A 283,473-nucleotide genomic window follows, 5' to 3' on the forward strand; every position below is an offset into this window, starting at 1 on the left:
TTCCACTTTCTCCTGTGTATGGGAGGCACCAGGAGAGATTTTCCACTGCTGCCCTGGGCCAGTTAGCTGAAGAGACTCCTGCCAAGCCGTATCCTGCCATGTCTTTGCTTCCTACATTTCCATGTTTTGGAACAGCCTTTTTTGAGGTTTTACTTTCACACAGCGGAGAGTTGCCAAAGGACGTATCTGATTCTGCCATTTATCACCTCCTGTGGAAAAACAGTCTTGGATACACGTATTAGTCTCAGATATCACAACCGACAGTAAACACACTGCGTACAAGATGCACTGATTTATTAATAGAATAAAAATGAAATGTAGTGACATGTTTTTCCACTGTTAAAGCCATAGAGACAATCAGTGTCCCATTTATATACTCGGTGGCGTCATTCAGCAACTCATTCATAAACTCTGACCGACACGTTCAGGTCAGGTATTCCAGGAACCATTCCCACACTTCCATGTTACAAAGCGGATAACTGTGAGCTCAACTCCCCACGGTTTGCAGCTGCAATCAGTCTATGGGAGATTTTCCTACGTCCTCTTCTAATTCCTGAGGCTTTCTCCACCTGGAATAGCTCTTTAAAGCCTTTCAACAGAGTGAACCAGCTGAACTTCTTGTGGGGTACAAACCTGCTTTTCCGGCAAGAAAATGCATTGAATGTCATACAAAAATAGGTTCATTTCCAATATATAGTGGAGATTATTTACTGTAAGATCCCTGGCTAATTATTGGCACTCCAAGGCAACTACAACAGAGAAAATGTTTGCAATGGAAGCTTTAAATGTAACACACTCTCTTTTGTGTGTTTCTACTTCTACATTCTGTAGGGTCTTAAACTGTACCCATCATTTTTGTTAAAGCATAGCTGACAGATCTATCCATGTACAGCTTGGTAATGATTCAGCATTATCTGAAAGGAATAGGCAAAGTGATAAATATGAGGTATTACAACTGACTTTGCAATTTGCCTCAGTATGCAAATTTCCTTTCCATGAGGAAAGAGTATCATCTACAAAGGCAATTAAAGCAAGCACTTGGGTTTCACAGCAGTAGAAACCGTTGAAAACTAATCCCTTATGGATACAAAGGAAGAAAAACATTCTATTGCAGATGTTAGGGGACAGAATGCATTCTGAAGCAGATCAAGGGGCATTTTCTTCTGTAGATATCTATCCCTTGCACCCTGCTCAGAACAGGTATCTGTGACACCAACAGGCTGAAAATCTTTGGAAAAACCCTACCGTTCACATGCAAATGTCCTGTTTCAGGAAGGTATAAAAGCCCATGAAGAGCTGGGCATTAGAACATGAACACAAACCAGGAAAGACAATGACAGATGGCAACCCCAAATGAGAGTCTTGTGAAAAAAAAAGCACCTTTAAAATTTGAAAACAATATTAAAGGAAAAGGGAAATGAAGTGCATGTGACTGGTACTGCCCAAGCCCAGATATAACCTACAGGCCTGCAGAGAGTACATCATCCATAACCACTGGCTCATCTGCATCCAGCAGTCATGTAGCAGAACAAGCTGAGGAGCTTTCTGAAGTCACATCTGCTGCTTGAGTTTGTCTGTCCACACTGGAGAGGGATTTGGTCCCGGAGTTTTGAGACTGCTCAGAAACAGCAGGAGAAGCAGCAGTATGGTCAGTATGGTTGGCACGCTCGCCCTCCCGCCCTGTACCACCGGGAGTGGGGTTCTCCTTCGCCGTCCCAGCGTGACTGTGTGACTGGCTGCCTTGTCTCCCTGCTTCTGCCTCCTGCTGCTGCAGCATCCGCTCCACCTCGATCTCGAGTTCCAGATTTTCCTCATCTGCCTCCACATCCAGCTGCTGCATTAACTCCTCCAGCTTCCTGGCCTTGCGGAGCTCGTTCTGCTGGATGATGGTGCACAGGTGCTCCGTGAGGTGCTCCTTAAGCTCCGTCTTGTGCTGGAGGTCCAGCTTGGCTGCCACGTACTCCGACTCCGCCTTTTCATACCGCTTCCTGCAAAATCAGCACCATTTCTAGTGGGTTAATTCTCAAAGCACTCCACAGCCTGACACACAGACAGACACTTCAAGCATCCCTGAAATGCAACGTGCATTATGCCAGCTGTTCACGACGTGCCGCTACGTTAGCAAAGGGGAAGAAAATAAGTGTGAATTGATCAAAACTCCTCTGGACACTCCAGGCTCTGCTGCTGTGTACTCCAAGAGTTAACTTGCTCATCTGAAATCTATAGACTGAATCACAAACACACATTTTTGCTGCCTGTTTGAAGGGATGCATCACTAGCAGCAGAAAGAAACCATCAGAAATTGCAGTTTTCACACTTGTAATGAACACCCACCCAGTGAACCGAAACACTGCACAGCAGTTTGGGGTCTTCTAACCCAACCACGCCCCGACAGATACAGATGCTCAAAGGAGCACAGCATGGATACATATGGACATTTGGATAGTGTACTCTTCCGGTCACCCATAGAGATGTTCAGAAAATCAGGAGCAGCACAGACTGACACAGGATGTGACATCAAAAGTGATCACAATTTCTGCGTGGCGACAGATGTAGAATTTTATTGCAAGCATCCCCCTGACACTCACCTCCTGCCAATTTGCACTTCCTGTCACGACAAATAATAGCAAAAAGGAAATATTCTAAATATTTATCGAGGTTAACACACAGAGAATATCCAGCACTTTAATGGTTGGTGTCTGCATTAGTGATGCTTCTTCCACTGCATCAGTAAATCTGTGTATTCATTCTAATTAACAAATAGGTGCAATCTTGCTCATCAGGAAAAGGTTTTTGCAGCATGGCTACACGATGCACCTTACAGAGCACTTACAAAACTAATGTAAGTAAGGTGGTTGAATAAAGCACCCAGCTGTTTTATAAAGCAACAGAAAGACAGGATCCTTTGCTTAGTGAAACAGAAGGAAACAAGACATAGAAAAGCATTCCCAAATATGTTCTTTTATATAATCATCACAAAACTTTGACTCAGATGTAAAGGCTGTGTCTGCAGTGGGCAGAAGATGCCCATTTACATTTGCCTCTCAAGAAAGTCAAGATTTCTTTAGGTCAGACACCTGAAATGGAAAAACTAATAATACTATGCTGGGAACATCTGCACAGTTAAACCTTTGGGCTGAATTCACACATATTATTCACGTCGTATTTATGAAAATTCAATTCCACAGCGATTGGCCAATGTCCCTAACTATGTATGTGCTCAGGACTATTTAAAATTGCACTTTTTGACCCACTGAAGCGATTTTTGTTTTAGCCCTAAAACATAAGGCAAGAACTAAAAATTTGCTTTAAAAGACACCATTTAGAAGTAAATCGGCTTTGGCTCATAATACATGAAAACTACAGCACTGGAAGTATCTAACTTGCATTTCCAAGTCCCTCCCTCACAAAAAGACTGTGAAACAAAAAAAAACAAAAGTTCATGAAAGTCATTAAGAATTTGATAAATTTTATCCACTTGTCCTACCAGCATCTCCTTTTGTTCTTGTCATCAAAAACTGCTTTCCAAATGTCAGAGCCCTTCATGTTCTGTGCTCTTTTGCCAGTAAGCATTTCAAACAGACACATTATTACAAAACTTGGGTATGAGATTTGCAGGAGCATGTAATGGTTTTAGAAACACTGAAATGTTTTTCCACTTCAGGACATTAAATTCTGTATTCATATGCAATCAGCCACTCTGACTACAGTTAATCTTAGATATTTTAACTTATAATTACACTAAAGAAATTTTCATTTTTTTTAGCTACCACTGCTATTTTTTTAAAGACTAATTATCATGTTTATTGGCCTGTGGTCAATGTATAGCAAAAGTCAAAAGGAGAAATGCACATTTAACACATTGAATTGTGAACTCAAAACCGCAACCAAACATTTCTGTTTTATGAAACGGCTGCACAAACATCCTGATGTTTATCTACTGATGTTGTGGCTTACCCACAACTAATGGGGTGTTCCAATTAATTTCTTGCATTTAAGGAACTCATCAGAACCAGAGTGATTAAAGGCACGTTGTGAAGGGTGAAAGCTTGCTTTTTCCTTCAGTTTTTGGTCCTAGTTCCAAAAGCACTTCAGCAGTAGTATAATGTTTTAAGCTTAATTGGTCCCATTGATTCCAAAAGGACCAGAGCTGTCATCAACAAGCAAGTTTGCCTGGAAAGGACTTTCATTTTAGGACTTTTCAAGAAAAAACCTCTTTCCCCCTGAGAAGAAATAAACAACCTTGAAACAATAAAGCAGGGCTTATGGACAACTGCACAGTTAAGGCACTACTTATGTCTCGTGACAGCACACTGCAGTCAGAAAACCTGCTTCGGTTTCCAGACTCCAAGGGAAAAATTAGGAAATAAAAAGCATGCTTTTACCTCAAGATTTGAAAGCCCCCCAGACTGTGACTGCTTTAACTACACGTTATTACAATGACATAGCTTCATTACTGCTTTGGTGACAGGAAACAGCATTTTCTCCCTGCTCTCAGGCAGAGCTATTCCCTGTTCCCTGTTCCCTCCTCCCTGTCTGTCACTTACCGGGCATAGGAGTATTCCAGGCTGGCCTGATCAATGCGGTTCCTCAGGATGCCAATGTCAGCAGACACCAAGTCATCCAGAGCTTGCAGCTCCTTCTGAATCCTTTTTAGTTTCACTGCTTCAGCTTGAGTTCTTTTGGATCTGCAAAAGGAAGATGTGCTTTTTTTTCTCCCTCTTTTCAAGCCTCTCTTCTTGACATACCAGGCCCCATTTCATTTGCAGAGCAACCAACTTCTTTAGGATCTATTCAGAAGGTTTCCCCTTTATGGTTTAGGGTTTTTGATCTTTTTCAGTATCCACAGGGATCTAAAATGCCTGCTATTAAAGGACTACGGCAAAATTATGTAATGACTATAATCAAAGGGCCTAAAATGGATTGTGTTTCTTCACTGTGGAAACACACAAGAAGCTGCTGTATCTAAGTAGTTCCCAGTGTAAGGAAACAGGAAATGGCTTGGGGGGGAAGTGAGAGGGGGAAGGGCATTTAGCCCTGCAAATATCCCCTTTCAAAGAAGCCCAGTTAGTAGGGGCCAAAAAGTCACCTAACCTAAGCTTGATTTCCATTTTGCAAAATTATTCCCAAAAGGCCCAGCCAAATCCCAATGAAGTGAATGGAAAGTTTTACATCAGACACAAAGGATTTCAATCAAGCCTTATGTAACCTTTTTCAACTCAGCCTATTCATTCCCTCGTCCTGAAAACTATATGTTGCTAAGGGCAGCAAACTTTGATGGATTTCACTCCCAAGCAAGCTGAGGGACTCTCATCATCACCAGCAAATCCACACTTCCCAGCCACTGCTTTACACCCAAAGTAGGTATCTGAAACCAAGACTAGTTGTGCAGGCAGTGACAGCATCTCTCATTAGACCAGCTGATGCACATGGAGGGGAAAGACACCTGTGGTATTGCTGAAAGCCCGAGGAAGGACTTTGAATATCAGATGTAACTCCCTAGGTATCACTTTCCATGTCCTCCTCTCTCTCCTCAGGCTTTGTTTCCAGGAGGAAGAACCCAGCCTGGTGGTCACACCCATGTTTGCTGTCCTACAGTGACTCAGAACAAATGCACTCGTGTTTTCTCTCTGCCTGGCAAAGGAAAACACCATTTTCAGAACTTTAAAGAGAATCTTCTACACAGTATGGGCTGTGTTCACTTGTGCTACCCAAGGGCTCTGATGGGCAGAACACAACACGTCTGGGAGAGCACTGCAAGCCTGAAAGCTTCACATCACTTTCCTTGATCCAGTGCTATGAGCTGTTCCAACATCCTTCCCTACAAACCTTGTCTTCTGTGTAGTCTTAAACTATATCACTATACAATGCCTTAAAGTCTGGTCCCCTGAAGAGCAAGAGCCAACAAATGAGACCATGTGCTATAATTTCTAATCAGCCAGGGGTACAATGGTATCTTCTTCAAATTAAAGTTGATAATCTTCTCTTTTCAATACTCTTCACATACTCATAAGAGTCAAAAGCTCAAACAGTTTCTCATCATAATTTAGGAATCAAATGAACTTTCTTTAAATCCAGCAAAACCAATTCAGGAACAGAACAGGGATATGCATCTGAGCATCCCAACTTCCAAACATGATGTCACTAACAAATTCAAGGACTTCAGCTAATTCTTGAGTTGTGTAATAACTTTTCCATCTGCACACAGAGCTGCAGCTTTGGAAGTGTGAAAAGCTTAGTCACAACTTCTTAGCCAGCACTTGTCATCAAAGGGAGATGTCGCTCACAGCTGCTTACTTCTGGAGCAGCACACACTGAGCACAGAGAGGAGAAAAAAAGTGACATTTAAATCAAGATCTGCAGATGAAAAGTAACCCCTTGCCCGTGCTCAGCCCATGCAGCACAGCCCGTTACCTCTCAGCAATAGCTCTGGCCAGCAGAGCCTTCTTGCGCTTATTCTTCTCCTCTATCAGCCGCTGCTCTTGCTGGAGGATTTCCCATCGGGATTTCTCCTGCCTGCTCATGGAAAAGAAGATCAAAATTAACAGAAAGTTCATTTCTCTTCCTGTTCTCCAAATAACACAAATATTCATCATCATATTTCCTGGAGTAAACTCTAAAAATGTCAAAGGAACAATAAACAGGCTTCGGTTCTAAGGAAAGAAGCATCACCTGCAAGAAAGTCACTCAGAGCAATAAAAACATTTTCAGATGAAATCTGCTGATCATAACAAAAATCTGCACAACCAGATAAGCTGCTGGTTAATTCAGCTTTGCTGGAAGAAAGAGCATGGAGCACTTTTTCAGAAATGGATGGAATTTTTCATTTAAAGGATGTGCTTCCCCGCTAGGTAGAAGCAGTTTCAAGTTTCTTACTGACTGCTACAAGTTGGCATCTCTTCAGTCTGCCAACACAGCCTCTTTTTTGGAAATGTTTTTTTGCATAAAACAGATTCTTTCACAGGCCTGCTTTACAATACAGCCCCCAAATAATTAAACTGATAAAAATGAAAGGCTGATAAAAGTCATAATGAAAATCAGCAACAAGGAAGAACAAGAATTCACTTTTACCACCAGGGAAAGAATATTGATTCCCTTTCCTAGCTACATCTACTAAGAGATACAAGCAGCCCCAGAGGATGGGATCAGGTGAGGGGGGACAACACAGCTGGGCAGGATTCAGGAGAAACAAAAAACTGCTTTGCTGCTTTCCCACTCCATTGTGTTCTTCATGCCCTCTCTGAAGAACCCTCAGCTTAAAAATAGCCAAGTAACTCAGCTACTAACAATCACTTCTGCACAAGAACATCTCTTCAGATTTCTCATCACCCTATCCCTAAAAACTCATGTAGAGAAATATTTGCAGTAAGATGTAGATTCAAGTGCCCAGGCTGAGATGAATCCAGCAGATCCAGGAGGTGGCTGTTGCAGCAAAATGTCATTTGCTCCCACAGCGTGAAAAACGTCTCTGCAAAGCTCCAGGTGTTTTCCCCACCAAAAAGGAGCTGAACAGTGTCTGGCTCACCACACCCAGAAAGCTGCTGATCCCTGCTTGGGGAATACAAATGATGCATGGAAGTTTGGAGGCCAGCCTTCATAAACCATTAAGACATCTCAGGCACTTTATGATGAGCAGAGCCACTGCCACAAGAAATTATCTGAAAACAGCACAGTGCATCTCTGCATAGAGTACACTGCAGAATTTGGTCCTCAATCAGGTTTAACCCAACTAGAGATTAAAACCAAAGCTCCAATGCAGAGCAATCTAATATGGTCATAGAATCACAGAATGGTTTGGGTTGGAAGGGACCTTAAAGATCATCACATTCCACCACCTTCCACTAGACCAGGCTGCTCCAAGCCCTGACCAACCTGGCCTTGAACACTTCCAGGTATGGGGCATCCACAGCTTCTCTGGGCAACCTGTGCCAGTGCCTCGCTGTCCTCATAGGGAAGATTTTTTTCCTATTATCTAATCTACCCCTACTCTCTGTCAATGGGATGCCCTTCCCCCTTGTCCTGTCACTACATGCTCTTGTAAATAGCCTCTCTATCTTTCTTGTGGGCTCCCTTCAGGTCACAATTAGGTCACCCCAAAGCCTTCTCTTTTCCAGGCTGAACAATCCCAATTCTCTCAGTCCTTCCTCACAGGAGAGGGAATGATTTGATCTCTCAAACCTTCCAATTAGACACAGAAAAGTTCACGTTACTTCACAATGAAAGAATGAATCAACGCAGAGCAATATCCCCCACCCCAGGATTTTACTGACTTACTAACAATTCCACTTTCTTTCTCTCCACTTGGGTGCTGGGCTGTGCAGGGTGGGGCTGGGCACTGTCCCTGCCATTGCAAGGTGTCACCTCCTCCTGCTGATCCTGGCTGTCACTTTGCCTTTGATCTCCAGCAGGAGGAGGACGAGGTGTTGGCACCGTCTGCTGAGGGTGACAGGGCTTGTGCTTTGGTGCAGAGAGCAACTGCTCCGGAGTGACAGGGGCTGCCCCACCCTGCAGTCCCAGCCTCTGGCATTGCTGCTGGAGGGCTTTTTCCCGCTGCAATTGCTTCCGAGGCTTGTTCCCGGTGTGGGGGCGAGGCGGCTGCTGCTGCTGCTGTTGCTCCGAGGGCTCGAACAGCTCTATCAGAGGAGAGGGAGAAACGGGATTAAAAACACATCTCATTGTCAAAGAACCTGTGAATGAGTTTTTCTGGACAAGCAACTGCTGCACAACCAACACAAGGATGAGACAACTAGAGTGCCATGGAAAGCCTATGTGGGGGAAAACCCAGCAAGCTGGAAATGTTTTGCTAGCGTAAGGATCTGGAGTTTTAAAGGATATGAGCATTCCTAAATGAGGAGAGGGAGGAATAAGGGGCCTGGACTGCAGGACTAAAGGAGGAACGATAGGAGACAGGCAACTCTTGGGATAATCATGGAGAGGCAGATCTGGGGCTGAGGAAGGGTCCCATGCAGCCTGGTGGGCAAATCGAGGACATAAACCGGAGAACGGGGAAGAACGAGGTGACACGTAGGCAAAGAGGAGGCTGGGAACACGAATGGGGCAGTGGGCAGGGATGTGGAAGCAGGATGTGGAAGAGCCTGGAGAGTCTGGAAACGCGACCGAAGGGTTGTGGGGGGACAGAGAGAGGGGCAGGATGAGGGGAGGGGTGAGAGATGGGGCTGGACAGGAGGGGCCGAGGGGCTGCGCAGGCGTTTGATGGGGGGATAGACCAGCTGAACTGAGGGGTCGGAAGGAGGTGTAGATGGAGGGGCTGAGGAAACGAATAAGGTGCGGATGGAGGGGCCGAGGGCACGGGGCGCTGAGGGGCGAAGGGAGGCACGTACAGCTGCGGGGGTGCCGAGGCCCGGGGGGCTCCCCCGCGCCGCCGCCCCCCGGTGCCCGGTGCGTACCTGGGCGCTGCCCCCGCAGCCGCCGCAGCTCCTCCTGCGAGAAGCCGGCCCAGGCCTCGGCCATGGCGCTCCCTCCTCCCGCCGCGCAGGGCCGGGGCTGCCCCGCCGCCGCCGCCGGCGAACGCCGCGGACAGCCCGGCCGGGGGCCTCGCGCCGCCGCCGCGGGGGCGGGGCGGGCAAGATGGCGGCGTTAGTGGCGGGGGAGAGAGAAGGGGAGGGCCGCGAGGGGATGCGGGTCGTCCGTGCTCCGGGGAAAGCTGCCCTGGGCACAGCCCCGGTGCTCCTGAGAACACAGTGCCGTAAAGAAGCGCGGAATCAACTAGGTTGGAAAAGACCTCTGAGATGATCGAATCCGACCTGTTACCGAACAGGGCTAATGAGGTTTAAATGGACAGGGGAAGCCGCACCCGAATAAAGCAAACTTCAAGGAGCATTACACTCTCCAGACACACCGCCCCGGTCATTTATAATCTGTAATTAATGTAAATAAGAGCAGGAGAGATCCTGCTCCAGTGAGTGTAGTTAAAGTTCCAGTGACACCACTGTGAGGAAATCATGGAATCCCAGAGTGCTTTGGGGGCTGGAAGGGAAATCAAAGCTCATCTCATTCCACCCCCTGCCATGGGCAGGGACACCTTCCACTAGCCCAGGTTGCTCCAAGCCCTGTCCAACCTGGCCTTGGACACTTCCAGGGATGGGGCATCCACAGCTTCTCTGGGCAACCTGTGCCAGGACCTCACCACCCCCATAGGGAAGAATTTTTTCCTAATATCTAATCTAAATCTCTTTTCACTTAAAACCATTCCCCCTTGCCCTGTCACAATCTGCCCATGTAAAAAGTTGTTCTCTCTTTTCTCATAAGCTGCCTTTAAGTACTGGAAGGCCAGCAAGGAAAAGTATTATTTTGCCCACACTGATGTTTCTGAAAGTCTGCTCTGACCACTGTGCACAAGGTTGCACATACAGGCTCCCATCCTTAGGTATAAACTGAAAAGATCCCACAACGAACAGCAGTATCCCTCAGTATCCTCGAAAAGAAGCCTTTTCCCTTCCCTCCCAAACTCCTGTGGCTGCTTTAATCCTGTCAGAGGCCCTGTGGATGAGCTCCCCTCCCACTGCGAGCACAAAGGCACGAGCCCCCAGCTTAGCTGCAGCAGCCCAGGGGCCTGGGGGCTTCAATAATACATCAGCAGCAGTAAAACAGGGACATTTCCAGGGACCACATCCCTCCCTGACTCCAATCTGTAAGGGATTAGTCAAGCTCTGGAGCTCCCCAAGCAAGCCCATAACTTGATGGCCATGGATGACACTGCAATTTACCGCGGCAGCACTTCCAGCAGCTCCTGCATGACTAACACATCCCATAAATACCAGCCCCTGACAGGGGGGACGGTGCTGAACTGGCAGGCATTAAGTGTTTCTGATGGGATTTGGCCCAGTGAGAGTGCCTTTGGAGAACACAAGTGCCACCCTTGTTTACCTGCAGCTCAGCTGGAGGCCTTGATGCCATACAGAAGCGTTGCAGGCATCCAGCGGAGGAGGAGAGCATGGTGATCTCGTCCAGGAAGTCCTTCCTGGATGAGTCTGGGGCAGAGGGATGCTGAGTGGCCCTTCAGACAGGATTACAATTTCCTCTGGGAAACCTGACTGAGCACAGGAGAGATCTGAATGAGAGCCATGATCCAACTTTGACTCAAACACTCTCAGGCTCCAGGGAGTCCAGATGGCATAACCAGGTGTCAGCTTGAATTTTACAATGGAACAGTGTTGGCCAGCCCAGCAAGGGTTGGCTTACAACAAGGTGTGGGCACCTAATTCCCTTTTAGATGCCCATATAAGAGTCATGAATCTAAACCTGTTCTGATCTCTAAATCACAGTAAGGGGCTGCACCAAACCCACAGATATCAACTGAATGTGCTTCATGAAGTACAAACACATATTTCTTGAAACTTCGACTCTTTCTTCTCTTCCAAGTTTTAGTGCTATGAACAGAAGTGAAGCACCATGTTCACTTTACTGCCACAGATATTCCAGGCACAGAGCTCCCACGTGTTTTATAGAAAAAGTATAAAGAGTTTAGAGTTGTTAACTAGAATGCCATAGGCAAAGCAGCAATCCATGCTAACATCGGCCAAAGGTTTAATTGCTGGCCTTTGGGCCAGCTTGCTCCAGGAACAATTACAGCCCAGTGAAGTCATTTCATGGAGCATTTACCAACAGCAGGTTTAGAAAACGCAGGCTGACCGTGTTCTCTGACTGTTTAAAGTCCTGTGAGCAGAACATGGCACTGAACATTTGCCACCTAGGAATAAAGTGTTTTCCAAGCAAATTTTGCTAAAATGCAGGCTGAAAAGGCAAGAAGAGAAAACAGAAAACTTTCCCATCTCCTTGATCAATATCCCCAGGAACAACACAAACTTTCCTGTTACATCTGGGGCTGGATTTGAGTCCTGTATCTTTTTGTGCTTCAAGAGCTGCTCCCTCACTAACAGACCTGGAGACCTCCATGACTGCTACATCCGTTTTCTCATGGTCTAATTGGCCTGGAGTCTGCTGATTCCAGAAGCAGGGAGCACCAACAGATCACAGAAACATCTCTTCTCTTGCAGTTCCCAAATCAGCATGGAAATGTCATCACAGGCTGGCAAATTGGGCTCCCCAGGTCAGACCTCAGGGTCAGACCTCAGATGACATTTCAACCCGGGACAGATGCAATTTGTACCAGGACATAACTTCAATTTGCATCGGTTTCATACTGAAAATTTTGGGGAGTTTTAAGAGCCAAATAAGCTCTTCCATCAAGGGGCTCCCCAACTTAGATAATATATTTTTAACTCGATTCTTGCACTGCTCTGCGTGCTGTCACACTAACACACAAAGCAACATTTTCCCAGGAGAGGATTGAGCTGTAATGTGAGACTTGTATAGGGAAGTTTCCTTTCTGCTTGTGTTTCAGACCCTATCATGAGCTTCCAAGGACTCTGACATCTAATTAAAGAGACATGAGGATAAAACATTGTGAAAATAACACAGCCCAAAATTCCTAAATCAATTTAGTCCTCCTTTCTAACTTGTACTATTAAACTTGTATCTATTGTATCCATCCAAACTGTATCCATCCACTTGATCTTGTGCCAATGTTATACCATCTTTTACCAGATCATAACACAGGCTGGCTTGGGAAGAACCACCATGTCCAGATGAGCCATAGCACTGTGTGAGCACTGTACCAGTGATGCAAACCCCAGAAACACTTCAAGAATGTAACCCCAGTGTTATCCTGCAGTTACTGTCCCTCCTGCAATGGGCTGGTTTGAGGAGTCATGCAAAAATGCAGGTACATCTAATGGAAGCAGTGTTTCTGCTGTAAAATGAATTATTCTCATTCTGGAGTAAGGTGAAAAAACTGAATTAAAAAAAACCCCACACTATTCCTTCTCCTCAGTTTCTGTTCCCTTTAACTGCCTGGTAAGTGGGATTAAGTCAGCACTGTCATTTCTGGGACCAAGGCAGTCTTTTGGTTTGTAAGAATTTCATAGAAGGAAACAAAAATCCACTTACATAAAGAGGTATTGAGTGAAAAAACCTACATCAGAAACCTGCTTTTTAAACCATATAAACCAAAGGTTTTCAACATCTTTTGATTTGTGGCTCTGTACACATTTTCTAGTGAAGAGGCAGACTTACACAGCAAGTTTAAGTCTGTGGCTTTGCTTCCTCTGAGCTACCTTTCACAGAGACCTTAGGGGTAAAGCCCTGACCCCTGGTCTAAGGCTGTGGTTTGAACTCACAGCTGTTTTACTTTAAAATTTTGCTCCTCAGGTCCCAGGGAAAGTGGGGATACGTCCTAGCAGTGCTCCCAGCAGATCTCTCTCAGGGCTGTCCATGGCACCTGTGGGGCTGGACCGAAGTCCCACTGCAGCCAGGGGGATGGAACAGGAAGATAGAACAGGGCTGCAGAAATTGTCTGATTTTTGCCATGGACTCCAGCAGGCTGCAAATTCCCCATCCAGACCTGCAGATACTGCTTTTCCCTTCCCAAGGGTACCTGGGGCTGTCAGCGGCCAAACTGGGGTGAGGTGTTCCCACAGGGACCCCACACCACACAGGGCTGGTGACCAGCAGAGCTGGGTGGGGAGAGCAGCATGTTTGTCCAGGACATCTCCTTACAGTGATATGTTTGCTTTGAAACTGAGCCTACAAACATCTCGGCTTTTAAGGCTCCCACCTCATGTTTTCTTGTTTCAGCTTTTGAGCTTTTCCTTTAAGATGAGTTAGGCTTTCAGAAAATCACATCTGAACTGGCAGAAAGCTCAGCGTGCAATATAAATGTTTTCTTTAAAAAAAAAAACCCAAACAATTAACATTCCTACTGACATTTTTGGAGTCTTTCTCACCTCATTTTTCCACACAGACAAAAATATTCTGTAGTAACTCCTCATCCTAAATTATTTGCATGAAAAAAATCTTAAACAGGATTAAAAGCTCACTAATCAAAAGCACCTGAAAAAAAAAGCTGGTAAAATTAAAAAAACCCAGAACTTCATTACTACCAGAAATATCCTGAAGATTATAAATTTACCATTTTGGTTGGGAAAACCAGAGCTGAGCAGTGAAAGAAGTGGAAATGAGTAATTATTGATACATGTTTTCGTATAGCTAAAGAAATATTGTTGTAGCTAATTACTTTAAAAAGATACTTTCTAAATAGTTTTTAAACATAATTAAAATAATACTTTTTATAACCCCAAGTTAAATACTTCATGACAGTTCTATAATGCTTTTAATTGCATTGCCTAATGTGAAAGTCATAATTCAAATGTTTATACAGAAAAACTAGAAAGCAATTGCTTTCATTCTAACTCTTTGTGTAAAAATTGTAATCTAACTGTCAAAACAGTTGATAAAATTAAAGATTTGAAGAGAAATTTGCTAAATGTTTGTTATCTTTGGCATAACTTGGGTGATTAGAACCACTGCACTAAACAAATTGAGTTTTCATCAAACAAACTTATTGTTGTTACACGCTCAAGAGAATGAGCTGAGGTTGTTTAGTCTGGATGAGAGAGAAGTGTGGGGGAGAAGATATGATAATAGCCTTTAAATATATAAAACACAGCTGTAAAGAGACAGGGGAAATGTGTTTTCAGTGCCCGTGGTGGATAGGTGAAGAGGAAAGTGAGATTCAGGCTAGAGATGAGCCAGGGCAGCAAAAGGTGGAGAGAATTGATTCAAGACCACCACAGAGTCTCCATTCAGGTATTTTTAACAACAAACATCTGCTGGGCAAGGCAGAGGAAAGGTCAGTGCAGCCCCGGGACAGCAAGATGCATGTTTTGGAGATTCCGGGTGTGTGGATCCCCACACAGGCTCCAGAGGAGATGGGGAGGCTCCCAGACTCCTCATGGGTTCAGGCTGCTGAGCAACATTTTTGACCTTGCTCTGCTGCATCATTTATGTTGTCCCATTAGAGACAACCCACATCCCTCGGGGTGTGCTGCTGCCAGCTGAGAACTGGCCAGCTCCTGACACCTCTCCCAGCCTTGTTCCCACAACAGTGGTACTTCCCAAACCATTCCCACCTCTTCCTGCTGCTGTCACAGCCCCATCACCCTCCCCTTGGGCACACACATCTGCACCACCAGCTGCACCACTTTCAGTGCCATCAGCTGTGCAGCTCCTGCCACCCCTGCAAGAGTCTCTGTGGGAAATCTTTGTCTTTTCACAGCAAGACAGAGGGACAGATGGTTGCCAAACCCAAGAGCCAGCACTGCTTGTAATATGTATTTGCAGTAGAGCATTACATGATGTGAAAATCACTTTCCTACCATAAAGTGCCAGTCAGCACCAATGTGACAGCTGAGCCCAGCCAGTTCATGTCTCTCCTTCCAGCTACACAAGCCACGTGCTGGAGGATGTTGTCCTCTCCTCTTTCCCACCTCTGCACCACTGCAACACAGCACACTGGGCTGAGATAACTCCCTTCTGCAAGTGAAATGCAGGTGATCCTCAGGGAGTGGTGTGGGACACTTCTCCCATCCTGCTGCATCCCCACAGGGCACCCCAGAAATGCTGTTGTTTGTGTGAAGGCACAGCATGGAATCAGTGCACACTGGTTTGGCTCATTTTCAGCCCAGGTGGTTGAAGGGACAGCAGGTCAGGCCATGTGTTCAGTGCCAAAGAAGGATGTGTGACAACACCTACCTATTTGCAAACCAAGCCATCCTCTCACCTTTCCTGTATCCTTGCAGTAAGATACCAGATATTTCTCCACGGAGCCTTGTCCAGGGCACAGCCATGTCCTCCTCATTCAGGGTCTCTGGGGGTGTCTGTAACACAAATATAAAGAAGAAATATAAAAAAGAGCAACCAAGGAACCCATTTGGAGACCAGCAAGCTGTATGTAGGAAACAAATAATCTTAATTCCCCTCCCCATCCTGCAAACACTTAAGCTACAACAGACAGATGTGCAGGGTTAGGACCTCAGCATCCCCTCAGCTGCCTGAGAGGTGAAGGGAGCCCAAGTTCAGCCAGGTTATACTCAGCACTATAAACAGGAGCTCTGACACAGCACGGCCAATTTTGGGTGCAGCACTCCAGCATCACCCTGAAACAAGCATCACCTGTGGTGCCCCATGTCTGGAGGGCCTGTGCTTCAGAGAGCACCCAGAGAGCTCCAAGGGATGACCTGCTCCCACCTGCAGCCCTGGCCACTGGCCGCCCCACAGACAACGCCTGCTACAATTTGGAAGTCTTTAAGATGAAACGTTGTCTTTCACGCAATAAAGTTCATGAAATGTCGATGCTTTCTCCCTGTAACAAGCACACACAAAAGAGATATAAACCCCCACCTGTTTATGGATGATGTCAGTGAAGGGTTCCTCGCCGAGGCTGGATCTGGGAGGAGGCTTTCAAAGGATCGCTGAGTTAGAGTGCTTGGCTTTTACAGAGGCTTTAGTAGGTAACTTCCTTCCATGGCTTTGGAAGGTCCTCCCCACCAGTCAGTTGCTGCCTTTCACAATGTTTGTGTAGAATTTGTTTTTCAGTGGTTTCTGTGGGAGGAGAGTGTTTTCTTTAGTTTTTGAATACTGCCATGACTGCACACCCAGCTGACACCCACAGGCTTACTAGGGCCACACACTAATGATGATTTCCAAGTGTTGGTGTCACTGGCAGGGCTTGAACCATAGCTATAAAGCCTGTAAATAAGCAGGCTGATGGCCAGGGAGGCTTAGCAGCTCCTTAGTGAGGTATCTGAGATAGCTGGAGAGCAATCTGTACCACACCCTGGCTACAAACACCGATATCACAGACCTCAGCCTGGAGTAAATGGAGAGGTTAATAAAGCAAGCTCTGATTAAAAACAGGAGCAACCCAAACTAGACCTTTACTGCTGCAGCAGGAAGGTGAGAACAAGGATGACTGTTTTCTTCTGGTGGTGGAAAATTCTGGAGCTGAGCTGAATAGGAAAGACTTAATATAATGAGCACATCTCAATTCATTTTGGGTCAACCAAAAACATTTTGCTTGACCAGTAACAAAATGTTCTGGTTTGCTTGGAGACTATTTAATCTTTTTTAAAAGTCAAGCAAAAACACACAACTCACTTCCTTTTAAATTTAAATCCATTGAAAATGAAAACAAAAAAGAAAGCTTTAAACTAAATGATGTTCAATAAAGTAATCTGCTTCAGCCTGAAAATGCTGAAGGGAAACATTTCAATATTTAAGGAAGAAAAGAAGGACTTCTATTGTTTTGTCTTGTCGTTGACTGACTTCAGCCCGGATTTGTGAGTTATTTTGGTTGTCTTCATTTTCACAGGGCATTTCATTTTTTATTTTTATATTTTAAACTCTTTTAGTACTCTCTTCTTGTTCAGTTTGAGATACAAATGGTCAGGTTCAGCAAAGGTTCATAAGAACATGACTGAGCTGACAATTTGTACAAATATCAGGCAAATACTTTAGGGTCTTTTTTTCCCCCTTTGTATTTTAGTTTTCCTTTGAAATTGTACCTGAATTTCATAGAAGCTGTGGGGTCCTCAGGACCTCTGAAACATGCACAGAGCAAAACTGTCAAAGTCTGCGTGCTCTGCTGTGTAACCTGCACACCACAAAAATTCAGATGCCATCTTCAGTCCTGCAAAATATTAAGACAGGCATTTAAGATTTACCCGAGTGATTAAGCATGAGCAGCTTGTAATTGTTTCCAGATCCCTCTCCTAGCAGGAGAAAAGGCTCTGCAATCCGTGTCCACGTGCTCAGTGTAGCAATGCGCTCACAAACGGAGAAACTGAAGATGAACTGGGGAGGACAAACAGATATCCTGAGTTTTGAGACTAAGCCAGCATTGCCTTTGAATCCAATATGGACTGTCCAGCTCAGAAAAGCAGGATTATTGAGCCAGTGTCTGTCAGGGTACGTCTGCATCCTCCCTGGAGCAACACCTGTGCACCAGCAACTAGAAAACCCTCCGAAGTACACATGGTCAGATCCAGTCTGCAATTTTTCATCTGGCTTGGGAGTGTTAAATGAAGATCAACTGCTGAAATTGGCCTCATTTGGGGAATCTGACTCTGTCTGTGCTTACAGGAAAGACCTTTGTCCTCCAGGTTTTATGTGAAGCCCCAAAGATTGCAGACTTTCTGCGTAAGCCACAAAACAATCCAGAGAGCATCTGGAGAGAGACTTGCCTCATATCCCAAACTGTTCCCTCCATGCAAGCCTACCAATATATTTTTCCCACAGACTGCTTGATCATGAAAAGAGATCTTCCTCAACTTGCTCAGGGCTTCAAAAAAACCTTACCATCCCCAGCCCAAGTTTGAAAGCAAATTCAAGGGTTTGCCACTGCCTTTGAACACAGCAGGAATCTACTCCGACAGGTTAGATCTCAGGGGCCACGTTGCTCCCAGGATTTAAACCAGACCACATGTGAAATGGCAGCTACCTCTTGATTTTATATTTTATTTTATTTTAAAATAGGATAATCTAGGGGCTATGTTTTTTATTACAATTATTACTACTATTTTAATGGCAAATTCAGTGGTGCTGCCTTCCCTCCTTAATGAAAGGAACCAGAGACTGGAGCTCAATTTCTCCCACTTTCTAGAAATAGTCTCTGCAAATCCATTGTAAAAAAACTAACCAGTCTTTTTCCCCTTTCTCTCTCTCTCCCTCCAGAGAGGGGGTTTTCATCAGCTCAGACCATTTTTCTTCCACCACCTCTTTATCTTAACCTTTTCTCAAAGGTTGCATTTATTTTCCGAGGTCCACAGCCAGGACAAGGATACAGAGGGTGCAGCTGACACTGTCTTTTGAGGATCTTTGTCACCAGTGCAAGAGGCACAAGCCTGGGGATGGGGAGGATGTCTCTGGACATGGCTCCTGCCCTCATCCAGTCCAGTTCACCCAGTCAGGCCCCTCCACAGGAGCTCACTGCTGCCCATCAGAGCATGTCCTTGTAGCCAGAGCTGTCTCCTGTGCTTGGATTGTGCAAACCCCTTTCCTCTCCCTTCCGCACTCCTGGCTATTGAGTGTATATCTGATTGTTCCTCTGAACCTCTCAGAAATCATTGCTTCCTCTCCATTCAACTCCAGGCTGGAATCGAGCTGTTCTCCCTCCCCTGGGACCTTGTAGTGAATTTGGCTGAGAGGAGGAGGCAGACAGTGGCTCATGCCATCCCTTCTTGTGGAAATCTTGGCATACTCCTCAAGGAGATGATCTCAGATAAGCCCACTGCCAGGAAGAGAAGTTCACCACTCTCCCTGGAAACTTTGCAAGCCCTGGTCTTCATCCAGATAGGAATTTTTTTTTTTTTTTAAATTTGAGCAAAAATGCTTCAATCTTTTCAGTGTGAGAGAGGAGTGAAAAAATAAATCGCTGCCATTATAGTGGATAAAAAGGAGTTCAGGCAGTCTTTGAAGAGCCTTGGTGCTGAAACAAATGTTTAAATTAGATGAGAATGGATCTTCTGCCAGAAAGGGCCTTTGCTTTGTTCAGCTGTCTCCTCTCCAAGGCTGTCTCTCCACAGTTAGGGTGGTTGGCACCAAATCTGGCACTGACCCCTTGAGATTCAGTGGTGGAGATGGAGAGGTGGGATGTGGCTCTGCTGTTTGAGATGGGAGGAGAAACATTTGCAGCAAAGGGCAGAGCTGAGCCTGCACAGGAGCATAAAGGGGTTGCAGCTCCCACCTGCAGCAGCTTGTAACCACCTCTACACATCAGGGTGCAACATTAGGGTGCTTCCATTGAAACATATCCATGCACAGCCTCAGGATTGTGTTTTACTTAGTAGATTTTCTACTCATGTGGGCAGAGGAAGGTTTTCACTTGTGCACTCACCCATCTGCCCATGGCCAAAGCCAGCTTGATTCTGGTTTGTAGAGGTGAGTCCTGGCCAGACTGTTCTTCAGCTCCTGCTCCTCCTGGTCATCTCTGTCAGCTTGTGGTGCCCACAGTGCTCCTGGTCAGCACAGTGGCCCCATCTGTACCATGACTCAGGGCTCACAGCTGAATGACAGCGGCAGGAATTGCCTGCAGGGAAGATGCTGAGAAAGAGATGAGGAAAAACTACATCCCACACCAGCCAAAAACCCAACTCACTTCCGCACCCGCCAAGCACTGGGACTGCGGCAAAGCCAAGCCTAAAGGGGCCACTCAGCCCCCGCAGCATCTTGAACTGTGCTTTTCTAGGTCGTCACAAACCAGCCCTGACAGTGCGAGGAGAAAACAGACTCACAGCAAATCCCCCACAAGGCATTGCCTGCATTCCCCACCGCGGGCTGGGCTGCGGGTCACTGCCTCCAAACAGCATCGCCCACGGGAACGCAGCACCGGCTCAGCCCCGGCCTTGGAAAGCCACTGGGGAAAACAGAGCAGGGGCTCAAGGTCAGCACAGCCCCGCCGAGGCGCCGGGGATACCTGAACCACTAATTTGCCAGACGCCCCCGAGCCCGGCTTGGCAGCCCCCCGCCGGCTGTCCCGGCGTGGAAGCCATTAACATTTAAAAATACTTACAGGAATGGAGGGGTGGGGGGAAAAAAGAAATGGTATTTGCGGAGGCCCATTCCTCAGCGCACTTTCATGTGTGCCAAAGTTTGTTGGCATGGCTCGGAGTTTGATAGGGAACATCTGGGCTGCTGTTGCTGCCTGGATATTGGCTGAGGGCAGCGAACAAAAGGGGTTTGTGCAGGAATGCGCGGGGAGGGGCGCGGGGTGCGCGCGTCCAGGGACAGCTGCGAGAGGAGAAAGGCAGGAATACTCTCTGAAGAAGAAAGCCTAATGCACATCCCATGTTCCTGCTTTTAAAAAGGGGATAAAAGCCTCCCCCCACCACTTCTTCTCTTCCCTCTCGGGGTACTGAATGTGAGCAGGGCTCAGACATAGATCCGTGCCCTGCTGCCTCTGCACATTCGATTATTGATGCAGTCTGCAAAAACAATTGGGGTGGGATGGAGCAGGTTAGTGGAAGAGCAGGGAAGTCTGAGCCCAACCACGAGGTGCAGCACCAGCACATACTCAAGACACAACCAGAAAGTTCCTTGCAAGCAGCCTGACACCATGAGGGGAAACACCCAGTGACAAACCCCCCAGGAGTGCAGAGACTGCTGACATGGACCCACTGAGAACAGCACTGGTTGAAGTTTCTTCCACTCCTGCTGGAAATTTGGGGTAAGGAGCTGAAAATCAGCACCATGCCACTGCCAGTGACACAAATCCAGAGATTGCCTCCTACAGGGTCCTGCTGGATCTGATACCAGAGGATGGTATGGAGGGATGAAGGAGGAACGGATTCACACTTAAAAAAGGCTGGTCTGTTGGGAACTATCTGGAAACTACAGGCCAGGTGCAACCCTTGGCTCTAAAGATCACAGCACACACGCTCCATCCCACATGCTCCACCCCCAGGGAGTCACTGCTGCCTGTGGATGGACACCAGAGACTTTTGATTGAACCTCATGTAACCTCTCTGACATTCTTCCTTTTGCAGCTCCTTTCCATCACACCGCGACTGCAGTATTTTTTACCAAAGGTGTTCATAGTGTTCACAAACCTTTTGAACATCTCACTCTATGGATTAAAACCTGTTTCTCAACATGTGCAGTACTGGTATAATTTCCTACCTTCTGATCCCTCTTTGCTCATCCCATTTTTGTCCAACTCAGTATGAGCAAGTTTTGAGCATTTAAGTTTTTTTGTTTTGTTTTGTTTTTAAATCAATGGAGAATTTTTCTCTTTTGTTTCTGGTATGTACATTTGGCCTCAATCCTACTCGAAAGCCTACATTCCCCCTTGGCTCCAATTAAGGATACAAATTGAGTCTGCTTCCTAGAACAAGCTTTCCATTGCCTCTGTCTTTGGGGCTCCTTGGAATCACTGGAGCCAACCCAGAGAGGGTATTTGAGCAGGACTTGGGTCGCACATCCCTCTTGCTACCCCCACCTTGACAGGGAAGCCCTCTGGGAACGCTCCAGGGAACAAAATCTAAAGACAAATGCTCCAGGTCCGTAAAGACCCTTGGGTCTGACAGTCAAGGCAAATTTTTCCATCCCTAATCTCCTTTCCAAGTCTTGGCAGCATGCCTACACACCATCATTTTGAGCTGACTTACTCAACACCAGCCACACAACCCTCCTGGCGCTGCCTCGGGCAGTGGGCTCGTGCTGGGGCTGCTGGCTCCAGGGCTGGGCATGTTTGGAGATAAGCCTCCTCCAGTGATATCTGGATTTCGATTACATCAGTGTCAAGACAGCTTTTGCCAGAGCCAAGCAGAGCTCCTGCCACGCCAAAGAAAGCAGCCAGGCCAGCCAGGGGCTGTGCACAGCACTGTGGGGAGGACATTGGTCCCTCTCACGTGGGGCAGCACAGCCTGCAGACCCACCCCTGTGCCACGCAGACAGTCCTACCCGGTTGTCTCTTCTGCGGCGGGTTGGGAAAGGAGCTGCAGAAAACCCAGCCGGCCTTTGGGAACTCTGCAGCCCTGGGTGGGGAATGTGCAGCCACACATAAACACGTGACCAAGTTGAGCAGCCAGTGCCCTGCTTTGGAGAGGAGGAAAAAAGCATAACTACTGTGTTTAGTGTTAGACATCCCTTGATCCACTGCTGAAGACAAGGGGGTTGAGAGTAGCCAGTCTACTTCTGATTTATCAGTCATTCGTGTTGCCAAAGTGCATTTGCCACCTCTCAGGGGCAGGTCTGTGCCTCCATTCATCCTCTACATCCTTCTCCAGGACACTGTTTCTCTTAGCTCTGCCTGAAAACAGCCCAGTGTCACCAAGGGACATGATGCTGGAAAGGCATCGCTCTCCAGCCGTGCTCCTGCCTAACCTCACTCCCATGTCCTTCCCTGACCACTGCCAGCAACTAAGAAGAACCAGCCCCAACAAAGACAACAACCCTATTTCAAAAGCACAGAGACAATTTAAGAGCTGAAATCTCACCTTCCATGTGGTTAAAGGCCCCATCAGGAGGTAGACTCTTAATCATCCTAGATGCTTTTGAAGGCTGTAATAGAAGGTCAGCTGTATCTTCAATGTCCCGTGGGACCCACATGCCTTTGAAGTGCCTCCTGAGGGACCACGGTGGTGGTGGCTGAGAAGGAGGATGAAATCCTGGAGCCAAACAGGGCTTGTGCCCTGGGAGAATTAAAATCACGAGTCCAGTGAAGTCTCACAGTGGTTCAGGCTGCTCCTGCCAATGAGGCTCCACCTCATTTGCCCCATCTCTGCATCTATCCACTAACACAGGCCAGCTGGGAAACTCCCTGTGCAATGGGCTTGGGAAGGGGTGGTGGGAAAATGCCCATTTAACGTTTTGCAGGCAAGGGTAGTTCAGACAGTTATTTCAACTTGGAAAAAAACCTTCAAATCTGTTTCCAAATTGTCCAAATGTTTGGCTTTTACATTTCCTTCAGTGACATCCCAGGGTTTTAGTTGAAAAGGTCTTCTCTCTTCAGAATTAAGCTGCTTCTAGGGAAAAAAAAAAAAACCCTATCAAAACAGGAAGCTTGAAATTATCAAAGAAAAATATTTTCATTGACCTTAAAGATCTTACCCTTTGGTTTTCTAGTTCACAAAATTTTTCAGAACTGACTCCTCTTCCCCAGGAGAGATGAGAAATACTGTCAGTGCCTCAAAAATGCTGCCAGGAGGAAAGAGTTATTAATTATCAACCTCTATTTTTAACCTGCAACCAAGAGTCACTTCTAATGGGTGACAGCTGGATTCTCTTGAGGCTCTGTCATTGGCTTCATCAAGGCTTTTAAGTCAGAGATAGAATTTTTTTTTTTGGATAGGACATGCCCCAGGCACTCTGCAAAGCCTAGCCTATCCATTTCCAAAGCAAGCATCAGGTATCACATGCTTCTACTATCCATCTATTTAGAAAAAACATGTCATTACCTTTTTCCTCTTCACCTATATTCCAGCTGAAAAAAGCTCATATTTTCTCCCCCATAATTCAAAAAAGACTACATGGCTTTTTTTTTTTTTTTCAGAGTTTCCAAAAAAATTCCCCACTGGGTAATGGCCAGGCATGTAAAAATTTCAACGTGAAAAGTGAATGTTTTCAAAAGTTATGAGCTTATGAAAAGAAAGGCTATAATGGAAACTGTTTTACTGCCATAATTATAACACCACGAACAGAGCCTGCTGCAACATATTACATTATCAAGCTCCTGTCAGCATTTAATAGAAGTCTTAATTAACTGCTGGGGCAGAACATGGCAAAAATTTATTTTCAGGAAAGCTTTTGGGAGCTGTGTAATTCTGGGTTTTTTTGATTTTTCAAGTCAATTGGAGCCTTAGTAGAGTATGTAGGACAGACTAAATACAAGACACAAGTGTGTATCTTGTTGGTGTTACTTAATGATAGGACTTTCTTTTCTGTTAAACTACATAATCCAGAAACAACAATAATGTTTGTGTTGGGTTGGAGCCAGACACTTCAGAGGTGGATTTTAACCTTCCCCAAATTTGGGGTTATTCAAAGCCAGAGGCTTGATTCAGCTTTTTGGGGAGGGGGGGGTTTCATGTGTAACCTGTGGGGCTGATCTGCCTTTGCCATTTGCTTTTCTCCCTGTCTTCCACGACCCCAAAGATACTCACACTCCGGATTTAGGGGTGAGATTGTGTTTTCCTGCCTGAGCTCCTGGGCTGGAGATGCAGTCACAGAGGAGAGGTGTGGGGAGGTCCAAGCACAGCAGTTGTAGGATCATTGTAATTAATTTCTTGCCTATGGCTTTGCAGGAGATAACCAGCTCCAAAACAGACTGACCACTGCGTGTTTCCTCTCCCCTGCAAATGTGGGCAAAGGCTGCACAGGAGGGCTCCTCCTGCTGCAGCCCAATCTCCAGAGGCATCTCCAAGAGTTATTTCCATCTCTCCAGGTCCTCAAGCCTGCAGTGATGTCCTGCCAGCTAGACCTTGTGCACTCTCAGGTCAGACTGAAGAAGTGGGAGTGGGGTAGAGAGGGAAGACAAGCAGCTCAGCCACAGTCAGCAGCAGGGTTTGGGGTGCCTGGGGCACAGGGCAAGTCTTGTATGGAGAACACTAAGAGAAAGCTCTGCAAACCTGCTGCCCAACTAGACATGGAGTACAAAAGAGGCATCAGGCAGACAGTGATAAGGGATCTGCCGAGGTTAAACCTTGCTCTCTCTACTCCCATACCTGATCCACCAGAACATGCCTCTCAAACATTCTGGCAAGCAAAGGGCTTCTTGACAAAGCAGGGCAGGTAACACTGGGCAGCTTACGCCACAAGAAACACTCCTTCAGTCTCGCCTGGCAGCCCCAACTTCCTTCTAATCCCTTTTTTGCCCCCTCCATCCCCTGCCTGGCCCCTGCTCCAGCAGAACAGCGCTGCAAGCTGGCAGGCCACATCCATTTCCCTGATAGCACCAAGAGCCCAACAGCTGCTCTCTGTCCCTTTGGAGATTAGTTTGTTTTCCTAACACAATTACTGCCACGTGGCCCCGCTTTCTGCCGGGATCAAGGCTGGATAGAGATAAAGCAGCGATAAGATCACAGCCATTCCAGACCCCTTCGCAGCCCCGCTGGCCGCGGTTCGCTCTCATCGGCACGCGAACACCCTGGCTGCAAGTTATCTGCTCCCATCGGTGCCAGCCCAGGGAGCCTGGGGAACTTTCTGGCCCTAAACCCCAAGGATTTGGCTCCCAGCTTTCTGTGCAGCACCAAGGAGTTGGTTTATGATGTAACTACACAGCGCTGCATGGGTGCAGCCGCACCAGTGAGCTCACCCGAGGCGATACGAAGTCCCTTATCAGCTGCAGCACCCTGCTGGCTCAGTGCTTTGGGCCAGCACAGCTGGCCAGCAGCTGGCTCCAAGCTGACCCTGCCTGTGCCAGGTCAGCTGGCTCTGCCCAGTCTCTTCATCCCCTGCCTGGGATTAGCCCAGACTCGGCTCAGCCTGCACATCACCCTGGTGAATGAAGCAGCTTTACCCCGGTGCATCTGGAGCATCCCAGCAGGGCTCACACCGGTACCTGCAGCACCAGCAAGGGGCTGGTCGGCTCCAGAAACATCAGTGGAGCGATCACAGGGGCAGGTCTGGCCCAACCACTCTCCATCACATCCAGCAAAGGCCCTCTGTGTCTCCCAGAGCCTCCTGTGAGAATCCTTGGGTGGGGAACAGCTCCTGAAAGCCTCTGCAGGGACAAACGTGGTGCACGCTGGGAGAGGACACTCAGGGAGCCTTCAGAGAGACAAGCATCCTTGCCAGATGTCTCCCATAAAGCTGCAAGTACTTTATTTTAATAATAAGCCTTAATGTATTCATTAAAGGCTCCCAGTGACCTGGGATGAATTTCCCTGCTATTGTAAAGGGCTGTGGGAATCTGGAAACCGCTGCATTACAGTTAATAACTTTAATTTTACAAGGCCCAAAATAGACAACTGAAAAAATACACAGACTCACTGTTTCCAATTAAGAAGGGATTTCTTCTAATTCCTCTGCCACCGGCGCTCTTGTTTAGCAAACAACATCAACAGTTATTCAACCATAGACAAGGGGAAAAGCAAACCAAGGGAGTTGCCTTTTATATCTCCACTAGAAGAGCTGAGGAAGAAACCAGGACCCTTCCTCCTCACTTGGTTATCAGAGCATGAAAGAGCCACAGCCTGGTCAGCAACAAACCCACATCAGGACAGCCATGAGTAACACTTTAATCCCTGCTTCTTAAGCCTGAAGTGACTTTGATCCTGAGGAGATGACTTGCAATCCATCTTCTCCCTTTCCCCTCACAGCTAAGGTGGTTAAAGCACTTTGGTGGAGTCCTGGGGTGCTGCAAAACCACCCCAGTAGCTGGGTGAGCATCCTGTAAGTACTTGGGGCTACCAGATGTCTGATTTTAAGGTCAGGAAGGAATATCTCCCCAGATCAGCTTGGCTGAGATCGCCATGGATTTATTTTGCCTGTCTCTTTCTTCCTCTGTCAAATGAAGAGTAGATGGTTTCCCAGGGGGGAAAAAAAAAAAATCTGAGAAGCAAAACAATTCAGCCTGATTTTTTTTTTTCCTTCCTTTTTTTTTTTTTTTTAAATTTCTGGGAAACGAATGTTTTCCAGCCCAAATATTTTCATTTCCGTTTTGGTTCTTTTGGGTTTTTCAGTTAAAACTGGAGCTTTTTTTCAAAAAGAGGCCTGACATTTTATGTGGAAGCATTCATTTTGCCACAAGTCAAGCCTTCTGGGGTGGAAAAAGGAGTTTTGAAGGGTGAGGTTTGACCAGTGTACCAGTCTGGCTGTGTTGGCAACCAACATCTGCCCCCTCATGCATCTCCAGAGTCACCTCTGCCAGGCCCACACCAAGGTGCTGGCACCCTCCCTCCACATGGCAGGGACACGCATACCCTCCTTACAATCACCCTGGCATTAATCAACACTAGTTAAAGCAGATCTCCAAAACTTCCTCTGCAGACTTAGCCTGACACAGGGAAACACATTGCTTAAAAACCCATGGGTGATCTCAGCTCACGTAGATCCCAAAACACTCTCCAGACCACCTGAAAAACACAGCAGGTCCCATCCAGCAGGATGGAGCACACCAGTTTTAGCTAGTCCTGAGAGGAGCAGGGAGTGGGGCTCGTTGATCCTTGTGGGTCCCTTCCAACATGAGATATTCTAAGATTCTATGCAGTAATCCAGCCTCAAGCCCCTCATTTCACCTCTTGACCAAGAGCTGCCTACGAGCAGCACTGAATTTGCACCAGCCCTCGCATAGGAGCAGATTGAGTTTTCCAGCCAAACTGATAAAAATGAAAAATGATTTTCATATGCCTGGACTCAATTTCCCCATAAATAAGGCAGTGATGGAAATTGGGGGAAGGGGGTTGTCAGAGCTGTAGGTAATCCGTCAAAGCCACACCAAGAACACTGGTCTAGCCCTCGTCCAGGAAAGCATCTTTATTTAGGAAAGCCAGCAGGCACATCTCTACTCTCCTCTGAAGCCACTGGGAACTGAGAGCCAGGCAGCTTAAACATATCTAAATGCCCGAAGGAACAGATAAGACCTATATACCAGCTGGCAAAACCCAGACCCTCAGAAGGTATTTAGGCAAACATTTTTTAATGGAAATGAAGAGCTTATTTGCGGGCAGGGTCTCAAAGTACACGCGTGCCTTAAAAAAAAAAAACATTGCCAGTGGCTTTCCTGAAGAGATTCGGACACACACGTTGTGTATCAGGATTTGTAAACCTTCATGTTATCACAGAAAACCAACCTCTGTGATACAACAGGATGTCTCCACTCTAGACATCCCCAAAACCCCTAAAAACGTGGAGAAGCCAAACCGCTTCGCTTCACCTATAACACCAACAAAACCACAAGCAGAGCAGAACTTCCCCAGCTCTCCAAGCACACATTTCCTATTCCTGCCTGCAGCTCTACCACTGCCTTTCTCACATCAATACCCTGACTGTGGCTGCTTGAAAAATTTCCATCTAAACAGTTTGTAGCAGGTCATTTTTCAAAGGCAGCTTTTTTTAAAAAAAAAAACCAACAAAAACCCCTGAACATTTTTGTGGAAATTTGCCTGACTTGTCTGAAATATCAAAAAACTAGAAAATAACCATTGAATTTTGGTCTCAAGCTGCAAAAATCTTGGTTTTGAACAAAAATGCAATATAAGTTTCTTTTTAGTGAAAATTAAGCTTCCAGAGAGAGTAAATTTTTCTGCTTTCATTAAAAATGTTCATGGTGTCATGGGTACACTCAGATTTTCAGAAAACCCCACATCAAGAGATTATTAAGGAAATTAGTTGCTGTGCAAAAGGGAAGGAACTGATCTGGATTAGAGCCTGGCAGAGGAGTGGAGCAAGGATAAATGCTTCGTTCTCAGCCTGATGTTAGGTTAACAGCCAGGCATCCCACAGCTCTGCTCCAGGATTTAGTATATTTATCAGTGATCTGGGTGCAACACGAGGTGGGAATGCTTGCACAGGACAAGCCCACTGGGGCTCAGGGTCCCATCACCACAGCCATGGGCCATCAGGGGACACACAGCTCCTGCCTTGCCACTGGGTCCTGGGAGCAGTTTGTGCATCACCCACTGGAGATGCCCAGCCTGGTCTTTGCTTTGGTCCCATGGGAGCATCTGGCTGTGGCTCCATCACTCCATGGTGCTGAGAAGCCTCCAGCATCACAAGCTTTTGGGCCTTGGGGAGACCTCACCCCTCTCCAGATGGGCACCATGGGCACAAGAGCACCATGACACAACCCTGCTATGCCAGATGCAAACACCCAGCACTGAACACTGTCAGATCCCATTTGGGGGGCTCACCAACATCACCCAGCACAGGATCAGGAGATCCACACACCGTGGCAGCTCCAGTCAGAGCCACCAGCACCCATCTGCATTACAAGTGAACATGAACTCTCCCTCCCCATCTGGAGCCCATGTACGGCAAGTGGCAAGATTTATATTGTGCTGAAGCATTCCACAGTTTTGAGCACAGAAATGATTGAACTCCAGATGTTAACAAGATGCAGGACCCTTTTTTTATTATTAAAAACGTGATTTCTTGTTTTGCTCATGACAAAACCCATCAGATTAACTTATTAGGAGCGGAACTGCCATCAGGCCGGTAGAAGCAAAGATGGCTCTGGCTGCCCGAGAGCTCATGGAGCACATGGGAAGCTCATAGAGTTCATGGAGCTGTGTCCAGCCACTTCTTTGCACTAAACCAAGGGCAGGACACTGGTGACCTTGCTCCATGCCTACTGGCAATGCAGGGACACTGGTGAGTCTCTGTGCCTCAGTTTCCCCATCCCTTAGAGAGAATGCGAGTCAGAGGTGGAAGGGAAAGCCCTGAGTAAACACACACAGTGCAGCCTCATCCAAATCAATTTCCCTTGCTGAAGTAGCAGAGCCTTTGCTAACAAGCACCATAGCCCAGGCCAGGAATGGAAATCTGTACACACTGCTCAGTCTCCTCTGTCTACCCCCTGGCAGGACAAGGGGGACCCAGGATGTGTGGCTGCCATGCTGGGACAACTCAGCAAGCAGCTCTCACACCGTGATTCCCTTCAGTGAGAGCCCTACAGCACCCCGAACTTCACTTCCCAGCAGAATGGAAACAAGTTTCCAAATACCCCTGCAAGTCCTAAATGCTCTTCTTGGAGCAGCTCTGCCAAGAGCATCCACCAGCAGCATGTGGAGTGGCATGGCCAACATCTGTATCCCAGAGTGCGGATGGGGTGGGGCCCTGTCTGGAGCTGTCACATCTTCACTGCTTTATCACAGGAACTTTATCACAAGCTCATAACACACACATCTTTGCACCACGAGATCAAACAGGTATGGGCTGGCATTGCAGCCTGCTGTCACAGGACGGCCCCCAGCAGCTAGTGCTGCTCCGTGCTGTGAGGAGAAAACATGTTGAAGCTGCGTGACGGAGAGGACCCACATATGCTCATCCTGATGTTGTACAGCCAGGCCAACTCAGGAAATCCACCAGTGCAAAGCCAGCCTCTCCTGCTAATCCCTTGGAGGCACAGCATCCTTTGGGATCTACACATTTCCACTTACCCATAGCACACAACAGCTCTAAGAACAGTCACATCTGTCTGCTCAGAGGCAGAAAAACATTTCTGGGGAGTGCCAATGCCCTGCTTGGCCAGGCTGAGCTGGGGACAAGCCAGAGCAATGCAGCTTCTCCGCACCCAGCACAATCACCCTCCCTGCTCATGATGCCCAAGAAAAGGCACTGCCCTGTTCATCTCCCACCCAGGGACCTCATTTTCCTACTCACTTGGTGCAGGGGACACAGCCACTCTTCTGCCAGCCATGCCCAGGACAGCAGGCAGCAAGCACACAGCTGTGAGCAGGAGGATGTGTGTTCATAGCACAGTCCCCCCAGGACACCTGCTTCCAGGCCAGGGCCACCCAGGTGTGCTGCAGCCCCTCACCAGCATCTCAGGAGCAAACCCACCAGCCCAGCACCAAGAACCACCTTCTTCCACAGCCAGGGCTCAGAAAAAGCTTCTGCAGGTCACAATAGTACTTATTGACCCAAGGGCACCTCTTACACAGACCTGAGGACTTTGTCACACTGCTTAACCTTGTTTTATCCTTCTTGCATGTTTTGGGGGAAGATTCTTCCAACCCAAACCTCTCCCTGCTAACTGGGGAGACCGAGCTGCGCCCTCGGTGCCCAGTGAGATGGGGCTCCTGTGCTCTGAGCCTGGGTGCTTTGTGCTGGGTGACCCCAGCCCTGCAGAGCCACCCCAGTGGGAGCCAGGCAATGGGGCACTTTCCCAGCTGAAGAGCTCTCTGCCCACTCCCCTAGTGCTGCTGGATTCTTGCAACCTGCCTCCACCATCATTCTTTCACCTCTTCCTCACAGCCTCTGCCTTAATGCCACATCCTCAGGCAGAGCCCTGGGGGTGCCACACTCCCTCTTTAACTTCCCCTAAATTGAATGAATATGAAATTTTTCATTCCAAGAACAAGAGCATCAGGTGGAAGGGAAAACTGTGCTTGTATGTTTTTGGAGAAAGATTCCATAAACCTCTGATGCTCTTCCCTTCCCCAAAATCACTCATCATTCGTGAGAAAAAAGTGTAAGTGCAAATGTAGTTGGTCAGTGCTGCAAGTGAGCACAGGGCATTGGCACCACTCTTGGGGAATAACAGCTCTGGAAAACCCCATATTCACCATCTCACCTGGGCACAGCTGGCAGATTTGCCTGCAGTGGACAGGTCCTGCCAGACCCTCATCTCCTGCCTGGCATGGGTGAGTGGTCCAGAAAGCTGGGGCTCTGCAGCATCTGGGACACCTGAGCTCCCAGCTCTGCTGACACAAATAGTTTTCCCCCCTGTTCTTGGCACGGTGTGTTCTGCTCCAACACACTTCAAAGAGGAGGCTCTGCAGCAAGAATGTTTCAAAAAATATAATATTTCCATCTGTTATTCCAATAGGTTATGCTGTGGGACTCTCCTCATGGACTATTTGCCTTTCTTTGCTCCTGTTAAATGCAAGAAATATTAAATCAGCAAGCCCTCAGGGCTGGCAGGCAGTGCCTAACCCTGCAGCCCAGCCAGCAGGTCCTCTTCTCCTGCAGCTCTGCTCCCTACCCCTTAATGCTTTTCCAGAGGGGAAGGTGCAGGGAGGGAAGCAGCTTTACTTAAAAGCAGTAAAGTCCCCTTGATTTACTAACGTTATTTCCACCTTGAGAGCAAACAACACCTGCCTGTGCTTATGTGGATGCCCCAGGCTGTGTTTTGCAGAAGCAGAGCAGCCCAGCATCCCTTCCCAGCCCCAAGAACACCCAGGGATTGAAATCACAGGGCACAGGTTCCTGGACTTTGGTGTTTGATGGGCACCAAGCTCCCACACCAGCCTGTCCTTGGTGGGGACATCCCCAGCACCACCCTGCTCACTGCCTCCTGTTTCTCACAAATATGATTTTTTGTCACCTTTGTTGCCTTGTCAGCTGAGTCAAATCTGGAAACAAATTATGGGGTGGAAAAGGGAAGAACAGGCAGAGAGCTGTTGGCAGGACTCATTTTCCTGGGAAAGCAGACTAGAAGCACAATAAGCACAGTGAGTTCCGAGTTCACAGCACTGGCATGCACACAATGAGCTGTGGTTTAAATGCATCTTGGGGGTACCTTAGGGGTAGCAGGGACTGGATGCTCCTTCCCTGGGCTGGGATAAGGACACTGCTGTGCTGGACCTTTCCCCTTTGTGGTTCATTTGGTCTGAGAGCACTTCCCAAGCCAGTGAAGCAACAATGCCTTCCTGTGGTGGCAAGGGCTGCTCCATTACTCCCTCCCCACCCTGAGCTGCTGCTCCATGCAGCCCTTTTCTCTCTGGCTGGCCAGGGACACCCAACACCCACAGCCAGTTGTCATGGCCACCTGAAGAAGACATCCCCACAGGGAAGGTGTGTACACAAGACCAGCAAAGCCTTAACCTCCACATCACTTTTGGGCAAGGTGTCCTAATGGATGGTGGGCTGCTTGGGTGGATGGTGCTTGCCTCAGTCATCTGCTCTATCCCACAGCCAGAAAAACCAATGGGGAGAAGTAGCTTTCCCTGATCTCCCCAAGCAGAGCAGCCCCACACAGCTACTGCAGCTCTGACTGAGGGACCCACAATGGCTGTTCCACCACAGGTCCCTGAGGACTAACTTCAGCACAGAGTTCAGAATCTTCATCAAGATCCATCTTCCCCCAAGAGAGCCACAAAGGGAGAAAGTTTTTCAAAACAGAGATTCAAGGCTTTGAAGTCCCAGCACATAAGACCTGAGCCCCTTCCTCATTTCCCATCCTGCAACCCAAGGTTTCATACTGCTAAGACAGCAAAGGCTTCCCAGCCCCTCTGGAGAGCCGGAGAGATAACAACTTCCATTTGTGAGCCACAGCCAGAACAAAATGAGTCTTTATTTTTATCTGGCCCATTATAAGTTATTATTTAGTGCTCCCAGGTGCCCTATACCATCAAAGGCATATTCCTTAATAAGCAGCCATTGGAGGCTGCTCTGTGCCATCCTGGACACGGATGGAGCAGGATAGATCCCGAGACCAGCTCCAAACCCCAGATCTCATCTCCCCCTAAGCCCTTGTGAGCCCAGGAGAAGGTCATGCCCCACCTTTGCACAGACATCCCAGCACACACAGCCAAAGGAGAGGCACGGGATTATTTTTCCCCCCCAACTCCACAATCCAAAGTGTAACCCAATCTACTCAGCTGGAAATGGAGCTTTTATTGCATCCTGAGTCATTTAAAGTTCCTTTTTATAAAACCAATATTCTTCCCTCCTTCCCCAATTTAACAAGTTCCCAAATGTCTGCTCTCCTGACATACCAAACCTTTCCAGTTTTCCTCACCTCCCTCCCCATCAGACCCAATGGAAAGCAGCATCTCACCGGGGCTGCTCCAAGGGTACCATGACAGAGAAGTGCCACAGCAACCCCACTTTCACACATTTCACCTCAAGGATGATCCCAACCTTAAAACAGTCCCATAGTGACAGCAGAACGAGGCCATCCCACTCTGTGACAATATCCCCTGTCCATGGCACATGTCTCTGTGCCCTTGCACTGGAAAGCTGCCTTGAGAGCTGAAAGCCCTTGTGACAGTGCCTGCAGACTTGGGCAAAGCAAAACAAACAAAAAACCCCCAAATCACTCAATAAAAGTTGCGATCAGGTACTGAGAAAGGTGTGTTGGCTACTGGGGGTTTCCTGAGGATCAAGGTAAGGGGGAATGAGGGCACTGAGCAGAGCTGGCAACCTGGAGAGCCCAGTTATTATGTTTAAATGAAAGCCCAGATCCTGCAACATATGAAATCCATCATGCCTTTGGCCACATAAATACATCAAGGGGTCTGGATACTTGAAGTCCCTTTTCTCAGTTCAGTACTAGAGAGAAGTATTGCACAGTGGCATATATAGGGAGCCTGCAATTTAAAATGGCCCTTGTTCAATAATTATGTCAGCATTTGCTGTAATAGTCATCACTAACAGTTAATATAACCTTTAGTAAATACCAGATTTCCATTTAACAGTGTTAAGATGCAACCCATAAAACATATGTTTGTGTCATTATACTGATAAGTTTCCAATCAGCAACAAACAAAATATGTCCACAGATCCTTACACGAAACAGAAAAGACCCCAGCAGTCCAAAGGAATGTTTGCAGAGGGTCTTTGGGAGCAAAGCACAGTGTGACTCAGAAGAAAAGGTGGTCACTGGCTGCAGAACAGGAACAACGTCCATCCTGCTGGACCATCCTTTGCCAGCCCTTACCTCTGCTCCACAGGGCTTCTGCCAGCCTCTGGAATCCACTCACCTGCATGAGCAAAGGCAGGCGTGATGCTCAGATGGGAACATTCCAGCTACGCCCTTCATTCTGAAAGCTGACACATATGGGGATCCAGATGGATTTCCCATAGGGCTGGGAAATTTTTCAATAAAAGGATGGATAAGGCTGTCTTAGACTGAGACACATTTCTCCCAAAATAATATTTAAATAAAATCACTGAAGCACTGGAAAATCCCCCCCCCCCCCCCAGCACTATGTGCAAGTCTAAGGGGAGTTTGGGCCAATACTTGGGGTGCAAAAATGAATAAAACATTTTCCTCAAGGAATTTTTGATTGCTATATTTTAAAGGGTAAGTGTTCCTCAAAAGGGCCAGCCCTCTCCCTGGCAAGAGCTGGGGTTACCTCACGTCAGTCAGTGCAACTTCACTGACCTACAACAGCTGCACTCAGAGAGCAGCAGATCCTGGGCAGTCCCATCCTGGGACAAAGAGGGTGGCTGGAAAGGAGCAAACACCAAAAGCATCCTGCAGGATCACTTTGCAGGTAAGGCTGGAACCTCACAGCATCTTCCTCCCTTTACAAATAAAATCTTTGACTCTCTAACAATGGCAGACTTGCATGGAGTAGCCAGTAAACCAGTGGGGCAGAAATCAGCCAGCACTTACAGTCCAATACCCAGCTGCACACTGGCACAGTCAGAGTCATCTGTGAGTAATTAGAAAATATAAACACTCCCAACAAAACTTGGGTTTCTATACTCTGCAAGATCTTAATGGGCTTTTCTTCAGCCAGAAAATCCGTATTGCAGTGACAAATTATGAGCCTTTTTTCCTAACCCAGCAGGAAACCTTACAATGGAAAAATGACAAAAGGAGAAACATGCCCATTTTTGGCAGCACTGGCAAGGAAGAGGAGGGGATGAGGGAGCAAGAACCAGCCCAGCAGGCAGAGTGACTCTTCCCCAGTGTCCTCTCAGCCCTGGGTCCTCAGCCCCAGGCAGGCCATGTCACCCATGGCCACAGCAACCAGCATGTGCCAGTGCTCCCCCAAGCCTACTGCCAGCTCAAGCAGAGCCCAGCATAGTTGTGTGGCTTCTCTGCTGGCTGACAGACCTGAGTTGGGCTCAGGAGCCCCTTACCCTGCATGAAGGCAGTCTCCCATCACCCCAGAAGCTTGCTGTCTCCCCCATCTCTGCCAACTGCAGCCTCTGCCATGCTTATGTGAAATAAGCCTCAAAGAGCAACTGCCCACAGAGTCCTTGGGGAACCGGGTTAATGAACCCAAAGTCTGTTCTAGGATAAAATGCCTCACTTTATCGTGGAACAGAGGGGGAGAGCCAGCAGGTGGGTCTCTCCAAGCTGTCACAGCCTGGACAGATGGGACCAGGATGTGCTGGAAGCTGCTAACGCCTGCACACACATCCCTGCCTGGGCAAACCGGTGCCCCTGCCTGGCATTGCCCCATACATTTGTGTAAGACTGCACATGCATGAAATCGATGGAAACTAGGAAGGAGCTGCTGTGGTTTGGCTCCCAGAGGCATCCAACGAAGTGCGATCTTCCCTTGCCCCAAAACAAGTTAGGGAAATTCATGAGAACAGCCTTTCTTGTGGGCTATTCTGGCAGTGGTGGGGCTGGACAGGACCAGGAGTAAGATGACACAGGGCCATAAAACATGTCAGAGCAGCAGCCACACTATGCAAGTTCTCTGCGCTGGGTGCTCCAGCCCGACCACAGCCTGAGTCAGCCCATTGCCACCGACCTGCCTCAGGCACACTCCCAACTCTGGCTTGGGCAGCCCAGTGCCATTAACCAATTCCAGCCCAAAGGAGGGCTTACCATCTTTCAAAACTCTTACACTTGTGCTGGTTTGGGGTCCATCCTCTGCTTTCAGGTACAGACCCCCAACAAAGCCACCCCTAGGCCAGCAGCCAAAACAGCCAAGACACCAGAGGTCCCGTGCAGCCCAGCCAAACACCAGCCATTCCCAAAAAAGCCCTCAGCAAACCAAACCCACCCCCTGTCCCATTGCTTTCAGCCTGAGCCCATCCTGCAAACCGCTCTCCCGGAGCGGCGAGTCTGACCCGGGGTCCGCGGTTATCGCCGGTCCCCCCTGACAGAGCATTTAATGCCTCGTCTCCGGGGCTTCACGGAAACGAAGGGAACAAACGAGTGCCCGGGGAGATATGGTTTGCATCTCTTAATCCCCGTTCCCAATAAAACGGTGCAGCGGCTCTGCGGAGGGTAAGACAGCAGAGTTCAGCAGATTTTATCAATCACATCGCGGATCCCGACTGCGCGGCTGAGAGAGTTGCCATGGTTATTATGACAGATTTACTATCACTGTAACTTAATGCACCATAATAAGGATCTGCATAGTTATTATTGTTTTACAATGATAACTATAATTCAACCGCAGCTTTATGGCTAAATTTGTAACATTACTACGATGTTCTGGGAAGAATTGGAAGCAGGGTGATTCACATGCTTTCTCAGAATATAGAAAGAAAAAGAGGTCCCGGTCGGTGCCTTTTTTCTTTCCTTTTAATTGCTTCTTTGAGAACAATTTTTGTGGTCTGGTTACTGTTGGTTTGGGAGAGGGTGCTCTGTCAGAGTCAATGCACAGAGGTAGCTGAAAAATGGGATTTTTCCACTGCAAAATTGATCCTGGGGAAAAAAAAAAAATCCCCAAAGTCTTTCAACAGAAAGTTGCTAAAAAATTTCCAAGTGTTGCCAACTGGGAAACAGACACAAAGCACTGGCAAGATGAACAAAAATGGTCAGGTTTTGTTCAAAGAGAATGACCGGATCATCAAAAAATGTCACTGAAAGTGACCCTGGTAATCAGCGGAAACAAAGAACCACTGGAAAAAGTCTGACAGCCCCAGGACACAGCCAGACTCACTTCAGCTGCACACAGGGGCGTGCAGCTCCACACCACCTTGGAGATGGCTTGGGCAAAGACCATGGAGCAAAGCCCCATAAGATGCCCCACTGCCCAGCCCAGGCTCCTGGCAGCCCCAGGGTGTGACAGTCCCTTGGCCAGCACAAATTACTGCCCCAAAACTTTAAACTGCGTTCACTAATGGATTAACCTGCTCAGACATGGAGTGATTCAAGGAATCAAAGCTTCAGACAAGGGCTTTTTTTGGCAGTTCCCAGCGCATAGGACCCACATCAAGGTTCCCCACACCTGCATCCCCAGCTGCTCCTCCTCAGGACAGGAAACAAATCCCACCAGGGCTGGAGCCTCACAAGCAGCTGGTCCCCAGGGGAAAGCAAAAGAAAATTCAAGCTTGAAATACAACCAGGGTTTCCAACAGGCTCCCTTGCACCCTCCTCCCAAAGCTCTCCCCTGTTTGAGAGCTTAGCTCCTTCTTGGGTTTCATTGCAAGTGCAATGCTGCCAATTACCCCACAAATTTATAGGGAGCTCTTTGGTGTTTTCTCCCTCTTTCATTCTGCCCAGGCAGCCCATTGCCCCTGGGGGCTCTGGGCATGGTTAACACTCCCTGCATGCCAGGGGCACCTGGACTAGGCAAATTAAAGCAGAAAAGGGGCATTTTTCCAGTGCCTTCTCATTATCCTCTGGGGAAGGGTCTCAAGGTTTTCCAAGGAAGGTAAACCAGCCTCTGCCACCCATCTGGCTCCCATGGCAAGTCCTCAGCTTGAATCCTGCAGACACTCCAGACTCAACACAACATCCCAGCTTCCCACTATACCTCAATCTTTTTAAAGCCACATGGACACAGTGTGGACAAGTCACTCCTTTAGCTGAGCAAAATCTGGCCCTGCTCAGAGGGAGCTTAGTTCAGTGATCTGTGCTCTGGGACTTGGTGCCTTCTGGGTTCCCAATTCTATTGCTTTCCTGAGTGATTTATGGTCTCTTCCCATTTCTCATCCATATTTTAACAGGGACAGAGTTTTCCATAGTCCCTCCTTCTGCAGGATGGGGACACCAGAGAGGAGCACCCTCACCCCCATAGCATCAAGTGCCCCTTCCCAGTGCTCCTCAGGCAACAAGCTGCTTTTCCTCCACAGGGCCTTCAGAAGTGTCCCCTTCTGCATGGGGAGACCCAAAGCCTCCCTGCAGCCATGGGACAAGGGGGGAAGACTGACAGAGGCAGGACTGGTGCTCACACACCTCCCTCCCAGCAGTGTTGTGTGTCAGAGTGGGCTTACGTCACCTCCCCCGCCGCCACCACCTCCTGCCCCTGGGGCTGATATATGAGAGTAGATATAGGAAAATCTACTCATAAAATTAATGGAGGCTGCATGAACTCACAGATCATAAACTCAGAGGGGTTTGCAGCTTGCCTTTCGGGGAGGGGGTGGGCTCAGAGGCAATTTAGCAGAGGGGACTAATTGACAGCAGCTGTCCCATCACATCCCACACCCCCCTCCCCACTCTTGGGAGGATTTAGGAGAACATGGCCCTGAAGTCTCAAACACGGTGCTGGAGCTGGCAGCCATCAGCCTGAGGTCAGACTCGGCATGGCTGAGATGCTCTGTCTGCTCCCAGCCCGGGGATCGTGGCCAAGCTGTGCTCTCGGTGACAGACCTCCTGCCCGGCGCATAAATCACAGATGCTGAAGGCCAAAGAATGAGCAGATCCATCCTGTGCTCCAAGGGTTCCAGACAACACACTTCTCTTGGCTGGGGGGTTGCAGGACACCAGGAAGAGAGGGTCTCCTCACCGTGCCATGGTCTGGCAAGATGGGCCCAAGTTGTCCAACACACCAAGCAGTGGGTACCACACTGGGGACACAGCTGATGGTGCTCCTCTCCAGCCTAGCTTAGGAATCTCCCCCAGAACCCTTTTGATATAATCAGGAATATCCTGGGACCAGCCTCCACCACTGGCTTCCTAACACATCCTTAAAAGCCATCCAGGGACCCCAGTGTTGATGGCCACCAGTTCTCCCAGAGTCAACACCAATCCAAGGACCTGGTTTCCCCCTTCATCCTGTCCACAATCCAACCCCAGCATAGAAGACCTTTGTCCCTTGCTTGGCCCTGAACTGCCTCCCCATAGACCTTCATAGTCCCCCACAGCATCAGCACTGGCACCAGCAGGGCCAGTCCCAGCTTTCAGGCACCACTGCTCTGTGCTGGGTTATTCAGTGCATCTCATGTCTTGTGGAATTACCTGGGCTTTTCATGGCACAGCCAAGAGCCTCAGGCAAAGGGAGGAAAATAACCACTACTGGTGGAAAAGGCAAAGGGAGGAAAATAACCACTACTGCTGGAAAAATCTTCCCCCACATCCCATTTCTCTCCAAAACACTGGCTTACTCTGCCTGGGAAGGGCCAGGCCCATGGATGCAGCATCCACCTGCCCAAGGCAGTACCTCAGTGGGGAGGAAGAGGATGAGGAAGCCCTTCCCCACACCAACACTAAGGCAGCTCAGGACTGTCCAGGCACCAAGACCTCTCTTGGTCACCAGCCTTCAGGAAAGAACACAACTGTCCCATCTCCTAAGCAACCTCTTGGCCTGGCCCTGTTCAGATTTACTCTCAATGTCAAATGCAGCTTTTGCTCTTTTCTGTCAGAAGTCCTCTTGGCACGTGGTGCTTCCCCAGTGGCTCCAGCAGCTGTGACTCACAGGCTCTGCCCCAACCTCAAGGCTCCCGCTTGCCTGCTCCACTGACTCAGGCAGCAACGAGCACCAGCCCCGGTGCCTTTCAAGTGGTTTGGAGATCCAGCCAAGGCATCAAAGCAGAGGGAATTGGGCACCATGCTCACTGGAGTACCCAGCCTGGCTGCCAGCCTCAGGCTCATCCCAGGAGGCTCAGCAGGCTCAGCTCCTGGGCACTGCCCAGAGACCAGCTTGTGTCACCCCTGCTGGCATGAGGGACAGTCAACAAACTGTAATAGGGCCCAGGTATATCACCTCATTCACTTTCTGCCTCCAATGCAGCCAGCTTACCTTCTTAGTGCACCTTCACTTCACATATCTGCAGCCTCAAGGCAGTGCCCCTTCTGTGTCCTCTGTGGCTGGTGGAGGGAGCTTACAAACAAGGGCATCTCTAAACATGGTATCCTCTTCCAGAGGGGCAAAGCCCACAATATGACACGTTATGGAAATAAGCCATAAGCTCCCTAAACGTGATGCTCCCCTCCCTGGGAATGCTGGCTGTAGCCCTCCTCACCCCACCCTCTCCCAGCTCCCACTGCTGCTCCAGCTGAAGGAAAGCAGGTCCTCTTCCCTCCCCTTTTATAGCATCCCTCAGGTGGCTTCATCAGCCTCTCCCTGTTGTCTGGCTCAGGGACCATCCAGCTGCTGACCCCACCTGCTTCACAGGGAGTTGATTTACTTCCTAGGCAGACTTGATTCTCAGGTGAAGCCCCTGGGGAAAGGGGCTTGCCATGTTGCTGATAGGCTGCAGTGCCAAAAACCATAAGTGAAAAGGAGGAGGGCAGGGCTAGCACTGGACGGAAGCTGGAGTTTGAACAGAGAGAGACAGACTTACACCCCCACCCCCAGAGAGGAGTTTGGGCTTTGAGACACGTTCCCCAAACCCCCACCCTCTCTGCTCTCAGGCACCCATGGAAAGGGAGCTGTGCTCCCTCCCAGCTCTGGACAGCGGTGAAGTCGTCAGGGAGACATCTGTTCCCCATCCAGTAAGCAGTGTCTTCCTGATCTGCCTCTTAAAAATTACAAGGCAATTTGGAGTTTCTATTTTGTACTTTTGATTTGCCCAAACACCTGAAACATGAGCTCTCAATCCAGGATCAAAGGCTCTCTCTGGAGCAACACAGACGGCTATATCCACCGCTGTATTTATGCATGATTAGGAACGCCTGCATCGGAGAGGGGATTTGGCAAGAGTGGGTGTGCTGCAGAGCCTGGAACTCCATCTCCTCTGGAGAAGAAGGAGGGAAGGAGCTGGGGGGTGATGTCCTTGAAGGTCAGGTTTAGTGCCAACCCCTTGGGTGCAGGGCAGGGATGGGGTGATGCCTTGTAGAGGGGGTGGCTTGCCTGTGTCACTTGTCCCCTGTCACTCCTGCCCAGATCTCCTGCCTGTAGGACTGAGACTGCTTTGCCAGGTGGGAGCTCTCATCCTTGCTTTGCTTCGTCTCTGTGGGAGTGGCTGGATAGGTGGACGCAAAGGATGCAGTCCTGGATGCAGAGGGACGCTGCACTGTGGACACAGTCCCGGTGTTGTGGGATGAAAGGCACTGGGGATGATGCCAGGCCAAGCAAAGAGTTATTGGTAATCAACACAAGTCATTAATGAGCTGGAGGGGAGGGGTCTTCCCAAGCTCTTCTGGTCCAACCTGTCCTACTTGAAAAATCCCAGGCCCTGGACCCCTGCAGGCTGGCATTTTGCATCATCTAAATAAACTGGGAGAGGTTCAGGCCTGTGAACAGATGTGGCCAAGCCCCCTCTCCCACAAATGAGCGTGGCTGTGTTGCTCTCAATAATCAATTTTAGCAGCAGAGGATCTGCCCCCTTGTCTGATGCCACTGGTGGGAAAGCAAACCTGGTCCCTGGAGGGATCCTGGCTCTGGATCTGGGGCTCAGATGGGTTTCTGCTTCTTGACACTGTAAACTGCTTCAGAAGAGCAGGATAGGTTCCCAGGACAAGGGAATAGTAGCAGGGCCCATTGTGTATGGGAAAGCCAGCAGTAAAATCAGAAGGATGTAAAGAAACCAGGTAGAGGGCCAGAAGACATCCACACATGTCAGACAGAGGAGTGCCTTCCCCTTCTCATTTGAAATAAATTCAAAATGTAGGAAAATGCAATAAAAAGTCAGATGCCTCTGCATTATGGACATAATAATTTTTAGACAAGGTGTAATGAATCAGCTCAAGTCAAAGTTACCTTCACCTAATGCTATAAATACCCTTAACTCTGCCCTTTTAGGTTAAAGCCTCCCTCTGGGCTACTCACTGTTTGTCGTGAGAATAGGGTCAACATGCATTGTGCTGAAGTGTAAATCAGTGCTAATGACGGGGCATTGCATGTCAGGGTCATCACAGAGCCATCTCCCCAGATATCATCCAGGATCTGCTCCCTGCTGCCATGGGAGAGAGCAGCAAGTCACCCCAAATGGCTTAAATGTGACCACCAGGGTGGGCAGAAACACTTGAGACAGCAACATCTCCATGAAATCTGTAATGTTTAAGCAAGTCAAGCTGATAGAGACAAGTCCCACTTTCCCATCATATCACATATCTATTTATAATCAATAAATTTCCATTAGATCAGCCTGAAAGTACATGTGAGGCAACCCCAGCGCTCCTTTACTGGAAAATTTGTTGTTTGTTAGGTTTTGGGTTGTGTTGTTGTTTTTTGGTTTTTGGTTTTTTTTTGCCACAGTTTCTTCACACATTGAGGCACCTTCAGAGAAGTGCTGGGAAAAGCCGCCCAGGAGCTCTGCGAATCATGGTGTGCTCATGCCCTGCCAGTTCACAAGCATTTAGCACTGGGAACAAGCTGGGAAGAAAATTTGCCACAAATATTTTCAGCAAATTATGAAGTCTTGGAAAAAGCAGATTTCAGTTCTACTGAGAAGTTGGTGTTTTGACAGATGTTTTAAATATTTTTTTAAGAATTTTATTTTTTTACTGAAACTGAAGGAGGTCCTGGAATCAAGGACTGGGCCAAGACAAAAAAACCTCAGAAACATTCTGCTTTGAAAACGTCTCAGTAAAACATTTGCCTTTTCTCCTCTTCCCCAATTCAACAATTTGGGGAATGGAGATGAATTCACAGAATTTCACCTTCTCTGAATACAATCCCCTTTGTCTGGAAAATGTTTTGACCGAGAAATGCCTTTCGTGCCCCATTGAGTCTAAGTCCTCTGAATGCCTTAGAGCAAAGGGGTCTTCTACCTCCAGCATCCTGGTTTGGTTTCCATGTAAACTGCCTGAAACCAGAGATTCCCAGAAGATCACAGATTTTATAAAACCTGTGGAATATCCACTTATCACCTGCAGAGCTGCATCCAGGGCAATGGGAGCACCCATGCCCACCTTCCCTGGGACAAGGAACCAGTGCCACAATCCCCCCACCCCATCCCTTCCCGGGTTGTGACTGGGCAGCTCGCCAGCTGTATCCTGCACCCCCAGCTTGTCACACCAGTTTTGGGGGTTTGAGGACCCCAATAAAAATTCCGAGGTGTCCGGGCAAACCCTCCCATCTCCCGAGCATCCTGCGGTGCTGTGGCACCTCCTGCGCTCTCCGCCTGCTCTGCAGCGCGGCACACGTGCTCCCAAAAGGAAGCCTTTACAATCTGCCACTGGAAACGGCGCGGTGTTATCCCGTGGGTAGCTGCTTTCCTTCAACGGGCCATAAAAATCCCATTTGGAACTGCAGTTGCCTCGCTCCCCTCCTGCATCCCACTGCTACTTAAAGAGGGCGCGTCCGACACACTAAAGCACACACGCACACATGTAAAAAGGACCAGGATCTACTGAACCTTAAAACAACTATTATTCTTCAGGATAATATGCCCTCCAACACTAACATTATTCTAAGATGCAGGTAACATGTGACACATTTTCTTTTTCTCTCCAAAGTACAACACCCTTCCCTTCCTCTATCCTTCCTTCCCAAATATCAATCATCAGCAAAGACAAGGCAAATGAACTTTTAATCAATAACAGCTACTGTTTCTTGTACCAGGACTGTTTATGATTTAAAAGGGAAAAAAAAAATTAAATCAATCCTGATGTGAACATTTTCCCACTTGGAAAAACAGCCCAATCCTATATCAAAAGGTTGGGGGGTTTATATGTTTTTAAAAGGTTTAAAAGCTAAATTAATTTTAAATTGTTTTTACATATCTTGCCTATAGACAGAACCACATCATATGATGAGGAAGGGTGGTCCATGGTGTATTAATGTTCCTAGTAAGTACTTTAGCACCAGTCTGTCTGCTTTACACACATTTAATGCTGTTGCCATCTAAAAATCAAGACTACTCTAACCACAGTGTGTCTGTCCAGGCCCTGTAGCTGGCAGTCTGTCCCTTTCCATGCAGACCAGGTAGAACCAGACCACTTCTGGTATGTCTGCACTCAGACTCCACTGTCTTCATACCAGTGGTGTGAAGGTACCTGAGACTAAATGACAGTTTTGTCAAGAAAGTACCAAGAAATGGCCCAGTCCTCCTGGCTGGACGGGATAATGCTGAACAAATATCCTAAGCAAACAAAAAAAGAAGGAAGAGCTCATTCCAGAATCAAGGGAGTCCATAAAGTCTCTCCCAGGAGATGGACTTCTAACATGTGTTTGTGGAGCTGGACACTGGTACCTAAAAAAGGTGAGACTCCAAGTAAGGCTCCTACCTTTATTTTCCAAAACCTTGCTATTCCCAGGGCCTGAACAGCCAGGAGACTGATAACTCATTTTCATCTTCATATGCTGCAGCATTTGAAGTAGCTCAAATGGCAACATGCTGGCTCTAGTCCAGATTTATCCAAACACAAGACACAAACCCAAGCAGTGTATGAAATGGCCTCCACCAAGTTTTATATGAGCCCAGCTGGGTTCACTTTGGCCCCTTGCAGCAACAGACTTCCCTGTTGGCCAGCTTCTCTGACCTATTTGTGCATCCATGCACAGGAGCCATGCCTTCTCTGCTGCCTCACCTTCCCCAGTCCAGGCAGTTTTGGAGGTCCCCCTGCTCTGTACACAGCCATGGGGACATCAAGGATACCCTGTTTGGATGTGTCTGAAGCAGAGCTGCCAAGGTCCACTGATGGCAAAGGAAGCGGGATACTTTGGCCTCATGAGGATGACTTGTTGGGAGAGGATGCTCCCCAGATGGCCAAAGGGAAGTGGCTCAGACATGCATCCATGAGGGCCTGAGTCACTGGCTGGGGATGTCCCACATGGAGAAAGCAGGATGTGGCCAGCCTGGCCTGAGGCAAGTAGGTGATCCTGCCAGTGTCAGCACTGCACAACTCTCAGCCCTCCCCACTCACCGTGAGCACATGGCAATGCCCAGACAGAGATCCCAGAAGGGAAAATTACTGGTCCCTCAATCTCCCTATAGTTATAAATCATATTTCCTCCTGGCTTTACGAAGCAGATCCCCTCTGGCACCACCCTTACACAGTATTTTGCCCCCACTGTCCCTTCTTGATGTGCCGGGGGACAGAGTGCATATTTTGCATGGGGACACAGAGGCACACGGGGCTGCAGCCATGCTTGAAACTCCCTCTCACCCCACCTGCCCACTGGCTCTGCAAACCAGTCCAGGAAGGTAGGAAGGTCCTTTCCTTAGTTCATGCCCAAAGGTCAGTCAGGATGGAAGGCAGAAAGGGGAATTCTGATGTTTCCCTTGCTACCACGGGATCAGCGGCTGAACCAGAGCTGAGACTTCGTGTTTCTTCATTTCCCACTTCCTCCATGAGGCCTCTGACCCCTGCAGAACATCTCATGCTCTCCTGTTCTCCAGGGCTGTTGTATCCTCATTCCCATGATGAATGCAAACATCTTTCAGTTGTGCTCCGAGGTGAGTACCCATCACATACCTACTCTCTCCTCCCAGCTGAGAAGGGACATCAGGCAGGTTTTTAGGACTGGAATAGAATAGAAGAAAATAGAAGTTTCTCCACTTACAATTTTGCCAGACTATAACTGGGCTCCAATTTTCCATGCTGGGTTTCTGCCTCGGGCTGTGTTTTGTTTTGTATTTGTCAAAAAATTCCATGACTCCATTTCCACCAGCCCTTTGAACAAGGTTTAGGGAGGTCTTTTCTTTCTTTATTTTTTCTTTTGCCCATGCTAAAACATTATTACAACCATTTTACTGGGAAGCAGCACTGCCTCCAGGCTTGGCAAGAAGTGCCCCTTGAGTGAGAAGATGGGCCTTTCTCCATCCCCATGACAGCGCCCGGAGTCGGTCGGATCACGAGTCTCTGAAACAGCAGAGGCTGGTTGGTGTTTGGCAGATGGATGAAGCACAAAGTCCGTCTGTGCCGAGCGCTCCCCGTCTTCTAACAGGCCTCAATCAAGGGTTTCACAACAACACATCAGCCAACTGTGTAAACACAGGGCACGGCTTAAATATAGTCCTTGCCTTGACGAACAATCAGCGCTGAAAGAGAAGAGCATCTTGTGCAAATAAACAAAGGTCCTGCAGAGCTCAAGTATTTGGACCAAGGCCGAAGGAGGAAATTCATGATAGGGGAAGCAGTTGAACCTGAAAGCACACAAAAGTTTTCAGATAGGGATTTTTTTTCTGCTTGGAAGCACTGATTCAAGTGGACTGGACCCCTCTGTGGCTTTGGGTTGAATCCAGCAGATCCCAGCTCCAAACAGTTGCAGTAGGGGAACAGAGAAGGAGATGGGGAAGGCCAAACCAAAATGCTTTGTTTGGGGCAGATCGATTAATCTGAAACCCTTTTTTGTTCACTTCACCAGGAAGATGGATGTGTTCTGTTAGCTTGGCAGGGCCTTTTCTTCTTCAAGGCTTTGGCTCCACCGGTAAAACTAAAAAACCCCATCATTATTCCGGTGGCTGCAGTATGATCCAGGTACTCTTCGTGCCTGCAGTAACTGGGGGGCCCCATGGGACCATAAAATCCAGGTCTTTAACCCACAGGTCCCTAAGCATCATACAGACCTCCAGCAATATCCCTCCGGGACCACGGGGGTCGGAAACCCTGGGATGGCTCCTAGCAGGCTGAGAGTCCAGCTTTGGCTGCAGGAACCATGGTCTGAAATTAGAATTGCCTGATGATGTGTAACAAACAGGGAGAAAAAGGCAAATGCAGCAACAGCAGACAAACCAACCCATAAACCCCCCGCTTGGGGCTCTAGGAAAATGAAATGGGAAGAAATGTGCCTGCCTCAAGGAAGGGTGAGGGAGGGCTCTGAAAAAACCCAGCTCAATGAGACTTCCTCTTGGGGTCTCAGTAGTGAATGGAGGGGCCTTGTTGTACCTCCATGATGGCAGGAAAGTCCAGTGCTTGGAGGCAGGCTTCTGTGCAGCAGAGAGAAGCCAGGTCCTGGAAGGAACAGCATCCTCTGGCAACAGCCCCCTCCTGGGGCTGGGTTTCAGCCCAGAGGATCCCAGCTGAAGCCCACATTTGACTGTTGGTGCACAGACAGGAATACTTCTCTGCTCTGATGGAGAGGCTGTGAGGTGGCCAGAGAGTAGGAAAAACCAATGGGTAAAACAGCTGCAGCCTTGCAGCGCAAAAGAACAGGGTCATGTCTTGCCTTTAAAGCAGATTAAATTTAAGACCTGTCAACCTCAATGGTGTCTAGGTCAGTTTTCTTCCTCTGCATTGACAGGGAACAAATCTGAAGCCCTGAGGTGTCATTTCTGCACGTCATGCTTTGAGTTGTTCCCTTCCTTTACCATGATAGACCTGTTCCCTTCCTAAAGATGATCATTTTTCAGCCAAACATGTGGTGGTTCACATTCCTGAGTTATGGAGCAAACAGCTCGCCTAGGGAAATGGAATTTGTTTTCCTGTCCTGCTGACCCCACAAATGGGCCAGAGTCTTTGCCACCAAGCCCCAGAAATGACACTGCTCTGGGCCAGGCCCTTCCTTGGGGAAAGGAAGTCACCCCCAGGGAGATGCTGTGCTGGGTTAGTCGCCTTCTGATCCAGCTTTCCCCTTGCATTTGCTTCTCAGAGTGGGCATATGTGCCCCAGCCATGCATGGAGTGCTGTCTCTACATCAGACCTCTGAAAGCTCCCAGGCTCAAAGGCACTGGGTAAAACCCGAGCTGTTTCCCAGCCTGACCTTCTCCATGCCCTGCAGGGTCAGCAATTCCCTGTTTTAAACCAGGGGCTATGACCTGTGTCCCATCACTGAATCAAGACACTGCAAGCTACTCCTACAGTGAATAAGGAATGAGAGTTTATATATGCTCAGCAATCACATACAGATTAGAAATTTCTAAAGGGGGTCTTTAACCCTCAAGAAAAAGATTCAGGACTCCAAAAAACACAGTAGGTTGAAAACAACAGAGCTGGAATAACTGGGCTATCAGTATCCATGAGCGTTTGTCTCAGCCTTTTAGCCTGTTTCTGGGTGTGAGCACTTGATTGTAAACATCACTGTTGTGGAAACTTGGCTGAAGGGAATAGACAGACTGTCACAGGCACTGGAATGGAGACGATCGTTATCGCGACTTGAAAGGAACTGGGAACAGCTGCTTTGGAACTGCATGGGCAGCTCCAGGAAGGATGGACAGAGCTTGCTATCACACACACCTCTGCTCTGGATGACAGATCCTGTAGCTCACGAGCACAAGAGGTTGCAGGAGCTGCACTGCTCTGAGGATCTGAGTTGGTTCCAGCTGGTCACACCGTCCAGCTACGGAAGACCCCAAGTGCAGCTGGGTTAAGACACATACTGTTGAGGGGAGTCCTCCTGGCCAAGGGACCCAAGCTGTGCCTAGATGAGGTTATCCCAGAATGCTTCCCAAATTTCAGATCTACAGGCATGCTTTGGCTGTGTCCCAGCTCCAGATTGGGTATGTACCAGCAACCCCAGAGCCTCAGTCTGCAGACAGAGGAAACCCAGATGGGAATGCTGGCGCATTGCAACAGCTCCCTCCCCTGCGGGGGCTGGGGACCAGGACACAAGGAGTGGTTAGCACAGACAGAGCTCAGGGACCTGCCTGCCCATGCTGAGCTTCACTCCTCTCCTGACTGTCTGCCCGCTCCTCCAGCAATGAGCAACACTCTTATTAATCAGACCCCTGGCTGGTCCCATAAGGAACAACCCCACCAGACAGTTATCTCCAAATTTCCAGCTGACTCGGTTATAGAGCCATAAAACCAAATCTCAATGGCACTCGTTTTGTACAGGGATCATTTTTTTCCTTTTTTTTTCTTGAGACGCCATGCTGATGGAAGCCAAGCATCACAAAAAAACCTACATGGATGATGCCACCTTGTCAATTAAGGTTATTACCCCCTCACAAACAGTAAAAAGTCTTTATTTTCTGCAAACTGCAGCTGATTGACGTTAATTATGCAACATACTGTGAGTCCATATGGACTGTGCTCCATAAAGGTTTTTCTTATGATCAGTCTTTCTGGATCCATGTCCTGCCAAACACCACTTGTTTTCATGGCCCATCTTATTTACTGCCTTATTAGTCTGGTGTTAGATTTTTCCCCCAGTCCTCTGGAACTTCCCCAGAGTTCCCAGATTTGTTTAAAAATCGACACTAATGGTTCATAGAGCTCTCGGGCCAATTTGTTTATCCTTTGATGCAAGTTATCTGATCCTGCAGAATGTCCAGCTTTAATCACTGCTGTTCAACATTCGGCTTCATCACCGGTAGAATACAAAGTGTTTCATTATCTCTGTAAAGTATGGACGTGTCATCCTATTTCTTTCCAAAGAGAAAAATAAATGTTGAACAAATAACTTCATCTCTCCTACACACAGGATGAATATTTTCCCGTTATTGTCTGGGATGTCATTATAGGATTTGACTTTTCTTGATACATTTAAATAAGCATCATTAACCTTAGTGGCACGAGGATTTTCACTCCTACCTTTATTTTCTCTTCCCAGGTTATCACCACTACCAGATTCCTCCTTTTTTATTTACTATTAACATTAACATGCACATCAGTACCACATATTTATGCCCACAGTGCTATTTATCTATGTACATATTTCATGCTAAACCTACAACACCCTGTTTCCACCTTCCCTCTTAGCTGGGCTGGCTTCTGCAAAACAGCATTCAGGCTTCCAGAACAGCACTGATTTTACAGCATCTCACAAAACAGCCTCAAACACTCCCCGATTATCATCTGTTCAATTTTCTTTAAATAATTCCTTCCACCCCTTAATTGTAGTCCTAATTATTTTCAGCCCAGGGAAGCTGTTCTTTTTCCAGAACCGGGGGCTAGAGCTGGGCACCTCTGTGCTTTTAAAAAGCCAGTCCCTCATCACATATAAATAGCTCTGGTCAGAGCTTTTCTGTGTTTGCACATAGTGTCACGCTTGCTGGCAAGGGGACAACTTGGGAATAGGTTATGGAGTCCCTGCCCATCACAAGACCAGAGTGTTGCATACCTAAAAGGCAGAGGAAGCTGATTTGGGGTTATTTGGCAGGGGGATGAATCCCTCCTCTGCTCCCAGGCTCACAAGAGGGGAAAGAGCCACTGGGGACCAAAGACATCTTTCATCAATTGAGATGTTTTATTTTGTGTTGGCTTTTTTTTTTTCCTTAAACATCCTTTGTTTTCTAACAATAAATCATATCCTAAGGCAAAAAGCCTTTAAAGGGACTGGGCATGGAGTCTCCTTCCGTTCCCTGGCTGGCGAGGCAGGCCACCAGCTGACAGCAGCCATCAATCCGCAACTCAGCGATCAATCCGTCTTTATCTGTCAGCGGGGACCGGCGCGGGAGGACCCCGGCTGTGCCAGGCTGCCGTCCCCCGCTGGCTCTGGCGGCACCGGGAGGATCCCCAGTGCCGGACCCAATCCCCCTCGCTGCCTGCTCCCCTGGAGCAGGTTCCCACTGCTTCAGGCACCATCCCCTCACACTCCCCGGCATGTTCCGCAGTCAGCCGAGCCGAGCCACCCTCCAGGGGTCCTCCTGTGATCCATCAGAGAGCGAGCACTCCACCTCCCGCCCTTCCAAAAAGCCAACAACATGAAAGAAGGCAATAGCATCCTTACCAAATGGAGGGTACCCTAACAGCTTATTGATGGGTAAACCCACCCAGAAGGTTTCAGAAATCCCAAGCCATTCACTTCTTGTGCCATCGGTGGTGATTTCCACCTCCTGTTGTTTACTGCCCAGGCTTCTGGGTTTGCTTTTTAACATTTGTGCTGCCAGGACTCAGCAGTTTATGGTGGCGCCTAAGTCTTCTGTTTATCCTCTTAATATTGTTCCCCAAAGATTTTCCATTAAAACCCTCTTAACTGCTCTACCTTGTTTGTTATCCAGAAAATTGGTTGCTCTCCCAGAGAGATGGAGGTGGTCCAGCTCACATGGTCCCTCAGGAAGCAGACCTGATGCTCCATGACCTGAAACACCTCCATTTTACCTACATTTTACACCTTTTGCCCCTTGGTGGTCTCCTTCCTCTGTCTGCTTTTGCTTCCAAGATGCAAGGAGGGGTCTTGCCTCTGATCGTCTGAACTTTCCTCTCTTTCAACTCCCTCCTGAGATCCCTCAAGTTCTTGCTGATCTGAGAAGTATTTTATGAGGCAATTTCATTCATGCCAAATGTGTCATAACCAATGGATCCCTGCCTACAGTCATCAGAGCCCTGCTCTGCCTCTTGGTGATGTGTGTTGTGCTGGAGCCAAGGAGACCGCACACAGGCCCGTTGTCTTTCTGTCCCCTCTTCTGCATCTGGCTGGGCAGAAGTTTTCTGTCTGAGTACATTTGCTCCACTGCCATCACTTGTGCTCATGCTCCCCTTAAGTCTGCGGGAATCACAGTCAGAAGGGGCCATCAGAAGGGGCCTGTTTGTGTCTTTCTGCTGCTGGTTCAGGGTCAAGAGCTCTTGGTCATCTTGGCCATGCTTCAGTCCCTCATGTCATCTCTACCAGCACAGGCAGTGCCTTGCCTTCTGCCTGCAGGTTTCCATACAGCAAGGAGAACGTGGTGATTTCTCCCTGCATCAGGGTCCCTGCTTGGCCTCCATCCTGGAGAAAAGGCCTCAAAGCTGTGGGGCTTTGCTCCCTTGCACTGCTGGCTGATGTCATCTGCCCAGCCACAGTGGCCAGAGCCACCAGTTAGATCCCCAACTAGGACTGCAAGTCCTGGCCTGTCAAGGGTGACCGAGACGATGCCCCAGGCAGGGTTACAACAGACAGCCCCCAGTGACTCCATGATGCTACCAGGGATTGAGATCTGCCCTTGAAATCCTCAAGGTTTTTCCTCCCCATCAGGGCAGGACTGTGTCCCAGGAGAGGCCTGTCCTGCTCAGAGCAGCTGGAACAAAGAGGTCTGCTCCATCTCACAGCCCCAGGAGAGGAATGTGGCAGCAATGAGGTTTCCTCTGACGTTTGCTCTGTGCCAAGGTTGGGGAGGATTTCAGTGCTGCAAAAGCACTTGGTCAGGGTGGGCATTTCAGGACTGGGGGTGGTGGAGCAGAGGCATCACAGGGATGGGAGGAGATGGGGATTCCTTGAGGAAAGGGAGAAACTTCCAGCCTGGAAACCCTTTTGTTCCTCCTGGCACAGTTTGGGGCAGGCAGCAGGGTGGGGGGGAAGGTGTGGTGGGATCTTGACATAGAGCCGCCTCAAGCTGATGTCCCAGCCTCTTTTAAAATGTCCTTGAGCACTTGGATTTGCCTCAGATTAAGTCCAGTTGCCCGAGCTGGCGTGTACCCATACACAGATTAAATGAGAACCACCCGTAACACCTCCTGTCCTCCCTCCTCCTCTCCCGCGCAGGTTCATTAAGGCTTCCCCAGCGAAAACAGGCTGTATTTCGGGGGGAACGCCGGAGCGTTTGATATTTTCCACTCTGCGTGTCAAGGGCATTTACAGTCGGCGTCAGGCTGTTCCGTCAGTCTGAGGGAAGCACTTTGAAGTGTTTGTGGTAGAGGCCACATGTGCAGTCAAGATGTGCCGCTGCCTCTCTAGCTCCCTTTGCATTCCCAGCACCATGTGACAATCAACAACACGGCTTAACCCTTTCGCACCGCTGCCTTGTCCCACTTGGAGATGGGGAACGGGGTCCTCATCCCCTTGTATGTTCTAGTGGCTGTGCCCAGGAAGACTGCAATGATCCTGCTTCATTCTGGGGAAGCGCAGCACAGCTCAGGCAAACACGGCTGGTGAAGGCGATGGGATGGAGGTGGGAGGCCACGAAGCTGCTGGGCCAAGCAGAGGATCTGTTGCTAATCCCCACACACGCTGCCAGTGGTCCTGCTTTGATGATGAAAGTAGCATCATTTGCCACAAGCAGCTGTGGAGTCGGCTCCCACCCTTGCCCATCCTGCAGTGGGTCCCAAGAAACCGCATGGAAGGAGTCCCAGTGGCTGTGACACACCAGGGGTGTCCACAATGACATTACTGCCCATCCCTCCAGCATGATGGATGGCACATGACAAAATGGGCAGCACTTGGGCTGAGCAGCTGCTGCCCAGGGAGCTCTGGGCACAGAGTGAACAATTGTAGCTGCTTCCCCTCAGAGGCACTGGTGCAAGGCTGGCAGCGTTTCCAGGAGCTCTCCGCAGGGCCAGTGGTCAGGGGTGAATCTCATTTCTTTGTGGAGGGCTTGCACAGTAGCCATGTAGTGCTTTGCCATAGCCACAGGTTTTAGGGTATTTCCGTGTGCCCTAGAGAGGAGCTTGCCTTGAAATGAAACATGGGGATCAGCATGCACAGCTGCTCTTTTAGGGGACAGTAGTATCCACCCAGCCATACACCCCTTCTGGGCTCCACAAAAAGAGTGCTGGGATAGAGTGGAGAAATTCAAGACACATGGGGTCACCAAGTGATGCTTCAAGAGGTACCTTCTCCTCTGGCTCCCCTCAGGCAGGAGGAGAGTGGGCTTCTCCGAAGAGCCCCCTGCCAGCCTTCAGTCCTTGGGGGTGAATCTTCCATCTTTTGTCAGGAGCCCTCGGCTGGTTATTGGTATCTGGGCTTGGCTCACACCTTTGGAAGTCCCATAAGATAGAAACTCAAACCTCTCTGCTCTGCAAGCCTGACTCTGCCAGGGGTTGAGTGGCAGCCTCCATGGGGTGGTGTCAACTCTGAGCAGATTCCCAGTTTGATCCGTGCAGCCTGGACACACTGCAGTGATAAAAAGGACAGGGAAGGCTACAGGGGAGCAAAGAGTGGAAGAGAAAGAGCTCAAGAGCTATGAGCTAAGGGGACAGGGATGTGAGCTGTGCAGAGGCAGCTCCCACCCTTTGCTGCTGCCTCCAGAACAGCAGTTTTTGGGTCCAACACGGTGCTGCCCCATTCACTCAACCCTGCATTCCCATAGCTGGGAGCAGAGCCAACGCTGCAGGCACATTCCCCCATGGCACTGCTGATCTGCCATGGCAGCACGGATCCAGCATGGGAACACCACTCCGGCAGCTGCAGTGTTAATGTGTGGCATAGAAAAAATAATCTTCCTTTTTAATGATTGCATTACAGAGGGTGGAGGCCGGGGGGAAGGGTGTCATTGTACTGGCCCTCGCTTGGCAGGGAAAAGACATCTTCTGGGCTGCAGCTTCCTGGAGAAATTGAAGCCAAGGCATTATCCAGTGTAACTGACCTCTCCTTCTTCCATGAAAGCCCCCTCCCTGCAATTAATCTGAGTCCTGGAAACCCCTGCCTTCCACTCTGATTTCCCAGTCCCTGGCAAAGTGTCTGACTCATCTCCCATCTCTCTGGCCATGGCTCCTCCTTGCTGAGGTGATTGACTGTAACCCAGGGAGGGCTGTGCTTTGTTGTCTTCAAGAGGGTGGATCAGACAGCCCTGGCCTTACATCCCTGCCTTCGTGTGTGTGATTCCATGTGCTGAGCTGGCACTAGGAGGAGAAGTGGCAGGAAGTTACAGTCTGCTCTGATTCATCAGACCACTTTGAAATCCCAAATCCTCTAAATCTGAAAGGTCAGTTAGACAAGTGACTCCAGTGTTCCTGGAGCACCACCCCTACACCCTGATAAGAGCAGGACCTGTCCATAGAACTGCAGCCATCCAAACATCACCAGTTTGTCACCAGCCCAGCGGTGAGAAGGGGATGCAGGATGGCTACATCAGGTGGGAACAGCTGCCCTAAACAGCCTTGCAAACATTAGGCAGAGACACCGCGTGAGCAGGAGCTGGTCATGGCTTCATGTTTTTCGGTTTGAGGGATCTTTCCAATTAGACTTGTTTTCCATTTCTGCTGGAATTCCTACCTGGGGTAGAAATCATTTTCTTTAGAGTTTCTTTTTCTTCCCCATTGCCCAAAAGCCCCTCCACTCTGCCACTGAATTCACAGACCCAAGGGCAGGCGGATTTTCTTCCACCTGACAAACCCCAGTGAGGCTGATTTCATAAGTGCCATGGACTCCAGCTGTCTGTCACCCAGCCTGAGTGTTGAGGGATATTCATCCCTGTCAGCATGCCAAGCTAAGCTTTGATGCCAAGGATATGTGAGATATTCACGGGCCGTGGCTGGGGAATGAAGACAGCTTCCCCTCTCTGTGCCCGTGACACGCCGTGCTCGCTGACAGCCCAAAAGGCTCGTACAGCTGTGGGCTGACCTGGTCACACACCCCAGCTCTGTTAAGGACAGCTCCTCACCCTCGTATAAACCCTTCACTCAGAGGATCACAGAGCGCTTTGCAAATGCCTGCTTATTAATCCTCACCACGGTCCTGGGAAGAAATAAGAGACACAGGGGAATCACCTCATTTGCTATGGAGAGGGGGCGCTTTCTGGGGCGAAACTGAGGCATTTAACAGATGAGAACAGGGCTGTTCCAGCAACGCACCAGCCAGAAATGAAAGGAGTTAAAATCGTGGTGAATGAGGGGAACTTTAGGCAGGAATAGTGTGATTAATCACACTGAAACTTGGCTAAGACAACAGTGAAAGGCACCATGTGATTTTTATCAGGCTCTGTTAGTGCTCCACTCATACTCCAGTGTGACAGGTAATGCAGCATCCCAGGAGAATGGGCTGGGATGACAGGATCAGTACTCAGCTAGGGAGGGAAAGGGCTGGGCAAAACTTCCAAAAGCAACAGTGTGACTGAGATTGTTGGACACGACCCACTGCTGCCCATCAGGCCTCAGGCTGGTTCACTGGCTGAGAAGTTCTTGCTCCTTGTGACTGCAGAGACAAGTGGCTCTCAGCCCATAACCCAGGACACTGTTGTCACCTGCTGTTTGTGTCACACATACCCCCTGCCCCTTGACAGGAGGTGCTTTTTGCCGTTCCCACTGCTGAATTTGTGTTGCCTCAGGCAGACAAGACAAAGGCATGCCTAGTCTTTACCTGCAGCTTTATTCTCCCAGTTAAGTCTCTGCACTTTGGACTGCCTACCTCTCCTCAATCCTACCATTCCCTTGGAAAGCTCCTCAGCTCAGCCACACCCTCCTGCACATGCAGGATATGCACAAAATCAGAGGCAGGCACGGCTACATAACCCTCACAAGGTGGTTTACTAACAATCCAGAAACTATGCTTGCCAAAGTGGGATTATCTGAAAAGCAAACTCTACTCAGTTGCAAGACGAACACTGCCTAGTCCCCAAGCCCAAAAAAGCCCAGATGACAATACTGGCAAGGCAGAGAAGGTCACTTAGAGCTCCTTTCCACTCCAGGATTTCAGGAAACGTGAATTTGCCAATCCTTTAATTCTAACAGCTCATTTCAGAGCAGATTATACAAGACTGCAGGACACTGCAGGACACTGGGCACACTGTGTAAGTGCATCTCATTTTGCAAACGCTACTGAACCAGCTCTAGATGATGGCAGGAGGTGGAGGATGAGATTGTATAAGCTGAATGAAGCAAGTGCTCAGTCTTTTTTTCTGGGCACTGATAGCTCTAGTAATTATCAGTGCCAACCCTCTCAGCCCTGTGCCTCCGCCCAGGCCACGTATCACTCTGAGGTGGCTTTTGTATCCTCATTGCAATGAAGGATTTTATCCTGCTAGGGTTTATTATTCTTTTATAGACTGAAGGGCTTCAGCCTAATCTTTCAACAAACAAAAGGAATCTTTCAACATTTCAATGCTGTTGTAATTGGCTCCAAAAATAGCACCCTCAGAGCCACATTTCTTAAACTTCTCAAGTCCAAGGATTAACCTTTTTTTCAGATTAAAAAAAAATAATCCGAAGACCAACTTGTATATTTTTCATATATCAAATCAAATAAACAAAAGACTAATATTTGAAAGTTCACAGAATCAAAGTTAATCTATAGTAGCTCTTATTTCCTCCCATTTTGTTTGCGTCCTTGCTTCTGTGGCTGTCGGAGGGGAGGAGAGAGGGTTTGCTATTGTTTCATGAGCCACCGCTGGATGTTTTATTGACCACCAAAGGCCTGTGGATCAGAGTCTGAGAAAACACTTCTTTAGAGATAAACAGGCTCGTTACAGGCAGCCCTGACTCTGCTCTGCCTTCTGGCTCAAGCTGCAGCAGAAGTTCTGACTTTAACTCCTTTACCCACTGAAGTTGCCACCCCTGGGGACCAGGTGCTCTGCACAGCTCCGTTCATGCCACCCTGTCCTGGCAGTTCCTGTGCATTCAGTGTATACCCCTGGATCCAGGCCATGCTCTGTGTACTCCACCCAGGTCAGCTCCATGGCAAAGAACCATTGCCCCAGGGATGCAGAATAATGCCAGTTTGTCCTGTATCTTAAAAAAGACAGTATGTGTCCTCTCAGAGAGGATGAGTTGTCTCCACTGCTCCTCTGTTGTCGTAAACGGCTTTTCCTGCCAGGAAAACTGGCCTCAGTGCAGCCCTCTCTCCCAACTCCCCCAGCTGTCTCCAAATTTCGCAAGCAGACACCTTGGCACCTCCCATTGCCTTCGGACCGTGTTAGTGTTGGCCGCCTGGGACTGATGGCTTCCATCTTCTTTCTCCTTGTTTCATTAGCTGTCACACTGGGGGTTTTGATCTTCCCTGGAGCCAAGCCCTGCCAAAAGATTTACTCCGCTGCAGTGCTCCGTTTCACATAATTGCCAGGGAAAGCTGCGCAGTTGGTAACGACCAAGGGAAGGGAACAGGCTGGATGCACTCAGGATATGGCGTTCACATATTGTACTTTCATAAAGGTATAGCAATGGAAACATTCCCTATTTTGATTGTCCCAAAGCCACAGGAAAAAGGGAATTAAGGGAATTGATATGTCTGGGATAGATGCCAGCCCTGATTTACTCACATTTTTACCCTGATGTGAAATACCTTGGTCAGAGATGGAAAACTTTTATAGAAGACGTGAACCAAATCAGGCCCTGCAAGTGCTGGTCTCCAGCTAAGAGCTGTCTCAGCTGGCACAGCCCAAGAAACACTAAAACAAAGGAACTGGGAATCAAATGGGCAACAGCAGCTCTGTAAGAAATTTCTTCCCTTCCTCCAGAGGGTTTGGACATACCCACATTTGCAGTCTGCCTTCTAACCACAAAGTGCCTAAGGTACCAGAACACCAGTGAGTTAGGATGTAGGGCTTGGCTTGGCTCCTGGAAAGAGGATGTGCTTTATCATCAAATCCCAGCATGATTTGGTATGGAGAGGCACAGAGCGGTCAAGGCAGAGCGGTGAGCCCAAAACAGGGTTGCCTTTGGAAGCAGTATAAAAAGAAAATATCCTTGCTAACATAACCTCGCCTTCCAGTTTAACCTCCATGTTCCCTCAGAGAGCGCAAACATGCCTGCACGTATTTTAGGCATAGCAACCCACTTAGGAAGAGTCAGATGTAGTGTAAGTCCAATTAAAGCAAAATGGAATGAAAGTCCCAAATTATTTCAATGTGTCAGAGTGAGGAGTTTGCAAATCCACTGGTTATTGCAAAGTTGTTCTGGGAAAAATAATTTCTGTATAGATTCCATCTCACTTTGCTGAATTCCATGGGAGTTTTGCCATCAATGGGAGAAGGACCAACACATACAGGCAGACTTTAGCCACGCATTAATTGTGCTTCAAGCCAAATGCATTTGCTCTTACGCCCCAATCCTGCAATGGATTTTCTATAGATAGGTCTCTGTCCCTGCAGTGATGTCCAATGAACTCACACCAGTGAGATTTGACTGCAAGATCCCATCTGACTGTCCAGAAACCTCTAAGAACATATATCTGCATTAATTTTACTGAGATTAATATGAGTTCAATTGAGGGCAGAGTTTGATGAAAATATCTCATAACACATCAAGCTGGAGGGTAGATCAAAGCTGGTTTTTAGCTCACTAATAAACCAAAACAGAAATAGCACTGCAGAGGAAGCAGCTCATTTGTTTGTGATGGCTCCCTTCTTTGGGAAGGTGAGTACAGAAACCACAGAATTATTACTGCTAAAATAACTAAAACAAGACGCACAATTAGGCAAGCCTTTAATGTAGGATATCATCCATAATTATTTCTCTTGTTAAAATTCCCAAACACCAAACAGTGGGATGAAGTGTTCTGCCCACATCACTCACCTCCAACCTCTGTTCAGAACAGGGTCAATTAGTGAAGATCCTTTCTTGATTTATGAAGCACAGCAGGGTTTTTTTGCATGTATTTAAATATTTACAGAACCCCAGAATTCTGGTAGCATAAACTAGATTTACACCAACTCAGAGTGCCACCCAAAGATAGGGTTCCTCCAAGGGTGTGCTCTGCAGTTGAGCTCGTTGCTCTCCAAAGCTTTCTAACACACAGTTACCACAGGGTAGATACTGGCATGTTTTTTCAAAACTTGCTAGAAAGACATTTGGTCCCTTAAATGTAATTTATGTCATTCAGCTAGAAAGTTTGTTTTCAGTATAAAATACTTTTTAATCACCTCTGTTAAGTCTTTCTACTTCATCTCATCTGGTTCCTATGGAAATAGCAAGTCTTCCAGAACTGCAAATTTTGTTTCCTAGCCAATATTAGAAAAACTAGTTTTTCTCCACTACCTTCTGAGATAGTATTTGCATATAAATACTGTTCAAGTCTCAGAAAATATGTCTGAAATTATTCTTATTATTCATTACACTGAAGACCTCCCGTGTTTCTGTTTTATTTTTCTCCCTTTCCACATAAGCAAACAAAAAATCTTCCATTTGTTTCTCCACTAATCCTCACCTCCTTTTTACATGCAGTTCTTCTTTACCTGAATTCTTGTTATAAGAAAAAAAAGAAACCCAAAGAGAAAAAAATAAAACTTGATACCTTTTTGGTCAAAACAGCACTTCCCACCCTTGATCTATGGCTGGCTGGCAAGGTTATAAAAGTCTGTAGTTGGTCTGGTGAAGCAACTATTTTTAAAAACTTTCTATTCAAAGTTGAACAATACAAGTGTAAGTGCTCCAAAAGGCATAAAGAAGGTTGTCAGGTTCTTTGCCATGGTTTGGGAGCCTCAGAGCAGAAGAGTATGGATTGCATATCTTTTTCTGTATGACAAGCTACAGCGAGCTGAACAAAAAGTGGTGGACTTCCTGAGCAGGGTGAACACCTCACACATTAATGTCAAGTAGAAGAGACAGGTAGAAGAGACCTGAATGAGCCAGAACCACTGAGGCTCCTCTGCTATTGCACTGCCCTTTTCACAAGCACACGTTTAGGGTACCTGCTCATGGATTCACTGAACGTCCTGGGCTGGTTGCTGGTGCTTTTTTTCCACCTCTCTGCTGTCCCCCACTCTCATTTCAGGGCTCCACCTCACTGCTGTGCATGCACTTAGGATGGCACTTCCAGGTGTAAAATGAGCCTCAAACACAGGGAGAGACAACACTATCCATTAGGCAGTGAAACAGCAGGGCAGGGCTACAGAACTGTCAATGCAAGTGCTGTGCAAGCCTCTGCTTCCAAGTCTTGTGAAAAACCATCCTTCCCTTCTACTTGGAAGGAGGACGCAGAAGGGGAGATGCAGCTGGAGAAATCTGTTCAGTTTGGGCAGGAAGGAAAACAGGGATGTGTTCGCTCTCCCCTATACAGATCACTTTTGAAAACCCCACTTGCTCTGACATTGTCCCAGGCAAGAAGCAGACAGAGCACAGCACCAGATGAGAGCCACATGCTGAGATCAAGTGGTGAAAATCTTCCCTGTGTCTTTGCATTGCTCCCGCAGGGCACCTGAATACCAGAGACTTGTGAGCAAAGAATTTACCTTCTCAGTACGATCGCTCTTGAGATTAGCACAGAAATGGAACAATAATATACATTTTAGCTGTCCCCTTGTTACCTCCTCACATACCTTCGAGTTCTTCAGAATCTTCTCAGCTGTTGACAAGGAAGTTCTCCTTTAAAAGAACAGAAATATATGTTTTGTTACTGTCTTCACCAGGTTGTGAGATATACAGAATTCATAATAAGACCATCCCCTCTATCCCTATAAAGAAGCTATGAACAAGCCAAGAGCCTGTGTCTTTTCACCTGCTTCATGAGCTACATTTTGGAGATTTTCAGGACTTGTGCAGCTGGGAGATGGCTAAAACAGTGCTAAGGAGGGGCACAGATCTCTGGGTTTTGCAGCCGCAGCACCCATTGAAAGAAGCCCTGACATGGATGCTGGCAGTCGTGGGTGAACCTTCTTTCAGAGGAAATGGAGATGTGCTGGGAACCTCCCAAGAGAGCAAAAGAATGCTTCCAGACAGTCAGGTGGAGCAGCCTGCTGGCTCCATCAACCTGACGGACTTGGCAGCCTCTCCTGCTCCGGCTGGCCAGGATCCTGGAGTCTGCAAAGCTGCAGGCAGAGTTACTGAATTATTGGGAGAAAACAGATACCTGCATAAGCTTATACACAGTCACACAGTCACACACACACATATAACCACACACATACATTTATACATATCACGGAGTAAGCCTGCAGGATATATGAACTCCTGGCACGACTATGCCTTATCCTATAATGACTAAGCTGTCTCTGTTAGGCATATTAACTCTGCAGGAGAGCTCTGAGATCTTCCTGGACAAGATTTAAAGCTGCATTTTTATTAGCTTTTGTAGAAGAAGCACTAACTAAAAGCTCCTGAAGCTTGCCCAACAACCTCACATTCCCTGGGTTCCTCTAAGCCTGAGTCCTCGAAGTCTTTATGTAGCAGAGGCCAAATCCCATTTCCAGCTCCAGTCTCAGCATCAGGCTCTCTTCAAGGCTCTCCACTTCTTCAGCCCAGAGCTGCTTACGTCAGCAGTAGTTGGCCAAGAGAAAAACAGAACAATACAGCCTTTATAGATTAACAATATTTCAATTTACTGTAAATTATGCAGTATATAACACAGCTCAGAGGAGTAATTTGTCATTCTTTCGGATCCTTGCTCTCCTTTCTCTTCTTTCTTCACCTTTCCCTTTTCACTTCTCCTCTCTTCCACTTCTTTTTGCCTCCTTTTCTCTCTCCTTTCTGCATTTCCTCACTTCCAACAGATCCCACTATTGTTCTGTTCCAATCTCTACCTCTGTGTTATCTGCTAAAATCACTGATAACAGAACATCTAAGTGGAGATGCATTCCAGTGTCCTGGAAAGGGATGCATCAAACAAAGAGAGCAGGACTTGAGGGAATGGAGGACTGGGATATGCAAGAAGAGTTAGAGGCAGGAAAGACCTGGGATACATCCACTGGTATAGGCAAAGTAGAGAACTCACCCCCAGCAGTGGCTAATAGAATTGTCTACAGCACTTCTGCCTGGAGCTGTCAGTCCAAGAAAAATTATATATCACAGTCATAAGGAGAAAAGTAAATAGAAGTGTTTCAGCTTTGGAGTGTGGATCTTATCTGGAACGAGTGTGTGTGTCCATGTGTGCATAAATCACTGTTTTTATTTTATTACAGAGTGCTGTTATGAAACTTCCCTTCCCATTTTGCATAAATCTTCCTTTTCAGACATGTGGTCACTGGTTTAGGGAATATTTACTGTGAAATGCCTCTGTTTTTGCAGACCCAACTTTTCTTGGTTTCATTCTTGGGACTACACGGCACAACCAGAGCCTTTGCCACAGATGTTCCAAACATTGCTTTTAAAAAAATTATCCTGACCAAAATTGGTGCTTTGGCCCACGTGAACTGCTAAACATCATCACAAAGCAGCAATTAGTCCGTAAGTTACTTAGGATCTTTGTCTCCTCAAACCTTAATGTTTAGGTCACATGGAAAAGTGCACTTATGGACACAAAACCAGGTTGCTATATTTGTTCAAACTCATCTTTGGTCCTCTTCCAAAAGCCAACCTCCCAGCTGACATTTGAGGTGTTGCTCACCTTACTTGGATGCCTGCTCAACGAAGGAGAAATCCCTTCTCCATTGCAAGTACAGGCCTTCCTCAATTCCTTCTAGAATTTAGGCCTCCAAAACTCAGGAGTCAAACTCCTCCAGTGCTGCAAAAGCCCAGGTTCTCCATGGACAGTCCATCTGCAACACAAAGGAGCTGCTTCTCCCAAGCCAGGACTCAGAAGATGCTGTACAACCTAGCAAAACTCCACTGACCCAGCTAGTTCCTGTTCTAGCCACAAAGGAACTCTTTGCCTTACTAAATTCTTTTTCTCTCAAGGTCACCTGACAAACAAAAACACTTGCAGAGAAGAAAACTCCCTTGAGCTCATCCCTTCTGTTCTTGGGATGGATGCCAGCCCATGCTCCCCTCAGCTCCTCCCCAGCCACAGAGACAATAGTTCTTCACCCCTCATTATGCATAAAGACAAGCTGCCAGGTGCCAGATGAAAGCATGAACACACATGCACTTCCTAGTATTAAAGACATTCTGCAAAGCATGGAAAACCTTCAGGACAATCAGGAGAGAGAGCAACAGACAAGATGAAACACTCAGTCTGCATTCCCAAGGCCTTGAGTGCACCGAAAACTCTGCAGCCTCTCCCCTTTCCTTGGGATTTGGCTGCCTGTGCTACAGGCCAGCTCTGACACAGTGCTACTGGGATCACGCTGCTGTGAAAAACAATGGCAAATACTGATGAGCAGCCTTTACAGGGCCCTTCCCCACTTCCCATGGGAGCTGGCTTTGAGCTTGGGCTCTTGGTCCTCTATGACCTGTGCTCATCCACCTTGCTGATCCTCATCCTGGATGTGAGGGGAGAGGTATTCCCTATTGTCTGTGGAAGCAATCAGATCCAGGAGCTGGTGTCCACGCCCTTGCTGCAGCGCACTCCCCCTGCCTGCTCAACACCAGGACAAGCAGTTCAAGCAGACTGGTCCCTATCACAAATGAGTGATGATCTTGTTCTTCAGGCCACCTTCTCAGGTTGGAAGTGGCCTCAGGCACAACTGTTCATGACACATCTCCAGGACAGGAGAAAGCTGGAGATCATACTGCTGCCTTTTAAAAGGCACAAACAGGGAAACATGTCAAAGTAAAATCGCAGAGAACTTAATTTCACTGTCATTCTTCCTAAAATCACAGGGCTCTTTGTGCCAACACTGTATTTTGGCATCGTGTTTCCTTTCTTCACAGTTTTCTGTTCAGCATAAAGTGATATGAGAGCACAGAAACCCATCACTGGAGGCAGTGAAAGCCTTCCTGGATCATCGGTTTCAGAGCAGGTCTCTATCTATCCCCCAGTTTTCACTTGCTGTAAAGTTACCCAGCCATATGTTTGCAATTAAAGTCTCAGTTCCTCACAGGCTCATGGCAAATAGTCTGCTTCACCTGGGTCACATCTCTAAAGGGAATTCCCCCAGACTGGATTTGCAGGCCATATTCGGTGGCAGCTCTGACACAGGTATTAGCCATAATGGAATCCATGTCAATTATGAGTTCATCCATTCATTTTCCTATCCAGGCCTCCCACTCAAATTTCAGAGATCTCCTTCTAAAATGCAACTTGACCCATTTTGGAATGGATAGAGTTCCTTAGTCACTCCATTTGAGACCAATTAGGCTGTTTGATTTGGGATCCTTTATCCCTCAGTGCTCTTAGCCTGTCTGTTCCAATAAATGTTGCAAAAAATCCCAGTGTCTGAAATCCCCACATGCTTCATGGACCCTATTTCCTACCCACTGCACTCCTTTCACCAACCTGAGTCAATCACAGACTCTGGGGTTCCTTTGTCTGTACCAGCTCCATCTCCTTGAAATGCCCTTCAAATTTATGCCTGTGGAGGCCATGAGGATGAGGAGGCATGACTGACTTGTAATGCTTTCTCCTGGCTCAAGAGCTTGGAGCAATCTCTTTTGCAGAGAACCCACGATGTGAACACTCTCTAAGAGTTCACTTTTAATTGACCTCCCTGATTTGCTTGAAATATTGATCAAATCCTAACTGCTTCCTTTCCAACAACCTGATGGATGGTCCACTCAGCCCATGGGTTTGGGGAGAATTCCAGCTTTCAAAACAAGGAAATCACAGATTTGATGTGATTATTGGAGCTCAAAGCTTTTGTTTTATGTGTCCTTTCCAGATGTTTCCAGCCTCTCATGTCCCTGTAGACAAGTCAGTGGTGCAGATTCAAGGCTGAAAACGGAAACAAGGTTGCAGGTTGTGAGAAGACATCTACCTGCTTTAATTCAACAGTCTTTAGAAGTTCTCCCTGTGTTCCAATCCAGAATAGCCTGCAAGGTTTGTGAAATCAGGGTGCAACCACAGTACAAAAATAATTTAAATCCAATATAATGTAGACCTTTGACTGAGGAATGAGCCTGAGCACATATTTAACTGTCATCACAAAGAAGACGGCTTTCCTCATTAGGTGCTCAGATGAATTGTTAGAGGAGAAGGGCTGGAATTGGCTCTTCCCTCCTGAGCCTCTGGGAATGACCCTGAACTTTCTGTGAGGGAGGTGTGTTTCAGAACCCAAACTTGAACCTGACTCTGAAGTTGGCCACTCACCCCCTCTGCACACAGCAGACCCGTCCCAGGTGAAGGCCTCCACGGCCTTGTGCTACACTGGGAGTTCAAAACCCAGATCTGGATTTTGCAGCCAGGGATCATCTCCGACTTTCCCGGCTTCAGAAGCGCAATTCCACTTGCTTTATGTTACTTGCCTGTTGGCTTTGTGGGAAGAAAAAAGTATTATTATTAAAAAACCCAACCAGTAACAATCCAGAAGACAGCAATGCTGTCCCAACAACATTCCTCCTGGCGGGGCAAGGAAGAAGACAACTAAGCACAGCAGTACCCACATCCTTAGCCCTTTGGGCCTCCCGGCATTTTCCTCCTCTTTTCTCTGCCTTTGTTTTGGGAGTTTTATTTCAATTTTTATCACTTTGGCTCGTGCTGCCTGAGAGGCAGGGGACCTCCTCGGTGTTGTTGAAGTGTTTACTCAAGACTGGAGCACACCCAAGAGGTGGGTTTCAAGCGCCTGAAACCCCACACCGTGGATGTTTTGCAGAGGGGGTGGCTGCAGCTGGCTCTGCACAATTTGCCCTTGGGGACAGGTTTGCCTGCTGGGGCGGGAGGGGTGCTGGGAGTAAAGCAAGTCATCTTCATCCTCCTTCTCTGTCTGGTATTTGGCTGTGGAGAAGTCGTTGTGCTGCAAGATGGATTCTGCCCCTATTCTGGATGACCTCCAGGCTCCCAGCAGTGCACAGGAACAGTGATCCTTAGGTTTCCTGAGCCTACAGTGCTGCCTGCTCTGGGAGCCCTTCCTGCACATCCTGAACCCAGGAGCTCTGATACCACCCCATGGAAACCAGACTTCCAGGCCTCTGTGTCTTGCTCATGCTACTAATGAAGGCACACAAATCCCCCACTCCTGCAGCCCTGTAGGAGCAGTTAGGGATCAGCTCTTCAGTGGTACATGACAGTCTAAGCCCAGGACACATAGGCTTTGAAAAAATCTTTAGCACTGCTACTTTTTATGGTAGGTTGCATAAAACTTTTAGATCCAAAAAAAGCAACACAGTGTTCAGCTCATCCCTGTCCTCCTTGCCATCACTATCCTTGCACAGCCTTTTGAACTTGGATTAAAGCCTGTGAACTATCCAGAGCCTTCCTCCTAGACAGGACCTTTCCACACCAGGGAATCTATTCTGCAAGCGGCTTCATCCTGCTTTCCTCCATTTTTATCCTTGGTGGATTTTCACTGAATGACCTCTGTTTTCATCCTAAAGTCTTCTCTGTTTCTCTTCATTGCTACCTGCCTTCCTCTTCTTTCTGGTACTCCAGATCATGAGCTTTTTCTATGATTTTGAATTCCTTTGCTCTTAAAGAGTGGATAAAAACATTTTTCATATTGGTGATAAGGTAATATTTTAAAAACAAACTTCTCATAATCAAACCGTATTGACAGATATATGAGCACATGTTCCACTTTGAAACTGATTTTCTGGCACATTAAAAAATATAACCAAATACATTTCATATTGGAAAATACAAAATTTCAGAACACTTGAAAACTGTGGAAACAGGACTTTCTCATGTTATGAAAATGTTTCATTTTGGGGAAAGACTGGGTTTTCTTTGCTTTTCTTTTCTCCAGAAAAAATACTCAAAACAGGTACTTTTGAATGTTTGCACAAAAAAATAACATGTCTTGTTTAAAAATCTCCTAGTGAAAAATGCCCAGTTGGTCCCGGAGGTGGGTTCATTCCATGGTCACAATCCCTATTGATGGTGGTGAGGTTGGTTACGCTTGGTTAAGAGACACAATGAAGAACTAACAAACATCCTTTGCTGTTCTGTGCCTGTCCCAGCTCTCCTCCCCCCGAGCTCCGATCTCTTGCTAGGAGGGAACGTGGTTATTTGTTATTGGTTTTGCACCGACCATGGAGCCTCATTTCTTAGGCAGCCTCCCGGGACAACCCCAGGTTCTCCTGTAGAGATGAAATATGGCTCTGTTGGTGCATGCTGACGGGCCCTCTCCATGGGCAGCTTGCAAGGAAACTCACCCGTGGCATTCTGGCACCATTCGGAGCCCATTAGCTCTGCCCCCGCTGCTCCTGCTTCCTCTGGCATTTTCAATGTTACCGTGGAATGAGGAGTGAGCCCCAGAAGAGGCACACACCTAGAAATATGGCACTTGTCCTGCTGCTGCTAATAACTACTGACACTTGGTTTTCCACACCTCCAAAGAGGTGAATTGAGTTTTCTTTGTTGTGCAGAAGAGCTCAAGATCAACCATCAGAGTGAATGGAAAATGAATTCTGGTCATAAATGGTTCCAAGGCTGCACCTTTGATACCATAGCTTAAGTCCATCTGCCCAAACAATATTGGCTTTCTTCCCACTGCAGTTTTCTGTGCCTCCAAACCTCACTATTGAAATCAGGAGGCAGGCACAAAATGGAAGAAAAGAAAGGAAAAGAGAAAAAGGAACAAGAAACGTGACACAATTTTACTGTTTCTCTAGGTTTTGTTAAGCTTTCAGGTGCAGTTGACTCACTATGCTAGAAACTTTTCTGTAATCAGATGGGCAAGGAATATAACCTTGAAAAATAGAAAACCTGAGAGGTTTTGCATAATCACACACAACTTGTGCATCAGCCTAAACATCCCTTCTTCAGAAATGGCTTTGTTCTCCATTCAAACTTTGCCTCCTAGCCATTGCAGACATGGAAGCCAAGTGGTCTTTGGTCATGCCTGCCAAGAGTTTGGCTCAGAGCAGATCCCTTGCTGCACCATGAGGCCCCAGCAATGTCAGCTAACACAGCATGTCCGAATTCCTGATCTCACTTGTTGGTGCAAGTCATTGGGAGTCCACTGCTTTCTGTGGGGCCAGGATTTCACACACTGGATTTGAGTTGCCACTGAGTTCAAATGCCATTCCTCTCAGTGTCAGGACTAAAGCCCTCCCAAGGAAGCCACGAGCGGCACTAAGGAAACCCAGAAATCTCAGCCTTTCCAAAACCAGCAGAGGAATTTTCCCTTAGTAACAAACCCCTCAGCATCTTTTGTTTTGGAAAGTATGATAATGTTTCCATATATTTTTTCCAAAATGCAGCCCTCGGGATCCTCATGTTGCCCTGATGCTGAGAAATCCCCTTGCTTTCCACAGAAAAAGAAAACGGATGGCCCGCAGAGTGTTTGAAAGATGGCAGCATCCTCAAGCATCCCTAAGCCTTGTTATCCCTGTTTTGATCCCAGGTTCCCAGGGCTTCTTGCCAGGTTGTTGGGGTCTGGCATCTCCGGGGGGTTTGTCTGGATTCTGGGGCAACACTCAAGAGTGTCTGTGGGCTTCCTGTCCCACAGCAGGACTGAACACAGCACAGGGGCCCCAAGCCCTGGAAAACCAGGCAGCCGGCTGGCAGGAGCACAGGCTGGGCTCCCGCAGGCTCGTGGCTGGACTCACCAAAACAGAACCACTCCCGAGGACTTCAGCAGCGATGAAGGACTTCCTGACAACAAGGAAAGATTTCCATTAGCAATGCCCCAGACAGTCCCAACCTGGAGTTCCCATGGTGTTCTGGCAAGGTGGAAAAGTCCTCGGCGCAGCCCAGCAGCTACACCACTAGAGCTCAAGGCTCAGGAACCTCCCCCAGGGCTGTTGCTGGGTCGACTGGGACCCTTTCCAACCCTCTGCCTCCCCAAGGCCTGGGGTTAGCTATTGTTATTCTGGCTCCCTCCATACCTCTCTGCAGGAATGCTTCCTCCTAGGAAATGAGTCACACCTTACAGAGAGGCTGAGGAACCCTCCGGAGGTGCCTGTCTGCGGGTTCAGAAGGAAGGAGTCGCTTGTGTCTGCCAATGCTATGTCTTATCCAGGGGCCGTGCTGACCCCAGGTGATCAGAGGGTGCCTGGCCCCTCCAGCTCACGGCGTAACAGCCTTTTCCCTCTCCAGCTTTTCCCACCTCCCCGTGTGCTGGTGCCTCAGTGTGTGCTGGCACATGAACGGCACGGAGGGTGGGTGGGTCCCCACCAACAGGGCCAGACCCACAGTTTGAGCTCATCCCAGATGGTCCCCACGCTCCCCCAGCAGCAAGGAGAGCACGTGGGCGGCAGCCATGGCGTAGGCAAGGGAGTTTACTTCCCAAAACCCCACAGCTATCCAATAACAAAAAGTGACGGGGCAGGAACCCCTTCAGGCATCTCGGGTGGGTTTTTAATGCAGCATTCAGGCAAAATCTTTGTTCCAGGTTTTGCCTGGAGTTTATTTCTTAAGCACATAGACATCCAAGCCTGGGCCTCCAGCCCCCTGGCTTGTGCAAGAGCTCTTTTGCATGTAAAGTCCTCATGTCCACGTTCATTTCTGTAGCATATGGTGGGCTCTGCACAAGGCCTGGCAGAAAGAAATGGCACAAAATCTGTTGATAGATCATCTGTGGAAGGCCTGAACTCCAGCCAAGACAGATAAAAATAAAAGAAATTAAAATAGTTGTGTGTGTGTGTGTGTTTTATGAAGGGAACATTTATATTTTTAAACTAGGAGTAATTGTATTCTGTATCTGAAATGGCATCTGAAAGTGATTTAGTGGAACAATGTGGTTTCTGATTGGTGCTTGAACTAGTTCCAAAACATTTTTTATAATAAGCATCATAAAGATCCCAATTATCTGATCCTTTTTCCTAACATGGTCAGAGAGGATGTTTCCAAAGAAACGGCTTTTGGGTAGGTTTTTTTCCCCCTTTGTGACACTGATCCTGCAAACATTTACACACAAGGCTTAATCCTGTGAGTAGTCCCAGAGAAGTGAACCAAGGCAGCTCTCAGCAGCAAAGCTAATCACAAAGTAAACTACTAATGTTCAGATTTGCTAATCAGGGCAATCCATAGCCTTTCAGGGAAAGGTCTGCTTGTTATTCCGAGAGCCCTCAGGATGCATTTACGATTCAATAAAGGAGGCCCCAGCATTACCAAAATAATTACTTACTCAAACAAGCCTATAAAACTCGAGGACTGCCCCAAATAAAAGGAGGCTTCCCCCCCTCCAGTTTAATAACATAAATCTAGTGAAATGCATCTTGCTGCCATAAAATCAGTTCTACATGCCTTGGAAAACACTGATTTACTAAGTGGGCAGGGAGGTCAGATCCTGCTAGGGGCTTGGAGAGCTCAACATATGGAGAGAAGTTTTAAAACTGAAAGTTTTGTCAACCCACAGAAACGGAGAACAGTTCATATCTTAGCTTGTAACTTCACTCTCCAAAATAAGATGCATAAAATTCTGCAGAATAAATGGAGCCATTCTGATGACTAGTCAGTAAAGGGGATAAACAACGACCCAAAAACTCACTGTTTGTCCCGGAGTGAGCACTGTCCCTGCCTGCAAAACTGGCTTTACACTGGGAGCTCCCCCCTTGCTCTGGGACCCTGCAAGAGGGCTGGCTGTCACATCCTGGGCATTGCCTTTCCCAGGCAGCCCTCACGAGCCTGCAGGTACAACTCCAGCACCCTGCAGCACCCCAGACCTCCAGCCAGGAGCACTGCAGAGCAAGGCCAGCCGTGGATTAGGATGGCACAATTAGGAGCAGCAACAGGGACTGCTATAGGACAGATGATTTCTTCCTGACAGAGACAAGAGCCTCTGCCTTCTTAGAAACATCTTTTCCACTTTTCACCCTGCAAAAAAAGCCTTTCTTTCCTGAACTAACTGGCTTTGGCTACATCCTTCCTGCCACACACCACAACAGGGGAACCACAGGCCATCCTGGACATCAAGTTTCTGTTCTCCTTTCCAACACCACCTCGATTTTCCTGTTTTGAGCAACACGGGATTTAAGGTGCTGCAGAGGACAGTTGGGTGCCACCTCAATTCTGCAAGTGGTGACTAAAAATCTGCAGAGGTTCTTGTGTTGAAAAAGGCCATGTATGACATTGCCCCCAGAGTCCTCTTTCTCCACTGGAAGAAGGAAACTCTCTTCTGTGTAACAAAGAAGAAATATTCAAGCAGAGAGCAAAGAGAACTACTAGGCAGTTGTCCTCATTCAGACTAGCCATAGTTTGGGAAGGTGTGATGGATTAAGCAGCCTGTTTAGCCTCACACAGCAGGGCAGCCAGAGCTCCAGCAGTGGGTTTGCATTTGTAGTTAGGAGGAATAGGAAAACAGCTTTAAAAAATGCCAACTGACTGCTTGTGGGTATGAGCTGCTAGAGACCATAAACCACTCCTCACAACATGGTTCCACGCTCTGTGCCGCCTCATGCTGAAGCCGACTGTGGTTTTGCAGCACTTCAGCACTGTCCCGCACCCACCTCACCTATGAAGTGCTGTCAGACCAATCCTGGAAGGTGCTCAACCCATGCAGCCCCCAGCACTATGCACAGGTAGTTAGGCTGAGTGTTTGGGCGGACCTGGAAGTGTCACCTAAGTGCAGCAGCCACCTCACTATCAGGCTGCCCCTGGTCGCTTGGATCATGATCTGATGATGTGTGAACACAGAGGTGGCCAGAAATAAATAACAGAAGATGCCTTACTCCTCTGAGCACCGAGGGGACTGCCAAGAAATATTCTCACTTCTCGCTGCTTCTTTTTGTGGTGGTTTTCCTGAGACTGAAAATGCTCCTTCACTGCAGAAAGATGCAAAAAAAATTCCTGCTGACCTCAGCATTGAGTTTCATCTTTTTGAAGCTTTGTTGCGCCTCTAAGATAATTTATGAGGTGTCAGGATTTTCCGACCACAAATGTCTTGGACGAAAACCGTTTTTACGCTACAGATGCCATGAAAGAGAAGCAATTTCAGTCTGTTTTTTCTACAGCACTGTCTGTGTCCACAATGAAACACGGGTTCAGAGCTCCTGGAGATTATTTGTGTAAGAGTTGTCCAGGCCAGCGCTCCACTGAGACTCAGGCTGGGTCTGATTCCCCACCTTTGCCTCATTGCCCTGATCTTCTCTGTTGGGAGGGGAACTCCCATTTCCTGGTGCTGTGCCACGAAAACACGAGCTTGCCAAGTTATTCTCTGTATGTGTGTTTGTGTGTGTATGTGTTGAACAAGCCAGAAGTACCAGAAGTAAAAAGATCCATTAACAAACCACATTTTTCAACATCCACAAGGATCCCCAGATTTCTCGTCTGTGGATTTCTCTTCCCCGCGCTTTACATTTTCGAGGGGAAAAAAGGAAACCAACAGAAAAACACGAGAACCCAGCTTAGCTGCCTCTAATCCAGTATGCACCTCAGTCTCCATGAAAGTGTTCTTGGGACGACAGCAGTATTTCCCTTGGCTGGGATGCCCAGCCTCCTGGCTCCTCTTGAGCTGCAGAGCTGTAGACATTCCACTGAGTAGTTTGCAACCCTGCCTGCCAGGAAAACCCAATGTCTCCATGGAGAAATCTCAGCGGAGGAGTTTGATACTCAATCAGGGATGGAAAAGAAGGGAGTTTATGCCTCCCTGAGACCAATTCCTTCCCTAAAAAAAATGTTACAGCAAGAGGAAAAAAAGGGGAAAGGGATCATATTTATACAGACATGGGCCCAGACACGCCAGTAGTGTTGGTGTGTGGTGTATTCGTTTGTGTCAGGATGGACCCAAGTCGTGGAGACTGAAGCCAAATGTCTGTTTAGGTCAGTGGGAGTCTATCAACTTTGGATCAGGCCTACTTTTGGATCTGCAGCTGAACTTCCAAAAGTCTGGGCACGCTTGCATTTTCTGGTGACGGGGGGGGGGGGGGCTTGTTTTGGCCTGGTTTTGAGATAGGAACCAGCTGCAAATTTAGGCCTCCAAACATGTTCTAGGAAGGAGGTTATAAAAGAGCCCCTTCTTGCCCAACGCATTTATTCTCTGTGGGCCAGATTCTGACATCTTCATTAACACTGAGCAGAGCCTCACTCCAAGAGCAGTTACATTGATTTGAATGGGCCTATTCAAGGAGTCAGCAAGTACCTCATGTCAGCAAGGGTAGCACCATCTAAGGGTCACATCTGTTTGCTTCATTGGCATAAATGAGTTTTTTCCTCCTTCCTGCTATTAGCACACACTGCTACGGAAAAAGCACATTGGGTTCCTTTCTTCCTGGCACCTCTTCAGCACAAATGCTGGTTGCAGATTGCTCCTTACTGCAAATTACAGGAGCTCTCAGCTTGTAGGTCCGAGAGCTAGAGAAATCCTCCCATGATAAAAGGAAGCTGTGATGAGGTCAGTTCCTTCCTGAGCATTTCTCTTAACACCTTTTGCCTGCTTTCCCTCCCAGACTGCAAAATAGTGCCCATACGTGAAGGAAGAAGAAGGACTCCACTGCCTACCAACACCTCTTTGTGGCCACCCCTTCCTAGAGGTGATTCTCCCGTGAGCCACAGTCATACTCAGTCACTTTCAATACCAAAATCTGCTCTTTTGGATTACTTTGACAGAACCAGATAAGGGACAACTCCTGTGACTGGTGATAGAGGCAAATGACCTTCCAGAGCAGTGCCTGCAATGGACAGGATGTATCAGCCTCATGTCTCGCTACCCTGAGCTCTGAGACATCTCTGAAAACTAGCTTTGAACTGGACACTTAGGCTGCTGGAAAGCTGAATGAATCCCAGACTTAGACAATTGATTAGGTATACCTGATTCACACAACTTGGAAGTTGTGCTCCTCACTCACACTCACACTTTTGAAAACTTCACTGACAACACCCAACACCTGCACCTTCATTCTCTCCCTCCCAGGACAGTCACCAGCTCTTGGCCCTGCCTGTTTCAGAGATGACTAATTACAGGACAGCAAAGCAAAGTAAAATCCATCCCCTCTGGATTCTAACACCATAACCATAGCAGAACACCTCCCAGTCATGTGACTGAGGTTTGTCACAGGTAGATTTGCACTGTGATGTTAATATGGATCACCAGAACTATTTGCATTACACCTCCTGAGAAACAAGGCTGCTTAAACAGCGTGGCTGTGACTGTAAGGACAGGCCAGCCAGTGTCAGAGTCTCTTTCCAGTTGTGAAGAATACTAAACATGCAGCTCCCACAAGCCAGCATGTGCAGAATAAAGGCATGTGATGTTTTCTAGTGTCAACAATAGTCTGGTACCTGATGGTTGTGTGCAGTGCTGCTATGAACCCAAGCAATCTATATTTTCCTTACTGAAGAGGAGGGAAAAAATCCTCACCCTTGTAACAGTCAGCTTTCCTCACCATTACCATCAGTTAGCGTGATTTTTTAACTAATTCTGTATGAAACTCCTCCTTTCCTGCCATTTTTTCTTGGACTCATTCTACACAGTGTTCTCAGATATTACAAACAGGTATCCAAGAGTCTGCTGCTCTTCCAGCAGGCACTTCAGAATTTTATGTGAGCAGCAAATTCTCTGAATCCCTGGTCTCCCTCAGAAAACTGACTCAACCTTGTAATGAGTGATAGACTGTTGTTTGTCAAGAAAGACCTTCTGGGAGAGGTTAAGAAGATGATAACCTCTGCTCTTGTAGGTTCTACTCTGAATGGACTGATGAGCCAAAACCAGCTGCCAGTCCATGGAATTATAAGGTCTATATGGGAACAGCTGAGTTCTGGAAAACTGCTGGCAGCAAAACTGGGATTATTGGTCATTTATAGGCTGGGAAGGATCACAGTGGCAGGACAAGGAAGTTGGCAGAACAGCTTGTTTGCACACATTTCACATGCAGGAATGATTTTTATATGAGCAAGAGGTCTTCAGGGGATGGGTCCTACTTAAGACTTGAGATTTGTGCCCACTTTAGAGGATGTGGAGGGATGGGATTCTGGTGTTAGTCCTGGTCGGATGTTCCCAGAGTCCAAAGACTTTGCAATGAAAGTTCTGAGTGAGCTGGAGACTAATATATGTGAACACAGGGAGTACTGGGGCACTTTTTGGAGATGCAGAGCAGGTTAAGCTGTTTTGTAAGATACAGCTAATGAAACACCATTGGTGCCCTGAGGAGAAAGGAAGGGAATTGTATTATTATTATTACAAATGCAGCCACTAAGGCATAAACAAAACAACTTGAAGAAAACCAGACAAAGGAGGTTGCCGCAGAGTCAGCAGTTTCAACTCAGGTTTCCTGTGTCCCAAACTAGCACTTGAACCATCTTCCCTCTCTGTGAGAGAGAAACAAGTATCAGAGAGCGGAGTGAGTCTCTACATTTTTCTAGCCCAAGACAGAACTGTGTCCATTGTTGGGACTAGCCCCCTAGGAGGAATTATTTCTATTCAGTTTGTGTGTGTCACAGCCAGATAATGCACTGGGTGGTATTTCCCTCTCTTCCCCCAATCTTTCTCTTTTATGACCACATGACTTCACCCCCTGTGTGAGTGACAGTACCCATTAGACTAGACTCTGATGCAAACCAGCTGTGTGGAGAGAAGGGGAGGAAGGGAGTGGGGAACAGCAATTTAGAAAACAATTAAGAACATCAATTCCAATTCATTTGCTTGGCCAGGATAAGTAATTTCTAAGAGGTAACTTGATCTGCAGCGGACTGAGATTAAAGGCGAACTCCATTATCTCTAGTTTACAGTCTGGAGGAATTTGTTTTAACTGGTTACCAAGGAGGCTGCATGGAAAAAAAAAAAAAGGAAAAATAGAGAACTTTTGCCTAAAAATGTCTAAAAAATCCTCCCGATTTCTTCTTTTAAAGAGCACGCATGGATTTATGAACTCTCTGAGAGTATGGTTGATTTGCAAGGCAGGAGGAGCAGTTCAACTTTTGGAAATAGAATCCATGCCTGCAGGAGCTTGGAGGTGCATTTTATCAAACCCAGTTATGCCAGTTTACACTGCTGTTAAGATTTTGGTGTAAAGATAGACTAGAAACATGAGACAGAAGCAGATGCAGCATTCTGCAGAGGAAGCAGCAGGATCTGGAGGAGAACACAGTGAGATGAGCACCAGGCAGCCCCAAGTGTTCTCCTTTTACACTGCTGCACTCTCTGCTGTGAAAGGCAATTCCCTGCACTGCTTTTCCACTGCCCTGAGTGAAATAGTAGTGAAATAGTGGTGAAACACTTGGACACCTCTCAGAGGTGCTGTGAGACTCCAGGAGTAAATACACCAATATCCCTTTGCACACTGAGAGTCTGAACCCAGGCATGCCAGAGCAAGGGCTTGTGACCCAAGAACACCAAATGTTCTGTATTCACACTGGCATGTGAGATGATACCAAAAAGAGAGCATGTGAGTGGGAGAGCCACTGATTCTTTACCATGGAAATTCCCCCTCTAGGGCTCTCCCTTTCTACCCTACTTAGGCCTCAGCACTTTTCACAACCCTGTGTCTCAGTTTTTGCCCCAGCTCCTGCAGGCCTTGATCCCTCACTCTTGTTTTGTGAAATACAGTGCTGAAGTCAAGATTCCCTCTGACTCCAGACCATCAAAATGTTTCTTAGACCATTGGAATTATCATTGGAAAACCCTGGCACTGGTTCTGAGCACATCTCTCAAAAACTGCCACCATTGTGCTTGCAGGGACATAGAGGCCACAATGTGTCTCTGGATCTGTTGTGAGGAGTCCATGAGTGGGGTAAAAGCAGACATGGGAAAAAACAACTGTGAGCTGGCTCTAAGTTCAGAGTTGGCTTTGAATCTGCATTTCCCTGGCTGGACCCAAACTTTTACCTCTCCTGTGCAACTCTGTTTGTCTTAGGGACAAACCACATTTCTGCCATCATGAGACAGCCAGCCTGCACTTTATACAGCTGCATCCCTGTAAGTCAGCTAAGGCTCTGGGGTGATGTAACCACCTCAGTGGAAATAGGAGATGAAGAATGTGACGTGATGAATTTTCCTGGACCACCAAATAAATTAAAAAGTAGGCTCCCAGCCCAGAAAGGTTGCCCTCCCAAATAAACACAGCCCAGCCTCCCTTCCTCACACACACTTACCTTCTTCCATACCAGGAAGCTGAGCTCCTCACAGACTCCATTACAGACCCAGAATGAACAGGTTCTTCCAGCCAGTCAGCATCTCCCATATGGTAATTGCTTCGGTGTGGGCATCTGAGAACAAGACACAACTGTATATACCAGAAATATTCTCTCTGCATAAACTTCTCAGTAGACCTACTTTTGTCTTGTTGCCAGGAAATGTATTTGGGGCCTCTTGCTAACTTCACATTTCTTTGATGAGAGGGGCACGGGCAGTTTGTTCCAATAGTTACAGGGGAAAAAGCAATGAGAAGAACTGAGAAACTGGAAATCCCTCTCTAAGCACATCAGCTCTGTGACAGCACATGAGACCGCCCTACTCCACCATCCTTCTTGGGACAGCCACACTTCTAAGGGTTGGAAAAAAATGGGGGAAACCCATCTTGCAAATGTGCTTCTCCAGAGCAGGGAATGTCACAGTAGACAACCTTACAAGCGGAGACCATTTATGCAGCACAATGCAGTGAACTCCAGGGTGAAAGAGGGGCCATTCCACAACCAACAGGAATGAGCAATGTGGGGAATCAGGAAATCATCAAAACTGGTTGGTTGGGTGGGGCAGGAATTTAAGAAAGCAAAAATTGAAGTGTGGCCAGGAAATGTGAGTTAACACCTTCCCTCTGCCAAAGAACACCACTAGGTCTGTAGTGACAGTGAATGGCCAGGGCCAGGGCCTTGGCCTCACAATCGGCTCAAAAACCTGCAAAGTGGGACATGACCATTCTGTGCCCAGTTCAGGCCAGGATTGCTTTGCAGCATGAGACAGGGCATGTGGCTTCCCTCAGCCCCAACTCATGTGTGTACCCTGGGTGAGTATTCACCTCCCTCCTGAGGCTCAGTAACAGTTTTTTAATGCCTGGTTCTCTTAAGAGGCAACGTGACCAAGACAGTGCAAAGTACTTTATTTTTGTCCTGGAGAAACCATCCTCCTCAGTCTCTCACTCATTAGGACACCAGCCACTGTAATCCAAGCTCCTTTGATGGAAGGGGTAAGTGGGGAGATTGCCAAAGGGAGGATTAGCTGATGGATGTCTTGAGCTACAAGGGTGTCTCATATGGATTTGTGCAGGATTTTCACCTCAGCTGGCCTGGCTGGAACTCCTGTCCTGCCATACCAAGAGACTCTCCTTGCAAGCCCTGCTCTGCCTCCAGCAGCAGTGAGACCCTGCCCAAGGGCTGGTTGCATGCTGTCATTGTCAGCTTCCTTGTAAAGGAAAGGTGCACAGCATGCCAAAGAAAACATAGCTCTAGCCTATGAAAAACTTACCTGCTGAACACACAAGGAAGGAGCAGCTTTGTCCAGAGGCAGGATTGATTCAGGAGGGATTCCCAACTTGGCTACTCAGTGATAAGATGCTCAGGATCATTGTTTTCCCTTCCACAGGAGGGATTACTTTTGCTTCTCTCTGCACCTCACCCTTTGAGACCTATGAATGGAAGTGCTGTAAGCTACTTTGTGCTTTCAGGCCTAACTTTAAGTAAAGATATTTAGAAGGCACAGTTCCAAGACATATTCCTAGACCATGTGATAGGCAGCAGGCTTCTTGCTATTCTCCAGGCAAAAGGAATAGCACAATCCCTGGTTTTCTCTTATCTATGACTCTGCCTCCTCCTCACCTTTGTCTTGATCTTTGTTTTCTGCCACTGTGCTTCTATGGATACATCAGGCTATTTGTGTGCACTCACTGTTAGGGGGCAGAAAGGAAGGACAATCTGCAAAGGCCAGTTAGACCCACTTCTGCATTCTAGAGTTATGTGAGAATTTTCATTTTGAAAGAAAAGTTTTCTAAACCTCCACAGTGGAATTAAGCCTTAAAGAGTGTTAACTAAAAACACAAGATGATTATTTCCTGAAATGTCATTATTTGAAAACCATTATTACAATAGGGTGTGTGAGGATGAAAATAGTCCAGCCTGTCAACTCTCTTGCTTTCTACACCACCACATTTGCATTTCACACATGCCCAGCATGAGGCCACGTCTTCTTTCTGGCTCCTGATCCCAGGAGCCAGAGGCTGTTCTGTCCACTCTTGACAGCCAGGCAGGGTACAAAGCTGGATGGGAGTCAGGCACTCTGTGCTGCTGTGTGCTGCCAGCTGCCCCACAGGTTCTTTATCCCACAGGATTACAAACCCATTCACGGGGGGGTGTCCACTCTTTTGTCACAAGACCCAGTAGAGCAGGATATAAAACTGCTTGTAATGTTATTATTTAGATGTTCCCTTGGGTTGTTTTCAGCAGAAATGCGAGTTGCTTGTTTTCCAGCAGAGGATCAGTTACAAAACCAACACCCAGCAGAAAGGCTTTTTTGAGAGCAGGGGCTCTGTTTACCATGTTAATTTCAGGGAAAGTTATTTGGGAGGAGGGAGGAAGTAGTTAAATCCTTGTTTACCATGCTGGAAACCCAAATCCCCTTGGTTTACACAAATAAGAGAGAAAATGGCTCAGTGGCCTGAGTTCAGGAGAGCCGGGTTTGTTCCCTGCTCTAACACATACAACTCTCTAAGGCCCCTCTTCCTCAAGATGAGATCCAACTCATTTAACATTGGTCCCAGCTGAAGGCCAAATCACTCATCAGAAGTGGAAGACAGGATATTCCTAATGTCAGATTTGTCCAATAGCACCGGATGTACAGAAGTGTCTTGCAGAGGAACTGGCCTTCCTTCCCTGATTATTAGGCAGCTGTAACAACCCATTGGACTGAACAGCTGAAGTAAGACAAGATGAATGTACTCTGCTTTTTGGGGTTCCCATAGATGCAATGAAGCTACCTGCCAGTGGGGTGGAAAGGATCCATGTATACACTAATTATTACAGCCTGCTCTGATGCTGAAATGCTGGAGGACATAAAAGCCTGACTGTAAACAGATATATTTACCTGAGAAAGCAGTGATGGAAAGCAGTCCACTGGTTCCTAAATCCTTTCTGTTTGGTACACACACCTGTCCTGGCTGTTGTATGGCTGGTTTGGATCACCACGATGTGCTCAGCCATCTTTTGTCAGGTGGTATTTCTCTACTTGATGTAGAGACTGCAGTCTGTTGATGGAGACAGGATAAAGCTGCCTCTGCTGAAAGAGCCCAGAAAAAGAGATTATTAGTTCCTGGTCTCATCTACGTTAGGGCCAAGGCAGGGTTTGCTCTGCTTATGGAGATCAGAATTGCTGCATGCTGCAAACTGAAGGCACTACCAGACATCAACTGGGGATCTACAAGTCTGAGAACAGAGAATCCTACCCAAGCAGTGAAATTACTTGGGTTAGGGTGAGAAAATACTCTCTGCTGAGGGTCCTTCTGCCTTGGCATCCAGACAGTCAGGGATGAAACACAGCCTAATCACAGGCTGTGAGCACGTCAGATGGCACAGTGGCTCTACAGACACCATCCAACAGGAGCCTCCTCAATGGCCCTCATTTTGCCTTTGCTAAGTGGTCAGGGCTGCCTCTCTCACCAAATCAAGGCAGCCCAAATACGGTTCCTCTGGGAACTTTAATGTTTTACTGAATCACTTAGTTTCTCTTGATGACTGCTGCTTCAGAGTCTCAGTTGCCAGGATCCCAGTGGGGATTTTGTTGATGGGGGTTTATTGACTTCTTGTTACCTTGAAGTTACTGCAGTGCCAGGAGTAACAGGTAACTCCTGGAGTCTGTTTATTTTATGGGTTGGATTTTTAAGAGTTGGCCAATGGTACCCTCATTTTAGGAGAAGTCACTTGTTTATTTAGCAATGCACTCACATGCTGATCCATAAATAAAACCAGACTGTTATTTAATAAGACTCAACAGAAGGTCAGTCCTGGTTCATTGGTAAACTGATAAATCCAGAGTCCAAAAAGCACCCCTTGGGAAACTCATCATGTCTATCTGAGGGAGGTATCAGCCAAATATCAGTGTGATTTTGTACTCCACAGAATTCTCAGGAGTTTCTGTCCCCGTATCTTCTGAAAGGAAAATGCTAAAAGCTCCAAGATGGAGTCACTGCCAACAACCTTCACTTTGGACCTCTGAAGAGGCTTTCAGAGTTGTAAGATTTTTACAGCTGGGGCTGCAGTTTTGAGTTCTGCATCTGTGGGAGAAAGAACAGAATGCACTGAAGACTGGTCTCACAGCAGGGTCCAGGAATTCCCATACACTGGAGCTAAAATTCATCTCACCTCCTTTAAACACCTAAGTATTACTTGTCTGGACCTAAGACAGTCCTGTAGGCTTCTTCTACAGTTGAGTATATGGGATAACCATTGCAGGAGGGAAGAAGCCTTCTGGGAGGAGCTGATCTCTCCCCACTGACAATCATGGGAAGTCTTGACAATTACCTTAAGCTCATACAAGTATGTCTTAGATGTCCAAATTAGGCGAGAAGCATCTCACCCCTGGAGCGCCCTGTGATCATGTGCAGCCATAGAGAAGGGAACCACAAGGTCCTTAGGTCATTTTAGATGATCCTGTGTAGCACATTACAAAATCCTCACATGATTGAGAGGCTTAAGACACAAGCAGCATTAATTCAAAGAGGCTGGGACAGATCTGAGCGGGTTTTACAAGCGAGACATGGCAGGTGTCACCCAAGGGATTTGCCATGGAGTCCTGGGTTGGAGCCAGGCTGAGCAGATGACATCCAGTGCTGATCCAGCAACAGTTCCTTGGCAAACAGTTTCTTGGTGTGGCTGGGGATCTAGATTACACAGCTGTCCCTGTTCCACTGCGGCAGATGCCTTGTGAAAAGCTGGCAAGCCACACATATTCCATGGACCACAGGTCACCTTGGCCAACACAAACTGCATATATTCCACATATATGTGTATACATATGTAAAACGGCTAACCATGTACGTACACCCAGAGGGGAATCTTCCAAACTAAGATCTGTTATTTTTTACTTGATGATGCTGTTTGTTATTCTGTTATGGGAGGAGTGTGGGAGGACTTCCCCTCTGTAGTATTGCCCCAGCAGTCATGGCAGCAGGAACTGAAGCTGCTCCCAGCAGTGTCAGGCTGCATCTGCACACGGAAGGCTGCTCAGAAAGAGTTGGGTACCACTTGGCAGAGGCTTGGCAGCACCTGTGGCATGTGTGACACCGTGAATCTCTGCTACAGATCTGGAAATGACAGCCTCTGAATCAGGATTTTACAGTCACAGGGCATTGTCAGAGGTTAGGGAGGGGGCACAATCAGGCATAATGTACCCACAAATCAGTTCAAGTCCCTGTGAAGTGGCACAGTTGAATAGAGCTTTCAGAAGGATTTTTCTATTGCTTTGATCTTTAATACATCTGTTTAGAATGGGATGAATGAGTGGGCCTGCCATGTCTCCTGCATGGGCCAGTTCTTCTCCACTGACTGCAAAGAGAGCCTAGACAATTACCTTAGATGAGCCATCTATATTTAGGTGTCCTAAATCGAGTGAGATTATTTGTATCTAAGATGCCTACATTTCCCTGAAGGGTTTGCAAAGACATGCTAGTGCTGAACCTTGATTGAATTGGCCAAATGCTTCAGAAATACCTCTAGATGCCCACCTCCACTGGCAGGCACTTAGCTGCCTTCAAATCTGGTCTCCTGGAAAATTCTGAAAATGCAGTCTTGTGTGAAGCTGAGATTCCTGCACGTGAGATCTTCAGAGACTTACAGGCATCCAAAGACACCAACAGGTTTCTGCTAAGCCACAGTGAACTTACAGGACTTGTGCATCTTCAAATGCCTCTAAAAACCTTTGTTTCAGGAGTCTGAAAATACCACAACAGGCTGAAATGCCTGCAAATTCAACATTTCTTGGAAGAGAGATACAGGGAAGAGAGGCTTTTCACCAATTTTCTGGGTTTTGTTTTTTGTTGTTTGTTTGTTTGTTTGTTTTTCTGCAGGCATACACTGGGTTGTTCTTCCAATGCTTTGAAAGGACCAGAAGCTGTTTACGTTCATGAGCACAATGTTCAGCCTGAGCCTTCTCTGGACAACATTCCAGGTTGGCCTAGTAAGCAGGCTAACCATGAGTGTGCTGTTTTAATCTGCTCCAAGCACAACCAGAATCAGTTTATGTCTGCCTGAAAAACATTCTGTAGTTCCTTTAGTGGCCTGGTTTGTACAGGTATTAACCACTCACAGCCACCACTTGGATAAAGCTGTAATGCTGCCCAAATCACCCTTCTGTGCCTCAGTTTCCTTAGTCTGAACAAAATAAAAACCATGTTTCAAGGCCTAGGGATGCCATATAAATATTGTTATTTATGGTGATGATGAGAACGTGAGCTTTGTTTGGTACAATGGCCTGGGAGTGCCTACTTGACATCATTTGGAAAAGACAGGTATTAACCTCTATGTCTGAAATACAGCATGTTGTTACTGCTCTCAGATAAACAGAATTACCTCCTCTTAAAATCAAAGGTACTCTGTTTTACTTCAGTGAGATGTGGTGATGTCCACAGAGAACAAATCACTTTTGGCAAGTGGAGGCAGGATTTTCTTGGCTAGTAGGAAGAAGCATCAAAGGAAGAGAAGAAGGATCTGATGCAGCACAACTGGTTTTAATTACATGTAAGAGTCAAGTTCCTCTGGACAGCCCTACTGGCTGATATGCCATTGTAAACGCTCTGGGGAGTCTGGATTATGAGAATGGGAAAAACAAGTGGATAGCACAAAGGTACCCAGGCACTCAGTGGAATAACTGGTAAAGCCTTTGCCAGCTGGCATTAAGCAGGGATATATTGCTCCCATCAATGCAGTGTCCTGGTACTATGACTTTGGTTTTTAGTGGGTGTTTGGTTATCCAAGTCCATGTCTTCTTCCAGTTTTGATCTGCTCAGATCACACTGAATTCCTGTTTAACAGTGAAGATGCTGAATTGGTCGTAACAAGGATGGGCTGTCATTGCACAGCCACTGCAGAGAGAGGAGGCTCTTGTTTCAGTCCATTTGGAATGCCTGAGTTGCCTTAGGAACACAAACAGCTTGAGCTCTGGTGGTTGCTGGAGCTGCACAGCTGGGATGGCCCTTCAGAAAGCTGGACCAATTGCTTCCCTACATTTTGTTGGGTTGCAGTAGCATTTGGGAGCCACATCTCTTTTGCAAGAAGGCTCGTAGTCATTAACAAAGGTAAGCAGCAGCAATGGACCTGACCTGGGGACACCATAGTGGTGGTGACATGGCAGAATCAGGATTTACTGTGCTTTGGCCAAGCTTTTACTTGAGCAGTGGCTGCCTGGGAGAAATGTCTCATTGAAGGACAGATTGGGCATTTCCCTCATCACCTGTCAGTGGTGGATGAGCACTTGAGCTTGAAGGACCCTCAGTGTTCTGTGAACCTTGTCTCAGACAGGGGCTTGATCTTGGATTAAATTTCTGGTGACATCAAGATCGGGAACAAGTCTTAAACGAGCATCAAACAAATGGGATTGAAACTCCCTCTGCAATCAGATGATCATTCTTTAAATTAATGGTTTAAATAACCTGGAAGTTGAGGCAGAGCATCAAAGAGTAACTGATACATAGATGATTTCTAAGCAAGATCTCTTTGAAATTTGTGAATCATTTTTATATACTATGGTAAAGTGCAGAGAGCCTGAACTTTTAAGCCAACAATGGCCCTTCCCCAAATTAAGGAAAATTTAAGGATGGCCTGAACTAGTTGACTTGGAGTTCTTGAATTAAAATATACCTTGGAAAAGGAGGAAATCAAAATATTATTAAGTCTGCAGCAATCTCATGCATTTAAGCTCCTGAAGGGCTTGTGTTTCTGTACTCTTGAGGTTCATTATGTCACCAGAAAAGCTTTACTATTTTACTGTGGAAGTAACATAGCCATGAAACATTAATTTCCAGGAATGTGGAAACCATGAAATATGGGTTTTTCTACTAAATTAAGATTTTACTTTTCTCTCTTCACACATAGTTAAGGGAACCAATTTTCATTATATGTTTACGTATATGCATTCTGGAAATTCAAATAGGAAAGATACACAAAACATAGGAAGAACATTTTTACCCTGAAAAATGTATTTCACTGGTAACCATACCAGTCATTTATATTCTGCTTTTCATCCTAAACCACTTTGCATTCTATATCCATCTTGGAACCACGTCTCTCATTACTGAACTGCACCCACTCTGGTGTGTACACGACCAGCTGATTTATTCTGCCCTGTGAGATGTGGCAGCTGTTTAGATTTGTATAAAAATTCTTTACTTCCCTATTTCCACAGTGCTGTTCTCTCACCATTGCAGTGACCAGCACCATTAATTTATGCCTGGCACAGACACTGTACAAGGATCTCCCGCAGTCCAAGTATTCTGCACCATGGCAGATGTCTCTGGCTGGAAGAAAAAAGGGTGAAGGACAAATTAATTTGTAATCTATGTAAAGGCCTTTTAAATATTCTCCTCTTACTGCTAACCAGTGGTACTCATTTTAGGACTGATGCCTTTTCCTGAAAAAACAAATGATCAAGCCTGACAGAGCTCAAGCAGTGTTTGGACAATGTTCTCAGGTACATGGTGGGATTCTTGGGGTGTCCAGGAGTTGGACTTTGATGATCCTTGTGGGTCACTTACAACTCAAGATATTCTATGATTCTAAGATTCCTTCAACTATCTGCACGTACTCATATGCACACAAAGTCCACATCAGTTTTAGCAGCCTTGGCAGAATGAAAGCAATTTAAGTGGCTCAAAGGGAATGTGAAGCCCTTAGTTCTGGGGACAATTCCAGAATGCAAGTGTTCACCTAAGGTTTCTAACAGTGTTACATACTAAATTTGTGTCCATCACCAGTTAAACAGAATGGAAGAATTAGCCAAAACATCCCAGAAGCATCTGTGTTATGGGTTTCTAGGCTATAAGACACACCAGAATGTTCACCAAATCACAGGGCGGTTTTCCTTAATGCTGCAATTAGCAATGGAACATAAACAGCAGAGTTACAGGATAAGATTTGATGGCAGAAAGCCCTCTGCCATAAACTGGAAATTCTCAGCATGTGCAACCATATTGCTAGAGAAGATGAGTTATGCAATTAAAATCAAAACTGGGGATTTGTTATCAAAGGATGGCTATGTGTACTAAAATCCAGCTGAGAGGTTCCCTGATCTCAATATCTTCAGGCTTCTTTTTTAGTTAATCTAACACAGCTGACAGTATTTGACACAGCCAATTGTGCCTACAGTCATGTGAAGGATGTTTTATGGAACTCCTTTCCATCAGAACACGGAGGTTTGTCATTATGCAACTCTTTATAAAGTCTAAAAAGCTTTGCAAGAATTGCATTTTAGGGGAGTAAGACATGATAAAAATTCTGACAGAGTCAGAACAGTTCTTTCTAACATCACCATTAACCACTAAAATTTTGAACGAGCCTTAATAACATTTTAAGTGCAATTTATTTTAAATGTTCAATTCAAAAGAAATATTTTATTTTGCCTTAATAAAAAAAAAATTAATCAACTTGGAAAACTGTGGTTTTGTGGTTTTCCTTCATAAAGAATTTCAAAATTCTCCCTTCCTGCCTCCATTCAGAACGAAAACAGAATTTCAAATTCTGAATTTGTTTGCAAAATAAACCTCTGTCCTCCCACAGCATTTTCAGTGCCTGAGTGAAGAGGACAAAAGGTTTAATGTATAATTTCTGTGAGCCTTAAGAAGATGGGGTGTGTGTTAGTGTTTTCAAATCCAGGCTTATACAGCTGCTGTTTGAGTATAAATCATAGAAGCTTTTGGTTGCACTAACACCCTCTGCTGTTTAGCACAGCTGTTAATTAATACAATACTGTATTAGTTCTTCTTATAGTCTTACTATTAACGCCCCATGAAATCCCATTAGCTCTGCATATGGTGCCAGACTTGTTCCCAATGTGGGAAAGAAAGAAAGGCACAGTGGTATGAATACTAAAGAGAAGCTTTCAAGTGGTTTCCACTGTGAACATTTTGAAAAAAGTATTTTCCAGAATGTAATTTGTGGGACAAGCTTTTCACAAAATTTCAATGCAAACATGCATATATTTGTCAGCTAAATTCTCCCCCAGAGTGTGAAATCCCTTATGCACCACTATTGTTCTGTGGCAGAAACATCAGGAAGATGAAGCAGTTCCTGAAAATGGAAAATTAACCAGGTTGGTTTATTGTCCAAATTGACAGAAATGAAAAAAATAAATAAACTGCATAGCTGATGCCAACAAAAAGATAAAACTTCCCTTAGATTTTTGGTTTAAATATTTTAAAGTACAGATAGTGAGAACAGTCAAAATTCGGGTTCAGTTTTCCAAGAAGTTATTTGAATTTCCTGCTTCAGTGATCTGACACAACCCTCTTAAATTCCAAGAAGATTTAAGTGCTATAGTAAAAACCAGGCTTATTTAACACCTTGTACAGAACACTCCAAAATGTATTAGCAACTACAGAAAATTCAGACCTAATTATTTTCTACTAGTTAAGTTTTATCCAGTATTGACTCCTTAATGAAAGAGAGATCCAACAAGGAGCTGTTAGAAATGGAAAGAATGATGAAGCAGGCAGGATTCAGAAGCAGACAATTCCCTGGAGAAGCTGACTGCATTGTAATTCTCTCCTGACCCTTTAGGAGTTGCTGCCCTAGAGCTGCAGTAGCAGCAGGGCATGGTGAGGAGTATTCCAACAGATGCTTTTCCTCTTCCCAGTCCAGTGGTTCACCCACAGTCCAGTCTCTGCAGTTCCACTAGGCAATCAGGAATGGCCAGGGCCTTTCTGCATGGCCAACATCCAGACAGGGACACACTGCTCAGGGAATCCCTCCTGCCTCTCCTCCCGCAGGATGGTGAGTCCGCTCATTTCAATGAGGCTGTGGAGGATGTTCAGGTCTCGGATCACGCTGCTGTCCAGACAATCCAGGGTACAGCCCTCCCTGGCTACATTGTCCTTGAGAATGATAACACCATTATCCCTCAAGCCATTCTGGCACCGGATGAGAAACTCCAGGAGATCTTTATCTGTCAGATATCCTACAGATGAAAAGATGGAAAATAGATCACTGGTAACCACCCAGACCCCCCCTGTACACATGAGAATGGTGCCTTGACCTGAGTCTCCACACTCTGTTCATTGCAGAAGTTCTAGTCCCGACAGATTTAATTATGAAAAGCTGGGCAAATCAATGAGATCGACAGATATAAACTCAAATCAAGATTTAGGAACCACGTTAGCAGTAGCAACAGATGTGGACAGAAGCCAGTGAGGAGAGTGGAGAAAATACTGGGTGCTGAAGGGTTCTTTAATCTGGTGGTTAAAGTCGTAATAAGAATCAGCGGCAGGAAGCTGGAGCCAGACAAATTCATATTGGGAATAAGTGACAACTGCTTAACAGTGTAAGCAATTACCCATTGGAAACTACCAACAGAAGTGGTGTTTACCACCTCTTGAAGACCTCAAATCAAGCGGTTGAATTTCTCAAGATATATTTTAATTGAACACAAACTAGTGACTCAGTACAAGGGTAAAGGAACGAATATAATAGCTTGTGATATAGAGTAGGTCAAACTAGATAATCTAACAGGTAATCTAGATAATCCAAATAGGTAATAACTAATCAATTCTGTCTTTTAATGCTAAAAATCTCTATGACTTTGTGTAACATTATGTACCCTTCAAAGGAGTTCTGGATCAAAGATGCAACGAGGAATGCAAGACCTGCTAACTGAACTCTTTGTATTACTCCATACTTCTGGGATTTCTGCATAGAGGTATACATTTAAAAGTAGTACTTTTTTCAATATGTTATGGAGATTCTGGGTTTTATCCTTCCTTCTCAAAGATCAGGACTTCTGTTACGTTGAGGACAGTGGTGCAGGGCTCAGAGAAGATCAAAATGAGAACTCTTATGTGTGAAACATCTAACATGAATTAACAAGGACAGGTGATAAGAAACTGAGTGGAAAAACTTGAAAAAAGAGATAATTTGTATTTTCTTGTCACAGATGGAATATCTTCCATCTTCTTGACGGAAGATTTAAACTTTAATAACTGGAAGTTGTCATTTCAAAACAACATTTTGACAGAGCATGACAAGTTTCTTTAACCACCCCTCCCAAAAAAAGGAAAAAGAAAAAAGCCCCCAAGCCTAAAGCTGAATACTTTTCAAGTTGAAGGGAAATGGTAATTTCTATATGAAATGTAAACTTGCCTTTTTTTTTTTTAATTAAATAACTGCTTGGGCTCACATGCTTATGCATTCATAAGAAAAATCAAGATTGCAATGGCAAGATTCATTGAAGCTTTTGAGCACTGATTTGGAACTTATTGTTGTCTTAATGTGACTTTTAGTGTAGTTTCCCAAGAAAATGAGATCTTCAAGGTATGGCTCTCTAGCAGACAGTCCTGCTCACGCTCCACCAAATGAACTTGTTGGCATATTTCAGCCAAATTGGAGACGGGGTAGAAGTTTGATTAATGATTAAGATAATTAGTATTTCCTTGAATTTGATGGAGGAAGAAGATTCAGATAGGTGTCTATGCCAAACAAAAGGCACACACTGCCTTTGACAGCAGCCACAAAGCTGAGCAGCAGAGCATGGGACAGGTCTGAGCTCATTCATCCTCAGGTTGACTCAGATTTGCTCAAAAGATGAGGCAGGAGCTACATTTACTGCAATGACTCGTTATTCAAGAAAAGCAAAAACTCAAAGGAAAATGATACTGGTTTGCTTGTACAGCTGTAAAGACTTGTTCTAAGCAGTTCAGTTTCATTACACTTTAAAACTGTGTGTAAAGGACAAGTAAGTGTTCCTGAATAAAACCATCTCCTGTGCTAATCTCTCTACCTTTATCTTTCTTTTTGTCTAGCAAGAAACTGTCTCCAGTGTTTTGGATAAAAGGAGTTGTTCAGACCTCCTCTTGTGCTTTAAAATAATGCCTTCTGCCAGCTGCAAATGCATCATGGACACTTTGATTCACAGATAAGAAGTAAACCTTCTTTCTGCAGCAAGTTTGCTAGGAAAAATTATTTTGTTTCTTACACATGTAAGAAACATGGCCCACGTTATCTGATTGCCAGTCTGTTGCTCTAAATGCTGCAGGATATTCACTGCAGGAGAAACAGCAGATATTTCTTATAGGACAGTCTGCTGTGGGACATAGCTAAGCATATTATTAAACATAAGCTGTTTAATAAGTATCAGTGCATGTATAAGACATGATCTGATTTACAGGCATTGGTGTATCTGTCTGCAGCAAGGGCAAGTAAGAAGCAGGATTCCTGCTCGAGAAAACCCATATTTAAGGCCTCCTCCTCAGCTGCACCTCAGCATGCAGGCTGCTTTCCAGGAACCTTCCTCCAGTACATGACCTGAAAAAACCCACTTGATTTGTACCCACTGTGCACGTGGCTTGGGGGAACTCTCAGAAGCCTCTTGTGATAATTTAGGAAGCAGTCCCAAAAGTCTGAGAACCTCCCTTTACAGCTGCACCATTCTTGAGCATAAACTTGAGCACAGGCTGTATATTCTCTGAGATGTGGGGCTGGATGAATGATGCTGAACTAACCTGAAACCCACTGAATCCAGATGACGTCGTATCTCTGTGGGGCTGGAGTGAATTCCTGGAGGCTTTTGCAATAATACATCTCTACTCTGTCCTCCTTGCCCTGCAGGTAGTTCGGGACCTCGGCCAGGAAATTCTCCATCATATCCACCAGTTCCACGCTCTTGAAAACTGGCAGCAGGACGTGTTTGCTGATACGACCTATCCCAGAGCCGCAGTCCAGGGCGCGGTTGGTGCCGGCCTTCCCCACCCCCTGTGGGACACAAGAAAAGAATCTGAAATCTGAAAAACACCACGCCTGAAAGATCACAGCAACTGTGTTATCCACTATGGCCTTTAGCCCACCAAATCTTGCCTCCTTTTTTCTGCAGGCCTGTTGCAAGATTGGTAAGAATCAATCCAGCCCTGGGTACCGCTGTGTGAGCCGAGCCGGGCTGCCACATTCCCAGGCTGCTGCTGAGGGGACTTCCTTACTGGATTTACTGCTGTACAGTAAGTTATTGCTTGGTACAAGAAGAGAAAAAGTCTTTCAGAAGCTCCTAGCATTCTCAGAGGATCCACTGCTCCTTGTAAAGTCCTTGCAACTTCAAATATTCACACCTGACAGCCGACTACATGGCTAGATAAGCCTCATTCTGTGCCCTGTAAAGGCTTAACAGAAAAGGAAGCATATCCCAAATAGTGCATGCAAGCAGTAGCTTCTGCAGCACAGAACTCCCAAGGTTCCCACAGACATTTCTGCAGATACACAAAATCCCTGGGATCAGGGATGCAGTTCTTAAAACAAGCTGTGTTTGAACAAAGATCTTGGAGTGGTAGGTAATGTGTGACAGCTCACAAAGTTCTGGCTGGAGCATATACAGAATTTCTTTTAGGCATAGCAACAAGAAAGATGATTGAATAGATTTTGCTTAACTGTTCCTTTTTTCTTCATAAATGTCATCTTTGGACAGAGATCAGACATGAAAAAACATGGTACAAAGGCTAAGGCGATGAGAAAATAATAAGTGCTGTAAAAGGAGCTTTATAATGAAAGCTGTATTTCACCCCTAAAGCTTCCATTCTAGCTATAAAAAGGCTCTTAAGAGCCTGCTGTTGTCCTGTAAAACAGAAATTCTAAGTCTGCACAGGCACTGAGTGTGGGATTGGAGCTCCCCTGGCCAAAGTTATCTGTTGAACAAATACATTAAAAGCAAATGTAAACACCTTTTCCCTGTCCCCTGGAACCGAGCTGAAGTGAAAGCTATGGGCCAAAGTCCCTGCTGCAACTTCACTGCTCTGAAAGGAAATAAGCCCAGGAAAAGTCTTGCTCTTCCCACTTATTGGGAGACCCCCTCTGTAATGATCAAGCATAAATCATGTAACTCACACTTTTCTGGCCTTGCTTCAGTGGGTAATTCAGTAGATTATTAAGGTCAAAGGACAGCACTGTCAATGACATGACTATGAATAGCCCAGCTGAGCATCCGATTACATGGAGTAACTGTAGAAAGAGCACACGGATCTCAAGGGCTCTCACCAGTCCCCAGGGCTGCTGGTCCCAATTTGTATACCAGGAAGATTAATCTCCTGATGTGTGCAAGAGTCCACAAGCCTTCAACCCTACAGGACTCTGGAGACTACCTGTTTGTAGTTAGCCAGAAAATGGGAGCCATTGCTCATCCACAGGCTGCACTTAGGAGCATGGGGCTTTTCCTGAGGACCAGACTAAGCTGTAACAAGGAGCTCATGAAAGGAGAAGGAACTGTGTCTTGGATCTCTACAAGGTGGTTTTCCATACTGTTTGTCAGCAGGCACATGCTGGTCTAGTGATCTGATCACATAAAAGTCTCTGAGAAAGCTGGTGAGAAAACTGGGAGGATTTACCAAAATAACCACCAGAATTCGACAAAAAGCCACGTAACTCCTTCAACATTTGTGATTCAGAGAATCTACAGTCACAGTAGCTCGCTCAAAACAGGGAATTCACCTCCCATGATATGTCACGGCAAGGACCTCTGATGACACACCTCTGTTTGCCATCGAGAGGAAGGAAAGGGAACAATCGTGGGAGATGAAGTTCGATCCCTCACTTTGCTGAAAAGGAGCGAGAGCATCAGGCAGTCAGTTGAGAAGCCTTGTGAAAAACCACGGCTCCGTTTGTAATGAAAATGTTGACATAATTCCATGTTCAGCTAATATATTTTCAGTTTGGAAGTGCTCGGGACTTTGACAGAGTATTAACATTTTCTTTGGAAGCCAAACATTTTCCCAAAAGTCTAATTGAGTTGAAAATCAGACTCTTTATTTAAAAAAATAATATAAGTGAGAACTGTAAGCCAGAACAGGCTTCAAAATTTAAGACTCACTGCTTCTCTGACTACCTGCCTCCCCACAGAATCACCACCCTTTAGGACACATATTCACCCACAAATTCTTCTATAAAGCTAAATAGGACGGCCAAAAATTTCCTTAGGGATAAAAGAGCTGTGGAATATGTTCTTGATGCTACTTCAGGTCTTGGAAGGGCAGGAAGGAAATGTAGGTATGTAGGAGAAAAAGGAAATCAGAGTTCAAGAAATGGATAAAAATCATAGTAGTTTTCCTTCTAAATTAAAACAAAAAAAGCATGTTTTCAACAACATCTCTTCCATTATCCTGATCAAATAGGAGAAAAATCACTTTCAAGAAGCTTTTAATTCAGCAAGTAACCAATGAGGCAGATGAACTGGAGGCTAGAGAGGGAGAAAGGGTTTAGGGCAGAAAGGGAGCTATAAAGTTAATATAACCTCCTTCTGTATTATTTTACACACCTATAGCTCACAACTGTTCCTGAATTAATGGTTTCTTTGTTTTCTTTATTTTCTGTTTTACTCACTACCTCCGGATTAGGCACTTGAAAACACAGTGTCTGTGTGGACATCAAGGCTTTACCTGGCATTAACACACTGCCATAAATATCCAGGGCTGGAGCTCTGCTGATAACCCTTCATGTAGGGCTGTACCTGAGACAGCCTGGAGCTTGTCTGCACAGCACTCTTGGCTCCAGGCATGTTGCTCTTGGTTTGAGTTCTGCCCACACACACATAAAACCTCTTAACTTGAGCACAGTGGCACTTTCAACTCCGTTTGACTCGCCTGGGAGGGAGACAGGCTAAAATATAAGTGAAGTTCTCAGTCCTTTCTGTAATTCCTTCCATGTGCCCAGGCAAGATAAATTCTCCAATGGTACAGAACTCTGTAGCTCAGTTTACAGTGGTGCTAAGAATCATGCTAAGAAATGCCATACCTGAAGGTATGCAACATCAGTCATGGAAGGGAAATGTCACTGTGTGGCATTTCCACACCAGCCAAACTGACTCAAGAGGGGTAATTTGAGCGGAACCGGGCAACTGTTTTTCAAGGAGCACTAGTTTTGCCAGAATATAAAGTTTTTGAAGAATAAAACTCTCTGTGAAACTGGTATTTCCAATCTAGAGAATAGTTATAGCCAAAAGAACATGGGAAAGAATGTTGAAAATGTCAAAAGACTTCTTTTTCATGACTTTCAAGGAAAAAAGAAACCAAACTTGTCAACTTTTTGTTTCTAAAGAGCATTTTTTATTTTGGAACTGACTTGAACTCTTGAAAACAAAGGGAAAAGTTCTTCAGAGGGTAAAACAATACAAAATTGTTTAGCTGATCTGAAATTAATTTTCCTATTTTCCAATTTTGTTAAACTTCTCTTAAAAAGAAATTATAGTTTATATTAGGGTGAAGCAGAAGATTGGGCTTTTTCTATCTTGATCACCTTATTGGATAAAACACCTTTTCATAGAGCCATAAACTTGGTAAGACATAACTCAAATCAGATTTAGGATAAAGTCACTGCTACAGACAGCCAGTAAATATCTGTATCTGGTGGAGTAGGATTCAAATTTCAGCAGTGAGAAAGGAAAATAAACCATAAGTAACATAACCAATTGATTGCACCTCAACAGAGGACAAGCTTTAACAAATTAAATCAGCAAAATAAGCAAAATGAGCAGATTCCTTTCTGTTTCTTTTTTTTTTCCTTGTTTGATCTTGGCCATTCAGAGTATCCTTTCTATCCCTGGCTAATTATAGGAGTTCTGCTCTGGAATATTCTGTATCTGTCATCACACCTGATGCATTGGGTATGACTTCTCTTTGGCATGTGAAACTCTGCTACAGACTGTACTTCTTTCTTTTTTGGGTCTTGGAGATGGGAAAGTGTAAGAGTGTGATACAAACCTGCCGCTCAGGGATCCAACTCCATGTGATGTCTAGGAAGCGTGAAATCCTTCCCTGAGCACACAGTTATGCACCACTTGAATTCCACAAATGTCCTTAAAACAAGTCTTCTATAAAACTTAAAGAACGTGCCTCGACTGCATTTTGTTTTTTCTGCCAATGCCATTTTCAGAAATGTCATTCAGAAATGTCACCATCACGTTCAGCTCCTCACTGAACCCCCTTTCCATCTTATTCTGTGTGTGTAGAAAGCGTGATGATGCACTGAGGCTCTGAAAAGCCTTTTTTTGCACTGGCATTAACACAAATGACTGTTAACATAAAAAAAAGTAGCTGCTCACTTGTGCACTGCTGGCTCATGGCCCCAAAAGCCCCCCTCTACCAGGTACAGCAAACTTTGCCATCACTTGCCCTTCACTGCTATGCAGGATTTCTATCTCGTGTTAAGCCACACTCATTTTCCATCCCAATCCATTTCAACTGTATCCTTTTTTTTCCATATACAACATCCAATTAACCTACTGAATGTTTTTTCCCCCAGTGGATCATTAAGGCTAAAAAAAGGTCATCTGGCTATCCCAAATTTGTACAGTGGAGCAGAAAATTAAAGGTCTATGGTAGCATTATATAGAACTAGTTATTTGGTCGGCAGGAGAACTTAAGAAATTTGTTTTCCTGTAGTTTTGTGGATTTTATAGCATCTAATACAGTTGTTGAGCTAATTTAGTGGGCTCTTCCCCTGTGAAGAGGGAAGGGCAGTTAGGAAACCATCAGGCCACACTTCTAAAGAATTTCAGATTACCAAACACACGTTTAGGAACGAACAAGATTTTTAGAAACCTAAGGATCAAAGTGATACCAGTCTTAAAATCCCACTTGGCATCTCTCTGCAATTCAGGTCAAAGCAGACCTTTGAAGATGTTTACAGACCTTTAGTAATCTGCCTGAAATGGTCCTCAGTGACACTGGAATGTTCAAGAAAAAATATTTTGCTAATGTGTAGCCTATTCTATATATTTCAAATGGGGAGGGAAGGGCTGGGTTTTGCTGCAGCATTCTCAGAAATATCTACAAATAGTCGAACCAGAAACTTGGCATTTAGTCTCAGCTATTTTCCCAAATGGACTGCAGGAATTTGCACAGACAAATCTGCCACTGAAGCCAGCAAGGGTTTTACCATGAAAGGTCCCAGTCCTGCACTGAGAATTAATCCTCCATTCAAACACACCTCTAAGAACTCCTTGCACAATCCTCACTGCAGCTTTAGACAAAAGGATGTGAAACAGGTAAATAATGATGTAAGAACAGGCAAAATGCATATTTGGAGCCATTTAAAACAGATGTGACTGGGCACTGTGCATGTCATTTTGACACATCACCACTCCTTCTTGCAGAAGATGAGATTAGATGACTCACCCCAACAAACTTCCTGAGAAATTCCCTGGAGGATTCAACGTCTGTGTTGGAGAGCTCAATGTAGTCTCCCATCATTCCCTCTTCCGTGGCTGGCACATCCCGGTAGAAGTGCTTGGCCCTGGCGTAGAACTGCATCTCCCCATTGATGACTTGACTTGTCAAAGCATAAAGTTTCACTGCAAGCAGATAAATCACTATTTTATTGTTAATGACAGATATTTCTGGTTTAGTTAGTGGCACAATGACAAAGATGTATGAACTGAAGTTGAGCCTTCAAACCACCAGTCCTGTTTCTGAAGCAACGGTGGAAGAAAAGGTGTTGGATTTAACCCTATGAGACCTTGAAGGGACACAGTCTTTCTTGGGCAAATTCAGTGCCTCCCAGGCTCAGAGGGCACTTTTGTCATCCCAGTATGTTTTCATGTCAGTGCAAGATTATTTCAAGTTTGAAGTGAACACACACACCAAAGAGAGCAAGGAGTCTGAATTTTCCCAGAAAAGCTGTGGGTGGCATTTATTGCTATGCAGAGTCATCATTTCTGTAATCACAAACCTCACTGTTGTGCAGATTTCCAGATATGCTTTCCAGCCATTGACAGCTGCACAGAGAGTGCACCAAGAGGAGAGTGGATGAATGAGGCACTTGCTCTGGTTTATTTTTAGTGATACTGTACAGCCTGTGGCACTGCAAGTAAGCTGAACCAAGGCACAGATGACAGTCTCAGGCCTAGATGGGTATACAGAGGGACAGACAATTTAGGAGAGACAGTCCTAAATTTTCATCTGTCACAGATCAAGGAGCAAGGTAATGAGTGGGTGATATACTGGAAGGTTCCTGTGTGCCAGAGGCTTGAATGTTTCTTTTCATTGCTTGGCTACTTTGATGGTAATATACAGCAATCAGTAGTGTGAAGCTTGTTTTATTAAAAGCCATGAGCTTTGCTGGGTAAAGGGCTATTTCCCCCTATCTTTTAAAAAGCTGAGGTCCATCCTCTGCATCCTGGGTTCTCCTGTATTTGATGTGCATCAGCATATCCAAAGCAGTTGTGTTTTGCAGCTCAGAAGTTTGGATTAAGGCAGGCTATAAAATTTGCTCAGAAACCATCCCCTCTGACTATCCCACGTGCACATACAAGTGCCCAGGCATTTTCCTATGTGCATGACAGACCTTCCAACACAAACACAACTGCGAGCCTGACAGAGAATGCCAAGTAATAAGGAGGGATAGAGTCACACTGGGAACAATTCCTTGTGAGCACCACCTTGCAGTGTGAGAGCAGCTCTGCTGCAGGTTCCCTGTGTGCTCGAGGAACTGGAAATGATCCAGCAGCAAACACCTTTTGGGTTAATGACAACAGGAAGGGAGATCTCCCTGCACACACAGCAGGGCCAGGGAGCAGTGCTTGGTCATTGCATTTTTAAACTTCCCCAGGAGCATTGCCAGTCACTGCTGGAAAGGGTCTGAAGAGGCCATGCCTTGCTTATGCCAGCTGGGGAGCAGGCATTATGCCCTCCACACAGGGGATGAGAGTTAGGCCAGAGGCCCTGAATATAAGCCTGGAATGTATTTATTGAGGGCAAGCAAGCTCAGCAGGGAATGATAAGTGTGTGTCTGCCCATCCTCAGCAGGAGAATGACATTTTGGAGGCAAATAAGGGGGGTGACAAAGGAAGCAGGATGGGGAATAATTACCACCAAGGACCACTAAGAACAGAATAGTGCTATTGGGTTACACATAAGCAGCATGCCCGGCATATCCTTCATCCAACAAAAGCAGCATTACAGCCCCTCTTGTCATCACCTGCTTAAGTCAACTGCTGAACGGATACTATTAAAGCTTTAATCCATTACACATTTATGTTATGCCTGAGAAATTTATACCACAAGAAGCACTGAGCCCAGCAAGGGTCAAACCTGAGAGTTTTACACACTCTGATTATATTCACATACTCAGAAGAAACCATTTAGCTGAAGAAATTAATACAAAGGGGGCAGCAGCCAATCCCCAGCACAACTTGGCCAGGGTGGTTCCCAGAGCCTGGGAAAAGGACTCCATTGGTGGCTGTGATTCTTCCAGTAAGTGATCTCCATCCTTCCCCAGGAGTGGCAACATCTTGTCTTCTGTGTGTCTCCTTTTGCTCCATTTCAGAGGCCAGCCTGTCTGGTGAACAGAACTGAATCCCTGCATGGTGGCTTTGCAAGATCTTCCATATAAGAGTCCAGTGATGATTCCAGGGCTTGTTTAATGGACCTGTCAAGGGACAGTGATTTATCCCATTTTGTTAAACTGAAGGGAAAGGCTTTTACAGGCTGTCAGCACAACAGGACAGCATGAACAACAAATATTCAGAGTCCTTCTACTCAAAACATGAGCCTGACCCGAGGCAACACATGGGGACGATATGCTGTCCAGGATAGCAGATCTGTAGTGTGTGCTCTCAGATTTCTCACTCAGAACCAGTATCAGGCTTGCAGAATTCCTGCCGAGACTTGCATGCACACACCAGCTGACTGCAGCTCCTCCCGGGCCAGCTGGGGCCCCAGAGCCCTGCCTTACGTGCTGGCATCCAAAACCAGCTCTGGGTCAGCATCCACAGGGGCTTCTCCACGCATCAAACTGTGCAAAGATCTTTTTATGCACGTCTCCCACCCGAGGGCATGCAAGGACACAGGCTAACATAAAGACTGGCACTGTACTCAAAGTCTTCTCCTGTGGACCCACAGTCTCACTCACGCAGTGTGAGATTTCTAGAGGTGATTTTCACCTCTTGCTCCCTCGGTGTTATTCCTCCCTTTCAGGAATTTGCAGCACTGCCAAGTCTCCCAATGCACAACCCAATTTTCCAGACACAGCCAATCAGCCTCACCTCTGGTCTGCCTTGAAGCTGTGCCTGGCATGCAGCTCCAGCAGCAGATCCACAGGGAGAGGGAGCTTTGCAGTTTGCAGGAATCTACCCCAAAAGAGAAGTGCACGGAGGCACTCGAGTCCTTGGTGGCACTCAGTGCTGCAGCCCTGCTCCAGCATGTCTCCCCCTCATCACAGGGCCTATCTAGCCAGAGGCATCTCCCTTTCCATGACCCATGTGGGATTATCTTGTGCATCAGGAAATGAAATACTTGTGAGGCCTGTTACAGATACACAGCCCGAGTTCAGTGAACTCTGTAAAGTAGGGCAGGGCAAGATAGGACAATGGAGGCTCTCAGACATTATAGAGTGGGCAGCTGTCTAACATATGAGGTTTCCTGTGTTAAGGCAGGTAACTTGTAAGATTTAAGGTTAGAAATGTGTTTCCAGTAAAGTAAGAAGAAACCTTTTCCATGGCACAGTTGTCCCTTGGCTGAATCTGCTGGCAAGTCCCCCAAGTGGAGACGGTTAAAGCAAACCCACTGCAAAATCAGGTTGAGGGCAGGAACTGGCTCCCTAAAGGTCACTCCAGTCATGAGACATTAATAATTTTCAGTCACTGCAGACACAGTCTGGATGCAGGGTGGTGATCTACAGCTGAATGCCAACGCGTGAACTAGACAGACACAACCCACCTGAGCCTTCTGCCCTGCAAAGTCCAAAACATTATCTCTAATATTTCATTATGGATCAGTTAAAAATGTTGTATTCCAGTGCATCTGGTCCAAATCTCTAAAGAAACTGACCACCTAATAAACAATTTTGGGTGCAATCCCAACCTGCAGTACACTGTCCTACAGTTCTTGGTTGCAGGGTTTACTCAGCTAAATTTCCCTGGCAGAAGTAAATGCTGCAAGTAATTTTTTTGAAGTTTTTATTTCTGAACATTATTTAGTGGCTCCAACTGCTTTCTGCAAGATACTGAACTAATTCCAGTTTGGCTGAGTATTCCCTTCTAAATGCAACATCTGCTTTGTGCATCAGTTGAAAAATAGTTATCTGTGTGCAGTGTAGAATTTACCTCTCAGCTGTGGTCTAAGAACCATGTAAATTCTGTTTTATAGAGGATGAACATCATCCCGCCCCCAGAGCAGATTTTACTTACAGACGCGTGCCTCACACACAGGAATATTTGTCTCCAGGGATGGATCATCTAAGTTTTCCACTGCAGATCTCACCCCACTGGCACTGAGTCCCACAGCCCATGTAAACATGTGCATAATTTCCAGCATCTGAGTAGCTCCATTAAAGTCCACTGGGCTTAAGGGCACTCACACATATTTAAGTACATTGTTGGACCAGGGCCTAAAGTTACTCATGTCTTTTATTTATAAATGTTACCCTGGTCTGTAAAAGTGACATGTTTCTCTTAACAGGCTGTGATACCAGATATGCTCAGCTCCTAAGTAAACACGACTAAAAGTGCTCCACCACTGAACCTGGCAGTGGAGTGGGGGGAGCATGGAGTTAGCATAGCTTGAAGGAAGCTTTGTACCTTGCTGACCCTGGGCAGCACTGCAAGAGTCAATGTGAGGCTTGATTTCAGCATTATTATTCATGCTTAGGGTTAAGGACACGCTTAACTACCCTGCTAGGTCACAGTCTTCTCCTGCTAAATGACTGAAGTGCTGCTTTAGTCGTTTAATACTGTTTACACAGAGATATCTGGATTTAGTCTTGAAGCCTGAGAAGTTCAGTTCGATTCTGCTCAGCTCTACTCTGAACTGAACTGGAAAATGTCATTCTGCAGAGATGTTCAGACCTGCCACATTCTGTCCTTTCCATTGCAGCACTGCATCACAGGATAATCCAGGTTGGAAGGCACCTCAGGAGACTTAATCCAACTTATGCTCAAAGCAGGGACAGACATGACAGCAGATGAGGTTCCCCAGGACTTCATTCAGCTAGATTTAGAAAGCCTCCAGTGACAGACAATTGCATAACTTCACCAAGCAACCCGTTCCAATGCCTGACTGTCCTCTCAGAAAAAGAGTTTTTCCTTATACCCAGTCTGAACTACTTTTATTTTGATTTATAGCCACTGTCTCTTGTCCTCCTGCCTCTATGCAGAGCTCAGCTTCGTCTTCTTCATGATCTTCTTGTAGGTACTAGCAAGGTGATGTTTGGTCTCCCCTCTGGCTGAACATTCCCCATTCCCTTAGTCTGTCTTCACGGGGCATGAGCTCCAGTTCCCCCACCACCCTGGAGGTCCATCCAGCTCACTCCAGGTCATTTCCTGCATTGGGAGTTCAACACTCCACAAATGTGGTCCAATGACTGCTGCAGAAAAGGAGATAATCACTTCCCTTGATCTCCCAGCCATGCCTTTGTTATAACATCCCGGGATACTGTTGGCTGCCTCTGCTGCCAGGACACGCTGCTGCTTCACGTTCAGCTGCTGCCCAGCAAAACCCAACCAGCGGGGCTGCTCCCCAGCCAGGCCCTGCCCAGCCTGGGGTGTTGCTATTTTTCTTTCCAGGTACACGACCTGGCATTTGGCTCCAAATTTCAGTGAATTTGAATGGTACCAGTTTCCCACTGCCTCCTTCCTCCAGCCTATGTAGGTGCCTCTGCATGGCAGTCCTGACATGTTGTGAAGTTCCCTGGATGTGTATTCACAGTGCATGAGCTACCTGACAGTACCTGTCCTCATGCCCACTTTTCCCTGGTGACAATAACCATGGAGTGACACATGTGGCATGTTCACAGGAAGCCTGGGCTCACAGTCCATTTTCCATGGAGTCAAAGCAATTTGGATAAGCTGGCAACAGGCTTGTAAGCTCTTTAGTGAAGTTTCAATGAGTCAGGTCATGCAAAGCTGGGCAGAGGGGATCTCTAGTCTGATAGGAACATTTTACACAGCTTCTTGGCTGGGAATGGAAATTCAAATAAAATTCAGACAAGAAATAAAATATAGTTTTACAAGAGTGAAGCAATTAGGCCTGGAAACAGCTTAATGGTGACTGATGGATTCTCAGCTGTTTGAAGCCCTTAAACCAAGATATTTTTGTTTTCATAAATACATACTGTGACCCAGACATAAGTTACAAGCTGAATGCAGAACTTTTACATGAAATACTAAGCTAGATGGTCATAATGGTATTTTCTAACTTAAAATGATCTACTGGTACTTAGACTAACAGTTAACAATGTAGAAAATCCTGCTCAGTTTCTAATATGTTGTGTTTATTTTCAAAACAATGAAAGAATAACATTTTCATAGACTTCATGAGACTTCATGGACCTGTAATTGACTACCCTTCCTTTATATCTTTCCTTCCTGTCCCTCATTCACAGCTACCTACCACTAAGTATAGAACTAATTATCTTCCACACTTCATTTCAAATAGCTGCAGATATTGCTGCATTAAAAAAGCCCCATCAAAATACTAAGATAACAAACACAAATGCTTTTTCTCTTTACAGGACTCGTGAGTTCTACCCTCCTGAGCAGAGTTCTCACTGGGATCTGTATCATTCACACAACCAGGTAAGATAATCCTCTCACCTAAACGGATCAGCCAGTTAGGAAGGAGCTCTCAAGAGTTTACTGTGAAGAGCAGTTTAACAGATTGCAGAGACTCATCCTTTCCATCTTTAAATTCTCACAGTTCTGACACTGAGTGTAGGCTGAATAATTCTGCTTAAAACATGACCTGCTAATGTAATACAGACTCAAGTCAAATCTACTTTTTAGCTATATTATCCTATGGAAATTTTCTTTCTTGTTCAGGGTCAAATTTTCATAAAAAGTCAACATTCATTTTCTGCATCTAAAAAAAAAAAAAAAGAGATGCCTTGGTATTCTGTACCAGAGGCTGTTACTGGAATTTGTCTATGAACAAATGCTTTAGAAGCATTTTCCTCTCAGAGAACAAACTGTAGGCTAGACAGTCTGCTGCAGAGATCAGGGTAAAGAAGACTCTTGAAAAAAAATTTAAATCATTACCTTCCAAGCACTTGTCCAAAACAATACAAACAACAGGGCTAAGGACACCCAGAATGACAATAAAACATGTATCCAGCAAAAGAAAGTAAGGCCTGTCACCTCTGCTAGTTTTGCATTTGTCCTTCCAAGTTCCAAACAGGTCAAAGTGTGTTTTACTCAAACGGTGACAAAAAAAGGAACTGTCTGACAGAAACCAAACCTTTCTTTCACTCTGGTCTTTCCCTTGCCCTCTTCCAACAATTCCTGGAGTACTTAGGTAAAACAACAGGGTACTAAATCAGAGGGAGCTGAGAGAGAGAGAGAGTGACAAACGATTCTGGGCTTCTCTAAACTACTACACTTACTGCCATTAATGTGTCTGCCCTCTACCATAAAACATGATACACCTTCCCAGAGCATGGTCACACACACACAGACACTCCTGCCCACTGGCTACTCACCCAGGGGAAGCTTCTCCAGCAGATAAAGGTAACACTTAAAGAAGTCATTTTGGATTGCCTTATGCAAGACAAAGGACATACTGTGGCGACAGAGTTCTTCGTCAGTCTTGTGCCAGCGCGACTTGAAGGCCAAATGTGCTGCTTTATACGCCATGATAAAGATGTTTTGTGAGGGTGGACAGCTGCTGTGGCTGGTGCTCTCTGCAGGACCTGTCCTGCTGAAGAGGCAGAGGCAGTGTCATTTAAACTGTGGCAATGTGCTGTCATTCTATATCGGGGTGTGTGCCGAGAGCAGCGGCGCAGGGGGTGGAGGCGGGCGAGGGGAGTGAGAAATGCTGGCTCTTGGCACTGGCTCACAGCAAGCTCTGGAGCGTCGCCCTCTGAGACAAGCAGGTGCTGGAAAGTGGAAAAAAAAAATCACCCAGGAAATTGCTTAGCCAGGGTAAAAGTATATCTACTCCAAGAAAGAGCAGCTTTAATTCAATTACACTTCTCCTAATCTATTCATCCTTCACTTCAAAGGAACTCAGATATTATCCAGGATCTCCCTCTTTTATATCTCACAGGGTGGTTTTGTTTCTGTGTGTCTCCCTCACTATTAGTTCTTCAGTCAACAGGAAGGCCAGAAGACAGAACATGGACATGCCTCTACACAAACTGTGTCCTAATAAACTGTGATTATAGCAAGCAAAGAGAAAGCAACAGATTCAGCTTCAGGCTTTGTCACTCTGTGTGACAGGGCAAGCTACTTTCTACAATTTGCCTGGGCTCATTTAATCTGGTTAAATCATACAGACTACCTCATCAGCAGGGACTAGCTGGAAGGAATTGCTTTCTGGCAACACAGGAAGGGTAAAGTCAGGGAAGGATAAGAGTTTTTTGCTTTAGTTAACAAAATACACAGAAGAACAAAAGGAGATAAACTTCCTGTTAACAAACGTGGACAGATTTCTTGTCTGGGAAAGAGCAGGTTCAGGCCACTACATAAAGGGGGCTGTATACCACAAGTATGTCCCATCCCCGAGGAGGCTCAGGCCCTCAAGGGACAAGGACAGACAAGCACTGCTTCAAAACCTTGTTTGTCCCTTGGCAGTTCAGGCTCTTGGTGTGGTACAGCCTCAAGACTCTCGAGTTGCAAAGGTACCTGGCAAGGGGATAGGGACTTTGTACTGACTGCACTGACCTCCACACAGTGTGCCCAGGAGTGCTTCTTTTCTTCAGGCTGTTTATTCCAGCTGTCTGCAGTGTAAGCAAACTATGATGCAGCAACACAGAGTCAGGAAGTTGGATGTTTCCAACACAAAAGCCATATGTCCTGAGCAGTACTGCAACCTCCTGACAAATACCTGATCAAGCTTCTAAGAGCAGCACAAGGATGCCCCAGCCTTTACCAAGGAAAATCACCGTAATTTGGCTACAGGTGATGCTTTCTCAATGCATCAATTAAAGCCTATTTTTCAACATAATTTTCTTCTTGGAGCAATCAATCTCTGTTTCTCTGCTTTGATATTACTTATTCAAAGTATTTAGGGGCAAAACCATCCCTGGCCTTTTTTGTTTCCCTAAACTACCATCCTGTACTACTCATTCTCACCTAACTGCACTGGCACATGCTCCCCCAGCTGCTCCAGTCTACGTGATTGTGCAAACGTGTTGGTGAACAGACCAATGAATAAATCTGATTCAGAAAAATATACTTCTTTTTCTTTCAAGTGGGATCAGCTCCCCAATCCAGCCCACAGCTGACACAAGGGAATTTGTCATGTGCTGCACTATGGGGGCTGGAGCAGCCACCTGGGATGGCAATGTGGAGGAGGGAGCCATCCAACAATACACAGTGGCCTTATTAATAATGCAGCTCTCCCTGCTTCATCCTGTCAGAGAGGTGTGCCCAAGGGGGTTCCATAACAGCCAAAGGTGATTTAAGTAATGGACGATATGTTTCTACCTTTCCACTCCTTCCTGCTTGCATATTCCCTTGTCTGCTGAGACATTTCAGGCTTTTTTTGTCTGGTTAGCACTATGAACAAGCTCAGGGCAGAGCTTACAACTGCCAGGGAAATGTAAGAGAAAGGCAGAAATGTACAACTGAGGATGGGATGGAGAGAGTGGGATCATGGGGGTGGTTACATCAGCTCTAGTGCCACTGCACCAGAGTCTGAGCCCTTCCTTGAACAGAGGGAGATGTTCACGCAGCCTTAGAAATTCCCTTGAAATAACTCAGTCTCAAAATTCCTCCCAGTTATGTATCTAGCAGAGAAACCAGGCTCTCTCCAACTAATTCTGAAGTATCTGGGCCCAAACATAATCCTGGTGCATGTCTTAGTTTTCTCACAGATCTGACCCTTATCTATTTTCAGCCACTCGCCAGTCAGCGTGCCAGGAACGGATGTGTCAAGACAGCACGTTAATGCTTTGGAAAGCAAGCTTACAAAAGACACTCCTAGAAGCATCAGGACCCACCTGTTCAGCATTTGACACCGTGTTTCACATCTGTCATGGCTGCAGTTTTGGCAATGCCCATTGTGTAGCAAAGTGACCCCTCTACTTAGAGACAGCAGTGACTCCAAGCATGAAGCTTAAGCCCTGACGTGTCCTAGTGGAGTCAAACGGTGGGATAGGACTATGGAGGGTTCTGGGACCACAGCCCCAGGAATCCCCAGAGCTCTGACAGTCAGGAAGTCCACATGGGCCTCGGCTTTTAGGTGTGCCAGGAGGATGTGAAGCACGAAGGCAAAAAAGTGCATTCTCTATCATTTTAATGCCCTGTTAGTGATCTTCTCATAACATACTCTTCCTAGTCCACTTTCCTTAAGAAAACAGCATAACAATCATGTTATGTGTGTCTCTGTCGCTGACTTTTACCACCCCACCACCAATCAACATTTAAACCTCTCTATCTCAAACAGATCCCAGAACTATTTCAAAGATTACATCAAAACTGTAGATGAGGTAGAGAGACAGGTCTCATCCCGGTGTCACTCAGCAAGGTGAGCCTTGCTCTTATGAGACACCATAAAACCCATAAGGATGGTTGGGCACATCCACACTTGTCTTTCCATGGTACCATTCTCAACCACTCAACACAAATGTGTCAAAAAAAAACAGTTCTGAAAAAAATAGGATTAGTTCACAGAAACTGTGAACAATGCCAGCACTACAACATGCCCCACATTTACATTAACGAGAACTGTGGGGCTTGAGTATGGGCATGATGGCACCCATGCTACTTGTAGGATCACTACTGAAAAGTTTAGTTACCTTTCTAAAACAGCTATTTAGCTTTTCCTGAAGTTGAAGCCAGCTAGCCAGCCTTCCTCTTGGTAGGAGGGACAGTGGAGAATCTGGACCTCTGGACAAACTGAAGCCCTACACTAAAATAACAGTCTACACGTCCATAATGCATGACAGTCCTTGGCTTCAACAGCTTTTAGTCTAAAATAAGAACGTGCTTGTATTTAAGTGGGTAATAAAACAGTTCCTCTGTGTGTCTTCCTCCCCGTGAGATCAGGCAGTTCTAGGGAGGGTTTAGCATGGATTAAAATGAAGGATCAGCTAGAGCAGCTTCTTGTTAAAAGACCTTTAGCTGATCTCTGCCTGAGAGCAGCAGGTTTAAAATAAGGCATCAGATGGCTTATGATGAGTTGTGCAAGATCCAAGGTGGATCTGGTTGTTGGAGCATCGGGATATTTAAAGAGAAGTTGTACTGGCCTTTGCATTAGTAGGTAACCACCTGTCTGTGCAGATCTGAGCTGTACACACTACTTCTGAAACACATCAGCTGCACAGCAATGAAAAACAAAACCATGTGCACCGGCTCAACATATCACACAGATCACAAAGGGTCAATTTTGCCTTTAAATTACTGTGTTCTGCTTACAAAACACCTGGTATGCAATCCAATTTCCACATGGACAAACCATCAGAATTGCTGTAAGATGTCTCCTTACCTTAAAAAGGCCTCTATTAATTCTTCTCCCTCACACTCATGCCTGGCATATGCTGTCAGGAATAGATGTGGTTAAAGCAAGTAATTTTTGTTTTATCTTTGACAACAAGATTTTAAAAGTTCCTGAGAACCACAGGATGATGTTGACAGAAGAGGCACAGGCAGAGAGCACACGTGCAGTTGTGAGGGCAGAGAAGAACAGCTGCAGGTTGGGTGGCAGGTGGGAACCTTTACAACTGACTGCTGCTGCCTGGATTGTTCTGCTGCAGCTTCGGGGGCTTATTCAGAGCAACACTGAATGCCCATGTCTGGGTGTCAGGCTGGAAAATACTAATATGACAATGGATGCATTAATTATCTGACTTTCTTAGTCACAATCCTCACTCACCTAAACTCCGCTCATGGGTCCAATTAGACTTAGCAGTTTTCAAAAGTATTCCTGTGAAAGTAATTTGGTTTTGAGTTGACTGTAGAATTGAGAAAAAACAGTGGTTTGGGTTGATGAGAAACTGAAATATTTCCCTTTTCTCACCCGGAAAAAAAATTTCTCTTTCAGGCCAAACAAAATGTTTTGTTTGTTTGCAGGGCTATTTCCCCTCTTCAAATTTTTATTTGTTTGTTTGTAATCAAATTTAGGTAAATTTAGTTTCCGCCTTTCATTTACAAGGGCAAACAAGAACAATGTTGTTGTCACCAGCAGACTGATCAGTCTTGCAAAATCACTCTGTGAAAAATGACCCAAGGAAATGCAGAGCAAAACAGGTCCTTAGGCAAAGACCCAACCTTGGGATAGACTGCTGATGTTTCAGGAGAAACCCTGTCTTTGAACCGCATTTCCAAAGCAGAGTTCACTGCCTGTAGGTCAGGATGACTCACACCCTTCAGGGCATATCCTGCACAATTCCCAGGCGCTTTCATGGGTGCAGTCACAGCAGCAATCTGTTATCATTTACACAATTGGAATTTAGCAATCTGGAATTCCATCTAAAGCAACTAAAGACAGCATGTGAGCCCTATGGGTAAATACATTATAATTCATGTAAATGAAACTGGCCAGAGCTCTGTCCCTATGGAGGGAATACACACTTCTTTTCCTCCAATCCTTCCAGTTCTGGTGCCAACACTAAATTACTTTTTAAAGGGAGTGAGAGAAGCCCCTCTTAGGTAGGAGAGGGAGCCTGTCTCCTCATGTCCCAAGCACAGTGACAGTCACAGCAGGACGCTGATCTGGAGATCCACAAACAGTATGCCAAGGTAAATAGCAACATTTGGGGAGGGCTCCTGCACGCTCTGGCCATGAGCATTTTGTTTGGTTCTGGTTAGGGACTCTCAGTAGTGCTGGGGCTGAAGGGAAGGAAGGGCAGGGTTCCTGATGAAACTGCAGCGGGAGCTGCTCTCTTGTTCCTGATAAGAAGCATGACAGCTGTGCCCACAACATCTGGTTTTCATTGAACCCTAGTGAGAGTTCCTTGCTGAGTCTCTTCCACCCCATATGTGGTGGTTTAATTGATGGAGCCTGAGAAGGTTTTAGGTCCAGCGTGGAATGCCGCCTTTCGCTGTGATATGTGACTCCACATACAGTAAGGGCTGGGCTGCTCAGAGGCATCTTTTAAAAGCATTTCTTCTCAATATTGAATTTTGAGTCTATTGCCCTCTGTTGGCTCAAGCACAGGATAAAGCTCGCTTTCGAGGTGAAAGCTAACAAAAATCTCCTTCTGGCTGACTGGCAGGGCTTGTGGGTTTTGGGAAATGGAGGATCAAGTCAGCTGCAGCCTTGTGTGTGCATGTGTGCATAGTTCATATCCCTTCACAGCTCTGTTTCAAATGCAGGCACAGCCCTAACCAAGGAGGAAGGGGGACTGGAAACTGGCTGTCTCAGCCATTGTGGACTGCACATAAGATGAGAGTTTTAAGGAGTGACTGGAAGGGGTAGTGTTTTGGTGAGCTGGGATAAGGAAGATGTTGCACACTCAGGAAACAGCACAAAAAGCAATACAGTAAAGCCTGTGGGAGAACTGGGCCAGTGGGACATAAGTTACCATTAATGTCTTTCAGCTCTGGCATGCAAATGCCAGAAATGCTTTGGTGAAAGGTCTCTCAAGGCTTTATTTTCAATTCCAAAGCAAAAGAAAGATGGCAGCCCACACCATCAAAGCTCCTTCTGCACACAAAGCTGCCAGAAAAAACATGCCTTTCCACTTCCTCTCAGCTGGATCCTTCCTACCTAAGGCATATGACTGACCCATCTGCTCAGACCAAAGAGCTCCTGGCCAGTTATCCTGTGTCTGACAGCCACTGGCAGCAGTGCCTAGGGAACAGCCTAAATCCATTGCTAGGAAATGTACTTTTGCTGCTCCCGCACAGAGCCAGACCAGGTATTTTCCTGAGCTCTTAGAAGGCACAGGCATGAAGCCTCCCATCCTGGGAATACCAAGGCACACCCCAGTGATGTGACATGGCAGTGGTGATGCCAGGGGGGAACAGCCTTTCTGCAGAGTGTGAACATCATGACAAAAGAGAAACTCCAACCTGGGCAAGAAGAGAGTGAAAGGAGTAACAACAGACCTGTAGAAAGAAGGGCTGTGGGCACTAGAGAGATCATTTCACCTTCTGTTCTTTTAGAGAGGCTGAGATGTTAAAATCCAGACTTTCAGATCTGGAGCTCTGTGGATCCCTCCCTGCTATTGCCTCGGAGGGCAAACATCAGACTGGCATTTCCCTGATCTGGTACAGCAGCACATTTCACACACGGCACTGGTGGTGAACATTCTTTTTGTTAGTTCAAACTGAACTGGAAAATGTGCTGTTGTTCTTTGAGCCACACATGATTTTTCTTTTAGATTTGTGCCTTACTGCTTCTACCTAAAACAAGCCCCATGTCTCCTCTCACTTGCCATCTATCCTGGAAGATCCACACTGGACAAGAAACTGTCTGTGCTGCAGTCAGTCTAGAGCTGCTCTGGGCCAGCTTGGCCAGCCTGTTCATCTGTGCTGTCTGTCTGTCTGTCTGGTGAGTGTGCACAGAGGGACTGACCCCTCACTGCTGCCAAAGAGCTGAACTCTGCTTAACTCTCCCTCAGTGCAGTCCCTAACACAGGTCTCTCTCTCTCATCTACCTGGCAGCCAGAGCACACAAACCTCTAGAAACTTAATTAACTTTCAGACTCTGCACATCTTTCAGTGGTGGCTGCACTTGGCCAACATGTCATGAAGTTATAAGAGAGAGGGAGAAGAGACCTGATGAATGCATGGATAGGTAAGGCAAGATAAAACTAATTTCCTGAGGAAGCCAAAGCAAAATGAGCTGAAAGGAAAAAAGAAAAGTTGACTGTAAGGAACAAATGACAAGTGACCTTGAAAGACCTCTTGCACCTTTAGCTCCTGAGAAGGAAGGGTCTGGCAGAACCTGGGTGTGGTGTGTGCACACCAGGGAAATGAGAGAGGTTCAGGAGCTGTAAACAGCATTTTTGGTGGATCAGTAAAAGTATCAGTAGTATAATACCCCCTGCGTTCCAGATACAGTGTGACACTGCTGGCTTGGTCAGCCTCCATCCTTAACCTGTGTCTGAGCTGTGTGGAGTTTCACAGGATCAGGAGCTCAGCAGTTAAGTCCTGTGCACACCCTGGAACACTAAACTCAGTGTCTGAAAAAATAAGTAATAAGTATCAAGGGGTAAGGAAATTAGATTAAACCCAACTCCTGGACAGCATAAACACACAGGAACTTGGATTGCAGAGACTATAAACACGCCTCTTCTTGTGAAATACTGCTCTTACTGAGAGGAGTGGCTCCAAGTTTGCAAAACCCACCTTTGTTCAGAACCGAAGCAGAAAATGGAATGATCAAGACTGGAAACTATTTGCTTCTTTTTATTAACATTTTCTATCTGAGCTCTCAGACTAGAACCATTCAAAAGCCAAATGTACGTGCGTTGTCTTTTGGAACCAAAAAAATAATCAAGACACGAAAAGTTGGAGATGGTTAAGTGTTTTCTCCAGAGGCTGGGGATTAGCAGCCTGGGCAAGTAGCAGAGGAGGGAAATAAAAAAAAAAAAAGTAAAATAAAGGAAGAAACTCTTAAGTGACCTGACAAGGGAAACTTAAATCTTATTTTTAAGAGGTTAGGTTGTACTAAGGCTTGAAAAATTAAATCCACAGCTGTCTCTAGAGGACTATATCTCACTAAGAAAGCTTCAAGTAAGTTTATCATGTATCCAACACCTAGACATTGGACCTCAGGGACCACTAGGATAATATTTCCTCTGGATTAGCAAGAAAGCTAGCAAGTGACATTTGTATGAGACTAAGTTTAAGTTTAAGGGGTTTTCTTATTATGATAAATGAAGAATGAGCATACTGGGAAGGAAAGCTCTTACAGTTTGCAAATCTACTTCATCCCCACTATTTGTTTAAAAATGCACTGTTATCTCCTAAATTAGTTTTATTTGGTGACATCAGTAATTTGATGGTTTTATGTTTGTCATCCTCCCAGTGAGGATCAATGTGTTCTTTATGAGCAATATTTTTAATCTCATAATCCCCTTTATGAGAAATACTTTTAATTTCAGAGACCACGAGCACTGGCACTGAGACAATATATATGAAAAAAATTCAAGAATGAAACTATAGGAAACACAGGATGGATCTGGCACAATTATAGTGCTTTCCTTCTTCTGGGATTCTTCACTACTAGCCAATAAAGCCCAGGATATGTTGGAATGCTACTAATTAACTCACCTCTTGCCATGACAACTGATATGCCCCTGGGTTCCAGGGAAATCTTATGAACCATATGAGAAGCAGTACTTAGCCAGAGCTGGGTGAACTAAGGACAACTTTATTATGTTAACTTTGAAATCTGAAATCCAGTAGCAAATCGAGTTTTGTACAAAATAAAACTCAGACATCTACACAAACGCCAATGTCAGAGTTTCACAAAGTAAAGCACTTTTTATTTATATATTCCACTCTTTCTGGGTCTTTGTAAAATACACTGGTGTAGGAAGAGACCACAGGTCCCCCCAGTAAAATGCCTCCAGTCTGTGGATGGGCTATAGTAATGTAGCATTACCCTGTTCTGCCCACAAAGCACAACAGTGACTATGGGGTTTTCCAGTCCTATGGAAAATCCTGAATTCCATACCTATGTGTCTGTACAGATGCACATGCAGGAGGTGTAATGAAGAAAAAGCATACATAGAAAAATTAAATGGGGAAAGTGAAAAAAGGGGAATTGCTTAAACAGCTTACAGATGGTAACTAAATTAGTTGAAAGCTGAAGGATTGTTTTTGCAACACGCAGCTCAACAGCACTGTAAAACTTCCATTATTGTAACCCAGAAGCTCCTGAGAACTAGTAATTACCAGAGCTGAACTCCTGGGCCCTCATATTTTCCTATGGGCCAGCTAGATCAGCCTTCAAGTCTTCCTTCTGCCAGTGCCTTCCAGACTCCTGGAAAGTACAGCTGGGAGGGTGAAGAAAGGTCCCCTTCCACCTCTCAGGTCTCCTGCCCCATACACCTGATTTTGAACAACATCCCCATCCCCTTCAGACACAGTCTGCCCCATATGCTCTCCTGCCATTCCTTCACTGGGTTTCACAGCCAGCAATCCCTCTGCCTGTTCCTGTGCTGGGACACCAGAACAACACCTGGAACACACTGCTCCAGAGTCAGGCTGTCTGCAGGTCACATCCAGTCTTGTCAGGGATAACTTGGAAAGCTCCTCAGGAAAAGGTATCTTGCCTGATAATCCACCCAGAACTGATGGCCTAGGTGGAGTAGGAGGTGGGGTGCAGGCAGCAAGGAAGCACAGCCTTAAAGTTTTGCTTGCTGTGAGGGAAATCCACTGAACCCATGATGAACCCTCACTCCTTGCATCCATCTTGTCATCTGCTCCCAGCTGAGTGGCACATAAGTCACATTTTCTCTGTTATGCACATTTTTCCAGTTTCCACCCCAGACATGTTGCCTCAGATAGTTCTGGGAAGACCAAGCAGGGTGAAGGGGTAAGTGCACTAAATCAAACAGAAGCACAGCCTCTGCTTGGGGTCCCAATGAGTCTAAAACTGACTTATCATCCCCCCTTCCACAATGTAAATAAAGCAAATTAGCATTAGAACAGAACCTGTGAAAGAATTTACTGTACATTCATCCACATTCTCTTTCTTAAACTCCTGATGTAAAGACTGGTAATAATGGAGAAGCATCAACTCGTAAATCCTAAAGTTATTCCACGTGTTAAGTGCTATCCCACTAAAATTTTATGCTTGATTTCATCCAGCTTAAATGCCTCTCCTTGTTTTTCACTCTGCTACATTTCTTGTGTGCTTTGGTTAAAAGTAAGTGGAAACAAAGACACAAATGCTGCAGCCTGCAAGAGGAGCAGGATTTGCACTGATATGAAGAACAAGGCTAGCATTGTTCAGGATAGTTCAAAAATGTAATGAAAACTATTTTGGTCATAAAATGTTGTGCAAAATCTTCTTTTTTTTTTTAAAGGAAATAGCCACTGTCTGGGATACCTAGAATAAATTGTTGAGAAATGAAAATTTCCCTTTTTAATCTGTTTGAAATGACTAACTTGTTGTAAGTTAAATGTCACCTCAGTGATACTACTTCAGCTGAAGTACTCATTCCTAACTCTCCCTCGGTTTTTTTTGATGAAAACTGAAAAAAGGCAATTATTTTTGTGCAAAGCAGAAAGAATTTGATGATCACATGCAGAATCCTTTTCTTTTGAAGGGGAGAGATGAGGAAGGGGAGGAATTCCTGATTTATGATCAAATATAGACTTGTTCAAGTGTAAAGGAGACCCCTCCTTGAAAACACTTAAGCTGGTGCTTAACTTTATTACTGTGGCAAAATTAGGCATGTGCTTGAGTGGTTGCAGAGTCAGAACCATAAAATGTCATAGCCTTTATAGCTACAAGTCTGGTTTCTGCCTGCTGCATCTAATAAACATTAAGAGGTGAAATTCTGTCCCCACTGGGGTCAATGGTAAAACTCTGATTGCCTTCAGCAGAATCAGGATTTTGCACAAGAACTCTCCAGCATTGTCACTGGGGGTCACAAGATGGAATGAGCAGAGGGAGCCCATCTGCTCGCTCTTGTATGGACACTTTTATATTTAATCTTTTCAGGTTGTTTTTGCCTGAAAATGAGCAGAAATGAAATATGCAAATTCTGGTGTATCATACATACTGAACATACACATACAGAACACGCTGATGGCTGTATGTGGCACTTAAGTGGTGGACTTGGCAGTGTTAGGTTTACTGTTGGACTTGATGATCTTAAAGGTCTTTTCCAACCTAAATGATTCTGTGATTCTATGAAAATATACAATATGTTGTTCTGTGTTCCTGCCAGTAAAATTCTCTCTTATAGGTTTGATCCTTTAAGGGGAAAAACAGTAATTGTAGCACCATTAGGGTATATTTTATATTTTCCCATATTTCTTAGAGCAGCCTTGCTTAGGACACGAGTAAATTGGTATTTCTCCTCTAAGTTGCAACCCTCAAGCCTCAAGTCAGGCACTGAAAGTCTGTGCAGATGGTTTGTTTGCCACATCCCCAGCTGCAGCTGAGTTTGGGGACTGTATTCCTGCCGTGCTCTCCACAGAGATTCCCGTTTTAATTTTTGTGAAGTCTCGTGCCCGAGGATAAAAAACGCCCGCGGGATTTCCCAGCGCGATCACGCATCGGACTGAAAACGCTCTTCTCTTGGGCACATGTCCCTGTCACTGCTGATCCAAAAGGCATTCAAGAACCACCTTGGTCTGTGCTCCAAGATTAATCTCATCCAGAAGAGTTAAGTCAGGCTTTCCCTTTGCAAATCAGATTCTGCTCTGCCTTGTCTCAGCTCTTCCTTCCAACACAAACTTTTAAGCCCAGGGTTTATTACCTCCATCCCTCAGTCACTTACTGTGGGACAGCACATCAGAACAACATCATTTCCATCCCCCCCTGAGCAGCACAGTCTAATCAAGTAACATGTTTCCCTGAAAGTCATCCTCTCAGATTGCTGTACTTTATTTTAGCTAATAAAGGGCCTTAAGGAGTTTTATGCGGAGTTCATTTTACGAGGTTCAGAAAAGTATCCCACAATCACTGTTTTTCCCTTCAAAACCACCCAATTCTTTTTTTTCTGAGAGCCAGGATGGAGAGATTACAAATCTCAGGGTTGCTTTGATTTCTTAATTCCACAAGAGAGAGATTAGTCTATTACACTTTAACAATTCCATTTGCTACAGAAAACCAGTGTTGGCTATTTTGTTGGAATTTTGTTTTCACTGTGATCACAGTACAAGCAATCAGACCCAATGCATTTTCAACATGCAGTCTTGTTATACATCAAAGGCTCATTGAAGACAATGAAAACTTCAAAATCAGCATTAGCATCAGTACTTTTCAGTCATAAGAGAACAAATGGGAAGAAATGAAACCAAGTTACCATGAGACAGCAATGGTGGGTGTTGTTTCGGTGTCACAGTGTATTCTGTCCATCTGGTTAAGAACATCTGTCTGCACCTCAACCAAAAAAAAAAAAATCTCAATTTTTTGCATAAAAGGGTGCTTTATCATTGACATTAAAAAGGGTCTTCACCTTTTTAATGAAAACAAAGAATAGAAATGTTGTTAGTATTTTCATCTACACTTACTCTACTGTATATTTTAATTGAGAATACTCCACAGTTGTCTTTCCTCTTGCTTTCACTCACTTGCTTCACTCCTCTCACCCAACTTCCTCTACTGTTCTCTTCCTATTCTGCTCTTCTCTGCAACTCCCATTCTTTTCCACCTGTCTTTATATTCATTCACTAAAATAAAATATTTTCTTTTACCTGACTCCAGAACAGTATTTCTTACATCTGCTCTAAGAAAAAAAAAACCCCAAACAAAACTAAAAAGGAGAGGCACAGAAATCCTGCACATTCCATTTTCTCTTTGCAACTCAATCTCTTTCTGCCCCAAATACCACCCTCTCTTTTTTTCTCTCACATATACTTCTAACATGCAGGTGAGGGGATCTCCAGTGTCCCATCCCATAAACCTCATCACACTACAAGGAAAGGGATGTAAGAAATTGTGCAAAGCAGCATCAGCAGCTCAGGGCGAGGCTGCGGAACAAGACCTGAGGCAGCATTTGTCCTACAATTTAATTTTAAAAGAACCTACCATGCAATACATGGGTTTTGGTGTTTATGTCATGTGGTTTTCTAAACCCAGCATCAACGGGTTGTCACTGACCGACAGAATTAGCTGCTCTTGGCAGTGCTGGTGGCTCAGTCCCTGAAGTGTTTCACTTGGACTCTGTCAGGCTGAGACAGGCTCTGCCGTCCTTCCAGGCCCTGACAAACAGCCAATTTTAGCCCAAAACATCGTAGCACACATCACTGCCAGAAATGGTCGTTTTCTCATATTTTTCAGGTCTCACATTCTTTTGTATCCTTCTCATCTTGTCATTTTTGACCTGCCTTCCATAGGTGTCTAAGACTATTCTCCATTCACAGGCATATGTGAGCAGATAATTAAGATAAATTCTCAGTGAAATAAATGGAGATTGTCAGGTACCTAGTACTCAGGAAATATCAGACTATTTATAGAGCTTCAAAGTTTAATGTTTGGCTTATGCTTATCTGGAGAGCTGCTGAAACTACTGAAGAATTATCGCTCTGATCAGGTAGTTATATATATTTTCTTTTTTTCTTTATGACAATCATTAATAGAAAATATTCCTGTGATAAAACGTAGAATAAGGACAGTAACAGAGGTGTTACATTCCAGCAATGTTTTGTAAATGCACTGCTCTGAGGTAGCACTTTATATTTCACAGGGGACTATCTTTTCCATTTTCTGTTCAAACAAAGGCAGGGCATGCTCTGGATACCGCAAAATATTTTATTCTGCTTGGTTACAGATTATGAAATATAAAGTTTTTAGTCTTCCAGAGGATCAGTAGATATTAAGTATTGATTCTTAATACTTTGCCACAATTCTTGGTTTTCTATAGTTTTATAAATTTTAATATTTCTATACTATTAACTTAATATTAATTAATATAAATATGTATCACTGAAAGAAGACATACATGCCAAGAAAACAACACGGAGACAATCAGGAAGGATCCCTCACAACAAAACCAACACACTGATTCATTGAAAGCCCATTTCACAACTTGCGAGGAAATGCCAGTGATGCCTGTCAATTTCAAAACAATAAGCATTAAATAAACAAATAAATAAGAAAACCGAATGAAGGAGGGCTGTTACGAAAGCGCCATACAGGGCCAGGAGTTGGAGTGGATGATCCCTGTGGGGTCCCTTCCAGTTCAGCGTATTCTGTGATTCTGTGCAGCCTTTTACCAGCGGCAATAAACCCCGAATCCTGGAAAACCTAAAATGCTCCAAGACCATATGCCCTCAACCAGTACGAAAACGGGCTCATAAACTGCGTATAACTTAAGAACAAAACAATGGCAACAGCCTTGAGATCATATTTGTGAGGAGAAACGGCTCATCCGGGAGAAAGGTCACCGACCCACCTGCCTCCGTGTAACCTGAGCTGGGGTCAGTTCCTACTCTCGGCCAAGTCTCTACCGGCTTGAACGACAGCTGATCATACTGATGCTCAGCAATTTAACGTCTCGAGTTTAGAAACTTAACTCTTGTGCATATTGTGGGGGAAAACAGCCCCTTCGCTTCACCTCGCGTCGCCCGCAAAGGACAGACGGAGCCCGTGAGGGGGGGGCTGTGCCTCCCCCGCGCCTGCAGGGGGCGCTAACGTGGGAGGGAAGGAGGGGAGGGGGAGCGGCGCGCGTGCGCGCGGGGCCGATGGCGCGTGCTCAGAGCGCGCGTGCGCGCGGGGCCGGGGCGGGGCCGGGGCGGGGCTCGCGCTCTCCCTGGTAACGAGCACCGCGCGCGGGGCCGCGCCCTGCCCGGGCCGCCCCCCCCACGGCCCCCGCACCGCCGCCATGCAGGGCGAGGACGCCCGCTACCTCAAGAGGTAACCGCGGAGGGGGGCGCGGTGTGCGGCCGGGGCGCCGCAGGTCGTGCTGGGGGTGGGGTGGGAAGGGGGTCGTGGGGCTCAGGTTGTGCGGGGAGGGGACGGTGTACGGTGCGGGTACGGGGTGTGAGGTGGTGGGGTGGGAGACGCAGGTGCTGCAGGGTGTTGCGAGGGGGTGGATGGGAGGTTGTGGTTGGGAGAGTACAATGGAGGTGAGGGCGTGGGGCTGAAGGTGTTTTAGCCTGTGCTGGGGGTTGAGTGGGGCCTGGCGGGTTGGGAGGCGAGAAGAGGCTGATGGGGGGAGTGATGGCGTGTGGGGCTGAGGCTTTTTGGTGTTGGCTGAGTGAGGGGTTGGGCTGCGGGCAGGTGATGGGGTGTGTGGCAGAGGTGTTGCTGATGCTACTGGGGTCTGGCTTGGAGGATGGATGGGAGGTTATGGGTGAGGAGGTGAGTACGGAGCGTGTTTTGAGAGGGGAGGTCATGAGGTGGGTGGAGGGTACTGGGGGTGAAGAGTGGCTGGTTTGGAAACTGGCCGGAGGTTGTGGTGCGGGGGGTAAGGTGTTCGGTTTGGGAATGGGAGATAGATTTGTTTAGGCAGCCCCCCCTCAGCCTGCCCCAATGTGGTGGGCAGGAGACTTGGATGAGGACTGAGAGGTTGGGTTAGGGATGAGTGAAGTTCATGAAGTGAGCGTAGGAGGAATGGTGAGACGGGTCCTGGTTCGGGGAAGGTGGTAGTTTGAAGGGATGGATGCTCTGGTTTGAGGAAGGCTGTGGTGGCATTTTACGCTGTACATTTGGGATGTACTGAGGTGGCAGCAAGTCGGGAGGAGAACAGATGCTATTCGGAGATGAGTGGGGAGGGTTTGTGGGTATTAAGGGTTGGGATGGGGCAGGTGGCTGATTTGGGGGTCAGGGGTGGGATAACAGGCAGCAAGGCCACATTCAGGGAGCAGCTGGGAGAGATTAACTGATTTGGAGGAGATGTTGGAGCATGCCGTGGCAGACTGGGAGGGAGAGGTAATAGGATGGGATGAACAGAATAGTTTGGGAATTGGGATGGAACCGAGAGGTAGCTATGGCACATAAAGTGTATGATCTGGGTTTGATGCTAAAGATGTGATGAATGAATGGTGCCTTTATCTGTCTGTTTGGCAGTGAGGCCAGTCAGCCTAAATAACAGGGCCTGAGCTGGCAACTGTTAAATCTCTGTCAGTCATTTCAGAGCAAAAGTGAATGAATCCCAAAAGATGCCAGACCATGTAGGCCTCTGTTCAGACGTGATGTGTGAACAGTGTCACTTCCTGTGATCACGCAGGTGATTTTCATCACGTTTTGAATCCTGTGGAGTTCCTGGCCTTCTCTTTTTTTTTTTTACACTTCCTTTCCAGTTGTTAGTATTTGCAGAAGTTGCTGTTTAGACTGACTAGGTTTTGCTTTTTTTTCCCCTCATAAGGCACATATTAAGATACATAATTAGAAACAGTGGGGGGGAAAAAAACCTCTTGATAATCTTTGAACATTAGTTCTGTCATTTGTTTACCGTAATGAGGAAAAATCAAATGTCCACCTTTAATTAAGTAAATAGATGTAACTTTAGAGTAGTGCCTGTTTTTAGCCTTGCATGTTCAGTTTGTGCCATCTTTTGTGATTTTGGAGGAATCTTTGTTTTGTAGTCACCCCTGCAACAAGTGTAGTTTTCTCTCTTTTCTGGGAGCACAAACCAAAAAATATCTGCTGTGACTGGGCTGGTGTGCAAGGCTGCTACTCCTCTGATCCCTATTTCCCTTTGTCATCCTCCATGAGCACTCCCCCTCCCACCAAGTCTGACTTGCTGGGATTTGTTATTGGATTTTCAGCGTTACCCACGTGTGCAATTTGTCCCACTTTTAATTAGGATAGTTTGGGGTTGCTTTTTCCCTCTGAAGGAATTAGTTAATAAAGGATATTAATACTTGGTCTTTGGTTCTGTGAGCTCAGCTAACCCAGCTTTTGTCTGTAGAAAAGGCCTTTCTCTTTTAAACCTTGAACAGAACTGGGTTCTTGTTGACAAAGCAAGCAGTGAAGTGAAAGGATGGGCTGATATGCATGAGAGCTCCCTGGTGCAGTGCTGCTTCTACCAGTTATAGTAATGTCTGCATTTTTAAATGTTTTATGAAGTGACTTACAGACTGAGGATGTGCAAAAAATCAGCAAAGTAAATGTTTGTTGATTTGAGGGGGGAGGAAGGGTTGGTTCTATAAATAAAGATGTTCTTTGTGATGCTGACAATCTGAATGGGGTGTTTTCCAAATGAAAAACAACTTCAGTGGCTGGGTAGTATATTTTAGTGTAGGTCCTCAAGCATTTCACAAGGTAAGATTTTTTTGGAGAGGGAACTTGAGTGTGTATTGATTTGTGACTTCGTTAGCTCAGAAATAGCTCGAGCAGCGAGGGTGTTTGTCAGTGTGAGAGGGCAGAAAATCTCTGCAGCTGTAAGTTCTTCAGCTTATCCATCTGTCCCTCTTAAGGAAAAAATTAAATATGGGAAATGCTAAAACCATTTAAGCAGTCTTAGGCTAAGGCTCTGCTCCTTGCTAAGCTCATCAGTGGTTTACTGGTGCCAAAAAGAGAAGGTTTCACTCCTTCCTCTTTATCCCTTATCACAGATAAGAAATATTATTCCTTTTCTGTAAAGCTCTTTCACACATGGGAAAATTTCTGCCCAAAACATGAAGAGTTTCCTGTTGGATTGCTGGAATTGTCTGAAACAAGCCCTCATGCTGAACCCCAAGGTGACTCTCAGGAGCAGGGGAATCATGGGAAGATCTAATCCTTTTGGGAGTGATGAGCTGTTAGCTCAGCTTATTTCTTGTAAAACTCTACCAGGCTCCTTCAGGCCCACTTATTCTCTACCCATCCTTTCCTTTATATCTGTAAATATTGCTAAGCTGTCACTTACCAGAGGTTTGACTGTCAGGAGGAGTGGTTGCAGTTGTGATCTCCTGGTAGGTCTGAATATGTCAGAAATACATTTAGGAGTGTGGAGTGAGAGCTGGATTCTTTTGAAATGAATTTGCTGTAAGTTTTCTGCCATGCAAGTTTGGACCTCATGAAAACAGAGAACATGCTGTAATGAAGCATCTGCTTCAAGGTACTGTCAAAGGGAAAAAAAATCAGTTCTTCAAAATATCTCAGGTCATAATGGAGTTCTGCTGCAATCTCGTGGAAGATGTTGCTCTTTAGCAGTGAGATATATTTGTTTGCCCTGTAGCTTTATATCCTTGCAGTTGAACTGGACATTTCCCACAGCAGACCTCTCTGTGGTTTGTGAGGTTTTTGGGCAGCTGTATCTCAAAACAAAGGTATTTTTTGCAGTTGTCTTCTGCACAAAGGAAAGTGGCCTCCTTAGTAGCTGGGTAGATGGAGACACACATTTCAAACATTTTCTGATGAGAGTGATTACCCTGCAGGCTGCATCTGGATTTGCTAACATTTCCAGCTCTTTGAGGTTGAAGTAGTTTTCCCTGATCTAACTGACCCAATTCCATAGTTAGCTGCTGTCTCATTTGTGCCATAGCCCGCTGCTATCCCATGGATGCTGATAAAACTGCAGGTGAAGCCACCTGTAATTCTGTTTATCGACATGCTCTGTCTAAAAAACCCAAACCCCAACAAAACCCCAAAGCAAACAAACACCCCCTGCCCCCCCCCCCCTCCAAAAACCAAACCTGCATTTTAGAGGTGTTTTTAATCTGCAGCCTGTTTTAGCAGCCTGGTTTATGGCCTGACTGAACAGACTGGATTGGCAATACCAGGTGGAAAAGGGACGAGTATCAGTGTTACCACCAAAGAAGAGATTTGTAACTGTATTCTCTGGATGTGGTTCTGCCATTACTTGAATCCAGGAACCATGTGTATCTTTATGGCCTGTTGTCCGTGCCCTGTCCTCAGGGCTCTTGTATCTAAAGAGTTGCTGGCATAAAGGAGGAGAGAGCAGGACAGGCCCTTTTGGCATTGACATACCCATACACATCCTGGAGAATACTTTTTCAAGACGTCTGTAGCTATAGAAGGGCAGGTAGACGTGCTTGATTTATACTGGTTGATGGCAGCTGTTGATCTTGTATTCAAGCCTGGCAAAGACACAAGGAGGTGAAGAACAGGAGCAAAGAGGTTTGTGCTTCAGGAGAGAACAGTTAATTTGAAATTTGAATTGTTTGTAATTCAATCTTGGTAGATTTTAAACTGTTAAGAGTTAGCCAAGAGAGTGACAAAAAAATCCGTTTTTAAATGACTGCACTAAATCAATACCATTAGACAAAGATTTGTCAATACTGACAAGGTAATGGGGAATCCACTGGGAAATTCACCTCCTTGATGAAATGCATTTTTTTTCCTCACTGTAGTTCCTTAACAGAGCTGAGCAACGTGGAACAGGTTAAACCTTTGATTTCTTTAACTTGATTTCTGTGACTGAGGCTTGACCAGTGACTTGGATGTGTCTGTATGCACTAGAGGCAGGATGCCCCTGGCACTAGGCTTTGGTACTGTGGTGTGAAATGAAATACAGTGGAAGGAGAGCAGGGCTTGAGTTTAGTGTCTGAATAGAACAGGAGACAGGTCATTGTTACTGATTTCTGGTGTGTTTTCTGAGCTTTTCATTTAATCTAATCCTTTTTTCTTCTTTATGGCAGGAAGGTAAAAGGAGGCAACATAGATGTGCACCCATCTGAGAAAGCCCTCATTGTCCACTATGAAGTGGAAGCAACAATTCTGGGAGAGCTGGGAGACCCCATGCTGGGGGAACGCAAGGAATGCCAGAAAATGTAAGGTCACTGCAAGATCTGATAGTTTTTTCTGCCTTTCACAGTCATGGATTCAGTAACTCAAACTATCAACCCCCTCTAAGAAATAGTAGGTTTTAATCTTTATAAAACTTAGTGCTGGCTTTCAGAGCCAGGAAGTAACATGCCTGGGAAGGTTAACATCTGAAACACATGTTGTACACTAGTTTTCATCCCTGTACTTTAAGGTGTTTTGTAAAGAAAAGGGATTACTCCCATTTTACGTAATCGGCACTTGAGATAGAGAAAAGTGAAGTGATTGGTTCCTGCTCAAATGATAGTTCCTGTTGGAGCAAGTAATACTGTTGAACTTCCTGCCAGCCTTATGCTCCAGCTGTTTGCTCTCCTGTTGTTTTGATCTGCCTCCCCACTAATGAATTCACTACAGTAGCTGCATTTTATTTTTGCCTGGTGTTTTCTTTTAAGAGCAGTAAAACATTTACCGTGCAAAAAGCCCAGAGAATTATCATAACTTGTTTCCAAGCTGCAAGTTTGGACTTTTTCTAGAATCCTGGAATCATTAAGGTTGGACAAGACCTTATGTGAGTGCACAGAAGAAGAATGATTGAAGAAAAAAAGAGAATCCTTAAGTTGTCTCAAATTTTTAAAGATACTGGAAGTGTTGATCTGTTTTCAGAGGGATCAGCATAACTTGCATCTGTGATGTGGTGGAATTCCATTTTTGATCCATCCTATTGTTAGTACCCACAGAGATTTCTTACTGCTCATTGCTTGTGGACCTGGCTGCAGATCTGCCAGAGCTGTGGGAGGCTCCAGGCACTGCAAAAGAACCTTCTTGTGCAGTCAACACCCAGAACTGTTTCTCATTTTGGACTTGTTTTTGTGTGCAGTACTCCTTTGTGGTGCTTGCACTGTTTTTGGGTATATTGCAAATCAGTTCCTGTCTTTAGTGTCTGTTAGAGATGGTTGTAAGGGATCTGTTCAGACAGCTGCATTTAATGTTGCAGCTTGAAGGCTGATGGACAGTTATGCTCTGTCAGATCTGTTTGACAGTTAGTTGCCATTTGGAGTTCAGAGAGCCACCACTTTGACAGGCACAGGCATCGGGTGTATCAGGATCCTTTCTGCTTCAAGAAATTCATGACTGTGTAAACATAATCAAAGAACTGAAGATAAGTCTCTTTTCAGCTTTTAATATTTTTGTCTGTGTTGCAGCATTCGGCTGAAGAGTCTTAATGCAAATACAGACATTGGTTCCCTGGCTCGAAAGGTGGTTGAAGAGTGCAAGCTCATTCACCCCTCCAAACTTGGGGAAGTAGAACAGCTCCTGTACTACCTGCAGAACCGCAGAGATGCCTCAGCAGGAAAAGGTAAATAACACAGGCACAAAGTAGCTTGGGGCTGGGGTGCTTCAGCCTTGAACAACTACTGGGTGGGGTTTTTCTGGCTGAGATCCTGACTTGCTTGATGTGCGAGTTCTCTGGAGACAATGACAGCGAGGAAGACGTATAGTTTTATCACACTTGGAAAAATTACCATCTTGGAATGAGATTTGAGGAAATGATCTTTTTAACAATGAAAGTTTACTGTTTTGGTTAAACTTAGTGATGGTTCTTACAGGCTACCTTCAGCTTTAGCAGGACTTGAGAGATGCAGGTTCTGCTGTTTGGTGCAGCCTCTTTGTATTGAATCTGCACTCACAGTGACATCAAAAGACTGTTTGAGGATCTTCCTAGAAGAACTCTGTCAGCACCTCTTGCAAGGGTAGATAGGATTCCTGGGCTGAATTTGCAGTCTCTGTAAAGCTGGAGAGAAGAGTTTCAGAGCCTGAAAAGCTTTGGTACAGTGTAGCAGACAGCTTGGGATATTTCTCTCATCTTCTTATCTTAAGTTCCTGGCATCTTGGTGGTCCTATTTATACCTTAAACTGTCTGCTCAGGGGACAGTTTCATATTTAACATCAAATCCTGTGCAACCTTATGGTTATCTTGCAAGCTATGGTTTCTTGCAACCATGAAATGGTAAGCTTTGTTCTCAAGTTCTTATCTTTATGAGACAAGTTTAAAAGAGAAATTAATGTTATATGTATGCTTTGATTGTAACTCCTTTGGGTGGTTTACCCTCTTTTATTCTGTCTACATATCTTGGTGTATCACAGGGTACAGGCAGAATCAAAGCTGCCAAGGTATCTCAGTGTGGAAGGGAGTGTTGTCACTCTGGGCTTGCACTGAGGTTTGTTACCCTTGGTCCCCCCAGCTGAGGGGGCTGTAAGTGATCCTTTAGACTGAGTTGCCAAAAGTCATCTGAGGGTCTGCTTTGCTCCCTGTGGGCTGTTCAGCTTCAGAAACCTGACATACCTGTGTGAGTCTGACAGGTCAGCTGGACTCAGAAGGGCTTTGACCTTGATTTAACCAGGATGCTTAACCAGAACACTGGGTATGTTCTTCATCTGTGAATGTTGTAATGTAACTGCATCCATGTCTTTTTCTTTATAGAAAAGAAAGAGAAATCCAGTAAGCCAAAAGATCCACCCCCATTTGAAGGAACCGAGGTAAATATTGGTGTTAAAAGAGAAATGCAAACCCCATGTACTGCTTCAGTAAGCAGTTATAGAAGGGGAGAGGAAATGCTGAATTCTTGGGGTTTTTTGCTTCTTGTTTTTTAAACAAAGAGCTTGGTTTGGAAATAATGCACAATGGAAAAAATTATCTCCATAAAGGGTAAAATATTTGACTTGCACACTGGCCCCTCCAAGTATAGCGCTCAGTGGGACAGCGAGTGGGGTCTGGAACATCGGACAGGACTCAGGGAGTCGTGTCTGAGCATCCTTTGTTTTTAGTAATTAGATCTTCTCAGATTTCCTGGTGTTCATTGGCAGTGATTCTGGATGTGTTGAGTTTTTTTTAAACTTGTATTTTATTTTTTCCTAAGATCTTAACTCCAAGCTGTGTGCTCTTTTGTCTCGTGATTGAGTAACGCTGTGATTGATGGTGTTGAATTGCCATCTCTCTCTGTGAAAGCCTTGCTTGTGACTGCTTTCAGATTGATGAAGTTGCCAATATCAATGACATGGATGAGTACATTGAGCTACTGTATGAGGACATTCCTGACAAGGTGCGTGGCTCTGCCCTCATCCTGCAGCTGGCCAGGAATCCTGATAATTTGGAAGAGCTGCTTATAAATGGTAATTTTAAAACCCAGTGGTAACGTCTCTTAGTATTGTGCTGTTAATTTTGTGGTGCTTTCTTTTCAAGGGAAAAGTAGTTCACCTTTAGTTTGGGTTTTCTCTGGTTTGAAAAGCTCTGTTTCTCCATACATGTCAAAGCCCAGTTGGATCTCTACAAATGGGTGCTGCTCAGATTGTTCTTACATGGGCCTAACACTGAAGTCTTCCTGCCCTCAATAAACTTCAGCTGTTTTTTCTCATCTTAGTTATTTTGATGCTAAATTAACTTCAGCTGGCATTACTGCTGGAGATGAGGCTGTATTGTTGTATCCTGTAGATCAGAAAACTTGCTTTGAAAAGGGGATTTGCTTGCTGACATAAGTTAATTTTGCAATTTTTTTTCCTTGCCCCTTTTGTCTCTTTTGCTGAGCCCTTATACCCTCACATTCCTCAAGCAAATGATGACTTCAGTACATGCCCATCCTGCAATGTCAGCAAGCAAGATGGAATGGGAGGGGAATGGTGAGCCATCAAATAATGGCTTATCCCCATGAGTTGTTGCAATTATTTGTGCTTAACGTTCCCAGTTGCTGCTTTTCTCATTCTGATCATGTAACGTGGTGTGTGTGAAGAGGGACTAGATAGGAGAAGGTGAATGGAAAAGTGAGATGAAATAAGACAAGAAATATAAACTGAATTATTACAGTTGAATCAAGGGGAAAAATAAATGGAAAGGTGGATAAGAAATACTGTCTGTCAGGGTAGAATGTAAAGGGGATTTGAAAGTGAAAACTGTGTTTCAGACAGGGGATACAATGTAGTGTGGAACAGGCAGCTGGCAGAGGCCACAAGATCTGAAGGCTGGTGGTATCTCTCAGATGACTTCAGTGTTTGGTTGCAGTTTCCTTGCCTGTTGCCATCTCTCAGGGTTTGTGACAGGATGACCAGCCAGGGTACTCCCTATTTTTGTATTGTCTCCAAACAGAATTTGTGAGCAGTGGTACATGGTAAAGTGAGATACCTGTGAAAATCTTCCATTAGAAAATTGATAGGTGTAGAATAAGGTGTATTCAAATTCTGAGGCTCACAAGACAAAAGGAGGGAGGTGAAATACTGATGCTCATCTAAATCTTGTTTCACTTCAGAAACTGCCCTGGGTGCATTGGCCAGAGTGCTGAGAGAAGACTGGAAACAAAGCATCGAGCTGGCTACCAATATAATTTATATTTTCTTCTGCTTTTCAAGGTGAGTGCAGAGACCCTGTATAGAGGGACATAAGGAACTTAGCTCTGCTTAGTGGCTTTTCATTTGTTTTCTGTGCTGCAAAACTTCACTGAAACAGGGAAAAAATTTGCTGAGTCAAAAACACACTTGTGCCTCAATTTTATAACTTCCAACAAAAAGAACCCTCATGAACAGGCAGCATGTGAGGGAACTGGGAAGAAACTAGTAAGGATTCTGATCCATAGTTTTCTGTCAGAAATAAAAGGTGGCAGAGTTTCCACCTGTGATTTCCATCAGCATTCCTACAGGGCAGAAATGGTATTCAAAACCAAAGTGAGTGCTTGCTCCTAGTTAGCCATGCCAGTGTTTCAGCATACCCTGCCTAGAAATAATTCAAATGGAATTTTCGTTGCAACTTGATTTTAGATCTCTGCTGTGGATCTGGTGAGTAGAGGGTGCTCTGAAGCACTCACAGTGTGGAAAGCAGGGCTGATTGGAAAACATTTTCCTTTACGCATGAAAACTGGAATGTGTTTTTATTTTGACTTGGAACAACAAACTGTTCCTTGCCCTTCTACAAGTCTGAAAAAATATTGGTGTTTTCAGGAATTGTTCTTGTTTTAAAATAATTTTCCAGTAGAGAAGTGTTATAATGGGGCAAACAGTAAATGCCTTTTTTAATATTTCATGTGCTGCAGTGTTGGGTCATTGCTACCATAGCTGTCAAAACGGGAATGGGGTTGTTTGCATTTATTCCTCACAAGTATTATTTCTTCAATGTAGTTTTTCTCAATTTCATGGAATTATCACACACTACAAAATTGGAGCTCTGTGTATGAACATCATAGACCATGAACTGAAGAGACATGAACTTTGGCAGGAAGAACTTGCTAAAAAGAAGAAAGCTGATATCCTTTTGATGTTCTGGGGTAGCTTGATGGCTTCTAATTTGTCTCGATTACTGGTATTGGGTTATATGAGATGAGTATCCAGCAACTTCTGCAAAAGCAGTAGAATTTACTAGAAAGTGCAAAATATAAATGCAGATACAAAAAAGACCACAAGTGAGGAGTCTGGCATGCTGAAGAGGTTAAGCTGAAGTTACTAAAGCAACACAAGAAAAATAATGTTTTATTTTATCAACAGTATGTCTTAGGAACATTTGTGCTGCCTATTAGGATGTGATACATCCAGGGCTAGAAGGAAAGAAAAATCGTGCCCTGGATTACAGGTGTAGCAGGCTGTTGCTGAGGTAGTGGCTACTGCATAGATCTCTTGCTTTTTACTTGATTCAGTAACACTTCAGAGGACATTAATCATCTGGACTGTGTAACTTTGCTTTAAACTCCTTAACTTCTGCAATTCACTTGATGAAGATCCTGAAAATCAAACCCTGAAAAAGGACTATGAGAAAACTTATAAGAAATACAAAGGGCTGGTTGTCAAGCAGGAACAGCTCCTCAGAGGTACCAAATCCAAATACCAAATTATGTTTTTGTTGGTAAACATGGCTAAGGGATTCTATTGGATTCTTGTTTATAAACAGGATGCCTTAAACATACTGAACGTGGGGATGAATGTGAAAAGAGCATTGCCAAAGAACAGGGAGAAGATGAGTACTAAATCACATTGTTTGACACTATGCTAACAATTTTAAAAGTGGCTTATCAGTCTTAGAGGAAGAGTAGCAAAAGTGATCCACTCAGCTTTTCTTTGCTTGTGATGTTGGTTTGGCAGGAGTTCAGTATTTTGGTTTTGTACGTTTGATTTGGGGTTTTTTGACTTTGCTTAACTTAGCCTGTATCTGACTTAAGTTGAATAGATTTAATTTCTAGTTTTTGTACTAAAATACACTTAATGTTAGATTGAAATTATCTGAGTGGCAAACCTTTCCTGAGAAGGGCTTTTTAATGATTCCTGTCAGAATGGTAATAAGAAAAAAATATAGAAAGCTTCTAGTGATCTTAATTTTTATTTTTTTCAAAGCCACTATTAGAGCTAATGCTTTCTAAACAGGAATAAAAAGCATTCATGGTAGTTTCCTTCAAAATACACCGGGAAGGGAGCAGAATGCTGCTGAAGGTCTTGTTTTCAGCACTTACTGTGTATACAGACTGGTTTATTTCTGTCGTCTTTGATCTCTTGGTCTGATTTATATTGACCTTTGTTAGTTGCCATTTACCTGCTCCTAAACCTTGCTGAGGACACTCGCATTGAGCTGAAGATGAGAAACAAGAACATTGTCCATATGCTGGTGAAAGCACTGGATCGTGATAATTTTGAGCTGCTTATCCTCGTTGTAACTTTCCTGAAGAAACTCAGCATTTTTATGGAGAACAAAAATGATATGGTAAGGCTTGGGGCACTCTACTGCAGTGCTGGAAAGGTTGGGGTTCTGAAAGCTTTGTGTGGCTGGAGGGAAGAGGGAGACATCTCTGTCTTCACCCTAAATATCTCTAACACTGTTTATCCTATTTTGTAACAAGTACAATGAGTAAAAGAAAACCAGCACAACATCCAATCATGTCATACTGCAAACATTTTTGAAGAACTGTCATCCCAAGCACAGAACATGATACATGAAATTCAAAATTTTGAAGCCAACACCCCAGAGTCTTCTAATACCCCCACTTGTGGTGATGCCAATGATCTTGCCCCCAAATTATGCTCTTTTGACAATGTATTATTGTCTCTGCCATGTGTTGTCTTGGAAAGAGAGGTGGTTATCCTTACGGAGCTTGCTAGATGAGTTCACTTGTTTCCTAGGTCAGTTTGGTCTTCAAAGGCACCCTCACAACTGTTCCTTCATACTACCAGTAATTTCTGAGAACAGAGGCAGTGGTATTCCTCATAAGCCTTTTTTTAGAGAAGTCTTACACTTCTGAAACTGTAACATGATTTTTTTTTGTGACTTTAAGCTTTAGCCAAGTGTCTCCTTTACTGATCTTTTAATAGATACACGATTTCACTTCTGTGCCTTTATGCCAATGGCGTTACATGAAAATGATATATTTTCCTTATCCAAGAGGTAATAGGAGATTAATGGTACGTGTAGATTGTGAGATGAAAAGATCTGTTTAAAAGGAATAGTGAATTAATTGCATCTTTGTTACTGGAACTGTCCTTTGCATGCATGTGTGCTGAACGCTGCAGACAAGAGGTATCTCTCTTATTTATATATGGGACTGTATTAGGAAAATAAGAATTAGCTCTGCAGCCCTCTGATTTGCTGGCCCACTCTCTACATTCCATTGAATTTATTTTATTGCAGAGAGTTTTAATAGTTTTGGAAAGGTTTGTATGTTCTAGGTCAGGTGTGTGAGCATTCCTTACTGATAATAAAGATGATACATTTTTCTCCACAGTATTATTAAGGAAAGCTACCAGTGAAGGAGAAGGTGTTCTGATATTTATATTGGACAATAATACAAAGATGTCAAAGACCAAATGAACACAGATTAGTTGTGCAGCACCTGATTCTGAGTAAAACTGAGTAATCCATGTGTATTTATAGCACATTCTTTCCTGTGGTATTCAAGTGGCATATTAAAGTCAAAGCAGTGAGGTAGGAGTTGTTGCTATCTGATTGTCTTTGATCAAAGCCATCCAGTCAGTTGTTTGGTTATTACACTGTGCTGTGTGGGGAGAGCTGAGTTTCTTTTCTTAGTGTTGTTCTGTGTGTATTTATAACTGGAAGACCAGTTACATACGTGCAGAAGTCTGAAGAAAGCAAAGTAATTTTATGTGCTTCCTTCTGGCCAAAGAAGGATCTGGGAAACAAAAAATGAATGCATTAAAAGATTATGTCAAATAAAAGCAGAGAAATGTTGCTTAGAACACGATAAAAAACTTTCTGAAGTCTTGCCAGTCAATGCTCAGATGTCTTTTCTGGCTGGTAAAGTGAACATGATCTCAGGAACTGATACCACTTCTCAGTTCCTGGATTCCACTTTTTAATTTAAGAGTGATACATGTTTCAAGATGACTTTCATGCTTTTATTAAATTAACACACAGGGCAACATGCCTCTTCTGAGAGCACATGCAAACTTCTGTCTAGGAGTTCATTTGAAATTCATAATGAAAAGTCTCAAATTCTCTTTGGATGCCAATTTTCTGTCTTTCTTAGTTGGGTCTCTCTTTGACTCTAATGGCAGTTGCTCCAGGGTTGCTTGTGTTTAAATTGAAATGAGTTCTCCCACCCCAATCTAGTTTTGCAAGTGATGTCTTCACCACATTATTGCAGTATTCCAACTGTGAGGAATATTTCCAAGACATCTGAACTGCTTGGTTGAAAAAACGTTTTTAATCAACATTTCCCAGTAACCCAATCTAGAAGACTTCAACCACAAAGGCATAAGCAAAACTACTTCAGATGGAAATGCATTGACAGTCACTGTTATGGCTACAAATTGGATTTGTTTGTATACACATGCTTGTGAATATATAACATGCTGAGAGGGCTTTTATATTGAAGACAAAGTTTGGGTGGATTATGGATTTTTTTTTTCTTGATACACAGGTTGAAATGGATATTATTGAAAAACTTGTGAAAATGGTACCTTGTGAACATGAAGACCTGCTGAATATCACTCTTCGACTCTTATTAAACCTCTCCTTTGACACAGGCCTGAGAAGTAAAATGGTACATGTTGGTTTGCTTCCCAAACTCACTGCACTTCTAGGTATGTTTTCTTTTGATCTAACACAGACATTCCAGCAGGGGCAGTGAAGCTGTTTACATCATGATGTGCTGTGCCTAAAAGTTGCTACATCACATTTGTCTGCCAAGGCACTTCCTCACTAATCCCAACTTTTTAGCATTTTTATCATCTTGTCACATGCAGGATTAAAGGGAAGTTTAAAATAATGTGATTTCCAGTGGATTTATTCCTAGGTTCTCTTAAAATGTTGAATGAGTCTTCTCATGAAGAGCTCAATGAAGCTCTTAAAAAAAGCTTCAATAGCTCCCTGAGAACTGTGTGATGTTTGTAATTTTGGAGGAGCACCCAGGAAAAACAGGCAGCACCTACACAGAGCTTAGCTGATGGAGATACAAGCTATATATACATGTGTGTGTGTATATATATATATATATATATATATATATATATACATAATTTTTTAAATAAAGCTTGATACTTGTAACTTTAATTGTCTGAACAAATCAGAACTTTCCCAGCCTTATCAGCTCCAACTCTGAGCAGTCTGTAACTTGTGTTAAGATCACATGAGTACATTGGTTACAAGGGAAACTTTCTGTTGTCTGTAGGGGAAAGCCATGGAGACAATAAGGAGTTTGGAAGAAGCAGAGGATAGTCCAGTTTGATCACTGTTGTATGCTGGAGTTCTGAGGAGAGAGTTTTTATTGCTCCTTGTGTGTTCTTTGGCTGATACTACCTAGAGGCCACTTTGGTAGATATATTAAATTTTTAGCAGGATTTGGCTCTAAGGATTGCTGAGTGGGAATAGAGGATCTTGTTTTCTGGAGCCCTAAGTGTGTGAAACACTGTTGCAAGACATTGCTAAGACATTTTCTGAAATATGTTGGGCTTGGCATGTGCTAAACCCAGTGCAGATGGTGGATCCAGATATTGTTTGGAACAAGGGGAATGCGACAGTGAATCTATGATGATCTTTCTCCCCTAACTTTGTATAGTCTTTTAAAATGGTTTGCCTCCTCAATTCTACCTTCAACCTCAACATGGCCTTATTGCTGTTCAGTGAATACCATGAAAGCTTACAGTGCTTTGGAAACCTTACTTCTGTTGGTGATTAATACAACGCATACCTGATACATCCTGAAATGCCTCACATTTTTTTATTCTTTCTGCCCCACAACCATCTTTGCACTTGATATCCCCCTCTGGGCTGAGCTAGGAGGTTGAAAATTGACATTTGGAATCTCTCTTCTTAATGGTTTTTATCCTCAAGAAAATGTTATTTGGTAGTAAGTGAACTGAGAATTGGAAGTTGATGAGGAAATATATTTTCTCTGATTTAAGAGAGGATCTGACTGAGTGGTTTGATTCACCATGGGTTGTAAACTTCTTGGAGCAGGAATTTGTCCCTTTCTTTGTTCCCTATGGCAACTAGTGCTGTGGTCTAAGGCTGGGGCTTCTGGGTGCTTGTAACCCCAGGAATGACAGGACAAAAGTCACTGAAGTTCCTGCTTCCAACAAGCATTCCCCATTTAATATTAGAGTCAGTCTGAATTCATCAGTTAAATATCTGCTTCCTAGTATTTATTTCTAATGGGGAGAGGGGAATTGCTTTTCAAATGCCATTCCTCTGGAGCTGTAAGTAGGCCTTTGTGGAAGGCTGTTCAGCTCAGAAGAACCAGCTGCCAGAATTGCATCTGATCCTGAATTGGCTGTTGGGGCAATCTACAGCAAGTTCTACTGGTACTTCCACAAGGTATACTTCCTGGTTTTTTTTTTTTTCTTTCCTTGACTTGGAAGTCTTTCATCCTTTTTTTTTTTTTTTTCTTGCACAGAGACATGTGCTGTTTGCCCCAGCTTCTCCCTGTAGAATTGCTTGATACTTATTTTGTGGTGTGCTGAGAAAATGTAGGTAGAAATATTGTCTATTACTTGTTTCTTTAAACCATCTGTGTGATTTGTGAAACTTTTCTTGATACAGTGATTCAAGCAATTCTCAAATGCATCACTTTGATGTCCTGTCTGAGGGAGGTCTGCAACCTTAATACTAAGAAAATCGTGTGCCAGATGCCCCATTTATACAGGTTTCTTGGGTCTTAAACACCCATTATTCAAGTCAATACCTTCAGCTCACATTTGCAGGTCATCTCCAAGTGCTAACACAGCACAACAGCTGCTGACAAGTCACCAGTACAGCTCCTAATGCCAAGAGGTCAAGTTTGTTGACTCAGCCTACTGAAATTCAGCATTTGTGCAGGCTTTGCCTTTGGGTCTTTAGCACTGGGGTTTGAGATGAGTATAAATTAAGTGTAGTGGGTGTTTAAGGGGAGAATTGAGATCACAATGATTAAAGGTCAGGATTTGTCAGGCAATGGTTTAGGGCTCAGCGCTGGGGTGGCTGCAGTTCTGGAAGATGTGCTGCTTTCCCAAGGGACACTTAAATGCTCTTAAAAGAGCAGGAAGGCCCTAAATGTAGGTGGAGTCTGAGGCAGAGGGGGTGGACTGACTTCTGCTGAGCTATTAGCAATGGAGTAAGTATGCCATGGATAGAATGGAAAAGGACCATCTTCTTTCCATCACACTCCAAAGTGTTGAGGCTGCTGTTGAAAGGATGGACATGAGAAATTCTGCTTAGTCTTGGTTTCTGTTTTAATTAGCTTTTTCTTTTTAATAGTGCCAATGCCTGCTTCCCCATGTAGCTTTGCCAGTCAACACCACTCGCTGGTTTTCGTGGCTTCTCTTCACCAGTCTGAAGTATTGTATGTGACAAGACTCCTCTTGCGCTCTCCAGGCACCCAAATTAATCAACTACAGCTGATCTTTGTTATGCTCTAAATCTCAAAGAACTTTGTGCAGCTGAGGGAAATTTGGCTTCAGACTTAGGATCAGAAGCTGGAGCAGAGCTTTGGAGGCCTATGAGATACAATCTGCTGTATTCAGGTTCTACCATATGTAAGCTGCTTGAGGAGGTATGGAAAGAGATTTTGTTTGATTTGTGTGATTTCTGTTCTTTGAGAAAACCTTGTTAGTGTTGAATCACCACAGCCTTGCAGAGAATGGTTTTTGTACTGTGGCTTTAATACTTAGAAATTATGTTTACAGAATGATCTTTCCTTTTTATACATACTCCATGTGAGTGCTTTATGTGCCAGTATATGTGAAGCATGGCTTTAGTGGATTAAGGTGAGAATTCATGTGAATTCACCAAGTGGTTTAAACTAGACATCTGCCTGAAATGTGGAAAACACAGATTCAGTGCCCCCCAGTCGTCACCTGGGAAGGAGAGACCACAGCAGCACGTTATGGACTCTTCAGTGGAGGTTTGCTTCACTTTCATAGTACTCTCATTTTGCTTTGCATGGCCTAATTCAAGTGAGGTGGTGTAGAGGAGTGACTTGCTCCAAATATTGATAGAGTTTGGTGGTTAGTGTATCTGCTTGTTGAAAATATTCTCACTGAAAGGGGGAAACATAGAGCTGAACTTAAAAGAAAGATGTGAATCTGTTTTCTTAATGCCTGGAAATGTTCTTCCACTGTTGGACACAAGGGAAATGTTACCCTTTTTCATTATTCTTCCCCTGGATGTGTGATTGGTTTCTAAAGTAAATGCCCTGGCAGCAAACAGAAGAAAACATTGTCTGCAAGGAAGAATAAAAAGCCCTCACTTCTTGTTTGGACCAAATCCACTTAGTTTTTCAGTTAAATGCCAAACCAAATACAAATTTTTTTAGTACTGCTCTCTTAAATATATGCACAGCTTGTGATCCACATTCTTCTAATAAGGGTGCTATTTTGTGCTGTGTCTGAATGGTTTCTTAGCCTTTGTGAAGTGAGACAAATAGTTGCCCATTCTTCATGAGAACAGCAGGCAGTTTGTCCAGCAGAACCAGCTGAGTGCTGCTGTGTGTGTCATGGCAGGCTGCAAACTCTTCATGGTGGACCCCAGCTCAGAAGCAGCTCCTGGCAGCACATGTGTGGTGGGCAGTACCTGTGTTTGTGTCCACTCATCAGTCAGTTATCCCTCACAAACGGATGGAAGTGATAGGGAATGTTGCAAAAACTCTTACTGTGGTACTGTGCTGCTGCTCAAAGACTAAAAGGAGTAGGTTTGGTTCCATGCAGTGAACAATCATTTCTCTAACGTGTGTGTTCATCTCTCTGAGCTGCTGGACAGTTCTTAGGTGTACTGAATGCATATTGTCTTGGAATGCCATTTTCTTTTCATTCACTTCCAGTGCAAGGCCATGCTGAAAGATTGAAACCCCATTATGTTTGGAAGTTTGACTTGAGTGTCTCTTTTTGGTTGCTTGAAATTACCAGCTGCTTTTAAAAATGAAAGGCTGAGTGAACACAGATACTGGTGAGCTGAAAAGTGGGTGGGTCACGGAACAGTACCAGTTGTGAGTTGTGCCCAAGTGCAGAAGGGCTGTGCATTTGGCTGTGAAAGTGCCACACAGGGCCAAGGTGGTCAGTCTCAAAAAGATTTTAGGTGGTGAGGAACCCCTTGGGTTGTGTTTTCCAGTACAGAGTACAGTGGCTGAAAAAAAATTGGCTTTGTGGGTTTGTGTTTAGCCAAGTAGATGAGTGTTTGTTATACAACACTCTGAAATACAGAGTGGTCAGTCCCAGGTAGCAACAGCAGTTTTGCCAGTCTCAGCACATACCCAGCCTATGTGCTTTATTCATGAGAGCACCCTGGCCTGATGGTCTTAATTTCTTGGTGTTCCAAGACTTAATACCAGCACACTAAGAACCAGTAGCCTTCTGATCTTACACAGAAATCCAAGGGCTGTGCAATAGTTTGCAAACTCCAAAGTAGGTCAAACTTCTCTCAGTTCATTAATTAAGTTGGAGATGGCCAGAGCAGAGGGTAACTTTGACAGTCTGAGTTAGTCCTCACTGAGGAGTCTGTCTTTACTGGGTTCATTGATAGAATCTTTTCTGAGAACTGCTGAAATTCCTCTGATATTTTTCCATTCTTTACAAGTTGGGTTTAATGAGCAATCAAAGAATTACCAAACAGTTGTATGTTGGGCTTCTTAACAGCCACGTCTTGATATGGTGTGCAGCCAAGCTGGATTATATGTTGACTGCTGTTTAAAAAGCCAGGTAGTACTTTGCTCTCTAATTAACGGAGTGCTGTGTGTTTTTAATGTTCTATTCCTTTTATGAAAGTTTCTTTTAAGAAGGCTTAAAGTAGATGTGTTCTCTTTATGAGTTCACTTGGCCTTTTTGTAATGAACTTATTATGGAGCTTCACACATCTGTTGAAAAATGGAGCTTCTTATAGGCTACTGCAGTGTTTTTTCTGACTTTAATAGGCCTCGTTTATCCTATAAAGAAACATACATTTTCTTACCTGATCAAGTGAGCAAACAATAAGGGTCAGATGTGGCAAAGGCCCTAACAAAAAGCACATGTCCAGCCATCAGGGTGAGGTAAAGTCATATCGGGATTGCTTGAAGTTATTAATGGCAGTAAAATTTATGCTTCCTCCTGTTTTCCCAATTAAATTGAGAAACTTTTTTTTCCTAAGGTGGCTCTGCAGCAGCTGGTTCCAATACTACTTGTGTGAATATTGCCTGGGGTGTCTCCATTCCTTTATAGTAGAGGCTGGCTGAAGCACATTAAGTAACAGTTCAACTACAGGGACCAGTCTGTTGGAAAGCAGTAATTATTAAGGGATTTATTTTAATGGTAGTTTTTTTTATCATTTGTGGTGAGTATGGCCAAGGCTTAGAAAAGCCCTCAAAAACAAAGAAACAGAGAAACCCTGACACCAAAAGAAACACAAACCAAAAACATCTTTTAACGTTCAACTTCTAAATCCTTATTAGAAGTGCAGATGGACCTGGCATGTCTGAGTGACTTAAAGAGAGTGTTGGGTACACAATGTATCTTAAAACCCAGCACTTATGTACCTTCACTGTGGATTAGACAGCAAACTTTAAAGAAAAATTGATTTCTTATTTTGAGAACTATAGAACTCAAAGTAGAGACACATCAGTATTGCTAATACTGTGTTGGAAGCAGAAATAGAAGCCCAACTAACCTTCAGGTAAAATCCTTCACTATATGACTTTCTGCTCCTGGTAAGTTGTAGTGAATTATCCAGAAAGAAGAACTGAAATTTATGACATACTTTTGTATAAACTTACAAGTTTTTGAAATCTGTTATCTGAGGTTTTTCTGATTCCTTTAACACTGTCCAAAATTGGAAACAGTGTTTTTTCATTCTGTAGCTCTTTCAGGTGGAGCCTTGCTAATCTGAACACTCAGGCTCTGACTGTTCAGGTGAGTGAAAGCTCATTGCTGTGGTGTGCTGGTCACAAGTGCATGTGTGTGTTTAGCTGTGTTATTAGCTTTTTTAATGAAGAGGATAACTTTGGTGTAACAAAAGAAACTAACTTCATGTGTGTTGACTGAAAATCAAAATGCTTGTGGCAGCAGCAAGGACAGGAGTTGGAGGGATGGCAGCAATTTAAAGATGAGGGAACCAAGTTGTTGGAATTTACTGAACTGATGAATGGGAAGGATCCCCTGAGCCAGTATTTCGACTGTGGAGCTTACAATATGTGACTGATTAATTCAGTGCTTTTAATTGTTTCTTTGCATATTGCAAGGGCAAATTAATACTTAGCAGTAAAAAGTAAATCTAGGCTTGTACACGAACTGTTGACATCTGAAAGCTTTACAAAGCACAGCTTGGATGCCTAAAGCATGACAGAACAGAAACAACTAGTTCTAGTATCTTGGAAAATCTCCATAAAGAAGGAGTGAGCTCTTCTGCTAATCTTCCTGATCTGTGGTAACATCTTCATAAAGCCTCTGTGAGGGCCAAGGTCAAAGAGAGAGGAGCACCATTTCCAGAGCCCTTGTGAAGGCTGCAGGCAGAGGGATGACCTCAAAGGATCTCATGGAACAATTTGATAATATTGCCCTCAGACCCTTTGAGCTGGTGCACAGGAACAGCATCTCTCAAATAATATGGGACTTAATTCTTGTGATCTGGAAGACTCAAGAGCTCAGCTGATATTTAACTCCACTTTTTGGGCTTAGTAAATTTGAACCTCAGCTTTGTACTTCAGCATCTTCAAGATGTGGGTAAAACCAGTTTTTGTATTTCCATGTGGTGAATCATCCCTTTCTCAAGGCTGCATCCAGCACTGAGTTTGTTCTCCTTCAGGCAGGAGCGTGTTGGAATTCAGCTGCACCATCCACTCAGAACTGAGGTGCTCTGCTGTGGAGCTGGGTACCTGCACAGCCAGGAGCAGGAAAAAACCTCCACCTATTGACCTTCCCACTGAATTCCAAACAAGAAGATCAGAAGGGTGTGTCTTGATCAGAAAAGTCTGAATATTGTCTAGTAATTGTAATTGGAGCAATTGCTGTAGTTTAATGAGATATAGTGCAGATATGGCAAAAATTATGCGTGTCCTATAAATTTAATTTTAATTTATGTAGCTTGGTGGAGACTTATAGAGCAAGAGCTTTGCTTGGAATCTTTTCCACCTACTTTGGAAGCATGTGTTTTTGAAGTTAAACTAAGAGCCTCTTCTAATTTCTAGTTTCTTGTAGTTAATTCTTTTTTCTACTGCTTGCTTTCTTCCTTGGTCATAGCCTGACCCAAAACATAATTCTTTTGTGGAGAAAAGAGAAGTAGCTTCACTTTCTTCCTTCAGGGATAATCCTATTGCCTCCTGATTTCTTTCTAATCTTCTCATTGATTTATCTCTGCTTTGGGCAGTATATGGGATTTTGCAACTCATCAGCTTCCAGTTTCTGTGTGAAGTCACGTGAGTCCAAGTATGACTGGTTGTAGCACATCCTAAGGAACAAAAATGGGGTATATTTTGCTATGTAGCCTCAGGAAAGGACATGCCTAAATTTAGGAGTGTGTTGATTACTCAGTGGCCATGCTTTGCTGTCTTTTAGAGGCAGCCATACTACAGTCAGGTGTTTACTTTCTGTTTTTCAATCTGTCTTGCATGAAGTTCCAGGCAAAGAAATGGAGCCTGAGGCTCCAGATGTGCAGCTTCATTCTTGTCTTGTGCTGTAACATTAGATAACTCAACCTAAATTAGTCAGTTATTAGTCCTTTTACTTAAGATTCATCATTATAATTCTTTCGTTGTTTCCTCAAAAAAAAATTGTATCCATGCTTAGATGAAGCATATACTTAATTTTTTAAATGAAGGGGAAAAAACCCAAAAACCAGACTCCAAACGTGGCAATATCAAGGTTTAAAGTTAAGCTTATGGTATGAAGCCAGCTTCAAGTAACATAAAGGTGGCACAAGAGGGGTAATTAGTATGTAATTAATATCATAATGTTTTATTTACAATGTCTAGTCTCCTTGAGTATGAGCAGATTTGAAAACTCTTTCAGGTTCTCTTGATAAAATAAACTGATACATCCAATACAATTTATATTTACATATGTAAATCAAACCAATATGTGTCTAAAGCACACATGGACTAACTTAGTCCAACTGTTTCAGAGCTGCTTGTGAGGAATGATACAGACAGAGGTAAACAGAGATGCCTTTCTGTCCCTTTTTTCCGGAGATCACTGATACAAATTACGATACATGTGAATAAACTCTTGATTAAGCTGTTTTGGAGACCTGATACTCACTTTGTGACAGTCCTATCCATCTAGATTTCTTACTTGCCTAATTCTGCAGCAGATTTGACTTTAGAGTATCAGAGTTTGAAACTGAAGATTCACTTTGCCATTTGAATAGGTTATTTACCTTCGTTTGTGTTCTGGTTTTGATTTACTCTTTTTAATGTTTTGCACATGAGTGGGATAGGGCATATTTCATATCTAATATGGAGACACTGATGATTCCATTAGAAATGATGGCTACTTGATTAACTGATAGTGTTACATTTAAATAATTTAGTCCATGCTTTATATTCTCATTTTTACTTTAGCATTTGAAAGCTGAATGCTGCTGCTACAACTCAGACTGGTATTTTGTTTTTACAGCTTTAGGGTTTCATTTTTGTTGTCATGGAGCTAATGGAGGGTTTTTTATTTTAAGCTCACAGTCAACCAAAATATAGGACCCAATCTTGTGATCAAGAAATCATTTTTCTATAGCTTCTGCTTTTAATACCATTTAGATCTTTAGTAAGAACTAAACACGGGATTCAGGCGTGGGTCCCCAGAACTGGCACATGGCTTCTTATTAATGTTCAAAGGCTAAAAATCTGAAGCCATTTTGAACTCAGAACCCATCATGTATTATTTCCCTCTCTAATTTGCAGAAACTAGTTGTGAAAACAGCCCGAGGGGACCTGAATTTTTCCATCCCAGCTGCTCCAGCTGAACTACAGGCTGCAAAAAAAAAAATCTAAGTATTGTTTTCTATAAACTGTTGAGTGTATTTTATAACACAATAATTCCCACAAAATCAGTAACTGCAGTTAATGACTGGTTTGTTAAGGCATTAACTGCACTCAGCTGGGAATGACCAATTTCTCTGGAATGACTGTATAAGAACTAAGGCTAATTCAGTAACACTTTCAAATAATTATTTGGTTAATTAATGGTAAATTCTTGTGGAAATCCTATCAAAGTGCTCGTGACGCTCACATTTAATATCCAATGAGTTCATTATGATTCATGTTTTATTGCCTTAAATACCAGAAGAATCCATAATGACTAGGCCATTATTTTCCAGGGCTGCCCTTTCTGCTTTAGGCCATTTGGCTATTCCACCTTCAGTCATAAAAAGCTGGGATGCCTCAAAACTACCAGCATTTGTAGCCACAACTTTCTGGCACCCACACCAGATCTTTGGTGATTTTTATGAACACGTTTGGCAGAAATCTGGTTTTTCTTCCTCTTGCTTTTTCTGGTTTAGGGGAATAATTGATGCCTACTGTACCAAGTCATAAGGAAGTCTTCCCTGCAGTGTCTGCTTTTTCATGTGTGGCCTTAAGTAGTGGTCAAAAAATAGCAAAAAAGGTATCACTTCCACGCTTTGGAAAGCTGTTCTCCAGCCAGATACTGGGCAGGGTTTGAATTTTTACAGCCAAGTCTCTATGAAATGCTTGACTCAGGAGGTTATTCGTTAGCATTCAGATGAGTATAAAATAATTGGAAAAAGTAAGCTTGGGTACTGGCGTATTCACATAATAGTCAGTAGCTGCCAGTTTATATTTTGGGGAGTGAAGTACCTATGGAAGAGGATGTACAGTTGGCTTGGTAGATTTTTCAGAGTCTGTCACTTTTTACCCTTTTGTCTGTTCTTCAGCCTGCAGGGTGATGCTTAGTGTTTAAACTCTAGCTGTTGAATCTGTTCCCTTCCTGATCTTCAACAAACTCATTCTGCACGATTTCCAGTCAGCTTTCCACAGACTGTGTGCTTTCTGATGGAGCACAAGATCCACAATTGTGTTAAATCGTGCTGACTGTGCTTAGAAACAACCACCTCCTCTTGATTTTCCTGGAGTGTTTGATTCTTTGGATCATGAGTTGCTGCTGTTTTACATGAGAATTGGAAAAAGTCAGGAGGTTCTGCTTTCCTCCACCAAAGTGCTTCCATAGGAAAGTAGAACAGTGAAACTTCCAGACATTAGCCTGAGGTTCTTTCCTTTCTGGGAAATTGAAATGAAATTAAGATGCAAACATCATTAGTTTAGGTTAGTTTAATTGCACACTGTTGTCTTTTAGCTTTAGTTCTGTAGCTTTTTTTTCATCAAGTTAGTACGGATTCAGTTGTGTTTTTTCCTGTTTACTCACACTGAGAAATACTTCCTTGCTGAGTGTGTGTAAATAAGTGTCTGTGACTTAAAATGCTTTAACCCTTCTCTGTGTCCTATATTGACACTAGGACAGGGGAATTCAGGGAAAATGAGTCAGATGACTGCATAGCAAGAGGAATTTAAATTCAACTCTTCTCTTGGAAACTATAGCTGTCTTTGCCTTTTGTGTGTAATGAATTCTGCTTTATGGAACATACTTTGAGAGAATGATTTAAGTGCCAGTTATTAAAAATCAACTCTTTAAGTGTTCAGATAAAATAAATGTTGGAATTCTAGATATTCCTGAGGTTGATTATCTGGGTGGTTTTGGTTACTTTTGGTTGTTTAGAAACTGAAGCAGTGCTGTCATTCACTGATACTCAAGGTGTTGTCCAGGCATCAGAAAGATTATTGTGACAAGCTGAGCCTTTGGAAAAAGGGGAGAGAAAATTATGCAAAGAGGTTTTTTTATAAGAAACCGAAAGACCTTTACTGCTAGAGCAGGCTGTTATATTTGAAAGTAAACTACCAGTATTGCCAAATACCAGGAAGCTGCTATTGCTACCAGATTTGTGAGACTGTGTCTTAGCTGATGCTTGATCTTAGCACAAATGAAACTTGCAAAAATGAGGAGGGGGAAAAAACCCATGAAGGACAAAGTTAAACAGGTAAAATTTAGCATCATTCCTGCTGGTGGTCTGCCAGTTCATGTGTGCTGAGGGTCTGGTCCAGCTTCACTCCAGTTTGTTTTCCTTGTTGCCGTTCTAGGGAGCTTCTCTCTTTGTACTGGCTTACCTTTTACTTCACAAAGTGTTTCCTGCATTATCCAGCTAAGTGTATTTGTAATTTGAGTCTTGATGTTCAAGTCTTTAAAACAGAGGCGTGGAGTGAAGTGTTAAGAGCAGTGTAAACAGATATTTTTTATTTTTTTTTCCCTGGACCCAGAAGTTTTACTTTACTCTGTTGTATGGGAGAATCCTTTAACTGTATGTGTAGGAAGTTTTTTCATGTAATTATTGTTTTCACAATGTTAATAGAAGCAAATAGGTAGGTAAGATGACCAGGCACAAGAGAAGCACAAAAGATAACAAACACTTCAGTTTGTTTGCTTAAAACAGACTCTGTTTATACTTTAGCAACTACAGTACAGTCTGTGCTTTTAGTTTAATAATAGCCAGAGTAGCTTTCACATTTGGGCAATGTCATTTCTCCAGCTGTTAAATGTATGGAAGGTTGTGATACCAGTTATGTTTTTTTCAAGCAGGTAAGAATCCAGAAGGATCTGAAAGGTCAGCTATGATTTTAGGTTTGACATGGCTGAGAATACTTCAGTCTGCATGGCAGCTGCCAGAAGGGTTTTGTGGGTCTCCTTTGATAATTCAGTTTTGAAAAAAGGCACGAATGCTCATTGTCAGGAAAAAGGCATCATATTCTTGGCTGCTTAGAGGAAATTCCAGCTCCCAGTGATGTATGCAGAAGAAATATTTAACTGTGTTGGTTGCTGTTTGAGGTTTTGATGCTTTGCCAACGTGTTAAACGGATGTTGTTCTAACTTGGCTTGAATAGAGGTGGGAGGTAGGATATTGCTGATCAGTTGTGTAAGAACTGTGAATGAATTTGGAGTTGGTCTAACTAATGTAAACATTTAGATAAATGTTTTATCCCATATACAGCCAGGATCCTGCTAATGCAGGGCTAGAGGAGAACTCCAGAGCATGCTCAGTCTGGATTTCAGCAGTGAGTCACAGTCAAATTCACCTGTGTTGTTCTTAAGCATTTCTGTGTTTGTCCAAGATGATTTTATAGAACCTTTCAGTTAAATACTTCACGGCCTACTTACATTAACTGCTCCAATTTTTCTTGAGAGTGTTTTTCTCTTTGCTAAGTGTGAATGTGAAAATGTACTAGTGTCATTTTTTAAATGTATGAAACACAAAAGGCACCCACGGGATAATATCATTTAGAATAGTAAAACAGTCAGTATGTGACTTGCTTGAAAGGCAGTGAATTCCTTCTACAACACTTTTTAGTGGTAGTTCTTATTTTTCTCCCTGGCATTGGTACATTCTTTATAATTTCACTTTGAGACAAGCTTTTTATTTGCATAGGAATATCCGTAGCTAAATCTTAATTTTCTGCATGGAAACTGAGGCAGACTTTCTCTGCGTGGACTGTCATTATTAAACATTCCTTCACAAAATGTATTCCTTGCAAAGTGGGGATAAGGAAGTGTTTTGAGATGCTGGGAAGAGGACGGAATAGTTACCAATTGCCCTTGTTCCCTTTTTGCACAAATGTGTGATTCATTTGCTCAGGCCAGGCAAGGCCCTTTCATTAACGTGTCATTTCTGATTTAAATGTTCCCTCTATTAGCCAGCGTTTTTCTGCTTTTTGTTTTCTCTTTTTAAGTGTTTAACTAAAAATACTTCTATTAATATGTTTTTTTTCCTCTCCTTGTAGGAAATGAAAACAACAAAAAAGTAGCGATCTGTATTCTGTACCACATAAGCATGGACGACTGCTTCAAATCCATGTTTGCGTACACAGACTGTATCCCGCAGGTATGTGCTTTTGTACGTGATGAGGTGATAAAATCCCTCTTTCCCTGTGCTGTCCGTGCCTTGCTCATGGCAGAGCTCGCACTGACCCCCGCAGGTGACGGGGGGAACAGCCACAGCTCGCGGTGAACGACCTACTCATCAGGCAGGAACTGTTCCTCCTGGCTTTTCATGGTCCCGGAAAGAGGAGAGGTGACACATTCCCTGTCAGTGCTGCAAACACAGGTGACCTGATGGATTTCTACAGAAGATCGGGAGTGCTTGAAGCAGATTAAAGCTTGTGCAGCACAGCAGGTCCTTAGGGAACCTTGTGGAAAGTATTTCCTTTACAGTTTTAGAAGGCATTCTTTTCTGATCCCATTGGGTATCAAAATTTCAACGTCTCCAGTATTACAGGATATGAACTGGAAACCAGCCAAGCAAGGTTATGGTGCTACATGACAATTCCTGTTCCTACTGTAGACATGTAGGGAGGGAGACTTGGAAGACTGTGGAAGGCTCTTCACTGATCTTTCAGACTACAGTTTGTTACATAACTCGTTGATCCAAGCACAGACACAGTATCATGGGGTTTTGGTTTTTCTCTGTGTGTTTGTGTTTTGTTGTTTCCTGCTGGTTTTTGTTTTGTTTTGTTTTTTTCTTTCTAAAGTGTCAGATCCTGTTTTACTGATCTTTTTCACAGGCCTGATGAGGCTGGAGTTGAGAAAGCCTGTGTTGCATAGGTGTAAAAGCCCTCTGGTAGCTTTTTCAGAACTGCAGCACGGTATCTTCTTTCCTGCCAAGTGTGTTTTTAACATCAAATACATCCAGAATGGGAAGTTGTCATGGAAAGTTTCAGAATGTTTCTGGTCTTATCTCATGACAAAATTGGTAAAGCTTTTCCACATACAAGAGGATTTTGGATAATAGAGAGGGGAGACTGCTGGAATCACTAGTATATGTTACAAAGTGGTCTTGTAAACATCTTGCTTTCTTTTCTACTGCAAGAAGCAACTCTATATTAAGGCATTTGCGTGGTACAAGGGACCTGCTTTGTTCTGAGCAGTTATCAGCCAAGCTAGAATTCCTGCACTGTGTGTCATGGCTCGCTTGTGATGTGCCTTCAGGGAATCTTGGCATGACTCTTGGATACAGCTCTGTCAACACGGTATCTACAGACTCGTGGTGCAGGACACAAGTGTGCTGCCTTCACTGTACTTTGCCTAAACAAGAAGATGGAAGGGCACTATGGCTATTAATGCCTCATGAATCACTCCTGCCAACTGTTCAAAAAGAAGCTGGACAGCCAGAGCTTAAACTTCATTAATGAGTGTTCAAAATTAGGATGGTTATTAAGGAAGACAGAGGTAGCAGAAAGCATAGGGAAGTGGCTAAGGCGTCAGGAAAAGAAAATTACTGTTTTAAAGAGACTCTCTGATTCTACCCTGGAAAACCAAAACCTCTTTCAGTAGTATGCCCCTTCTTTGGGTTTGTTTCTTTTTGAGGCGTTCATCTAAGCTGGCAGATACTCAATAATGAATGTTTAGCTGCTGTAGAAAGTGCTTGGAAAGATCAGAGCCCCGTTGTAATTTGGAGGGCGTGAAGTGCTGGCCGAGGGCTCGCGCGTGCTGTCCCAGGTACACATCCTTGCGGATGGCAGGAGTTAGTGGGTGCTATTCTAGTAACAGTTAAAAGTGAGTATTAACAGTTCATTCTTGTTTAGACCTCAGCAATGCGTGTTTTGTTTAAATAGGTGCAAATGCCATCCAGATGCTTATAAAAGCCTTTATTGGTAATAACGTGGCCAATCAAAGGGCATGGTTGGGCAGTGATGTCATGGGGATATTTAATATTTCACCGCAGAGTGGTGTGCGAGGTTCTCCGCAGCTCCCCACATGTTTTCCACCACGGTTGTCCTGTTTGGCCCCTCTTTGATCTCTAAGCTTCTTTTCAGCTTAATGCTGGTAAACGTCCTCTCTTGACAGCACCCTTTGCTCCTGTCCGCCATTATCTGCTGAAGTTCAGAAACCAGAGCATCACTTCAAACGGCGGAGTTGGGGAGTAGCCGGTCAGGAGAGATTCCTGAGGCATGCAGTTCTGGCATAATCATTCAAAGATGTTGGAGCTGGGCTTGGGGAGGGGGTTGGACAGAGGTGTATGTGAACAGAGAGCTGTGGGGGTTGGCCTCTGGTCACTGGTAAATAAGTGAAGGCAGGTGCCAGAGAGTCTAGACACAGTGATTTCAGTCCTGGTCTGTGGTATCTGATACTCAATATGGGACTTGTCTGATTGAACACTACTGCCTCTTCATTGCACATGCTGCAGTCTTTTTACTGCCTTCCTGCTAAATCAGTAAAAGATGACAATGGACACAGTAAAAGCAGAACAAATTTAATTTTAATATTTCCTATTTGGCAGCAATTACTCTTCCTTTTGAAGTGGCACAAGAAGCAATCACATTAAATGAAGACATAATGGGAAACATGGAACTAGTATGAAACTATTATTTTAAAATTTGAACGGCTTTAATTGAAACTGGATATTTTTTCTTTTTATAGAGAAGTAGTTCAGTAATTAACAGTGTAATCCCATCTTGTTAAAATCTAATTTCCACAGATTTTGTATTGTGTAAGTAATGAGAATGTTTCCCTTCAATTATTTGAAGGGTTTTAAAAATCTGTTTTTAAAGGTTTTGTAACAGAAGAGTTGCAGGGGGTGATTTTTGAATGCTCATGTTCTACTTGTTAAGTGGCAACTTTCTTCTCTGTAATTCACTCTTCTGTGACTGTCAGGCTTATGGGTTTAATAACCTAGGGATTTTATAAGTTCTTAAAACAACTTAGAGAAATCTGATTCAACCTTTTTAAGAAAGGGAGGAAGAAATCAATGATATTTTTAAAATCAGTATGTGAAAGTCCCAGAAAAACAGTGAAATAGCTATGTTGTAACATAGTTTAGTTATTTTACTTGGGTTCATTTGGAATGACAGCCTTCTATCTGGCAATAGATTAACATACAGAATGGTCAGAGTAAAATGCTTTGGAGTGAAATCCTGCAATCCTATTGTTCTTGTTTTCCCTCTAAATGGATTACTCACCCACTCTCTCTAGTTTTGCATAACAAACTGTCTTTCCACCAGGGGCAAGCACAAAATATTAATGATATAATATACTATTAATGATAGTCATTGCTTTTTCTCTCCCACCCCTTTCTGACACAGCTGAGCTCCGTTTTTGTTCCTCGTGTCCCACTACCACTTGTTTGGTTTATTCTCACTTCAGACATCGCTTAATCTGGCTTGTCATCCCCTGAATCTTTAACATTAGAATTACCAATGTCTATGAACTGAGGGATTTGCGTGAGCAAACAGGTGATGTCCTGCAGCCTGAAGCTGTGCAACTTGTCTGCCAGGATTGGAAACAGAAAAAGAAATGGATGTCTTTGAGTCACGGTGATGTATTCAAATGCCATTTCAATAAAGGTTCATATTGAACCAAATGAGCCAGATAGCCAGCCCAGTGCAGGTGTATAAAGTGATGGCATTCCTTATTAACCTAAGCAATCACCTGGGAATTCACCCTGGAACTTGCTAAACAGTTGGAACAGGATTATAGGTGATTGTCTTATGTTAACATTACCAAAAAAGTAGGATTACTGCTGGGAAGTCTTTAGTATGTGGCAGTGATCAGCTCCAGGAATGGAAGCTGCAAAGATAAAGCACATTGCTGCAGATACAGCTAATTTACCTATCAATGTAGTAAAATAATAGTGGAATTATTCTGCAATTAAGTATCTGTTTAGTCAATTTTTATTAAACAACCTGGTTTTGTGGAACTACATTGTGGGTTTTTTCCCCTATATTAAGTCTACCTAAGCTTTCAAAACAAATACATCCGATTTATCACAACTATAAAAAACCAGTAAAAATAAAATTTCAGTGGTAGCAATAAAATGTAACTTAAGCCAACTTAATTTAAGGTGATGAGTGACTGCCATTTTGGCACTTTTCAAGCATTGTTATCCCTAAATAATGGAACTATACATCTTATGCCTTGGACCTTTGTAATTTTTACTGTTCCTGAAGAAATGCTGAGTATTAATTTTAAAAAAGGTACTGTAGTTGGTATCATAACATTGCTTTTCTAATGCTTTGGAAAAACTAATGACTTAAGTGTGCTTGTGTTTCTTGGCAGTTAATGAAGATGCTTTTTGAATGTCCAGATGAGCGAGTTGACCTGGAACTTATTTCTTTCTGTATTAACCTTGCTGCTAACAAAAGAAATGTGCAGCTTATCTGTGAGGGTAAGTGAACTGAGGTATGTTTGAGTGAGTTAGAAATGTGTATTTTTAAGAAGAAAATAAATCTGATTGGGTCATGATTGTAAGCAAATGGCCATCTGCTCCTCAGAGTTGGTCTTGGTGACAGGAATGACGCTGAGTAGCAACGCATGGCCAACACATCTCTTATATGTCCATGCAGATCTGAAAAACAGACTGATGACATCTCTGTGAAAAGCTGGGGCTGTATGGACAACAGGGTTTTATCCTCTCTAGATTTTTTCACTTTTTCCTTTTAAACTTCTAAAGTTTTTTTTTTTGTGTAGGTGTACGTGTTGATTTTTGACCAGCCAATACTTTCCTGATTTTTTTTTTTTTTTTTTTATTTGGAGGATTTCCTAAGTATTTGTTTCTTTTCAGGAAATGGTTTGAAAATGCTAATGAAGCGGGCTTTGAAATTTAAGGACCCATTGTTAATGAAGATGATCAGAAATATTTCACAACATGATGGGCCAACTAAAAGCCAGTTTATTGTAAGTACTATGTATTACCTAATGTGATCTCTGATTTTTTCCTACTGGAAAAGACTGGCTTTGGAGAGCTGCTGTGGTTTGTCTTTGCAGGGTGTCCAGTTTGTTTTCTTGTCTGTCATGTGTTGATTTATGTTTTGTTTTATAAGGCTTTCTCAGTTGGTAGATCAGGGTTTAGATGCCCCCATGGGGAAAACAGATCTTAAGTCCTATCCAGTAAGTTACAAAACAAACACAAGCAAACAAACAAAACAAAACCCCAGCTGCTGGGGTGAACATCATAGCAATTAAGTTCTCCTAAATTTCTGCTTTTAGGCCTAGAAAACAAAATAAGTGGGAGGTTTTTTCCACTGTGTTTTGTATATAGGTATTTTAAAATTTTATATACTCACTATTTAAATATTAAGCATGTAAAGCCACCCTTTCAAAAGAAAGAAGGAAAATCAACATTCTAATCATACTGGTAATGAGGATTGAAAATCACATTGTATGGAATTAGTAAGTAGAATCCATTATTCCCCTGTTCATGCCCTCTGAAAATCTTGTAGTTATTTATTAAAATCTTTAGGAAGAGGACTCCATTACTGCCACTAATGCAGTATGGTGTTCACTATCTTCTTTCCTTATTTTCTAACAATTCTTTAAACTGTGTGTGTAGTAACTACTTTTGGATCATTTGAACAAATGATCTTACATCTCTTGAAAGTGAAAGGATGGAGAGGAAGAAAGCTGAAATGTTTTCTTGGATTAGTCATCAGCTGAAATTGAAACTGCCTTATTAGTCCCCATTTCAGGAGCAAAATCTCCTTAATGTTCTTTTGAGAACTGTCTTTAGTTTGACTGAGGTGAGTTCTTCAGAACCGCAGATTATCCACCTGTAATGGTTGTTGCTGTATTTTCTTTAGGATTATGTTGGTGATTTGGCAGCTCAAGTATCAAATGATGAGGAAGAGGAATTTGTGATTGAATGCCTGGGAACACTTGCAAATTTGACCTTACCTGATCTGGACTGGGAACTTGTGCTGAAAGAGTACAAACTGGTCCCATACCTCAAGGATAAACTAAAACCAGGTCTGTACAAAGTCTGGTTTGTCTTTCAAAGCAGAGTCTCTTGAAGAATATTTAGAGTGCTCAGAGTCAAATCTGTTTACCTTTATAATTTGTGATTGATAAGGAAAACATAACACTGAAGAACAGAATCATGTCTACAGATAAATATACAACTGCCAGGAGATTAAGAATTCCTGAGAGGTAACACTTCCTGCCTTCTGACTTAGCAGGTTCTGCGGAAGATGACCTTGTTTTGGAAGTGGTGATAATGATCGGGACTGTTTCCATGGATGACTCCTGCGCTGCTCTTCTGGCTAAATCTGGAATCATCCCTGCACTCATTGAGCTTCTCAATGGTACACTGCTGTGTTTGACTTGACTCCTCTGAAAAGCAAGAGCTGTGGTTGGTGTAGCTGTGCTGTAACTGAGTGCACCATTCATGTGGTCTTGCAAGGCAGGGTTACGTGTTTGTATGTGGAAGGAGGAGCAATTACTCCATTACTGATAGGTACTGATTAGTGATCTAATAGATTTGGGGTTTCTCACACCTCCACGGCTCTCTAAGCATCAAGAGTTTCTATTTGTGAGATTTGAAATTGTGGTGGGTTTTTTTCTCCTTATAGCTCAGCAGGAAGATGATGAGTTTGTCTGCCAGATCATCTATGTGTTTTATCAGATGGTCTTCCACCAAGCCACCAGAGATGTCATTATCAAGGAAACCCGTATCTTTTTAATGGTTAAACATTTAGAATTGCAGCACTTAATTTGCCATCGCTGGTTGATTGCCTTATGTTTCTCTTGGAGTAAGCTCATGATCTCAGAGGTTTCTTTGTAAATGGTTTATTTCAGCTGAATGAAAAACCCAAGCAGCCTGGGCTTGTAGAGGGACCGCAAGATTAATAGTAAAGATTAAAAGTTAGTTTGCTTTGAAACAGGGAGGGGCGTAGGAGGGGATCACTGAACCAGATGACTTATTAGTTGCAATCCAGTCTGATTTACTGTATGAATTTGTTTTGCAAATTGTAGTGGAATTCACACTTCATAGAAAAACTTACATAGGGCGTAGGCAAACTTTTTGCATTGCACCATTTATACATATATGTGTACGGTCTGAAGTTTGTGGGCCTTAACTGGATGTTAAATTCAGTTGAAGAGAACATAGTGGGTTGAACAGAGCCCTGGTAGGGAGAGCAAGCTAGTGATTACTTTGCTAACAATACAGGGAATACTTCTTAATGTTCTTTTTCCTTTAAGCTCAGTGGAATATCTGAGAAGCCCTGTAGGATGTTGTTCTTTGTCTCCTGTTCGGGCCCCTAGGTTGCTGGCTTTAAGAAAATTAAAAATGAAAAGTTGCATCTCTTCCTATATCTGTAATGATAAAGCACCAGCATTTGGACAACGGTTTTATTGCTCAGATTGAGCAAGTATTAATGCAGAATAGATTATCTTCAGTATTTTTTAGACACATACATTGGAAACAAGAAGACTCCCTAAAAATTACAAAAATCTCAAAAGAGCAAACCATTACACAGAATCTCTGCCCTGTTGACTGACACCTTGGGTGCATGGATTTCCTATAACAGATCAGAATGTATTTTCTTTGTAAGGGACATGTAATTTGTCTTCAGCAGTTTTGAGGACTCTTTGGGTATCTTAGAATAGGACTTAAGAAAAAAAAAAAAAGTGGTTTGGGGAAGGCTGCTGAACTCTACATGTGATGAAAAATTCCTGACTCTGGTTCTTAATGAAACTTGCAGTTTGAAGAACCCAGAGTTGTGGGAGGAAAAAAAAAAAAAGTTGCTTTTATCCTTAACAGTTTCTTTCCAGAAGCCCCAGCATATCTTATAGACCTGATGCACGATAAAAACGCTGAGATCCGCAAGGTTTGTGACAACACTCTGGATATTATAGCGGTAGGTCTGACTTTTCTTATCCTCTGTCCTTCCAGAGCCTCTTTATGTGAGAATTCTAAAGTAACTAAGTAACAATAACTTGCAAACTGAAAATATGTGTCATGTGCAACTTTCTAATCATACAGGTAAAAGGTGAGTTTTTAGGGCACAATGACAGTCATTAGACTACGTATCAAACTTCCAAAAAGTGCATATGTACCTGAAAATTCATACCAGTTAGCTTTGCAGTACAGATGCTTCTAAAGAGTGCTTTTAGACTTAAATAAATTAATCACATTATGTAAGTATGTCAAGCCTTCATTATTTCTTAGTTCTCCAAACAAATGGCTCTTGTTCCCCAGCAGCTTCTATTCAGCTTCTCTGCATTGCCTGATGCCAGTATTCGTTTCAAAAGGAGAATATGGCTGTGATCCTGAAGCTGGCTGTTTCCTGCTGGGGGCACAGTCACTGTAATACTGTCTTCAGCTCTTGGATAGGTTTCTTTTAGTTACATAACTTAGTTTGTCCAACCATCCATGGATCACAATAAACTGGGACAGTTGTATTAAACTGCTAGCTTGAAATAAAGAATACTAAATTACGAAGTGCTGTTGCTTTATGAGCTCTTGCAGTGTGTGTACTCTGCTTCTGGGGGTCCTTGCCTGCAGAAGCATTAGTATTTTCTAGGGTGCTCTTCATCAAAGTAAATGCATGGTGAAACTGATGCTACTAAAAAGCTGCATTACATTGTTAAAATGCCTCCTGTCCTGTTTCATTGACTTGACTTCTATGGGCAAAAAGAATTTCAGCATCTCTGGTGTCTTAGATTGTACTGACTGTACATCCTTTTGGATGCAGAGTAACTGTCATGAAATGGAATCCTGTACCAAAAAGAACTTAACTGAGTCAAGAGCAGCAGTGTCTTTGACTTTAATGCTTTTCCAGTCATCTACATGGTTTCTTCTTCAGCTGAATTACACATATTACAGCTTGTTCTCGGAAAGGTTTAATATAGTGTGGGACTGAACTTACGTTGCACAGTGCTATAGTCTAGTTTGCCCTTTTCTGTTATACTCATTAGTAATGTCTTCTAATTTAATATTCCCCCTAAAAATAGTAAAATGACGTAACATTTGCTGTGCTGGAATTCTTTTTATCTGGCTCTGTCTTTGCTTCATGGAGGTATTGGAATAAAAATCGTGCTCCACTAGTTAACGGCAGAGTTACTGATGACATTCATTAAGGGCAAGATTTAAACTCAGATGAATTTGCACTTAGTACTTATTATGATGGGCATTATGTTCAGCTTACTAAGATGAGTTATTTTCAGGGACATCTCCAGCGGAAGCAGTAGAAGGACTTTTTTTGTCTTCTGGGTGAGGCTGGACAATCTGAGTGCATCCAGCACTTGCTTTGCCTTGGAGCCAGTGCAGCTTCCAAGTGACTCACATGTTGATTTGTTCACATGGGGAAGCTTTACAATGTGGTGCATAGTATATCTAGTTACTGAAAATTTGTTAGTAATATTATTAAGCAAAATGTATTTTATAGGATTGAGAAGATAAATATATAAAGACATAGTTTCATATCCAGTATTACCATCTGAGTAAAATGTACTTGGCTTTTTTCCTGTCCTAAGAAGAGATAATCTTTATGCTAATTCTGAGTCAATGAGCAGTGCTAGGAGACAGTAGGTTATCAGAACCTCAGATCTTGATAGGTGTTTTGCCATTCAGCTCTGTTTGGTTGTGTGTCAGTTTTACACAGCCAGTGCCTGCTGAGGTGCCTGAACAGAATAGTCTCAAGATGGTGGAACTTCTTACCTGTGCTAATCCCCACCAAGAAAACCTTCAGTTTTCAGTCATCTTGTTCCATACATGCTGACAGGATTAGGTCCTCTGATGGAAATCAAAAAAAATGTTGGAGAATAGATTTGAAAATAATTTCTTCTCAGGGAGACAAATGCTTCTTTCACTCATCAGTGAGCTCTATATAGTGTGATTGAAATAACACTGAAGAAAACGAGATGCCTTATAAGCCTTAGGGGAGAAATGTAGTAAAGTAATTGTCACAGAAATTATGGAAATGTTACACTAGTGATGATTTGTTTAATATAACTTGGCTGGACTCTGCCATTGATGAACTGAAACAGATGTGCTGCTCAGTAAGCACTGAGACTTGCACACAAGACTTTGCACTCAGACTGACTTCTTTTGTCAAAAAGTAGGTCTGTGTTGATGATTTAGGAATGCTTCAGTCCTGTGTCATGTGTCGAGTTTTGACACCAAGGAGGTAGGTTAGTGTACTTGTACCCCTAAGGTGGGACAGGTCTTACAGCTTAGCTGAAGCCTGGAATCAGCAGCTAGTATAGGAGTCTCAAGCAAATTAAGTTCCTTGTTCCTTTGCCTCAGAAGCCTGGACACCTGCAACTCCAAGCTTGTGGAAAAAGATGTCAACTTATTTGAGTGGTTTTACTCTGTTCACCTTGGGCAATGTTATCAAGAGCCAAGGGGGCTACTAATCTCTCAGGTTTCTTATTTTTTTCTGCTCCTACCTCACTTTTATTGCAGTCAAGTTATTTTCCTCGTTTATTCAAAGGGTATTTAGTTAACCATTACCAGATCCTTGGACTCTAGTCTGACCCTCCGTCATGTCCCCCCACCCTTTCAGTGTCTTTACAGCTCTGAATGCAGAGCTGCTGTACCATCTTGTTTCTCTTATGATCAGGAGTGGATCATTATGCTTCCTGCAGAAGTAAGATATCTTGTAGATAGCTACAGCATTGATTTAGGAAGGGCCTCATGCCTGAGTTGTTTTCCAGCTTTTGTTCTTTGACCACATATTTGTAATAAATGCCAAATAGTGTTTGCCCTGTATGGAAAGCATTGTTAATGAACAGCTTGCTTCTTTCCCTGTAAGCTAAGCTCCCTGGTACAAGTCCTCTATGTTGAGGATGCTGGAATTTCACATAAGAAGCAGGAATGTGCTGTGAACCCTCAGTGCTCTGGGATTTGGGGCCAGCTGTGCGAGATGTTGGCCAGCTCTCTTAGAATCAGAGAAGAGCAGACCACAGGGATTTGGTGTGGACTTCATTTGAATAGGCAGCATGCTCTGAAAATAGATAACCTTTGACTCCAGCTTGGTGTCCTCTCTCGTGAAGAGTGCTGTAGTCACTCCAGGAAAAAAGGTTCTCCCTTCACTTGTCAAGATGCTCTTTCTGTGCTGCCTCTTGTTCCCCATTATCCTGTAGCAAACCTGTGGAGAGAACAGTGAGAGTGGAGCTGCAGGCTGAGCTGCTGAAGTGTTTTTTCAGCTTCACTGGTAAATGTGCCATCATTCTGCTTTGGTGCTGGTAGCCTTTTGTGGCAAAGAACATTACCCAGCAGGAAAGGCTCTGCCTGTAGCAGAATAACCACACTGCAGCAGCATCAGATAGGGCAGGAGCGTCCTGCTTGTCTTTGTGTTCACATAAACCTGGGGACACATTCCCTTCCAGCATTGGTGCTTACAGCTCTTTGGAGCTGTAAATTAGGAAGGTGAGCTAAGCCACCCATCTGTTACTTAATTAACAGGTTGCCAGTGAGATTCCTTACATTCCTCCAAAGTAGAGGGGAAAAGAAGTTTCTCCCGTCTACTACTGCCAATATGGAAACTTTGTGGATGCTGTGCATTGTATGTAGGCACCTAAATTTCGAGGGCATTAATGGTTACTCTTTCCTTTGCCTTGCCATTAGCTTCATCTCACAGGTTTCTGTAGCTTCCTGTCAGAATATATTTAGCCATGAACCTGATTGCAGGCTGTGACCCTGGGTTGCACAGGTGTAAGTGGTAGAAGGATTTTTTATTTTTTTTTCCTGTGAAGGAATTGCCCACAGGTGGTACTTGCCCTAAGGTAGGTGTGGCAGACACCTGCAGAAGGTGATCCATAACATCTGTTTCTCTCCTTGGTTTGTAGAGGCACATAGTTGAAATCACATGCCTAACTTTTGGGTAGGTAGGCAAGATAAATCTTTTCTTTCTTAATAAATGGTCATTTAGCTTTCTCATAAAATGTGTGTTCTATGGATGGTTCAGTAACGAAGAATTTAACATATCAAGTAGAGCCTTGAACATAATGAGCATCTACTTACTGTATAGTGGTTTCAGTTCAGTATGAGAATCACATCAAATGAACCCTATTACAGACCCAATTAAAGGGCAACCACATTAAAGCGAAGAGGAAAATCTGTTTTTCATCAGCTGTGAGAGAACACAAAGCAGATCTGTGTAGCTCTGTGTTATCCTATAGTGTGTTAATCAGATACAAGGTGTGACGGAAGCCAGTGACAAAGGGGACCCTGATAGGGAACAGACACGCTCTGATAATGGGCCAGTTAACGCTTCATAATATTTCAATGGTTCAGTAGTAAACAAAGTTGGAAGTAGAACTTCAAAAAGGATGGCACATTCCTCACAGAGTCAAGCCATACATCTTCTATGACACTTTGGGATTTATGGAAACCGAATGTTAAAAACAGTGATGTCAGGGAGCTCCGAAGAGAATAAAATCAACCTTCAGAATTCCTCCTTTTATGTTTCTGAACTTGCAGTATTTGAGGGGGGGGTGTTGGAGAATAGGCACATTCTGTTCACTTTCTTCTTGTTCTCCCATCTGACACTTTCCCAGTAGCCTAACATTTAAAAGAGCTGGAGGACTCAAAGCTATGACTGTATCTCCATGATGTTTTCTGGCTTCATTTTTGCAGGAATTCCTTAGTAAAGAAGGGGTGCTTCATTGTTTAAAAACCAAAACCCAACCAAAACAAAAATACCCCACACAAGATTAAAAAAAAAAAAAAGAGGCTTTAATAGCTCAAAATATAATTACTGGAAGACTTGCAGTGTTTAAGGGAATTGTTTTGCTCTAAGTGTCTTTAATTTCGTTTCTTTGTGCCTTTTGGCTGTAGTCCTGCATTTACAGCTTTTCTTCCATTCTGATGTTATTCCATAATCATTTACCCAGTTGGTGGTTCTGCACATTTCTATGGAAAATCTACAGACATATTCTTGATCTAGCAGTACTTAAATGAACTTTTTTGTGCTGAGGTTATATAAATTGTTCTAGATTATTGCAAATCATCCTTTTCTGGGATGGCTGCCAGAGTGAAACTCTTGACAAACTGATCGTTGATCTAATTCTGGTGCGGTCACTTCTTTGTAACGTTTGTACCTTGTGTTTCACTGGGAAGGAGCAACCAGAACCAAGTTGCCAAATTACTTGAACAGATAAATTGTGGTTTTTTATGATGTGCACATATGGTCAATTTTACAACTGCTAATTTGCCATTCAATTGCTAATCCCATTTTCCAAAATTTAGATGAATAATTGAGGAAAAATACCTGGGAGTTTTAAGCCTCTTAATGTACAATAAATAGGAAATGTACAGTAGATAGGAATATTCTGCTCTGCTGTCTTCATCTAAAGGAAAAAATCTGTTAGGATCTGGGACATGTTAACTGATTTTTTTAAAAAGGATAGAAGAAGTTGATGTCTGTATCTGACAGACCTTCAGCATGTTCAGCCAGTGGTGTGGAATGGAGCAGTGATGCTGGGCAAGTGGGATTCATTTAGGGTTGGAACTTCGGGAATATTCAAGCATTTTCAATGTGCAGTTGTGGTAAATGTGAATTAGATGATTTAGCTGCTGGCCTTTTGAGAACTTTTAAAGGTAAGCAAGGTAATGTAAAAGGGATTCAGCTTTCCCACAAATTAGTCTAATTTGCTGTTTGTTAAATTTGTTTATTTTCCCCCGCTTCTTTGCAATCATGATTTCTGGGAATAGTTTTTTTTCAGCCTGCAGTATGATTTCTGGCAGTAATAAGAGTTCCTCTAAAGCTTGTAAGTAATTCCCAGCTGCTGGAGGCTGACATAATAGATAGTCCACGGTTTTACTCTGGCAGATGCAGCAAAGGAGATGTTTCCAAGATGCTGGTCAGATGTCATAATTGAAAGTCATGCCCTGTCTTTCTTTTTTTTTTTTTGGTGATTTTATAAATCTCAGTGATGAGTTTTCTTTTTTCCAGGGAAACTCTTGTTTTGCACTATTATATTTCTAAGAGTAGTAGTTTTCCACCAGTCAGAAGGCAGAAAAGGCACAGGGTAGGGAGTGTTACCTGTGTAACACATACGATAGCAGAGAAGAAAAGGTTGGTTGGGTTGAATACGAAATTAATTTAAAAGTTCAAGTTCAGACTACAGGGCTTTCAAAAGCTTAACCTGAGCTAACTAAGCCAGCTTGTTCTGCCTTCTTGGCTTGTTTCTGGCCTCTGGTTATGGACAGATCTCTTTTGGCATGTCTGGCAGGAACAGTTTAAGAAATTACCACTTCCACAACCAAGGCATTGTCACTAATTGTATGTCTTCTTCCTGTATGGGGCTAAAAACAGATTTTTAAAGCCTTGAACTACTCCAGCTAGTCTCCAGGGAAAGTCTGTCTGGATCACGTGTTAACCACCGTGAGAGTTAGGAGATTTCAATTTTTCTCTCCTTTGTAGTTAGGTTAGAAGACAATGGAGTGGGGCCTGTTTCCCGAGGATATTTCTTCCCACAAGCAGAAACGTTTTGGTTAGGAATGTTACTCTTGTTCACAGTATTTTGGTTTAAAGAAGTACTAATTATGGTGCATTATTTGTGAACATTCCCAAATTGATACCATCTGCAGATTTCGTATGTTGATGAGTTTCCTATCGTTAGATGTGCCCTCTCTTCCCAGTAGGATTGAGAAAGTGTCATCCACAGGTCGGTGTTCCCTTGGTTGTAATCACCAGCCCACAGAGTCTGGTCTGTTTAGAAGATCCTTCTCTGAACAGCTGATTGCAGTGACCAAAGGCTATGTCACTTCGTTCTGATGCTCCTTTATATCAAATATCACATCACTTGAGTACAATCAGGCTGTAATCCAGACTGAAATTCCATGCCTACATTTTTTTCCACAGTGACTGGAACCTGTATCCTGTTTTACTCAGCTTTCTGGAGAAGTTCCTCTCAGATTTTAGTTGTGTACCATTTTTGTGGGTGTTCAATATTAAACATAACATTTGACATGAAGTTGAAAATTAAATTTATACTGGAGCTCATAAAATAAAAATTTATTGGTTTTACCACAGGCTTTTTTGTTGTATTTTTTAGTAACTAGTTGTCCTAGTGAGAGCTCATCTAATGAAGATGTGCAGGGTATTTTGCCAGTGTAAGTAATTAATTGCTGAAAACCCCCTGAAGATTGGCAGTAATTGGCTCTTCTTAATTAAACCAAATGAGGAGACTGATGATGGAACTGCTCTGTTCAAAGCAGGAGTTTTTTCTGGATGGTGTAAAATTACAAACTATGGCAGGAAGATTGTTCTGCTGCGGGTACAAACCAGAATAATGCCCAGTGCTCGCAAAAATGCCTTCTTTGCTCAAAGGACACGGAACTGAAGAGAGGATTTAAGTCACCGGGCACTGAACCTACATCTTTTGCTGACATTGAATTCCTCTGCCATTTCCTGTTAAACCAAACAGCTTCATCTGTACCTCATCCTAAAATACCATGTGGTGATTTTTAACAGGAATATGATGAGGAATGGGCTAAAAAAATCCAGACTGAGAAATTCCGATGGCACAACTCTCAGTGGCTGGAGATGGTGGAGAGTCGGCAGATGGATGACAGTGAGCAGTATCTGTACGGTGACGATCCTATCGAGCCCTACATCCATGAAGGGGATATTCTGGAAAGACCTGACCTCTATTACAATGCAGGTAAGGCAGCAGCTATTAGCATTCAGCACTGGGATTGCCTCTTCTGTGTTTGGAGTGGGAGCTTGACCTGGGGCTGACTCAAACCAGGACAGTTCCTTCTGTGTCCCTGGGAGCAGCGCTGATGCCAGCCAGGGATGGGCTTGACCTTGTTAGGGTGTCAGTGATGGATTGAGGACTGTATATCCATGATGTTAAGAAATATGAGTAGACCTGTCTCAGGGAGCTCATGGACCATGATGACTGATTGAGTAAAGGTGGCCCAGCCCTGTTGTTCACACCTATTTCTTGTGGCTTGTTAGCTCTGCAAACACAAACCTTCTCTCATCCCTGTTAAATTCACAGCTGTGGGATTTATGCTGAATTTTGTTCTACCTAATGTTAGTTCTGTAATGGAATTTTATTTCAGGTATTGATGAAAGACTTCAGTTGAGCCACGTCAGACTTGTAGACTCCTTAGCAGATGTCATCATTCTGTGACTTTAATCTGTATGATTTTTGCTCTTGTATCTGTAGGACCTAGGGAAGGGTGTGAATCTCTTCTGTAACTACCTGTTGTTTTGGTATTTTTTTTAGTTCCTTGTATGAAAAACTTCTATTATTTGACAATTTAAAGAAGCTTTAAAAAATACCCAAATTATTGTTAGGAAGATCAGGTTTTTATTTGTGATGAACCCTAATAGTTTTCTAAAGAAAAGAAAAAGCAAAGACATTCTTATCATTTGGCTTAATCCTATTAGTGATGCTCAATGACACAGTTCTGGGCATCTCAAGTGGAATCTGCTCTGTCTCTCTCCTCCTGTGAAGATTTTGTAGTTACTAAGAAAATAGAAATTGCCCCACTGGATTAAGATACTGATTTATCTCGTCCAGTGTTGCCAGCTGTTTCAGAGAGAGGTTTGAAAAACTTTGCAGGGGACAACCATGAAATAATTTGCCCACTGGATAAATGTCTTCATAACTTTTCATAACTAGGAGTTGGCTTATCCTCTTGAACTTGTGGGTTTAGATCCTTTTCAAACTCCTGGATGACTGTGTGTGCATGGATTTTTATTTTTTATTTAATTGCTGGGTTTGAGACTGTGTTTTCCATTTTCCACAGAAGTGTCCAGTCCCTTGCCATGAAGCATGAGTCACAAAGCTCTATGACTGGGATGATTTTGCAGGAAGAGTAATTAGAAAAACAAAACCACTAAACCCGTAATCGTCACTTGTAGTTGCTGCAAGAAAATAATTGTGCAAGATTTCAGTAGCATTTCAAAAATTGTTTTCGAAGTATATCAGAACTTAAGGTTTCTCTTCTACTTTTGATGACATATGTCAGGCATAGCAACTTGCTCTTTAGTGTCTTTTTTTTTTGTACTTTGAATCCTGTAGCTTTATCTTGCTCTATTAGACCCAAGTTTAGCAGTGGGAGCCAGGTGTTGTACCCCCTAAGGGTCTTTTTACATTCAGTCTCCACTGGGCTTCCTAAAGTAAAGATGTGCCAACCTGCCTGTTGTAGTCTCCCCTTTACAAATCTTAATTGCTTATTTCATAGGGACTTTTCTTTTCCCAATAATGAGAGCTAGAAATGGAATGGCACCAGTAACACTGAATTTCCTGGATTTTAATCATTTGTTACAGGCTTAATGTTATTTTTTTTTGTGTTGGAATTGATATTTGACCAGGAAGGAGAGGCAGATTTCCAGTGATATGTTCTGCAGATGTTTGAAAAGTACCTTGTTTTTAAAGGTTGCCCTTTTTTAAAGAGTAGGTGATTATATTCAAAATACAGGTTCACTTCTCGAATTCCAGCAAGTGTCAGTAATGGTGTGCTTCTGAAATCTGCTGGACTTAGACTTTTGAGATGTGGCATCTTGAAAGGGACACTATTCCTGTGAAAAGGCTGCGGGTTATTCTACCAACTGGAGCAGGTATTTTGGTTTCCGAAGGACAGAGCCTTCCTTAGTTAAAAAAACCCAAAAAACTAAATCTTCATACAGTAAGAAATTCAGTACTTGTGTTTCAATTTGATAATTTTAGAAGTGACCTGCACTGATGGCTGACACTCAGTAACAGTCCCACTTCAGCCATAAGTAGTTCTCGAGTTCAGTCATGGTGAGATGAGTTCTGTTTGCAACGAGAGACCGATCGCTCTCCTGTGCAGTAATTTGAACCTACAGGGAAAACGTGGCAGAATCTCTGAAGTTGCCTTCTTGAGCTCAGTGTCTCTCTTGCTCTGAAAGTACATAACCTAATTTATGTTGAAATGTACATAACAACAGATGTCCTTTAACTGTGTAATCACATTATGTGCAGCTGATGCTCTCCATGTGCTTTCGTTTCCTATAAATTCATGTGAGCCATAACTCTGAGTGTTATGGTTTGACTGTTAACACTCTTGATTGAAGACACTTTAAGTAGTGGTAGCTCTAGCCTCAGAGTTAAAACGTAGTGCTTGCTTTATTAATAGAAAGACAGATGTTATTTTGAAGTCTCTCTGCTCTCAAATAAGTTTTAACTGAACCTGACTATTTAAAATGCATAGTCACTTGAATTGATTGGGTTTGATCTGAAGTGCTGCAGGTATAAAAGCCATAATGTTCCTCTCCATTTCTCAGTAAAAAATACAGAACAGGTGGTGAGATAGGCAAACTTGGTATGAGTGTAAATAAAAGCCATTTCAACTGTCCTTTCTCTCATTTGGACACGTTCTATTTGTATGATGCCACAGAGCACCACTGTCTCACTGACCATGCTGAGAGGCAGCAATATCAATCTGTGCCAGATCCCTGGCCTGTCAAGTAATACTCCTTCCCATACTGTATACACATGTATGCAATTAGAACATAGCCATGTACAGCAATCTTATGCTGCTCAAATGTGGTCTGATCATGGCTGGCAGTTTTCATTTGTGATCTGCTGTGTGGTATTCAGTCACTTTCCCATGAGGTATTATCTTCTAAATGAATCTCTGCAGCACCTCATCAAATGTCTGGTAGAAATCTAGATGTGTCAATTCTATTCCTTTTATCACTTGTCACTATATTATCTTCAAAAAAACATCAGGTGAATTCATAAAGCACAGGGAGATTTGTTTGATTGCCAGAGTCGTCATCTCTAAGCCCTTTTGTCTGTAAGTAACTTTCCACTGCTTCCTGCACAGGCAGTTTTAGTAGCTTTGAAACCACAGAGGTTAAGCTAAGTGGCCTGTGACTCCCTGGATCTTATCTCTGTTTCTTTAAAGTGGAATGGCATTTGTAACTTCCTAGTCGTTAGAAATCTCTCTCTTCCCTCTTCTTAAACTATTAGAATATCAGTCTGAATGTACCTGTTTCTGCCCTGTTTTTATGGGGGTGCTTTCTGCTCTCCAGGTCTGGAGTTTCATACAGTAATGGAGACAAACTGATGTAGGGTCTGTTTTAATCAAATAGTTTGGTTTTTATCTGATTAGAGCCTAATACTAATTACCAAGTAAGAACTGTGCCCTTAATATTAACAAGGAATGTGTTTTGTGAATGGGAACAGGAAAGAGTTAAGCTGGACTCTTATTCAGCTGGGGTCAGTTCACTGACTTTACTTCAAAGACACTCTGGATTTACACTGACGTAACAGAAGGAAAATGTTAGCTCCTGATTTTCTTCTTTTCCTCATAAAGCAAGGAGAGACTCAAGCCTTTAAGGAATACTGCTGGCTTTACAAGTGTCTGTGTCTTCATATGCCAGTGTTGTAAAAGAAGCACAAGAAAACTAACTTGTGTTTTGAGAGGATATATGAAAAGCCTGCCCTTTTAAGAAAGAGCTCTGAGACATTAAAAGATGGGCGAGATAAAAGAAATAGGGTGGAAGTTGCTTTCCTGTTTTTCTTAATGAGTTTGAAGGGATACAGTGGTGCAGGGTAGAGTCTGAACTGGTGCTGCTATTTTACTTTTATGCTGGTGGCCCAGATTAATGTTTGGCTCTTTTAATTACTTTTTCTCTGGGCTTACTTTGATGATGGGAAAGACAAGATCTGTCTTGAAATAACTTTTACAGGCTTAAGGAAGAAGGGCTAAGAGAATGTTTCTTTGGTACAGCATTTTTCAGGGCAGTAGGCTGAGCTCCTTGGAGTCCCACCAGGGATTTCTGGTGCTTGAAGCTGCTGGTTTTCTGTATTATTGTTGATTGATGGTCCTCACAGAAATATTGTAAGTTGCTAATGAATTCCTAAGACAAACCAGGACAGGTTGTGTTGCCCACTTGCCCTGAAGTCATGGTCCTTCCCACAGTCACTGTCTCTCCTCTTTTCACAGATGGCCTGATAGCCCCCGATGGCGCAGTGAGTCCGGATGTGTTTGGGGATTACCTCCAGAATGGAGACCTGGTTGGGCAGCACCCCTTCTCTGGCAAGTAAGTTGCTCTTTGTAAAGAATGTGTATCATCCAACAATCACTGTTCAAGTTCTTTATAGGGCTTCATTTGGGGTAGTCAATAATTTTTGCCCCCATAGCAGTAGGAACGGTTTACACTGAAAAAGCAGTTCTACTGTGTTGTCTGGATCACATGTTTATTTTAACATATTAACATTTGTGTTTTAATGCATCATAGCTTTCCAAAAGCTGTAAAATAGAGCAGTAACACTAGAACACACAACTAACTGCCATAACGACCCATTGTGACAATTAGTCAGATGTTCTTCAGATGTTGTTGTTGGGAAATGTCTAAAGAAAGACTTGAGATGCTGATTATCTAGAAGATAATCAGCTTGTGTCCAATATTCTTAAATTTAAAATAAGTTTCTCAGCTGCCAAAACTATTTCTGTAGGTTTAGTTTTTTTTGGTGTTTTTTCCTTAACCTAAGTCTCCTACTGAGGGCACTTGGAAAATTTGCTAGATGAGCAAAAGACATTGCCTTGACTTTTGGGAAATGTTTCTTTGAATTCTCCCCCTGGCCAATGACCTCTCCTTCTCTGAATGTAGGCAAGCTGTTCCAATTTGAATTTCTGAGTAGACTTCTCACACGAGTTCAAAATAGAAAAGACTCATTTCCAAAAATGAAATCTTCATGGATCCTGTAATGTTTAGGAAAAGCCTTTTATAGAGCATGAATTATGTGCATTCATTAGCAGCAAATATTTCAAACACTTGTTAGTCAAGGTACAGAATTCACTTTTAACAGGATGCTCTCTGGACACACCCAGCCCTGTGGCTGAAATTGTTCCTTTCCAAAGGAAGAATGTCATTTTCACCATTAACAATGTTAGTCACTCTTTGTAAAATGTAAGTAATTTACAGTATGTACAGCTGAAGCAAAAGAGATTTTTCTCCTTACTTTGGTTTCTTGTAATTGTTCAAGGGCAATGGACAGTTACTCTTGTTGGTTTATTCTACCTGTGATGTACCAGAAAGCTGAACATTGAGCAAGGGTGGAATGGTAACATTTTTAAGGACAAATTAAAATAAATAACATGCTCAGGAAAAAAAGCAGGACTTGAGATGAATCCTCTAGAAAAAAGTAAGTATTTCTATTCAGTAAGCATAAAGTTGAGACTAGTGTGCAACCCTTTGCTTGGAGCCTGTGTTTGGAAAGGGGATGCTGCTGGCACTCACTGATTCCAAATACACAACCCTTCATTTCAGAGCATGCAGGTGACAGAGGAACTGAGGGAAGTGTGAGCTCTTTCAGTTTCAGTATGTGACTTAACCATTTTCAACTTCAGAATAGATACATAAACCAGGAGGTGACAGATTCTTTATAACCAGAACACTGTAGGGTACATGCTCCCAGGAGTCTTCATGCCCCTCTGGAGGTGTGGAGCTTGCAGACTCCTTTGTTTCCAGCAAATAGATAAAACCCCAGTCAAGATACTCTTGTTTTGCCTGAAAGCTTTCAGCTGGGGCAAAAAAAAAATCTTGAGTGTCCTTTGTTAAAAGTTAAGGTACATCACAGCCTCAAATTCCAGTCCCTTATCAGGGAGCTACGTTAGCAAGCTGCTCTTTAATTGGATTGTGTTCCAACTAAAATAAGTAACAAAATGCATCTGGTGTGTATATCCAATTAAGTTGTTTGTAGAATTTTCTTGTGTGTTTTGAGGCATTTCAGAGGCTCACCTCCAGGAAACAGAAAGACTGCAGTTTGGCTCCCAGCAAACTTAGTAATTGCCCATTGATGGTTGCCTCTGGAAATACTCAGATTTCTCACTAGAATTCTGTTTTCTAGGAAGGCTTCTTTCAATGTGATTGCTCCGTGGATTTATCTGCAGTCCAGACACACAGTCTAATTGGAAACAGTGTGGACTGCTGCAAATGTTCTGTCCTATTTGTAGCGAAGCAGGAGTGAATTGTTTGATGGAATAGATACTGGCAGCTGAACGGCGAATCCTCGTTTTCAGATGTGTGTCATTATCTTTCTGAACTGCTTGGCGCCAGAAGCCAGGATTTCCTGATGCTTAGACCTAATGTAAAATGCATTAGTGCTCCAAGGCATGAGCCATGGAATTGCCAGTCCCATGAGTTTGGAGAGTAAGACCCTCCCTTTTCCCAAATTTGAACTGGTGTTGGAAGGTAAAACCATACGTGCTGGAGAGCCTAATTAAAAATAATAGCAGCAAGTCAAGGCGCTTTTTATGTGTTATATAGTGTACATTTCAGCCATACCAAAACATAATTCTAGGGTATTTTTATGCTTACAGTTTAAAGCTAACAAGAACCTTATGTCAGGGATTTATTTTAACCAGTTCCAGCTTTTAATAAATCAAGATTTTTGTTATAAAAATGGTTCATTTTTCTATTATTAATATTTGAATATATTTTCAAAACTTGTCAAGAAAACTGAGGTACAATTTTCATAGACAATTAGCAAGTCAGTTAACAGTTATGTGTTTGAGAGTTCAAAGAGAGATGGCCTAATAATGAGTAGATACAACTTTTCTTCTTTTCATTTGTTATAATTTTTTTATTTGTTATACATTTATTTGTTGTGCCTGTGTCTTCTGGTCTTTGCCTTTTATATTAGGCTTTTTAATTCTGTAACAGAAACAGTTGTTTGGTAAGTTCTGGAGTCTCTTTGTCATGTAAGACCATCCTGTGAATTTTGAGGTAGGTAACAACCATGAGCTGACTTCTTGCTACTCAGCCTTGAATAATCTTATCCTTTCTTCTCCTTTCTGCATTCCTATGAGGAAGAACGAGGATATGTTACCTCTTTAATTTCTCTGAGGCTATTTCCTGTCCTTGCAATGTGCTCAGACTGGATCAGGACTTCCCCTTGCCTCCAAAACTGCTGAACAAGTCAGCCAGAAAGTCCCACCTTTTTAATGCTGAGAAGCTGAGTTTAGTGTTGAGCTGGTGCCCCCAGTGCATTACCAGGGCTTAAGTGTGTGTGTTCTGATCGCTGACTCCACTTTTTGGAGCCAAAGAAATGGTTCTATGAGAAGAGGTTGTCAAGGACCACAACCAAACTCCAGTTGTCCTGAAGATTTTTCAGTGTAAGTGATAAGTTTGGTAACACTGTGCAAGGAGCTCAGCCCACCCCACCTGCCATCCATCATATTGTTATTGTGCACCAAGCAGCCAGTGACAACCACGGGCTTCCTTGGCTGGGGGTGCTGGTTCTGGCACAGGTCCAGGGCAGCCTCTGCCATTGCAATTCCACCAGGGTACATCTGGGAAAATTCGGGGGAATTGGAGCAGCGGTTCTATCCAAAGGTGCAATTGCTGAAGTGGTTGACTCTCCTGTAATCCAGTAGGGATATCACAACTATCCCCTGTGGAGTCCCTGTTCCAGGAGACACTGGACCTATATACCTAGACCTGCTGCACAGTCTTAGGCAGATAGGGAAGGGCTTTGTTAAAGCTGAGTAAAACAGGAATTTAAAAAAGTTAAACTGTGTATAGGCATCTGCACTCACTGGGTACCACACTGGGGCTGTTCTCCCTCCTAATTTCTAAAGAGGGAAACATGAAGTAACAGTAGAACATCTGTTGATCTGGGGAATTAGGTGGAGTACCTTAGAAGCTGTTTTTCAAAGACACTGCCTTCCCTTCACAGGATTTCTTGGACTTTCCTTTGAAACCTGGAGTAGTTACTCTCAGGAGTTGGGAATGCCACCTCGCAGGATCAATTCCTGCACTGTGAAGTACAGAACAACTTTGAAGGGAATTGTAAAAATATCTAGCCCTGAATTAATTTTGTAGATTTGCTTGCATGCTTGCTTCTCTGGATATGTCCACATCCTGATAACTGTTGTTTCTGTTACTTGTCATCATGAAAGAGAAGCAGCACATAAGTGAAGACCTGGAAAATTGCCATTTTTTTAATACTGCAGCCCTAATTTTAGCAACCCAAGGCACTGTCAGAAATAGAAATGCTTTGTTTCTGATAGTTTAGCTTGTGTGTTTTATGAAGAACTTTAGTTTACAGCTCTTATTTCTGAGCTATATTCTTACTGGAGTTGTGCTGTTATGTATGATGCCTATAAATAGAATTATTTCAGGATCTAACATACACAGAAGCGGTGATAAAATCCATAAACAGCGTCTCTTGTTTTCCTCAAAGGTTTGGAGCAGAATGCAAACAGATCGTAAGGTATGTTTTCCATTCAGCAGAAAATACGTGGCTGAGGAGGTTGTTTTGACAGCTTGTATCCAGGTTTTTTTCATTGGCTAGGAAAAGACTTTTGTGATTAGATTACCAGCTTTGAATCATCTTACTGTCTCTCAGAAGCAGATGGGCATTAGGCATATATTTGAAATTTTCATCTGTTATTAAAATCTGAATTCAAGGCTCCTGGTTCTGATAACTCTTAATACTGAGTGAAAGTTTTATGATTGTGGCAAACAAAAAATCCCTCACCTTTGGCTGATGTGATGACAGCTTAGTGTCTGAGCTGCAGGGGATAAAGACCAGCTGAAAGAAGTCTTCAAGAATCCACGGTCATTTATCAAATTTTAATCACCTTCTGGAGACTAATTACTCTCTTAAGACACAAACGTAATAGTGATGGCTAAATATCTTATAATAGAGATAGCCACAGTATTTTTCTTGCCCTTTGGGGAAGAGACCACTTTTTAACCTTTCCCAGCTATAACTGGTACAAACTTTGAGTGTAAAAATCAATTTTTGGTTAATATCTTCATCAGAGTTCTCAAATGTTCTCAGTCTATAGCTTTGAAAAGGTTAATAGTTAGGAATGCTACAGCCAGCCAGAACTTTTTTTTCTTCCCGAGGAAGTTTTCTCCAGTACAGGATCCTTTAACCTCGTTATAAAATGTAGCAGAGCTGCCATTGCACAATCCCCGTTTTCACTGAGACAAGGCATTTCTGTGTGTGCTCACATCTCTTCTCAACAGACATGTGACTGGAGCTTCTTCCCAGGAAGCAGTGAGGTTTGGCACGTCAAACACAACCAGTTTTATGGGGTGACTGTCTGTCTCTCTCCTTGGTGGAACATCTTTCCTTCTGCCTGGATTTACAGCCCAAAACTTTAACTGCATTTTTTCTTTTTGCCATGGCAGGTCATTGTGATACTTTGTGAGCTCAGTGTCTGGAGCCAGGCCCTTGCAGGCTGCTCTGCACTGGCTTCAGTGGAGCTGTGGCTGATGTTGCCAAGTGCCAACGTGCACAGCCAACGTGTGGTGTCTTAAGTTGATGGAAACCACAGTGTTGTGGGATGCAGTAACTTAATACCTGGCCTTAGATCCTGGTGGGAGCACAGGGAAGACTGTTACTGTGACTTAGCTTGTCTCTAGCTGAGCTGACCACATGTAATGTCTGCATGTGCTAAAAGTCCACACTGAATGGTGGGAATGGTCATATCCACAGGCTTTTTTTGTTTGGATACCCTGATGAAAATCAGATGGGAATTGTCATGGAGGAACAACTGAGGTGTGTAGCCTTCCATTCCTGTTGATTCCTGTGGTGTGATGATAACTCTTAGTCATGAGTCGGCTGAGCAGCTCAGGTCCAGGTCAGGTCCAGGAACTGCATCAGGTGCTGGCAAATGTGAACTTTGTGAATGATTAGCAGTGTTTTGAAGTGGTATGACATGTAAGTTACATCCTGCAATGACATTTATAGCTATATTCATCTTCAGTTACATTTGCTGAAGGACTGGAGGAGTTGGTGAGCCTGCTAGGGAGTGTCTCATCCATCTTGTATTTTCAGTAACATTCAGCACAGTTTATTTAGAAGCTGGAACATTCCCTTCTCAGCCTTTCAGGATGTAAGTGCCACCTTGCAGGCTGTCTCTGAAGGTGAAAACTAGTCCATTAGCAGAGAGTAGCAGTGAACTGCCTCAGGCCACCCTTCACAGCCATCAGTGGCAGAAGAAACTGTTTCACGGTCCTCAGAAAGATTAGTGTAGATGTTCTCATGTGGAGTCTATGCTGCAGTAGAATTGAGACTACCCACATGTCTCTGTCCTCCTCATTTGAACAGAGGCAGTAGTATTTTCCTGTCTTAGAGGTGACATGTAGTGAGTATAAAATCTTTTAATGGAAAGAAAAGTGAATAGAGTGTGAATTAATGTTACAATATGATTCTACTTTCAGCTATTTTACCACAGTGATGTTTCTACCAGCTCTGTGCATTGCTTTTTCTTTTCCATAATTAAACTTTATTTTAAAAACAATACCTGACTTGTTTGCCTTTGCAATATGTTCAGCAGAGTTGTACTCAGCTTCTGCCATTTGGACACTATTTAATTTGCATTTCCCACGAGAATCGAATTAGGTTTTATTAGTAAATTGGGCCTATAACTTTGTAGGCAGGTTTTATTAGTTTATCACACATCAGTATTAGCAAATTGTAAATCCCACTGAAACGAATTCAAAAAGGCCTTAAAGAAAAGCTCAGAACCAATGAAGTTCCTGGACACAAATAAGGGAGTTTATTTTGGTTGTTTTGTGTCTTTTTTTCTTTTTTTTTTTTTTTTTTTAATCCCACAAAGCACCTTTCTTATCCTACTCTGTTGTCCTAACTGCCTCCATGTTTAGTTTTATAGAAGCTAAACTGAACATGATCAGGAAGGTTTCACTAATTGTATAGTAAGGATCTATATGGCTTGAGATAAAGCACCCTGGGAAACAGGAAGGGAAGTTTCCTTTGTGCCCCAGTGCCTTTACAGGTGGTACATATGCTGGAATTGAGATCCTGCAAATAGAAGATAGTAATAAGAAAGTGGGAACTGCTGCCTTTTGGAGCATTTCAGACACAGTCTGGGATGAGCTTATTCAAAGCCTTCACTTGATTGCTTCAGGTCCTGCCTGGATCATGGCTTAAGTCAAAATTCACTGTGTAGTTGTTCTCCTTCAACACTTCAATTTGGGAGAGGTGCTTCCAGAACAGGAGTGCTTCATCAGTAAGAGCTTTTGAATGGGAGCTTGAATTTCTTTGTGTCTTACAATAAGTTGTTTTCTTTGTCCTTTTCCCATTTTTTTGGGGGTAGTGATAGTATTCCTGCTAGCTGCTGCTTGATTAGTTTTTTCACACTGTCTTCTCAAAGCCTTGTTTATAGAAATACTGCAACCTGCCCATACTGTAATCCAGTTTAGGTGTCACTGATGTGCATCTCACCAAATTCGGCTGTTCCTGTGTGGACCGTTACTGTAGCATTTTTGAAGACTGGGAGTCTGATTATTCCAGAGAGCTAAGATTTTGCTCTGTGGCCCATATTGATCAATGAGGAATTTGGAGTTCTGTGCATACTGCACCAGTGAAGAATTAAGGCCCAGCACTGCCTGTAAATGGGGAATATCCCTACAAGGAACATACTATTCTTATCGAAAGTTCAATTTACAGCAACTTTTTTAATGTGCTTGGGTGCTTATTTGTTGTCATTGTTCTTAGCCAGTATGAGGAGAAGCCTCCCAAGCAGCTCTCTGTGTATGTCTCCCACAGTGCAGCACCAGTCCTTGCCCCAAGGAGCTGATAGTCAAGGCAGGCAGGGAACCAAAGGTGAGAGAAGGGAAAGGTCAGGTGCCAGAGCAGAGCAGGGCTCTCGAGTGCTCCCTCAGTGCCCCAGTGACCAGACCACACCACCTCGCCAAGGTGTGTGGTCTGGAGTTGGGAAGGATCGTGTTGCACTTGTTTCATTTACTGTAAGAGTAGTTTAATTGCTCCCAACAATTGCACCAGTATGCTGAGAGATGAAATGGCTTGCTGGGGAGTATTTAAAGGTGCAGTTTTTTCAGGCAAGTTGCAGATGCTGTTTGGGAAGAGAGTTAGTGCTGAGGTTTTAATGTGCTTCAGCTCTTTGGAATACAGGCTACTTGGGCCTCTTTCACTTGCAGTTGCCTCTTTTACATTTCTTTAGTTGCTTTTTATTTTACTATATTCCACCTGCAGTTGGCCTCATTTAACCATCATGGTTTAGGTGACTATTAAGAATTTTAAAAGAATACCAAAATGCTGTGTCAGTTAGCTCAAGTCCTTTGGAATGTCTTACCAAAAAATCCCCCAAACCTGGCTCTGTCTCTTCTGAAATGTAACATTAATTAATTCCCACGTTCTGTCTGCTGCTCTTAGTCCCTCCAGATGTGCTACTAGGAATAGACTGGCTCCCTGGTTACAAGCCATCTGGGCTCTGTAAACTGATTTGCACTTATATTAAACAATAAGTGAACAGAATGCGGAAGAGTTATTAAAGCAAATGTACATTGCTTATAAATCTCAAAGTAAAATATTAAAATGTAGTAAAGGGGAATGGAATGTGCAAATGAAGACCTGCTTGTTTTTAATGAGTTTAGCTGTGACCTTCTCGATTTCAACTAAAAGAAAAGAATTTTATTTTTCTCTTTAAAAAAATTTAAAAAAAAAGAAAAAGAAACTATAAAACTGCTTACAGAAGTATCTGAGACAAAAACAAGGAATATAATGTTCTAAACTTGACTGGTCCAAACCACTCAAGCTGCTGTGACAGCTCATAAAACTGAGAGTAGTTTTTAACTGGACTCTGTTTTACATTGCCAGAGTGAATTTTCCTTGCAGGAAGTAGCCAGAAGGTTTATTTAGTTTCCAGACTGCTGCTTTGATCTTTCCATTCTGTCACTTCTCAGGTTACATAGCCCTTTTTCACTGCAGTAAATCTGCAACAGTTAATGAGAATAAAATTTCCTCCTTCTCACTGATCGCATGCTGTTAAATGCCAAACCACAGCCAGCAGCATATTTGCAGAATTCGGCTGCACTGACAAAAACAGCACAATCAGTTTAATCTTGTTGGTTTGATAATTCATTTTAGTGAGCTTTTCTTTTCAAGTGACCCTATTTTATCAAGACAAGCGGTTTGCAGGGCCAGATCTGGAAGAAAGATTTAAAACTGCCAATAAGTGAAGGGTGTTTTGTATGCTGGGTATAAGCATGGTCACAGGATTCAAAATTAAACCTACAATGAGGAGTTTTAAAAAGTCCCATATATCATGGGTTATTTTTGTGGTTATTATCTGAACTGAACATGTGCTGTGAACAAGTCCTCTAGCATAAAAATTAATATACCAAATTAATTTCTTTGCCAAATACTTAAATTGTTTTGATTCTAAAATCTTATTCTGATTCTGCATTTATCAGTTTCAGCCATCCAACTCCAGTGACTGAACCACCCTTTCTCTTCCCTCTGGAAAACAAGACGATGGTTTTTATAACCATGAGATTTAAAAAAATAATAAGTTTACAGAGTTTATTTGCCTTATGGGTTTTGAGCTTTGTGAGGTTTGTTGTTTTGTTGTGTTTTTTTTTTTAAGACTCCCTGGCCAACCTTATGGTCTTGAAACATTATTCATTCATTTAATTAAAATTGATTTTTTTTTTTTGGCATAATAATGCTACCCCAAGGTATAGATCTCCCAAGAAAATGTTCCTTGTTTGTATTTGTATCTGCCTTGTTTATCCAGTGTTATCCCTAAGAAAAAAAGCCAGTGCGAGACTTCCTTCTTTGTTTACACTAAAATCATTGCTGATTTGGGATAAATTTTGACAAAATTTCACTAGGGCTCTGTGTTGATAAACAAAAGTGGTTGAAATCTGGATGATCATCTGTGGTGGTAAAAAATATTTAAAGTTTATTCATCAGTAATAATGCTCTGACTGCATTTGCCGTGTGCGCTCGAGCGAGCGCTGCAAATCCCCCAGCCATGGTAACTTTCAGAGAAGGCTTTGAAAGCTTTTATTGGCTGCAGCTGGAAGGCAGAGCAGAACAGATTTTTTGACTCTGCCTCCCTCCCTCCTTCCAGCATCTGGATTATCATCCCCACTGAGTTGCCCAGTTCTTAGTGCTGAGCCCCACAGGCAGCATGACTGTCGCTGTGGCTTCTCCGGGCATTTGTGCACAAGAGGGAACTTTTGTCCCCATTTGTGTTGAAGCACAGAGCTGAGTGGCAGTGCTTGGGCTTGAGGAGTTTGTCTAAATATAAATAAAGGGATTAATTGTCCAGCTAAGAGCCCTTCACTGCACGGCACAAAAAAGTTGCATTTTTGTTTCATCTGCTTTTTCCAGAGTACATTTTCACAGTGACCTGCTCTGTAACGTAGCACAGAAACCAAGAAACGCTTTCCATGTGGAAATGGGAAGGCTGGTGGAAGGCATGGACCAGATCCTGAGCTGATCTCGCCAGTGGCACCAGTCATTTCTAGGAAATGGCCCCTTCAGGATCCTATTCTGCTCAAACTGTTGCCTGAAGCTTCTTAGTACACAATCTAACACTGAGCTTGCTGGGGAGGCTTCAAACCTTTCCAAGCCAGACCTATTGCTAGTTTAGATTAAGGCAATGTACTCTTCAGTTTGTGGAGCTGACAGATATACTTTGGACTGTGCAAGGAGAGAGGGGAGGAAAAGGACATCTTCCTTTTTATTGCCTGCTCCTCAGGGCTTTTTAATTTGTTTGAGTTCTTAATTAATTTTTAAGAAATGGATGTATCTAATCAGTGGGTTTGGCCAGTTGTTGAGCCAAGAGCACAGAAGATGTTTCTGTCAGGCTTATAATGGAAAGCCAGAGCCCTTGGTTTCTGTTCCAGCTCTGACTGTGCACTTGACCTTTTAACAAATCCTGTAGAGAATGGCTGATTAAACTCCCTGTCGGTGTGGCAGGGCTGTGAGCCTGGCTGAAGGAATGCTGCAGGAGCTATCCTGATGCCCTGCAAAGAGACAAGATGGCTCTACTGGAGTCTCTACAACTGGAGTCTTTGAGCTGCTGTTTTGCCCCCGGCTATATTGTGGATTGGTTGCTTTTCTAACAGGGCAGAAATAGCTTTTTTTTTCCTAAGGAGTTTTACAGAATAAGCAAAAGTCTTTTCTGTCTATGTCAGTCTAATTAGAGCCTTCTTGTTACTGTAGTTTGTCATTTGGCTGTCTTTAATGTCTGGGGTGTTTTCTCTTCCAATACTCCAATGGGAAGCTGAGGTCATGGAGAAAAGGCTCAGCTTGTCCAGGATCACACAGCAGGTAACTGCCAGAGCGGGAACCCCAGCCCACGGCCCAGGCTGCGTTCACAGAGCGGGGATGGCAAGGGCTGCAGCTCCCAAGCAAAGGCTCCACTGAATCTGGCTGAGCAAGGTCACTTGGCTTTGGTTCAGTGCTTTCTTACTATTCAGTTTGGAAATTTATTTTTTTTTTTAATGTTTCCCTCCCCCGGTGGATTTTGGCGTGGTTATTGCTTGGTGCATAGCTGGAGCCTGAAGACACAGTGCTCGTTTCTCCACCATTGTCAGCTTTGCGTTTGTTTATAATTAAATGGGAAAAACAGCAGTATTGTGCTGAGCTACAACTGGGCACCAAGTCCAGAAGCAATTGGAAACTTTAGTCATTAAGTGCACTGAAGAAAGCTGGATCACAGGGAAGGAGAGACATGATCAAGCTGTGTTCATGATGCACAAGGGAGCTAAAGTATTGCACAGGTTAACTTGGACACTTGTGAGCAGATACATCATTACTGGTTAAGGAACATTAATATTCATTGTTAATGTAGAGATGCACTTGGTACTTGATGCAGTGTGCACAGTCACTATCCCTGCATCAAAACTCCCCTCCTGCTTGAGGGCTAGAAAGCATGGAAAAAAGGCTTCACAGATATGGAAGAAAAAGTTAGGGGCCATTAGAGGCAGAATTTAAGAGACTTGTGGTTTATAGTTTAACATCATTACCAGTAGTGGGAGAATCTACAGTTACAGGACATTATATAAAGAAACATTGTTTTTTCCTAAGGCTTCCTCAGTTGTATGCTTTCTCCATAACCCATGGTTTGTGCTCTTACTCTGAAGCACAGAAAATTTATGGTCAGTGAAGGAAAACCAGAGGTAGCTGGTACATAGGAGTAAATAGGATCATCTTCTTAATTGCTAGACTCTAAGGAAGGGAAAAAGCAATGGGCCTTGTGTCCCTTTGTGATGCCCTCTGCTCTTTCATGATGGGTGGTAGGAGAATGGGATCCCATCCAGTGCTTAGCTGAAAGGGAATATCAGCAGACAGGCCACAGAGTCCATGGGCTTCACAGGCTCTGAGCCTTGGCTTAGGTGTGGTGGTTCACTGGTGCCTGCAAAGGATACCATCTTCTTACCTAAAGATAACGGTAGAAGCTGGAGGGATGTGTGTGTTCTGTAGAATTCAAACCCATTTCCTGCCTCCTGTGCTTGGATGCACATGGTGCCTGAATCCTCACTGTCTGATGGGTCGAGGCCTGGGTGCCCCCAGTTCCCCTGCTTTTCCATACCCTGCTCTCTGTGCAGGGGAAACCTGTGGATGGAGGGAGAGAGCTGCAGCCTTTACTAACCAGCTCATTGGGCTGGCAGGACTCTGTCACATCCCACACATGATTACACTGCCCTGCCCTGCAGTCCTTGTCTCAGACCTGCACTCCAGCACCTCTCATCAACACTTCAAAAACAAGCAAACAAAACCACCCACTGAGATGAGAGAAAAAATATGGACTTTGCTGCTGGCAAACCCCTGTGTCTCTTGTTGACAAGTATAATCAATAAACTGCATCTCATTTGTACAGATCATAATGCTGTGCTTGTCTGGAGATTAGAGACTGGAGTGCCACTCCTATGGCTCAGGCACCTCCTGAGGGAAAAATATAGCCTTCAGTATTCATCTCAATGTAATGTCTTTTTGTCTGTTATACAGGGAAGCTTGATACAGCATTGTGGAATACAGGGGTTTATGGCATGGGAGTTTATAAGAGAATGCAGGATGGTAACTGTATGGTACCAACAGTGCTGTCACACATGAGTAGATTCACAGAAGGGAAACTAGGACTTCAAGGATGCACTGCATGAAGTTCTGAATGCCTGCCTGGGATGAGGTGGGAGATGACTTAAGAGTGAAGACAGTGCTTTTTAGAAACAATAATACCTGGTGTATAGAGGGAGAAGGTAGAGAGGAAACAGAGAGGTTGCTATGAACTGTACTTATATCAGGTTTCTGAAAGATGCTCAGAAACTTTTTGGTTCAACTCCCATTCTCTGATACTCAGAAGGAGTTTTGAAAAGCTGCAGGTGTGATCAGTGGCAGGAGGAAGAGTGCCACGTGTGTCAGCAGGGGCTGCCTGTTCACACCTGCACGTAAACCATCTCAGCAGCTCATTGGAGCACCAGAACTTTGGGTGGGATTCCTTCATTTGGACTTGGTAGAGTAGCTGATGAGTTGAGAGCTGCAAGTAATGTTTGGTTGGTCTTAGCAAGGTCAGAAGATCTAGGGAATTATAAATTTACAGATTTTTTTTTTTAATTTAAAATAGATTTTATTGTTAATAAAATTATAAAGCTTATATCCCTGGTGAGTAGCTGAGAGCCTTTGAGCCGTCAGTTATTGTTGATGCAGAGTAAGGAGGGAGGATTGACAGGGTTTTATAACAGGTTTAGGATGAAAAGAACCTTAGCTCTGGTGGAAGCACTGCATGTGTTTAGCTTGAAGTTCATTTTCCAGGGTGCTTTAATTTGGGGCAGAAAAGGATGAAACTTTGGCCCTAAAGTGTGAGCTCCTAAATTGGTACTTCACCCTTGAAGGCTTTTCCTGGGCTGCCTTCACCTGCACAGGCAGTCCCAGTCTTTCACTGCACACTCTGGCACAATCATTGCCATAGTTGTTCATGCCTCTGACTGTACAGGCCTGCTTCCCAAACTGTTTTATTGCTGGGATCACTCCAAGATCTGTGGATCTTACTGGGGGGGTTACTCGTGACCAAGAATTTCCTCAGTGACGCTGGATTTGCCTTTCTGAGGCCCTGCTTATGCCAGAGGAATTAGTACCTTGGAATTAGGATCCAGTTTTAGAGCACCCTGTCAGCACCAGCACAGGCACCAGCGTGAACACTGGTGTGGACAGGCTCAGGTGTCTGTGGCTCAGGAGAGCTCTGTGGTCACTCTGCACCCGGGTGCTAATGACCCAGCGACACTGTGCTCAGAGCCTCTCCTCTGGTACCGTGCCCTGGGGAGCAGCACAGGTACCTGCAGGGAAACCCCAGCAGAGGATTCCTAGTGGAGTGCTCTTTGTGGGAGCCTGCCAAGTCTTCCAGACATTTCAGCAAAGCCTGTCTAGTCCCTGGGGCTCTGGGGGCAGGAGGGGTTAAGGAAAGGAAGTATTTCGTGGGTACAGTGGGACACTGGCTGGCATTTCCTGTTGAGTGGGGGGACACAATCGTTCTTTACATCTTAAATTATGTGAGAGCACCTACGATCCTGCACGGGCATATTAATTTGGATGTTATGAATCAGAGCAAGGATCAATAAGCAGAGCTGTTAAGAAATCTCCTCACTCATGCACATCAGGAACATTTTCCTCTTCGGCATGTGTTCTTCAGTTCCCCAGCAGTACAAGCAAATTGGAAAGTTCAGCTGTCATTTGGGGAAGGTCATAGATCACACTAGCAGCCTGAGTAATCCAAGAGGTTTTAAGTATCATAGCATTTAGTTTAAAGTGAAATTTGCTCTGACAGGGGCTGGCAGACCAATAGGAAAAAGAAATATTTGTGCTTGGAGAAGTGCATGTGTAGAGACCTCGAGTATAACTGATGGCTGGAAGTGATTTCAGTCTAAAAAAAACAAATCATTAAGAGAGTGCATAGGGGTAAAATACACAGTTCATATTTTAAAGGGTCTCAAAATGAACGAGCAACTGAGGTTAGCAGTACGTAGTAATTAGCTGGGCTGTTCACTGTTTAACTCCATCAGCCCCAGGCGTGGGGTGATGGTTGCACAAGCACACGGTTGTGCTGTGCCCGTGGGTTGCAGGCGCGGATCTCTGTGCGCAGGCGCGCGATGCCGCGAGACGGGACTGCCTGAAATCACTTGCACGGTGAGGCAACGGCTTAAGCCATTTATCTGAGGGGTTTGTTGTGGTGGTGTATGATCCATATCCATTCTACAACTGCAGGGGTGCATGCACTTCTGCTAGGTACCAAAGTGAATAGGGATGAGTATTAGTAATACTAATTCTGGGATGTGTATTGTTGCCCTAAATGGCATAATTACATGTCCTTAACTTTTTGGGAAGACAGTGCTGTGCTCAGCACTGAGTTTCCTGGTTAGATGCTGTATCATAAGGCCAACAACACATTTTTCCTAGGAGCAAGTTTTGAACTTGATTGCTGGTATAAATTTGAGCACACATGGCACAAATCATGATCTCAGGCCAGTCGTTACCCAACAGTGTTTACAGCTGCAGAACTACCATCTCTCCTGGCTCTCCCCTTCTGCTGTTCTTGGCAGAAGGGGCAAGGATTCATCAGGACTTGGTTTTTAAACCCGTCTCCACCTTGGTGGGTTATGCCCTTGGCCTGCCAGCCTCCTGAGCGAGCCAGACTCTGGACTCGGTCTCCAGGCGCGTGTTGGCTGCTTGGTTGTCCTACCCCTCCGTTATCTCCTGGGCTAAGGAGCCTTCCTTTCAGCTGTGACAGGCTCTGTGCTGCAGCCTGCCAGGGCAATCAGTCCCACAGGCAAAGCTGGTGTGCTTCAAGAGCACTAATGTGTAAAAGTGAAGCCAATTTTTTTCAAGCATGGTCAAACGTTCATTTACTTAAGAGAAATATTTAGATGGGAGAGAGTAGTGATTTGATCAAGGTGTTTTAATGTGATTTTCTGTTCCTTTTTTTTTCTTAGCTGTCCAAAGCAGTTATCAGCTGATCCATCTCTTCCAGTTTTCTTCAGGACACTAACATGTGTCTGAACCATTTGGAAATAACTGATACTCCTCAAAGTTTAAACTCTAGGGATCTTTACCTAATTACTTACATGTTTATAAAAAAAATATTAAAAAAATGATTTGCTGAGGAGGTGATTGAAACCATATTTTCCCTGCTCTTGTTATCAATTTAAATACATTTAGAAGTTCTTTGAATAAGGATTACTGAGCTGGAAGTGGCTGGAATAGCTCAGCTGCCAGCGATAGAGGCCCATTGCCACCACGTGGCTCAGGGCGTTATTACACCTCACCCCAAAAAGTCAGTGGTGTTTTAGTTTGGGGTGTATAATGGAGGGACTAAAAGAAGCTCAGGACAGGTCTCCAACTCCTGTCTTTATTGTGTGCCTCTCTGCCACAGTAACCCGAGGATGGCTCCTTCTGTCTCTCCTGTGAGCCAAGGCATGTCCCCTACAAGCTTGACTTGCAGTCAGCAGCCTCAGGCACCCTCCATCTCCTCACTCACCTAAACATCATTCCAGAACGAGCTTTTCAGTAGGGAGCAGAAATGCAAAAAGCCCTTATTCTACCACACTAGTAATAAAAGCAAATTACCACAGGTGACATTGTTATAGTCACAAAAAACAACATTGAAAGATAAACCCAGAAAAGCATTTTCTGTTAAAATAGCTTTTCATTATAAATCAAATATAGATGTTTTAAGGATGTTTGGAAGACAACAATGGAATTCCTGAGTTTGAAGGTAGCCTTAAAGGATTCTGCTTCTCTGCAGTGTTACACATGTAACTGGGAACTTGTAGAAACACAACAGAACCCGATCCTGCACTTCCAAATCCCACTATGCCTTCTTTTAGTATGTTATTAACTCCTAGCACTGACAGTACCAAAAGAACTTCTAAAGAATTGATGTTTTATGGTAGTTCTTCAATTGGTTTGTTTTCTGAACTGCCAAAAATACTACTCAGCTTTCTGCTTGTCCTTGTTGGCTTGTTTGGAAGAGCTTTGGGGTCTCTGTTGAGACACGGGCCCCCAAGGGCAGCCCATGTGAGGTCTGTCTGTCAGTCCTTTGCATGCTGGAAATCAGGAACAGGGAGGAACAGGGACCATTCTCTGGCTAAGGTGAGTTCAGGGTTTGGGGTTTCTGCAGATAAGAGTGAAACACAAAGTAACAGGATTTCTCTTAATCCCCTCTTTCAAAGCTTCAAGCCTCGTAATGAGAAAGTTGTTGTTTGCCAGGTACAAAGGAGGCAGCTGGGGAAGGTGCCTCAGAGGTCACCAGCTCATTTCCTAATGAGCTTGAAAAAGAATAACAAGACTTCAGAGTGGATACAGGAAAGAACCGGTGGCCAGAGGCAGGTGTGGAGCCAGAGGAGTGCATTCACAGAGCTTTGCAGCAGTGCAGGATACACCACAGCCACTCTGCTGCTCTCTGCTGTGCTGAAGGGTCTGCTCAAACTGATGGCTCTGTGTAGGAGGTGGGGACAGGGGCATTGCCCATTCAAATACACACAGGCAGACATGGAAATGCAAAGCACTTCCAGGACGTGGCATTTCTCAAGGTATTTTCAGGTAAACTGGAATGATTTTCTCTGTAACTTGGCTGTTGATTGTGTCCCTTCCCTCTCAGAGGACAAATCTCAGCCTCAGACCTTCCACCTTCACCTGATTATCAGAACATCCCATGAGTGAACTAGTTTGCTGAGAAACCAGGCACCAAGGATCCTTTTCTAGGACTTCACTGAGACACAATCTGGGGAAAGTGCCTTTGTGAGGACAGTGATGGACATGGTCCCCCACCACTGCAAGCTGAGCCCTTTCAGTCCAACTGATTCAGCAGTGCCAGCTTCTTGCTGAGCCAGGGCCTGGGGCCCACCCATTGTACATCTTCTGGAGGGGTCATTCTTTCCCAGCCTTGCCTCTTGCATAACCCATGTTCCATATGGATAATTGGCAGTAATGAGGTTCAGCTTTTCCCCACTCCAAAGGCACTTTGGTTCTTTGTGTTTTGACAGTCTTCAGAGGGGAAGTTCAGCTCCTTTCAATGCATCTGTAGTCAGAAAATAAATCAGGATCCTTTTTCATTTGTCCCTCTACTGAAGTGGAAGTTAAGAAGTGACATAACTATGAATAGGCAGTAGTCCAGTGTCTTAGGCAATATTCATTTTTCCTCTACCTCCTCCATGAGAGTTACTGTGGAGCATGAAAAATGTACCACTTTTCCCTATGCAGTTCTTGCATTTTAATATCTAATTCATTGCTGTGGTACTCTTTGGGTGTAAGGGATTTCTCTTAAGGGAGACTGTAGGTGCTATTCTATATGAAAAATTAATTATTCTGTCTCATTAGTACATAGCCTTTCAGTATATGATGAATGCTTTCTGCCATTTGGCTGCCAACCTTGTATCCCACCTGAAACACCATCCTTTACTGAACTGTGTTGCTGTGCCACATCTTCTCACTTTCTCCCTTGTAGCTGGTGTTTTCCCAGGCACTTCAGAAATGTACTGAAGGCAGGGACTGAAAGTGTTCAGAGGAGCTGTGTAAGGCAGGGTTACAGTGGCCTTTGCCAGAAGCGTGCACGAAGCCTTTCTTGAAAGACATGTTAACTTCAGTGTACAGAGGGAGAAATCCAGTTACAGGAGTGAAGTTCTTGGCCAGTAAGTCCATACAAGGATGGAAGAGAAGAGGTCTGTCTCTCCTGGGATCTCCTGTGGACCTGAATGCCTTTCCTCAATAGGAGTTGTGTTGATTTCTCTGCAGCATTTCTTTTCCCACTGGGGAAGAGGAGACAGAGGAATGCTGGCTAGAAAGGGAACATGAACATGGCTTGCAAAGTTGCCTCACAAAACTCTGGCAAGAGGAGTTGGAGACACCAGCCTTAGTGTGCCTTCTCTGCCATACAAAAACCTGCAGTTTCTCTCTCCTTGTTATTTTGTAGCATCGGAGTTGATGGATTCAGTCAGCCAGGGGTTCCGGGCCGCCCAGCGACTGCCTACGGATACCGCCCGGATGAACCGTATTACTACGGCTACGGAGCACGGTGAGCGCCCCCAGCCCTGGAGGAAGCGGGGTGTGCCTGCAGCACAGCTCTGTCCCTTGGAAATGCATGACTGTACCACGATGGGGCCGTCACTCTGTATCCTTTGGCATGTGTAGGTCCAGATAAACGTAGCCTTTCTGGGTCCAGTGTGTTAGTGACAGTGTTTATTCTTTGGTTGCTCTTTGTTATTATTTTTGTACAGTATTCAGTCTGTGACTTGAAAGCAGGAGTTGGAAACTACTGGACTGGAAAGTGTCACATTATGTATATCAAGCTACTAATTTAATTTCTATTAAACATAAAAACCTGTGTGGTCAGCAGTGGTGAATGTGTTTCTAACCAATGTTTCATGTGTTTTACAAGACATTTAAGACGAGTGCTCCATGTGCAGTGTGTTTAACATGGACTGTTTCCCTCTCACACTTCAGTCACAGGAACACTGTTAAGCCCCAGCATCTCCTGGCACTGCCCCGACCCATAGTTTGGACCGAAGTCCAGCCCTGGGTCTGAACACTTTAATAATGGAAAGATGGCACAGATTCACTCCCTGGAGCTTCAGATATTTACAGTCTGGTTTAAGTGCTTGAGAACACTTAAAATTAGAAACTACACTACAACAGAATACCTTTACCGTAGCGTTTAAGCAGAGCTCTGTGGGCTGAGAGAAGACAGCCACACCCTGAGGGCCAGCAAGAGAAAAACACTGTACCTCGGTTCAGAATCCAGATGCAGAGCCTTTCTCCCAGCTTCCCCATTCGGAAATACAAATCCATCCTGTCCTGCTCGTTCACGGGGCTTACGCTGGATCTAAGCACGGATCACTGAGCAGCACAGACAGGCCAAGACACCTGCACGTTGGGCTCACAGTGCGGGGATTGCTTAAAGCCAGGTTTTGAAATAGGCAACATGCAAACAGAACAGCTGAAGCTGTTCTTTAGCTGTGCACCCCCAGCTAACAGCCACAAGAAAGTGAGGGAAATGCCCTCTCTGCCACAGCCATCAAGGCAGTTCAAATTTTCACTTTTTAAAAGAAAAGCTACCTCTACCTCATCTTTTTTTCTTTCATTAATGGCTTCTGATTTGCAGAATTGTTCCTCTGCTCTTTTCTCCCTCGTTTATGGCTTAAATGGAAAGCTGGCTTGCACTGGGGGCTGATCCTACTAAACCTGTTGCCATAATCCCATAAGACTGAGGTCTGTGCTGGGAGGGTGATCTTCAAAGGCATGAGCTTGTTTAGGAAGCTGACAGACTATTAGTCTTACACTTCAACAATACCTTAGAAATCATGATTGTTTTCAAACCTTGTTTTACCTTTAAAAAGTGTGCAGGTACTTTTGTAAGCACTGGTACTCCCTGTGTTTCATGCTTCATGACTGGAAACAAGGCTAAAATTAGCCATGGTATTTCTTACCAGTTTTCAGCCTCCTCCCTGTGCTGGCTTCTTGTTCATTGCTTCACTCACTGGAGGTAGGTGGAAGAAAAGCGTTGCCAAGATTAACTAGTATTTTTAAAATTATTTTCTATACAGTTTTAAACTAATTTTTATGCAGTTTCTTAGAACGCATAAGATCTCACTAGAAATATGGCAGAAAACTGGAATTAAACTAATGGGTTTCCAGTGCTGTACCTTTCTAGATGCTTTCCTTTGTTCTGAGGCCACACTGGATTTGGCCAGCAGTTGTGCTACATTTAGTCAAAAGCTTTCAGATACTTTTACGGTTATAGCTGTGAGAGAAATTCCCCAAACTGCACACTCAGACTCGGGCTTTTCTTCTGAGACTGGCACTCGCTCCTCCGGCTTTTCCAGAAAATTAGTGTGAAGTTATTTAAAGCAGTTGCCCTTCTCATGGAATGTGTTTTGGGGGAAAAACAAAATGAAGTGGGTCCTTGGAGTATATGCAAACTATCAATGAAACTGAAGGAGCCTTTAATTGGAAGCTTCAGGTTAACGAGGAGCTGCAGTCGAGCTCCAGCGAATGGGTGGGTGTCTGTAATTGTATTACAGTTGTGACCATGCTGAGAATAAATGGCAGTGGAAAAATCTCTGGCAGCATTTTTAGTATTCAGTGTTAGGAGTTTATGAGAAAAGAATAAAAGATCAAGTATTTGTAGCTTTGCCTGGCAGCAGCTAAGAGAAGAACATCATTTATCTGCAAGCAGAGCTTGGTAAAAATTACTCAGCACTTAGTAGCCTGAGGACAGAGCCTGCTAGCCAAGATGAAAAACAGCTGTGCCACTGCACTCTAAGGCAGGAGGGAGGCTGATTTTCCCCTTTAATTACAGTTCCTGAGCCAGAAAGGGAGAAAAAAAGATAGGAGCACATAGACTTTTCAATCTATATCACATTTCCTGTGGGTGTTGGATGGAGCCTGGAGAGTCTGACCTGTTTAATTATATGTATTTATGGATTCAGTCCCTGGGTACTGTATCCTGTATAAAATGGGGCGAGGAGGGATCTGCTTTCTTTTAGCAAATTCTACAACTTTTGTCCTTTCCTCTTTTTCCTGGTTTCTCTCTCTGACTTTATAAGGCTCCTCTTTTCTTTCCCTACAGGAGCAATCCTGAACCATCCCAGGAGTATCCTCTTTCCCAGCCTGCTGCTAATTAATTAATGAGTTTGGTTAGGCAAGTGTTTTAGATATAATTAGGCTGTAAAGTTAATAGCACAATGAAACAAGCATGGGCTGAGAAGCTCATAGGTCTGGTAGCGATTACAGAGGCTTTGTGCAGATGTATGGGCTCCTTTCCGTGAGCAGCGGGCTCAAAGCAGCCGCCTCAGATGGTCTGCTAAGTTATTACTTGTACTACACGAGTATTTGGGAGCTTACCAGGGCAACAGGGTGGGGAAAGCAAAAGTAAACAAATATCCTCATCCCTGAGAGCTCATGAAGGACCTGATTCAAGGTCTTTTAAATATCCAGGGCGGGTGGAGCTGTCTGCTGACAGTTTAACATGTGCATTTCATTCTGAAATCAGACTGCCATGATTCTGTTTAGTTTAATCCATTCTGGATTAAATGAAACAGGAACAAGATGTATCTGCCTCTGGAATAAGCAGGACAAGCTCTGTTTAGATACAAGAGATTTCAGGCCCCTCTGGCAGGTTCTTTAGTGGAGTTCCTGCAATAAGGGCACTGGTAAGCTCAGATGTCCTCTTGTCATGCCAGGAGGCTGAGAACAGCGACAGCCTCCATTCCTGCTCTGACCAAGCTCAAAAACCACAGAAAACAGTGAAGCTGACTTACTGGTGCAAGTCATGTGGCAGCTGTCAGCCCCTGAAGTTGTTGTGATGTGCTCAGTTTTTCCTCAAGCTTAAGGTTTTGAGGTTTTCTCCTGAGAGAGCTCTGAGGCACTAGAAGAGGTGCTGGAGCTGCACAGAGGGTGGGGGGACAGCGCTGCCCTGCATGTGCTTCACAGGCACAGGGTGACATTTGCAACCAGTCGGTCTGGACACCCACTTGAATAAAAATACGGACTTTTCTGGAGCTGGAAAAAATATGTTGGGGTCCCTGCCCCCTAAAAAGAGAAACCCACTTCTGTTTATTGAGCAGTTGAGTACTTGAGAAATATTAGCAGCAATAAGCTACTGTGCTGTAGTTGGAACTAACATGACTATGTGGGAATAGGACATCACTGGAAAAGGCATCAGCTGGGAGCACCACTGCAGCCTTGTTTTCCCCTGCCTTTCACAAAGGCCACATGGCCTGGAAGAGGAAGAGCTGGAGAACATTTCTACAGCACAGAGAGCGACTGCACCAGAGTCTGCCGGACAGACTGGAGCTGTGGATGTCCTGTCCCTGAAAGTGTCCAAGGCCAGGCTGGATGGAGCTCTGAGCAACCCACTCTAGTGAAAGGAGTCTCTGCCCATGGCTGGGAGTTTGGAACAAGATGATCTTTAAGGTCCCTTCCAACCCAAACCATTCTGGGATTCTATGATAATGCTCCCCAGATGTCGCTTTAGACCTTAAAGGCTCTATTCCATAGATGTGCTTTTTGCCCTGTCCTCTCCTACAGTCACTGGCTGGCTGTCTCTCCACTGTGCCCATCTTTTCTTGTCCAATCAACTTAAATAACCAGTTACAAACCTAATGAGGTACTTGCTACGAGCTCTGTAATCCTGCTGGTTCCCTCTGCCCCTGAAAGGCAAAGGTAGGGGGGTTCATCAGCTCCTGGGTGGTTCTCTGGAGGAGCCCACCATTGGTTGTTTTTAGGAAAGGCAATAGAAGTTTGTGGACAAAGCCTAGCTGGGGTGTTTGTGCATCACCTGGTGTAACAGGGCCCTAAATAGGACACACACCTTGGTGCCTTCAGTCTGTGTGGAACAATGGACTCGCATGGGAAAAGCAGGTAAAGGCAAGGAATGCTTCTCCACAGAGGCTGTCCAGCAAAGGAAATACACCATAAATGATGCAGAGCAGCCAAAGTTTGCCTTTTCTTCCTGACAGCCACATGAATCACACCATAGCCTGGGGCTGGAGCCAAGTGCTGGGAGCAGAAATCAGATATTGCTTATTAAGAAGTTTTTATCTTTAAGTTGTTCAGATCTTCTGACCTTCTGCCTTTGCCCTGCCACAAACACACACAGAGAGGGCATACAAATCCTCACTTAGACCTTGAGTAAACTCTGGTGAGAAATGTCCAGAGTTTCCCTTATTTTTCACTTCGGGGCCAGAGTCTTTTGACATGACTGTCCCATTTGGGCCAAAGACTGGATCTTCCCTGCCTTTAAAGAGGGAGGTGGTGTACCTGAATTTTATTTAGTTTCTGTTCTTGTGTACATTATGTTACCCCTTAACATGTGACATAGTGTACGTCATACTACGTATGACCCATTTTACTTTCCTGCACCCTCCTCCTCCCATCATCTTCCTGCTTTATTTAAAAAGACCCAGATCATCCATCTACCAGCATATGCCTGTGCCAGAGAAGTGGACTCCTCCTAGCACTGTGTCCCCATGTTAACCTTGACATGCCAGCTTATAGCCCTCCCCATGCACAGGCGTAGGAGAAATCCATCCTCCTTGCTCATCTGAACAGATGGTGAGGCTCAACTGAGTGGAGTTTGGGTGTGGATCTGAGGGAATACCTTTTCCTGTGCAGATGCTGTGGCTTTGTTGTTGTTGAAGGGACGCTGGCATAGATGAGCCACTGGGCATCAGCCCCATGTCTCTGGGATTATCCAAGCTGTCCATGGACAGGAAGGCTTCACTAGAAATGGGGGGTGGGGAAAGTGTACTGCTAAAGAATACAGTCTAGAAAGTTCATGCTGGATTTGACAGCACAAAACTTAGTGCAGGTTAAACCCGTGGAGTTGAGTTACTAAAGAAAGCCAAGGTGTTCCCACAGCCCAGACCACCTGTGTTAAACACGCTGCCCTGGCCATTAAATCTGTGTCTAGACGAGGCCACGGGTATGGGCTGTGCTGCTGGTTCAGAGTGACTGAGCAAACCACATCCTCACGTCCTGGCGCTGCAGGAAACTGGAATAACACCGGCGATACGAAAATAGCGTGTGAAAAGCCCAGACCTCCCACCACTCTGGAGTCATTCCTTTCAACCTTCACTCTGCTGTCCAAAACACTCACGTGAAATCTCTCCCCGGAGTCACTTTACGCTGCAGCGGGGAGAGCAATTAGTTTTAATGGCATTAAATGGATCTCCTCGCGCAGGAGGTGCACTGCCGACTGTGTCAGACAGACCACCTGCCTCGCTGCCACCCTGCCGGCCCCGGTCCTTGGGCTGGCGGGGAGGGTGGCACTGGGTGCCCTGTGGCGGCCACGTGGAGCTGTGGTAGGAAATCAGCCCAGGACACGGCCCAGCGGACGGGAGGGACTGGGGCTGCGGGCAGAGCCGGCAGGGCACGGGGGCGACAAAGACATTTAAAACTGTCCTTTGAAAAGGACATTGCGGTGCTGCAGCGTGTCCTGAAAGTTCTAGGAAATATGTCTGGTAAGGAACGTCTGAGGGAGCTGGGGGTGTTCAGTCTTGGGGAGGCTCAAGGGGGACCTCAGTGCTCTCTACAGTTCCCTGGCAGGAGGGTGGAGGGAGGTGGGGGCCGGGTTCTTCTACCGGGCCTGCAGTGAGAGAACAAGAGGAAATGGCCTTAAGATGAGATTCATATTAGATACTAGAAAAAGTTTTTTCACTGTTCGGCGGCCAGACATTGGAATGGGCAGCCCAAGGGGGCGGTGGAGTCACCATCCCTGGAGCTGTTTAAGAGGTGTCTGGATCTAGCGCTGGGCGATGTGGTTTAGGGGCTACAGCGGCAGTGCCGGGTGAACGGCCGGACTGGACGATCCTAAAGGTCTGTTCCAACCCTGACGGCTCCGCGATTCTGTGACTCCATGACTCCAAAGGCGCCCCGGGGCAGCCTCGCCCTCACCCAAAATGGCCGCCGCCGCTTCGCGGGCCGCGCCCCCGCGCAGGGTGACGGCGCTTCGCCCTCCGGCCGTGAGGGGGCGCGCGCGGGGCGGCGCTGCCGGGACGGAGCGGGCGGAGCGGCGGCCGCGGGCCCAGCGGCACCGGCACCGCGGGCCGGCCCGGGCAGGTGCGGGGAGCGGGGCATGGCGGGGGCTGCTGTGGGTCTGGCCGGCCGGGGGGCGGTGGGTGGGGTGGGCAGGGCCGCGCCGGGCCCGGCCGGAGCGCGCTGTGTGAGCCGCGGGCGGGGCGGGCGGCGGGGCTGAAGGTCGCGGCGCTGGGCAGGGAGCACATCCCGCGGTGGCGGCTCTGGCCGTGCTGTTCCCGCAGCCGGCGGTACCCCGTGTTCTCGGGGAGTCCAGGTGCCAAACGCGCGCTCTTCCCGGTTCCACGGTAGAGGCGTCCTTCGGGAGGTGCAGTAAAGCCGGGCTCCTTCCCCGCGGGCTGCTGAGCGCCCACCTGCCGGTGTTCGTGCCCTGCGTGTACGGGGGTCCGGGTGGACACCGGCAGGTGTCACTTTGGGAAACGCCTGCCTTTGGGAGCAAAGCCCCCAGCACCTCCGAGAGCACTTCCAGGAGGCTCTGCTAGCCTGGGAGGTGGCGGAAAAGGCGTGTAGAAAACCAGGAACTGCCTCCCTCCGAGCTGTGGAGCGCCAGGGCTCGTGTGTGTTTCGGGTGTATACCGTGCACAGGTGTCAGCAACCCATGAATAAGGTAAATTGCAATTCCACTTCTTTGTGGCAAGAAACCCACATTGTCCTTAACTCCCAGTCCCTCTGGCTTTCCCTGCCGGGCTCATCTCTATTCCAGGGTGTGCTGTGTGTTACATCTAATGCTCCTGTTTACAATTTATTGAAGATAAGATGTGAAAGGGTTATAATGTGGGCAGTGCTCTTAACTCATACAGCAAATGTGGGTCCTTGCACAGCGTGGTTGTGTGAGTGATGTTTTACTTCAGCATTCAAGAGTTCAGTTTTAGCCACACCTGGGTATAGATCTTTGCAGATGCTTTTGCCTGCTGGAGTTTCAGCAGCCAAAAATAAGCTGGAAAACATGGGTTGTGGTTCACTAGGCTGCTGTTGTCACTTGGCCGTGTGAAGGTACTCAGTGTTTGATCCTGAGAATTGCTGGGCTCCTCGTGAGAGGAGGTTGCCTGGAGAGGGGGATGTGTGTTTGGAGCTGTCTGTCACAGAGCAGCAGTCAGGGAGATCAGTTATGAAATAACTCTGATGTTATAATATTCAATGTAAGAAGGACATGGAACTGTTTGAGCAAGTCCAGAGAAGGGCCATGAAGTTGATAAGGGGACTGGAGCACCTCCCCTATGGAGACAGGCTGAGAAAGCTGGGGCTGTTCAGCCTGGAGAAGAGAAAGTTGTGTGGAGACCCCACAGCACCTTCCAGTGTCTGAGGCGGCTACAGGGAGGCCAGAGAGGGACTCTTTGTCAGGAACTGTAGTGACAGGACAAGGGGGAATGGGTACAAATTGAAAGAGGGGAAATCTAGGTTGGATATACGAAAGAAATTCTTCCCTTTGAGGGTGGTGAGGCCCTGGCACAGGTTGCCCAGAGAACCTGTGGCTGCCCCATCCCTGGAAGTGTCCAAGCCCAGGTTGGATGGGGCTTGGAGCAACCAGGTCTAGTGGAAGGTGTCCCTGCCCATGGCAGGGGTGGTTGGAATGAGATAATCTTCAAGGTCCCTTCCAATCCAAACCAGTCTGTGATTCTGTTCCTGAAGAGAACCCACACTCTGTGGGTGTCTCTGAAGTCAAATATGTTCATATGTATTTGGAGGAACGTGAGGCACCAGGTCAGACCAGATACTTAAGGACTTTCAGGTGTCCTGGGTGAAATCTGAGAAATCATTGAAGTAGAACAAGCAAATGAGGCACAGCTGGGAAGAGCAGAGAATACAGAGAAATGCCCTGGACTGTGCCCAGGAGCAGCAGTGGTGATGCACACAGGTGAGGAGGGTTAACCAGGGGGAGCCAGGGCAGAGCTTCCAGGTTCTGACTGGAGAGGAAACCCTTCTGTCCAGGGCAGCAGAAATATTTTTGTACCAAGGAGTTTACAAAAATTCTGTTAAAGGAATTGGTGCTGAAAAGGTGCAGATCCACCCCTGACAAAATGCTTGGGAGTGGTCAGTTTTCCCCCCACTTTTCCCGAAAGCTCAGGTGCTGCTCTCTCCTGATTCCTGACGAAGGTTTGCTGACTCCTGTGTGCAGACCTCTCCAGGGTCTCGCCTGTGATCACAAGCCTGATGACAGAGCATGTGCTTGGTCAGTGTTTTGCAAAAGAGCCTCTGCAATCAGCGTGTTTGTTTTACCGGTTTTGTATGCAAGGAAACAGCACGAAAATCTGTGTCAGCCTCTTCCTGACAGGCTGTGGGAGGAAGGAAGGGTTGGCAGGCAGATGGAATATTTGTCAGATGGAGAGAAGGTAATCAGGGTGAAAAGTGTTCTGCTGGAGGAGGTTACCTGGCTATAGGTAACCTCCTGAAATCCTTCCTCCTTCTCTGGAATCCCCCCTGGCTTGGAGAATTGAAGAATGGTGTTTTTAAGAAGGCCAGGGGCTCCTTGTGCCCCGAGGTGGTGGCAGTCACAGTTCCTAACTGCTGACTGTGCTTAATCTGAATTAAGCACCTGCAGTAGGTGTCTGTGACTGGGAGTGTTGTGGATCCTGCTTTTGGTGGGTTCTCAGCTTGGCAGCCAGGTCAGGGATCAGTTGTGGATGCTGCACTGTGTGTCAGAGCTGGTCATGATGCTGGCACAGGTGCCAGCACAGTCCAAGCCCCGGAGCTGAGAGCTGCTCACCTGCTGATCTGAACCCTTCTGTGGACATTTGGTTTCCTTTTCAAAATAAACATTGGTGATTTTATTATGGCCCTTAAGCTGAAGTAGGAGGAGGTTCTTCATGGCTGTTTCATGTTTTGCAGAAAATGCTCTGAAGGTGAACTGGACAGCGCCCACCGGAACTGAATCTGTCTGGAAAAGGTCCTCCTTCCCCCAAAGGCCTGTTGGTGGTCAGGAGGGAACCTGTGCAAGGGATGGGCTCGGAGAACAGCGCTCTGAAGAGCTACACTCTGGAGGAGCCGCCGTTCACGCTGCCCACGGGACACACCGTCTGCCCGGCCGTGCTCCAGGATGGCAAACGCGCCTCCGTGTTCGTGTACAAGCGGGAGAACGAAGATAAGGTTAATAAAGCTGCCAAGGTACTGGAGCCTACCTGGGACAGGCTTGTCACAGCTGTCCCTCCCTTTTATTGGGAGGGTGGGAATTGGTGTGCAGGGGTCAGACCTTGGGGCGGGAGGGCAGGAGAGGAGGTGGGAGTTGACCGTGGCAGTGCAGGGGGGCAGGAGGGGTTGGCAGCTGCAGAGCTCATCGTGTGCTGTGCGATGTCAGCAGTGTGGGAAGGAATGGCCACACAGCAGTACCTGCCTGCCTTGGCAGAGGGCTGGTCTCTTCCTGCAGATGTAAGTCAGAGGGTCTTTCTTGGGTGGATCCACCCAAAATACCATTTTTGTTATGACTGAGACATTCTTTTATTCTGTGTAAGACTTTTTCCTTCCAGTAACTGAAGGGAACTGACAAGAAAGATGAAGAGAAACTATTTACAAGGGCCTGTAGTGACAGGACAAGGGAATGGCTTTAAACTGACAGAGGGCAGGGTTAGATTAGATACGGGGAAGAAATTCCTTCCTGTGAGGGTGATGAGGCCCTGGCACAGGTTGCCCAGAGAAGCTGTGGCTGCCTCGTCCCTGGAAGTGTTCAAGGCGGGGTTGGACAGAGCTTGGAGCAACCTGGTCTAGTGGAAAGTGTCCCTGCCTATGGCAGGGGGGTGGAATGAGATAATCTTTATTAATGTCCCTTCCAACCCAAGCCTTTCTGTGACTCTGTTTCAATGTATTATAACAAGTTCTGCAGTGAGTGAGTGTGCTGGGTGCTTGGGGAGGAGCAGGGGTGGGCTGTCTAACTTCACTGAGAAAACATGGCTAAGGGTACAGGACTGAGCTCTGCAGCCAGATGATCTGCCCCAGGTGAGATCTAACAGATGCCTTTGTTTCTGGAAGCACCTGAAAACCTTGCGCCATCCTTGCCTTCTGCGCTTCCTCTCTTGTACCGTGGAAGCAAACGGGATCCACCTGGTCACAGAGCGGGTGAAGCCTTTGGAGCTGGTCCTGGAGACACTTTCTTCTGCCGAAATCTGCGCAGGGATCTACGATGTGCTGCTGGCACTCATCTTCCTCCATGACAGGGTAGGTACCCCTGGCAGCAGCCAGCAGGCTTTGGAGGGAGACAGATGAAATGGGACAGGAGAGCACCTGGGCTTGTCTGGGCGAGTCATTTCTGATTCCTCCCAAAAAGCAGACACGTGCCCCACAGTTCTTTTAGGCTGAAACTGCTAAAATCATTGGCTGCTTTGTGGGAGGAAGGGTAGTTGAAAGTGCTGTGGGGTTTGGAAGTAAGGAAGCAAGCAGTTCTCAGTTCATGAATCTGCTTGCAGTGCTTCTTGCTTTAGGGAGATGAGATTGCTCAGCCTTGGCATTTGTTTACAGCTGTCACTCTGTGTCAGAGATTGGTGTCACTGCTCCCCTGATTGAGCACTGTGTGTTTGTCCAGGACTGCAGTTAAATCCCAGCTCAGACTGTAGCTCTGGGGCTTTGTGTTCACAGTTGGAGAACTTCCCTGGATTTGCAGTTTTGTTGCAGGGGCTGTGACAATCAAGTCTTTGTCTGCTCTGAAACCCTGGTCCTCCTGCCTGGCACCTGCTAGTCACCTACCAAATCCCAGAGGACTTTTGGAACTGTGCTTTTTGGCAGCTTTCCCTCAGCCCCTCACAGCACCTACTTAGCACTGGTTAAGATTTTACATCTCCATCTATCCCCTGAGTCTGTTAATTCTTTTTTTTCCTGTGTTCTAGGGAAACCTAACACATAACAATGTCTGTTTATCATCCGTGTTTGTGAGTGAGGATGGGCACTGGAAGCTGGGAGGAATGGAAACAGTTTGTAACTTCAGTGAAGCCACCCCAGAGGTAAGAGCCAAGCCAAGTGCACCCTCGGATGCTCGGGAAAGGATTCCTGGCCTGTGGAAAGTGGCCATCTATGAACACGAAGGCCCAAGTCCTTCCACTTAGCTGGATTTACTATTAAGTGTGTTGGTTCACTTCCAGCTCTGTCCTGAATCTTTCCTCTAAGGACACCATAACTATAAACTACAATATCTACACAAATTAATTCCCCATTAACCAAAAATAGATACTTTTCTAAGGGACACTGCTGGCTGAAGAGTGAGAAATCTCTGCTCCTCTGGACTTACTGAAAAACAAATTAAAAAAAAAAAAAGCTTTAGTGTGAAGCTGGAAGATCCAGATTGAAATTAATCAATAAGGGAAATAATTTAAATGCCTCCTTAGCTTTTGCTGCTGGCATCTTATCTGCATATTAGGAGAACAATTCCTGGTTTATTCCTACTGCCTGCTGTGCAGATCCCTGCTGCAGCCTGGCACTGTGTCACAGATGCACATTGCCTTTTCTGCCAGAGGATCTACAAACCCTTCATGACAAGTTGGCTGTGAGGCCCCGAAGCTGCTTCCTGTCAGCTTGGTGCTTCCCACCTGCTCCATTGGGATCTCCCCTCAGGCAGAGCCAAGCACAGCCTGCCCTGGGTGCCAGTGGAAGGGGCAGGGGCAGAGCTCCTTCCACCCCTGAGCCCTGGCCCGTGGGGACACCCTGCTCTGCTGCTTGGCACAGGTGAGTGAGGGAGAGGCAGCTCATGTCCCTCTTCTTCTCCTTCCAGTTCCTCTGTCAGGTCAGGTCCGTACGAGACCAGTCGTGCATCCCGTGCGAGGAGATGGTGAGTAACAGAGTAACAGCACCTGCTCCAGGAAGGTCCTGCTGAAAGTGTGATGTTCAGGATACATATTTTCATTCATATGTTTTATTTCCTTATGCCTAAATGGCATGGAAGTGACTCTTGGATAATATCTGACATTTCCTTTTCCCCTCTTCTGTCCCATGCCTGGTTTGGGAATGGTGTTAGGCAGAGGGAATAATATTTTTCCAACACTTTGTGTTGCAGCTTTAATGCTTCGAAGTCACCAAAGCCGTGCAAAAATGACAGAGTAGTTGCTGAGATTGCCCAAATCACTGCAGTCCCATGGCTGTGGAGCTCTTCTAACAGCCTTTTTTCCACCCATTAGTCACTTCCTACCCATTGAGAATCCTTGGAGTTGCTTATGCTGAAGGAGCACTCTTTCACTCTCTAATTATCACCTGTTTCCATAGAAATGCTGAAAGCTGTTACCTGCCAACATCCATTGGGGAGTTGTTCCATTGTGATGTAGTTGCTCCTTTGGGTTATAAATTCCCCAGTGGAGTTTTTTTTTAGCATAATATTCTACTTACAGGGTGTGCTTTGGTGCTATAAAAAGAACTGGGGACTGTATATGGCAGGGGGTGGGAATAGACACTCTTGGAAATTACCAACTTCATAAGTTCCTGCTTTGCTGATGTTTTTTGGTTTTATTTTCAGTCTGCAGATTTCAAAATCCTGCCCAGCAGCTACGGGCACGCAAGGGATGCCTATGCCTTTGGAACAACGGTTGAAAATCTCCTGACTGTCCTCAATGACCAGGGTGAGGAATGACACCTGTTCATTTTGCTGTGGACAGGCCTCTGTGGCTTATTCCTTGTGTGTGTCGAGCCATTCATCTTCTGTGGCAGCAGTGCCACGGCTTCAGTGGCCAGTGTTGTTCTTTGTGTTTGCTGGGCTAAATGCAGGCCTTGGCTTCTCCTGTGTTCCCCTTTTCCTGCATTTGGACGTGGTCAGGTGTGGCTGGAGGTCACCAGCCCATGTGCCACAAGCATTCCCAAACCTGCTCTGGTTCTGCCCTACCGGCTGCCTCTCCCAGGGTTATGGATGTGGCACGTGGGTCTCGAGTGCCACAGCTGAGCAGGGGCTGCCACCTTCCAGCAGAGAGGGAGCAGGAAGCTTCTTGGGAGGACAGTAGCACTCCTTAGAGCCCCAATGGCCAGGCAGCTTAGGAAGAGAAATGGAAGTGCTATTTTTCCCTTCCCTTTGCAATTTTGCTATAAATTAGTGTGAAAAATAAGTGTTGGGGAGGGTGGGGGACTCCTAAATGTATCTAGTTCAGCACTGAGAGAGAAATCTAACTGTGGGTGCTCTGGATTTCAGTTTCAGCAGATATCCTCTCCAGCTTCCAGCAAACCTTGCGCTGCACACTGCTAAACCCAGACCCAAAGTGTCGTCCACCACTGTCCAGCTTATTGTCTCACGAGTTCTTCAGGTAAGGACAGGAGTATGAGGCCTTTCTTGGTCTTGACAGTGCCTATTTTGGTGAAGGTGTGGGATGGAAGTGCAGATTTAATCCCTGTCTCTTACAGGGATCTTTGACAAAGAGACTCCTTAAATTAAGAAATTGTTACCAGCCTTCCCAGTGAGGTGCTGAGCAGCAGCTTTCAGGTCTCACCTCCACACTGGCATTGTTGATCCACCAGATCAAGACTTGCGCCCCTCTGTGTAGTTCCCTCTGCTGAATGAATGGTGGGGATTTGCAGTCACTTCATTGTGGATGGTTTAAGCATCACTTGACAACCTCTGTCTTTGTGTTTAGGAATGATTTTCTGGAAGTTGTGAATTTTCTGAAGACCTTAACACTAAAGTCTGAGGAGGAAAAAACTGAGTTTTTCAAGTAAGTGAGCGAACTGTAATCTGGAAGCTTCTTATTTCAGACATACTTGTGCCAAATGGATTGGGGGGACCTGGGAGGGCTTGTGCCCAGAGGTACCTCCTCAACTGGCAGATTTTGGTTGCTTTGGCAGAACATTGTTTGCTCTGTACCATTTTGGGTACTCCAGGCAAAGTAACAATTGCATCAAAGAGGAAGCTCTTCGCCTCCTCCTTTCCCAGTTCTTTGTGAATGGTTTGGTGTTTGGGAGGAGTACCTGCTGGGCAATGTGTTTGCCAGTGAGGGAGTTTCCAATAAGACTTGCTGGATGAATTAGTCCTGTGGTGCCAGCCCTGCCTGGGTGAAGCTGTAGTGGGTGTCTTGGCTGCAGTCGTGGAGCATCTTGCAGGAAATCCAGCTGTTCCCCAAGAAGTTTTCTATAAGGGAACCTTCTGTGTAATCATGGCATTAACTGGGCCTGAAAGGGGGAGAAGCTGGGTTTTTCCTTCTTTTTCTATATAAAAGAGCCCTGGTGTTGTTACAGAGCTATCTTCCTGCCTGGTTTATACTTCTATGGCCACCAGCACTTGTTTTTCCCTAGTTTGAGGCTTGAGTGGAGGAAGTAAGAGGAGAAAGGGGATCTCAGCAGGAGCATTCAGAACGGTTCCCACTATCTCTGTGTCAGCAGTGTTTGCTGAGGGAGGGAATGAACACTTGGCTTCAAGATAGGGCAGTGCTGCCCCTTTATCAAGCAGAGGGGCCTTCACAGCATGTGCACCTTTCTCTTCATCTCCTCCAGGCCTAGAGAAATGCAGTAACTGTTCATGATACTTTAAAAAACAAAAATCCTACAAGCAGGAGCAGTTGCACAGAATTAAACTCTGTGGCATAAATAAATAAACCCATTCTACACTCTTCTGGCCACCTCTAAAATGCATCAGATGGAAATGTTTTCAAAATGGGGTTCCTTTGTGCAAGGGAAACTTCCCTTGGGTGGTGGGAAGAACAGCCTTTCCCAAAGCAGTAGGAAAATTCTTCTGATGCACCAGGGTGTGGGGTGAGAGGAAAGCTCCCTGCTGCAGTTTTGAGTGTAGCTCTTCATGGGAGATGCCAGCTCTGAGGCAGTTTGATGCCCCAGCAGCTTCCTGTGCCAGTTGGATGTGCTTGTGCCAGCCTGTGATCCGGGTGTGGGGTTTGACAGGATGTGGCTCTGGCTCCTGGTCTGTGTTATCTTTGCCTGAAGCCCCAGGCGGGAGCAGAGCCTTGGGGTCAGAGCACAGGCACAGGGAGAGGCTGCCCTGGGACACTGTCTCTAGGAGATGAGTCAGACACAAAAAGGGGAAAGTGATATTAAGGGAATCAGGCATAAATGCATGGAAAGCTGCCTTGATACTAATTGCTGTCTCCTGGAATGCAGATTCCTGCTGGACAGGGTGGCTGGCCTGTCAGAGGAGCTGATAGCATCACGGCTGGTGCCTCTTCTACTCAATCAGCTCGTGTTTGCAGAACCTGTAGCTGTCAAGAGTTTTCTTCCTCATCTGCTGGGCCCAAAGAAAGGTGACCTTACTTTGTCATCACAATTATTACTGACAAGTTTGGAATGGATTCAGAGTGGTTGTTTCATTGAATCAGGGGAACAGTGGTGTTTCTTTAACCAGACCAAGTCCTGTAACATACAGAACTGGAAAGGACAGTTATCTGTGCTTCCTTGTTTACAGTACTTTCCACTGTTCTGCTGATGCTGGGAGGAGAATTAGGAAAGGCCTGGGCTCTCTCCCGGGTTTGTGTCACCCCACCCTGCCACCCCAGGGTCTCACTGCATATCCCTCTTCTCACTTTTCCCCTACCTGCCCTTTTTCCTTCTGTCCCTGCACTCGTTCACCTCTAAGAGCACTCAGTCTCCTCTCCTTTCCCCTGTGAGAGGTGTTCACTGTGTCTTGTCCCCAGCTATCTCTGTTCCTGCTCTTTGCCTACCCTCTCTTAAAGTTGCTTAAAACTTATTTAAAGTCTTAAATAGCTACTGGTGTTTCAGCCGAGCAAAGCTTCTCTCAAGACCGTTTGACCTTCCGTGTTCAGAGCCAGGGCCATGGAGCAATGGACAGTGGCACTGTTTCCTCCCCTCTCTCCCATCTCTGACACAAGCAAGCTGTGTTGGCAGCTGACACAGCCTCAGACCTGGCACTGGGGCGACACTGTCACCCTCACCTGTGATGGTTTCTCAGTCAGGAGCTTTTGGATGAGCTGCCTCTCCTTGTTGAAGCAGCCTTTTCCCATCTCCACCTTTCTTCCCTAGAGCAAACTGGATTGTTGAAGCAGCCTTTTCCCATCTCCACCTTTCTTCCCTAGAGCAAACTGGAGAGAGCCAGACCAGCTGCCTCCTGTCACCAGCCTTGTTCCAGGCACACGTCATCCCTGTGCTGCTGAAGCTGTTTGAGGTTCACGAGGAGCACGTCCGGATGGTGCTGCTGTCCCACATCCACGCCTACGCTGAGCTGTTCTCCCGGGAGGAGTTGAAAAACATCATATTGCCACAGGTTAAGAACAGCAAACCAATAGGTGGTATATCCTAGAGTATGGGGTTTCACAGAATCACAGAATGGTTTGGGTTGGAAGGGACCTTAAAAATCATCTGGTCCAGCCCCATCCAGGCACTGGGATCAGCCACCCTCTTTAGCTTGTAGCATGAAGTCGAAGGCTGATTTTATGCTACAGTATAACATCCATCTCCTGAGAACTGTGGGGGGATCAGAAATGAAATGTGCTACATTGAATGTGTAACATTTAAAGGGGAAGGTGGTGAAAAAGCAGAATTTCTGTTGTTGGTAACATCACTGTGTTGTTGGTGCAGGTGTTGCTGGGCCTTCGAGACACCAGCGACTCGATCGTGGCGATAACGCTGCACAGCCTGGCAGTGCTCGTGTCCCTGCTCGGGCCTGAAGTGGTTGTAGGTGGAGAAAGAACCAAGATTTTCAAAAGCTCTGCACCAAGTTTCATGAAAACTGCTGATCTCTCCCCAGAAGGTAAAAGACACGGTCAGAGCGTCCTTGGGATTCTTGCCCGTTCTGTCCAAGCAGCGTAGGCAGAATTTCTTGGATGATGAATCCATTGCTGGTGACAGGTTAATTGCAAAAAAAGCTAATTTGCAGCCAAAACTCAGTTTTAAGTTAGGTGCTATTTGTAGATACAGAATTGATATCAGAAGAAGGGTTACATAAAAGTATTTTAAATATAGGAAATATATGGGGGAAAATTTAAATCTCCTCTTAAGAATCCCTGTAAGTAAAGGAGATACAGTGTTTGAGTGTGTGTTTGGTGGAAAAACTGTAGAGTCCTTCTAAAAGACTTATACAGACAGTTGTTTTAATATTCCCTTTGTCCTTCCTGTTTTTAAAAATAGTAAATCTCACCTTCTTCCCCCAATTTCTATTCATAGATTGGAAAAGGAATACGAACTTCCCTATTTTATCAGCTCTCTGGAGGCTTTTCAGCTAATCCAAGTGAAGACAGTAGCCCCTGCACCTGCTAGATAACTTGGAACCAAGTGTACTAAGGGAAAGCTTTTCTGGATATTGAAACATAAGGATGTTTGTAACTGGAGGGAAGAATCAGCACTTGTGCTACTTTAGACATACAGAGACCAAATGAAATGCATGACAGATCAATTTAAGTATAAATGTTTGCTTCCTGTTTGTGTGTGTACTGACAGCTACCACCCTTTATTAAAATCTGTGGATGGTTCATTGCATTAGTTTCTTTACATCATTTTAGTAGACGGTAGTAAATAAACCCCTTTGGATTGCATGTGGATGCAGGTTTATTTTTCAGAATATATTTAAAATTAGATTTAACTATTGATAAACAACAAAAAACCCACTTTTGTCTTCAACAGTGAGTGATAATCTGCAAAAAGCAGCACTAGAAGCTGAACACATAAGGCTTAATAAGCTGTGTGCTTAAGCCCCTCAAAGCATGTGCCCTTTATCAAGGGCACTGTGGGGAGGAGGGGGGTTCTGTTTTGTTCCTTGCAGTCCTTTCTAGTGCCATGGGCTCGTGTCTCTGGTGGCACTGGTAATGCCCAGCCTAGGCAGCCACAGCTGGGAACACAGGTGAGCCCTGTGGGAGTAGGTGCAGTGCTGGCCCGAGCTGTGCCTCTCTGAGGTGGTGGCAACAGGGCCCCACACAGCCCGGGTGACTCAGCACCCCTGCTGCCCAGAGCCTGCAGCTCCCCAGAATGAACTGCAGCTGGATGCTTGCCAAGCTGTCCTTCAAACATGTGCCTGGGCAGCTCCAGAGCGTGTGACCTTGGCTGCCCACCACCCCCCCTCACCTCAGGTGTGACAGGAGGGCAGCCTTCAGGGTAGAGATTCTCATTCCTGGGAGCTGCTGTGCCTGTACCCAGGCATGGAGGAGGGTTTGTGTAGAGTCATGAGCTTGTTTATGCTTGGAGTTGTCGTGACTGAGTGCAGTGCTTTTGTAAGAGGCAGGTACCAGGGGATTTGTGATGCCATGGAGTGCAGCAGTTGGGATTTTGGATCCAGCCAGCTGGCAGACAGCATTTTTAAAGCATCTGCTCTGATCATAATCACTCTGTTCATTGTGTATTTTTTGAAAGAACATCTCAGCAAAGACTGACCATGTACAGTTGCCATAACTTTGTACTGGCAAGAGTTGTAGGCAGCAGGAACAGAGGAGTATTGTGTTATCCATGGATCAGGAGGTGCAGCTGTCGGATTGCCGTGCCAGGCTTCAGTGTAAATAAGAACATTCCAATGCTGGGGGCAGTTTCAGCTAAGACTGACAACACACCTTGTGGACTTGTGTCCTTCCTTTTCTTTTCTCCTGGCAGGTTCCCCCAGTCACGTTGTGAGCAATCAGAGAAATCAAACCTCCCGGCCCTTGAAGAGCAATTCCAGCTTGTTCCCCATCTCTGGAAATGTACCTGTCAAGAAGCTTTCTGGGCAACAAGACAATCCCCTGGCTTTAAAGACAGGTAAAACCTAGTCCTGGTGCTTCCTTCTTGGAAATCAAGTGTTCCACAAATTAAGTGTTGCTTGAAAAATGTTAGATTTCCCCATGTACTGATCTGAAAGATTCAGTGAACTATAGAAGGCAACAGTGATGGCAGGAGAGTGTGACCCTTGACATCCTAGGGCATAGCTGTCTGGGAAGCAGAGATACACAGACTGGCTGGGTGGCCTCGAGCTTGTGTTTCCTTAGGGCAGGTTCTGTGATGTGCTTTCACCCCCCTCACAGCAGATATATCACAGCAGATACCCTGGATTTGCAGGTCAGCTCATTCTGACAGGCCAAGCCAACTCTGTTTCTTTCCATGGCCTTTTCTCAGTCACCTGTTGCTCATCAGCTGGCAGTGTATTGCCCAAGGGCTTGGAGGAGAATTCCCTCCTTTACAAGGAGGAAGGTGTCAGGGATTTCTCATCTGAGAGGAGCTTTCTTTCCAACCAATTACTGGCTGGCTCCCATGCCAGGTGCTGCCCGTGATCTCAAGGAGCTTTAGGGACAACTCTGTTGCTGCACTTGCTCTCTTGAAATGAGTATGTAACATCTTTGTCTTCCACAGGTGAGCAAGGCACTCAGCCCTCCCTGAATGGAATTCCTGGAAGCATGACTAAACTGAATAGCAGGAGCTCTTTGACTACCTCTGAAAAGCCAGCAGAGGAGTGGCCAGACTGGAGTGAGCCAGAGGAGACAGACACTGAGAAAACTGTGAACATTCAAATTCAGCCCCGAGAGCTGCAGGGCAGTGTGGGACCTTATTTTGCTGATCATGATGTAGATGAGAAGCCCTGGGATGACTTTGAGCCCAGGAGCCCCAGTCCTAAATTGCCCTCAGGGAACTGCCTCACTGTGACACAAGCTGATGCAGTTGGAAGGCCGAGGCCTCTGCCAGGTACCCATCAACTGAGCAAGGAATTCAAAAGCCTCAGACTGAGTCCCCCCACAAAGTCCTGCCCTGGGAACAGCTGGAGCAATGACAAGTGGGACCACCAGGACCAACTGGAACAAACTGTGCTGCCAAAACCAACCTCTCAGGAAAGGTTGAAGTCTTCATCAGAGAACGGCCTGGGAGAAGAGTTCACGATCAAAGTGAAGAGGAAACCCGTGCAAGACCCTGAGCTGGACTGGTTTGCTGACATGATCCCAGACATTAAACCTTCTTCTGCTCTCCTGATTTTACCTGAGGCCAGGACAGAAGCAGTTGATCCCACTCCCTCGGGTGCCTCCCAGAACGTGCTGTTTTCATCCAAATTTGCAGCAGCTGATGGGATTGAGGTAAGAGGCTCCAGGCAGGGGGTGTCAGTGACTGCACCCTTGAGAGGATCCCAAAGCACACACAGCACACACAGAGCTGTAGCACCAGCCAGCCCCTTAGTGGGGTGGTGGACACCTGAGCAGGGATCAGGGGCACAGGCCCTACAGATGAGTCCTTCCCTGTGACTACAGGATGCTGAGCTCTGCCTTAGCAGGCACCAGGGAATTCAGTGAGCCATTCATACAGCAGCAAGAGGGCTGTGTTAAGTAAGAGTGAGGGAATGGACTCAACCTGTACACTACCAGAAGTACTGACTAAGGAGTTTTAACTCCAGCTTTCACTCTGTGTTGCTGTATCCTGGGTGCAGGAATCCTACACTTCGTTAGGGAGAGTCTTAACAAGGCTGGATCCTATTGCTGAATAGGCATGGTCCCAGCACCAGCAGAAGGGCCTTTCAAGCACAGAGGGTGCTCAGGACTTACTGTTGCTCTTGGTTCTTCTAGGAAAACCTAAAAGCATTGTCAATTAAAAACCAGAAAAGCGGAACCTCTGGATTACAGAGTGAAGTTTTCTGGGTGCTGTATTTTCATGGAAGAATAGCTGAAACATTTCTCTATTTCAGAGAATAAGGGGGAGGTATAATTTTTTTTCTTTTTAAGAAATCAGGTAAATCCCTGTAGGCACTTCCTGGAGACTCCAGAGACTGCTGCTGTTTCCTAGCAGGGGAAGCAACACTCCCAACACTGCCACCTGACTGTGTACCCTTCGTTAGGGAATAGGTGTTAACTTAAGTTGTTTTGCTCATTCAGCCTCAAGAGAGGTACCCAAGGGTAGCAGGGAGCAGGAGGAGAGCGGCCTGGGATGTAAACTGAAGTTGTTTACAACGTTTGAAAATAGCACAGTGTCCTGTGACAGAAGCACTGTCATGATCTCAACCACATTTTGGATGGCAGGGAGGAAAGTCACTGACTAGTGCAGTCAGTGCTGTGTCAGTGTTAGAATACAGCAGGAAAATGGCTGTTTCCTGGGGGGAAATAAATAATCTAATTTATAGCATTCTTTTTTAATGGAAAGTGGTTTTGCTACAAACAGTTCTTGCATTAATTTTAGGGAAGAAATGTAAGACTCTCCCCTTAAGTTTGTTTTTGTCTTTAAGGAGTTTCTTGTTGTAGTTTAAAGTTCTTTAAGACCAAATACTGCAACTACTGGCACTTTATTTTTGGCATTTTGGATGAATGCTCTGCCATCCCAAGCCACACGGGCTCCTGGGGCTGTGCTAAGCACACAAGTACAGTCCACATGCCTTAATGTTTGATAACTTTATGTGATTCTAGGCTGAAGCTACAGGCTGGGGTGAAGAAGAGGAGTTGAACTGGGAAGATGATACAACCTGGTAACGGGATGGAAAGAGACAAAGGCAATTTGTGGTGTGTTGGACCCTGTGCGAGGAGTCGCTGCTTCCCCAGTACCATGGATAAGTACCTCAGTGCTGCTTTTGCCAGAAGGCAGGCACTTGCTGCACAGCCAGCGAGAGCCCGGGGGACCTGAGCTCCTGCCATGGATGCTCCTTCCCAGTCTGTGCCAAAACCTGCAGGGGTGAGGCCTGCACTCAAGCAATATGCCCAGCTGTGGTGCGTGCCACTGCTCCCGGAGAGAAGAACAGCGGGATGGTGGTGAAGGGTGGGATGGGGCTGGCGTGCTGCTGGAGGCCAAGAGTGGTGTAAGTGATTGTTCCAGAGCTCATCCCTGCCCTGAAAAACTGCTGACAATAAATGAAAGTCACACTGAGTTCCTTGGTTAATGTGCCTTTTTCCTTTGGTTTTTTTTTTTCTCCCCACTCCCCCCTCCCTGAAAAGTAAAGCCCTTAGAAATGGCTCCTTTTAACTTTTTAGCTAAGAGATGATTTTAAGATGAATGTACAGTTTACTCAACTTATTTATTTCTGTTTATGTAGTTCTGTCAGTGGATGGCACAAAGTGGTGCCAGGAACCGTGCAATGAATGACCGTGAGCTGCTAAAGCACCGTGTTCTTTCTGCTCTTAACTGTGACCAATAAAGATTATTTTTAAGAGATGACCCTAGCCTGGAGTGGAACCAGCAGCAGAGGTATGTTCACAGAACAGTGTAGAGCCTTAAATTGTTATTCTTGAGTGTATTTTAAAATTAAGATAAAAACACCTACTGCCTGGTCACCTGTAGGTGACAGGAACAAAGTAGCTGTTACTTTTACAACAGACTCAAACCTCTTAGTATTCAGAATACAATATCATGGAATGTTTATCTCCACACAGTAGAAAAACAAACAATATACGAACAAATATACAAAATTGGCAGTATATAAACTGGCAGCTCAGATGCACAGTAGTGCTCATTAAAATACATCAACTCCTTCCAGCCACTTACTGTGAAACATGGGCCGACATCTCACCCCTCAGTCCATTTTGGCACAGGAACAGTGCAGACAGTGTTTTCTTCTCCAGCTCTTGTGGTACAAAGGCCCCTCTTCCCTCCCTGCAGGGAGCTGAGCTGGCTCCGTGTCTGAGCCCCGAGGAGCCCTTACCTTGTGCTGTCCCTGAGGGTGGCTATGGCTGCGTGCAGGGCCTCCAGCTTCACTGCCAGCCACGCTGGGGGGGGCCCTTTCTGCAGCAGCAGCTTCACAGCCTCCACTGCCCCCTCCATCGAGCCCACTGCTGACTTGTACTGCTCCTCAGAGGGGGGGTGACAGGCTCTTTTGGCCAGGGGCTGCAGATTTCAGTAAAAAGAAAACATCATTTTAGTGCTCTATGTAAGTGATCAGCCCTCACCCAAGTGCAAGAAAACCCTTAGATAGAACAGAGCTGCAAGATGCCCTTGTCCTGTGAGAGTTCTTGCTGCCTGGCAGGCACTACAGACCATTCAGGCCTTATTAAGGGCCAGGAGTGCTCGTGACCTTTTTTTTTTTAGACTATGGAGGGCAGCAAGGCCATCTTGAACCTCTTCAGAGACTTCCCAGAACTGACAGAAATCGACAGTAGGGCCCAGATAGTTTAAAGGAGCACATGTACCTCTCCTGTTGACTCCAGTTCTCCGTCCCCTTGCAAAACTTGTGCACTCCAGGTAATCCTTTCTTGCTTTGTGCGTTCTACTCGTGCTACTCTTGTCTCTTCTACCTGCCTTCTCTAGGGAGAAAACCACAGGAGAGGTAACTAAACCAAGGCAGCATTACCAGCCTTCATAGGCTCAATTTACATGCCAGAACAAAAGGGAGGGAGGGAGGGAGGGAGACATTTTAACCTGCAGCTCAAAGAGAGTATTTCTCACACACTTTTCTGATCAGGAGTTAAAGTTACCTACAACTCTGGTTTAGCATTACTGGCAGTTATCGGTTCTTTTGAAAATTATCTGCTTGTCAAAAGCTGCTCATCAGAGAGTCCTGCCTTAGGTTACAGCACGACAGGCACCCCCTTCCACAGTGTCTGTGTTCTGCATTAAAAGCCACCTAAGGCTTTTTTAAGAAATCCTTAAGAGGATTTCTTCTAATATGCAAAGAGGACTAAGATGTTTCATACGTGTTCATTTAGATTTCAGAAACTCATCCAAGAGAAATGGGGAAGGAAAGCATACCAACCAAATGATGAATTCCCTGCGTGCAATTTAATAAGTTTTTTTGTTTAAGGAGGAAAAAGCAAAGCATTTAAACCAAAGTTGGGAAGTATTGAAAGAGCACTGTGCATAGGAATGGCAGTTGTTAATTCTGCTAATTAAAGTAAGTAGAAAAGTTTGACCAGATCCCAGTGACAACAACTTGTTTTAAACTTCTTTTTAATCACCATGCAGACGATGCAGGTATAGACACAGGCTGTTTACTGCTCATAATGGGTGTACAATATCAACTGAGAAAGCAGTAAAGTGGTTTAGCAGCTTACATACCTTAGCTAGAAAATTAACAACTTTGTTCTTAGCTTCTTCAGAATTAAGGCACTGAGGAACAACATCTTCATGGCTTGTTTCCTGTCAGAAATGTTAGTAGTTGATCAGTACATTGATGTTAACAAGGGAATGGACAAAGCAAAAAATCTTCCTGTGACAGTCCCTGCCCTCTTGGCAACCAACCTAAGCAACCAGCGCTTAATGTTCCTTCACTTCAGCTCCTGAAATCACTTCCAACTGCACTAGCTCCCATTACTTTTGGTGTGCAATAGCACCTGTAACACTAAGACCCAAATTGCATAATGAAGAGCAGCAAATATTTAAGACAGGAGAATTTTTGGGCAGTAACAGTTACGAGAGCCAAACACGTGCACCCAGAGTTGTGCTCTGCTCACCTCTGCAAAATGTGTGAACGCCTCCAGTGCGTGCTGGTGAATCAGCCAGGTCTGGTCAGCCAGCAGAGAGGCAAACAGACACGACAGCTGGGGCACAACCTGCCTCTGCAAGAGGAACAAACACCCAAAGAGTTAGTTGTGTGTGTCTTACCATCGTGATTTATTACTGAAGAACAGCTCTAAGGTCAAGGGACAGGTTTGGGAAATGCAGGAGTGCTACTGCCCTGTCTGGCAAAAAAACCCAAACCACTGTGAGGGAGGTGACATGTTCTTTCTTCCTAGAGGTTTAAATGTCAGTCTGGTGAGAAGCAAAAACAGTGAATAAACCAAGCATCTTACATGCACTTAGCATGTCTTCATGAAAAATAAACCTGCCACAGACCATTAATAAGTCTCCAAGATGATTATGTCCTGGCACTCCTATACGGATTTAATGAAGTGTATATTTAAATAAAAGGTGTATCTCTTCATCAAAAGACTGAAGATGATTTCACTAACACCACAATTACATGTACCTGTGCTTCTTGTGGTATAAACACCTTTCCTATGAAGGACAGAAAATCCACCATCGCTAGACGAACATGATCCGGGGGATCCAGCTGGAAAAGGGAAGACTGCAGTGCAAATACCTGTGGAAAACAAACCACAGTGAAGCTCCATCAACAGACTGCAGGTTAAAATGGTGCTGTCTCATCTTTAAATCCAAAGACACTGAGAAAACTGGACTTAAACCAAAAGGAGGTGCTGCACCTCAAATAAAACTGGGTGAAGTAAAGCTACAGTGTGCAGTTTAGAAAGAAATGAGCAGGCTCCACACAGTATATCCACATATCTCAATGTCTTACAGAGTAACTGGAGATCTTCAAAAGCAGTGTTAACCAAAATGCCATATGCTTGGTTTAAAACCCAGGAAAGTAATCAAGCAAGAAATAAAACTAGAAACCATCATGTGTTAAAAGGCAGCCAGACCATAAAATAACTCATTTAAGATTTCAGCAAATCACGGAGAACTTGCTTTGCATGAAGTAAATTACTCATAAAAAGGGATTTTTTTTACCTGAGTAATCAGTTGAGCATCTAATGCTTGGATGAAAAATTCCAAAAGGTGAAGTAATAGACACAGTGTCTGCTGGAGACACGGCTCATCTGAGACCTTCAAGAGATCACAACATTGCATTTTAACTTATGGAATAACTACTTAAGAAAGAATTTCAAGTCATAGTAGTGTTCCAAAATTCTTAGTCTGACTTCACACATGTAAAACACTGCATTGTAAGCAGAAGAAAATAGTACAATAGTCATATCAATACTTCTAGGTAGTCATATTTTACAAGACCCTTTTCTTTGATTTTTATTAACAATATTTCTTAGCCCTCATCTCCTTCCACCACTCACTAAAATAAGCAGCTAAAGGTTATCTAAACTATTTCTTTTCACTTCTCAGTTGCCAAATGTCCTCATGAGCTGAGGTTGGAAGAGACCTCTGAAGGGGCACATTGTTGGCTCCTCTTCACCCTCACTCTCAAACTTCCTTTTTTTAATCAGAAGCATGAACCATGGCAATCCTTTTTTCTTTTCTTTATGCAGCTGCAGCCATGAAGAGGTAACAGGGTTGCAAGGGCATTGCCTGACCCCCTCAAATCTGGGAGGAGGGTGTGGGTTTCCAAGTGCCAGGCTGTGCACTAATCAAACCACTGTGAGTTTTGTTCACATTCCAATGAACATTTAAAACAGACCAAATTCGTAACTGGTGTGAATCAGAATGAGGAGTTTCAGATTTCTCCTTGAGCGAGTCTGAATCTGACACTGAGTAACAGATGGAGTCACAAGGAGCCACACATGGAACATTCAGGAAAAGTCAAACTCAGCTTCCCAGAGCACAGGCCTGCCCAAAACATAAGCCAGCTGAGAGCAGATGGGCAGCACAGTTACACTGTGCTTTACAGAAACAGTCCAATCCAAGTAAAACAAATTAGTAACAACAATGTGAAGAAATAGCACCGGCCTCTCAAAGACATCATGTTTTCAGCACTGGAGCAGCAAATTCTCTTACCTGCTTAGCCTGGAGAAGAGTCCAGAACTGACTGAGCACTCCCAGGACAGATGCCTTAAGTTCTGCCTCCAGAGTGTCATCAGCAAAAGTGCAGGCAGCCAGCAGGACAGAAAGGGCAGTGTTCTAGGAGGAAAAAATGTATAAGACAGACCAGAAAAACCTACATGTAAAACAACCCAAAACCCCAGGCTCATGTTAAACATCTAAAATGATACAAGATGGCAGGAAGCCCAGTGTGCTGTGTCAGCTGTACAGCACAGCTAATCCAGCAGCCCACCAGCCAATAAAGCTTCCAAAGCAAGGAAACTCCTGGGAGGCTCACACGTGATCCAGTCATTTGCTGCACTGGCAGGAGGAATCTGGCAGCAGACACTTCATGTGGAAGCCTCTGGTTTCTCACACTCCCTCGCCAAGGAGACCGGTGAGCATCTTTGAGATTTGATGCTGCGTAAAACCAGCCAGGACTTTAAAACTTAAAAGTAAATGTATCCTAAGGTATAGCATAAATCAGAAATTCTAAACAAAAATACATGTGCTCACCCAGAGAGCAAACAACTAGAATAACTTGGGAACCACAAGACCTCCACTGTCACAGTAGAGGGTCCGAGAAGGAAACGTTAACATGAAGAGTTCTTGCTCAGGCATAGGCCAGTTAGGGATGGAAAAAACACACTGAAAAACTGAGGTGACAGCAACAGAATCCTTACAGTTTGGAAGTCCAGAGCTCATAAATTTTCCAAAGAGAACCAAATCTCCCTTACCACGGGTGGGAGCTCTCCCAGGGCGCGCCTGCTGTTGAGCCATCGCCGGCACTGCGCGAGCGCGGCCACGCACAGCTGACCTGCCACTTGCTTCCTAAGGTCGGGGTTCAGGGCCCTGAGGGATATGTGCTGCCACACAGCCAAGTTCTCCACCTCTTCTGGAAGAAACTTATGAGCAAATTCTACCTGGAAACAAAAGGCAACAGAAACTAAGTGGGCCAGAAGACAACCTGATAATCTCTCAGAAAGCTGGTTTGCTTTAGATACATAGTACATGGGAAAAAAAAGTGTAAAACCTTTCATTTGAATAAAATTCAACTTTTTATATAAAAAAGTTGTAGAACTGCCCCATCCCTTATCACATATAGGACATCAGAATAATTAAACGACTTAATTCTTTCAGCTGCTTGAAGCAGTGGCCCCAGTGAGTAGAAGAAAGGGCTTTGGCCTCTCCAAGGTACAAAGAGAGGCACTGACAGGACAGGACACTGCTCTTGATAACCTGATGTCATGAGAACACTCGTGAACACCAGTCACAGGTGCAATGCCAGGACACACAGTTTTCAGCAAATCTGGGAGATTTGCTGTTTTCATCCTTAGTCAGAAAAAGGACTCCACTGCTGCCCAGGAAGACACTGAGAAAGGTGTGCAGTCTGCACAAAGTGGGATCCACTGTGACTCAGTAATAACAACTACAATAGCAAGGACAGCGGGTGAGCACTCATCTTGGCACTTCTGAAGAGCTGAAAGAGGATATTTTAACACAGGCCACTGGTTCAAATCTCTTCTAGTAACGACAGAAGATGCTGGTGCTGTACTTGCCTGATGGTCCGGAGCCATCATGAACAGCAGACGCCTCAGCAGGACACCCAGGGCAGAGAACTGGTGACAGTCACTGGGCCAAGCCTTTAGCTGCATTAGCATAAAAGGGTAATGCATCCAATTAAATTAAGGAAAAAAAATCACCACTAAGCAAATAAATTCTGTACAGAACGTTCTAGGAGTTGTTATGTGGGATCATGTTGGAAATACCAGGCATATTGTTTTATATTTTTACTGTACTGCTTTTGCTAATTATTAACCCAGTTTGAAGAATTGAAACAATCTCAATTTGGATTTAAAAAAAAAAAAAAAAAAATTCCTGTCTTTGGTCATTTAGAAAGTTTGCCAGTATAACTTGGATTAAAACTGGTGCCAAGCTGCAAATACACCGTGGTTCTTACCAAGTGGGCGATCACGTGGACGTGGTGAGCACACAGTTCAGCTGTTCCATACCTGGAACATGAGAGACAGAAGCTTGTCAGCCTGTACTTCCTAGTCTTTTAGAGAATATATACTATAAACCTTCTCTGAGAAATGGCCTGAGAAATTTCCTCTAACATATTTCAGCTTGATTTGCAGACACAATTTACTTGAGATAACCATTCCAAAACATAATTATTAAATAATAGAGAAAGTATGTTCCCTTTACTTGCATGAATGAAAAAATGGCTAAGCCATTTCTGCTTCTAATTTTCAAAATGTGCTCTAAATCTGAAAATAGTCCAATTCTGGGAAAATTTTGTCTTGAAAAAATCTCTCAAGGAATTATGTACAACAACAGAATGAGCTGGATCTGTGGAAAACCTGCCTGACCTGCAATAAGAGCATCTTACCGGGCAAGGAAGCACCACGAGTCCATTGCCAGCAGAGCTGTGATCATGGTAGAACCCAGCACTGCATCCAGCAGGGCATATTCCTGAGGAGAAAATATACATATGTACATTCATGCAGAAACTGATTGCAGGCCTGCTACTACTTTTACTTCACTAATTGGTACAGAACCCAGGAAGAGTTTCAAGCTTATCCAATTTAAAATGTTTGAAGAACTCTTTTTTGTACTCCATATTCGGCTACACCATCAAGTGAGCAGCCACACCTTTAGATTTGCACACTTTGAATGCACATGTGCATCCACCTCAATGGCCTGGGGATCCTTCACTTGGAGACATTTCATCATGTGCATCCCTTCTTTGCAAGGCAACTCTTATGAAAAAAACAATGTATTGCCAATTTTCTTTCCAGCTTTATTGGCAACCTACTGAAAACCAAATGAATAATTTTCCTCTTTTACGAACACAAATTTTACCTGAAAGAGGAACACAGCATTCAGAAACAAACAAACAAACAAACCCCCTAAATTAGGGCTGTAATTTTTTGTGACAGCTCCTAACTTTATCAAGGTTTACATTTATCTGGAGGTACCTCTGTCTATGTGCAGTAAAAGTGAAAACCTTTGAAAACATTATGTAACGTTAATTAAAGCCCAGAATACTCCTCTGAAGCAGAAAATGTTGCTCATTACCATTTTATGATATGTTTTTAGCTGGAATCACAACAATATAGTCTACTCTAAACTTATTATAGACTAATAAAACCAGGTAAAGTTAATACAATTTGAATACTGCATAAAAGAAAGCACTGAACTGTTATGATGATTTGAGCTCCCTCCCTCTGAAAGAGAACAAAAATTTCCAATGCCACTGAAGTCCTCAGGAACTCTTTGAAGCCTTATTTCCCCCCCTTCCCACAAGTGACATTTGCTGGATAACTCAACTCCAGCCATGTAACTGTGTCACAGCTGCTTTCTACAGAACCACTTCTTACCTAAGCATCAATTCAGGGCTAGGTCATTAAAAAGAACCCATTCTTTTATATATAACCCATTTTTATCTATAAAAACAGCTGAAGAGATGATAAGCAAAAACCAATCCTACCAGCTGAGGGAAGTGTGATGGGAGTGTGGAAGCAATGAAGGAGCACAGGTGGACACAGACATAGTGATAGAGGGTGATGGGAACTGCTGGCTGCCCAGTGCTGATCACCTCTGGCAAACAGACAGGGAGAGCAAGCTCACCAGGACATTGCTGGAAACTGAAGAAGAGAGCTGAAAACAAAGACAGGCTGCAAGGGGAAAAGAAAAAAACAAAAGAGAAATAGTTGGGTTACAGATACGTAAATCCAAAGTCCCGCAAGAAACATCTGTACTATAAAATCTTAGTACTACAAAAATCTTTGACAAGGAACAATGGCAATAACTTCAGTGGTTTTACACTAAATTTATGTTTCTGACTACCTTCCTCTTTTACAAGTCCAGGTGGTTACTTGAGGGTTCAGGCATAAAAGTTTGAGATTTTAACTCAGTGAAGCATCAACAAATTAAAACCTTCTCTCTCTTCTTATCCTGGAAGTACTCTAAATACCATTCCTTCCCTGAAAAAACAATGACATCTCTGGTTCTGTATGCTTCCCTCCTGAGGCACTGAACATCAGATCCTGTTTGTCTTGGCAGAAGGAAATAAATCCATAGAGTCTGACAAATTTTACTACTCAGTTGCGTGGGGAACTCCAGCAGCTGAGCCCCTCTGTTTGCCTGTATGGAACGATTGCTGTGGGGAAGAACTACAACAAAAACCTCGTTAGTACCTTTTTCCTGTGTTCCAGAGAGTTTGCACTTCCTCAGGCTGAGAGGAAAGCTTGTCCATGATGGTAACCAGGAGGAGACACTGGGGCAGCTGCTGCTCAGGAGGGAGACCTGCAGAAGTTTGTTTTCAAACGTGATGCAAGTTGCCCTGGTAAATACATCACATGTCTAAACTGGCTTATAAAGCAAGTGTAGAGGCAAATTGATGAACTGTCTCAGCCATCCCAGAATTATGACTTGTTGGTCTGGGCAAAAATCAGGGAGGATGGAGTGTGGAAACAAAAAGGTGGTAATTTTCCAGTTTGAAAGCATTCTGCTTTCCACAGCAAATACTTAATTTAGGAAAAAATGGCTGTCTTCCCCCACGAACAGTACAGCAGAAAAATTTCAGCTTCCTTTGAAAGTTTGTGACAGAAGTGGATTGAAATTATGCAAAAGAGCAGAACTGACAGGATTTCTGTTAACCAGGTTAATAGTGAAGTTATTGTGAGTCTTTTGGAAAAGATGAATTCAGCAACAACATGAACTATGTGTTACAAAATTCATCCAATTCAGCGTGGAACTGCCTATATCACAGTACTTACACAAGAACTACAGGCAAACAAACAGGTACAGAATATTTCTTGTGGTTCAGAAAGTCAAAATATCAGTCCCAATCCTCTGCAGATGTTTATATAGTACCACAGCACTGGTAGCTGTATTTTCAACCCACCTAACTTTTCACTTAACACTTGCTCCATGAAAGGACTAAAGGGAAGAAGCTGGTTGATAAGAGGATCCAGAGCCACAAGAAAAACCCGGGATATTTCCTCTCGATGGACTTCCAAGATCTCTGGAGCATAGAGACTGGGAGGAAACTTGCTGAGAGGGAATGGGAAAAAAAAACCAGTTAAATATTCTCAGTAGCATTTTCAGTAATATTACTTTTTTCTAAAAGAACTACGAAGGAGTAAGTTTATTATTTCCTTGTTCCTGTGAAATAAAAGAAAAGGCTCCTCCATTTTATAATATCTGTTATAGTCCAAGAGCTACAACTCTGCATTCAGCTTTTAAACTTAGCATCACAATCCAATATTTTACTAAACCTTGAAAGAAAACCTTACAAACTCACAAAAAAGGCATGAAAATACGTAACATCTATCAGAAGAAACAAATCACAAAAGTCAAGTAAAAAAGAAAAGCCAACACAATTTGACAGTCATAAATGTAACATTACTGATTTAACACATGACACTAAAAAGGTACCACAATTTCTTTGAAGAGAGAAAACCTTGGGCAATAAAAAAAAATAAAGAACCAAGAGGAGAATAATACAAAAGAGATCATGAAATGAAAACCTTCTACTCTCGCAGCTTATAAAGTGACTGTAAAAATGCTGCCTTGCTACTCAAAAATCCTCTCCAGTTTCCCTGAGTGAATAAAAGTTTACAACCTTGCACTTGAGAAAGATCTACAAGGTAAGTAAAGCTAAAAGAGGAAACTCATAAAAAAATATCCCCCCAATCTTGCAGTGAAACACGCAGCGAACTCAGGTGCACATCACACCACAGAACGTGGTTTGAATTCCAAAAGAAGGGCTGAAATCAGCCCTCGGATTTCAGAGGGTAAACTATGATTAGTAGAAAGCCCATGTTCCCTTATTCTTCCCCAGCACTGCAGCAAACAGAAAGAAGAGTGATAAACCACAGTGATAAACCCCTTGCAGACCGTTGTTCTATGAACAAAACATTAAAAGAGTATTTGCTTCTAGGAGAACCAGAGTCCCCTTGTGAGATTTCACAGGATTATAAACACACAGTAAAGCTAAGAAAAATTTCAGGATCCTTTGTTTCTGATGCCCTCTTTTTCCAGGATGAATGTTTCCATACTTTGTCTTAAAAGTAGAAATGATCTGTCACATGTCACTACTGACACCTGCATTTAGTGTTGGATTTTTTTGTTTCTGCATATTCTACACATAATTTGTTAAGAAATGTTGACATAAGTAGTTTCAACAAAGTTAATGGTTTGTCAATATGGGACATGCACAGCACTGATCAAGAATGGGATTAAGGTGACTATATCACACAAAAATGCTTAATTCATTAAAAAATATTTTTGTTTTCCATCCATGAAAAAAAGGTGACAACAGCTTTGAAACAAGAACTGTATTTCTGTATCTCAGAATACTTTAGCTTTAAGAAGGCAGTAAAGAGATGTTATTAAGATACTATCAATAATCAATTATTTGTACTTGACATACCTGTATATCTGAAGAAAGAGCTGATGTAACTGAGAACAGCAGTCAGAGAAGTAAGCAAGGAATTCCTGCAAAAGCCATTAATTTTGAATGGTACTTTCAACATAAAATACATCATTAATTACACTTTTTGTTCTCTTATACTGCTGTGTAAAGTACTAAACTGCAAAAATTGTTTAAGTTCTAAGAATCCACAGCACAAAGCAAGAGCAAAGCAAACGATAAACAAAGTAACAACAATAAACAACAGTATCCATTTCTTCTTATTAATGCCACATCCAATTCAATGCTTCAGACAACCAACAATTCTGGAAACTCAGCCGCTCTGGCCATAAAGATGGACATCTCCTACCAACTCCATGGTGATATTGCATGAAGCAGTTTATTATATTTGTTTTTCTGGGAAATCCCTGCTTAGGCTTGGGAGAATATAAAGGTGGAAGAACTACAAGCAGGTTACTGGATGTTAATTACGGATGTTAATTATCCTGCCCATATGGGATAGCCATAAATTGTTAAGATATTATGCAGTACAAAGTTATTCCATCTGCAGACCAGGGGCTTGAACTTAATCCTAACACAGGCTTCAAGTACAGAACCTACCTTGGTGTAGTGTACAAGGGAATTAGCAAAGAACCTGCACAGTTTGACTGTCTTCTGGAATAGCCTTAAGTCAGTGCCCTCCTGTGCAAAAGAAGCAGTTCTGAAAGTTAATATACAGAGTAATACAATAAAAAAGGAAGTTAGATTGCTAACAATGTTCAAAACCTATTTCACATTTGATTCTCTACAGACTCTGCAGCTAAGGGGGAAAAACTTTAAAAATATTCATTATGCCTCAACATTTTTAGAGCAGTATGCAGAATTGGAAGGTTATCTTTTGATTGACCTTGGGATATTGTCAGTTCAGGAAGTAAATTCTCACAGAGTATGGTGAAAACTTAGGTGTCTCACAAAACATCCTCAGTCTAAATAAAGTGATGGGCCTCACTTTCACGTGGTTTCAAAAGAATAAGGTATTCTGCCCACCACATGAAACAAAGAAAACCCAAAAAACCAAACCCAAACTACTCCAAGCAATAATACAGCACAAAGAGTTTATCCTCCTCAAGTTCACTGTCAGCTTTGGGAGCTTTTTAACTCACCTGTATCTCTGACACCTTCATTTGCTCAGCCAGTTGCAAACAGGAGTCAAAAGACAGAAGAGTGTCCTTGCACAGGCCCCCCAGGATGTCGCTGTGTTTCAGATGGCACCGCAGCAGGGAGTGATGCTTCAGGCTTTGCCTGCAAGGTAAGAATGTAATCAGGTATTTAACGGTCAGAAGTGATCATGCAATGAATTCTTACAAATCCAAATAACTTATTTAGGCTTTTGTACAACACTGATTGGTGCAATATCTCTGTACACTGAAAACAGAAACTCAGAGAGAACAACCCTCTCCACAGCTGTGACTGAAACAGAGGAGAGGCAGGATGAAAGCACAAGACAGTCAACGAAGCCAAAAATGTCTACAAAATTGCAGGTAAGACCTCTTAATATTATTTATTCAGACAACAGTGCTGCAAATTTTCTTCTGCATCGCAACACAAAAAGTCAAGTTCCTATTCCTTTCCACACCCCTTCCTACCCACTTCCACTGGCAGTGCTTGAATACTACTTCTAGCTAAATTTCTAAATTGAATTTCTAAATTTACTTACCAAACAGCTAAAGTGAATTCTCTAATTTCGATTTTATTTGAAACTCTGAACACAAAGCAATTGAAACCTTCATTATTTAAAATTACAGTTCAGGGACATACTTGATTATGAACTTCCACGTATTGGCATGAAGAGCATGGTCCATATTGGAAATGACAGAGCATATCTCCAGCACAGTGTGGATCACTAAGGAAATAATAACAACAAGAGTTAAATCAGATTTATGAGCTCACAGCAATCCCAAGCACTAAGAGAATACCAGCACACTGACACTGAATAGGAAAAATGGCTCAGTGTTTAGGTGCTGCCCCTATCCTACAAACCTACACAACATGCCCCATCCCACAGGGGAAGTTTCAGGAGAACAGAAATATTTCAAGCTTCAAAACTGTACTTTTTGAAAGGCTGGTCAGGACAGCAGGAACTGAGCACGCTCAGAAACCTGTTTTAAGAATTCAAACATACTCTATAGAAAAAAATTACTAAGCAAGACTGAAAAAGTGTTAAATCCACATATACTTGACACTATATCTGTGATGTTATCTTCAGTGGATGCAGAGCCCATGGAAATCATATCAACTAGTTCCATCAGCTGTTTCTGAAGGGAGTAAGTTTCCTTGAACATAGCTTGTAGGAGGTCAGAAATCAAGTGCAGGTGCCCACAGTAGACTGATTCACTATCCTGCAGAAAATGGGAAGCGAGGTTTAGAAAGAAGTTCAGGAATCACAGCTTGATTTTTCACATGCTAAAAACACCAAGAGCTTTGTCATACATTTCCCTGGGAAAAAAAGAACAAGGCACAGATGTACCTACTTTAACTCAATATACAACCAGGGCTGCAGTTTCTGCTCTCACCCCCGATCACTAAATACAAAATGTCAGTCACCTGCAGCCTCATTGACAACTAATGAGGTCTGCCTGGCTCTGGTGAATTTAGGGGGTTCTGGATTAGGCCTCCCCAGGTGAACTTAAGATCATATGATAAACGTCCATGGGTAAACCTAAGATCATCTTTTACAATACGATACAATGTTAGCAACAAATATTTCCCAATACTTTCAAATCAAAATTGTTAGATAAAGGTGTGGCACCTAAGTTTAAGTCCTGACGTGGAAAACTGATATAAAAAAAGAAAGACAGAATGAAAGTGAAAATGAAAGGCAACTAAAAGCTCCCATGTCCTTATGGTAACCTGATTTTGTTTTCACTGCTTAGAGGGAATTATTGTTGCATCTCAAAGTCCAAATCTGAAAATGACAGATGTTACTTGAAGCCAACATAGAGATGCCAGTCTCCATTTTCAATCCACTCTGGAATTTGCACAGAAGTAAGGTAAGTCACACCATGCTGGTAACCACTGATAGCTCTGAAAATCCTGCAGCCATTAGGAGTGCACAGATCTCACAGAGTACTCCATTCATGAGCAAAATGTTCACTGATGCAAAATATGGAAATGGCACAGTCTGAGCCTCTCACCACCAGGTCATATTTGCTGGGCACACAGCTGAAAAATCACCTCTATACTTGCACAATAAGCGAACCATTGAACAGCTAAATTTAAATTAAAAGAGTTCGACAACAGTATTATTTCAAAATAGGATCTTCTTACAAGGCAAGTGCTTCCTAAACCCCAAGGAGCATAGGGATGTTTCTCCTTCCAAGAGAGACCTACCCTGCAGTGTGTGAAGGTGTTCTTTATGACATAGAGCACGGAGGCAGGGAGGGAGCGGAGGCTCCCCAGGGGCACACGCTCCCGCACGGAGCACACGGAGCGCACACAGCCCGTCAGGGTCTCCAGCAGCTGCACCACAGTCTTCAGGCAAGAATAAACAACAGCAGTCAATGGTTTTCACTCCTGCAATAACCTCCAAAGCATCTTTTCCCTGCTGAATTGCACCGAGATTTATATGGCATTTACAGTTCACTATTTGCATAAATAAGGAGTTCGTTAAAAACGAGTGAAGCGCCATAAAATAATACTGAGCAATTCCATATGTACTGTGAAAACTTTGTATTTCTGTGACTACTGTTCTCAGCTTCCAAAAATTTTAAAACTGAGAATTAAGTGACTGTATAAACAAGTGTCAGATTCACTCTTTAAATATAGTGAATCACATGCCATTTGTGTTAGTAACTTCAGCAGAATTTAAGATGATCTTTTAAATTATGATTAGCAACAGGTAATAGATGCAATTAAATAATTCATAAAACATTAATTGAATTTCAGCTACAAAGGAAGATTAAATTACATTTTAACCACCAGTAGCTGGCAAAAATATTCTAAAAACCTCTCAATAGTTCAGGTAAAAGCAAAGAATGATGTAAACATTCCTTTGACAGGAACAGGACTTGCCTGTAGCAGATTCCTTACAGTACTGCATAACTCTGTGCTGTGGCTGGTTAACCCCTTGGCCTCGCTGGATAACTCATACATCAGGTTATCAAAGAGCTGCAGAGTCTGTCAGAAGGAAACAAAGCTTAAACATTTCGTTTATGAAGGTACACATGCAAACAGCAACACTGCTCTGCATCTGCTTGCTTCCTTGGTATGGAAGCACAGGCTACAGACAGAACTCCCAGGAGAACTTAACGTTTTCCAGCATTTCAGTCATAAAACTTGATGTATCAAGAAGCACAACCTGTATGGTTTTCCCAAATTATAGACATAAGCTGTTACTTTTTCTAAAGTATGTTGGGAAATAAACTTCCCAGCTAATATATACCTCTTTCTACCAAAGACTTTTTTAACTCAGTTAGAAACCCCATAATTTGAAAAGGATTTTCGTTTTGTCTGAGAAAAATTGTTTATTTGTTGAGAATGATCATTAACATTTTGAATACATTAAAAAAAAGGTCTATGGTCTACAAACAACATTAATTTGTACTTTAATTTTGGTCCTTGGACATTTGATGAGTGTTAGTGTTTTCACTGCAAAGACAGTGAGGTGCTTCCAGGCACATACAAGCTAAACAGGATATGCCTATTATGACACATTTTTCTTGTAATCTCCAAAATTTGTTACTTGACATAAAACAAGAGAAATGGAAATCAAATGGCCACTTTTACTGGCTCCTTAAAATGGACAAGCTGAGGCCTAAAACTTAAATCAGTAATTTGGCACTGCTTTACTTCACTTAAAATGCAAGCACTCAAGAATTGTAATAAAACTACAGCCAAAAAATCTCCATTGTTTCATCAAAAAAGAGAACATATGTTAGACCAGTATGGTCTGACATTCACTATATTAATTCACAAGTTTCACAACATTTATTCATGATACACAAGTGTTGGGTTTTTCAGTTTACTTGTCCTGAGAAGCTACCTCACATAAAAATTCTCCACCTTGGACATTTTATAAAAAGACCAATCTTCTCAAAAAGAAATAAACCCCAAATCTCTTGCTGAATATAGAAAGAATATTGTATATTTAAATCTCTCCCTACTGTAAAGAATGAGAACAATCACAGAAACAATCCAACATAAAACTGTGCAAACTCTTAAAGGGTAAAGTTTAATTTTGAGTTTTGTATCCAATACAATAATTATATTGTGCAACCTCAAAAAACAATCACTGCATTCTAAGCAGTGATTTTTAGCACTGGACCAACTGACAATTCCAGAGTTATTTGAAACTGTCCTACCTTAGGCAATACTTTGGAGAAAAAAGTTTGTTCCAAATCTTCAAGGCTGATATGGGGCAAAAACATTTCAGTCAGGATCCTCAAAACACCTGCAATGAAAAGCATTTAAACATTACAGAAAAAAACAATGTGTGATTATCAGAACTACGTAGCTACCTACCAAAGGAAACCCAGAACTGCATCAAGCAAAACCAGATCAGGTACTTGATTTTGAGAGAGGCAACATAACATTTGCCTTATCTGAAATGCATGAAAACACACATACATCATCTGAAAAATCAAGTAACAGTCACAGCTCCTACATGCACAAAAACATCAAAAAGAGCATCAGACCTATCTCAGCTTAGTTGAAGGCTGAGCACAACTGTTTGCCTGTGGATCGAGTACCTTCCACATTCCAAACTGCCATTTAATGTGCTGGTTGGCACTAATATACAATGTAACCGTGAATTTTAGCAAGACTCTTAAAACAGTTACAAATGAGCTCCTTTTCTTTTCACTATTAGCTATCACAAGAGCTTTGCCACCTGTAAGACAGCAGCCAAAAAGACAATAAAACACAAGATAAAATGAACCCTTCTTTCACATATTTAAAAATCAGAACAGGAAGGAAAAAGCAGCCTTACACACAGAGCTTCCTTATGGGCTTTTATAAAGCTTATTCAACATGCAATTTGTAGAACATGCAAGGTCCAGCAGGATTGCTGAAGACTCTGAAAGTCACTGGTTGTAGCGTCAGTGTTTTTAAGTAGTGCAGAGTTTATAAGGCAATTGCAACACACCGATCTGTAGGAAGAGGCACTTCTTAGCCACTACTTACGAATATGCTCAGTCCAGTCTTCACACTCTTGATACATCGAGTGAAAACGTTAAAGAAAATCAAACTTGTTCTGCTATAAAGGTTATCTTTAAAGCACTTGCAGAAGTCTCATGTTCATATGGAGGGGATGCTCCATAACCAACAGCAGGCTGATATCGCTGAGTCCCCATACGATCAGAAATGTGTTTCTAAAATGTATTAGAGAGTAAGTCTTGAGGGTTTGTGGGGGTTTTTGGGGTGTGGTTTTTTTTTTTTGGTGGTGTGTGGGTTTTGGAGTTTTTGGGGTTTTTTTTTGGGGGGGGGGGGGAGGAGAGGGAATTGTTAATCTACAGCGCCAGATGAACCACACGCTATTTTCTGATCTTTTATTTCAGGGAAGGGCTGTTTGCAGCGAAACACCCGGCACACGGCTCTTCTATCCCGTGTCAGCCCCTCACAAGGTCCCACCGCTCTCCCCCCCACAGGTTTACTCGCCCGAACGGCGGGAGGCTGAAGGATGAGCGAGTCCCCGCACCCCCCGCAGCCCCGCCGGGAAGGATATGAGGAGCCGGGGCAGGACGGCGGGCAGCTCCCGGCGGCACAGCTCCCAGTCCCAGCCGCCCAGCTCCCGCAGGAGCAGCTCGGGGTCCGTCTGGGACATGGTGGCCGCGCTCCCCTCAGGAACGGGCAGGGCGGGAAAGTTCCCCCGCCATCCCAGGAGCCCCCGCGCGTCAGGAAGCGGAAGCGGCTCCACGTGGGAGAAGCGGAGGGAGATCCCGCCCGGCACCCGCGGGTCGGTACCGGCACCGGGAAGGGAAAACCGGGGGGGGGAAAAGCCGGCCTGCTGCCTCAGCCGGGCTCCGGGGAAGGGCAGCGGGGCCGCCCTGCGCGGGGAGTTTGCGCTGCTTGAGACGCTGAGTCTGGAATGTGGGTTTCACCGGAATTGCCGGCTGGGCTCATTCTGTGATTCTGTAATTTCCTTGTATTTGTATTGTGTGACAGGTGCGGTCCCCGTAACGCTGTGTTTTCTAAAATTTAAATGGTTAGAGGGTGGGCGGTTTTAATCACAGAATTATTGGGGTTGGAAGGAAGATCATCCAGTCCAACTCCTCTGCCAAAGCAGGGTGGCCTGGAGCAGGGGACACAGGAACGTGTCCAGGGGTCTGAGAACATCTCCAGAGAGGGAGACTCCACTACCTCCCTGGGCAGCCTTTTAATGAAAATCAGGATGCTACAATTAGACTGTTTGTGCTGATATTAATGATATGTAAAACTATTTACTCTATTTCCAGCAGTAATTTACCTGGCTATTGGCAAAACATCTGATACACCACCTGCAAAGTACAAAGTACTCTTTCCTGCAGCAGTACAGACGTAAAAATATCCCCTACAAAAAGACAAGAGCCAGAAGAAAAAAAAAAAAAACAACCACCTTTGTATCAGCCTTGCTGTTAAATGAGTGTTTCTGGCTGTAATAAATTAAGCTGACATTTTTAAACTGTTATTCCTGAAAATGGATTTTCGATTTAATTTTGATATTGATGAAAATGAGAACAGTGAAGCAGACACTCACTTCTTACTGCTGGGCTCTCCAAAACACAAGCAGGAACCCGTGGAACAGAGCAGGAAAGCTGCCGATGCTGGACCAGGCTCCATCCCAAGGCCAGGTGCTGCAAAGCACCAGGATGAGGCACCAAAGACAAAGCACTGTGTGAAAGCTGCCAAGGAGCACATTATACCTGGAGATCTCAACAAAATATTGGAAAACAAAGTAATGGAAACAGTATTGGACCTGTATCATGTAAAGGTGTCTGTACTGGAAATGACGTGTTCGGGTGACGCCGACAGCGAAGGCATCGTGTCCAAAAGTGTCTCTTCTCACTCTGATCTCATCCCAGGAGTCTATGAAGGAGGACTGAAAATCTGGGAATGCACCTTTGACCTCATGGACTACTTTTCTGAGGCTGAAATACAGTTTACCAACAAGACTGTATTGGATCTTGGCTGCGGGGCTGGATTGCTGGGCATAGTTGCCTTAAAAGGTAAAGCTGAAAGAGTCCATTTTCAGGACTACAACAGCACAGTGATCAAGGAAATAACCCTGCCTAACGTGGTGGCCAACTGTGTAAGTGAAGGCACTAGTGGAAAGGACAGAAAAACCAGGAAACCTCCTGCCAAGAGGCCCAGGAAAGCAGAGGGCTCACCTGATGTGCTCACCAAATGCAGATTTTTTTCTGGAGAGTGGTCTGAAGTCACCCAGCTCCTGTTAAGCAGCAACAAACCCTTTTCAAAGTACGATATAATTCTCACATCTGAGACCATCTATAATCCTGATTATTACAGTGCTTTGCATGATACGCTGGCTCAGCTCTTGGATAAAAATGGCCGTGTGTATTTGGCAAGCAAAGTGCATTATTTTGGGGTTGGTGGTGGTATCTACCTCTTTCAGAAATTCATTGAAGAGAGAAATGTGTTTAGAACCAGTATAATTAAAACCATTGATCAGGGACTGCAGCGATGCATTATGGAAATGGCCTTTAAAGATTCCAGTTAAAATGCAACCCCTAGTCTTTAAAAAAATAACTTAAAAATGTTTTAATCCTCCTGTCTCTTTGCTTTTTCCTCTGTTATTCCAGTTGACAAATTAAGGATGGTGGTTATTGAAATGCTTAACAAATTCTGTCCGACTAGAAGTAAAGGACTTTTCTGACACTGATTTTGCATGGAAAAATGGAGTTCTGCTTAAAGCAACATCTGTTTATGCTAATTAATTGCCATTGATGTGTATTTAAAAATTAAGGAAGTCACTGTCCCCAGTGCCCCCCTTTCACTTTGTCAGCACCAGAGTTGTATATCACAGGAAGGGCTGTGACATACATGACATACGTCACGTGGGATGACCCAGGAATGACGTGACATACTGTAGCTGAATGAGATAATGTAGCATCCTGAATTAGTGCAAGAGGCTTTTCTCGAGGGTTGGGCCTCCCTCAGATGCGGTCTAACTGCAGCCGGATTTGGGCACAGACCACACGCCGGTGAGCTCTGCTCCTTTGCCACCAGAGGGGGATGTGATTGTATTTATCACTCGTGTCCTACCCTGCCAGCGATCTCACAAATCCGGGTAATGTTTCCCTGTGTAATGCACGCATGACTTGCTCAAACCTTTGAAAAAGTGTACCAGAGAATATTTACTGCTGTGGGCTCTGAATATTCACATTCAGATTCTGACATATCGCTCTCTGTTCAGCAAGTAATTGGGAAAAGTGATGCTGGTTTAGAAATGAATAAAACAATTCTGTTTCAGAAGCCAACTTGAAAGTCTTGACACAAGAGGAGCTCCTTACAACAACCAACCAATAAGCCAACAATGGAGGATGGCAGAACTGAGCTTTAGGTGACAGCTGGGAAAGGAGACAAACCACTGTAATACCACAGTTTAACTACATTGCTGCACTTTTTTTTTAAAAAAGGTTTTTCCAGAAATTAACTGCCCCATTTTCAAAAACCTTCTACTGCACACCCACACCTCTTTCATCTCTTCAGCAGTTTGGCAGGACAGAAAGCATTCAGAAAAGCCTGTGTGCAAGGCACTGCTGTTTCCTAGGCTGAAGATAATGATGGTGCTGAAGAAATTGCCTTACCAAAAACACAAACAAACCCAAAGAAATAAAAAACCCTGGTCCTGACTGCTCAGTGTCACCAGCAACTAAAAAAAAAAAGTCCATTGCATGTATTGTTTTAACGAAAAACAGACAAAAAGCCATTAGACAGCTCTAACATGTAGATCAAGGCTACTGCTTCTCATCGTGCACTGTTTTATTGGGAGTCCTTGCAGAAATATAAAAAAAGAGACAGAAAAAAAAGAGACAGTCAACCAGTGCAGTAAACTGGATGCAGGGATACTCAGTGTAGGGGAGAAGGGACAACAGTTTGAGGGGATGGAAAAACTTATTACAGCAGCAACCTAAATCACTTTAATTATTGCATAAAAGTTCCCATCACTGAAGACTATGAACATCAGCCTCAAGATTCCTATTTTGACCCTATTGCTATTAAGACAGAGTCACAGAGGATTTCCTGTACTTTACAGAAGAACCTTAACTACTGTTGTTTCAGACTATTTTAAAGTGGTCCTTTGGAAACTACTGAATCTGGCCTTTCATAGGATAGGAGAGGGAGGAAAAATGCAGTCAGTTGTACCATGACTGTCGTTGTGCTTTGGAAGTTTTTCTCATTGACTCTGAAACTTACTGACAACAGATAACTGCTGGCTACAAACTGAGGAACAAAAGTTTTAGCTTTGGCAGATCAAGAAATTACTGTTAACAGTTTTTGTTAAAACAGGGAAGCTGGAAACAAACTGATTTACCACTTTTCAAACCTTTTTGACAAAGACAAATCATGGCTTGCACACAGGGACTGAATAGATTGTTCTACACCTGCTGGGTCTGGTGCTGTGTCAGAGAACCATACCTGAAATAATAAGAAATGCTGACCACTATGACAAAGAATATGGTTAAGAACAAGAATACCAAGTATTTTTTGATGAGTAAAGGAAGAAGGTACTTACAATCTTCTACTATAATGTTTCCTCTAGATAATATCCCATGATCAAACTTGCTGTCTTAGGTTTAAATACTACACTTTTACTGAGTATCTTGCTCAAACACAGCTCTGTTTTTGTGCAAATACAGCATCAGATGTTTTAGGACTTCAGCAGAAGACTGCTAGAGCCAGTCTCAGTGACTGCACACCTGCAAAACAGGTAACCCCAAACAGTATAATTAAATTCCTCTTTCAGAATTACAGATGGGAAATAATAGTGTTTTTCTCAGGTGAAATCAGCAAAATTAGCATTGGGATTTCCGTAATTCCAAATGAGTTCTGGTCTTAAAATTCAGTAGATACATGCTGAGAAGAAGCAGGATTCAACACTTAGTTCTGTTGGCTGGTTGTTCTGTTGGTGTATCAACATAAAATACCTGCTTTTTCTCCCCTCATCCCATCCCCTCACACTTTGAACGAGCCATTACAACAAGAAATCCGGTCTAAATTAGGTCTTTCCCGTAAGTGTTGTGGAGGGAAAGATTAAAATCACTCATTAAATACCTCAGGAAACTAAATTAAAAAGCTTGTTTATTTTAACAGGTACTATCCTTACTGATGACTTCCCTTTAAAGAGTATTTGCTAGTTTTGGGAAACGAGGCTATTTAAAAACCAGGTTTGTATACTGGCAATTACAGTTATTTTACTAGAGCTTAAGGGAGGAAAAAAAAACCATGAGAATGGAAGTGGGAAGTGCCCAATTTGCAAATTACTGACCTGCATGCTATTCTTGGTTACAAGGCACACAGACATTTAATCATGGTCTGAAATCAAAATCTTAATGCAATCATTATGGCATTTGAAGTGGTGCAGCACCAGGTTCAAGAGATCCTGCTCTGAGGTGAATGTTGGGGTGGAGATAGCTGAACTCTGCTAATGAGGAATGGACTCCAAGTTTTGAGGATAAGACCAGGAAATTCCTCTCTGCTCAACCAAAACAAAGCCACAGAAAGGTGACATAAGATGGGTAACTAGTGTAACAAGGCAGTAACAGCAGGATTTTTTTTTATTTGTGATAGAAACTGGACTAAAGCCTCTCAAATTTCATAGTTTTTACTGTAAGAGTCACATGCACATTGAGAAGAAAAAGCTACTCTATACCAACAGATAGTGGTGGATAAGTGCAGTAGGAGCCACAGCAAAGGGAAGAACTAGAATTTATACAGAAATACCTCTTGAAGGCTGCAAGTCAACAATGTGTTCCCTTGAAATCCACAAGTGAATTAAAGGTAGACTGGCAGGAAACAAAAAAAAAAAGTGAAATTTGTAGCAAGTCATTTCACAACAAATAAAGGGCAACATCCTGCCACAACAGGAAGCAGGTAAGTTAATTCACACACTGTCTAGGTGTACTGGGTTTGCCAGGAAGTGGTTATAACAATTATTGCTGGAAAAAAAGGGAAAGGAAAAAAAAGCATGGTTATTCTCATAGGGAATAAAAGTGATACAGGGGAATCAGAAAGAAAGGAGCATTGGCAGAATTTGACATTGCCATCAGTTTGTTATAGGGGAGGATCTTACAGGAACACCAACGACATTGGTCATGATTTTTATGGAACACAAATACTGGATTTTCAAAACCATAGAGTAAATCAAAAGATTTAGATCATTGGTGAAGAACTGTAACAGCCAACCCCATCCTCCACACCAATTTTTGTTAATGTGGATAAGATGAAAAGCCTAAAAAGTAATAGAAAAATAAAAGAAACTGAAAAAAACCTGTGGTCAAAAGATGAGAGAACAGGTTTGGTCCTGTGGTGTTTTAAGCTGATGGCAAAATCCTGATGTATCCTAAAATACATCAGTGAGACAGGACTGGATGAAAACAAACTGGAGGTCAGATAATGTGGAAGTGTTTAATTAGACAGCACATCAAAAGGAGAGGAAAAAAGCTTAGAACTACATATTCTGCACAAAAGAATGAAAAAAGAGGTATCTCTGGGGATTAATGACAGTATTATAAAATACTGCAGAGTCCAGTTGCTCCAGATTTATGCCTACATACATAGACACATTGAACTTTTATTTATAATCAAAGTACAGCTCACGGTTACAAGTTTTGAACTGCTGATTGTGTTCACAGTTTATTTCTTGTCATCTGACCATGTAATTTCATAGTCTGTATACACTTTCTTCAGTATCTCTACAGTCACTGAGTGATCTGCTTTTCCATAGCCCTGCAAGACAGAACAAATGTTTATTGGACACGTACAGTAAGTCTTCAGAACCATCCAGTTCTTGTCTACACAAATGATCCAGTTGTGATTTGATACTTCAAGTTGTTCACATACAAATCAAATACAGGTTCTAAAAGAATTTTTCCTGAATTATCATATTTTTCCTGTTGTCCTTTCCAACCCCCCCCCCCAATTCAAGTTCTAGAAAATAAATGAGATGGGGTCAAGCAATCTCAAGTGAGAGGATGCACTTTTCACATAATTTCTCCATTGGAAAGCTTGTTTTAAAGTGTTTCAAACCCCTCAGCCACCATATTTGCTGAATGTTCTTTTAAACTACAGAGATTGCATTGACCCACTTTAATGTATGGGCATACAAACATCTGATTTGGCTCAGCTGAAGGAAAAGGGAATAAGGCACCACATGTGCAAACATTTGAGTACTCTTCTAGCCACTAAAGAAATCAGTCCTCATGTTTTATTTATCTGCAATCTTGCCTTAGCTCATAATTTCTTAGTTTTAAGTATCTGTGCTCTTATGCCACTGCAACTCCAAACTAAGGCAAGGTCAGATGACCCATGTGATTTTTAACCCTCATTTAAATCACTGCTCAGTGTTACTTTCACTGACATTTAAACCAGTTATGGTAGAAGTTGCCTTTCCATTATTGTCTTACATGACTGAATGTGTTATCTTGATTTCTTATAATAGAACTGCAATTTTTTTCCCTGTGAAAAAGCCTTTACTGCACAACAGTGCAGTGTACTGATTAAAACCTGTGATTTACGGGCTGCTTTCTTTTTCCAGTAATATTTCATACAACACTTCACTTAGAAGACTGAGAAAAAAAATAGCTCAAGACTGCATTATCACACAAAACATGTACTCTTATTCATCACTGACTCAGCCCCAAGAGGAACAGCTTAAATAAACTGCATTTAAACTGCACAGATTAAAATTGATGTGTTATAAAATTCACACTTCTGAAAAATACCAAATAATGCAGTTATGCCAGTTGTAAAGCAAGAGCTATAGATCACTCTTACGTTGGTAACCACTTTAAAGACCCCATCCAGCCTTGCAAATAGCAACACAACATCTACTTCAAAACAAGTCAATGACTATTTCTCTGATTTCCATAAAGCACCAGCTTAGTTCTGCTTTAGAATCTGACAACAAACTTCCAAGTCAAGAGAAGCATTAAACCAATGTAATTAATATATTAACTTCTGACCTGCAACTGAGGTCATCTGGCCTTCCAGGTCTCTGCCTGACAAGCCCTCATGGCAATAAAACTCTGCTTTTACATCATGCTCCTGTGTAAGCATCAAGGTACCAGAAGCAGAGAAACAAGGTATTTTGCACAGACAACAAAAGCAGGAGTTGACCACTGCCATTAACCCTAGTTTGGCAGCTGAGTAACATAGGTGTGAAGTCTCACCTAAAAACACAGTTGTGGTGAGGACTTAAAATTACAAGAATTTAACAGAAGAAGCACTGCCTTCCCACCCCACATAAATACTAAAGAGGTTTTTTTTTCTTATGATTCCAGGTGCCAAGAGTCATCTTGGAACAGAAGCATCACTAACAAACACTTGATACATTCAAGGCCCAACCTTCACCGCTCATCTAAGGTAAGCAAATTTGAAGTAACCATCAGTTACTATAGAAAATTAAAGGAACTTAATAGAACTATTTTCTTCCTGTCTAAATTAAAAGCCTAGAATCTTTACTCACAGTTATTACTACAGAAGCAGCTATGCTTCATGACTGAGCAACACCAGAGCCAGACTACAGCATTTCCCTACATTAGAGAAATCCTGAACACTTATTGAGTCTTTCCTAAAGAAACTGAGCTTACATGGAAATGTAAGAAGTAACAAAAATGCTATTTTTATTCCACAATACACATTACTACATCTTCACCTACTAAAAAATTCACACCTAAACTGGGTCTACTCTTCTCACCCAACACATGCACAGAATAACAGACATGATTTAGCTGGCCAACATTTTTGTTGGCAAATAAAGATCATGCAATAACTGGATCAAGTCCCTGTAGCTACAAATGGGCCATTCCTGCTCTAGCAGTAAGATGGAAAGACTGGATCCAGAGATATCTACTTTCATTTTTGTTCTTGATTATAACTTAACCTAATGCTGAGTAATAGCCAACTTTATCTTTTTGGTCTCCCACCCTAAAACTATTGTTTTTCTAATCTATCTCACAAGTGAGCCAGGCGGGTTTTCCAGTTAATGTTTACACTGTGATGAAAATTGCCAAAAGCCACCATAACTACAGAACATCAGAGACAAAAGGTTTTAAATGAATATGAGATGCACTTACTGTAGAGAGCCCAAATACCCTGATTTTCTTGTCTTTGCTATTGTGATCAATTTTCCCTCCTCCAAGGCACTTGCACTCGTATCCCAGCTTTTCCATCTCAGGATTCACTTTTTCAAATATATGATCTGCACAACAAGAATAGTGAGAGCCATTAGAATATGCACTAGGCATCAAGTATCTATTTTGCACTCATTGTCCTCCAGCTTTTTCCACCTACAAGAGAGGGATATTTCTCTTCAGAGGTATAGAAAAGTATGTTAAGTTTTATTATTTTTCCTTAGCCCATCTCGTTCTTCTAAATCGGGTTTGGGAATGGCACCTGACAGAGAGACGGGCCCGGCTTTCATGTCACACGAGGGACGTAGAAAGGGGAAAACAGGGGCTTTCTGAGCTGCCCGGGACGGCGGCTCCCGCTCCCCTCAGCCCCGCCGGGGACGGTGACGGGGGCCCCGCCGCGGCCGCCGCCCGCTCGCCCCCTCACGCCGCGGGCTGTCACGCACTGTGGAACTCGGCCGCCCCGGTGCCGCGGACGATGTCCCGCTGCTCCCCACCGCCCGGGCGCTGCAGGCGCACCAGGATGTACTTGAAGGTGCCCTCGGGGTCGATCTCCACGTCCCGCACGGCCGCCATGGCGGGGCCTGGCGGGGCTGGGGGCGGGCGCGATGGCGGCGGGCGGGGCTGCGGCCGGGGCGGGGCTGCGTGAGGGCCTCGGGGCGCCCATCGATCGAACAATGAGCGGCGTGAGCTGTGGGGCAGCATTCCTGCGGTTCACTCTTGCCTTAGTAACCGCTTTGAAGACCCCACGGGCAGAGACACTTTACACTATCCCAGGTTGCTCCAAGCCCCATCCAACCTGGCCCTGAACGTTCCAGGGATGGGGCAGCCACAGCTTCTCTGGGCAACCTGTGCCAGGGCCTCACCACCCTCACAGGGAAGAATTTCTTTCTGATATTTAATCTAAATCTGCCCTCTTTCAGTTTAAAACCGTTCCCCTTGTCACCAGTTCACTGAGAGTAAATTTTTACTGAAATATATAATCTCTTTACCGAACTAAAAAATATATAATCTCTTTACCGAACTAAAAAATATATAATCTCTTTACCGAACTAAAAAATATATAATCTCTTTACCAAACTAAAAATATATAATCTCTTTACCGAACTAAAAAATATATAATCTCTTTACCGAACTAAAAAATATATAATCTCTTTACCGAACTAAAAAATATATAATCTCTTTACCGAACTAAAAAATATATAATCTCTTTACCGAACTAAAAAATATATAATCTCTTTACCGAACTAAAAAATATATAATCTCTTTACCGAACTAAAAAATATATAATCTCTACCAAATTAAAAAATATATAATCTCTACTGAATTTAAAAAAATTACTTCCATGCAGTGCTGAACAGTATTGTATTACGAATTCTCACATTTTAAAGAGTAGGAGCTACTTTAAAACTTCCAGAATACCTCTACAAATGAATTTCAACATAACTGCTTTTAAAAATACTATATTGTAGGTCACTTCTAACTGAACTATTTTATTCTTTTCATATATACAAGTAGTAAATTATTGTTGATGTGAATTTCTCCACCTGTAACACTTTTAAAATCTAGAACTAGTACTTGAATGCAGATAGTATACTATATAAATTAAGGTGTAATTAATTAAAAGCATCAGTAAAACAGAGAAAGAGTATGTCTCATCTTAACACACATTTAGAGATACTACAAAGATAAATGTAAATTTGGGGTTAGACTTTATTTTGAGACTTATTACTTTACAACTAGAGTTGTTTCCTAAACTACTGTATTAGCCAAAACAATCCCTAATAAAAATTTCCAGTATTTTGTTGTTTCAGAGACTGTTGTTGGTTACCTTGTCTGTGCACAGAGTAGCAGCACCACTGTGAGGAAAATGAGCAGAGCCCCAGGAAGCTAAATCCTTGTTTACTGAGTTTTAGGGGATGAAGAGGTGTGAAGGGCTTTAAGTAGAAATCCATCCTCCTGTCTCAGCTGTTTGGGATTTCCAAGATAGTCAGGGAAAGTGATAAAATCTGTGTCTGAGGGAGGTCCCCTTTAGGATCCTATGTCTTAGAGAGTCTTATGGAGCTGAGGTGGCTGTTCAAGCTTGCTTTGTCCAGTAGTAAATTAGCCTGTAGAATTAGTCCTTTAAATTTGTTTCAAGTAACCTAAGGGGTCTATTTTTGTTTTGATTGTTTCCGTGTACACAGTTTATTCCTTAATTATTTTGTTTGCCAGTCTTGCCTAATATCTCGTGTTCCTATTTATCTTTCATTAAGAAAGCATTAGGGGAGGCTGCTTGTTTGAATAACTCACCCCCTTTATTTTTTACTGGAACAGAATGCTTCATTTCCTCAAGCATAGAAGCCTTTTGCGTGACTGTGGAAAACTTTATTGCCCCATTTCAGTTATGAGGCATGGAAGGGGCTAGCAACAAACAACAATGGTAAGGATGGCAAAGGAAATACTTGTGACATACCTTAGACAGAAGCTAAATTTAAAAGGAATTTGCCCTCAACAAGGAGAGCAGGCATTGGGCTTCATCTGACATGAGTTTGAGTAAATAAGTTTGTGACTTAATAATAGTCAAAGCAGAGCTTTATCCTGTTTTCCTTAATGCTTTTGTCTTCCCAAGCGTCCACCTTATCCAAAAGCGGTTTCCCACTCCATGCTGAGGTATAGGAGTTTCCTGTTGGCTTTTAGGCTGAAGGCAAAAAATTCCCTGCTGTTGGTGGGGATTGTTAGTGCGTCACTGTGGGCCTCGAGGGTACAAAGAGGATGGCGTGGGGCAACAGGGGTCTTAAACCAGAGACAGCCTGTTTTCCACAGAACTGCATGGAGGGACTTTCCTTTTGTAATGGACTTACTCATAGCTAACTGTGAGTTTGGCACTACTTTTTGAAAAATTAAGGGGTTTTTTATTTATTTGGCTGAGTGACATCTTGTCTTTTTGCAGTGGTGTCCTAAAACCCATTGTTCTGAGAAAAAGTATTGTAAACAAGTCGGGTACCAGTGAACTGATGTGATGATAATTAAGATAAGATAGTGGATGTTTTTCTTGAGTAGTTGTAGGCAAATCATAAGGGTCAGCATCGCCAGAATTTTTTACTTCTTCTGTGTTACAAATTGGGCTTGTTTTGTATTATGGTTTACAGGTTTTGGACTGACCCAAATGACTAAAATTTCTCTGTTTATGTCCTTCCTATCAGATTGTTTTAATTCGTACGGCCTTGGAAAATTCACCTATCCTTACACTGGCTTGGGTTGCAACAGTATTGCAGTGTGTGTTGCAGTGGATTAAACTGTTGGTGTAACAAAACACATTGTTGGGCTGAATTTGGTGTGTGTCAGCCAAGATACCGGTTGAGCTGGTGCATCTGAACTTGGTCAAACTTCTCTACTTACTCCAGGAATCAGAGAGATTAAAAAGAAGCAGCAAAAGCTGTGGTTCATGTGGCATGGTCTGATAATTGGGTGTAACTATTGTAGCTACTCCGGTTCATTTTTGTAAAGGAACCTGACGTCCTGGTACCTGCTGTATGTACTTCCTGAGCATCTCGAGAGGGATAAAGCAGGTTATAGCCTTGTGTTCTCCACTGTACCCCTTGTGAGAGGGTGACCATGCTTTTTCTGCTTAATGATTTCTCTGGGAAATGCTAATAAATGTCAACTCAGTTTGAGATTGTGATAGAACAGTTGATGTTACCATATTTATAGAGGTTTGATGAAAATAGGTGGAGGACTGAGACATTGTGAGTGCCTGCTGAGAGAATGTGTTCCTGTGTGTTGGGTGAAATGTTTGGGTGATGGAAACTGCTGATGGGGACGAAGACATTCTTGTCATACTTAACTGCATTTCTGCTGGGCTTTGTGGTGGCATTAAGGCTGTGATGTTTGTATTTCTTTTAAAGCAACTTTATAGAAACACCTTTAGGGAAAAGTTAATTATGCAGTAACTGATGGTTACAAAGAAAACATCAGTAACTTCCCTCCTCAGTAACCTAGTAACAGAAAAGATCCCTGAAAAAGCCTGGGTTGAAAGCCCAAATGGGGTAGCCCTTATGATGGCATATGAGACTTTCTGACTTGTAGTTAAAAGCTAATTTGGCCTTGAGGGGAATTATTCAGAAATTATAATGGATTATTGCCAACTGTCACTTATTTTATTAATGTGGATTGAAATGAAGGATGGGGAAGAGAAGGTGAGGCTGTTCTGCTGCTGTATATGGAGATATCAAAGCCAATTGTAATTGAGCAAGTTCAGGTCACAGAAGTCACCTGGCTGCAGAAACAGAGTTCAGATCTGATAGGCTTATCCTGCCAAAATCCAGGATCAGTTTACTGTGTGGGTCTCAGATCTGCTATTTCTTGTTTGCTTTCAGTGCCCAGACTACACCAGTGAACTTGTAGGACATCTTAAAAGAAACCAACTGGATTGCAGTTCAAGATCAAATGTAGCATTTCATTTGAGAATAGGCAAATAGGAGTATCCTAATGTCAAAACATCTTGGTATTTATTTTGATATTTAACCTCTAAACGGCAAGTGAGTAGAAAAGGAACATTGTTGTGCTGCAGTGAAGTTTAACACGGGGTTCTCTAAAGCCATTAGACCAATCCAGGTTCCCAGAGTCAGGAAAAGGGAAGCAATCACACTGAACTCCAGCTGTATAAATTTTTCCCTTTATTAAGCTCCTTGACAGCAGAGCACAAGGTGTAGGGATATATTTGGCTCCTGATTGTATTACAGGAAAATATTAAGGAAAGAAGTTTGAAGTAGGGGATTTCCATCACATGTAACAAACGAGAGAGAAAATAAAATGTGGGTCAATGTTCAGCTGTACTTTGCAAATTTTTTTTTTTATCCCAGAGTGGGAGTGCAGCCTGGAGTTGAGCAGAAGAATACCTAATACACTGGTGCAAATGAAACACACTCTTGTAAGTTGTAATTATCATGGACATCAAAACACCACAGGTCTGCCTTGCTGCTTGGCTCACACAATTTAATAGGATTTGAATAAAGATTTTTCTTCAACAGCTGTTGATTAGCAGCTCCTCAGATTAGTGAAGAAGCTGGAACAAATTCAGGATAATAACATTATCTGTCTTATCATTAACATCTTTGGGATCTGTGTATGTATATAGCCAGTCCAGGAGCCAGAGCCTTGGTTTGTGCACTGAAGGTTAGGAATCCAAGCCAACCTCTGGCATGCTGGAGTATAAAGGGCTTCTTCTGGGCCTTTCATACCTTGCTTTGATGAATAATGCTGTCCTATGATCCCTCTCAGAACCTGAACAAGGTCTGATGAAAACCAAGTCTTTTGTTCTGCTCCTCACAGAAGGCAGTTTTATAACCTCATTGCTCTGCTGGTTAGAAACACCCTCTAATTTTTGGTCTATATTTACTCACAAATTGTATCCATTTGGGGTTTTTGTACCGACTTTATCCCTTTATATACAGAAAACTTGTTTACTTTTCTGAGCCTGTTGCATCCTTTCTGAGCCTTCCTAGCTGCTCCTTCTTCCCTAGGTTTAAACACTGATTTCTAATGGACACCTGGAAAGGCATTTCTTTAGAGGGGACTTTTTGGAATATCTCCACCCTTTGAAAAGCCTAGAGTTTGCTACCAGGGGGTGTCATTCTCCTGGTTCTCCTTCTGAATGACCATAAATATCACCTGCCTGTCACAGGATTGTTAGTCTTTGAAGTACTGAATGAGTGCTCCTGCCTTGAATCCCCTTGTTCAGTGAAACCAGCCCACTAGGTTTGTTTCCAGGGCTCTGCTGTCCTTTGGTTGTCCTTCCCTGCTCTCCGTGTCCGTGCCTGGCACCATATGTTGGGGGCATGATGGAAGCAGTGTGCAGGTGATGATTCCTGAGTCCCAGCTGTTACCCTGTGGTCTGCAGAGACAAACAGTGTGAATGAGTTGTTTAATTGATCAGAGTTCATTTGTGTGGGATATGTGACATCCTGAATAGAAGGGCCTTGCAGCTGCTTTTCTTCAAGGTAAACTTACGCGTTTGCACTCATGGATTAGAGATATGAGGCTAGTTTGAATGGTGGGTTTAGGGCTGGAAGTACTCAGCTTGGAGAGAAACCATGTCCTTCCTTTGTCATGGTGTTGGGACTACATTTCCTAGGAAGAAAATCAGAATGAAGGAATGTGGAATCTACTAGTGTGAAGGCTTACCTGCAGAATTCTGGACATAAACTGAACTTTTGTCCTTTGACTTAACCTTTAGATAAACCTTTGTCTGTCTTTGACTCTAGAAGGTATAGAGCAACTGCGCTGCTAATTTCCTTATCTTTAAGTAAGCATAAATCTGGATCTTTCATTTTATTTTGGCAGTAGGGCAGCTTCCCCTCTGTATTTTATTTGTATTTATTTGTTGCTTAGAAGTACAAATAAACTGAACTCCTAACTGCTTTAAATAAGAATGTTGCATGCGGGCCCAGAATTATTTTATAAATGATAGCTGGCAATTCCCTCCTTTCCTGCTGATCCAATGCCTATTATAAAAATTATCTTATCTTATTATTACTTCTGTCATCTAAATAATCAGGCTCTGCTATTGTTTGTGATTATGTGTTGCTACAAAAGATGAGTAAATGCCTATTGATAAATGAAAGGGGAAAAACCCCCAACTAATATATACCAGGAAGGATAAATATAGAATCAATCATTTAGTTTGGAAAAAACTCTTAGGATCAGAGTCCAACCATAAACTTAACACTGCCAGGTCCACCACTAAACCATGTCCCTAAGCACCTAAATATCTCCAGGGCTGGTGACTGCACCAGTTCCCTGGGCAGCCTGTTCCAGTGCTGGACAACCCTTAGGGTGAAGGGTTATTAATGGGGTCTGTGGGGTGGGATACATGTTCAGCATCTGAGAAAATTGACTTTGTGGATTGCTTTTTAGGCTCAAGTATGAAAGTGCAGCAGTTTCAGGGGAGGTGACACTCATTCTTCCTGATGAGTCAAGAAATCTAAAAGTGTTGTAAGAGCAAAATGTTCACTGGGAAAGTTAAAGTATTGTTTTCATGCCCCAGGAAATAAGGAAAGTCCTAATTATCTTGACACCAGTTAACTGGAACTTTAAAAAGCCTTGTGGTGCCATGGTTTTTTTTCTCTCGGAAATGATAATATCAAGCAATTTAATACCAATGCTTTCAGTGTTAGTGATGATTCCTTTGTTCTTGAAATAACTCCTATAATGCAGCAATTGAAGTACTCTCCACTAATGACCTTGTGTTAAACATACCTGCCCTAAAAAGTAATTACAAAAGTAATTACATCTGATAGAAATAAATTTCTTTCTTTGAATAATTCATGGTTGTGGCAAACTTGTGGTGGAGTGGCTAAAAGTGCTCCTGAAAGAGTATTTAATTCAAGAGCTTCTGTTCTCTCGTGGTCTGACTGAGAAAAATCAGGAGTAGTGTGAATCATGTGCCTTTGCCAGCTGTTGTTGAGTGGGGTTTTACTTCTCACTCCTGTGCAGTTGTTCCTTGTACTTTGGTCTTCTGGCTTGAAGATTTCAGATACCAAGTGATAAGACCTCACTCCACAGAATTCCAGTAGTTTTGGTGATGGTCCTTTTCTGCTGCTTGGTTTTATAGATGGCATCAGACAGTGATGATAATCTCTGGGGCTTGGCTTGAAATACTGAGGTCAGTATCACCCAAACACTTTTCAGATACATGATCCAAAACTTCTAGGTCCTTCAAAAAATGAGGCTCTCTGGTTTGTGATTTGCTGCAGATAGCATTTGGAGAGTTTGTTTACTGCTTGTTTCCCAGAGAAAAAATTAAGGACTAACATCTCTGACTGTCCTTGACTGAAGCTTGCTTAATAGACATTCCTTTCTAGAGCAGCACGGCTCTTGAGATGGGCAATTTGGGCTGAAAACTTATGGAGAAATTTGAGAAATCATAATATTGAAATTATAAGATGCTGTATTTTATGATTTTTAAAAAATGTTATTGAACACTGATTTGGTTACGGAGTCAAACATGTTAAATTCTGTGTCCATTGATGTGTAAAAACAATGTTCCTGGAACTGACTTAATCACAGAAGAGAACAGATCTGAAGCTTAGAATTTGTAAACAAATGTTGAGGAGTATTAGTAAAGAAGGGAAGCTACTGCCTCTTCATCCTTTTTTTGTAGTCTCTCCCTCATAATACTGCAAATGGAGAATGGAAGGTCATGTCAGAACTCCAGTGCTGCCCATAGTTCACATACTCTCTAAGTCAAAGCAATGTTTTCTGGAACAGAGCTAGGCAGAAGATATGCAAAGAATCTGCAAAACAAAAAACATATCTCATGATGGCTGTTTTTACAGTACCAACCACCTACTTAATCTCCTAATCCTGAAACTTGCCCTCACTCCTCTCACTTGCCAAAAGCTGTAATTGTCCTGTTCCTCAGAGCCAGCATTCCCATCAGTGCCACTTCTGGGACATCTCACCTGCCCAGAGTGTGGGGCTGTGGAACAGAGCTGGGCAGTAAAATCAGCAGTGCTGGGTCAGTGCATGTGTTACATTGCCATTCTTTCCTGTGTGCATGAAGGGTAGCAAGGCTCCAAGACCTTCTCTGCCGTGATTTCCAACACTGGAATTAGAAATAATCAAGTTCTGCATGGGATCAGTTCCACCTGCACCCATGGACTGCCAATGTGTGATGTTAAGGCCTGCCCTGCTTTTATCTTAACTCAAGGTGTGCGTTGTTGTTTCCTCTGCTCCTTTGCTTTCTTTGATGTTTCAGTGCTCTGAATCCCAGCTGGCCCAGTGCAAGTGATCCCTGGCCTCAGGGTGGATTCTTCAGTGGGTATTTTTGCCTGTTTGGGGGAAATTGAGCACTATGAGTCACAGCAGAGTTCCCGAAATAAGAAGGAGAGATAAGATTTTCTGGCTCCTGGGGTTCCACTCCAGACAGAGTGGAGACTGTCTGAGGCAGCCTTGCAAAATTCCAGCGCCCTGGTAGCAGTTGCACTGCCTACCTTATTCACACTTAATGAGACACAGAGGCTAAGAAGGGATGAGTATGTTTTTGGAAATTATCTTTGCTTCCCATCTAGACCTCGGGGAAAACTTGTGTCTTAAACCTTTTGTCTCTGAATTTTTGAAGAATTAGCGTTTAAAGCTCCTCTCCAAACAGGAAACACCTTCTCTACTGGCACCAGAACTCCTTTTCCCCTCAAGGCTGGCTAAAGCTCTTATTTTTCCTCTTCTAGTGAGCGTCACTGTGGGTGAAGCTGGACACTTTTCCATTACTTCAAAATGTCAAGTGGCTCTACAGCTCTTTGCCATGGAATAAGTGTCTGTTATACAAAACATTTTGACATAAGTAGTTACCAAGTGTTTTAATTTAGGAATGAGGAATATACCTTCTAGGAGAGAGATGGAACTGGATTACTCAGAGGTACTTAATGCTCTGGTTTTTGTCTGTTGACATAACAGAATCATTAACATTTTAAAAAAGGAAGACTTACAAATATGTAAATGCAGATGTAATCTTACCCTGTAGGTGAAGAAAAAGTCTTTTCTAAAGACGTGGAAAATGAAGCTTTGTCTTTTTTTATACTTACAAATAGATGTCTATATATTCTGCTTATCTGAGATCCCACCATATTCTGTATTTGTCTTGGATTTGTGATTCCTGCAAGTTCAACAGAGAACTTTAGATAATGCGAAATAATTTGCATTTCATTGAATTTTCATAAGCTACTGATAAAGATACTGAAAAATGTTTTTCAAACCAAGACTTGAAATTTCCAACAGAAAGGTAGACTCTACAAAACTCCTGTTTTAGCATTTCATGGTTTCTTTCGAAAATTTTCCTTTAAAACTTTGTCGCTACAAATCAAGCCACCACTACTTGTTATGCGCCAACTGGACATAAAACATTGTTGATCACATGCCTCCTAAGTACTCTGGAATAACTTTTAGGTTTTAGGAGGTGGTAAAGATTTTCCTCCATCACCCTTTTGTACAGTGGGGTGGGAATAAAATAGTTCTCTTGGACAGAGAGTGATCTTTGAAAAACTGCCCTTTGAGTAGTGATTCCATCTCTTATATGCTCATTTTATGGTGATTTCAACTAGGCATTGTTGCACTTGTTTCCTCATAAGAATGTCTCATGGGACATTATTAAAAGTCTTAATTATAACAAACCATAGTCCACTATTGTTTCTTTGTTCCTGACTCAACCTAGACCACAAACTTGATTGATCTGCCAGGAAGAGATCAATTCTATCAGTGTCAGCTGTTCTGAACAGCTTAGCAGCTGCCTGCTGATTTTTCAATTGTTTTCTTTAACATTTTTTAGTGTTATTCTGGTATTTTTCTAGGAACTCACGTGGAAGGCCCGGCTTCTAATTACTTTGATCTTCCTTTCCTAGACACAGAAAGGCAATATTTGCTTTTTGCCAGCCCTCTGACACCTTTTCCCATACTCCCAAAGGTAATTACTGGGGTTTGGATCCTTAAACAGTTGCTTGATTGCCTGTAACTAATATAAAGAGTCTTCACTCTGGTCTTTCCTACTCTAACCTGTTCTCTTTTCCTGGTGCATAACACTTTTGCAGTGAGTATCTATCAACTTTTCTCTGTATAAAAGAAATGCCATTTGACATGTCCTCTGTCCATTCCTGTCCTTTAAATAGCAGACCCCCCTGGGGTTTGTTGTTTTTACTCCTAATATGTTTATATAGCCTTTTCTTACCTTCTCTATCTCATAGTGGCCTGCTAAGGAAACCCTCCAACTAGAAAATCAGTTGCTATTAGATAATCCCTGTTAAGCACCTCTGTTTGTAAGGGAAAAGAGGTGATCTGGAGTATTCCCATTCACTTGTAAAAAAAGCTTGTAAAAAGCTGGGCTTACACTTGTGGAGATGAAAGCCCGGAGTGTATAAGAAAAATAAGTGTTCAGCATTTCTAAAAATTTGCCTAAAGTTTAGAGTCTCCTATTTTTCTGGCAGAGAGGAATTGTATTAATTTTAAGGAACTATGTCTGTGCCCATGTAGTGTAAGAGGAGAGTGGACAACTTCCCAGCTCTGTACAGCACCAGAAAGGACCCTCTTATGTTCCCAAATCAAGTGGCAAAAGAGGAAAAAAGCATGAATGTGAAATAACTGTGGGAAGAGAACAAATCAGGAACATGGAAACCAGCTAAGGGGCAGGCTGCATGGCATTGCTAGCTTGATTATCTGCAGCTCAACCTAAGTAACTGTATCACAAATATTTTTCCTGAAATATGTATATAACTTAGGCCATATTTCCAATATGAGCTTTAGCTCAGAGGAATCCCAGTCTTCCTGAGCAATAGGGTTGAAATTTTAAGTGCTTTTGACTTTTAATAAACAGGTTCTAACTTCTGTTGCGCTTTGGAAAATGCTTTTCAGGCTTTTTTTTCCCCTTTGAAAATTTTGCATGTGTTCATCTTCCATGATATTACAAGGAAATAAAAATGTAATCGGTGAATGGCAGAATTCCCTGGGAAAAACCAAAAAGAGCCCCCTCTCAGTGTATAAGGGAATACTGCCAACGAAAAGAGTCAGTCTTTTTTTAGTCTGGAATCTTTACAAGCATATTGCTTTTAGGCTTTGGTGTTTTGTTATTTTTTGGGGAGGGTTCTTTATCTGCTGCAGACAGGAGGTCTCAGATAGCCCACGTGAAGGAAGACTATTGTAAATTCTGAAATATTCTCTTCCTTCCTCCGGAGATTCCATTGGCAAAGCAATTCTGCTGAAGTTTTCCCGCTCGGCTTCAGAGCTTCTGCCATGACAAGGATGAGCACTTACCAGTAGGAAGCTCATTGAATGATTTGGAAAAGGGAATATCCAGGAAAAAAAATGTAGGGTTTTCTGGCTCCTGAGAGGGTATTTTTCTATAATGTCTATAATTATAGCAGCTGATCAATGTTTTAGAAAATAAAAAAAGCCTGATCTATCAAGACTCATTAATATTAATCTGTGTTACAATATTGTTTACAGAACCCCTGGGAAATTATGCCCTGCTGCACAAGGTACTGTACAGGTGCTTTAAAAGCACCAGCTCCTGTCTGTTTTCTTCAGGTGGTAAACCTTCCTAACAGAGAAGGGTTGGCAAACAGGGAGTGTTTTCATTCCCAATTTACAGCAGAGCCTAAAGACGTAGCAGTCCTGACCTGGTGCTGCCTGGAAGGCTCTGGAAGTCTGGTTCTTCTAAGCAAGGCTGGCCCAGGCCAGCCAAGAGCTAACCTGAACTTTCCAGAGTTTCCTGATGGTCAGTTTGTGTTTCTAGCTTTGCTGGTTCACACCTGCTAGGAGGTGTTCCTCTCCCTACAAATATGCAGTATGTTGGTTTTAATCCTCACACTCTTCAGTAACTAACTTTGAGACTTGCTTTCTAGATCTTTTTTTTTGCGATTTCCATATTTTGTTAATAACTGAGGCTGTTTTAGAACATACTCTTTATTCTATGCTCTTTTTTGAGGTGGATTCCTTTGATGGGCAGAGATCTATTAAGATGTGGCTAGGTGACAAATTTTTTTTTGTGAAAAAATTGGGAATTGGTCCCAACTGAGATGTTAGCTTGGAATCCAGGAGTCACTGTTGAGTTTTTTGTAAGACAAGGCTGAGGCTCCAAAATAAGAGCTCCAACATGCTCTGTATAAACTATAATTATGCTTTACAGATATGAAGTGGGTGCTACCCTGTGCCCTCCTGTAGCTGACAACCCTTGTTGAGTCCTTTGCATGTTGAACCTCATTAAACCTCATCCATAATGGTGAAGCTTTATGCAGTAGTGTAATTAATCAGTGTATACACAATAAATGTGCATGAATTCAGTGTATTGTCTTGTCCACCTGAAATGTTATGTGCACCTGTTCAGGAATTGTAACTCTATTGAGATCAGGATATTGGAGCATATAGTCCAAGTGAAATCCACATTCCAAGCTTGACTGCTACAAGTGACTGATGAACCTGTACTGTGAGCAGGACTGTAGAAGAGAATTAGCAATCCTGGGACTGGCAAACCTTCCCACAGATGAGAGCTCTGCACAGTGTGCTGTCCACAAGGAAGGGCTTGTCCAGTGCTGCAGTTCATCTTTTACTCAAACTTCGTTAACCAGCTTTGAGTGTTGGTGCCTTTCCTACTGAGATACCAGAAGAACTGGCACCTCCTTGGTGCAAAACACTGTGCCAGGTGAAAGACTGGAATCTGCTTATTCATGCAGCCAACTTGAGCTGTCTCCCTCCTCCTTGATATCCTGGAATTGTGTGTTTCTGTCAGTAAGAGCATGTAACGTGTGGCACTTGGCAGTTTGTCAGCACAGTGTGTCTTTCCTGGAGGGTTGATTTGTCAGGAGAAAAGACATCCGTTTTAAGGTGAGGGAGGGCCAGATCCTGGGATTTTCCAAGATACTTTTTTCCAAACGCCTTTCCTGTCTCGTGCAGGAGTGGCTGGTTGAGGGAATAAAAGGCAGGGGATTACAGAGTCGAGGCACTTGGAGCTGAACTTGATCTTCAAGTCCGAGTTCATCAACTTAGCCACGGAAAGGAGCCAGTGAGAAATATTGCAGAGGAACTTCTGCCACGGGGACTCTGCAGCTGCAACCTGTGAGTAGAAATGCACTGTGCTGTTCTGTTTAACTGCTCAGCTAAAAGAGAGCTGAACAGCTGCAATTCTGTGTTCTTTAAAGCTGTTCACTTTTAAAAGATATCTTGATACGAAGAACTGCTTTAAAATGAATAATTTCCAAAAAATTGAAAGTTTATTTAAGTTTTTAGAATAATTGTTTCAAAGCATGTAGAAAAAAATTGCATAGGCAGTATTTTATATTGAATTGTAACAGATCAGTGTTTGTTCTTTACAAATGTGTTTCTTTGGTCTCTCAGAGCCATCTGCTTTAAAAGATAAAGAAGAGAAAACACTCAAACATGGTTTGCTTGTGGTTCCTATCTCTTCTTACTTATGGTAAGTGTGTATTGGTCCATGTAGAAAACTATTTGGATGGTAATATTAATGTGACTGTTCTGTTTGAGCTCAGCATTAAAAGAACTTTTGAACCTGCCCTAACTAACCTGAGCCTGGGTTCACACAGAAGCACCTCTAGCTGCAATGGCACGTTTCCCTGCTTGCCTGTCAAATCCATACTTGGTTCCCATAGCCTGCTGTGAAGTCCCAAAGCTTTCTGTGGCCAGACATAATTTCACAGGCTGAAGTCCCTGTACTTGGATCTGACAAGCCTGGTTTGAAACTTGCCAGTTGATTATTTATAAAATAATTGCCATTAATTTTTATGCAGTTTCAGATATTGACAAGGTTACAATATTTATAGAGCTTTATTTATCCTTTTCTAGAAAGAGAGGAGGGGAAAAGTCAGACACCAACTTTTGGACATCTTTTCATTCTAGGACTTACAGTGCTGCAGGGGGTGAATGGTTGGACATACCATTATTCAGACAGAAACATGACCTACAGGGAAGCAGAGGAGTGGTGCAAAAAGAGGTATACTAACATGGTTGCCATTCAGAATAAGGAAGAAATCAACTATCTCAATAACTTCTTACCCTATAATCCGGGTTACTACTGGATTGGAATCAGAAAAATTAATGATGTGTGGACCTGGGTTGGAACTAACAAAGAACTGACAGAAGAAGCAAGAAACTGGGCTTCAGGTGAGCCAAATGGCAAAGGGAACAACGAGGACTGCGTGGAAATCTACATCAAAAGAGGGAAGGATGATGGCAAATGGAATGATGAACAGTGTGAGAAAAAGAAGATCGCCTTGTGCTACACAGGTATGGAGTGATAAAGGTCATTCTAGTGTGTCCCTGTGGAGGTGAGATGGTGGGTGGGATGAGTTGTTTAGTCTTACATATTAGCTACCTGATTTTGTAAGCACTTGTACACTTATGCTTGCTTTCAGGGTGGAGGTTGTCCTTGTTCTAAGACTTAGATTTATTGTTCCTTTTGCATTTTGAATATTGCTAATAACTACCTGAGAACAAGTGGTCTTGGGAGTTTCCAGCCAGTAGAATCCTTTCACTGTGAACTAGTCTGTCAAAAGTGTGCATTTCAGGATCCTTTCTGTGAAGTTACAGGATAATCTTAAGTACCAAACCCTTTGATTTTGTTTTGCTATACAAAGGGCTTGCTTAGTGTCAGAAAAATAAACAAATTGCTAGCCACATTTCCTTAGTGGCCATTGTTGATTCCTTTATAATTTGCTGTATTATGTTTTTCAGCTTCTTGCAACCCATCTCTCTGCAGTGGCCGTGGAGAATGTATAGAGACTATTAACAGTCACACCTGCCATTGTAACCCTGGGTTCTATGGCCCTGAATGCGAGTTTGGTAAGATTATTTCATCCTGCTTTTTGACCAGCTCATGCTGGCTGGTGTTCATTTTGGCTTGTTGATTTAGCTGCTCATACCCCTGACTGTGTTCCTTCTTGTGCTTCTCTGAAGTTGAGAGTTGTGATCCACTAAGGAAACCTGAGCATGGGAGCCTCGAGTGCAACCATCCATTGGGGAACTTCAGCTACAACTCATCCTGCACAGTTCAGTGTGAGGAAGGCTACGAACTGACTGCACTGGAATCTGTACACTGCACCTCCTCTGGGGTCTGGTCTGCCCCCCTTGCAGCATGCAAAGGTGAGCTTTCTGCCTTATACACAGCTCTGTAAACTTGTTTCTCTGTCACTACATAAAAATTGAACTCTTGCCAATTCCTTTGGAACTAATTATGTGGTGTGGGTGCTATTTTGTTTCACTACATGGGTCTCTGTTCCTGAAGGGATGAAATGGGCAGGATGAATGTTTTGGCCCTGGCCAAAAACATCTTTCCCTGCTTGTAGGGAAAGATTTTTCCACCACTTAGGTGGGAACAGGGAATGGAGATGACCCACCTGTGAGACTGCTCATAACAGGCTAGTTACACCTGACTGTAGGAATTATTTTTTGAAGTGCTTGGCATAGAATAAGCTACAGTTTGAAGCAAATAAAAGCATCAAACATCACCCAACAGGAATCAAAATCAAGTTGCTGTTATGAGCTGTGAATGAATTTACAGTCTTGCTTTAAGAGTCAGTTTTCCATTTTGAGATATTGCCCCTCCTATCTGTTTTCTGAAATGGCAGCACAGTAGATTTCCTTTCTAAAGCTGCTCCCATTTAGTGGGTAGGTTGATAAGTTTCAGAAAAGAAAAAAATTTGATTTGTTACAAGCTAAGCTCTGTGCTGTCTCTTGTTCTCTTCAGCTGTGACCTGTCCTGCCTTGGAAATGCCTGCCCATGGTGCTGTGAACTGCTCCCATCCCTCTCTGGAGCTCACCTGGGGTACCATCTGCGAGTTCACCTGTGAGGAAGGCTTTACCCTGACAGGACCAGCCACACTGCAGTGTGGGTCTTCTGGGGCCTGGGACAGGCAGCAGCCATCCTGTGCAGGTACCTTTCCCTACCCCTGCTCACCTGAGCACTCAGGGCTGTCAGCATGGGCGAGTGGTTTTCCTGGGGCCTCTGTGCTGATTTCTGTTGATCTCCTTGCGTTGCAGCTGTGAGGTGTGAGGCTGTAAGCTGGCCAGAAGGCGGCTCTGTGACCTGTGATCCTGCAGATCTCACCTATGGCTCACGCTGTGAGTTCCACTGCAATGAGGGCTACGTTGTGGATGGCCCGTCCAGCACTGAGTGCACAGCACAAGGACAGTGGTCAGAGCCAGCACCAAGATGCAAAGGTGAGACTTACTGAGTTGGAAACCATCAAATAAGGCTTAGAGTAGATCAAGGAATCTGAAGAGACCTCCTCATTCAAGTGCTGTAGAGCACTTTTCATAAGCAGATCTCAAGGCGAGGTCATTTCACCTCTTGTATTAATGAGGAAACAGCAGTGCAGGGAGACAAACAACACTTGGGAACAGTGTCCCCAATACACAGGATGACAGGCTTTTGGAGTGGAGTGTTCTGACAGGAGCTCTTTATTCCCTAAAGCCCAAGTGGGATCCAGTGTCCATTTATGCAGTCCACTGTGGAGTATAATCTGGAGCCATTCCCAGGATAGCTTGTGTGCATGTCTGGGGACTCTGGCTGCACTGTGTAGATGCTGAAATCACTGTTTCTGAGACACTACTAGGTCTGAAGGGGAGGTGCTGTGGCTCTGTAGGGAACAGCTTCAAGCAGGGCATGTTCTTTTGTCAGCTCACAGGAGAGTGTTTATCTTGACCTACTCCAAACTAAGTTCTGTTCTGTCTCTTGTACTTTTCAGCTATGACCTGTCCTGCCTTGGAAATGCCTGCCCATGGTACTGTGAACTGCTCCCATCCCTCTCTGGAGCTCACCTGGGGTACCATCTGCGAGTTCACCTGTGAGGAAGGCTTTACCCTGACAGGACCAGCCACACTGCAGTGTGGGTCTTCTGGGGCCTGGGACAGGCAGCAGCCATCCTGTGCAGGTACCTTTCCCTACCCCTGCTCACCTGAGCACTCAGGGCTGTCAGCATGGGCAAGTGGTTTTCCTGGGGCCTCTGTGCTGATTTCTGTTGATCTCCTTGTGTTGCAGCTGTGAGGTGTGAAGCTGTAAGCTGGCCAGAAGAAGGTTCTGTGACCTGTGATCCTGCAGATCTCACCTATGGCTCACGCTGTGAGTTCCACTGCAATGAGGGCTACGTTGTGGATGGCCCATCCAGCACTGAGTGCACAGCACAAGGACAGTGGTCAGAGCCAGCACCAAGATGCAAAGGTGAGACTTACTGGGTTGGCAAATGGCAGTTTGCTGGTCACTGGGGAACACATTGAAATCCATATTCCTTTAGGGTCCTGGCTCCAGACTAAGTTATGCTCCTATGTTTTCAGCTATGCGTTGCCCTGCCTTAGAAATGCCTGTGAGCTGCTCCCATCCCAAAGTCAAATGAATTTGAAAATAAAGTGTACATCTACCAGTGCAAACAATAGTGCCAAGGGCAGGAAATCCCTTAATGACTCTTAACCATTTCTTTCTGTGTTTCAGTTGTACAGTGTGAACCACTGAGCTCTCCTGAGAAAGGCTCTATGGATTGCTCACATGGTGCTGGGATGTTCACATACAACACCTCCTGCCACTTCAGCTGTCTTGAGGGATGGAATCTCAACGGCTCTCATGTTCTGGAGTGCAGTCACTCAGGAACCTGGAGTGCCAGCCTGCCCACATGTGAAGGTATTTTACCTGTGACTAACCACAGAGAGGTGGCACTGGGTTTCTAGTCAGATGAGATGGGGAGGGGTGGTGGTGGTAATACCAACCAGTGAGCTAGAACATCTAGTGAAGTCCATGAATTGAAGAAAATAGAGGAAGGAAAAAATACTAAAAGATCTTGGTGAAAAATGTTGATTTCTTATCCAAAACCCGAAAGCTGCAACCTGATTTCAGGTTGTTTTGTTTGTTTTTTTCTTAAAATATTTCTCATGTTGAGCTTTTTTCATGTGAATAAAGACAAAGGCTTTTCTAGAGAAACGGAACCTTGTGGGAAACTCTGCATTCGTCTGTTTCTCCGTGGAAAAGTTTATAGATTTTTTAATTTGGTGTGATAGTTTCTTGGATGAGCTCCTCAGCCAAAAGACCTCACAGAGCTTTTCTGTCAGGCTGCGGTTTCAAAGGACAGGAGGCTCAACCTTGCCTTCTCATTCAAGGAAGTAAGAGCTCCATCACTGTCTTCAGTGAGAACACCCTGAGCCTGCCTGAAATGCTTGAGATCCTAAAACCTCAACTCCACTTACGTTTGCTTGAGTGGAATTTAGACCCTTGAATAATTTCATTATCTCAACAGTATTGGTGAAAGAGGAAGATGGCACACAGGGAGTTGAAATATGAACTGAAACATGAAAAATAAAATGAGCACAAATTGCCATGTGAAGCTGGAGGTTAGACAGGCCTTGTAGGAGCTTGTTGCCTTGCCATCACTTTGTCAATGGGTGGGTTAATTTTAGTATGCAGCTTTTTACCTTGTGTACAGGCTATGTCCTGTCTCTTCAAGAGAAAACTTAAGGGTTACAAGCTGCAGTTCTGGTTCCTCTTGAAGAACACAAGGAAAGGGAAGAAGTAGAGAGGGCTTCAAAAACCACACAGGCCTCTTGATCTCACTGAAACCTTTTCATCCTTTCAGCTCCTGAGCTAGTCAGCTATGTCTCTGTGGGCATAGCAGCCACATCTGCCTCCCTGCTGTCCATGGCATCATTCCTCCTTTGGCTTGCAAAGCGCTTCCGGAGAAAAGGTGAGCAGTTGGTCTGGGGCCACTGGTTTTATTTACCTTCCTGTAAAGTTTTCAGTGGAGAAAAAGAAATCAAAAAAGCCCCCCAAAACTCCCAAGCCCTATACCTTGCTTTTTGAAAAAGTGTTAATTCCCGTACTTTGACAAGTTCCAAATTTGTTTTCAAAGACCCACACATGCCATGCCTGGCTTTTGGATGAACATCTGAAAAAGTGAAAAAATAGTAAAAAGCAAATGTGTAGAAAACAAGAATTAGATGAAAAAAGCAGCACTTTATTTATTGGTAGCTCCTTCCAGGGAAAGTGAATGAGAATTTGAGATGGGGCTAATGACACATTAATAACTGCCTGTGAGATTTATTGATCGATAATGACATTTTTTGAGATATTCAGAGTTTTTTAATAGAAGAAAATGTTTGCATGAGGGGGCTTTTGTCTTGAAATCTAATACCTTTTCTTATTCTTCTTGCAGCAAAGAAATTTATTCCTTTCAGGTAAGTTGTGTCTCAAAAAGCTACATGAAAAACAGCACCATCCCTTTGCTAAAATCCATTTGATATAAATCTGTTGTCATTAAAGTACTTTTCATTCTGTATTTTACAGTAACCAGCATGAAACAGCCACTGAAGGTATTTTCCAAAGTGCTGGCCAGAATGTCTAACTCAGGTGTTTCAGGTAAGTGCATGAGAAGGCTGCACTCCCAAATTCTCTTCCTTTTTATCACACAAGCAATCAGAGCTGCTAATTGCTATACCATTGCTGAAACAGCAATACGTGCCTTGGGGTACCTAATATGCATCTTGGCATTGCATGGAAATTCCTAACAAGACTGATGGATTTATTGCATTAGAAATAGTTATTCAGCTCCTTAAGGATGATTGTGCTTGGGGTTCTGTCCAGCTGCATATAGTATTAGTAACATTTTTGTGCAGTTTTGCTACCTGCTGCATACAAAATTCCTCTGAAATGAGAGCAAATACAAATCTATGCCAATTTTCTGATTTATGGAGGAATTTTATTCTCTCTGCAGGAATGGAAGCCACCTTTGTCTCAGATTTCTGGAAGATGAAGCTGCATGCAAATCAGCAGCTGTCCAGATGTTTTTACCTCTTGCAGTACAAAAGACCTTGTGTGTTTGCTCAGAAATTTTGAGCTCAAGCTGTCGGGCATTTCCACTGAAGACAAGCAGAGAGTAAAACTCTGGCCTTCTGGCAAAATACTGTCTGCATTCAGTCATGTAGTTATGATAACTGGGAGCTTGCCATCTCCTGTCCAGATGGTGAGCAAAGAGTGCACTGCTGCCTAAAGAGGAGGCTGGTTCCTCCTCTGCTCTACTCAAAGGTACCGAGGTGAAGTGAAGACATGCATTATTTCACATCACTTACTACACTGCTGGAGGTGTCTTCTCTGGAGTCATATGGGTTATGCTGGCAGAAACAGAATGATCAGTATGAAAAAGTATTCATTGAATGGCTTTGAAACCATTGATCCTGGTTTTTGGAAGTCAGTTTAAGAGGATGTCCCAGTCAATAAATGTACCTGTGCAGATACTGGCAATTATTTGGGTTTCTGCTGCATATCCCAAGAAACTTAGAGACTTTAAACCCACTGGTTTGGTTTTTTTGGTTTTCCTAATAATAGCACTAGGAACCATAGTGCTTGTTCAAGGTACTCTGGTTTCTGAAGGCAGCAGGTAGATCTGAAATTATCTCATCCCTGTGGGATTATGCACTGTAATACATGTATATACATATGTATTTAATTTTTAACTTTTACTGAGGATGTTTCTGTGCTGTTAACTGTAATGTAAAATACTTGTTCTTGAGTAGGTCTGTGGCCATTGATCTTGGCCCAAGTAATTTTAAAATAAATTGGAGGTGTTTGTATGGATTTCATGCCTGCATACTATTTACAGATAAAATGGGAGCCTGAGATTTGTATGTTTAGAAAGTCTTTCTTAAATTATGTTTAAGTTATGATTATAAATTAAAAAATCTCTGATTTAATCTGATATGTATTGTCCAGTTTGTAACATTATTTAATAAAATATTTTCAATGTAATGTTCCCTTTTTGGAAATGTACATCATTTAAATGGTTTGGGTCAGCCCTGTGACTATGGCTTCAACTGCAGAATGGGAGGGCTGGGAGAAGACTGGCTAAACGTGAGGCTGTCCCTAATGGAGCTTTCCATGTTTCCATAGCGGTCAAGGACAGAGCAGCCAGCAGATGGAGCTGAGTGCTTGGAACTAGCACAGCCAGAGCTGGATCCCAAACCAGCATCCTCAGTCCTGAAAGGAAGAAGGCTCAGCAGTGTGTCCCATGAAGCTGTTGTTTGGACCAGCAGTGAGCTCTGAGAGGCGTATTCAGGAGGCAGAGGAGAGCAGAAGGAGAAGCAAGTAGGTGATGTCGTATAGGTAACAGTACATCCCCTCAGCCCATGCAGGTTTTTGCAGCCCTTTCTGCTGGGAAGTTGGCTGACTGTGGGGGTCGTGGGCTGAGAGGTGAAAGCACAGCTCTGGGGATTAGTGTGACCTGCACTCCCACCCTGGCTGGGGCTGTAGCCAAAGACTCTGCCATGAGCTATTGCTGAGTAGGTGTCAGTGATGGCCAGACACTGCTGTGTGAGGTAGCCAAGGAAGCTGCACTGTGGCTCTCTGTAGCTGCTGCCAGGAGCCAACCCTTGATGACAAGCCATGAGGTGCATTCCTGCCCTAGGTAAGGCTCAAGAGAAGCCATTGGGCCTGTGAACAAGGGACTCAAGGGACTCGTTGAGAGGTGCTGCACCACAGTGGACAGGGCCCATTGCTGCTTATCCCAAACCGATTACGGAACTGAGAGTGGCTGTCAGCACCTCCCCTGCCTTGACAAGGTGGGGCCCAACCCTGTGAGCAGATGTAGGGCAGTAATCCTCAGGTTCCCTGAGGGGACGCAGAGATTAGCCCGGAACGCCCTGCTCTGAATCCCTGCAGGAGCTGTTTTGAGAGCTAAACCACCACATGGATCCCCCAGCCTGTCCTTGTTGTTGTCCTCTATATGCATTGATTGCATGTAGCATCCTCTGGAGAGAGCTGTTTAGGCCAGCATGGCTCCCACAGTGATGCCCAGAGCAGTCCAGCTTCTCCTTTCCTGACCAGAGCTGGTGCTTCTAGCAGTTTTCTTTGGGATATACAGGGCCTTCATTGCCAGAAAAGAGACCATAAAATTATCCCCTCTCTTTCTCCAAGCCTTCATCCCTTGTGACTTCTAGAGGCAACATGAGTGAGACCACAACTGGGTGGGATTAGTCCTCTACTTCTCCCATATATCCCCTAGGCCAGACAAAGACTCTCTGAAGGGGGTCTCCTTCCTTGCCATGACTTTCAGGTTACATCTATCCTCAGCCTGTGCCTGTCCAGAATGCTTGATTCTTTATACCCTCCTGGCACAGTTTTTCCTGCTTCAGGATATGATTTACCAGTTAGGATGGCCTGGTATGTCCAGGAGCTTCAGGAAGTCATTATATTGGAGTGGATGCATCTCTGTTGCAGTGCCTGGGAACACAGCTCTTGTTTGCTCTCTGCATAGTTCCCGTGCTGGCAACAATGGCCCTGGGAATGCTGGCTGCCAGGCAGTCCTTTAGTCACTCCATTGTGTCACTCCTCTGTGTGGTGCAGTGCTGAGCGACCACCGATGGGCCACAGGTCCTTGCTGGAGGGACTTTCCTTATTTCCTGTTGTTCTACTTCCCTTAAATTCCTCATCTCTCCCTGGGCCCACAGCATTGTTCAGAATGGGATCCGTGCTTTGCCTGGCATCTTATTTTGGAGCGGATGTGTGCTTGTGCTGTGACCTATGGAAGCTGTGAAGGTGACATTAACTGGGAGGCACGCATGTCCTTTCACAGCTCTGTGTTTGCTGCTTGGCAGCAAAGGAATGGTTTTTGTGGCATAACTTAACACATTCCTGATGAACTGAGCTGCACAGGCTGGCTTTAGCCTTTTACTTCTGCAGTGTGACAGAAGGGGAGTTAGAAACTTAGAAATTTTGCTAAAAGTCTCTCAGGCAGGTAGCTTTTGACTTGAGGTGGATGTTTCTGTGGGCTTTGGCGATATAAGACCTGCACAGATTGAGTTTGTGCCTTCTGTTTTCATAAGCAATTAGCCATCAAACAAACAGTCACTCACCAGGGCCTGGCTGAAGTTGCCTTCCAAAACTCCAGTTTTCAAGGATTGGACTGGACCCAGCATTTGGCCAGCACTTCTGTCGAGAAGATAACTCACTGCTCCAGGCCCCAGGGGCTGCCCATCCGTGCAGCTCCTTGCGTGCCTTGCTGGGGCCTGGCAGTGGGGACTGTGGAGCAGCAGGTCCCGCAGGAGTTGGTGTCGTGATCAAGTCACTAACCTGCTCAGCTCCTGCTCTGGGAGCTGTCAGAGGATATTAGGGCCAGGAGGCCAGACTGTGTCTGTGCAATGCAATGTGCTCAAGCCTCTGTGAGTCTGGTTTCTGTCCTGAGTCTTGCTCCTGTTTGGATTCCTCTGGTTCTTTCAGGGGGCTGGCTCCCTCCTCTTGGCTTGAGCATGCTGCTCATGTGTGGCTGGTGGTGGGTGCGTAGACTTAGAGGAGAAAATTGGTTTTGTGAGCTCTTGGTCAGGGACAGAAAAGTCCACAAGATCACTGCTCCCTGGGAGCCGTAACTCACATCGAATGAGAAATATAGCCTGGGCTTGCCCATGGACAGGCAGGCCAGGCTCCTGTTGGAAGTGGGCAGCAGGAGCTGAGTGGAGGGCGGAAAAGCGGGTACCAGAGCCCAGCTTGTCACCACATTTGCGGAGTTGTACTATGGAGTTCCCTAGCCTGGTTTATGGCCTCACTTCTGCACATCTGTCGGGAGAAACAATCCAAATTGCAGGTTAGATTTGACTAGTGGAGTCAAAACCTGCTGGATGGTTTTTGCTACTCACCTGGCTCTATTAAATCTCACCTAGAAGGGAGGCAGAGTTGACCAACACAGTTCAGCTGTGGCTCCACAGAAAGAAATCCACAGCCCAAAAAATGTTTCTACAGCTGATGATGGCTAATGCTTTTTCCAGCTCAGGAAAGCTGCTGCCAAGAACAGGACAGCGTGCAAAAAGCACGAATGCCTCCTCAGGCAGGCAGCAGATGCCCCCGGGCAGCTGCCAGCAGGTTTTCTACCTGCCTTCCTACTTCAGGAAAGGACATTCCCTGAAAAGCCCAACAGTTGCTTTGACTTTCAGCCTGGGCCAAGTGGGACCTTCATCAACTTCTCGCCTCGCCAGCTGCCACGAAAGCAGCGATGGCAGGTGTGAAATTGCAGGTGACTTGCTTGCTTCTGGCACTCCAGTGCTGTCATTTTTGGCTTTTGATGGTCTCTGAGTGGGCAGGACGAGGGAATTGCACTGAATTTGTGCCTTCTGGAGCAGGCCTTGGGTCACAGAGCACTTGGGTGGAAGGAAAAGGGTTAAAGGGAATATAGGAAACAGTTTGTTCAGGGCTTATTCCATAAGATGATTTCTGGGAAAGGAAGGGCTGCAATCAGGCAGGATGAATTCACTTTAGGACCTTGGAAAATCAAGCCCAGCCTAGCACAAACCAAGAGGGAAGTATAGCACAGCCCAGAGAGCATGAAACAGTGATGTCCCCACTTTACCTCATCCCGAGTCAGTGCAAACGTTCCAGATAACGTAAAAATTATTTTTTAACACATGGTGCAATGCTGAGCTCACCTGAACAACCAAGATATCCCACAGGGAAATGATACAGTTTGAGCAGAAAGACAGTAGGAATAGTTCTGAAAAGTCCTATGCTATAATAGAGAGAAAGGGCCCTCTCTGTTCCTCACTGTATTTCCTCCTCCTCCCTTGCCCCCATTGGTAACAGGGTCCCAAGTTGGGCCCTGGGTGGAAAGCATGGTAGGCTGTTTGTCACAGGCTCTTCCCAGACTGGAGTCTGATCTGGATGGCCCTTGAAGGCATCAGAGGAAAGCTCTGCAGATGAGTTAGGAAGTGCTGGGTCATTGTCAAAGAATGATCTTTACTACTTCACAGCAAATCACATTTGATCAAAGCAACCCCTGCAAACAACCAGGTGTGGCTGAGGTTCTTATGTTCTGTTAAAGGCACTTGTGGAGAAAAACTCACCTGTGTTAGTAACCTGCTGCAGCTAAAGGCAGGGGATTTGGCTGGAGCATTTGACAGAGATGCCATGGAGTCATGCAGGAGGGAGCAGATAGATAGTCCGTGTTCCCCACCGCTCTCCCTCCTTTCCTGCAGGGAAGAACATCTCCTCCTCTGTTTTGCAAGACCCTTCTTGCTTGCCACTCGTGCTTTTCTCTCTGACTTTTTTTGTGGGTACAGCAATTGGGGTAGGGGTGAAAGATCCTTGCCACAGGCCCTTGGAGGGAAGAGTGGCAGTTTGCATTGTGGGGGTGATTGGTAAAGCCATGGTGAATTTGGCATGCACTGCTCAGACACACAGAGTTTGCTCAGGCTGCTGGTTTATTTGCACTAAAGGCAGGCCAGCCATTCACCTGAATGCATTTGTCACTCTGCTCTTTTGAACTGGGACAGCTGAATATTACTGCTGAGGGCAGTACAGTTCAATCTGTTCCATTTCCCTTTCCCTCTATTAGCTCTTTCTTCAGGAATATTCAGCATCCTGTTTAATTTGCCATGCCTCTAGAAGGTTTTGCCCACCTGTAGAAGGTTTTGCTTCTGGTATAAAATCCCAGCTGACACGCCAGGAGGAGAGCATTGAGAATGTTAAAAAATCCATGCCTTTCCTACGACTGAGTTTAAAGTCTGCATTTTAATTACATACTGGACATAAAAAGTTTCTGGTAAAGTAACTTTAATTACTTATAAACAAGCATCTAGCTCACTAAAGTCATATACGTGCTGAAAAGATGTCAGATACAGATCCCCATTTTCTCCAGACTGCAATTCATTCAGTTTGGATGCATTAAATTCAGAATTGGTTCCTTTAGGTGCTGACAAATGTGTTTTAAGTGCTGCCAGACAAAGCTAATAACATCCACACACTCACAATGGATCAGTCAATGCTTTTGTAACTTTTCCTTCCTGTTTCCTTGTACACACACAGGGCAGATTTTGGTTCTCAGCCCATTAAATGGTGAATTATGCCTCACAGCATCCTTCCCTGTTTCCTAAGTGGAAGAAAGTCTTGCGAGTCAGCCTTTTGGTGATAGTAATGGGTGATGGGGATTCCATGGACTTTAAAAGAACTTTATTTGTGTTCCTGCATAAGCAGGAGAAATGGAGATGGCTGCACACAGCAGATACTCGGCTTCCATGTCAACACTGAAGTGTAACTCCAGAAAGTGATTCTGCCTCAGAGAAACGGACTGTGCAATTCATGCCTCTACCTCGTGTCTAAAAGTGAATCATAGAATCGTAGCATCTTTTAGGTTGGGAAAGACCCTTGTGATCATTGAATCCAACCATAAACCAAATGCTGTCAAGTCCCACTAAACCATATCCCTAAGTGTCATGTCTACACATCTTGTAAATACCTCCAGGAATGGTGTCCAAATGATACTGGACTCCTTAGAGAACAGCTCTGGGACCTTCCCGGGGAGAGCAGAGGACCTGTACCAGGGGAATGACATCCTATTCTTGTCGTTCTGGCTGCTCTATCTGCTGCTGGATATGAGGCCAAGCAGGCCTTGCTCTGATCTGGGACAGAGGTCCTTCTGTTCTCATGTCTGGAGTGGGAAAATCTGAGCCTTAGGGGTGCTGGGATGCTGTGGGAACAGGTGCAATAGGGGACCTAAAAAACAACAGATCAGAAAACATATGGGCCCACCCCAGCTCTTAATTAACCTAATTGCTGTAGCTTCCACAAGGGTCTGTGTGTTATCCTAGAGTGTTGTTTCCGGTGCAGGCAAGCCCCAGGCCCTGTGATAGAGAGCAGACACAGTAATGCTATCAGCAGCTCCTTCCTTCCCAGAAGGGGCCCAGCAGGACAGACCATCTTCATAAAATCCATCTGGTGGGCCCAGGGTGCAGGTCCTTCTGTCTAGATGTGCAGCTCACCCCGCCAAAGAGGTGCTGTAGGCTTCTCTGGAGAGAGAGTGGGGGCAAGGAATAGGTTTGGAAAGCTAACAAGGGTTATTACAGCCCAGTGGTTTGGCTTATCTGACTGTCCTGTCAGAGGAGGTTACTGCTCATTGCTGCTCCAGGGGCAATGAGTCACTCAGGCTGCACTGGTTGGCTGATAAAGTATCGAGCCAGCTCACCTGTGTGTTCAATGGCACAGGAAAACCACTGGATATTTTTAGAAAGGAATCGTGTTCCAACTGGTGCAAAGAGAACACGAACTGCTCCTTGGTTAAAGAGCACAACTGGGTTCTAGTCCTTTCTTCAGGGCTTCAGACCAAGAGAAAGGACAGTCAAGAATCTTTACTAACCTCTTTTGATGCTCAGACAACAGCAAGTTTTTTTCACTTCAGAGTCACTCTTCCTCACTGGAAGTATTTGGAGAACAAAGTCACTCCCGGTTTAGTTAAACATTTGTCTTTTCATGGCACTGAATTGTAAATAAAGCTGTTGTCCTAAAAATACTGCAGATAACTCAAAGTTTCCTGAGGTTCAAAGATGTCCTCTAACAACAATCCTTGTGTTGTGCTGCAAAGTGAAATGTGAAGTCGGTTGTCCAGATGTCTGGTACAGAGCAGCCCAGCCAGCCTGCTCTTTGCAAGGGAGCAGCTATTCCCACTGATGTGTTTCACTCCAGCAGAGCCTCGATCTCTCTGAAGCTCAGGGGCTGGAGATGTGAAGCACAGCAGAAGGAGCTGCCTTGAGAGGCACAGAGATGCCAGTGAGAGAGGAGGGACTGTGCAGTGTCTGATGTGGGCACATCTTGTCTGGCCAGCCAAGCCAAATGTTTATCACCTTTGGATTCACCATCCTGCCCAGAAAGCAAAACAGACATGTAGTAGTGTTGGCAATCTCTGTAGGAACCTCCTGTCTGCCAGATTCTCTCTCCCTGCCCTCCCAGCAGGTGCCAGCTGGGTTTTTGCTTTCTTTCATCCTATGATCGTGTTTCATCAAAGCAAGCACAGTCAGGGGACGCAGAGCCCAAAGGCTTACTAAAATTAGGCCTGATCTTTGGTCCTGTTTGCAAGTCATTTCTAGGCACAGTGATGTCTGACATACAAACTGGCTAAAATCAGGGTTTGCAAGTCCTAAGTGCAGCTATGTTTGCATTGTTGTTTGGAAAGTCCTTCAGAACAGCTGTGTGCCTGCTAGAACAGACCAGCAGCACACAGGCTCAGATCAAAGAGCCCCGGTGAAATAAATTTCAACAGACAAGCAGCCTACACTCTCCAAGTACCTGGGAAAGGAGGATCCTGGGAGAAGCACGGCAGCTGCAATTTTGACGGAATCCAACCACGATCACACAGTCCCCATGACTCAGTGCTGGAGTCACACATGTTCACTGTGGAGATCTCTGGGTCTTCTGCAAGAGCAAGGAATGAACAAGATGTTAAGTCCCAATTAAGTTAATGGGGCTTAAACAAATCTTTCAAGTTGAATGTAGTGGTTTGTGTTTTAGTGGATCTGGATCCTGCTTAAGCTTCCCTTCCCCCTTCTTCCCATAGAGCTTCTTAAATTAAGGAGGAATTATGAACAGCAGTTCAAACCCCAAAGTGCAACCAGAATAGGTGTTTAGATCCTGTTCAAAATACCTTCAAAGAGGTGATGAATAAGAAACAGAGGTGAGGAGAGAGCGAAAAGTATGGTTTGTGCCTATTTTTACACTTAGCTCGTGGTAGTTTTCAAATGAAATGTGGATGTTGGGTCTCTGTTTTGGCTGATTGCCCAACATGCCATGGAAATCAGTGCCTGTTGGTAGCGCTTCCCTGGGCTAGAAGAGCATTCAATTGGGGCTGGATCTGAAATAACAAATTATCCCAACTCTGGTCTGCGTTTTGGGCAATAAATTTGGTCCGGTTCAGGTCTTCATGAAGACCTGGATGGTCAGCAGCACTCTGCCAGGCCTGTGCTCACCTGCCTGCTGCAAAATGGCCTTCTAAATGGCATGAACCAAGGTGAAGCCAATCTCACTTTGCAGCAGCCTGGGTACACCCATGATACTCCTCTGGTGCAGAGCTCTGTGTTTTCCTTTTCACTGCTATGGGGTGTCCCCATATCCTGCAGCTTGTGAGATGGAAAGGGGTGTATGGGGTGTGTCATGCCTCAGGACAGGGATGGAGCACTGGTTTAAGGATTTACTCAAGGGAGCGGAAGGGATGTAAGTTCAAAATAAATAAAAAGAAGCGAATCTCCACTTTTCATTCACTTGTCCTGGAGACTGATGTCCCAGCAGCTCCCTCTGTGCTCCAGGGAGAGAAAGGGGAGATCCTTGTGTCAGCTATGGCTTGGGGTAAGGGGCAGCTTCTGAAATGGGCTGCTCCTAGACTGTTAGAGGTTTTACAAGGCAAACCCAACACCTTAAACTTCTCCTGAAAACAAATGGGCAATCAGGCCTGATGAACACCCTTCCAGGAAGCTTTGCAAGGCAGGCTTTTGTTAAGACTCTGACTATAAAGGTCTACAGCCTCCCATTTGATGAACAGACAACAGCATTTTTTTTCCCTCCTAACAAGGTTTCCTTAGAAATGGATCCACTGCTGAATCCTGAGTCTGCCCGGCATATTCCGGGGGACATCTGGCGTAAATTCTTCATTATTAGATTACATTAGTTGCAGCAATAATCATTCACATGGGATTATTACATCCAAGCTTGTCTCATCGCCTTTATCCTTTCACACATTGTCTTTCCTGGTTCCCCTTCAAAGGGCTGTTGTGAGTCTGTGTCGGAGCAAGAAATTAACTTGTTAGTAATTTATGCATCATTTCCTCCAGCCACATGTATTTAGGGCAAGATCAATAAAATATAATAAGGAAGCGGGTGGGTATTGTCACCATGGGGCTGAAATAATTCCTTTGGTATCACTGTAAATCCTTCCCTCACATATGAAAACCTGCAGTGCTGTCCATCATTAGTTTATTTTGCTAGACTCTATCAACAGGGCATTTGATTTGGCTCTTTTATGTGCTTGGAGAGCTCAAGTCCTGCTACTTCTGCTCGCAGCCACACCAAGTGCCTCAAGTGGAGGTTTAAGTTTTTGAGAGAGCAGTGTTTCACAGCCTTTCTTCTGGCTCCTGTTGTGTAATTAAAGCTGTGCCATGTCACACTGGAGATTCATTTCTGGAGTGGCTCCATGCTCTGGCAGCTGCTGAGATATGTTAGGTCTGAGAAAGGGAAAGGGATAGGAAGAGGGATCCAAGCACCACAGCTCAGGGCACAGAAATCTGGCTGTTTGTGGGAACTGGGAAGACAAACCTGAGTGTGTCTGAAAGGTCACTGGCAGATTCCAGGGAGTCTGGAATCCCTGAGTGATCTGACTGCTCGGCAGCCCTTCCTGGGTAAAAATAAAAGGAAGAAAAAGGAGATTGGATCCATCTTACCCACAGCAGGGGCAATGCCTCCGGAGAGAAGAGACAGCAGACAGAGCACGCTGGATTTCTATGTCTCCTAAAGAGGATTCTCTTTGCTCACCTCCTGGCTTCAATCCAGACTACCCTGCAGGGTTTCAGCTGCATGAGAACTTGAATTTGAGGAATTTGTTGCAGTTTCAGACTAAGAATTTTCTAAAAGTGCAAGCAAAATCAAACCAGCAGTTTGGCAGCCTTGCTAGCTCTGCCTGCCTGGACTCCCTGTGGCTGCTTCTCCTGTGGGAAATGTCCCAGCAATTGGCACTGATGAGGAGGGGGCTGTGTGTCCCACCTTGGCTTTGGCAATGCTCTGTCTGCTGATCTCAGCAGAGCAGAGGCTCCAATTCCTGAAAGTCTCTGGAAGGCGAAGTCTTGAGATCATTCTGCACTTTGGGACCTGCATGTTTTGTTGCTGTAAATGTGGAGAAATCTAAGAGAGGGAGGTGGTTGAAAGCTCCTGCTAGGTCTGACTCATCCCAGAGGAATAGTCCATGTGGGGTTGTTCTGGGCTGAGCAGCACACAGTGTACAGGATGGGGCAGCGGAGGCAGAGCAGTCCTGCCCTCCACAACCCCAGCAGTGTTGACACAGCCTGAAGGGGAGAGCAGAGGAGATGAGATCCTGAGATTATCAGTGCAGACGGGGAGAGAGGAATGTTGTTTGCTTGTAGCTCTTCTCCATCAAGACTGGCAAAATCCAAACACGAGGGAGGATGCAGGCAGATGCCTATGCGTGGTTTGAGAATGTAACAGAGATAAGCAAGCACAGGAACAAAGCCAGGGGCTTTAACTTCAGCACAAGAAAAACCGGTCACAGCACAGGCTGGTCTTCTGAAAGCCTTCTGGAGACAGGGGTCTGTCCAGGTCACCTGCAAGCAACTAGTTGCACTGCCTAGGAATGTGTACAAAACATTGCTGCCTTCACACCTGCCCCCACCATCCTCAGACAGCTTCGGTGAGGCAAAAGCCAGTTATGCCTGGTCTCCCCTGGAGTCCAGTGGTGCTGTGACCAACACTGCCACCCTCTCATTGGCAAAGTTTGTTGCCAGATAGAGTGGGTGCAGATGAGAGAGAAAAAAAGACAACTGGCAGAGGGAAGCAAGAAAGCAGAACTGAGGCTGATGCTCAGACCGGGTGACAGTTGTTTGCTTGGTTTTGTTCCTTTAGGAGCTGGGATTAGAAAAGAAATCATTTCCGGGAGACACTTTCTCAGCAGAGCCACTTCGGACTGACTCCTTTGCGCCGCAGGGCCTTCCCCAGGCAGCCTGTGCAGCCAGCCCTCCCCCCGGCATTGCAACATCTCCCGCTTTCCAAAGAGACAGGAGCAAACACAGGAAACCCCAGCCCGGTCAAGGTCTGGGAGGTAAATTTGTAACTTAGGACAGACTGTGAGGATGCTGCTCTGTAATATGTAAACACTCCTTTCTTTCTCCAAGAGCGCTGCTGAGAGAGCTGATCCCAAACCTCCCTTCATGGTTGAGTCTGCTGAAGAGACGGGACGCAGGTTGGAAATGCAGCCGGGCACACAGGTTCCTTATCCCCTGGAGATGGGCTCCTTCCCTCACTTCTGTAAGTCCTTGTCCTGACCCTGTGCCAATCAGCTATGTGGGCTCAGTTCTGGGTTGGGAGGCTGTGCAGGACACCACTGAGAGCTGTGGGGTTTGCCCAGCCTCCTGGGCATGCTGTTCTGTAGCCATCTGAACAGAGCCTTTATGGGACTTTAATTTGGCTGCAGGTCTTGGGAAGAAACCCTCGTAGCACTGAGCTGCACTCTCCATTGAAGGAGTTTAGACATTGGGAAAATATAATTTAACAGGAGTGGTGGAGGTGTGATGGGACAGATGGGCTGGGGAAGGAGGTGGCAGCTCTCTTCCCAAAGATGTCTGGTCTGATTTGGGGCAGAAAGATGGGTGAGATGAGCTTGTGTTCCTCTGTGTCTCTTCCAGACCTGTGAGTCTGTGCTTTTCTCCTGCAATGGAGGGAAAGAAAAGTGTTCAAGGTGTGGAAGGGGATACTGTATTTACAGGTGAGGGCTGTGATGGCTTATACTAAAGGAGTTCTGGAGATCAGCTCATAAAGGTTGAAAAAGAACAGGTGGAAGCTACATGTAAAGCTAGTCAAGAATTTTCCGTGAGGATAATACTTTTAACAAAGTGATGCTTCTCTGAAAAATGAAGGTCTTCCTGGATAAATATTGATTTTGTCAAATATATTAAATATGTGTGTGTATGTACACAGAGAGAGAGAATTCCACTGGGAAAAAGTCTTAATGGCCTAATTAATTTCAGATCCCTTTGAACCTGGTTTGGGTTTTGACCTGACTCAATGTGTTTCGCTAAGTCTGCTGCAGATGAGCTCTTTGCAATATACATGTAACAATATTCTGACCAAAAAGAATATATTTACTTGCCTTTATATATTTCCAAGTCACATAAAATTTAAAACAGCAACTTCTCTGGCTGCTTTACTAGTAAATATGTCACATATCCATATCAATATTAAGTTTACTTAGCATCAACAGGTACACTATTTGTCTGATTCCTGTATATGAGGTAAACCAGTTGTACAACGCTGGAATTGATCTGGTAGGATGCAAAGTAACCTTTGCATCAATTCTGAACTCTGGGAATCAAAACCAACCTCTGTTGGGCAGATGTGCATGTAAGTAAAGGACAGAGAGAAAATTATGTTCTAGTCTCTGAGCTTTAAAAACTGTCATGAGAGCCAGAAAGGCATCCATCCCACCAGCCTATTCTGACCCCTCAGCATAAAGGGAGGCTGCACAAGATCCCTGCTTGGTGCTCAACCCCAGTCTCAGTTTCAGGCTTAGTCCCCAGACCCTGTTATCTGGGAGTGGTCCACAAAGGATTTGCCACCAGCTGCAGCCACCAGAGCCCAGAGCTGAAGTCTAGCATGTGCTGCCAAAACCAGCTTGCAGGTACTCACAGGTTGGCCCCTTCTGCTCTGCATCTGTCAATAAAACAAACATCCTTCCCATCCTGACTTTGCCCAGCTGACCTTTTTAAACACGGTTGCGGGTTCTGCCCGATCTTCCCTTTGACAGCTCTGAAGATTCATTCTGAGCGTTGCAGAGGCAGTTGGTTTAGGGGACAGATCAGCAACCTTTCATGGGTGCAGGGCTGGCCTGCCTCTCCCTTCCTCGAAGACCAGCTCACGCACACCTGAGAACACTCATGGGGAGCTGGGAGATGCTGCCTTTACAACGGACCAGATGGTCCCTTTCAGACAGCGAGCTCGGAGCTGGCTTTTGCAGGAGAAAGAAATGTCTGTATGAAGTCAGGGAGCTGGGAAATCACAGGTCACTGGACAACAGGAACAAATCCTACTGTAACTTTCATGAAACACCAGTGACCTCCTAGGGAGAACAGTTTTATTACTGGGCTACTTGCAGCAGAGTGGGGACAGTAGAAGCCCTTTAATTAGCTGATGAGAAGGAGGTTTCTCCTAGGCTAGACCTAGAGTGTTGTGTTATATGTATAATGTTGAGTAGCATTATAATATCACTGATTTTATAATATCATTGTTATTATAATATCACTGCAGGCATGACTGCAGTGATAGCAGTAGAGGAAAGGGTGGGTATGTGTTTGTTGCAGATGTTTTGAGTCTCCTATTGATCTGCTTCACCTGAAGAATCTAAATGGGCTGGCCTAAGGGTTTTTTTACCTGGAGGATGAAGTGAGAGGGTGGGCTGGAGTTAGGTTTTTCTTGCTGTGATCTTGTTGCTGCTGCTGCTGCTGCAGTAGCTTGCTGGGGTGATTCAGAAGCTGAGCTGAAAGTCCTCACCATGTGCCTTGCTGGCTCTGCTGCTCCTGTAAGTCTCTTGCTTGGGCTAAGCACTATCCTACTGCCCAAAAGGCACTGCCTCACTGGAGGGGGGTGTTGGGCTGCCCTTGGGAAAGGGAGAGACATGAGCTGCCTAGAGGAGGTTCCTCTGTTGCCTCTCCTGTGGCCAAGGAGCAGTGCAGTAGCTCTGAAATCCTAATATGCCAATGCCTGCTCTGTCCTTGCTGTTGGTGGCTGTTGAGAAAAGCTCTCTCCTCGGGTGGGCCCTGCTGCCCTGTGGGTTTTCTGCAATGCTCTGTTTTGCTGCTTTCTTGTTACAGCTTTTAATGGGAAGCCTTTGACATGTTTCTGGCAGCAATTGCTCTCACCTTGGCCTGCCTCTTCTGAGTTTTTTTCCAGAAACATTGCTGGATCCTGAACAAGACATTTTGGGGGCAGGTTTTGGATGGCTACCTACCTGTGAGAGGTGGTGGACATGGTAGCTGCATTGTGGGGAGGCCAGGCAGCCTTCACTCTCAACTGGCAGAACTCCTATGCTGTCTGGAGTTTTACAAGGGTTTTATCTGTACTTTTTGGTATAGCTTATATTACTGTGGTTATTTATGTGTTTATTACTAGAGTAAAGTCTCTGTTCTCAGTGTTTTGAGGAAGAAAAGCATTACACTGCAAATCCAGCTGAAGAAGTTGCATTCAGAGACTGAGACAGACTTGGGGGTGGATTCTTCTGTTGGCACCAACCCTGCTGGGCTTGAGGGCACAAAGTCGAAGTGCACAAGGAATCTTGGTCTCCTTCTAAAAACAAACAAAATCTGAGTTTGCCATCCCTCAGCACCCTGGGGAGTAGGTGGTGTGTCTGCTGCAAACCCAGAGCAGATGAAGTTGCCTGGGGAGTTTGGCTGTCTTGAGGTGGAGGCTCGCTCCACTTGAGTCCATCTCTTTGAGAACCCAGCTGAAAGGAAGTCATGAGAGCAAAGATGTCTGGACGGGGTGCTGAGGGCTGTGCTTGCTGGTCCTTGGCATAGGATCCAGCAGGGTTACAGGAGGATACAGCAATGTTTTGGGAAGAAGGCTGCCTCGGTGTCTGGCTGGCCCTGGGGGCAGCGAAGGGGTTAAAGCTCAGCCGTTCTGCCCAATCAGTCTGGCTTGCCTGTAATAACCAATTAACGAAGTGTAATTGTGCAAATCCATATGTGGCAGTAATTACCAGAGAGATTAATGGATTCCTTCCTTTCTAAGCGGACCCCACCGCAGCTTGCCAGCGTCCCCCCGCCACCTGAAAGGATTCGGAGAAGGGGGAAAGCGGGAGCTGCTCTACTCTGGACACTCTGTGATGAAGCCAAGCGGACGGGGAGGCCCTGTGGGGACTGCCTGGTGCTTGTTTAAATAACCCTTTTCATCTCCCTGCGTTTCCTCATGTACAGCTCGCTGCTCCCTGGCTTGGACCCGGCCTCTTGAGGACAGTTCGTGCCCAGCCTGTCGGGGCCTGGGCTGCCATGTCCCTGCCCTCCCCATTGTCCATTCATTCCCTGCTCCCCGTTCCCCTGTTTAGCCCTAATTGCTGCAGAATATCACGTCTGTTTGCCCTCTTCTTTGGTAGCTTTGTTATTTTAGTTGCAATGGGTAATCCAGCAAACTGTTAAAGGCATACACGAGGCAAGGAGGGGACACCAGGGTGCTTGGGGCAGGTTTTCAGGCCAGGCAATGGGGTTGTGTTTGGGGAATGGCAGCTTGCAATCAGGCTGGGCCTGAGACATCCTCTAGGATGGGTTTTCTTAGGGATATATGACCACAGAAGTCAAGAGAGACCCTGGAGCAGGTGAATACTTCCCCTCCAAATGCTCTGGGTTGTGAAAGAGGGCACTGAGTCCTGCTAAGGGAGAAGGGGGTGCATTTGCAGACCTGTCCCCTGACAGGCCACCACCTGGGCAGCAGGGGCTCCTCCCCAGTTGCACCAGCACCTTGGGCACTTGAGGTGCAAAACTGCCCATCCCACTCAGCAGAGCTGGCCAGCTTTGCCTCCACATCACACACGTGGAGCTGTCTGAGCCCGGCTGACCCATGGTGGGGGGGAGCTGGGAAGAGCTCAGCCCTGTTTCTGTGCTAGGCGATGATCCCTGCCCCTGACAGGTATCTCGTGCAGAGAGTCAGCCCGTGGGGAGGGCTGATGTGCCGGCTGGGGAGCCGTCCCTCGCTGGCTGCACGCACAGGGCTGCAGGTGCCCTGGGGGTGGCTGTGCCTGCTCAGCAGGGGATGGGGCAGGTGGCCGGGGAGACAAGAGCCCTTTAGAGCCTGGGATGGCAGGGAGTGGTCACATCTCATCTCGCATCAAGCATCCTTGCATCCTCACTGCCTTCCTCTTCAGGCTGAAAAGGGGATGCTGTGCTTTGAATCTGGGCCTGTGATGTTTATTTATTTACCCTCTGTGTGTAGCCGGGACTTGGACTTGGGGTAGGTCGGAGCTGTGTGGGCCTGGTGAGAGCATCTTGTGGGTGTAAAAAGCAGTCAGACAGGCCAAAAGTCCATCCATCTTGCAAAGGATGGATGCTTCCAGAGAGGATAGGAGCAGAGTGTGCTCAAGTGTCCTTCCTCCATCAGGTATGTGCCAGCAGCCTCTGCCCTGAGCTGTTCAGTTGCTTCCATCACTGATAACTGTGTAGGTCCAGGACTGGCTGCCCCCAAAATCTACAGTCAGATCTGCACAGACACCCCTGCTGAGCACTGACTGGCCCTTGCCTGGCTGTTCTCTGGCAGCCCTGGCCCCATTCACTGCCACATACGTGGTGATGGATCTAAATGACCTTTTCTTATTGCTGACTTGTTACAAGGGCCAGAAATGTGGCTGCTCCAAGGGAGTGGCTGTGCAAGGTGCTCAGCAAACACGAGCAAGGCTCTTCTCCAACTATGGTTACAGATGATGGGGGAGGTTTTGGGAGATTCTTGCCTGGAGGTAGTTTAGGAATGCACAGAAAATTGCATCTTCCTATAAGACCAGGAGATGTGGAGAGCACTGACAGATTCTGCTTTTGGGTTTGCTTGCTCGGGGTCCTGGGAGCCAGCCCACACCACCTGCTTTCCAGCCAGGAAGAGGCACCGGGGCAGCTCTTGGGTATTGCAAATGGGATAGTTTTGTTTGTCAGAGGTGTGTCCGTTGGTGTCAGCTGAGGCCCTCGACTGTTTTAGCTCTTCCATTTCACCTGACCAAGGGTTCATCAATGTCCATCTTCCCTTGCTGCTGAGTCATCCTAGGTTAGAGGTTGTGTGCCAAAGTATGGCATGTAAACATGTTTCCTGGGTCTGCTTTGCTTGTGGGATCTTGAAGTAGCCTATGTCTTGGGGGAGCAGCTTTTCTGGAAAGCTTCCCACCTGGCACAAGTGCCTAGTGCTTCAGAGAAGTACTTGGGGCACTGAGGGATGTGTCTTGCACAATTTCTGCGGTGCTTGAAGTGTTGGGTCTTTGTTGCCCTGGGTTTTAGGCTCTGGGGCTGAAAGATTTAGTGGATAGGTATGATTTAAAAGCCTCAGTAATTAAATGAGCCATGGAGACTGGTATGTGTGGGTATGGCTTGGCTCTTAAATGACTGGAGTTTCCTGTGGGAACATCCCTTACTGACTCACAAACTGTGCTTTGGAACTATCTGATGGGAAGTGCCAATCTTTGCAACTATCAGGACAGACTCTGGGACTGGTGAATTAACCAAACTTCGGGGTTGTGCTTCTGGTCTGGAAAGCTTACGGCCTTATAAAGAACTGGGTTCCAGATTTTTCAACTAGGATGTGTCTGGCTGGCAGAGGAGACAGCTCTGTAGAGAAGCTGCTCTGGGATCTTCAGGGCTTGCTTTAATAAGCTGACTTAAGCCAGTGCACATCAGTGCAGTGCCAGTACCTGAGCATGTTTTGCTGTGCCCACATCATCCCAGGTCCTTTCTCTGCTGCTGCTGTGTAGAAGCTGCTCCTTCTGCTCAGAGGCTCGAAAGGAAAGGGCCAAAACATGTGGCTGGAGCTCTTTTCTCTTTCTACTGGGAAGAGGTTGAAGGGCAGAGAACAGATATTTGACAGTGACAGCATGTCATTCCACATCCCTGCAAATTCTTCACATGCTTGCTCCTCACTGCTGGGCTGTCTTGGCTCTGTGAGGTGTGGTCTGTCCTTGTCTTGATCCAGAGCTGTTCCTTTCTTTGAGGCACAGGGAATTTTGTCATGTTCCCATGGCTTTAACTACCAGTGGATTTTCCATTTGGTGCAGGGGAACATGTGGCTTTTGAGGGAAGAATATGTTTGAAAGGCAGTGGAACACGTTGATGAGGAGAGGGATGCTCACTGTAGCTGGCTCCTTAACCACCCCTCGGTTGCACAGGGAGGGTTTTAAACATTTTCTGCAGGGAAACATTGAGGAACTGATCTTGTGGGAGAACATTTTGGCTGAGTTTCATGTTGTGTTTTTCTCCCTTCTGCTGCCACTGGAAGGCGAGTCCTGGGGAAGGATAGCTGCTAGAACAACAGTGAGAGATGTGTGTCTGTGTGGGCAAGGCAAAGAGATGGCTCAGTCCTCTGAATGTCAAACAGACTGGGCTGGCAGATTCCTGAACTGAAATTGGTTGTACCTAAAAGGAGATGATCTCAAAATGAACCTATTGCTTTTCTGTGAATTGGAAATGCCTGCATGGCTTAGGGGTCAGATGCAAACTACCAAGGGTGGAGTGGTCTGAGCCACCAGTGGAGGCAGAGACAGTGAGGGCTAAGGTGAGGTCTTTATATCCCCCTCTCCTGTCTTTTTTTTTTTTTTACTGCCAGTTAATGAAGGGGGTTCTTTGGGCTTCAGCTCATCTTAAATGCATTTTATGCCTCATGTGCTTGGGCAACAAAACTTGGTTGTGCTTTATTTCTTCCAAATGCCGTGCCTCTGGATCTGGTGTTTGGGAATAGGCTGCAAAGGCATGTTTGCAGCAGAGCATGGACATGGGTGTGTCTTTAGGCAAAGATAGGGATTGGCTTATTGACTGGGGATGTGCTGGAAGTGAGGTTTTTTTCCCCTGGTGACTGAGAGGCATCTTAGGTGTGAGCTGGGAGCTTGCAGTGTGCAGGATTGCTGTGCTGGTAGTGCTAGGCCAGGTTTGCTGTATCAGAGTATTTGGAGTAATGAAAACTTGTTCCAAGACTGCTTGAAACTCAGTGGAGCTCAGGAGAGCCATCCCCAGGAAGATTGTGTCATTACAGAAACTGGTGATTTTTCTGCATTAGAGAAGACAGCAAAGCTTTGAGAAACCTGCTTCTCCCTCTCGTGCAGACACACTTGGGTTTTTGTGGAATTTGATTTCCTTCTCTGCTTTCAGGGGACCCAATGGACAGGCTGAAATCTACTGAAAAAGGGATTAATGAGCCAGTGGCATCTGTAGAAATGAAGTGGAAGTGGGATCCAAGTAAGCTACCTGGTTCCCAAGGAGCTACAAGCATCCTATAAGAGGAACAGCAGTCCCACCATTCCACTGTGGCTTATAAAAAATGTCTCTTTGACTGGAGGAAGGACTAAACTCAAAGGCAGGTGGCTGAGAAGTGCCGACAGGAGCTGCACCTTAGTGACGTGGTGAATGTGGCTTTTGGGCCCTTAGTCCAGATCAAAAGCTCTGTGGCCGTGTGACTCACAGTGCTAATCTGGTGTAATGCTGCCTCCTTCCACAGATCTTTTCAAATGACAGTAATGGGCCAATTTGATAAGGCAGGCTTTATCCTGGATCAGATATGCTGGCTGCCAGAGAGCAGGCTGTATGGGAGACATAAAAGGAGAGACAGGAGTGGTTCAGAGAAAGCTGGAGCCCTCACTATGGCATTAATGTGACAGTGTGAAGTCAGATGCTCACACCTGATCCAGGCAGTGCTCAGTGGTGAAACAAAGTGTGTGCAAGCTTGAAGCTGTGGTCTTTCTGGCTAGCACATGCTGATCTCCCCCCTCCCATGGCAGGATACAGAGGGTCCTGGGATTAGGTGTTTTATGACAATTATCAACCTTCTGGGCTTTTGGGGCCTGGCTTGGACCTTGGGATCCATGGCTGTGCCCTCAGCTGTGAAGGTATTGGTGCTAGCCCTCGAGGTGAAGCTGTTCCTCTTGGATAACTTCAAGCCTTCCTTCCCTGAGAAAGGAGCTACTCAGTGCAGGAATAACCCTTGTTACCTTGAACTCCAAGACAGCCACATTTGCCTGTCTGGTATAAATAGACCATCTGAGGCAGCCGGATGTGATGGAGATTGACAGGTTGTCTCTGGAGTTTTGCACTTGCCGAGGCAGGAGGAAATGTAAAAGCGTGAACGTGGGGATGCACAGGACAAGAGTAGCAAGCAAAGCCCCCGGGTGCACAGCAGGCTGGGGCACCTGCTGGGGGGATGCAGGTGGGAGCCCTTTGTGGCCTTGTGCAGGGCAATGCAGTGACAAGACCTTTCCCACCCTGTGTTGAGCTCTGGTGGCCATCAGCACGTGCCGGGTCCAGCAGATGAGGTCTCCCCTCAGTCTCCTCTTCTCCAGACTGAACAGAACAAGTGGCCTCAGCTGCTCCTCACACGGCTTCCCCTCAAGGGCCTTCACCATCTCTTTTGCCTTCCTTTGGACTCTCTCTAATGGCTTAATATCTTTCTTATATTGTGCTGCCCAAAACTGCCACAATATTCAAGGTGAGGCCACCCCAGTGCAGAGCAGAGCAGGACACTCTCCTCCCTCGCCTGGCTGGTGATGCTTTGCCTGATGCCCCCCAGGACATGGTTGGCCCTCCTGGCTGCCAGGGCACTGCTGACTCATGGCCAACTGGCCACTGACCAGGGCCCTCAGGTCCCTTTCCCAGCACTTCTTTCCAGCATCTCATTCCCCAGTACATCCAGGGCTGGCCCATCCCAGGTGCAGAATCCAGCACTTCCCCTTGTTGGACTTCCTCTGGTTGGTGACTACCCAGTCCTCTGATTTGTCAAGGTCTCTCTGCAGGGTGTCCCTGTCTTCAAGGGAGCCAACAGCTGCTCCCAGTTTTTTGTCATCTGCAGACTTGCTCAGTATCCCTTTCAGTCCTGCGTCCAAGTCATTTATGAAGATGTTGAAGAGCACTCAGCCCAAGATGGAGCCCTGTGGAATCCCACTAGTGACAAGTGGCCAGTCTGATGTTACCCTATTCGGTGTTACACTCTGTGAACCAATAGCTCACCCGCTGCCTGATGTGTTTGTCCAGCTGTGGGCTGGGCATTTTGTTCAGAAACATGCTGGGAGAGACAGTATAGAATTCTTTACTGAAATCCAAAAAGATTACACAACTTGCTTCCCTTGATCAGTTATGGGCTTGCTTATTCCCTTGCAAACCCAACTCAAAGCAATGGATGCTTTTGACAAAAAAAAATATTTTTCAGAGGGTCCAAATGGCTACTTTTTGGGATCCACCTTCCCAGGAATACTTTGTTGCCTGCTTTTCCATGACGCTACCACTGCTGACCTTTCTGCTCTGTCAAGGGGGAGTCTCTGGGAAGCACATAGGCAGTGATTCTTCGCTGGTACAAAGGCTGCAATTGTTGGCAGCTTGACGCCCCAGAAAGTGTCTAATTGACTTGACTCTCTCTAGCTGGGCTCCGAATGGATTTTCTGCCTCGGGATATCTCGGCGTTATAGTGGACCTGTTGTTTTTGCTCCCCGCATGATATTAAAAAGTGTATTGTTGGAGAAGAAAGCGTGAGTCAGAGCGGATGTGCGGAGGGAGCTGCCTGTCGCCCCGTGAACGAGTGCCAGAGCAGAGGAGCGAAGCGAGACGGGGTCACCTGCCATCCACAGTTAGGAGCTCAAAACTCTCTTGGAGCATCTCAGGGAAGGAGCTTGGCTTGATGGTACAGATGTAAATCTGCCCTTTGCATCTCAAATAGGGAGCAGTAGCATTAAAATATCTTCTCTGCTAGTTTAGTAATGTTTATCTACTCCAGTGCATCTCCAGTGTGGGCTTTGTCCCAGGTGGGCAGAGGCCTTGCTCAGGTATTTCTTGTCACGCTGGCACCCATGTCTGTAAGTGTCTTGCCTGCACCTGTGTCAAAATATGCATGTGTCACCACTGGTGCCTGTCTGGGGAGGTAATTCCCTGCAGGAGTGGGCAGCTGGGCTCTGCAACCAGCAAAGCTGCTGGAGGTGCTTAGGCAGGCGTAAGAGGATTCAGTGACACTGCTGATTAGTGTCCAGGGCCTCATTATGGTGCTGGTAATTGAAGGTCTCCCAAGGTTTAAACATGCTGGGAATTATTTGCCCTCAGAGGCTGCGCTTGGCTGCGTGGGACGGTGCTTCCTGCAAGGTAGGCAGTGCCCTCCCTGGAGCAGCCTGGCACTGGGAGTGGTGGCCCCTGTCCTCCAGACCTTGGGGAGAGGACATGTTAGGTGGCAACTGTAGGGCTCGGGGAGAGATAGGGAAGGCCTGGGGAGAAGGAGAGGGCAGACTGTTACTGCAGGTGTGGTTGTGGTGCTGCTGTTGGAATGTGCTGCTGCTGGTAATTGCATTAGCCTGGTGGGGCTCTGGGGGTAATTTCATTAGCTTGGTGTCTGTGGTTATTGCTGGACATGAGACAGCGGTGAGAAAGGGCAGGGCTAGGTGGGGAAGGGCTGATGCAGCAGCCCCCTTTCTCTCCATCTCCAGGCAATCACAGGAGGCACCTTGCCTTTTGATGACTTTTGCCTGTGCCAGGCCAATGCCAACCAGTACAACAGATGAATAAGGTTGGCTTAGTCCACTGGTTAGCCTAGAGAAACCCATATTCAAGTCCCTGCTCTGCTGATGACTCCCTGTTTGGCCCTGAGTGTGTCACTTGGTGTCTGTGTCTGTCCTTCGAGGCCAGCAGGGAGGAAAATGGGCATTTTAGCTCCTGGGGCTCTCAACCTGGTAGCCCCTATTGCTACTTACTATCCCTGTGAAGGGAGGCACAGCTCTAACAGCAACACCCCATGGGCAGTGGGTTTTCTCTGGGAGTCTCTCATTCTGGAGCAGTGTCAGGAGGAAGATACCTGTGCAGCTGTAGGATTATGAGAGCTGCCACCTTTTTGTTTGGTTACATGTGACATCAGGATAAACATAGAATGCCTTTGTCTTTAAACAGAGATGGGATGGGGGCCTGATGGAATTCTTGGTCATGTTTGGCATTTTCCTGGTTCAAGGAAAAGGAACTATGTTTAATTTTTAGCTTTCCTGGTTCTGGTGCAGGGTGGAATAAATGGTAAGCCTTCCATGTTTAGGGTCTGGTGCCAGAGACCAGCATCCTAAAAGGCTTGGTGGAGTTAGTACCAAGAGCTCTTTGAGATGCTATCCCAATACACTGCTGAAGTACTGTCTGTAGTACAGTGGCCTTGGAAAGCTAACTGGGAGGTGAGCTGGGGATCCCAACAGGACATTAGCTTCTCTGCTGGCTCAAGCAGCACTGCTTTGTTGGGAGTCCTGCTCTGGCTGATGCCCCCAGGTGTGGCTGCTGGATGCCCATCAGCAGCACTGAGTCCCATCTGGGTGCAGCACAGCAATAGTTTTCCTTCCTAAATTGACGGTGGCAGCCATAATGTCTTCTCCTTTTACATAAGGGGAGGTGGTGGAATAAAAACATTCAATGACTTGAAGCAGTGCATTGTTCTATTCTAGTAGAAACTGGGGGGCTGCCTCCTGTATGGTCTGCAGCACTGCTTAAGAGAGACTGGATTGGCTCCTGGAGTCTGTCTGTCACAGACTGATGTGGGTACAGGGGCTGGAGCTTCTCCACACTCAAAAATCTACAGTAGTCTCCTAAGTTAATTGCCTGATGCTTGACTTGCCTGAGGAAAGGGCCTGGAGGGCTTTCCTTGAAGTTGCTCAGTGTGTGCATGTGTTCTGCAGCACTAAGCACTCACTAACCCAGATCTGCTAAAAATCAATAAAGTAATCCACTTACTGCTTGGGACTGCCAACCTTTTTAAGGAGCTCAGAGATATTTTGTCTTCTTTCCTCTCCCCTTTCTTTTAAGCTGAAAGAAAAGAGCTATGGGGAAGGGTGTGCTGACAGAGCTGGACTAAAATCAGGCTCTTTGCTCTGGGCAGATCAATAAAAATAATTCCCTACTAAAACTTCATTAGCATGGAGTTAAAGCTGCTGAGATCCCGTGTGGTGGGTAAGAATTAATGGTACTAGTAAATCTCAGCACGGTTGGTGCTTAGAACGCAAAGCTGCTTCACTGCTCACACCTCCCTGTGCCCAGAGCTGCTGGGGCTGAACTGAACATGCAGCTTGGCTCTGCCCTGCTCCGTCCCACAGCTGCTTGGTGAGGGCACAACCCTCTTGTCTGACCTGAGGGCAAGGAATGAACCAGCCTGGGAAGATAGGGAGGTGTGACTCAAGCAGGTGGAAGCAGAACTTGTGCAAGAGCAGATTTGTCTCAAAACAGCGTCTCGGTTCTGAGTGCTGGTGGGCACTTGGGGACTGGGGATAGATGGCCCTGATGCATCTCTGCAGGGTGATGGACAGATGATAGGAAAGGTCTCTGAGGGGGTGCTGGACAGGCAGGCTTCACATCATGCCAGAGCTTTCCTGTAACACCAGATCGGAGAAACATCTCCCTGGCAGGTTGTTGTGTGGGACTGCACAAAGTCCCTCTCTTATGTGGAAATCTTGGATCTTATTGAGGGTGTGGGTGGCACTTCTTTTGGAAGCAGATTGTTTGCTGGGGTTTTTGATTGAAAAATGTTTCTTTCGGTCTTGTCACAGAGGAAAAAAACTTGCTCTGCTGAGAAATCCAATTTTCTATCCGGAGATTGAAACAAGCCACCTTGCAGCCTGTTCCTCAGCAGTGCCCTGGGTCTCTGCCTGTGAGGCATTGAGGCATCCCTGGCTTGTGCCTGGCTCTTGTCTCCTGGCCCCAACAAGGATCCTCGGTGTGGCTGTTAAAGGACAGCACCAGAAGCAAAGTCAGTGTTATCCTGAAATAGCAAACTTTTCCTACAGGTTAGAAATCCTGCAGTTTCTGGGATTGATGTTGCTTGGATTAGACAGGGTGGAATATGGGGCAGCATCCACTGAAATAGGAGCTGTGCCTACATCTTCTGCACCTGGATGTGTCTGTGAACACTGACTGGATGACTGACCCTTGCTGAGGGTGTTTGCTGGGGATGCCCTTGTTGTATATTGCAGTGGTGGCAGGGGAGGACACAAGCTCAGCTAAGCAGGGAGTGGGACAGGACATGGCACCACAATTAGACACTGCTGTGTTATGCTCTTGTGGTGGTTATCAAACCCTCTGGTCTCTCTTCCCTGGAACTCAAACCTTGAGATGTGTAACCGTGGTGCTCGGCTGCCTGTTCTCCCCTGAAACAGTTCTGCAGTGCCATTAATGTTTGTGCAATAAAACAAATGAGATGTGAAAGGTGGCCAGATAGAAGATACAAGAGTGATTTCTGCTGTTTGTATTCCCCCTGTGAGACTGCAGTTGCTTGGGTTTTTTGCCTCAGTAGAACCTACTCTGAATACTGATCTCCTTTTTTTTTTTTTTTTTTTTTTTTTTTTAATCTGTGAGAAAAGCCAGCGTGTGTAAACCTGTGCTAGAGCTAATGGGCTATACAGAATGCTGATACTACTGCCTGCAAACCTCCTCACTCTTGACAGCAGGCAGGTTATCCATTTGTTCTGCTACATGGAGATGCACTCCCAAATGTTACCTTCCCATTCCCAGGTAAACTCAAAAGTCCTGGAGTTGATATGATGTCACTGCTGCCTGTAAAGAGCTGTACATCCATGTCACAGTATCCTCCTGATACTGCACATAACCAAGTCATCAAACACAGGTGCAGAGCAGAAATGGGAGGAAACCAAATCACCTTTTAAAAAATAATTTAAAAGTTGTTAATATGAGGGAGGGAAAAGCCCTTTCCCTTGCTTAAACTCTAGCTAGAGATAAATGGATATGGCAATGTCTGAGAGCGGAGGAAGAAACAGAGCTAACAAGGGTAACCTTTCCTTCTCCTGCACACGTGGTATCTCAGGGTTGACAGCACCTCAGTCAGCATCTGCCTGAGCTGCTGCTGGGCTGGCATATTCCATGCCTTTCTTCCAGCATGTTTAGTGCCAAAGGGCAGCATGGGTCCTTGGGTGTCCGGAAGGGAGCCAAGTGCCAGAAGGCCCTTGATGGATGCCAAACATCCTAATCTGCTCTTCCCTCATTTTGTCTTGCTGTTTGCATGGCATGCTCCCCATCCTGTATGTGGGGATGGTTTGTGCTCTCCCTGGGAAGGCAAAGTCCCTTGCTAGCCCCGTGCCCCCTTTCTCTGCCACGTGACTTGTGCCAACAACAGGGCTGCAACCCATCTTTTCTTCCAACACACATGTGGTCTTGGTCTCTGTTTGCTTTATAACCTTTAGCAAAATTCTTCTCTCTTCCGTTCCTTTGAGGTGACTTCATTTGAAGTCTCCCAGATCAGAAACCAGAAATAGAGGGCTGTGCTGTTGCCTGCATCCCTGCTTTTCCCCAAAATTGCATGGGTTTGGTAGGGGGCTTGTGAGGCAGGGAACTGCTCCTGCTTCAGAGTACCAGGAGGAGCCAGTGCTGGAGACTGCATGTAGCTTTGCCCCAGTCTGGCAACTGGCTACTTATTTTTGCTTATTTCTACTCTTTTTCTGCAGAACTTCATTGTCAGGATGGGTGGGCATTAAACTGAAGTTATGGATGTAAGTATGGGACTGTCTGTGAAGCATACTGCACTCCGCTGCCATGGCTGTGAACACTTTACTGACTCTGTGTGGCACAGACTGAGCCCCCAGGGTTCTGTCCTGTGTCCCACCTCTTCTCATCCCATGCAGCTTTAGCAACTGGCTAATGATGCTTTTTTTGTGTGATTTCGGTGTTTTTTGGACTCCTTTGGGTGGAGTAGGGAATGGGAATTGAACTTCTAGCTCCACTAGCCCCAAGAAGGTCCTGGTCCTCCTCAGCCCATCAGGGCTGCATTTCCTGGGGGTGACTGCAGTCCAGCACCACAGGGTCATGACATGATGTTGGGAGCACAGCTGAGGCATGGTTTGGTGTGGGATGGGAGTGTGGAGCTCTGTTCCCGCACAGCCCTAGCCCCGAAGTGCTGGGTTGGTTGCACATGAGCTGTTGGCCAGCCCATCATCATCATCATCGTCATCATCTGGGTGAGGGTTGGTCCTTCGCCTGGCCGGAGAACCCTCCACATGGCTGGGGCCGGTGTAACTAATACACTGCAGCGAGTCTCCACTGGTGGAAAAGCAAAGCCCCCCCGCCGCCTCCTTCCCCACGATGCTCCTCCCCTAAACGACTTAACCTCTCCCCCTCCTCCCAATTTCTGATCTATACCGGAGCCGTCATGCATTGATTGGCATCTTATCCGGGCGATTATGCTCCCTGGACGGTCCGCCGTGAATTTGCGGGGAGCCGAGACAGCTGAGTACGGGAGCCAGCCCTGAGCGGCGGAGAACAAGAGCATGTCTCATCCCGGCGAGCAGCTGCTGCCGGCGTGAAGCAAGGATGAGGCCACGGGAGGAGGCAGCTGCCCTGGCACCCTCCGAGAGCCCCTGCTCCTGCAGAGCCATGTCCCGACCCCGGCGGGCTGCGCTGCGCTCCGGGCAGCTTTGAAGTTAGAGCAGGCAGTTGTGTTTAGAAAGGCAAGCGATGAACTGAAGATTAAACATGTATGGGAATTATCCTCACTTCATTAAGTTTCCCGCAGGCTTTGGCAGTAAGTATTTTACTTGCGTTTGCAATCTGTGCCTTCTGGGTTAGGTGGAGGAACTGATCCCACAGTAGGACTGTGAGGGGGGGTAAAGGGAATTTAAAAACGTGTTTAACCTAGCTCGTATGTGGCTGTAACCTGCGGTGCCTGTGTGCTTGTGGTTGAAGCTGTCCTGTGGTTATGTGTGCTGTGAACTTCTGCACAGCCAAACCAGGCTGCCTGAAATTATGCAGGCTTGAGTCAAACCATTGCACTCTGCTTTGAAGTTTAGTGTATAATTTGGGTGATGCATGCATGTGTCCACGTGTGAGGGACTGAATCTATTCATTGAAAGAGCAGGATTAAACCCAGTAAGCATCTTTTGGTTTTCATTTTTATTAAGTTGTCGGAGGAAAAAATTACTTTTAGAACATAAAACACCCCCCAAGAAAATCTTAAGCGGGCTCTTTCCTTGCCTGGTGGCTGTGTCCTGCTCTTGTGACACAGATACCACCATAATCGCGTGAAGCTGTGTCAGATTAGCCAAGTGAGGCTGCCCAGGGAGACAGCAAAGGGCTGGGGCTGCAGGGCTATGATACCCCCATGCACACTGGTGTGAGCGAGTTCTGGTTGCAGAAACCACAGCTGCTCTTGGGAAATGGACTTTGGAATTACTGGAGCTCGCTCATTATTTTTATCTGAAGTTGTTTCTCTTGTCCTAACGGGGGGAAGAGGCTGAGGATCTGTTGGGTGCTCCCCAACCAAGGCAGGGAGTGGACAGGTTGGAGTGCTTGGCTGTAAGGGATTGGGAGCACCCATGTATTGACTGCTAACAGAAGTACTGGTGCTGCTCCAGGAAATTTAGATGCATTGTTATTTATGGATGTGGAAAGTCTTACTATGGAAAACTTGTTCCCAGCCCTTGAAGGTGGGTAAATGCCTCCAAGTCTTGCTCTGGAGGCCCCCAGGCTGTGCACATCAGCCTGTTATTTCTCTGCTAGAGAAAAGGTTCGTGCAGACATGGAATTGCACATGGGATGTTCCCACTATGTGTATGTTTTTTCCCCCTCCCTCTTGCACCAGATGCTCACCTCTGGTAATTCTCCAACTCCAGAAAAGTCACTGGTATTGCATCAAGTCATCTGCAAGTTTCACAAGCGCTTGACTTTCCAAAATACCTTTTTAGGCTGTTTCTGCAGAAAAGAGATGACTCGTTGGAAGAATCTATTGCTCACTGGTGTTTTTAAGGAACAAGCAAAGACAAGCTGAACTCTCTCCTATTGCTGCAATAAGACCGAAACAATGAAAGTGCTATTTGTGTTTAATTTATTGAGTATTACAGATTTGCAAGAAACTGAAAGAAAAGTGACATTCAAACCGATCTTCACCGAAACCAGGCACAGATCCCTGTAGGGACAGGGGTCACGGTGCTCAGAAGAGCCTTTGGGAAATTTCTGGGAGAGGAAAATGGTAATAGGAACAGAGGAATTTCTGTCCCACCAATAAAGGTGAAGGGGCTATTCTCCAGCCCACCAGCAGTTCAATATATTGGGACTTCAGCTTTCATTAAAAGTATGTTTAACTGGTGTTTTACCCTACTTGTAACTTGGTGTTAGAAACAGAGGTAATTTCTGCAGGTGAACTGACAGAGATGCAAAAGCATGGCCAAATTTTG

At 44.7% G+C, this 283,473-nt stretch overlaps 9 protein-coding genes across 31 annotated transcripts in view; 5 read left to right on the forward strand and 4 right to left on the reverse strand.

Annotated features, from left to right (window-relative positions):
- Positions 1–277: 277 nt before the first annotated feature.
- On the reverse strand, positions 278–86,370 carry GORAB (golgin, RAB6 interacting). Of its 6 annotated transcripts, XM_032696862.1 has the most exons (14): positions 86,124–86,370; positions 80,800–80,991; positions 79,189–79,348; positions 77,880–77,993; positions 60,853–61,525; positions 22,854–23,381; positions 22,318–22,449; positions 19,754–19,945; positions 16,261–16,461; positions 15,641–15,737; positions 8,279–8,633; positions 6,415–6,516; positions 4,548–4,688; positions 278–1,988 (listed from the first exon to the last, which is right to left on the reverse strand). In XM_032696862.1, the coding sequence occupies exons 10-14, from the start codon at positions 15,705–15,707 to the stop codon at positions 1,517–1,519; spliced, it is 1,137 nt and encodes a 378-aa protein (XP_032552753.1). In that variant the 5' UTR covers positions 15,708–15,737; positions 16,261–16,461; positions 19,754–19,945; positions 22,318–22,449; positions 22,854–23,381; positions 60,853–61,525; positions 77,880–77,993; positions 79,189–79,348; positions 80,800–80,991; positions 86,124–86,370; the 3' UTR covers positions 278–1,516. The 6 variants fall into 6 exon arrangements, with proteins under 6 accessions (XP_032552753.1, XP_032552755.1, XP_032552754.1 ...); XM_032696864.1 differs by lacking the exons at positions 77,880–77,993; positions 79,189–79,348; positions 80,800–80,991; positions 86,124–86,370 and adding an exon at positions 62,276–62,291 and having other exon boundaries at positions 60,853–60,993; positions 61,480–61,525; XM_032696863.1 differs by lacking the exons at positions 60,853–61,525; positions 77,880–77,993; positions 79,189–79,348; positions 80,800–80,991; positions 86,124–86,370 and adding an exon at positions 58,110–58,127 and having other exon boundaries at positions 22,854–23,048.
- Positions 86,371–87,986: 1,616 nt separating this feature from the next.
- METTL11B (methyltransferase like 11B) lies at positions 87,987–119,051 on the reverse strand. Of its 6 annotated transcripts, none has more exons than XM_032697005.1 (6): positions 118,845–119,051; positions 116,754–116,824; positions 104,352–104,566; positions 97,058–97,233; positions 91,412–91,661; positions 87,987–88,875 (listed from the first exon to the last, which is right to left on the reverse strand). In XM_032697005.1, exons 2-6 carry the CDS (start codon positions 116,804–116,806, stop codon positions 88,601–88,603), a joined length of 969 nt encoding a protein of 322 aa, XP_032552896.1. In that variant the 5' UTR covers positions 116,807–116,824; positions 118,845–119,051; the 3' UTR covers positions 87,987–88,600. The 6 variants fall into 6 exon arrangements, with proteins under 6 accessions (XP_032552896.1, XP_032552895.1, XP_032552894.1 ...); XM_032697004.1 differs by having other exon boundaries at positions 104,352–104,569; XM_032697003.1 differs by having other exon boundaries at positions 104,352–104,569; positions 116,754–116,830.
- Positions 119,052–119,180: 129 nt separating this feature from the next.
- Positions 119,181–185,401, forward strand: KIFAP3 (kinesin associated protein 3). 5 transcript variants are annotated; one of them, XR_004358521.1, is made up of 21 exons: positions 119,192–119,305; positions 123,979–124,110; positions 125,305–125,459; positions 126,585–126,640; positions 127,132–127,273; positions 128,401–128,500; positions 129,263–129,387; positions 129,847–129,945; positions 130,651–130,829; positions 133,000–133,162; positions 146,356–146,456; positions 150,626–150,734; positions 151,131–151,243; positions 152,146–152,311; positions 152,518–152,646; positions 152,914–153,012; positions 154,118–154,203; positions 161,770–161,959; positions 166,230–166,326; positions 167,273–167,431; positions 184,983–185,094. XR_004358521.1 is itself a non-coding variant. In XM_032696326.1 (20 exons), exons 1-20 carry the CDS (start codon positions 119,274–119,276, stop codon positions 185,086–185,088), a joined length of 2,376 nt encoding a protein of 791 aa, XP_032552217.1. In that variant the 5' UTR covers positions 119,181–119,273; the 3' UTR covers positions 185,089–185,401. The 5 variants fall into 5 exon arrangements, 3 of the variants coding, with proteins under 3 accessions (XP_032552217.1, XP_032552216.1, XP_032552218.1); XR_004358520.1 differs by lacking the exon at positions 184,983–185,094 and adding an exon at positions 182,005–182,172; XM_032696326.1 differs by lacking the exon at positions 167,273–167,431 and having other exon boundaries at positions 119,181–119,305; positions 152,521–152,646; positions 184,983–185,401.
- Positions 185,402–190,916: 5,515 nt separating this feature from the next.
- Positions 190,917–207,244, forward strand: SCYL3 (SCY1 like pseudokinase 3). 3 transcript variants are annotated; one of them, XM_032697247.1, is made up of 14 exons: positions 190,917–191,031; positions 194,432–194,707; positions 195,566–195,751; positions 196,417–196,530; positions 197,295–197,351; positions 198,030–198,132; positions 198,693–198,804; positions 199,132–199,209; positions 200,603–200,742; positions 201,532–201,719; positions 202,034–202,205; positions 204,032–204,175; positions 204,764–205,476; positions 206,791–207,244. In XM_032697247.1, the coding sequence occupies exons 2-14, from the start codon at positions 194,543–194,545 to the stop codon at positions 206,851–206,853; spliced, it is 2,235 nt and encodes a 744-aa protein (XP_032553138.1). In that variant the 5' UTR covers positions 190,917–191,031; positions 194,432–194,542; the 3' UTR covers positions 206,854–207,244. The 3 variants fall into 3 exon arrangements, with proteins under 3 accessions (XP_032553138.1, XP_032553137.1, XP_032553136.1); XM_032697246.1 differs by lacking the exon at positions 190,917–191,031 and adding an exon at positions 191,563–191,629; XM_032697245.1 differs by lacking the exon at positions 190,917–191,031 and adding an exon at positions 191,878–192,212.
- Positions 207,245–207,371: 127 nt separating this feature from the next.
- Positions 207,372–226,988, forward strand: METTL18 (methyltransferase like 18). Of its 2 annotated transcripts, XM_032697258.1 has the most exons (9): positions 207,372–207,562; positions 208,400–208,552; positions 209,017–209,201; positions 216,058–216,188; positions 219,451–219,567; positions 219,645–219,799; positions 221,192–221,308; positions 224,903–225,210; positions 225,710–226,988. In XM_032697258.1, exon 9 carries the CDS (start codon positions 225,931–225,933, stop codon positions 226,969–226,971), a length of 1,041 nt encoding a protein of 346 aa, XP_032553149.1. In that variant the 5' UTR covers positions 207,372–207,562; positions 208,400–208,552; positions 209,017–209,201; positions 216,058–216,188; positions 219,451–219,567; positions 219,645–219,799; positions 221,192–221,308; positions 224,903–225,210; positions 225,710–225,930; the 3' UTR covers positions 226,972–226,988. The 2 variants fall into 2 exon arrangements, with proteins under 2 accessions (XP_032553149.1, XP_032553150.1); XM_032697259.1 differs by lacking the exons at positions 207,372–207,562; positions 208,400–208,552; positions 209,017–209,201; positions 216,058–216,188 and having other exon boundaries at positions 216,211–219,567.
- On the reverse strand, positions 207,589–225,433 carry C9H1orf112 (chromosome 9 C1orf112 homolog). Its single transcript, XM_032697244.1, has 24 exons — positions 224,980–225,433; positions 224,439–224,478; positions 223,619–223,707; positions 222,330–222,434; positions 221,649–221,789; positions 220,495–220,657; positions 220,077–220,161; positions 219,422–219,560; positions 218,880–218,960; positions 218,280–218,344; positions 216,750–216,898; positions 216,040–216,148; positions 215,331–215,517; positions 214,230–214,312; positions 213,798–213,849; positions 213,397–213,486; positions 212,575–212,760; positions 211,814–211,936; positions 210,818–210,913; positions 210,276–210,389; positions 209,761–209,865; positions 209,366–209,446; positions 208,501–208,614; positions 207,589–208,198 (listed from the first exon to the last, which is right to left on the reverse strand). The coding sequence occupies exons 1-24, from the start codon at positions 225,076–225,078 to the stop codon at positions 208,013–208,015; spliced, it is 2,682 nt and encodes an 893-aa protein (XP_032553135.1). The 5' UTR covers positions 225,079–225,433; the 3' UTR covers positions 207,589–208,012.
- A 133-nt stretch (positions 226,989–227,121) lies between the features above and the next one.
- On the forward strand, positions 227,122–253,947 carry SELE (selectin E). 3 transcript variants are annotated; one of them, XM_032697248.1, is made up of 18 exons: positions 227,122–230,348; positions 232,757–232,838; positions 235,922–236,027; positions 243,931–244,043; positions 247,022–247,183; positions 247,463–247,541; positions 247,982–248,368; positions 248,816–248,923; positions 249,038–249,223; positions 249,828–250,013; positions 250,121–250,300; positions 250,828–251,013; positions 251,121–251,300; positions 251,568–251,753; positions 252,700–252,807; positions 253,276–253,297; positions 253,407–253,478; positions 253,834–253,947. In XM_032697248.1, exons 6-17 carry the CDS (start codon positions 247,505–247,507, stop codon positions 253,462–253,464), a joined length of 1,824 nt encoding a protein of 607 aa, XP_032553139.1. In that variant the 5' UTR covers positions 227,122–230,348; positions 232,757–232,838; positions 235,922–236,027; positions 243,931–244,043; positions 247,022–247,183; positions 247,463–247,504; the 3' UTR covers positions 253,465–253,478; positions 253,834–253,947. The 3 variants fall into 3 exon arrangements, with proteins under 3 accessions (XP_032553139.1, XP_032553141.1, XP_032553140.1); XM_032697250.1 differs by lacking the exon at positions 243,931–244,043; XM_032697249.1 differs by lacking the exons at positions 235,922–236,027; positions 243,931–244,043.
- Positions 230,864–234,251, reverse strand: LOC116791346 (14 kDa phosphohistidine phosphatase-like). Its single transcript, XM_032697260.1, has 3 exons — positions 234,052–234,251; positions 233,552–233,676; positions 230,864–231,203 (listed from the first exon to the last, which is right to left on the reverse strand). Exons 1-3 carry the CDS (start codon positions 234,179–234,181, stop codon positions 231,111–231,113), a joined length of 348 nt encoding a protein of 115 aa, XP_032553151.1. The 5' UTR covers positions 234,182–234,251; the 3' UTR covers positions 230,864–231,110.
- A 1,160-nt stretch (positions 253,948–255,107) lies between the features above and the next one.
- Positions 255,108–283,473, forward strand: part of RXRG (retinoid X receptor gamma) — a 48,007-nt gene continuing 19,641 nt past the window's right edge. Inside the window, exons 1-3 of one of the 4 annotated variants that reach the window (XM_032697252.1) lie at positions 255,108–255,200; positions 262,103–262,109; positions 265,759–265,889. In XM_032697252.1, coding sequence (XP_032553143.1) covers positions 265,793–265,889 — 97 coding nt within the window. In that variant the 5' untranslated portion in view covers positions 255,108–255,200; positions 262,103–262,109; positions 265,759–265,792. Of the gene's footprint in view, positions 255,201–262,102; positions 262,110–265,637; positions 265,684–265,756; positions 265,890–266,272; positions 266,347–281,651; positions 281,826–283,473 lie in introns of those variants that run through there. The other 3 variants (XM_032697253.1, XM_032697254.1, XM_032697255.1) reach the window with 3 other exon arrangements.

Source organism: Chiroxiphia lanceolata, chromosome 9 (assembly GCF_009829145.1).
Source record: "Chiroxiphia lanceolata isolate bChiLan1 chromosome 9, bChiLan1.pri, whole genome shotgun sequence".
NCBI lineage: Eukaryota > Metazoa > Chordata > Aves > Passeriformes > Pipridae > Chiroxiphia > Chiroxiphia lanceolata.

Bases quoted from the DNA above. Each gene is read 5' to 3' on its own strand.
- LOC116791346 (XM_032697260.1), bottom strand. From the start codon at position 234,181: ATGGCGGCCGTGCGGGACGTGGAGATCGACCCCGAGGGCACCTTCAAG. The intron at 233,677-234,051 runs GTGCGTGACAGC...CTTGTTGTGCAG, and splicing joins CGGGGCGGCCGAGTTCCACA to ATCATATATTTGAAAAAGTG. The intron at 231,204-233,551 runs GTAAGTGCATCT...TCTGTCTTGCAG, and splicing joins GGGTATTTGGGCTCTCTACA to GGCTATGGAAAAGCAGATCA.
- METTL11B (XM_032697004.1), bottom strand. From the start codon at position 116,806: ATGGACAGAATACACTGTGACACCGAAACAACACCCACCATTGCTGTC. The intron at 97,234-104,351 runs GTGAGTAGCCAG...ATCTGCTTGCAG, and splicing joins GCTGGAGAAGCTTCCCCTGG to TGAAACTTTATGCTTTGACA. The intron at 88,876-91,411 runs GTTAGTTCAGCA...TTTCATCTGTAG, and splicing joins CTGGATTCAGTGGGTTTCAG to GATATCTGACAGATAAAGAT.
- SELE (XM_032697248.1), top strand. From the start codon at position 247,505: ATGGTTTGCTTGTGGTTCCTATCTCTTCTTACTTATG. The intron at 250,301-250,827 runs GTGAGACTTACT...TGTACTTTTCAG, and splicing joins GCCAGCACCAAGATGCAAAG to CTATGACCTGTCCTGCCTTG. The intron at 251,014-251,120 runs GTACCTTTCCCT...CTTGTGTTGCAG, and splicing joins GCAGCAGCCATCCTGTGCAG to CTGTGAGGTGTGAAGCTGTA.
- C9H1orf112 (XM_032697244.1), bottom strand. From the start codon at position 225,078: ATGTCCCAGACGGACCCCGAGCTGCTCCTGCGGGAGCTGGGCGGCTGG. The intron at 220,658-221,648 runs GTAGGTCTCTCT...CATTTTCTGCAG, and splicing joins ACACCTTCACACACTGCAGG to GATAGTGAATCAGTCTACTG. The intron at 215,518-216,039 runs GTACTAACGAGG...TTCCCCTTGCAG, and splicing joins CTCTGGAACACAGGAAAAAG to CCTGTCTTTGTTTTCAGCTC.
- METTL18 (XM_032697258.1), top strand. From the start codon at position 225,931: ATGGATTTTCGATTTAATTTTGATATTGATGAAAATGAGAACAGTGAA.
- GORAB (XM_032696862.1), bottom strand. From the start codon at position 15,707: ATGGCTGTGCCCTGGACAAGGCTCCGTGGAGAAATATCTGGTATCTTA. The intron at 6,517-8,278 runs GTTAGTAAGTCA...TTCCATGAGCAG, and splicing joins GAGAGAAAGAAAGTGGAATT to GCAGGAGAAATCCCGATGGG. The intron at 1,989-4,547 runs GTAAGTGACAGA...CTGATTTTGCAG, and splicing joins CTGGAATACTCCTATGCCCG to GAAGCGGTATGAAAAGGCGG.
- KIFAP3 (XM_032696325.1), top strand. From the start codon at position 119,274: ATGCAGGGCGAGGACGCCCGCTACCTCAAGAG. The intron at 124,111-125,304 runs GTAAGGTCACTG...TCTGTGTTGCAG, and splicing joins CGCAAGGAATGCCAGAAAAT to CATTCGGCTGAAGAGTCTTA. The intron at 166,327-184,982 runs GTAAGTTGCTCT...GTTATTTTGTAG, and splicing joins CAGCACCCCTTCTCTGGCAA to CATCGGAGTTGATGGATTCA.
- SCYL3 (XM_032697247.1), top strand. From the start codon at position 194,543: ATGGGCTCGGAGAACAGCGCTCTGAAGAGCTACACTCTGGAGGAGCCG. The intron at 202,206-204,031 runs GTAAAAGACACG...TTCTCCTGGCAG, and splicing joins TGCTGATCTCTCCCCAGAAG to GTTCCCCCAGTCACGTTGTG. The intron at 205,477-206,790 runs GTAAGAGGCTCC...ATGTGATTCTAG, and splicing joins CAGCAGCTGATGGGATTGAG to GCTGAAGCTACAGGCTGGGG.